General features: G+C 41.7%; 4 protein-coding genes, 2 non-coding genes and 3 pseudogenes across 22 annotated transcripts; 6 read left to right on the top strand and 3 right to left on the bottom strand.

The window, feature by feature from the left end:
• The first annotated feature begins 878 nt into the window (after positions 1–878).
• Positions 879–2,645, top strand: LOC138385865 (spindle and kinetochore-associated protein 1-like; annotated as a pseudogene).
• Positions 2,646–71,806: 69,161 nt separating this feature from the next.
• LHFPL4 (LHFPL tetraspan subfamily member 4) lies at positions 71,807–109,816 on the top strand. Its single transcript, XM_069473860.1, has 3 exons — positions 71,807–72,229; positions 107,020–107,256; positions 109,679–109,816. The coding sequence occupies exons 1-3, from the start codon at positions 71,824–71,826 to the stop codon at positions 109,777–109,779; spliced, it is 744 nt and encodes a 247-aa protein (XP_069329961.1). The 5' UTR covers positions 71,807–71,823; the 3' UTR covers positions 109,780–109,816.
• Positions 96,953–98,871, top strand: LOC138387025 (sentrin-specific protease 2-like; annotated as a pseudogene).
• Positions 109,817–113,463: 3,647 nt separating the features above from the next.
• Positions 113,464–205,280, bottom strand: SETD5 (SET domain containing 5). 11 transcript variants are annotated; one of them, XM_069476061.1, is made up of 26 exons: positions 204,919–205,280; positions 174,427–174,486; positions 170,524–170,710; positions 169,491–169,715; positions 165,597–165,702; positions 165,062–165,213; positions 164,917–164,957; positions 164,665–164,723; positions 163,951–164,129; positions 162,999–163,037; positions 159,825–160,067; positions 159,110–159,258; positions 158,606–158,723; positions 157,737–157,846; positions 156,481–156,730; positions 156,028–156,111; positions 155,036–155,293; positions 153,979–154,299; positions 153,324–153,566; positions 147,939–148,068; positions 140,030–140,277; positions 134,580–135,050; positions 131,330–131,631; positions 130,355–130,488; positions 129,787–129,875; positions 113,464–129,450 (listed from the first exon to the last, which is right to left on the bottom strand). In XM_069476061.1, exons 8-26 carry the CDS (start codon positions 164,717–164,719, stop codon positions 128,842–128,844), a joined length of 4,032 nt encoding a protein of 1,343 aa, XP_069332162.1. In that variant the 5' UTR covers positions 164,720–164,723; positions 164,917–164,957; positions 165,062–165,213; positions 165,597–165,702; positions 169,491–169,715; positions 170,524–170,710; positions 174,427–174,486; positions 204,919–205,280; the 3' UTR covers positions 113,464–128,841. The 11 variants fall into 11 exon arrangements, 10 of the variants coding, with proteins under 10 accessions (XP_069332162.1, XP_069332161.1, XP_069332159.1 ...); XM_069476060.1 differs by lacking the exon at positions 164,917–164,957; XM_069476053.1 differs by lacking the exons at positions 164,917–164,957; positions 169,491–169,715 and adding an exon at positions 137,013–137,069 and having other exon boundaries at positions 126,958–129,450; positions 156,481–156,733; positions 165,062–165,270; positions 204,919–205,188.
• A 345-nt stretch (positions 205,281–205,625) lies between these two features.
• LOC138385864 (uncharacterized) lies at positions 205,626–206,546 on the top strand. The gene is given in 5 exon segments (XM_069472063.1): positions 205,626–205,781; positions 205,900–206,133; positions 206,135–206,352; positions 206,354–206,372; positions 206,374–206,546. Coding segments are annotated over 5 exon segments (690 nt in total). The 3' UTR covers positions 206,437–206,546.
• An 11,656-nt stretch (positions 206,547–218,202) lies between these two features.
• THUMPD3 (THUMP domain containing 3) lies at positions 218,203–241,740 on the bottom strand. Of its 7 annotated transcripts, none has more exons than XM_069473855.1 (11): positions 241,675–241,740; positions 241,089–241,136; positions 240,120–240,405; positions 238,460–238,537; positions 229,413–229,889; positions 227,223–227,353; positions 224,114–224,183; positions 221,632–221,747; positions 220,029–220,139; positions 219,277–219,395; positions 218,203–219,075 (listed from the first exon to the last, which is right to left on the bottom strand). In XM_069473855.1, exons 3-11 carry the CDS (start codon positions 240,369–240,371, stop codon positions 218,837–218,839), a joined length of 1,593 nt encoding a protein of 530 aa, XP_069329956.1. In that variant the 5' UTR covers positions 240,372–240,405; positions 241,089–241,136; positions 241,675–241,740; the 3' UTR covers positions 218,203–218,836. The 7 variants fall into 7 exon arrangements, with proteins under 7 accessions (XP_069329956.1, XP_069329959.1, XP_069329953.1 ...); XM_069473858.1 differs by having other exon boundaries at positions 241,692–241,727; XM_069473852.1 differs by lacking the exon at positions 241,089–241,136 and having other exon boundaries at positions 241,473–241,734.
• LOC138388824 (U6 spliceosomal RNA) lies at positions 236,108–236,215 on the top strand. Its single transcript, XR_011234308.1, has one exon. It is a non-coding gene; the product is annotated as a U6 spliceosomal RNA (small nuclear RNA).
• Positions 241,741–243,870: 2,130 nt separating the features above from the next.
• LOC138388932 (U7 small nuclear RNA) lies at positions 243,871–243,932 on the bottom strand. The gene has a single exon (XR_011234387.1). It is a non-coding gene; the product is annotated as a U7 small nuclear RNA (small nuclear RNA).
• Positions 243,933–257,220: 13,288 nt separating this feature from the next.
• On the top strand, positions 257,221–257,872 carry LOC138385863 (cyclin-dependent kinases regulatory subunit 1 pseudogene; annotated as a pseudogene).
• The last annotated feature ends 22,542 nt before the right edge of the window (positions 257,873–280,414 follow it).

Here is a 280,414-nt window from a genome sequence, read left to right as displayed (position 1 = left end):
GAGGTAAAATGACCGGTTTGAAATTCTGTTATGAAAAGCCCCTTACTCTTTTTCCTTTTTTCTTAATAGAATATTTAAAACATTGACAAAATAGAGACAGTAGTATAAAGAACCCTCACATGGCCATTAACTGGTTTCAACAACACTCAATCAGTCCTGCCAGTCTATCTTGTGTAATCATTCCCTCAACATTCCGGGAATTATTTTAAAGCAAATCCCAGACATCCCATTATTTCATCTGTGAATGCTCAAGAATTCATCGCTAACAGATGCTAGTCCTTAAAAAAACACAAAAACCAAAAAACCCACAAGGCTATAAACATACCTAACCTACCTAGCCACCATGCCTTTTTTATTTATTGTAGAGATGAGGTCTTGCTACTTTGCCCAGGCTGGTCTCAGACTCTTGATCCAAACAAGGTCTACACGTCTCAGACCAGCCTGAGCAACACAGTGAGACCCCACCTCTACAAAAAAAATTTTTAAAAATTGGTTGGGCATTGAGGTGCACACCTCTAGTCCTAGATACTTGGGAGGCTGAGGCAGGAGGATGGCTTGAGGCAGGAGGATGGCTTGAGCCCTGGAGGCTGCAGTGTGCTATAATGGCACCACTGCTCTCCAGACCCCATCTCTTAAAAGAAAAGAAAACCTTGTCAACTATTTGATTACTCTGAAATACAGAGTATTGTCAAGGCAAGCTAAACTCTTAATCCTTTCCCTTCATTCTTGCAATATGACCAAGGAGGATTTTTTTTTTTACTATCATAATGAACTCGGATTTTAGTGTGTTTTATGTATTTCAATCCATTGCCATCATTATTCTTTCTGAAATGTAAATGGGGTGGAACTTGCTTCAAAATCATACAGGAGGCAAGACCATGAGTGGGGGTATGCTTAAATTGGTAATGGTGAAGTTGGGTGATGGGTATACATATATTCATTAAGCTATTCTGCTTACTTTTGCATACATTAAAATTTTCCTGTTAAAATGTTAAACAGGCCAGGCGCGGTGGCTCACACCTGTAATCCTAGCACTCTGGGAGGCCGAGGCGGGTGGATCGCTTGAGGTCAGGTGTTCAAGACCAGCCTGAGCAAGAGCGAGACCCCATCTCTACTAAAAATAGAAAGAAATTATATGGACAGCTAAAAATATATATGGAAAAAATTAGCCAGGCATGGTGGCACATGCCTGTGGTCCCAGCTACTTGGGAGGCTGAGGCAGAAGGATTGCTTGAGCCCAGGAGTTGGAGGTTGCTGTGGGCTAGGCTGACGCCATGGCACTCACTCTAGCCCGGGCAACAGAGCGAGACTCTGTCTCAAAAAAACAAAAAAAAAAAAAGAAAGAAAGAAAAGAAAAGAAAAAAAAGAAACTGTGGTCAAGAATGTTAGGCTTAAAGAATTCACTCTTCCCAAACTTCCATCCAAACCTCCTATAAACCCACCGGTCTCCCCTTCCTACGGTTGTATTAGGCACATAGCCTTTGCCAGACCCCTAGGGAAGTAAAGGAATAGAATGCAAGAGGGGAACTTACTTTCCTTATCTCTCCTGATAAGGACGATGCTTATCCCTCCCAGCTGTTTGAAAAGAATTTATCACAGCGGCTGTTCTCACCTAGTTGCTCACTCCCCTCAGAAAAACCCTCTGTAAAACCCAAGGCTCTCCCTTCCTTCAGTGTGGACGCTCTTATCGGCCTCCACCCATCTGCACCCAGATGCTCAAATAAACAGCATTTTGCTATACATGAGGCTTTGTGTGTCTCTCTCTCGGCTCTGGACCTAACAAAGAACCTACCTTGAAGACTATATTAAATAAATTCAGAGATGAGATTATTGTAGTAAATGAACGTCTAAATAAATTAGAATTGAAAATTCAGTATCAAGAACATACTAACATGGCCGGGCGCCGTGGATCACGCCTGTAATCCTAGCACTCTGGGAGGCCGAGGTGGGCGGATCGTTTGAGCTCAGGAGTTCGAGACCAGCCTGAGCAAGAGCGAGACCCCATCTCTACTAAAAATAGAAAGAAATTATATGGACAGCTAAAAATATATATATATAAAAAAAAAAAAGAACATACCAACAGTTCACTCAAGGAACTCTGTGAGTCTCTGAAGAAGATTACAAAGATTGAAACATCTCAAAGAAAACATTCCCTCCCCTTTGCCTCCAGAACAGGAACCCAAAGCTCTGTTAAGGGATCAGATCTTGACCCTGAAGAACCAGTCAATGTCGAGGAAACTGTACCCATAAAGAGGTCCCCAAAAGAACAAAGAAGTATTAAAGAAATGCCATTTATAACTTGTGATGAGTTTAATGGTATTCCTGCATACATGAAATCCCATTTAACCTGTTGTCAAATTAATGTTGTTATTAAAGAAATCAACAAGGCAGTAATTAATAAATATAAGATCCTATATCAACCAAAAAAGTCTATGAATTCTGTGGACAGAAATCTCTATCTTAGATTGATTGATGAAGAAACAAAAGATACCAAAGGTCATTATTTTATAGTGGAAGCTGACATAAAGGAGTTCACGACTTTGAAAGTTGACAAGAAGTTTCACGTGTTATTGAATATCTTATGACACTGCCGGAGGCTACCTGAGGTCCGAAGGGGAGGACTTACCTGTTATGTTACAATCTGAGGCCCTTGTGAGCTTTTGAACAGACCAATGATAGGGTATAGAGGCTATTCCTAAAGTTTTCTTATATATAATTTCTTTAGCGTTTTTATTTTCTATTTTTTTTAATAAAGCTTATATATTTTCAAGATTCACTTCCTTTCAGCAAATATTTAGCCACCTGCCATATAAGGCTCTGTACTAGGCATATAATCAAACTAAAAAATGCTCCTCATATCTAGTTTTTGTGTTTAGCGGACAATGCTACAGACCCCAATCAGAGGGGTACAGATGTGATACTGGAAGGAAAAGGTCAAGAAGATATGTTCAAGGATACACAGGTCCTTTGGAATTAAAGGTCACTAGGGTCTAGATTCTGTACATGGCATTTCAGTGCACATGGCATGGTAGATTATTAACTCAACCTCCAGCCCCTCTCCCATCTGTGTCATCATAGCAAGTTATCAAACCTGAGGAGGGGGTTGTGGGAACCCCCATTTGTAGCCAAGTTGGACAGAAGTGTGGGTAACCTGGGGACCCACTAGTTGTGACTGGTGTTTGAAGTGGGGTACAGTCTTGTGAGACTGAGCCCTTAACCTGTGGGGTCTGCACTAACTCCAGGTAGTTAGTGTCATAGTTGAATTGTTTGTAGGATACCCAGTTGGTGTCCACAGAGTTGGAGAATTGGTTGGTATGGGGAAAAAACTGCACATGTTTAATGTCAGAAGTATTATGTGAAGATAGTATAGAAGAAAACAGAGCTTTTCCTTTTTAGATGAAAAGGATGATGCAGTCACATGCTTGGGCAGGTTGATAGCAGTCATGGAAAATGGGTAATTGGATTATAAAACCATAGCTGTGTTTCTCTTCTGCACTTGGGGAAACTGGTCTATCTATGTCTGTGCTATCTGCTTGGCGTGCTTGTCCCTGTAGCAGAGGATAAATGTCTAACCAGACCTTGTGGCCTGGTTAACACCATCAATGTAATGACCATAGAGTACTTTATAGACACTGCATATTTACTGTTACCCTTTCTTCACCTTAATTTAAATGCAGATATGTTTAATTTTTCATGCCTCAAATTAAATAAAAATAATGGCATTATCCTTTAAAAAAATAGATTTTGGGCCAGGACCAGTGGCTCATGCCTGTAATCCTAGCACTCTGGGAGGCTGAGGTGGGCGGATTGTTTGAGCTCAGGAGTTCAAGACCAGCCAGAGCAAAAGCGAGATCCTGTCTCTACTAAAAATAGAAAGAAATTATATGGACAGCTAAAAAATATACATATAGAAAAATTAGCCGGGCATGGTGGCACATGCCTATAGTCCCAGCTATTTGGGAGGCTGAGGCAGGAGGATTGCTTGAGCCCAGGAGTTTGAGGTTGCTGTGAGCTAGGCTGACACCATGGCACTCTAGCCCAGGGAACAGAGTGAGACTCTGTCTCAAAAATAAAAAAAAAGAAAAAAGAAAAAATAGATTTTGATTCATAAGGTCTGGGGTGGCACCTGAGCTTCTGCATTTTCTTTTTTTTTTTTTTAGACAGAGTCTCACTCTGTTGCCTGGGCTATAGTGTCATGGTGTCAGCCTAGCTCACAGCAACCTCAAACTCCTGGGCTCAAGCAATCCTACTGCCTCAGCCTCCCAAGTAGCTGGGACTACAGGCATGTGCCACCATGCCCGGCTAATTTTTCTATATGTATTTTTAGTTGTCCAGATAATTTCTTTCTATTTTTTTTTTTTTTAGTAGAGATGGGGGGTCTCACTGTTGCTCAGGCTGGTCTCAAACTCCTGAACTCCATGCCTGGAGCTCTGACTTGAGGGGAAAGGCGGTACATAGGCAACGTATGTAACTTGCAATTCTGTATCCCCCATAACAATAAGATGATATAAAATAATAAAAAAAACTCCTGAACTCAAGCGATCCTCCCACCTTGGCTTCCCAAGTGCTAGGATTACAGGCGTGAGCCACCACACCCTGCCCTGCATTTGTTATAAATTCCCAGATGATGGCATGGCTCTTGGCATATGGCTCACATTTTGAGTAGCAAAGGGTTGGAACCAGCTGTGAAAAAACACAGCATTCTGTTTGATACCTTCTCAGCAAGTTTTGCTGTAAGTGAATAGTTCTTATTTTGCAATATGAATATCAAGGTCTTTATTTCCAAAGAAATTGCTAAATACAATTTCTACTAAAAGTCTCCATTTTATTATAGAGATGAAATGAAACCTCATTCAATTCAGGACCTCCCCCTCCACTCCCTGCCTGCTAGGGCTGCCTCAGAGTTTCAGGGTGTGTGTGCACTCGAGCAGTGCCCTCCCGCATCTGTCAGGGTTGCTCTGTGTAACCGACAGAACACAGAGGAAATAATAGTGTTTCAGGGGGGTAATGAAAATGTTCTAAAGTTGTGATAATGGTTGCACAACTCTGTGAATATACTAAAAACCGTTACATTGTATACTTTAGATGAATTGTCTATTATATGAATTATATCTCAATAAAGCTGTTATAAAAAGACAAACTTATTTATGGTGTTAAAAGTCAGAATAGGGGTTTTCTCTGAAAGAAGGGGTTATTGGTTGGGAAAGGGCATAAGCAAACCTTTGGGGTACTGGACATGTTTTATGTCTTGATCTCAGTGGTGGTTACATAGTTATATACCTATGAAAAAATAATCAAGATGTACACTTGAGATTTGTTCAATTTAATATAAGGATGTTATGCCTCAGTAAAAATTCAAATATATATATTAAAAGAAACGAAGAATTGATACATGCTAAAATGTCAATGAAACTCGAAAACTTTATGCCAAGCGAAAGAAGCCAGTCTCAAAAGACTGAATATTGTATAATTCCATTGGTATAAAATGTAGGCAAATCTATAGAGTCAGAAAGTAGATTAGATAGTGCAAAGGGCTGGGGGCAAGGAACAGGAGGACTGAGAGATGACAGCTGAAGAGGGTTTTTTTTGGGCGGGGGGTGATGAAAATGTTCCAAAGCTGGTTGTGTTGCACAATTTTGTGAATACACTAAACACCACTGAATTGTACACTGACATGAGTGAATTGTATGGTGTGTGAACAATATCCCAATAAAGCTGTCTAAGAAATGAAGACAAAATAAAGATGTTTTCTGACCAAAAAAAATCTGAGAGAATTAATTTCCAGCAATCTTGAACCATAAGAAATATTTAAAGGAGTTTTTCAGGCTTGTCGATGGAAAAGAACCCAAACTCTGTAAAATAGTCTGAAAAGGTTTATTCTGAGCTGAGTATATGCGACCATGGCCCAGACAGCCAGGTCCAAGAAGGCTTGAGCACGTGGTTTTGCTGTGCCTGGGTTACAGTTTGGTTTCATACATTTCAGGGAGACAGGAATTACACATAATATCATTGTGAACTAAAATAAAATCTTAGGCTGGGCGAGGTGGCTCACACCTGTAATCCTAGCACTCTTGGAGGCTGAGGCAGGATGATTGCTTGAGGTCAGGAGTTTGAGACCAGCCTGAGCAAGAGCAAGACCCCCATCTCTACCAAGAAAAATAGAAAGACATTATCTGGACAACTAAAAAAAATATATAGAAAAAATTAGCCGGGCATGGTGGCACATGCCTGTAGTCCCAGCTACTGGGGAGGCTGAGGCAGGAGGATCACTTGAGCCCAGGAGTTCAAGGTTGCTGTGAGCTAGACTGACACCACGGAACTCTAGCCAGGGCAAAAAGAGTGAGACTCTGTCTCCAAAAAATAAATAAATAAACAAAATCTTAAGGCTCCCCCCACCGGCTGACTGAATGGGCCCCCTCTTGGCCAAGGGGATATCCTAAAACTAAATTGCCTGCCACAAGGAGGGAGGTCAGACATTCCTCATCATGCCCCCTCCCTTCTTGGAGACATCCTTTGCAACTCATTAATGGGCCTAAGGCTATGCAAGACAAACCCCAGGTCCTCAATTTACACAACAAATTATATGTCTGGTGGCTTGTCTCTGATTAACAGACCTCCTTATCTTAAGACAAAGCTTCATGTCTTTTTTTTTTTTTTTTTTTTTTTGAGACAGAGTCTCACTCTGTTGCCCGGGCTAGAGTGCCGTGGCATCAGCCTAGCTCACAGCAACCTCAAACTCCTGGGCTCAAGTGATCCTCCTGCCTCAGCCTCCCGAGTAGCTGGGACAACAGGCATGCGCCACCATGCCCGGCTAATTTTTCTATATATATTTTTAGCTGTCCAGATCATTTCTTTCTATTTTTAGTAGAGACGGGGTCTTGCTCTTGCTCAGGCTGGTCTCGAGCTCCTGAGTTCAAACAATCCGTCCGCCTTGGCCTCCCAGAGTGCTAGGATTATAGGCGTGAGCCACCGCGCCCGGCCAAAGCTTCACATCTTTTACCAATTACAAGTCAAAGAATCTTTAAACCCACCTATAACCTGCAAGCCCCCGCTTTGAGATGGCCCACCTTTTTGGGCCAAACCAATGTATGCCTCCCATGTACTTCATTTATGACTTTACCTGTAACCCCTGTTTCCCTGAAATGTATAAAACCAAACTGTAACCCAGCCACAGCAAATCCACTTGCTCAAGGCTTCTTGGGCGTGGCTCTAAGTCAGGGTCCTCGAATTTGGCTCAGAATAAATATCTTTAAAATTATTTTACAGAGTTTGGCTTCTTAGCATCATAAATCAGTACATGGAAGGCATACATTGTTTTTGCCTGAAAAGATAGGACATCTTGAAGCCGGGAATTACAGGTTATAGATGGATTTAAAGATTCTTTGATTTGTAATTGGTTAAAGAGATGAAGCTTTGTCTAGCAGGGTTGGGGAATCTGTGGCCTTTCGCCTTTCAGGTCTTTTGACTGAGTTCAAATTTTACAGAACAAATCCTTTTATTAAAAGGGATGCAGCAGGGAAAGATCAAGCTTTTCTTGCCTCCAGTGGTGCTTAAAAAAGAACAATCTTGAAATCAGAAGGCCCCGGTTCCTGAAAGGCTTGGAATGTTTTAAATTAAGATAAGGAAGTCTGTTAATCAGAGACACGCCACCTGACATGTACCCAGACTGCAGTGATCCGGTACTCAAATGGGTGACCTGCAGGTGTGGGGCAAGCTTTGCCTTGCGCAGCTTAGCCTGTGAACGAGCTACGAAGGACGTCTCTGAGGAGGGAGAGGCGCGATGAAGCGTGCCAGACCTGCCTGCTCAGGGCCAGCAACTCAGCTTTAGGGTATTTCTGGGGTCCCCTTGGCCAAGAGGTGTTCCATGCAGTTGGCTGAGGGGCTTAAGATTTTATTTTAGTCACAGGCTGCAGGAAAGTGAATCCCAGAAGGAAGCATAAAACTACAGAAAGGAATGAAAAGCATAAGAAAGGGTAAATAGATGGATGAAAAGAAACAAGGATCGATTGCTTAAAACAACAGCAATAATAACAATATCTTGTGGGATTTCTAACACTTGTGAAAGTAAAATATATGACAAGTTCACACAGAGAGTGAGAAAAGCGTTAAATGAGTTAAACTGTTATCCGATTCTCACATTGAATGAAGAATTGCAAAGTACAGATTTGAAGTAAAGGGAATAAATCAAGGGTCCTGTTGTGATCGCTGGAGGAGGTGTAAGTGCCCCCCCCCATAGTAACAGAGGTAAAGGCCTGGAAAAGGGAAAGGAAATGTTTCACTAGTTGTCTCTTTAAAACTGGAACTACCCTTTACAAATCAACAAAGAGGTGCAAGGTGAGAACTCAGGTAAGGGCCTAAAACTCTACGAAGGTGAAGGCCTAGCTGAAAATAATGATAATCAGTCGCTGTCCCCCTGTTTGTTCTCTGTAATCCTCTATAGTTGCTACTCTGGAGTCACAAAGCTGGTGATCATAAAGATTCTTAACTTTCTCCTGGATAGACAGCAGCAGGGTAAACTCCAGGTCTTAGTTTCCTGCCCAAAACCACATCTCAGGGGTAAAAATCACATCCCCTGTGACAGGCCTGACTGCATCTCAGAGACAACCAAGTCTCCAGGAACAGAAGAAACAAGAAAGATGGACATCTTGACGTCTCAGGACTGCCTGCTAATGACCACACAACAGCGACTATTTCCTCTTTGTCCGCCTCACTGCCGGCATCGCCTTCTCTTTCTACGGGACGCCGCCTGTCTCCCGGCTCTCTTCCCCTCTGCCCCCACTTCTCTCTCTCTCTTTCTCATTCTCTCTTTCTAAAGGATAAAATAAATTTTACTTTTATATCTTAAAAAAAAAAAAGATTCTTAACTTTCTCTATGGATAACATCACCGTTTTGAAACCTAAAGGTAGTTTCTGAGCTATCTCCCAGGCCCCACATTTTGGTGGCCTGGCTGACCCACCCAGACCAGCGGCCCATACCAAGAAACCGACTCAACTGGAATTGTGACCCCAACCCAGGAACTGACTCAACACAAGATTTCTACACCCCTATAATTTTGCCCTTAACCTAACCAATTAACAAACCCAATTGCTTAATCCCTTGCCCACCAAACTGTCTTTAAAAACCCCATCTCCCAAATTCTCAGGGAGGTGGATTTCAGAAATTTCTCCTGTCTCCCCACTGAGCACTATGTGGATTAAACCCTTTCTCTATTGCAAGCCTGACTGTCTCAGTTTATGAGCTCTTCTCTATGCAGTGGGCAATAACAACCCCTCACCCTTTTTGGGAATTAAAGCCTGCATTCCTGCCTGAGGCTATTAATCAAAGGGGCAGGAAAATGTTCTTTGCTGGCCGGGTGTGGTGGCTCACGCCTGTAATCCTAGCACTCTGGGAAGCCGAGGCAGGAGAATCACTCAAGGTCAGGAGTTCAAGACCAGCCTGAGCAAGAGCGAGACCCCGTTTCTACTAAAAATAGAAAGAAATTATCTGGACAACTAAAAATATATAGAAAAAATTAGCTGGGCACATGCCTGTAGTCCCAGCTACTGGAGAGGCTGAGGCAGGAGGATCGCCTGAGCCCAGGAATTTGAGGTTGCAGTGAACTATGATGATGCCACTGCACTCTAGCCTGGGCAACCAGGTGAGATTCTGTCTCAAAAAAAAAAAAGAATATGTTCTTTGCTGTTTGTTTGCTAGTATCTTAAACCACAGGAGATGTCTCAACAGAATTGTCCCGTCTTCACTGGAGATAAGGTTAACTGAAACCACCAATTATAGTTAAACAATAATAGCCCGAAGCCATGACATGTGATACCAGTCACATAGACCAGAGCCCAACTGCCAAAACCGCCCCTTTAAAAAGTCCTGTATTTCTGCTTAAAGGCAGGATGTTGGTCTTTTGAGACGCTAGGCTGCTACCCTCCTCATTTGCTGGCAAATTAATAAATGTCTCTTTCCTTTTCCTCAGACCACTTGTCCTCGTTCTTGTTCTTGCTGATTTGGCCTCAGAGACAAGTACTGAAGTTTCATTAACACATTGAACAAATTTCAATGACCCCTATATAATCCTCTCCCTTAACTACTACTTGACCTTTAGGGTTGTTTCCTCAGAAATGGTGGATTTTCTGCACTACAAAGGAGCACAGATTCTGAAGGCCCCTGGGCAGACTTCCTGATGCCAAGGTTCACCATCCCTCACAACCAGCCCCTTGTTAGTTACACGACAACCTGCCCCAGCACGTAACCACTCCTTTAACACATTTACTGCCACACTAGAAAAAAAAATTTTTTCCTTGGGGCCATGGTGTTTTATTATAAAAATAGAATACAAATGTCTAAAACAAAATCATCCTTTCTAATTTAATGAAAAATGTTATTTTTTTATTGTTTTCTGTGAGTTACATGCAACTTGAAAAATAGTTCTTGGCTCCCAAGGTGAAGAGACATGTGAGTTACCGATGCTTCTTGAGGCCCCGGGCTCATAACTAACATGAGTTAAATACAACTCACATGGCAGTTAATGTGGTAAAAAGCCCATGATGTCCCTTAGTTGGAGAGAGAGATTTGAAGCAGCTTTACTGATTCTAGTAAGATGTCTGTCATATAAATGTAAGGCTGGTGGCAGGCACCCCTCCCTTCCCTAATGAAAAAAGAAGAAGCCCCTCCTATTCCTCAATACCCGCCCCAAAACTGAAACAAAGAAATTCCTTACTCCTCGCGCCACATCTCCTGGCCAAAGAAGCTCCCATCCCCCGGCCCTAAGAACATATATAAACCCACTCAAACTTCTATGCCACGCGACTTCCTGGCTCTCTCTATCACGGGGCCCATGAACTTCACCCGGGAGCGCCCTAATAAAGCCTCGTTGCTTTCCCCTTCTCAACTCTATTCGTCTTTCTTTCTCTGGCGCCGGCTATTTCAAAGAAACCTTACAATAAAAAATTCCTTTCTTTGGCAATCCTTGTTGTCTGATAATTGGATCTTTGTGTAACGAGCAACTGGAGCTAGATCAAAACCCTCTTACAGTTTTGACAACAAAACTACTAAAAGCATAGTAAAAGACAGTACAACTAAAAAGCTAATATAGAAAAGAGGAATGGTAAAAAGTGATTGATAAATGAAAGGAAAATGAGAAAAAGGAATTAAGGAAAAAGGACATATGGAACAAGTAGAAAACACATTGCCAAGATGGTAGTCTTCAACATAGTTATTGTTGTTAGTTATATTAAACGTCAATGGTGTATTCCTAATCAATCTAACAAGATATGCAAGACTTCCACACAGGAAACAACAAAATATTGATGATCAATTAAAGAGACCCCGATAAAGGGTGAGATATTCTGTGTTTATGGATCTGATGTCTATTCTCCCTACACTGATTTACAGATTCAACCTATCTCTACGAAATTCCAGCAGGCATTTTTGAAGAAATGGGCAAGCTGATTCTGAAATTTATATGGAAATGCAAAGGATCTGGAATAACCAAAGCAATCTCAAAAAAAAAAAAAAATGGAAAAACCTATACTGATTTCAAACTGAATATAAAGCTACAGTAAACAAAATAATGTGGTATTGGTATAAGGATCGAGCAATAGATCAATGGAACAGAATACAGAGCCCAGAAGTAGACCAACACATATGCACTCAATTGACTTTTCAACCAAGGTGTCAAGTTAATTTAACAGGCAAAGGAAAGTCTTTTTTTTTCTACACCTACATGTGAACAAATGAAGGAAAGTCTTTTTAACAAATGTTGCAGGAGCAATTGGTCATCTGTATGAAATAAAACAAAACCTGAACCCCTGTTTTACTCTATACACAAAACTTTGAAGTGGTCACAGATCTAAACATACAATTCAGAATCAGAAAGCTTCTGGAAGAAAATACAAGGCCCTGAGGTAGGCAAAGATTTCTTGGAGAGAATATAAAAAGCACTAATTATATAGAAAAATGGATAAGTTGGATTTCATCAAAGTTAAAAATTTCTCCTCATCAAAATACAGCAGTATAATAATGAACAGACAAGCCATGGACTGGGAAAAATACCTGCAACTCATATATCTGACAAGTATTTGTAACCTTAATATATAAAGTATTCCTACAAGTCAACAATTAAAAAGTGAACAATCCAAGAATAATAGGCAAAAACTAAAGGAAACACATCACAAAAGAAGATATATTAATAGCCAATTTCCCTGATCATCACCTAAATACAAATCTGGGAACGACACCAATTGGACATCAGACTGAGGTGGGGGGTGGGGGAGGGGATGGGGGTATGCCTACACAATGAGTGCATTGCCCACCGTTTGGGGAATGGTAACACTTGAAGGTGCTGACTCGGGAAAGGGGGGGTGGGGAAAAAATATGAAACTATTGTTTTTAACTTGCACTGTTCACTTAATAATTTATCATGAATAAAAATAAAATAAAATAAAAATAGCCAATACACGGAAAAAATACTTAACTAATTTGAATTCCTGAGCTCAAGCGATGCTCCCACCTCAGCCTCATGAGTAGCTGGGATGACAGGCATGAGCCACCATGCCCAGCCTTAACATTTTTAATTATCAGCAAAGTGCAAAGTAAACTGCAAGGAGATACCACTTCACACTTACTAGAATGGTTAAGAAAAGACAAGCAACATTAAATGTTGCCAAGGATGTACAACTAGAACTCTCATACAATGCCCTGGGAGAATGTTAAATGATACCACCACTTTGGAGAATTGTCTATAAGGTTAAATGTACATCTACCCTATGACCTAGTGATTTCACTCCTAGATATGTATATAATAGAAATGAAAGTGTATGTCCACACACAGACTTACAAAATCTGTTTATAGCAACTTTATTTAAATCGCCCCCAAAGGGAAATAACCCAAATGTTCATCAAAAGGAGAATGGGTAAATAAACCACGGTATATTCATACAATGGGATATCATCTAACAATAAAAAAGAATTAACTATTGATATACTCATAAATATCTAAAAAGAACTCAGTTATGTTAAATGAAAGAAGGCAGGCATAAATGAGTATTTACTGTATGGCTCCATCTAGATAAAATCCAAAGACAGACAAAAGTGATCTATGCTGATGGAAATCAGAAAGTGGTGGGGACAGAAGAGGAAAAATTAACTTTAAAAACCTAAATCATATGCTGTTTATAAGAGACACATTCTAAATATAAAGAAAATGAAAAGTTGAAAATAAAAGTTTATGAAAAGACACACCATGTAAATGCTAACCAAAAGAAAGCTGGTGTGGGGCATATTTCGTAAGAGTCAATTCAATAAGTATAATTTTTAAGAAACCCTAAACTTGCATGCAGCTAATAAGTCCAAAATATGTTAAACGAAACTTCACCGTTATAAAAGGAGACATAGATAAAGCCACCATCATAGACAGAATTTTAACACACTTCTCTCAACTGGTAGAATAAGCAGCCAAAATAACTCAATGAAGACACAGAAGATTATACAACACTATTTTCCAACTTGACCTACTTGACATTTATAGAACACAACACACAAATAAGACACATTGTTTTCATGTGCACTGGGAACATTACCAAAATAGCCCCCATCCTGGGCCACAAAGCAAGTCTCAACAAATTTCAAAGGAGTAAAATCACACAAGGTGCATTGTTTGACCAGCATATATATATTTAAAAAATGTACATGCAGTAAAATTGATTATTACTATTTTTTGTCATATAGGTCTGAGTTTTAACACCTGTATAGATTCATTTAACCACCACCACACTCAAGATACAGAATTAGCCAGGCGCGGTGGTGTGCACCTGTAGTCCCAGCTACTCGGGAAGCTGAGGCAGGAGGATGGATCACTTGAGCCCAGGAGTTTGAGGTTGCAGTGAGCTATGATGACGCCACTGCACTCTAGCCAGGGCAACAGAGTGAGACTCTGTCTCCAAAAAAAAAAAAAAAAGAGAGAGAGAGAATAGTTTTATCAACACCACCTCTAAAAAACTCCCTCTAATCCCTTTGTAGTCACACCCTCCTCCAACCCCAACCCCAGGTGACCACTGACCTGTTCTCCATCCCTGCAGGTTTGTCTTTGTGAGAATATCATGTAAATGGAGTCACTCAGTGTGTACCTTTTACATCTGGCTTCTTGCACATGGCATACTGTTTTTGAGACTCATCCATGGGTTGCATGTGGCTGTAGTCTGGTCCATTTTACTGCTGAGTAGTACCTCATTGACTCCATACCCTGCACCCTGACCAGCAGTTGGTGTTTTCGACAATTTTTACTTTAGCCATTGCCGTAGATGTACAGTGGTATCTCACTGTGGTTTTAAAGTTTTCATTTCCCTAATGAGTAATGATGTTAAACATCTTATCATGTGCTTATTTGCCATCTGCATGTCCTCTTTGGTGAAGTATCTATTCAAGTCTTTTGCCCATTTTTAAATTGAGTTTGTATTTTTACTGTTTTGATTTTTTTGTTTGTTGGTTGATTTTTTGGAGTTTTTTTGAGACGAAGTTTTACTCTATTGCCTGGGCTAGAGTGCAGTGGCGTCATCATAGCTCACTGAAACCTCAAACTCCTGGGCTCAAGTGATTCTCTTGCCTCAGCCTCCCAAGTAGCTGGGACTACAGGTGCATGCCACTATCCCTAGCTGATTTCTTAATTTTTTGTAGAGATGGGATCTCACTATGTTGCTCAGGCTGGTCTTGAACTCTTGGCCTCAAACTATTCTCCTGCCTCAGCCTCCCAAAGTGCTAGGATTACAGGTGTGAGCCACTGTGCCCAACCTCAATTTGTCAATTTTTTCTTTTTCTTTTTTTTTTTGTTTGAGACAAAGTCTCACTTTGTTGCCCGGGCTAGAGTGAGCGCCGTGGCGTCAGCTTAGCTTAGCTCACAGCAACCTCAAACTCCTGGGCTTAAGCAATTCTACTGCCTCAGCCTCCCGAGTAGCTGGGACTACAGGCATGCGCCACCATGCCTGGCTAATTTTTTTTTCTATATATATTTTTAGTTGGCCAGATCAATTCTTTCTATTTTTAGTAGAGACGGGGTCTCGCTCTTGCTCAGGCTGGTCTCGAACTCCTGACCTCGAGAGATCCACCCGCCCGCCTCGGCCTCCCAGAGTGTTAGGATTACAGGCGTGAGCCACTGCACCCGGCCTGTCAATTTTTTCTTTTATGGTAGTGCCATGTCTAAGAACTCTTCACACCTAACTCCAGGTCACAAAGATATCTTTTTCTAATCTGTTTCATAGTTTTACATTTTACATTTCGATCTATGATCATTTTCTTAACTTAGGTTTTGTATAAGGCATGAGTTTTAGGTTGAGTTTGTTTGTTTGGATATAGAGGGTTAATTATCTTAAAACCATTTGTTGAAAATTGTTCCAATGCCATTGAATTGCCCCTTTGCCAAAAATTAATTGGCCATATTTGTGTAGGTCAATTCTTGAACTTTCCGTTCTATTCCATTGAACTATGTGTCTGTCCGTTTGCCAGTATCACACTCTCTTCATTACTGTAAAATTGGGTAGTGTGATTCCACCAACTTTTTCTTCCTTTTCAATATTATTTTGGCCATTCTAGTTCCTTTGCTTTTCCATGTGAGTTTTAAAATCAACTTCTCTGTATTTGTAAAAAAGCCTGCTAAAATTCTGATTGGAATTGTGTTAAATCTATAGATTAGTCTGGTGGTGACTATATTGAGTCTTCCAATTCATGAGCATAATATGTGTCCCCATTTTTAAAGATTTTCTTTGATTTCTTTCATCACTGTTTTGCAGTTTTTAGTTTACAGATCCTATATATGTTTTGTTAGAGTTATACGTAAGTACTTCATTTTTTGGAGTTATTGTAAATGGTATTTTGTTAATTTTGGTTTCCAATTGTTCTGTTTTTTGGAATGAATTGTGTAGAATTGGTATTATTCAGATCAGAATTAAACTCGAAATCAGGCTGGGCATTTTGGGAGGCCAAGGCAGGAGGATCACTTGAGCCCAGGAGTATGAGTTTGCAGTGACCTGTGATGATGCCACTGCACTCTAACCCCAGCATCAAAGTGAGACCCTCAAAAAACAAACAACTAGAAATCAATAATTAGAATATAGCAATAATAGAACATAGTCCACTAAAATAGAACAATAATTGAAAATCCCCAGAAGTTTGGAAATTAAATAAATAGCTTATGAGTTAATGAAGGAATCACAATGGTTATTAGAAATTAATTGGAACTGAATGAAAATAAAAAGACAAAATGACAAAACTTCTGGGATGAAGCTAAAGCAGTGTTTAGAGAAAAATAATCATCCCTCAGTATCTGTGGGTGATTGGTTCCAGGATGCCCTGCAGATGCCAAAATCCTCAGATGCTCAAGTCCCTTGTATAAAATGGCTTAGTATTTGCCTATAACCTATGCACATCCTCCTGTATACTTTAAATCATCTCTAGGTTACTTATGGTACCTAATATAATGTGAATGCTATGTAAATAATTATTATACTGTACTATTTAGGAAATAACAACAAAGAAAAATGTCTGTACATGTTCAGTACAGACACAACCATCTTCTTCTTTTTTTTTTTTTTTGGTGAATATTTTCAGTCTGCAGTTGGTTGAGTCCATGGATGGGGAGCCCATGGATACAGAGGGCTGAATGTATGTAGCTTTAAATGTTTATGTTAGAAAATAAGAAAAGTTGTAAACAGATGATTAACTATATTTTTCTAACAAGGACATTACAGTCCCATTCAAAAAAGTTAAAGTCTCATGAACAGAAATGCAAAAATTCCAAACAAAATATTAATAAATAAAATCCAGTAATATACAAAAAGAGTTGTATAACCCACCATGACCAAATGGGTTAAACCCAGGAATATGATATTGACTTAATAGCCACAAATCAATTGATGTAATTCCCTCCATTAACAGAAAAATGGAATAAAATCATGTCATCATCCTGATAGATGCAAAAAGAGCAAATGCAATTTAATAACTGTTCATAATAAGAATGCTCATAAAACTAGAAATAAAGGGAACTTTTAAAATCTGATAAGCAGTACCTGAAAAAATCTACAGATAACAGAAAATGGTGGTGAAATCATATGGTAATACAGTATGTAATCTTTTATATCTTAATAGTTCTAGCAATTTTTTGTAGATTATTTGAGATTTTTAAAAAATGTAGACAATCATGTTGTCTGCAACTCAAAACGATTTTATTTCTCCCCCCACCCAGTCTGTATGCACTGTATTTATTTTTCTTGTCTTATTGCACTGGCTAGCACTTTCAATACAATATTGAATAAAGGTAGAGAGAGTGGACATCTTTGCATTGTTCCCAAACTTAGATGGAAAGCATTCAAACTTTTACCACTAAGTATGATGTTAGCTGTAGTTTTTTTGTAGATACTCTTTATGAGGTTGAAGTTCAATAAAGTTGATTTAAAGAAATATATACATTTTTACATAAATTAACCAATTCACTGGCAATGGTTGCACCTTACTGGGGCTAGTAACACTACCAGGAATCATACTGACCTGAGTTCAAATTCTGGCTCCATGTATTACTTGTTATTTGACTCTTTGCAAGTCACCTCACCTCTAAGTAAAGGTATGACCCTATGCAAGTCATTTGACCTGTAAGTAGTGGTATGACCTTATGCAAGCCATTTTACCTCTGGTAGTGAAGAACCAAGACAGTTGGTCACCCTGTGTGTAAGACTTAGTTTTTCCATTTGCAAGTGCAGAATAATTATATTTACCTCTGAGGGTTGTTATGAAGATTTAACAAGGTAATGCTTGCACAGCTCTGACCCCTAGTAAATGGCTGCTATCATTGTTGCATTATTATCAGTAAAACAATATCTAGTAAAGGAACAATAACTCCACACCTCTTAGAGTCTCAGCATGTAGAAGAGACTGGGTAACTCTACCCCATCTTAGCATGTCTGGAGTCCATCAGAGTTCTTTCCAGTTGATTCTTGAGTCCCTCAGCCTCTCTTGCCAGTGGCAAGTCATATTCTTCTCTATGGCAGTCTAGCACCTTGGCAAACTCTTCCCCCACATCCCCTTCTGGGTTGAAAATCCCATACATTCCTTCCAGGAACTTCTGTGTCCATGCATCCATCCATGACAGAGTCACAGCTGTGGAACTGTAAGGTTTAAGGCTCCAGGTGGCTAATAGTGGCATTGACTCTGTGTCATCTCTGAGAAGATGGCAGATGGAGAGTGTAGAACAAAGACCTGATCCCGGCAATCTCTCAACTTCAAGAGCTTTGGATTTCAGGTGTCCTGACTGGTCCAGAATCTGCCTTTCTTCTCAATGCTATTCAGCGCTGTCAGCAAATATAGGGTTGGAGAGTCTCTCAGGTCTCAGGTGCACCATGGGAGACATCTCTAAGCTCTCCCATCCTACTCTTTCACTCCAGGAGCTACCTCCTCTCTCTGGGAAATTCCTTCAACTGACAGCTGCACTCTGCTGATTCCAGGCCTTTGTGGCCAGCCCCAACCTTTGACACCAGGACTGGATTTTCAGCCACCTCTAGACATGGTCACGTGGATATCCTCCAGATATCTCAAACTGAACAGAACTAAATATGAACGCTCAATCTCTCTTTATCTACTCAAGCAACTTCTCTTCCTATCTTCCTTGCCTCAGTAGATAGAGTCATCAGCCACTTGTTCTTAAGCTAGAACCCTGGGAGTCTTCCTTGATTCGTCCCCCTCCTTCTTCCCTTAGAATTTCCTCTCTAACATGGATCCTTTCATCTCTGGTGTCTTATTGCATCTGAATTAGGGGCTTCCTTCTTTTTGTCAAGCTCCAGGTCAGACACTTTTCATGCTCTGTCTCACGTCCTCTCAGCCTTCCTTTCCACTCTGGTGGCAACCAGCTGCTTGCTGATGTAGCCTGCCTGTATTTTGCTCCAGCTGGGTCCAGTTTCTTTTGCTCTGAGTGCTGGGGCCTTTCTGTCCCTTCTTCTGGGGATGCCTGCTGGAGTTGATCAGCCTTTATGGTGCATGCACATACCAACAAGTGCCCAGAAATAAACACCCTGGGTCAACTCTTGACCAACGGGGGATGAGAGCTAATGGAAACATATTTTCTCTTCCTGTGTCTTGAGAAGACAATTTGGGGGAAAATTGTACATGGTTCCTCAGGGGTTCCCAACAGGATAGAGTCCATTTGTCCACAGTGATGATCATCTCTGCAGTGCACCCTGGGTTGACTTTTTGATTTTTCCTTCTTCTCTATTTGTTTCTTCCAACCTCCTCCTTCTCTATATTTCCTGGGATCACCTCTCAAAATAACTACCTACACCCAAACATTTATCTCTACCTATGTGTTTTGGGAGCCCAAGAGAGAGCTGTAAATCAATCCATATGTTCTTTTTATAAGGTACATATTAGTTAGAAATTGGGTTCGCTGCTGGTAACAGAGAACAGAAATGGGAACCAGTCATTAAATAAGATAGAAGTTTATTTTTTCTCTCATATAAAAGTAGTCGAAAAGCAGGCAGTCCAAGACCAGCATGGTTACTTCCTGGTCCTCAGAGACACAGGCTCCTTCCATCTAATGGTTTCACCATCCTTAGCACTTGGCTTCCATCCCCAAAGCCACCTCATGGTCCAGGATGGCTTCTAAAACTTCAGTATCACATCTACAGGCAAGAGGAGGAAGGACAGAAGCGGTTTTCCTGTAAATCTAACACAGTGGCTCCACTCATATCAAATTGGTCTTCTTTCTCTGCAAGTGAAGCTGAGAAATGCAGACTTTTTTCAGGCACATTTCTTCCCAGGATAAAATTGTGGTTCTATTCCTGAAAAATAGATGCTGTCTGAGAATGGGTATTGTGCAGGCAACTATTGTTCACCGTCAGAATGCCAAGATATGGACATCACATGATACACGCCTCCTGATACAATGCAATAAGGGTCACGGCACCACCTATGAAGCAGGCTTTCAAAAAATTGAATCTCAATCTAATTAAGACTTCAGATATTTCACTTCACAGAAATGTGGGGATAGAGGAACAGGTTAAATGACATGATGAGGAAACAATCAGCCAAATCCAGACAGCGAGACATTTTACAAGACTACTGACCTCATTCTTCAAATCAACAACAGGATGAAGAGAGGGGGCTACTGGAAATTAAAAGGGACTTAAAATATGCACCAATGATAGAACAACATAATATAATGAGGACACCTATTTAAATTTGAACAAACTAACTGTAGAGAGACACTTTCTACTATCTCAAGGACACTAGGATATGGGCTGGATATTAGGAATGACATTTAGGAATTTAGGTTAATTTTGTTAGATGTGCTAGATGATAGCTGAATATAAAATGTTCTTATTTTAAAGATGCAGCCTTAGATATTGGGGGATAAAAGGACATGCTGTCTGGGATTTATTTGCAAATACTCTAGCAAATAAAAAGGGGAGGCCTGGGAGTGATAGATTAAACAAGTATAGTGAAACAATAATGGTTGTTTCAGCTGCATGACAATATTATTTTCTTAACAAGAAGTTTAAAGAAAAGAATAAAAGGAAGGTTTTTCACTATACGTTTTTCATCTTCTACTCAGGATAAACCATTATGTAATAACAAGGTATCATCCCTCCTGTGTTGCCAAATGCAGGCCTGGCTGCCTGCCACCCAAGAACCAAACACGACAGGCGAGTGTTGGTGAAGGAAAGGAGGTTTATTCAAGCGCTGGCAGCCTGAGAAGATGGCAGAGTATTGTCTCAAAGACCGTCTCCTCTCCTCTGCTTATACAGCGACTTATAAAGGGAAGGGGTAAAGCCTGCTGGTGGCAGACAGCGAGCTTTGTGCTAGTCATCCTGACTTGCCCAGTGGTTATTAGCAAACAATAGCTCATCTGGTGGATCTTATTATCAGCTGTCTGCAGTTGGCCTATTCTGGACTCTTGATCTGTTTTTCCTCAATGTCATTTTCTAATCTTGTGCCCCATAGCTATGTCAGCAAGCAGCAGGCTGATTCTAAACTTTTAAGACAGACCAGCGGAAAACATACTGGAAGCGAAATTGCTTCCCTTTAGCTGGCCCAGCCTTACTACAACTGGAGTCTCGGCTGTGTGTGGTGAGGCTATGTTCTTTGAATCTTCTCGGGGTCTGAGCTGAGCTTTAGGGGTGCATTCACTTGCTCAGGCTGCCACAACTAAGGACCGCAAACAGAGAGGCTCACAATAACAGAACTTATTGCCTCAAAATTCTGGAGGCTAGAGGTTTGAAATCAAGGTGTTGGCAAGGCCCTGCTCCCTCTGAAACCTGTAGGAGAAGGACCCTTCCTTGCCTCCTCTTTGCTTCAGGTGGTTTGCTGGTAATCTTTGCCATTCCTTTTTTCCTTCTTTCTTTAAAAACCACAACCAAAGCTTACAAATTCTTTGGTATTCCTTAGCTTGTGGATGCATTATTCCAAACCTGCCTTCACGTGGCTGTCTTCCCTCTACGTGTCTATCTCTATGTTCAAATTTCCCTTCTCTTAAGGATACCAGTCAGACTGGATTAGGACCCACCCCCAGGACCTCCTTTTAACTCAGTTACTGTGTAAAGAACCTATTTTCAAATAAGGTCATATTCTGATGTACTGGGGGTCAGGACTCCACCATATCTATTTTGGGGGCAGGGGACAAAAACTCAACTGAGAAAATAAAAATAGCTCAGAGTAGTCTGCGCTATGTGAAGCACGCAACATTCATCAGGCCCAGAGAGACTGAACATGGGGCTTCGGTCATGCCCCTCGCACGCAGGCCCGGGGCGATGCTGTGAAAGCATTTTCTTCCTGACTAGCTGCTTTACCCATCATCTTCATCTTCCTTGCATGTGTATTACAAAGAACAAGGTATAGCCAATCAACAGCTTGTATTATTGTAGTGTAAAGTATTGGTGAACAACTTAGGAACTGCCTCTTCTCTTCCTTTAGAAACCCACTTGTAACTGCTTCGAATCAGAGCACATATTCAGGGCAGCCTGAATCCATGCTCCTGGGTTGCAGTCCTCAAACTTGGCCCAAATAAACTCTCTACTTATATTAATTTTGCTTCAGTTTTTTCCTTTAGGTTGACACAACTCATAATAGGTGTAGATGCGGAGGTTCAGCCTCGCAGCGCTCTGTGGACTGCAGTAGGTGCCCACTTCTGTCCTTTGACACGGCCGCTTCCTCTTAGATCCCCAGAGGACTGGCAGGGATGACACCCAGCTCCCACTTGCCTTTCTCCTTTGGGACACTGAGCCACAAACTCCCTCTCTTCTTGAATAGAAATATTATGAAGAAGCAATCAAACAAAAATTCTAATAACAGAGAAAAAGGTAGAGATGGAAGGGCATTTCATGCTTTTGTGCCTGCCTCTTGTAACTCATAGAAATTATTTCGTTGGGACAGAATCCCCCAAGCCAGCAGTGCCGTGCTCTTCTGGTGACAGCTTGTCAGGGATGCCTGCCCCACGATGACAGCAGCGAGTGGCCACACTGTCCCCTGGCCTGCTCCGCAGGTTGCCTACAGCTGCCCTGACTCCAGAGGCCTCGTCTCCTGTGTCAGTCGGGACCCCAGCAGGCAGTGGACGGCACCTTCTATCTTGGATGAGTGAAGCAAGGTCTGACAAAGGGACTGGTACAAAGTGTGGCTCAGCTGTAGCAGAAACAGAGGAGTAATAAATACAGTGCCTGAGGCTAGTGACGGGGAGCTATTACCTTCCCCATAGCCAAGCGGACTCGGGAAGCAGAGAGGTATATAGACAGGGTGCCTCGATAGGACCTTCTGTCAAGAGACCCAGCCAGCCCAGGGTGGCCTCGTTGGAGGGCACTGGGGAAATAAAAACCCCAGCCTCATTCTCATTCCTCCCTCCCCTGTCAGTCCTGCTCCTGGCCGAACACCACTGGAAGGCGGAGGGCGTGGGAGCCTTTCATGTGGCCCGTGGAAGGTTGCAGAGGGGTGGGGAGGTGGAGGAAGGTTAGCGGGTGGGTCTGAGGGGCAGACAGAAGAGTCTGGCTCATCCTCTCTCTCCTGGAGGCTGCAGTCCCCTCCACTCTGGCCTTTCTGACGCCCCGGCTGACTCCCCTTGCGAGCCATTCTCCACCTACTTAGGCACCAGAGCGACTGTTCTGAAAAACAGATCAGATCAAATCACAATCTCTTTAGCAACTGTGCTCATCCCTCTGTTTTAGGATAAAGACTAGACTCCTTAGCCGGACATCAACGCTCCTCCCGGGGCGGCCCTGCTGCCCTCGGAGAGGCCGCGTGCCGCACGGAAGGCGCGCTCTCGGCCCGCACCAACGGGTGGGTTACGATCATTCCAGCTAGTGTGATCTGAGAGACCACAACAGACCCCCCTTCATCTGCCAAGACGGACCCTAAGGCTGGGTTGGGTTCAGGGCCCAGCCGGCATGGCAAATATCTAAATGCCTGTGGCCACGAGAAAAACCACACTCTTGTTAAACTCTAAAAATCGGAGCCACCAGACCCCTCCTAACTGTGATTTACAACCCAGACCACTACAGCTCTGACTGGACAAAGGGCCAGCCTTACACACATTCTCTTCCGGTGAGCAGCTGCGGAATGCGCAGGACTCTGTTGTGTGATGTGGGCCTGCAAGACAGAAAAACCCAGCCTGCTCCTTCCTCCTCCTCCCTCCACCTTCAGTACTCGCAGGAGACTTTCCTCCGGGCTCGCAAACTGGTGTCGCCAATAATGCCCTCCCTTCTATTCCATAGCCACCCCGGCGGGCTTTCGGACAACGCCGGTCCTAACGGTCCTATTGTAAACAGTGCCCCGTTCCCCAGTGCCCCATCTGGAAATTTTCATGCCCATTTCCTGTTATGCTCTTAAGGAGGAAATACTGACCTTTACCCTCCTTCTTTCCACCAGGTGCTCCCTGCACAGGTTCCCCCTGTCTAACTATGTGCCTGTTTAGAAACTCAGAGACAGTCTAGAAACAATCCAGACCCCCACCCGGAGATCACTCAAGGCTGCAGTTAATCTGTAGTTAAACAGCCCACTCACCAGGGGGAGCAGTAATTCCAGAGGGGGCATCACACTGACAGCACCTCCTTGCCGCGCCTGCATGCCCTCCATACCACATGCCCGTTTTTAAACCCTACCCTCAGCCCAAGACTTGGAAATGCTTTCTTTGAGGCCTGAGCCTTGGCCATTTCTCCACTGCTAGCTCAGGAATAAAGTCACTTTCCTTTCGCCACACTTGGTCCTTGTCACTGGCTTCTGCAAGAGGCGAGCAGCCATCATTCCCTCAATTATGGCCTAGGCATGGGCGGGTGACACTCCTGGCCAACTGAACACGAGGGGACATCTGCTGGGGACTTCTGAGAAAGGTTTCTTTGTTGGTAGAGAGAGATGGCTTTTCTTCTTCTCTTGGAAGTTGTCACACCTGGAACCACAGCCTGAGGGCAAAGACACCGAACCTCGGTATCACAGAGTTGCTGGCTTAACCTACCCAGGAGCCACATACCTTTCGTCATCTTGTTGCGAGGTCTAATAAATTGTTCTTAATGTTTAATGCAATTCAGCTGAAAGTATACTAATTTCATTGATGGGGGTCAGAAAGCAAACCCCCAAATACTGCACTTTGACATGCTGACCCGAAGAAGAAAACTCAAGGTTTCTCTGATCTCTCCCCAACCCTACACTGACTCTCCCAAAGCCGGGATGAAGTTGCTCTTGGAAGTTTCTTTATCTGCCTCAAGTCCCCACCTGCCAAAAAGAACAATTGAACATTGTTTTTTATTCCCCTCCCTGTGAGACTAAGAATGTAACCACACCTGAACAGACCCTTGCACGAGATAATGTGTCTCTCAGGCTCCTTCGAGTTCCAAAGAGAACTATTTACAGGTTAATCTCTGTTCACGGGATCCACCCATTCTCCCTGGTAATCCTTTATTACCCCTCAACAGAATTCCTCTTCTCCTCCCTCCCAGAACCTGTTTTTCCAGGATGGTATATAAGCTTCTAAACCACTTTGGGGGAGGAGTAATTGCTTTTTGTTTTTCCCGATGTATACATTAATAAAATTTGTATGCCTCTTCTCTAATCTCCCTTTTATGAGTTGATTTTTCAGTGAACCTTCAGAGGGTGAAGGAGGAGGAGCCCTCTGAAGGCTTCAGAGGAGCCCTTCAGAGGGTTCCCACATACTCAATATGCCAAGCACTTGCAAATTTTGTGCCTTTGGATACACGTGTTCTCTGACTAGAATTCCTTTATTGTTGGCTTGATGAACTCCTATGCATTCAACAGAACCCCACTCCATGGTCATCTTCCCTGCAAAGCCCTCTCTTCTTTCCTTGGTAGTTTAGTTATTGTCTCCTTTGTAATCCCCTAACTTTGTCCCCATGACAAGAGGAAATTGGCTCTGTCTAGTTTTCTTTTTTCCCTTTTATCTACCTCAAGACAGCAACCAAGTCTTCATATCCTGAAGGCTGGAGTTTGTCTTGTTCCAAGGATGATTAACTGGCTTTTAAAAAAGGTTTTTATTAAAGAACTTTTCAAACATATACAAAAGTAAATAGAATAATAAAATGATTCCCCTGGATCTATCACCCAGTCTTTTTTTTTTTTTTGAGACAGAGTCTTACTCTGTTGCCCAGGCTAGAGTGCCATGGCGTCAGCCTAGCTCACAGCAACCTCCAACTCCTGGGCTCAAGCAATCCTCCTGCCTCAGCCTCCCAAGTAGCTGGGACTACAAGCATGTGCCACCATGCCTGGCTAATTTTTCTATATACATTTTTAGCTGTCCATATAATTTCTTTCTATTTTTAGTAGAGATGGGGTCTCGCTCTTGCTCAGGCTGGTCTCAAACTCCTGAGCTCCAACAATCCGCTCACCTCGGCCAGGTTTCAGTTCTTAAAAAGGGTGAGGGGGTTTTGAAGAGACAGAAAACATTTTTACCCATTTTCAGCCCATTCTCGCTATTACAAGGCTGGTCTCGAACTCCTGACCTCAAGCAATCCTCACGCCTCAGGCCTCCCAAAGTGCTAGGATTACAGGCGTGAGCCACCACGTCTGGCCTACTGGAGTACTTTAAAGGATATCTTGAGCATCGTATCATCTCACCCATTAATACTTCAGTATACACTTTTAACCAATAAATTAAGGTTAAAAATAAACTAACATGACTAGAATTTTGCTTTTAAAAACTAAATACAGGCCGGGCGCGGTGGCTCACGCCTGTAATCCTAGCACTCTGGGAGGCCGAGGCGGGTGGATTGCTCAAGGTCAGGAGTTTGAGACCAGCCTGAGCGAGACCCCGTCTCTACTAAAAATAGAACGACATTATATGGACAACTAAAAATCTATATAGAAAAAATTAGCCGGGCACAGTGGCGCATGCCTGTAGTCCCAGCTACTCGGGAGGCTGAGGCAGTAGGATTGCTTAAGCCGAGGAGTCTGAGGTTGCTGTGAGCTAAGCTGACGCCACGGCACTCACTCTAGCCTGGGCAACAAAGTGAGACTCTGTCTCAACAAAAAAAAAAAAAAAAAAAAAAAAAAAAAAAAACACTAAATACAATGGTTTATTAACTTATTTAAAAAATATTCACAAATTTCTACTGTGTGCTAGGCCCTGCCCTGGTTTACTGATATTATGATAAGTAAGGGAGATAAATCCCTCATCTTCATGGAGCTATACAAAGAAATACACAAAAAACAAGATAATTTCTGACAGTGATAAATAAAACAAGGAAATAAGACAGGGTCTCGCAACAGTGACTTGGCGGGGGAAGGTGCTATCTTTATTTGAGCAACCAGATTTCTGCCTGTCGTACCAGCGATGGGGGCCGATCGTATGAGCCTAGGATTTGACATCAGCCTGGACAACATAGTGAGACCCTGTCTCTTAAAATAAAAAGAGCAGGTTTCTGGAGCCTGGGTTCAAATCCCAGCTCCACCACTTACCAGCTGTTGACCTTGAGCAAACTACTTGATTCTTCTTTTCCCCAGCCTTATTGAAGTATATAAATACCAGTGTAAACATAACAAATAAAAGTTGTACATATTTAACATGTATAATATGATGTTTTCATATATGTATACAAAGTGAAATAATTACCACAGGCAAGCGAATTAGCGTATCTGTCACCGCACACAGTTGCCTTTGCGTGAGTGTGTGTGCTGAGGACGTTGAAGGTCCACTGTCTTAGCAAACTCTAAGCATACAACACAGTGTTGTTAACTGTACTTACCAGGCTGCATAGTAGGTACAAAGTTTGTATCTTTTCACCAACAGCCCCCCACTTCCCTCGCCCCCGACCCCTGGTAGCCACCCTTCTGCCTTCTCTTTCCATGAGTTTGACTTTATTATTAATAGATTCTACATCCAAGCGAGACGGCACGTCACCTGTCTTCCTGGGTCTGGCTTGTTCCACTCAGCACGATGTCCTTCAGTTCCTCGGTTCCTCCGCGCTGGTGCAGAACCTGCCGCAGATGCTGTGGGAGGGTGAGGCGGACTCCCAGGTCCGGAGCACTTGCAAATGCCAGGCATGCAGCGAGAGCTGAACAGGCGTGGGGAGAAAAGAGCAAAGCCTTTCTGGGGGGGTCAGCTTTTGTGCCAAGACCTAACTAATGAGAAAGAAGCAGCTCTATGAAGATCTGCAAAGAGCCATCCGACGGGGAAACGGCAAGAGAAAAGGCCCGGAGGCAGAAAGCAGCTCCCGGGGCTGGAAAGGTTGAGGGTGGGACAGGCAGATAAGTGACAGAAGAGCCGCGCAAGGGTCAGTCTGAAAGGGGCTTGCAGGCTTCAGTTAGGAGCTCAGACTTTATTATTTATTTATTTATTTTGACACAGGGTCACTCTGTCACCCGGGGCTGGAGTTCAGTGCAACTTCAGACTCCTGGCCTCAAGTGATCCTCTTGCCTTGGCCTCCCAAAGTGCTGGGATTACAGACATGAGCCACCGCGCTCGCCCAGACTTTAAGGACAATGGGAAACCACTGTACAGTTTCTAGCAGGGGATTAACATAATCTCATACATGTTTGAAAAAAATTACTGTCTGGTTTCTGTATGGAGAAGGGATTTGGGGTGAGGGCAAAAGCAGAGACCAGTCAGGGCTTTGCCCACAGCATTTGCAAAACCTGGCACAAGAGTATACATGGAGGTCCCTGTGCCATATATTTAAATATCTAACCATTAGAGCAGGCAAACAATGTGTTAAATAAACATGTTCTATCCTCCTACCTTGACACTATACCCCCATAAAGTCAAAATTGAAAAATATAGGCAAAGCCAGTTTTATATGACTGAAAGTCAGCACAGTATTAAAGATGTGAATTTAATTATTGTGAATTCTCTGAGTGTTTTGTCCATACACTTGTCATTTTTGAAGAATAAAACAATACATAAATAAATAATTAGGTATTTATTCTATTACATTTATTTTTCTTGCTCGCCTGTCAGAAATCTCAATTATGTTAAGTCAGACTTGTATGTAAAGTTGAGAGTAATTAAACTGTCAATATTGCAAAATATTCCTCAGCTATCATGTGCAACTCCTGTGAATATAGAACTAATTGCAAGTACTTCTGGGAGCGCAGGTTGGAGCACGGAGAGCAGCGAGCTCCTGTCCACCTGCACAACGGGGGACAGGGCTTTGCTGTACAAGATCCCAGTGCAAGCCAGGCGCGGTGGCTCACGCCTGTAATCCTAGCACTCTGGGAGGCTGAGGCGGGCGGATCGCTTGAGCTCAGGAGTTCGAGACCAGCCTGAGCAAGAGCGAGACCCCCGTCTCTACTAAAAATAGAAAGAAATTATCTGGCCAACTAAAAATATATATAGAAAAAATTAGGCGGGCATGGTGGCTCATGCCTGTAGTCCCAGCTACTCGGGAGGCTGAGGCAGTAGGATCGCTTGAGCCCAGGAGTTTGAGGTTGCTGTGAGCTAAGCTGATGCCACGGCACTCACTCTAGCCCGGGCAACAAAGCGAGACTCTGTCTCAAAAAAAAAAAAAAAAAAAAAAAAAGATCCCAGTGCATTCATGCTGTCTGAGGGCAAGGATTTGGCAAATTAACTGATTTGTCTTTTCTGTAATCCAAGTGATTCCACCACTCAAATCCACCCTGCACCCTGAAACGGTGTCTGTCTTTAATGTAAACAGTGGCATAACCCACTGAAAACCACCTGGATGCAGTTGTCTTTTCTTTAGAGATGTGGATAAGCATCTCCCTGAGGCCCAAATGGGGTTAGTGGTGACAGTGGACATTTATGGTTATGAGCTGGAAGGTGCCAGCGTGGAGTGCCAGCACCCAAGCGACAGAAGTGCCTTTACAACAATATCACATGTGTTTGTGATGTATAGAGCCCTCCAGAGCCTGAGCCAAGAGCAAGCATCGCTCTTTCCTGGTTCTGAGGAAGTACTCGCGTCTAGAAGTACCAGGCAAGAGCTGGAAGGAAGAAAGGAACCCCAAAGTCTAGCATAGGGGAACAGTGACTAGGTCACGCCCTCAGATCTGGGATGCAGGGAGGCCCTAAGGAGAAGTCATTGCTCTTGGGAAACCCTCAAAGACCAGCAGGCACCATCAACGGCAGTTTCACTCATTGATTCTAACAGGACCATTGAGAGCTTTAAACACCCTGAGCACATACAACGCAACTTGATTTGTGGGCAACTGAATACTGGAATTGTCAATAGTTTGTTAATCAATCAACTCATTAAGCAAGCATGTGTGGAGCGCTACTATGCGCTGGGCACCACCAGGGCCTGGAAGTGGGTGTTGGGCAAGGCTGGGGAGATCGCTGAGCTTTGTTCTTGACAGTTTTGCCAGGAAGTCAGAGGCTGAACAGCAAACCCAGTGGGTGCAGTATGAGGAAGAGAAGTTTGGGTGCTACAGGAATGTGCAGCTCTTCCGGAATCTCATCCACAGAGAATTTGAACCAGGAGGCTGAGTGCTCCAGTGGCTGTCTCTCTCAGGACAGCTTCCTCAGTCAGAGAGGGAAGGGACTCTCCAGCCAGACTGATTTATGTCCTTTATTTAATATCACTAAATGACATCCCTAGAGATAGTCTGGTGGAATTTCACATGTATTGCTCATTGAAGGCCTGTCTGCTGGATTACTTAATAACAAGCTCCACTGTGTTATTTCTGACCTCCAGATGGATGTTCTAGGCCCATTCGATGTCCAGGAAATTACTTTCCTGACCCTCAAGTCTGATCCTTACAAATAATTGGGATGGGAGAAAGGAGGCAGAATGGCCCAAAGAAAAGAGCATGGACTTTGGAGTCAGGCAGACCTGGATGTGCTGAGCCTCCAGGCTGCATGACCTTGAGTAAGTCATCTCTGTTCTCTGAGCTTCAGTTTCCTCATCTGTAAAATGGGGACATAGGCAACTATCTCACTAGGTGTTGAAGGACTAATAATATATTGTAAAGATCTAACATTGACATTTTGGGTTGGATGATTAAAAGAAAAAAAAGACCTGTTTCCTTCTTTCTTTCCTTGTAGTGTAAAATGTAGCACAAAAAAATAAATTGGTCCTATTTTATTCTAATTATAAAAGTGATACTGAATTTCACTCAGCGTGGTGGATTGAGTTGGTGACAAAATATCTTTTCTCCTGGTTTACACTCATAGAAATGTTTGGAAATGTTGCCTACCAAAAAGTAATTTCCAACTCCTACCTGTCCTTTCTCTACCACCGGGAGAGCTCACCTTCACTACAGAGACTGGAAACCCAGACCCACTTTCCCAGTGTCCCTTGTGGATAGGACACAGGCAGGTTAACCAGTCCGGGCCAATGGGACATGAGGGAAAGTCTGCAAAAAAGACTTCTGGAAAAGGTTTTCCTCCCTATTAAAAGAGATATATGGGAGGATATGCCTCCTTTCCTCTTCCTCGGGCATGGCCATGTCTGCTGTAAGCATCCTGTGACCATGATGCAGAATATTATCATGATAAAGATGATTGCAGAGTGAAAGATGGAAAGCTCTTGGATCCCTGATGTCATTGTTGAGCCACAAAGTTCACCTGAGGATCCTAAATCACTGCTATTACAATGATTTAGGATGCTCTCACACCACCTTGGCATGAGCATCCCAAGCAAAGAAATAATTTCAAAAGTTGTTCTAGAATCGATGATACCCACAAGGCCAGAGAAAATGTGAAGTATCTCTGCAGAATATTCCTGTAAGCCAGGGCACATGGGCTCCCATGTGAAGGAGGTTTGCTGAAGATGATCTCATGGTCAGCATTACTGAGCACACCTGGAATTGAACGATGACTGGGTAGATTCAACAAATGTCACAGATGAGTGCATTTTTACCGCAAGAACCAGAAATTTAAAATTTGAAATGTCTTGAAATTGGGATGACATGAAAAAAAAAAACACAGGTGGGAGAAAGGACCAAATACAGCTAAAAAGTGTGGGGATTAGGGATGCTGACTCCCTGTGCAGTTGAAAATCTGAGTATAACTTTTGACTTTCCAGAAACTTAACTACTAATAGCCAACTGTTGACCAGAAACCTTACGGATAACATAAATAATCAGTGAATACATATTTTGTGTCTTATATATATTATATACTGTATTTTACAATAAAATCTATGATACATATAACTCAGAATAGCTTACTTTATTATAAGAAGCTATTCCGATTCAAACAGCAGAGACAGAAATAAACCAATCAAGTAAGCTAGAAAAAAGAAAATGTTGTTTTTTTTTTTTTGAGACAGAGTCTCACTTTGTTGCCTAGGCTAGGGTGAGTGCCGTGGCGTCAGCCTAGCTCACAGCGACCTCAAACTCCTGGGCTCAAGGGATCCTCCTGTCTCAGCCTCCCTAGTCTTTGGGACTACAGGCATGCACCACCATGCCCGGCTAATTTTTTCTATATATATTTTTAGCTGTCCATATAATTTCTTTCTATTTTTAGTAGAGATGGGGTCTCGCTCCTGCTCGGGCTGGTCTCGAACTCCTGAGCTCAAACGATCCGCCCACCTCGGCCTCCCAGAGTGTTAGGATTACAGGCATGAGCCACCGCGCCCGGCCTAAGAAAATGTTATTAAGAAAATTATCAGGCCGGGCGCGGTGGCTCATGCCTGTAATCCCAGCACTCTGGGAGGCTGAGGCGGGCAGATTGTTTGAGCTCAGGAGTTCGAGACCAGCCTGAGCAAGAGCGAGACCCCGTCTCTACTAAAAATAGAAAGAAATTATATGGAGAGCTAAAAATATATATATAGAAAAAATTAGCCAGGCATGGTGGCTCATGCCTGTAGTTCCAGCTACTCGGGAGACTGAGGCAGGAGGATAGCTTGAGCCCAGGAGTTTGCGGTTGCTGTGAGCAAGGCTGACGCCATGGCACTCACTCTAGCCCGGGAAACAGAGTGAGACTCTGTCTCAACAAAAAAAAAAAAAAAAAAGAAAGAAAGAAAGAGGAGAAAAAACCCAAGAGTTAATCATTCAAAGGTTCTTACTGAAAGACATACTCCACAATGTACTTCAGCAACAAGATTAAATCCAGATTGCAGGAGTAGAAAATAAGAAGAAAAGAAGTTAATAAATATTTGGGAAATCTAAGTAAGCCTGAAAATTTTAAAATTACACGTTAAGCCAGGAATGGTGTATATGCCTGTACTCCAGTACTCATGACAGTGAGGGTCAGGAGTTCAAGTCCAGACTGGGCAACAGGGTGTGAGCCCATCTCTAAAAAAAAATACATTTTAATTTAATATTAACATTAAGTGCTTATGTTAAGAAAGAATTAAGATTTCAAATCAATAATCTAAGCACTCAAGTTACAAAAGTACAAAAGGGAGAATAAATTAAAACTCAAACTAGCAAAAGAAGGAAAAAAAGAGAAGAGAAATCACAGAAATTGAAAAATCAGGCAATAGAAATTAGAATTAATGAAATCAAAATTTGTTTCTTTGAAAAAGATCAATAAAATTGATGCAACTTTACCCAGACTGACCAAGGAAGAAAGAGAGAAGATATCTTTTTTTTTTTTTTGAGACAGTCTCGCTCTGTTGCCCAGACTAGAGTGCTGTGGCGTCAACCTAGCTCACAGCAACCTCAAACTCCTGGGCTCAAGCGATCCTCCTGCCTCAGCCTCCCCAGTAGCTGGGACTACAAGCATGCTCCACTATGCCCGGCTAATTTTTTCTATTTTGAGTAGAGACAGGGTCTCACTCTTGTTCAGGCTGGTCTCGAACTCCTGACCTCAGGTGATCCTCCCGCCTCAACCTCCCAGAGTGCTAGGATTACAGGCGTGAGCCACCATGCCCAGCCAGGAGAGAAGATATAAATTATCAATACCAGGAATGAAACAGGGGAAACATTATTCAGCCATAAAGAGGAATGAAGTACTGACACACGGATGAACCTTGCGTTAAGTGAAAGAAGCCAGACGTCAAAGGCCACGTATTGTATGATGTCATTTATATGAAATATCTAGAAGGGGAAAACATATGGAGAGAGAAAGCAAATTGATCATTGCCAATCCTGGTGGGGAGGAGGGAATTAAGACTGAAAGACTGACTGCTTAAGAGGTATGGGGTTTTTGGGAGGTGTTGGGGGTAATGAAAATGTTTTGGAACTAGACAGAGGTGATGGTTGCACAGCACTGTGTATGTACTGAATACCACTGAATTATATACACTTTCAACTGGTTGATTTTATGTGATGTGACTATGGCCTCAATTTTTTAAAAAAGATAAAAAACAAAAGAGAGGTTACCTCTACAAATCCTACAAACATAAAAAGGACAATAAGGGAATGTTACCAAGAAATGTATGGCCATAAATTTGAAAACAATGGACAAATTTCTTAAAAGATACAAACTACCAAAGCTCACTTAAGAATAAATAGGTAACCTGAATAGCCCTGTATCTGTAAAAGAAATTGGAATCAGCAAAGTAAACTGCAGGCCCAGACAGCTTCACTGCCAACTTCTTCCAGATATTTAAGGAAGAAATAATGTTAATTCTACACAAATTCTCCCAGAAAATAAAAGAGGAGGGACACTTCCCACCTCATTTTAATTTGTTGTTTGTTTGTTTTTGAGACAGGATCTTGCTTTGTTGCCCCAGCTGGAGTGCAATGGTGCAATCACAGCTGACTGCAACCTCCAACTCCCAGACTCAAGTGATCCTCCTGCCTCAGCCTCCTGAGAAGCTGGGACTACAGGTGAATGCTACCACGCTCGGCTATTTTTTAAATTTTTTTGTAGAGATGGGGTCTCACTATGTTGCTTAGGCTGGCCTCTCAAAGTGCTGGAGTTACATGTGTGAGTTATCGCACCTAGCCATCATTTTAATTTTTATTTGAATTACCATGATACTGAAACCAGACTAAGCCAATACATGGATGGTGGGGAAAGAAACAAGAGACCAATGTCCTTTTTTGACATAGACACAAAATGAAATTTAGCATTATATAAAAAGGACAATGTTTCTGTCTTAATTTTTCCTGTTGCCATAACAAAATACCATTGTCTGGGTAGTTTATAAATAATAGAAATTTATCCCTCACAGTTCTGGAGGCTGGGAAGTCCAAGGTCAAGGTGCCAGCAGATTCAGTGTCTGGTAAGAGATCAATCACTGCTCCACAGATGGCACTTTATTGCTGTGTCCTCACATGGTGGAAGGGACCAAGGAGCTCCTTCAACCTTTTTTTTAAGGGCACTAATCCCATTCATGGGGACAGAGTCCTTATGATTTAATCATTTCCCCAAAGGCCACACCACTTAATACTACCACACTGGGGATTAGATTTCAGCATGAATTTTGGAGGGACACATTCAGATCATAGCGATATCATGATCACATAGGGAATGCAGGGGTAGTTCAATATTTGAAAGGCAATCAATGTAATTTATCATATCTAGAGTCTAATGAAGAAAACCATGTGATGATCTCAAAAATGCAAACACACACAAAAAACCATTTGAATAAAACAGTCCAACATCATTCATAATAAAAAAAATATCCCCAGGAGACTACAAACAGAAGGGAACACCCTCAATCTGATAAATGACCAACAAAATCCCTACATTTAGCATCATATTTAATGGTGAAAGACTGAATGCTTTTTTAACTAAGAAGGAGAACAAGGGCAAGGATATCTGTTTTCACCACTCCTATTTGGAACAGTACCATAACGCAAAAAAAAAAAAAAAGGGTATTGATTGGAAAAGAATAAATAAAACTGTACTCATCGACTATAAAGTCATTTATTCAGGAAATCCCAAAAGAATCTACCAATAATCCCTACTAGAACTAATAAGTAATTTAGCAAGGTCACAGGGTACATGGTCAATGTAATAAAATCAAATGTATTTCCGCATACTAGCAATGAACAATTGGAACTCGAAATGTAAAAACAGTGCCATTTACAATAGCATCAAAAAAAACATGAACTAGGTATACATCTAACAAAATATGTGCAAGATTTATACACTGAAAACTGAAAAATGCTGATGAAAGAAATCAAAGAAGACGAAGACAAATGGAAATATATATTGTGTTCATAGATAAGAAGACTCAATATCATTCAGATGTCAATTCTCCTTAAGTTGATCTACAGGTGCAGTGCAATCCATCTCAAACTTCCAGTAGGAATTTTGCTAGAGATCAACAAGGCGATTCTAAGAATCATGTTGAAAAGTAAAGGAACTAGAATGGTCAAAAGAATTTTGAAAAAGAACAAAGTTGGAGGACCCATACTTCCCGATTCAAGTCACACTACAAAGCCACAGCAATCAAAGTGAGGTGGTGTTGGTGAAAGGATACACACGAGCATCAGGGCAACAAAACTGAGTCTGGAAAAAGATCCAGACATATATGACCAATTGATTATTAAAAGCATCTTTAGTGAGACATAATGCATATGCCATAAAATTTGCCCATTTAAAATGTAAATTCAATGGTTTTATGTTCACAGAATTCACAAAATTTAAGTTTAGAACATTTCCAATGCCTCAAAAACAAACCATGTACCCATTAGCAGTCCACCCCTCACTCTCCCACTCCTTCAACCCTAGGCAACCACTAACATTCCTCTGTCTCTATAGATTTGCCTGATCTTGACGTTCATATAAATGGAATTGCACAATATGTGGTCTTACATGACTGGCTTCTTTCACTCAGCACACTATTTTCAAGGCTCATCCACATGGTAGTATGTATTAATATTTAATTTATTTTTATTGTCAGATAATATTCCATTGTCTGGCTATACTGCATTGTATATATCCAGTGAGCAGTTTGATGGTGTTGGGGTTCAGGGCACACCACCCTAAAATATGACTGTAGGAGACCAGAATATGCCACCCCAAAATATACTTCCTTGGCATATTTCGAGCTTGTTATTCTGAGAAACTGCAGATACAGGAGTACCTCTGAAAAGCTGTCCTTTTGTAAAAGAAATTTACATCTATAAAGGAAATCTGCATTAGTAAAAATATGTGTATTGGGAAGAGAGCCTGCTCAGAGACAACTTTTACTACCTGGAAGGAGGAGATGCCACTCCACAACATTGTGCTTAGACATGGTGCTTACTTTGAACTGAGGGGACTTGAGGAGCAGCAGGTTCAGGCAGAGGTTTTCTATACGTTCCCCTTATGTGCCTGAAGACAGATCCTCCAAAAGGAGTTCAGTTGTCATGAATCCCTCCCTAGGAGCCTTCTCAACTAGGGAAGATTAACAGGAAGGAAGACTGGAGGTCAGTTTCCCCTTCTATCTCACCCAGAATATCACCTATTCTTCTGAGGCCTCATTCATTTTTCCCAAAATTCATTTATGCTTCCCTAAATTGCCTACATTCCCCCTCCCATCTCTCTTATGAAGAGGGTATATAAGCTTCCAGACCTCACGGAGTTAGTGAGTATTCATTCCCTTTTTGTTGTTCTTGAGACAGAATCTCACTCTGCTGCCCTAGGTAGAGTGCCATGGCATCAGCCTAGCTCACAGCAACCTCAGACTCCTGGGCTCAAGCAATCCTCCTGCCTCAGCCTCCTGGGTAGCTGGGACTACAAGGACATGCCACCACCTCCAGCTGATTTTTCTATTTTTAGTAAAGATGGAGTCTCACTCTTGCTCAGGCGGGTCTGGAACTCCTGACCTCAAGTGATCCTCCCACTTCAGCCTCCCAGAGTGTTGGGATTACAGGCATGAGCCACACGCCCGGCCCATTCTATTTTCTTTTGTGGGATGCCCTTGTGCATGTAATACATTTGTATACCTTTTCTCCTGTTAATCTGTCTTATGTAAGTTCAATTTGTACCACAGCCAAAGAACATGGAAGTGTGAAGGGAAGCCATTTTCCCTCCCTTACAATGGACATTTGTGTTGTTTCCACTTTTTGGCTATTACAAATAATGCTATAACCCTTTGAATGAACATGTTTTCATTCTCTTGGAGACATCCTTGAGCTTGGAATATGGAGAGCATTCATTTGTCCCCAATTCAGTTGAATTGTGTGTGCTCAGGGTGTTTAATGCTCCAGATGGTCAAGTTAGAACCAATGAGGGAATCTGCCTCTGTGCCATCTGTGTCTTTGAGAGTTTCCCAGTAACAGTGACTTCTGTTCCTATGGCCTTCCTGTGCCCCAGATCTGAGGTTGTGGCCTAGTCACTCTTCCCCTATGCTAGAAGTGAAATTTCTGTGTTCGATAGTAACATTATGTTTCCCATTTTCAGAAACTTCTAAATTGTTTTCAAAGGAGCTATTCCATTTTACATTCACACCAGCAATGTATGAATGTTCCAATTTCACTACGTCCTTGCCAACACTTGTTGTTATCTGTCTTACTATCTGTAGGGGATATGAAGAGGTATCTCAATGTAACTTGATGGATTTTCGACAAAGATGCAAAGGATATTTAATGGAAAAGTATAGTTTTTCAATGATGCCAGAACAATCAGACATTCATATCCAAAAGATGAACTTTGATCCCAACCTCTCAACACAAACAAAAATTAACTCAAGGCTGGGAATGGTGGCTCAGGCCTGTAGTCCCAGCACTTTGGAGTCTGAGGCAAAAGGATCATAGTGGGCAACGCAGTGAGACATTGTCCCTACAAAAAATTTTTTAAAATTAGCTGGGCGTGGTGGTACGCACCTGTAATCCCAGCTACTCAGGAGTCTGAGGCAGGAGGATCACTTAAGCCCAGGAGTTGGAGGCTACAGCGAGCTATGATCATGCCACTGCCATAGAGCAAGACCCTGTCTTTAAAAAAAAAAAATTAACTGAAAATGGTTTATAGACTTACATGTAAAGGCTAAACCTATAAAACTTCTGGAAGAAAACATAGAGGAAAAGTTTTGTGACCTAGGTAAACAAAACATTTTTAGATATTATATAAAAAGCATAACCCATAAAAGAGAAAATGATAAATTGAACTTCATCAAAATTAAGAACTAAGCCAGGCACAGTGGCATGCACTGGTAGTCCCAGCTACTTGAGAGTTTATGGCCAGCCTGGGCAACACAGTGAGAACTGGTCCCTAAAAAAAGAAAAACAAATTAAAAAAATAATTAGGAACTTTTGCTCTTAGAAAGACACTGTTAAGAGAATGAAAAGATGAGTCACAAATTAGGAGGAGATATTTGCAAAATGTGTGGAGGCAAAGAACAAATTTCCCCTTCATCCTCTCAAGGTTCATGGAAAACAACCCACAGAAGGCAGGTTAGTAGGAAACAAGGCCTACAAATTCACCAGTGTGCATGGGGGGGTCACAAAGTGATTGCTCCAGCCTCTCTAAGTGGGTACAGAAGCTTATACACTCTTTCATAGCGGAGGGAGGAGATACGGAATATAGACTTCTTTTGAGGAGCAGTAGTGATTATTAGGGAGAAGGAATGGACCAGGGAGAGAGAAATTAACTTGTAAATGATTCTCTAGAATTTGAATGCGCCCCAGATGCAGGCATCATCTCGTGAACAAATCCATCCACGTGTGGTTGCATTCTTGTCTTCTTTTCTGCACTAGATAAATGAGATTTTAGGGAGGGGTAGAAGGCAACTGTGGTTCTTTTGGTAAGAAGGAAATTGGGGAGATACTCCTCCGTGTGCTTGAGGTGGAGGTGGAGGACAAGACAAGGTTAGAAGGACTTTGATTCTGGGGCTTATTTCTGAGGCCTTTCCATTTTTAAAAGAACTCCGCATGCCTACGCGACATATTTTGGGGACTCTTTTTTTTTTTTTTTTTTTTTTTGAGGCAGAGTCTCACTCTGTTGCCCGGGCTAGAGTGCTGTGGTGTCAGCCTAGCTCACAGCAACCTCAAACTCCTGGGCTCAAGTGATCGTCTTGCCTCAGCCTCCCAGGTAGCTGGGACTACAGGCATGCGCCACCACGCCTAGCTAATTTTTTTCTGTATATGTTTTTAGTTGGCCAGATAATTTCTTTCTATTTTTAGTAGAGATGGGGTCTCGCTCTTGCTCAGGCTGGTCTTGAACTCCTGACCTCAAGCGATCTTCCCGCCTCGGCCTCCCGGAGGGCTGGGATTACAGGCGTGAGCTGGGGACTCATTTTTTGTGCCCCATCATTCCCCTGGTCTGAAACTTCCTTTGAAGTATCACACACTAAAAGTTGAGTTGAAGTCTGGGGAGAGAAAAATCAAGTTAATAGTGCAGTGGCAAAGGGTCCCATTAAACCAGCGTCCCATTTCTGGGAATAGGCCTGTCCACTTAAGCAGGTGTGTCTCATTTCAGAAGATGGCGTTGTAGACGGGCTCTCAAATAAAAGAAAAACAGGTTGATGTTTGTAATAGTCTGTCAGCCAGTTTCCTTAGGCTCTGGAGGGCAGTCCGCTGAGGTGTCCAGATGTTAGACTCAAAGCATCTCCAGTTAAAGTGGAAATAGGCAATGGCACAAAGTTGTTTATATAAGAGCTTCAGTTTGCAGAGCCTTAGGGAAGAGGTAGTTGCAATTTCAGTGAGTCCACGTCAGAGCAATGAAAAAAAAATTGGAAACATTAATTTGGAGTCTTGCAGGCCCAGAGAGAATTCAGGATTCAGTCCAAATTGTAAGCACATAATAAAAAATCAAAAACAATGGTCAGGGCTAGAATCTAATAGTAGGTGTCCTATATAGTTTTTTCTAAAATGTATTTTTTTTTCTCTCTAGTCCCTCTTTTCTACCAAAGATAAATCATAGTAAGACCAATTTATTTGCAAAATAAGTTTCAGTCTTATTATACTTGGCTTGAATATTGATATAAAGTGCAGCAAGAACCGCGATTGGTCATATAGGCTGTTTTCAAGTTGGCTTGGATGGACTCTCAGTTTAGACTTTTAAAAGCCTCTTGAGGAGAGGAGACCAAGCGAAGGATTTGCCATCAGACTGTGTCTATAATACCGACATGGATTGGATGACTCCCTCTCTTCTCAAGGTCCCCAAAATGTCTTCAGTTTCCTGGCTTGTCAGAAAGTGATACTCTTTACTCACCACACGGTCAAGAACCCTGTGAGGGAGCTGTGTAGACAAGGTACCTGGCCAGTCTTATTCCAAGTCTATTTGCTTTATGAAGTCAACCTCAATCCCTCAACACAGCCTTGTCATATATAAAAATATGACATCCCCTTCAAAGACTTGGTAAAAATAACCAGTGTTTCCAATTTTTATCCTGTTACAAAAGAAAACAAATTCTTATCAAACTTATGCAAATACCTATATTGTCACAAATTAAGAATACTTATGAATAGTTTCTGAATTTCAGGGAAATCAGATAGAGAGAAAGGAAAATGTCTCACTTTGCTCACCCAAATATACTCCACCCAATTGCCGTTTCATTATCCATTTGTGTTGCTATAAAGGAATAGCTGAGGCTGGGTACTTTGTAAAGAGAGGTTTATTGGCTCGTGGTTCTGCACGCTGTACAAGAAGCCCGGGGACAGCAGCTGCATCTGGTGAGGGCCTCAGGCTGCGTCCACTCACGTGGGAGGCAAAGGGGTGTGGCAGGTAGAGGTCACACGCCCAGCACACGGAAGCACCAGAGAGGGCAGGGAAGTGCCAGGCTCTTTTTAACAATGGGCGCTTATGGGAATTAACAGAGCAAGAACTCACTTGTTCCCATGAGGAGGGCACCAAGCCATTCATGAGGGATCTGCCCCCATGACCCAAGCACTTCCCACTAGGCCCCACCTCCAACATGAGATCAAATTTCATCATGAGATTTGGAAGGGTCAAATATCCAAACTCTTTCATGTTGTTGTAAGCTATACATAGCTCAAAAGAAAAAAAGTTTTCTTGACTCTGGAAAACGAAACATAAAAACAATCAGTAAATACTTCAAATTTTAAAAACCATAAAATATAATTTCAGTTCTCCTTCAGTTCAGTCCTATGTAATTAATTCTTGTGCTACTTGATATTAGGTGAGCAGTTTTATGAGTCCAGTTTTTTTTTGTTGTTGTTGGAGTTTTTGGAATTCTTACCCTGTCCAATGGTATGATCTCAAAGTCACAAGCAGAGGCCTGTATTTCGGAGTGCCTGTCAGAGTCTTTTCATCCGTCCCATGAGCCTCCTAGAAGATACAACACCCTAGGATTTCCAAGGAGAAAACAAGTATCAGAATAAAGCAATTTACAGTGGACAAAAATACTTAAAAAGGACAGGGTTGAAAATGCAATTGACAAAAAAAAAAAAAAAGGTGTGGCTTACAATGATTTAACTTTTTTTTTTTTTTGAGACAGAGTCTCACTCTGTTGCCCAGACTAGAGTGCCCTGGCGTCAGCCTAGCTCACAGCAACCTCAAACTCCTGGGCTCAAGCAGTCCTCCTTCCTCAGCCTCCCGAGTATATGGGACTACAGGAATGTGCCACCATGCCCGGCTAATTTTTTCTATATATTTTTTTTAGTTGTCCAGATAATGTCTTTCTATTTTTTTTTGTAGAAACGGGGTCTCGCTCTTGCTCAGGCTGGTCTCGAACTCCTAAACTCAAACAATCTGCCCGCCTTGGCCTCCCAGAGTGCTAGGATTACAGGCATGAGCCACTGCGCCCAGACACAGTGATTTAACTTAATGTTACTGAAAGCTCAGTACTTGTCCCCAAGGCCACATCAGAAGAACAAGAACAGGTGGCTTGACGGGAAGGAAAGAGAAGTTTATTAATTTGCTGGCAAAGGAGGAAGTTGGCAGACTCGTCTTAAAGTACCAACATCCTGCCTTTGAGCAGGAATACAGAGCCTTTAAAGGGGAGGTTTACAGCTTCAGGCTAGTGCTGTTCAACTATAGTTGATGGTTCCAATTCATCCCATCTTCAGCTAAGACAATCTGGTGACCTCCCCCCTGACAATTCCCTTGAGCCATCTCCTGTGGTACAAAGAACAAAGGACACTCCCTGCTCCTCCCAAACACTGGCCTGGGGCAAAGTTGCAATTTATAATTCCCAAAAGGAGTGGGGGAGGTTTTAGAGAGGCAGAAAACATTTTTATCCTTTTTCAGGCCACTCTTCCTGTTAGAATAATAGCCATTACTAGGGCTGAAAACATACATCAAAACGTATCACATTTTTAGAAATCCTCTACAATTTTTTTTTTTTTTTTTTTTTTTTTTTTGAGACAGAGTCTCACTCTGTTGCCCAGGCTAGAGTGAGTGCCGTGGCGTCAGCCTAGCTCACAGCAACCTCAAACTCCTGGGCTCAAGCGATCCTCCTGTCTCAGCCTCCCGAGTAGCTGGGACTACAGGCATGCACCACCATGCCCGGCTAATTTTTTCTATATATATATATATTTTTTAGCTGTCCATATAATTTCTTTCTATTTTTAGTAGAGATGGGGTCTCGCTCTTGCTCAGGCTGGTCTCGAACTCCTGAGCTCAAACGATCCGCCCACCTCGGCCTCCCAGAGTGCTAGGATTACAGGCGTGAGCCACCACGCCTGGCCAAAATCCTCTACAATTAACATTTTAAATAATCTCATATAAATAACATATCCATACAAATAAAATTCAATGAAAGTTAAACACCATTTCTTATTGACAATACTTCCTGTCTGATTTTAACATATGACATGAGCCTAACATGTCTCTCCTAGACACCAGTGGCCCTTTCTGGAGTGTCCAAAAGTTAGATCAAAGTAAAAAAAAGCCTAGGCTGGATGTGGTGGCTCACACCTGCAAGCTCTGCACTTTACGAGGCTGAGGTAGGAGGATGGCTTGAGGCCAGGAGTTTGGGACTAGCCTGGCAACATAGTGAGACTCTTTCTCTACAAAATATATAAAAAAATAGCTGGGTATGGTGGCCTGAGCTTGTAGTCCCAGTTACTCCGGAGGCTGAGGTGGGAAGATCACTTGAATCCAGGAGTTTCAGGTTGCAGTGAGCCATGATAGAGCCATTCCAGCTGGGCAAAAGAGCAAGGCCCTGTATCTAAAGAATAATAATAACTATAATAAGTAAAAAAGACTAATTTTGGTTTTGGGAAGTTTGTCAAATCTCAAAGATTTAAAACATTTAATCAAAATAAGATCACAGGTCACTGTAAAATTATAGTTATTCATTTAGCCTAAGACATAATTAAAAGATTTTAAAAAGGAAACTCTTTGATAGAGAGGAGACTCAGTTTTCCAAACAACCAAAACACCTAATAAGGACATCATGTAGCAAATAAAATCTGTCTCTATTTCAATCCTTTTCTTGTTTTTTTGTTGTTGTTGTTGGTGTTTTCTTTTTTGCAGTTAACAAGGGAACAAAAATATTCAAGAGAAAAACCAAATTCTAATTTTGTATTGTGTACTTTTAATACTAAGGCTAATTTTATTTTAATTTTTTTAGTTTATTATTTTTTTTTCCAGAGACAGGCTCTCACTATTTGCACAGGCTGGCCTCAAACTCCTGGGCTCAAGCAATCTTGCATTAGGCCTCCCGAGTAGCTGGGACTATAGGTATATATAACTGCATGTGTCTCTAAAGCTAATTTTAATAAAATCTTATAAACAAATCCATCCAATCTCAGACAGGTTTGGCCACATAAGGTAAGATTTGCATAAACCTTTTATATTCTAAATTTTTTCTTTTTTTCTTTTTGTCTTCAGTTTCTTGAGCTTCAACACAAACCTTTTATAATCTCTTACACTTTTTTTGTTTTCCTTTCTAAACTATTTCTATTTAGTTTTACCTGTATCATTCTTTATTCCTTCAATTTGAAGCAACCTTTAAAAAACCTCTAGAGTAGATAAATTACTTTCATTTTAACAAAACTATATCTTTGTGTCTTTTTAAAATAACCTTGCACGGCCAGGCACAATGGCTCATGCCTGTAATCCTAGCACTCTGGGAGGCCGAGGCGGGAGGATCGCTTGAGGTCAGGAATTCAAGACCAGCCTGAGCAAGAGTGAGACCTTGTCTCTACTAAAAATAGAAAGAAAATTAGCTGGACACTTAAAAAATATATAGAAAAAATTAGCTGGGCATGGTGGCGCATGCCTATAGTCCCAGCTACTCAGGAGGCTGAGGCAGAAGGATCGCTTGAACCCAAGAGTTTGAGGTCGCTGTGAGCTAAGCTGTTGCCATGGCACTCTAGCCTGGGCAACAGAGTGAGACTCTGTCTCAAAAAACAAACAAACAAACAAACAAACAAAAAAAAAAAACAGAAAGAAATTAGCTGGTCAACTAAAAATAGAAACAAAAATTAGTTGGGTGTGGTGACTCGCACCTGTAGTCCCAGCTACTCGGGAGGCTGAGGCAGAAGGATCACTTGAACCCAGGAGTTTGAGATTGCTGTGAGCTAGGCTGATGCCATGGCACTCTAGCCCAGGTGACAGAGTGAGATTCTGTGTCAATAAATAAATAAATAAAGTAAAATAACCTTACTCATCAAAAACATATCTTGCTTTCCTTGTACACTTTGTGTATAGAATTTTTTATATTTACTAGTTTTAATATGTTGATTACTTTTAATTTTTTTTCTTTGCTTTGCTTTTTTTTCTTAGAGAGAGACAAGGTCTCACTCTGTCACCCAGGCTGGAGTGCAGTGGTGCAATCATAGCTCACTGTAACCTGGAACTCCTACACTCAAGTGATCTCCCACCTCAGCCTCCTGAGTAGCTAGAGCTACAGATGTGCACTACCATGCCTGGCTTTTTTTTTTTTTTTTTGTAGAGATGGAGTCTTGCTGTGCTGCAGAGCCTAGTCTGAGCTCCTGGCCACAAGTGATCGTCCTGCCTCAACCTCCCGAAGTGCTGGGATTACAGGGTGTGAGCCACCGTGCCTCACCAGTTTTAACTCTTTTTTTTTTTTTTTTTTTTAGATTCACTCTAAAGCCTTATGTTTTAACCCTTCATAACCATAATTTCCAGTGAAAACACCTAGGAAGTAAGCAATTTGAATTGTTACGTATGAGGTGCAGAGCCCAGGAGAGAGGACATAGCTGTGATGACAATGCCTGTAGGACCCAAACTGTCCCAGCATGGCCGGGAGGCACAGCTGGGCCAGGAAGGACATATTGGGCTTGGCTGTACCCTACAGGTAGTGGCCCAGGTGCCGTAGACACTTACATACCCCAAAGCCTCACCACAGCCTAGACCCCAGAATCCAAGGGCTCAAAAGCACAGACATAAGCACACAGACAAATTAACACATTAACTGCTCTGTGAGTTGTATTTAACTCATGCTAGTTTTGAGCCTGGGGCCTTGTGAAGCATATGTAACTCATGTCTCTTCACCTTGGGAACTCCAAGAACTATTTTTCAAGTTGTATATATCTCACACACAGAAAACAATAACAAATTTCTCATTAAATTAGAAAGAATCATTTTGTTTTTGAAGTTTTTATTCTATTTTCATAATAAAACACTGTAGCCCCAATGAAAATTTTTTTATCTAGTGTGGCAGTCAATGTGTTAACCAAATATCAAACATATCACAGAAGGAACAGTTTTATGACCTTAAAACATCCATCAAAGGGGCTGGGCACGGTGGCTCACGCCTGTAATCCTAGCACTCTGGGAGGCCGAGGTGGGCGGGATTGTTTGAGCTCAGGAGTTCGAGACCAGCCTGAACAAGAGGGAGACCCCGTCTCTACTAAAAATAGAAAGAAATTATACAGACAGCTAAAAATGTATATAGAAAAATTAGCCGAGCATGGTGGCACATGCCTGTAGTCCCAGCTACTCGGAAGGCTGAGGCAGGAGGATTACTTGAGCCCAGGAGTTTGAGGTTGCTGTGAGCTAGGCTGACGCCATGGCACTCTAGGCTGGGCAACAGAGTGAAACTCTGTCTCAAAAAAAAAAAAATCTGTCAAAGACAGCATAAACCTGTCTGACCAATGGACTCAGGCAAAAATGTCTGAATTATGTTTAATACTGACAATTCTAAAGACATGCTTATTTTATTTTACAACTATTAAAAACTAGATTTATTAAACAAATAATACTAAAGTCATGTGAACTTGGTAAGCATTTGGGCCAGTTATTTACTTTATGAGTACTTGTTTATTTACAAGTCAATTTGGTTCCATGTAGACAATATACAGACAGACATGTATACATAAAATACAGACAAAAATAAAGAAAGGCTTTATAACTTTGATTTTAAAATTTTAGCCATGAGACAGGCAAAATTCACTATTTTAAAATAACAGCTGGGGCCGGGCATGGCGGCTCACGCCTGTAATCCTAGCACTTTGGGAGGTCAAGATGGGAGCATTGAATGAGGCCAGGAGTTCAAGAAAAGCCTGGGAAGCACAGCAAGAACCTATCTCTACAACAAATAGAAAAATCAGCTGGGTGTGGTGGTCCATGCCTGTACTCCCAGCTACTCAAAAGGTTGAGGCAGAAGGTTTGGTTGAGCCCAGGAGTTTGAAGTTGTAGTGAGCTATGATGCCACCACTTCACTCTAGCTCAGGCAACAGAGTGAGATCTTGTCTCAAAAATAAAATAAAATAAAATAAAAGAACAGTTGGATTAAATTGTACCTCTATAAATAGACCAAGTTATGGCTGAAGCACTTACCAAGTTTTGGAGAAAATGGTGTAGCAAATTTATATGTCAAAGCATAGAGAAAGAATCTAAGCTTCTTCATGAAGCAGTTTAGGCATGTTGGTTTGTGGAAGATTAAAAATGAATGCCAAAGTACCACAAAATCATAGGAATTCCCTACACGATTTTAGAGGAAAACATACAGACGAGCCTATAGAAAAATCAGAAAGTTTTTCAAAATAACCACCTGAATGCCAGAAAGTTGTATTTTGGAGACAAATCTAGTTAGATAGGTGGTTTTTAAAATTTAGCTTTGTTACCAAAACCTCGGCCCTCGTCCTCGAGGCCGCATCCAGAAGAGTGAGGACAAGCAGTTTGCAGAGAAGGAAGGAGAAGTTTATTAATTTACCAGCAAACGATGAGGCTGGAAGACTCTCATCTCAGAGTACCAAGGTCCTGCTTCTGAGCAGAAGCTTCTGAGCTTTTAAAGGTTCTGATTAATTCCATAGTCCCATCTTTGGCTAAGACAATCTTGTGACCTCTGCTAGGATTAATCCCATCTTCTGTGGCACAAAGAACAAAGGACACTCCCTTGCCCCTTTGGACTGCTGGACTGAGGTAGGGATGCAGGTCCTGGTTCTCCAAAAGGAGTGAGGGATGCTTTAGAGAGACATAAAACATTTCTGCCATTTTTTCAAGCCATTTCTTCTATTACATATTCCACTCCCCATAATCAATATTATCCTTCCGTATCTATGGGAGGAGGGGGGATTACTCTGTTACAGTTTCCATTTTTTAACTGGATCACTGAGCTCAGGGGAGAGTCCATTAACAAACAGGCCAAGAAAACATTTGCAGTTTCCAGGGTCTAATAATTATATAGGTGAAAAGCAACGGCCAGGCTTGGTAGCTCATGCCCGTCATCCCACCACTTTGGGAGGCAGAGGCAGGAGGATGGCTTGAGGCCTGGACCAGCTTGGGCAGGTCTGAAACTAAAACTGTCTATATTAAAATAATGTAGCACTGCAAGGTATAAAGAGTAGTCAAAGTCTGATTTTTATAACAAATATAGATATAACCAGAAGTTGACCAGCCATTGTTCTCTAACTTCCTTGCTGCTGTAATTGGTTATTGCTTAAAGACACTATCCTCTCTGGCAGGCACAAGGGTAGTGACTCCTCCCCACTACTTCCATAAATAACATTGCCCTCATAAATCCCAAGGACTTGTGATTACATAGTTAACATTGCTGTTGTGAATCTTAAGACTGGTCTTTAAGGTATTTTTCAGACTCTGCATCCCAGAGACCTAATGACGCCAACCAGACCCTGGATAGGCCTGGGAATAGATCCAACAGCCATGAGACCCTCTACTCAGGAAACTTTCCAACGAGAAGATAATTTCTGCATCCCAACCCTATGAACTCATCTCCTGCCAATCAATAGACCTAATTCCCTAGCCTTTTTTTTGCCTGCCAAACTATCTTTAAAACCCCTTTCTCCCAAATTCCCTAGGAGATGGAATTGAGAAATTACTCCCATCTCCTTGCCTGGCACCTTGCAAAATAAACACTTTCTCTGCTACAACACCTGCTGTCTCAGTATATTGGCCTTCACTAGGCAGTGGGCAAGGGACCCAGCTGGGCTGTAACAAGAACCATCTTTATAAGAAATTTAAAAATGAGCCAGGCATGGTGGTGTATGCCTGTAGTCCCAGCTAATGGGGACGCTGGGGCAGGAGGATCTCTTGAGCCCAGGAATTCAATGTTACATAGTGAGCTATGATTAGGCCACTGCGCTCCAGCCTGGGTGACAAAGTGAGATCTTGTCCCTGTCAACAGAAAGGAACCCAAACTCTGTAAAATAATTTAAAGAGGTCGGCCGGGCGCGGTGGCTCACGCCTGTAATCCTAGCACTCTGGGAGGCCGAGGCGGGTGGATCACTCAAGGTCAGGAGTTCGAGACCAGCCTGAGCAAGAGCGAGACCCTGTCTCTACTAAAAATAGAAAAAAATTATATGGACAACTAAAAATATATATATAGAAAAATTAGCCGGGCATAGTGGCGCATGCCTGTAGTCCCAGCTACTCGGGAGGCTGAGGCAGGAGGATCGCTTGAGCCCAGGAGTTTGAGGTTGCTGTGAGCTAGGCTGACGCCACGGCACTCACTCTAGCCTGGGCAACAAAGTGAGACTCTGTCTCAAAAAAAAATAAATAAATAAATAAAGAGGTTTATTGTGAGCTAAGTATATGTGACCATGGGCTGGAGCCACGTCCAAGAAGCCTTGAGCAAGTGGCCTCACTGTAGTTGTGTTACAGTGTGGGTTTTTTTTTTTTTTAATTACTTTTCTCTTTTTACTGGCTGGTATACAGTTTGGTTTTATACATTTCAGGGAGATAGGAATTACACATAAAGTCATAAATCAATATATGCAAGGTGTACGACTGTATGGCCTGGAAAGGCGGGACATCTCGAAGTGGGGAGGGGGTGCTGGGGGGGATTACAGGTGATAGCGGGGCTTAGAGATTCTTTGATTTGTAATTGGTTGAAGACATGAAGCTTTGTCTAAAGGCTTGGAATGTTTTAAGTTAAGATAAGGAAGTCTGCTAATCATAGACAAGCCAACCAACTTAGACTCAAGTGATCCATTAAGTAAACTGAGGACCTGCAGAACCTGCCAGCTTTGCCTTGCATAGCCTTAGGCCTGTTAAAGAGTTACAAATACCTCCAGGAAGGGAAGGGGCATGAGAAGGCATGCCAGACCTCCCTTCTCAGGGCCAGCAACTCAGCTTTAGGGTATTTCTGAGGTCACCTTGGTCAAGAGGGGGTCCATTCATTCAATCGGCTGGGGGACTTAAGAGTTTATTTTAGTTCACATCTATTTAAAAAAAAAAAAAAAAAGAGACAAAGCTGGAAGGTAGAGCCTCTACATCCCCAGAAATCAAGGATCCCATTTTCACACTGAATGTCAGGTCTCCAAAAAGAGGTCCATGCTGTGGGACTGAGCTGTGCCATGCTTCCACAGTGTACCTTGCTGCAAGGACAGTCCTCGAGCCTGGTTAGCAACCCAGTGCCAGTCAGCGCATTCTGCTATCAGCCCATTCCCATGGGAGCCTTATCCCCTGGTGGTGAGTGTTTCTATAGCCTGTGAGACAAGGTGTCCCTCTGTCACTCAGGCTGGAGTGCAGTGGCACGATCACAGCTCACTGCAACCTCCAACTCCCAGGTTTTAGCAATCTTGCTGCCTCAGCCTCCTGAGTAGCTGGGACTACAGGCAAAGACTACCACACCCAGCTAATTAAACTACAGTTTTCTTATCTAAACCTGCCTGGAAACAAGTAGCCATTTGCAGTAATGACCATTCGTTGCAAGTGTTGTCAGCCACCGACACAACTGCAGACCTCACCAGTGACCCACCCGTTGCACACCTGAAGGGCAATGTTCTCTCACAGTACACAGTGATTGCTGGAACCCCCTGAGAAAAGACAAATAGCTCAGAGCAGTCTGAGCCCTGTGAGTTATGCAAAATTTATCAGGCTCAGGCAGTTTAGTCACACCCCTTGCACCCACACCCTGGGGCAATTGTTTAAAGGCATTGTGTTCCTGACTCTAGGTGCCTCACTCATTATTTTCCTGTTCCTGGAATTTGTGATACAAATAACAATGTACAGCCAATGAAAAGTTTATGTTATTTTAATGTAAATTATTGGTTAACAATGTAGAAACTGCTTCTTCTTTTTTCATTTAAAAACCCACTTGTGCCAGCCTGAGCAAGAGCGAGACCCCATCTCTACTAAAAATAGAAAGAAATTATATGGACAGCTAAAAATATATATAGAAAAAATTAGCCGGGCATGGTGGTGCATGCCTGTAGTCCCAGCTACTTGGGAGGCTGAGGCAGGAGGATCGCTTGAGCTCAGGAGTTTGAGGTTGCTGTGAGCTAGGCTGACGCCACGGCACTCACTCTAGCCTGGGCAACAGAGTGAGACTCTGTCTCAAAAAAAAAAAAAAAAAGAAAACCCACTTGTGGCCAGGCATGGTGGCTCAGGCCTGTAATCCTAGCACTCTGGGAGGCCGAGGAGGGTGGATCGCTCAAGGTCAGGAGTTCGAGACCAGCCTGAGCAAGAGCGAGACCCTGTCTCTACTAAAAATAGAAAGAAGGCCGGGCGCGGTGGCTCACACCTGTAATCCTAGCACTCTGGGAGGCCGAGGCGGGTGGATTGCTCAAGGTCAGGAGTTCGAGACCAGCCTGAGCGAGACCCCGTCTCTACTAAAAATAGAAAGACATTATATGGACACCTAAAAAAAAAAATCTATATAGAAAAAATTAGCCGGGCATAGTGGCGCATGCCTGTAGTCCCAGCTACTCGGGAGGCTGAGGCAGTAGGATCGCTTGAGCCCAGGAGTTTGAGGTTGCTGTGAGCTAAGCTGACGCCACGGCACTCACTCTAGCCTGGGCAACAAAGTGAGACTCTGTCTCAACAACAACAACAATAAAAAACCCACTTGTAACTGCTACTAATTGGAGCATAGATTGCCCTGAGTCTATACTCCCAGGTTTTAGTCCTAAACTTGGCTCAAATAAACTCTCTACCTGTATTAATTTGGCCCCAGTTTTTCCTTTAGATTAACACCCACAAAGCCAAAGAGATCAGGATACTCAATGCAAAAGAGAGCAGAGCTTTAGACTTGAGAGGAACCTTCCAACAACTGTAACCAGCCCCCACTGAACAAATTTCAATGACCCCCTATATAATCCTCTCCCTTAACTAACTACTTGACTTGCTGAGTTGTTTCCCAGAAATGGTGGATTCTCTGCAAGACAAAGGAGCTGAGATTCTGAAACTCCCTGGGCGGACTTCCTGACACCAAGACTCACCACCCCCACAACCTGCCCCCATGCAAGTAACCCACTGTGAGACACACTACAACCTGCCCCAAGGCACGTGACCCATCCTTTAAAATCCCATGATGTCCCTTGGTCAGAGAGACAGATTTGAAGCAGCTTCTCCTGACAAGACGTCTGTCATATTAAAAAATTCCTTTCTTCCTTGGCAATCCTTTTTGCCTCAAAAATTGGGTCTTTGAGCGATGAGCAACTGCACCTAGACCGAAATCCCCCTTGCAGTGTGACAGCCATTATGAGGGCTCCTCCAGATGGCACTGCAGGTGGCCGCAGAGCAGGAAGAGACCGGAAGCTTCCCTGAGCAGCTGCCTGGCCGTCTTCTCCAGCGGCCAGCCTCAGACTCTCCTCCCTCCCTGCTGTCACCTGCCTCCAGCGCACTGGTGATGCCCCCCAAGAAAGGACCTCTGGCTTTTGAAAGTTGCATTTGTGCAGGTGAGTGCTATTTGAAGGTACCACAGAGTGGGGGATGCCCCTCTCAATTTGGGGAATTCTGAGTGAATTCCCACTTGTTTGGGATTGGATAAGCCCGCAACCATTCTGAGAGGGGGAACTAACCTAACTGTTTTGATTTGGCACTCCCAGCGCGTATTAGCTGAAACTGAAGTTCATTGGGTTGGAACCTCTTGAACTTGTCTTTATGGTGAGGGTTTACCTGTGTTGGTGTGTGGCATGTGAATATGGAGTTGGCTAAGCTCTTTGTCTCTGTTTTCTTTTTGCTTACTTTACATTTGTTGATGATGGGATCATAAGCACAGTCCAAAGTCTGGGAGGCTGAAAGACACCTCTGATGGTACTTTCTCTAATGGCAGCTTCTAAGATCTGAAGGGTTAAAAGACATCTCCATTCTAAGGTCTGGAAGATGAGACATCTCTGTCCTAAGGAGATGGAAAGACATCTCCATCCACGGAGGCAACCTGGCTGAGATGCGGGACGCCCACTGTTGCACAGGGAAAGAGGATGGAAGCACGACGTACATAGGTGGACGTGGAGCTCCCGAGGGTCTCATGGCTAGAGTTCTGAGTAAGAACGATTGAAACCGTGTGTGCGCGCATGTGTTTACATACGTTTTATGTATGTACATGTGTTATATGTCTATGGGGTACCAAAATTGGCTTATAAATAAGAAGCATTCTCATAAATTTAATAAATAAACCCAAATGCTTTTCAAATTCATGTGAATTTAGTAATCTTTGGTAAACACACTGGTTTTTAAGTGTAAGTAAATTATAATAAATAAAACTCTAAGTAAATAATAGCATAAAAACAGAAATTTATGGTCAAAGGTTTATGAAGATAATTTGGTTTTGGTCTCTCTTTTTTTTTTTTTTTTTTTTTTTTTTTGAGACAGAGTCTCACTTTGTTGCCCAGGCTAGAGTGAGTGCCGTGGCGTCAGCCTAGCTCACAGCAACCTCAAACTCCTGGGCTTAAGCGATCCTACTGCCTCAGCCTCCCGAGTAGCTGGGACTACAGGCATGTGCCACCATGCCCGGCTAATTTTTTTTGTATATATATATTTTAGTTGTCCATATAATTTCTTTCTATTTTTAGTAGAGACGGGGTCTCACTCAGGCTGGTCTCGAACTCCTGACCTTGAGCGATCCACCCGCCTCGGCCTCCCAGAGTGCTAGGATTACAGGCGTGAGCCACCGCGCCCGGCCTGGTTTTGGTCTCTTAATCCTAGTTGCAGATGCAGTTTGTTCATGGACTTTCCTGCCTGTGGAAAGGTACACACAAAATTTGGTTCTGACTCATTCTTTGAGTACCGGTTGCAAGCTAGCCTGTTATGTGTACCTTATGTTGCCATAGCAAAGCCTTTTGCCTAGAAAAATTTTTAAAAGAATCTTTGAACTGTTAATTTTTGTATAGTAACTTATTTCAAAATGAACAAAATAGTTATTCTTAGAATCCAAAGAGAATTTCAAAATAATATTATTCTTTGCAAGTATTACATGTACTTGAATTTGAACCTAAGTAGAAAAATGTTTTGAGATCAGTTAGATTGTATTTAAAAAATAGCTTAATCTTGATCCTTATGTAAAAAAAAATTCTGACTTTGTGCCATTATTTGAGATGCTAAGGATTTATGTTAGAGGTTTATTCAGCCTACAGTGAGGTGAAGTCATGTCAATAAATTATATATTGTGACATTGGTATTTTAGAAAGATCAAATTAGTGAGCATCTTTAAGCAAGATGTGTTCTAAAACTTCTACTGTATTTATAGAACTTAAAGATGTTACTTGATTCAGAATAGCAAGTCTTACTAGAATACTTATGTTTGTTACTTTGGTAGGTTTTTTTTTTTAAGTTTAAAAATAATAATTAAAACTATATTCTGTGATTGTTCCTTGGTCTATGTTTTAAAATTCTTTTCCTTTTCTTTTCTCCCAATCTTGTTTATGAAAATATGTTTAGATATTAAATTTGTTTACACATTAAATGACTTTGTTGAGGCACAATCACATTGGTTGTATATCTAATATTCACAGGCTATCAAAATGGCTAAGTAAACTGCTAAAATAAATTAGGCAAATGTATCTGAGATGAATGTAATAAAATCACAAGAGGTTTTCCATAATCTGCTTCTTTTGAAACTTCTCAGATCTATATCTCCGAAGTTCAACTTCTGCTGTGTCTTACTGCTCTCGGCTTTTCCTCTCCTGGAGAAGGCCTGAGATGATAACTCTCTCACCTTTTCATCAACTCCTGAAAATTCTTCCCCATCTGGTTCTAAGTCTGCTGTTAAGGTCTGATGCTGAAACGTTTATCTTAAAGGTCTGAAAAGCAATGTTTTTTCTTAGTTTCTTGACATGTCTGAATTGTTCAACATGGTCAAAAATCTTCCTGTGCTATTACTAAGAGTTGTATATTCCCCTTCTCAAGGTATTGGTTTTCTAGTTTCTTGTTTCCTTTATAATATAATGTTCACTCATGACCCTGGACACAGTGTTCTTATGACTGATACATTTTGGTACCCTTTTCGTGAAGTTCTACTTCCAAGTTGTCCAAATGGGTTTCCCATAACACACACACACACAAAACAAAACAAAACAAACCCACAATTGTATTAAAGAAGGTTAATACATTTTGGTAACTGGCCTGAGAAACAAAGATTTTATGTTTTATCAAGATAATTCCTATGTTGTCCTTATTAGATTTTTGATTACTTAGGAAACTGAGCTTTAAAATGTTAAAGTTTTTTCTGAATTGCCTTTAAAGTCTTCTGATTATCACTCTTGGCTAAGTAAATTGCTATTATATTACAGTAACCTGTGATTCTGTTTTAATCAAATGTTTTGAGCCTTTTAACGTCCTTGACAAATGTCCACGAAATCTAGATTATTTCAATGTTTAGCCACCTATAAGCTTCCATTTTCCTGTCATTGTCAGAACCAGGCAGGACTTACACCCTTTTTGTTTAGAATGTTTGTTCATTCTGACATAAGAGTCTCTAAATCCACAGCTTGAATGGTTTCAACAAATGCTTATGTTTTGTATGGTGAATTCCCATGAGTCTGACAGTAGCTCAATGGTAGAAGATAAGTTAATTTTATAATCTTGCTTTTAGTGTTTGAGTTTTTTGCTCTTACTTTGCTTAAAAGGTTTTAAAGTTTGATAAATGGCTGTCCACCTCCATTGCCATCTGGCACAGAACATTGAATTGGCTGTAAATCTTTTGACTTTTTTTTTCTTTTCCCAAACACTAAGTTTGGAAGGTCTTTTGACTTTAAGTCCTTTGGCCACAGGGTCCCACTGAGGGACAGGATGGAACTGGGGCAGGTAGCAACACCACACAGGCAAAGATGGGACAAAATAAATGTTTGGCCATTGGTGTTGCCTCTGGCAAATTTTGGCCAAAAGTGGAGAAATGTAAACTAAAATAACATCCTAGGCACCTTCCCCAGCAACTAAACGGAGCTCCTCTTGGCCAAGGGGACCCCAGGGGAAAAAAAAAAAAAGGGAAAGAAGGCAGGTTGGACGTGCCCCATTATACCCCCATTCTGTTGGTCAAAAAAGAAAATGAACCTGGAACCCAGGAATGCTGGTTTGTTCAAGATCTAAGGGCAGTAAACCAAAGAGTGGAGGAGTGGAGGCTATTCTTCCTGTGGCCCCTAATCCTTACACCCGCCTTACCACTTCATCTGGAAATTTGGCCTGATTTTCAGTAAAGATTTAAAAGATGCTTTCTTTTGCATTCCTTTTGCTCCCAGATCCCAAGTACTATTTGCTTTTGAATGGGAAGACTTAAAATCTGAAGCCAAATGCCGGTACTGCTGGACTGTCCTTCTTCAGGGGTTAAACACCCTCCCTCCAAAAAAAAAAAAAAAAAAAAAAAAACCAAAAAACCACTATCTTCAGAAAAAGAAAAATTCTGGCCAGAGATTTAAGGAAATAGTTTTAGGCAAGAAGATGATTGTGCAGCATGTAGACACTGCCCTGCTAGCCAGGAAGACTGAGGCTGCATCAAGGCAACAGGCTGCAATTGCATTAAATTTTCCAGCTGACAACGGATCTAAAGCATCTCAGGGAAAGCTCAGCTCTCACTTCCCACTGTTACACACTTGAGGTTTGAATTGTCTCTTGAAACTCAGAACCTCCTTCCAGACTGGAGAGAGGCTGTGAATCGAATAGCAGTCTGTGCTACCCACAAGCAGTTGCGAGGATTTTTGGGTACAGCCAGGTTTTGCCAGATTTAGATTCTTAACTTCAGGCTAATAGCAAAACCCCTCTATAAAGCCTTAAAAGAGGAAGAAAAAGAACCACTTATTGGATACAAGGCTTTATTGACTATTAAAAATTAATGACTGCCCCTGCATTGGGCCCCCTGGACTTATATAAACCTTTTGTTCATTCAAGAATGGAAAGGACCTGCACTCAGGTATTGACACACACTTGGGGGATCATAAGTAACCTGCACCTGCTCTATCCCGGCAGCTGGATGCGGTAGCAGAAGGACGGCCGCTACTTACGATACTGTACAGGAAGCTGAAAATTTTCCCCCTGAGCAACTGGTGACTGTTCGGACCAAGCGTTATATATTATCTCTGCTAGAGTGAAAGGGAGGCTTTTGGTTCCCAGCGAGTGGTGGGTAAATATCAGGCTACTTTGTTAGACAATCCTAATGTAACTCCGAAGCTGGCGTCTGCCTTGAATCCAGCCACCTTGCTGCCTATAGAATCTCATCCCCGTTCTGTGGTTACATTCAGACTATTGACCAAGTGTACTCCAGTCTTCGGGATTTGACTGATCAGCCCTTGTCCGACCTAGATGAGGAGCGCTCTCTCTCTCTCTCTTTTTGAGACAGAGCCTTACTCTTTGGCCCTGGGCTAGAGTGCAGTGGCATATTGTCATGGTTCACCACAATCTCAAATTCCTGGGCTCAAGTGGTCCTCATGCCTCAGCCTCCTGAGTAGTTGGGACTACAGGCATGCGACACCACTCCCAGCTAATTTTTCTATTTTTATTAGAGATGGGGTCTCGCTCTTGCCTCGGCTTGTCTTAAACTCCTGACCTCAAGCAATCCTTCCTCCTCAGCCTCCCAAAGCATTAGGATTACAGGCATGAGCCACTGCACCTAGCCTGACTTTGAGATACTTAGAACATCACTAAGCAGCAATGAGAAGAAACCAACTACTGATACTAATAACATGAGTGAATTACAAATGTGTTATGCCTAGTGAAAGAAGCCACATTCAAAAGGGTACATTTTTTATAATTCTACTTATGTGACATTGTTAAAGGCAAAACTCACAATGACGGAAAAACAATACATGGTTGCTCAGGTTTTAGGTGGGACAGGGAGCCAGCACCAAAGGGACACAAGGAATTTTGGGGGTGGTGGGATGTCTCTGTATCTTAATTGTGATAACGGTTGCACAACTGTATGTGTTTGTCAATACTAAAAAGGGTCAATTTTACTGCACATAAGTTATAGCTCAACAAACCTGACTTTTACTCATTTATTTTGAGACAGGGTCTCAGACAGGGCAAAGGGATCCTTCTGCCTCAGTCTCCCAAGTAGCTGGGACTACAGGTGTGCACCACCACACCTGGCTAATCTTTCTATTTTTGATAGAGATGGGGTCTCCCTCTTGCTCAGTCTGGTTTCGAACTCCTGACCTCAAGCAATTCTCCAAACTTGGCCTCCCAAAGTGCCGGGATTACAGGTGTGAGCCACCACACCTGGCTGACTTTTTAAAATTACACTTTGAGGGACTTTAAATAGATGCTAGAACTAAAGATACACAGACAACAATAGCAATGCAAATGGAAGAGTATGGTTTAAGCTAAAATAGTCTAAGATCCATTTTTGTGTTGGAGGAGTATAGAGATCTTTAGATCTGCTTAGATGCTATGTTAAGTATGCATGTTTTAAAATGTAGAGGTAACCAATAAAGGGTAGAAACAAAATAGAGGCAACTCTTGCTTCACATCATTAATCTGTGTTAGAAAGCAGATGTTCTATGTGAAAACACAGAGCAGGAAAAAGCCTAGCCCTGCTAATTTTTTTATTTTTAGTAGAGAGGTGGTCTCTCTCTTGCTCAAACTGGTCTCAAATTCCTGACCTCAAGCGATCCTCCTGCCTGGGCCTCTTAGAGTGCTAGGATTACAGGTGTGAGCCACCTCATCCAGCCTAGTTCCCATTATTTTAAATGGGGCTGGGTGCAGTTGCTGACGCCTGTAATCCCAGCACTTTGAGAGGCAGAGGTGGGAGATCTCTTGACACCAGGAGTTCCAGATCAGCCTGGGCAACACAGGAAGACTCTCATCTCTACAAAAATTAATTTTTTTTTTTTTTTGAGACAGAGTCCCACTCTGTTGCCCGGACTAGAGTGCCATGGTGTCGGCCTAGCTCACAGCAACCTCAAACTCCTGGGCTCAAGCAATCCTTCTGCTTCAGCCTCCCGAGTAGCTGGGACTACAGGCATGTGCCACCATGCCTGGTTAATTTTTTCTATATATTTTTAGCTGTCCGGTTAATTTCTTTCTATTTTTTAGTAGAGACGGGGTCCTGCTCTTGCTCAGGCTGGTCTCGAACTCCTGACCTCGAGCGATCCTCCCACCTCGGCCTCCTGGAGTGCTAGGATTACAGGCGTGAGCCACCTGGTCTGGCATCTACAAAGAATAAAAATATTAGCCAGGCATAGTGGTGCCCACCTGTATGTAGTCCTTGCACTGTGGAGGCTGAGTAGCAAGGACACTGCACTCTAGCCTGGGCAATAGCGTGAGATTCTGTTTCAAAAAACAAAACATAGGCCGGGCGCAGTGGTTCATGCTGTGAGCGAGGCTGACGCCACAGCACTCTAGCCTGGGCAACACAGTAAGACTCTGTCTCAAAAAAAAAAAACCCAAAAAAACCCAAAATACAAATATAAATAAATAAATAAATGGGAAAAATGGCAATGCATGACATGTCAACACCTAAGCCCAAACAAATCCCTAAAGCATAAATAAAATATAGTGAAACATCTATACACAAGCAACAGTCTATAATGTTAAGACTTAAAGTTATTTTATTTATTTTTTTTTTTGAGACAGAGTCTCACTCTGTTGCCCGGGCTAGAGTGAGTGCCGTGGCGTCAGCCTAGCTCACAGCAACCTCAAACTCCTGGGCTTAAGCGATCCTACTGCCTCAGCCTCCCGAGTGGCTGGGACTACAGACATGTGCCACCATGCCCGGCTAATTTTTTGTATATATATATTTTAGTTGTCCATATAATTTCTTTCTATTTTTAGTAGAGATGGGGTCTCACTCTTGCTCAGGCTGGTCTCGAACTCCTGACCTCGAGTGATCCACCCGCCTCGGCCTCCCAGAGTGCTAGGATTACAGGCGTGAGCCACCACGCCCAGCCAAGACTTAAAGTTATTAAAACCATTACTTCCTTCAAAACAGTCTGGTACTGGCATAAGGACAGACATATACACCAATAAAATAGAATCGAGTCCAGAAATAAACTCTCACATACACAGTTAGTTGATTTTAAACAAGGACGCCAAGACCATTAGATAGGGAAATGATTGTCTTTTCACGACCGGTGCTGGGAAACCTGGATATCCACTTGGAAAAGAATGAAGTTATACTTATACTATACACAAAAATTAAGTTATATGGATCAAAGACCTAAATGTAAGGATCTACAACTATAAAGCTCTTAGAAGAAAGCATAGGGAAAAAGCTTCATGACACTGGATTTGGCAATGATTTCTTGGATATGACACCAGAAGCACAGCAACAAAAGAATTTAAAATGTTTGTGCATCAAAGGACACTATCAAGAGAGTGAAAAGACAACCCACAGAATGAGAGAAATTATGCAAATCATGTATCTTATAAGAAATTGATATTAAAAAAACTCTTACAAACGAACAAGAAACAGTCCAGTAGAAAAATGGAAAAGAATCGCTTCTTGGCCTTTTGGTTAAGATCAAGTGTAAAAGCAGGAAAAAAGCCAGGCATGGTGGCTCACACCTGTAATTCTAGCACTTTGGGAGGCTCAGGTGGGAGGATCGCTTGAGGCCAGGAGTTCAAAACCAGCCTGGCAACTCCGTCTCTACAAAAAAAATCTTTTAAAAAATTAGTCAAGTCTGGTGATACAGGCCTGTAGTCCCACCTACTCTGGAGGCAGAGGTGGAAGGATTGCCTGAAACCAGACATTTGAAGTTACCATGAGCTATGATCGGTCCACTGCAATTCAGCCTGGGTGACACAGCAAGACCCCATCTTTAAACAAAACAACCCCCCCCACCCCTACAAAAAGAAGTACACGAAAAGAAGTACATCTCTAGTTATTAGAGAAACACAAATCAAAGCTGCAATGAAATACCACTTCATTTCAAATAGGATGGCTATTACAAAAAAACAAATAAACAAAAAACACCCAGAAAATAACAAGTGTTAACAAGGATATTGAGAAACTGGAACTCTTGTGCATTGCTGGTGGGAATGTAAAATGCAACAGCCACTGTGGAACACAGTGTGGCAGTTCCTCAAAAGATAAACCTAAAATTACCACATGATCCAGCATTCCACTTCTAGGGAAATACCCACAAGAATTGAAAGCAGGGACTCAAACGATATTGTACACCAACGTTCGTGCTAGTGTTAGTCACAATAGCCAGAAGGGGGAAACAACACAAATGTCCACCAACAGATGAACAGTCAGACAAAATATGGTCTATACATACAATGGAATATTGTTCAGACTTAAAAAGAATGAAATTCTGATACATGTTACAGCATGGATGAACTCTGAAGACATTATGCTAAGTGAAATAGGCTAGCCACAAAAAGACAAATGCTGCATGATTCCATTTAGATGAGGTATCTGGAATAGGCAAATTCATGGAGAGAAAGTAGAATAGAGTTTACCTGGGGCTGGTGGGGAGGGAAATAGGTAGTTATTTTTTAAAGAGTACAGAGTTTCTGTTTAGGATAGTAAAATTCTGGAAATGGATAGTGCTGATGGTTGCACAACATGGTGAGTGTAAATAATTGTTTGTTTGTTTGTTTTGAGACAGAGTCTCACTCTGTTTCCCGGGCTAGAGTGCCGTGGCATCACCCTAGCTCACAGCAACCTCAAACTCCTGGGCTCAAGTGATCCTCCTGCCTCAGCCTCCTGAGTAGCTGGGACTATAGGCATGCGCCACCATGACCAGCTAAGTTTTTCTACTTAGAAAATAGAAGAGACAGGGTCTATTTTTAGTAGAGACGGGGTCTGGCTGTTGCTCAGGCTGGTCTCCAACTCCTGAACTCAAGCAATCCGCCCGCCTCGGCCTCCCAGAGTGCTAGGATTACAGGTGTGAGCCACCGCACCCAGCCTAAATAATTGTTAATGTCAATGAATTGCATATTTAAAAATGGTTAGATGGGTAAATTTTATGTTATGTATATTTTACCCCCCAACATACAAATCAAAACCAAAAATTATTGCTTCCTAATCACCAAATGAATAACATGGCTGTTAGCAAACAATTGCTTTGTATGAAATAATGATACTATGGTGTCTCTCTTGGCACCAACAGTCTGAGATTCATGCCCCCTTTGTTGACTTGGAGAAACAATTTTCAAAGAATGCTTGATTCTGATATTCTACCAATAGTAGTTGTAATGTTTCTTAAGATATTTTCATACACTGAGTTTTGTTTAAAATGTTTTACTGAGTTTTGGGATGTAAATATAAAAATTAATTATATAAATATTGGCCAAAAAAATGTGTTGAGAGGTAGGTAATTACTATAAAGCTCTGGTATTGAAAACCAAGAGTTAGGCCAGGTGTGGTGGCTCACGCCTGTAATCCTAACACTCTGGGAGGCCGAGACGGGTGGATCGTTTGAGCTCAAGGAACTCGAGACCCCGTCTCTACTAAAAAAAAAATAGAAAGAAAGAAATTAGCTGGACAACTAAAAATATATATAGAAAAAATTAGCCTGGCATGGTGGCGCATGCCTGCAGTCCCAGCTACTCGAGAGGCTGAGGCAGGAGGATTGCTTGAGCCCAGGAGTTAGAGGTTGCTGTGAACTAGGCTGATGCCACGGCACTCTAGCCCAGGCAACAGACCCAGACTCTGTTTCAAAAAAAAGAAAAAAGAAAAAAAGAAAACCAAAAGTTAAATGTTAACTGGGGAAAGGTCCCACAAGGAATGAATTACAGATCTTCCAAACCAGCAGAAGGAAAACCAAGAATAAAGAAAACTAGACCAATGAAATGAAGACTGAAAATGAGGGAAAAAAAGAATCATAGAGAAAGCATAGTAAATATAAAATTCAAAATTAGATGATAGAAATAAGTTCAAATTGACCAATAATCACAATAACTGTAAACTGATTAATTTCACCAATTATAAGACAGAGACTCTCATATTGGATTTCTTTTATGTAGCTATTTCATTTTTACAAAAGACATTTCAAAAACATTGACCCAGAAAGGTGAAAGGTGAAGGAACATGCACCAGGGATATACTAATCAAGAGAATCCCAGCACGTACCTAACAACTCAGTCTCAATATATGTGGCCAAAATTGACAGACTCACAGGATAAATCAGAAAAATCAACAATCAGAATATGAGATTTTTGTCCTCAGAATTTTTTTTTTTTTTTTTTTTAGGCAGTGTCTCAGTTTGTTGCCCAGGCTAGAGTGAATGCCGTGGCATCAGCCTAGCTCACAGCAACCTCAAACTCCTGGGCTCAAGCGATCCTACTGCCTCAGCCTCCCAAGTAGCTGGGACTACAGGCATGCACCACCATGCCTGGCTAATTTTTTTTCTATATATATTTTAGTTGTCCAGATAACTTCTTTCTATTTTTAGCAGAGACGGGGTCTCACTCTTGCTCAGGCTGGTCTCGAACTCCTGACCTTGAGCGATCCGCCCTCCTCGGCCTCCCAGAATGCTAGGATTACAGGCGTGAGCCACCATGCCTGGCCTTAATGAAAAATTTAAAGTAGCCCTGGCACAGTGGCTCACGCCTGTAATCTCAGCACTTTGGGAGGCTGAGGCAGGATGATCACTTGAGGCCAGAAGTCTGAGACCAGCCTGGGCAACCCTGTCTGTACAAAAAATAAACTTTTTAAAAAAAATACCACAAGTTGAAAGAATCTTACAGTGTAAAAGAAAAAAGAAAATGAGGAAAATAAATAAATAATAAAATAAAAAAAGAATCTTACAGTGTACACCCATATACTCACTGCCTAAATTCTACCAATAACATTTTACTATACTTGCTTTTTCACATATCTCTTCATCTTTGTATCTTTCTACCCATTATTTTTTATTTTTTACTTTTTCGGAGACAGAGTCTCACTGTATTACCCAGGCTGGATTCAAACTCCTGGCCTCAAGTGATCCTCCTGCCTCAGCCTCCTGAGTAGCTGACAATAAAAGGCATGTGCTACCATGCCTGGCATTAGCCATTTATTAGTCCATCTTATTGTTTCCACATCTCAAAGTAAATTGAAGAATCTGTACCCTTCCCCTTAAAGGTTTAATTAAAGTTGATTATCTGGCTGCAATTTTTTTCTTTTGAAATAAATTTTGTATACAGTGAAATACTTATATCTTCAGTATATCTTTGTTGAGTTTTGATAAATGCTTACGCCTGTGTAACCTAAACCTTTGTCAAGCTAGAGAGCGATACCATTACCCCATAAAGTTCCTTCACGTCCATTCTCAGCCAACCATAGTGGGAGATTTGAAAATGTCTTTTTCAGAAATTGATAGACCAAGTAGACAAACAAAAATTAGTAATGATCTACAAAATGTGAACAACACAATTAACAGACCTGAGTTAACAGACATACAAAAATCTTTCTTCCATTAATAGAGAATGCACGTTATTTAAAACACACAGGGAACATTTATGAAAATGAACCATGTACTAGGTCTCAAAGGGACACTCCACAAATTCCAGTGTATGACTATCACACAGCCCACGTTCTCTGGCCACAATGCTAGTGAAACCACCGTGCCATGGCTTGGGAAGATCTTGCCTGTGTGTGCAGCCATGGGCAGGAATGCAGGGTCCACGGGAAGGGAATTATTCCCAACCACATCACGTGAGCAGCTGGATCCTGCTGGAACTTATTCCTGCTAATGCCAGTTTCTGTTGAGTCTGTCACTTGCAACCCAGGAGTCCTGGAAGATATACGTGCTCACAAGTAAGGTCATGGTACAGTTCTGCAGGCATCTTGTTGTTATATGCATAATTTCTGAAAAATTTCTTTTTCTTAAAGTATAAAGCACATTATTTTATTTAATCATCAGTAAAATAGTATTTTTTACAAAAGGCCTCTTTACAAATGAAGCAAATGGGATTCACAAAGTTCAGGTCACTTGCTCAAGATCACAGCTCCAGTGAGCCCATTCACATGGTTCTCAAAATCTCTGAGTGACCCTCTGTTATTCCAATTATACTCCGTCTGTTGCGGTGTTCCTCACTAGACATTGAACTCCTCAAAAGCAGGGACAGAGTCTTGTTCATCTCTGTGTTCCTAGTACCTGGCATAGGGCCCGTTATACATGAGGTGCCAGTGGTGATTATTAACTGAGTGGTTGAAGGAATGAATAAATGACTTGATTCCCAAATCAAAGAGCAAGAGACAATGTATGGGATTGAGGGAGGAAAAAGAAAGATATGTCTCTTTCCTTAGAGACTAGGACTCTTTCAGGAACATGAGACAGAAAGCAAATTCAAACCATTATTTGAAAGGGCTATTTCAAATCTAAAAAGGAAGATTTAAGCAAACCATTGAAAGACAGGAATAACTTTGACCACAGAGTCTCCAACAGCTTCAAGAATCTCTCCATTTCTTAATCCAGCTTCTAAACACACGCTGGCCTTATTCTCTCAGGCTCGGCCTTGGGATTGTGGACATGACCATCTGCAACCTAAAGGTAGCATCTTTACAGTTATGATCCAGGGAGCGAAGAACTGAAACTCTCTCTCTCTCTCTGTCTCTCCCCCCGCTTCCCCCAGGGAAGACATCTGATTGACCACGATGGCCTCCGTTGTCCATCCTGACGCCAAAACACTAAAGCCAGGCAGGTGGGGCAGCGTGATTGGCTGACTGGAACACACATCCACTCCTATGGCTCAGAGAGGAGAGGAGGGGCAGTTCCCTGAAAGACGCTGGGTGTGATTATCAAAAGAAAGGGGAGAGGGACGCTGGACAGAACAAGTCCTACAGTTTTCGATTACAGTATATACTGATGGCTTCATATACACGTGGTTTTTTGTTTTTTTCTTCTCTTTTCAAAAGGTCATTTGGCTTCAGACTACACACATTTAATTTAAGGACATATTCCTTAAGAGGTGACTATTCTATTTATCTTAATCCACACAAGCACAAATTAATCTATTTTGTGTCAATGCTTTGGAGACTTCATAGATAAGTCCCTGTAAAGAGTAAATTCTACAAGTGAATATGAATCGTTTAGAATTTTCCTTCTCTTCCACATTTTCTAAGGAAAAATAATTTTTTTTTAAAAAAAAAGATAGACGGTTTGAATGTCTTCTCACTTGAAAAGAGACTTTCTTTTTGTTTCTTTAGTCTATCTCAGTTTTCTCAAACTTTAATACCTACAACGTATGGGATGGGGTGATATACATGAAACCTTGCTTATTGTATTTTGGGACAATTAAGGGATTTTTCAAAGAAAATTTACACCATGCTCCTCCCCAATTGCATTTGTCTTTAGAACCTAACCTCCCAAGGAAGACAAAATCCTCTGTGCTAGTGTTGACTGACCATCTACTATGTGACCTTACATATTTTACCTCATTTGAACCATGTGAGATTAAGGAGTTGTTAGTTCAATTTTATTTTATTGATTTATTTTTTGTTTTTTGGCTATCCCACACATTGTAATGTTAGTTCAATTTTAAAGATTAAAATAATGAAGTTCAGAGATTTTTTTTTTTTTTTTTTTTTTTTTTTTTGAGACAAGGTCTTGTTCTGTCATCCAGGCTAGAATGCAGTGGCACAATCATAGTTTACTGCAGCCTAGAACTCCTGGGCGCAAGTGATCCTCCTGCCTCAGCCTCCTGAGTAGCTGGGACTACAGGTGCACACTGCCATGCCTGGATTAATTTTAAAATTTTTTGTAGAAATGGGGGTGCTCACTGTATAGCCCAGGCTGGTCTTGAACTCCTGGCCTCAAGTGATCCTCCCACCTCAGGCTTGTAAAGTCAGAGAATTTGAATGACACACTCAAACTCACACAAGCTATTAGGTATCAGGATTAGAAAACAAATACCAACTTACGTGTCTTCATAGGTCTAATTCCTCTCCCTAGGGGCTCAGGAACTTTGGACGGTTCAATGTGAGGAACATGTGCGCTACCAGCTTTGGACCAAAACAAACTCAGGTTTGAATCCTGCAGCTGCCACTTTCTAGCCATACAATGTTAATGGCAAATAGCTTCTGAGTGTTTTCCAAGTCCTCAGCACTCTAGGCACGCAGTATCTCATTCAATATTCTTGAAAACTTTTGGAAGGAGATATCACTTTTATTATCATCCCCACTTTAAAGAAGAAGAATTGAAGCTTAAGAGCAGTTAGTAATCCACAGAAATGACATTTGAACTCAGATAGGCTGATGCCAGTACATGTGTTTGTAACCAAATGACATTGATATAAAAGGAAGAAGAATTAAATCCACTCTTTAGAATGGTTTATACGGCATGACAATTAAGAATGTGGGCTTTGGAGCAGGCTGCCTGGGAACAAATCCCAGCTCTTCTACTTGCTAGAGGTGTGACTTTGGGCAATTCATTTAACCTCAGTGTCCTCATCTGTAAAATGGGCATAGAGTAGGCATACTTGTGTTAGTTCACTAGGGCTGCCATAATAAAATACTACAGACTGGGTGGCTTAAATAACAGAAATTAATTTTCTCACAGTTCTGGAGGCTGGAAGTCCAAGATCAAGTGTGGCAAGTTTGGTTTCTTCTGAGGTCTATCTTCTTGGCTTGTAGATGGCTGCCTTCTTGCTATGTCCTTACTGGGTTATCCTTTGGTCTCGGTGCTGCCTGGGTTCTAATCTCTTCTTATAAGGACACCAGTCATATTGGATGAGGGCCCACCCATCTGACCTCATCTTATCTTAATCACTTCTTTAAAGGCCTTGTCTCCAAATACAGTCACATTCTGAGGTGCTGGGGGTTAGGGCTTCAACATATGAATTTTCTTGGGGACCCAACTCAGCCCATGACACTACCTCACAGAGTTATTGTGAAGATTAAATGAGACACTACATGGCAAGCAATGATCATGGGACTGAGAATGCAGTAAGAGCTTAGTAACTGTTAGACATAACCGAACACTTAACGTAGGCATAAAGGTATCCAGCAAGTTGCACATCTTTCCTTGCTGGGACATTGGCTGGAAGTGCCCTGGGGCTTCTCTTCTCACCCAGGTGCAATCCAGCACCATCCTTGCTTTAGGATCTACAGTCCCGTCTTGACCCCTGGACTCTTCTGTTCTGGTCTGACTCTCCCTGGGGTCAATAAGATGCTGTTCCTGTAGACAGTTCTCAAATTTTCTTTCTGTAATTGCTCCAAGTTTAGTGTTTAAATGAGGACATATCCTGTCCTAGCTACTCACAGCTCAGCAAGTGCATTTCCAATACTACTGTTATTTCTATTCTTTGGACAAGTCACTTATTGTTAAAATTTAATGATAATCACTTACAGCCTTTTTCAGTTTGCAAAGCTCTTTTCTATCCATTCAATGTCTTAATCCTTACAACATCTCTGGGAAGCAAAATAAGGCTCTGAGGAGTAGCCTCATGGTCCTGGCTTACACAGTTAATGTGGGGCAGAGACAGGCTTCAAATTCTGGTCTTTTTGTTTCAATTTGTCAGGAGTAGCTCATCTATTCAGGTGTTTTTCTGTAATATAAAGAACCCAGTATACCAGCAACTGCTCTCTCTTTTGAAGGAATATAGGTAAGTTATTTTGGTTAGTTGTTTTGATTGGAAGTGACAAAAAGTAACTCAAACTGGCTTAAGCAAAATTGAATTTATTGCTTCACCCTAACAAAACAATTCAGAACTATGTTTTCAAGCATGGATGGATCCAGGTGCTCAACTATGTCATCGGAACTCTCCATTTCTCAGCCTTCCTTTGTGCTGACCTTACTCTTAGATAAGCTCTCTGCTTGGGTTGTCAAAGATGTCCCCCACTAGCTGCAGCTTACAATCCCCCCAGCTCAACAAACTCAATAGATAGAGAACATCTCTTTCCTATAAACTGCAACAAATGACCTTGTATCATTCTCAACTATTTGGCCTGGTTGTGGGTCCACCCATGAGCCAATCATCGTGTCCAGGACAATGGAATATTCTCATTATCTGGGTCTGATCATTTGTGCCCTCTGGAGTGGCGTATGGCATATGGTGCGTGTTGTATGTAAGTTCCACCAAACCCAGGGACTCAGTGAGGGGGAAAGAAGGTTCTTCAAAGAAAACTCACTGTTGTCAGAAGTGTGTGGAGGTGGGCAGATCTCTACAGGGTGTCTTTGCTCTGCAGAAGTGGAATGGAGTAGCCCCAGAGGACCTGGGGTCCATCTTAGCAAGAACTCTCACTTCTTGCCTTAAGGGAGAGTAGTAAATGGACTTCTGTAATTTTTTTCCAGGACTGCCTAGCTTGGCTCAGCAGGCTAGAGGAAAAAAAGGTAATAATTCTGGCAAAGTAAGGAGCAAAGAGTAAGGAATGACTTGGTATGTTCAGAATAGTACCCAGACCAGGAATACCCACAGAAGAAGACTTTGAGATGCTCTTTGAGGATGGCCACTTCCCCGCTCCCTCTTCCTAGCACCTTCCATTTCCCCGTGAAGTTGTGAGCTCAAGGTAGGCACCATGCCTGTTTTACCCACCACCTGCTCCCCAGTGCCCAGCATAGAGCCTGTGCCTGGCACACTGCAGGGGCCCACACATATTTACTGGATGCATGAGTAAATTAATGAATCAGGTTGATCAGTCTGATTGGCAGAATCCATCTACCAACCTGGTAAGTCAATCCTCTTCTTTGGCTATGTTCCCCCCCTGAAAAGTGGGAGAATGTATAGAACCAGACTTTCTCCACAGGCCCATGATTCCAGGATGGCAGACTTCTCAGGAGACAGCCAGGATACCCCCTCCAAGGAACCAATGGAAGGGGAAATAAAATTTATTGAGCACCTTGTGTTCAGGCCCCGGATGAGATCAATTCACATGGGTCTGAGATCTCCAAATTGTGGGATTCCATGAATCCACAATTGTTATGAACTTTGAGGTTGGGATAGGGCTGCCTAATTTTTGTTTTGCCAAATAAGGACACTAAAAAAAATGCTTTCATTTAAAATCACTACCACGTCTTAAAAGAAATGGATTTCTGCACTAAGAAAGTAGGAAGTACATAATCTCAGAAAAAAAGATCAGTCCTCCTCCCCACTGAAAGAGTGATAACTGGCCATCTTGCATGATTCTTTTTTGCAGATAGATGTAAATTTTGACAGATTGACCCCCGTGTGGGGTACAGTGTTTGGGACACACTGACATGGATTATTTTTCAAACTCCCCTCCCCCCCCCCACATACACACACTTACACCGATGAAGTGGGGCTTAATCTGCCTACTTTACTGACCGGGGAAACAGAAGTTCAGAGAGCAGGAGTGCAAGGTCAGAGAGACAGTAAGTGTTAGTCAAGTTTGTCTGGGTTCCAACCCAGATCATCTCGACAGATCCTAAGCCAAAAGCTGTTTTCCCCACAGGGAAAGAAATGACCCAAACTGGCTCCCTTGGAGTGGCCCCGGGGTGTTCTGTGGCCTAACCAGGCACGTTGACTTTGATGATTTGATCCTTAACACATCTTTACGGTGGCTGGCTGCTGGGGAGGGTGTAGGGAGGGAAACCAAAAATTTCCCAGCCCCTTTCTCCCCTGTTCCCTGGTACTTACCAGTGTCCCGTTCCTCAGGCCCCACTTCTTGCGCTGGTGGCCAACGAATCCCCACCGCAGGTCTGGGCTCCTATAGTTTAGGGAGTGCCCTCTCCGGGGTGTTGGCAGTTTCTTAGGAGACTCTGGGAACCTTCAACACCTCCAAGACCCAAATGACTGGAAGCGTAATGGTGCAACTTCAGACACTGAAGGGGAGAAGTTGTAGAGGAGGTAATTCGGGAGCAAGAGATCCAGTTCTTCTATCAAATAATATCCCGGTCGGCCCCTCCCCCATTCCCATGAACTTAGTGGGGACCCATAGCTCAGGCTGGAAAAAGGGAGTCCCCCATATCGCAGGGCCTACTATGGAGGGGGCTTCTTGCTCCCGCTGGGGCGCCCCAGGGACCGTGGCCACCTTCTCCTTGACCGCCAGAACCAGGAGCGCCCCTCCCCCGCTTCACCCCGCCCCGAACGCCCGCGCCGGAGCGCGCCTCCGCCGGGCCGCGCCAGTGCACGAGAGCGCGCGCCTCGGCGCGAGAGCGCGCCCTGGGGAGAACCCGAGCAAGATGGAGGCCGCGCAGAGGCCGCCGCCTGGGCCGAGGCAGCCGCCGCTGGGAGAGCCGAGCCGCGGCGCCTAGGCCGTGCCCGTCCCGGACCCGCCGCCCCCGACCGGGCCCAGGTTGGTCTTCCGGCACCCTCTTCCCGCGGCCGCAGCCTCTGCGCGCGTCCGGCCTGGGCGCGGGGCAGCTGCCCCCCCAGCCCCGGCCCTACTTGGGCCCGGCCGCTCCCCGCCGCCCCGGGGACAGCCCCTGTCCACCGCCGCTTCTCGAGATCCCGGCTGCCCGCCGGCCCTGGTCCTTCCTCCCCTTGGCCTGGCAAGCCCCTCTCCCCAGCCCTGGCCCGCCAATCCTGGGCTCCCCCAGCCTACAATCCAGCCCTGGCTTCTGAGGACACCCTCCCCCCGCCCCGTGTCCAGCAGTTCCAGCCCCGGCTCCCCTCTAGCTTTATTCTAATTCCACTGCTTTGCCCTCTTGGACCCTCCTACCAGCCCCTTTCCCTGCCCCAGCCCCCATATCACCTTCCTCATCCCTCAGTACTAACCCCTGTATCCCCTTCTTCCCTCCTCGTAGAAGCGCTCCCCGACCCCGGCCTCATAGCCCCTTCCTAGACACCCAACACCAGATCTCCTTCTACCCCCAACACCAGCCCCCAAATTCCCTTCCGAGCTCCCCGTATACAGCCCCTCTGCTAATCCTCCAATACCCGTCTTCCACCTCCCCACGGCACCTCTACTCCCCCAATGCCAGCCCCCAAACCCCCTCCCTGAGTCCCCCATGACCACTTTCAAGCCCCCCCTTACTTCCATATCCCGTATCCTCACCCCAGGCCCCCCTCAACTTTCACATGGCCCCTTCCTAGGCCCCCCAATAGGAGGGCTTTGCCAATGCCCCCAGGCAGCGCTCCAGCGCTCTCATGACCCCCTCCTGTCTTCCCCCCATCAGCCCCCAGGTCCCCCAGCTCCGCCCCAGGCCCCGCCCTCGCGAGTTCCTTGACTCCGGGCCGCTTCTCCCCAGCTCCCGCCCGGCAGCCCCGCGTTCCGTCCCGGGCCGGCGGCCCCCGCCAGCCGCTGCCGCCGGCCCCGCCCCCGGGCACCATGCTGCCCTCGCAGGAGGCCTCCAAGCTCTACCACGAGCACTACATGCGGAACTCGCGGGCCATCGGCGTGCTGTGGGCCATCTTCACCATCTGCTTCGCCATCATCAACGTGGTGGTCTTCATCCAGCCCTACTGGGTGGGCGACAGCGTAAGCACCCCCAAGCCTGGCTACTTCGGCCTCTTCCACTACTGTGTGGGCAGCGGGCTGGCGGGCCGCGAGCTCACCTGCCGGGGCTCCTTCACCGACTTCAGCACCATCCCGTCCAGCGCCTTCAAGGCGGCCGCCTTCTTCGTGCTGCTCTCCATGGTGCTGATTCTCGGCTGCATCACCTGCTTTTCGCTTTTCTTCTTCTGCAACACGGCCACGGTCTACAAGATCTGCGCCTGGATGCAGCTCTTGGCAGGTAGGGGAGGGGCGGGGGCGGAACCCCCAGAACAGGCGCCGGGGACAGGGGCTCCTTCCTGCCAGGTCCCCTTCTTGCTCCTCTGTGTTAAGACACTCACTTCTTTGGCTGACCCTCAGCAGCCACTGGGGAGGGGATTCAATGAGAGAGAGAGAGACCTTAGGACAGGGAGCAGAGCCTTCGAATTGGGTATTTGGGTCTGTATGCTTGGATACCGGCAGACTGCATTTATTGATGGGTTAGCATGATGTTAGTGTCTCCAAGGGTCTCTTTTGGCTGTCGCAGGGGAAATATTTATCTGAATGAGGGGTTACTCTAGGTACGATTGATTTCTGTTATGTTGAAAAAAGCATAACATGGGGAAGCAAGGGATCTGGCTTGGACCTTTAATTTGCTGACATTATCAACTTGGGCGTTTCACTTTACTTGTCTGAGGTTTGGTTTCCTCATCTGTAACACAGTGGAGAGGATTCTAAGAGGACAAATGAAAGAGTATCTTGTAATCTTTAAAGTGCTGTGATAAGTAAGGGGCAGAGGTTGTCTATGGTGCCTATCCAATGTTTGAGATGTGGGTGGTTGCCAGCACCTGCCAACATGGGTCTCTGGAGGGCAGGTCTCCATTCTCCCCACCTCCATTACAGGAAGGGTTCTGTTACCATGCCCAGTGGGAATGAGTTCCAGGGACCCTCTGTTTGGCTAAGAACCAGAGAGGGGCCTTTTGGGAATGAGAAATGCTGAGACAGTTTTCCAGGATCCATTAGAGTTCCCCACTTCCACCCACCTTTCGATCGAAGGCAGATTTTAAAGACTCAGCAACTTGGGCATTTGCCTAATTGCTGGCAGGGAAGGGAGTTGGGCTGGGGAAGGTGGGGCCAGCGGATGGGAGGGATGGGGGAAGAGGGCTGCTGAAGGCTAGAAAAAAGTTTGGAGCCTTCCAGGGATGAGAAAGAGAAGGGAAAATGTGATAATCATGCAGCAGAGATGGTTTTTAAAAATAAGCACCTCAGGACATTCAACAAGTGTCCGCCATTTCAAAAGAGACCCCCCTGGAGGAGGTGTTATATCGCTTGCTGGTGATTTCACTGCTCAAAGCGTTGCGGGAATTGGCTTGGTGTATTCTCTTGAATATTTTCATTGCAGGGAAAACTCCATCTTTTAAAGGAGGAATGTAATTTTTGGAAATGGCTGGAAGCTGCTAGGGTCAAGTGTAGAGAATATAATGGATGAACGAATTGAGAATTGTCACTTGGGATGAAAGCCAAGGTGTGAGGACAAAGTCATGTGGCTGGTTTGCTTCCCCAAGAGGACTTTTACAAATGCAGGGAGGAATTACTGCCTCATTGGAAGAACTGCCCAAACTCCTAAAAGGACTGCTTTGAAGAAGGCAGTGTGTATTCAGATGTAGACATTCTAATGAGCTTGTTTCACATCCATTTCCCCCTACTCAACTTAGATGTGGATCTTTTAGGATCTTTAAAGATGGTGAGAAAGGAGAATTTTAGGATGTGGGGGATATTGGTCCATCTTTCTCTGTGGTACCCAGAGAGATGATATTATGTACTTCCATTCTATTTTTCTTCCAAAGGCAAGCTGGAAAGAATATATATGCTCAGCTGGAACCCCCAATTCATCAGCCTTAATTTGGAGTCTGCAGATGGGTTGTTGACCTCTTGGCCTTCAAATTCTCTGTAATCCATGTGGGTTTAATCTTGGGATTTGATGAACTGTCCACCAACCCTCATGTAATCATAGGATTTCATGGATCTTAGACAGCAGCTCTTTCAAATTCCACTTTCCCTTCCCCCTGTTTTAGAGAAAGGAAACTGAGTATGGAGAAGTGAAGGGCTTTCCCAAAGTCGCACAGCCATTACAGGAGGAAACTAGGTCTAAGGCCTAAGTCTCTGGACTTCTGGTCCAGGGTACTTTCCTTTGTGCTACTGCACAAAGGGGACAGTTGGGAGAGTATAGCAGTTTGTTCCATTTTGTTCAGAGATTTCTGAGTTCTCTGGATAAGTGACTGATTCACTTTGCTTAATAAAGTGACACCAGGACAGAGATCAGAGCACTGGACTACATGTCATGGGACGGGAGTTTTTGGTTAACTCTGCCTGTGACTCGCCATGCAGTGTTAAGTAAGTCTTATTAATAGTTTAAATCTCAATTTCCTCATTTGTAAGTGGTGGACTGGGGGCCATTAGATAAGTTGATTTAAAGTATCTCTTCTAGCCCTCTGCGGCCCCTAGAACAACTCTTTTGCAAGATCATTCCGTTCAGAAGGAGGTAAGAAATCACTTGCCCTCAGAGGAACTGCAGAGAAACAAAGGGCATTGTTTGTGTCAGGTAAAAATTAAAATGCCTGTCATATAATTTTTGTTCCTGTAAACTCTTTTCAAGCATTTTAGGGTCTTCTAAGTGCACAGCTCAGGGCCATTGGGAAAATACAAGATTTTTATTCCTTTGTTTATTCCTCATCTGCTCTATGATCAGTCCTGTGCTTGGTGCAGCGATACTGAGATACATAAGACATCATCCCTGTCCCCAAGGATCTTAGGTCTATAAAATGTAATTCCTGCTCTCAGGCAACTTACTGTCTAGTTGGGTCACCATATTGGTCAGCAGTCTTTCAGTGGCAAGTGACAGAAACCCAACTCAAAGTGGCTTAAATAAATTAGAATAAAGTAAAGAGGGTAGGGTTTGTTCACTCTTAACTTGAAAGTCAAGAGTATCTGGCTTCGGGCATGGATGGATCCAGATGCTCAAATAACGCCATGAAGAATCTGTCTCTCTCTATTTCTTGGTTCTTCTGTGTTGGCTCATTTTAAGTTTACTTCTGTCTTCAAGGTGACAAATATAGCCGGGCATGGTGGTGCATGCCTGTAGTCCCAGCTACTCGGGAGGCTGAGACAGGAGGATCGCTTGAGCCCAGGAGTTTGAGGTTGCTGTGAGCTAGGCTGACGCCACGGCACTCACTCTAGCCCGGGCAACAGAGTGAGACTCTGTCTCAAAAAAAAAAAAAAAAAAAAAAAGGTGACAAATAAAGCTACTGGTAGCTCTGAATTTACATTGCTTCAGCTTAGCAATGCCTGTGGAAAAGGAATGATTCCATCAAGAGTTCCAGGGCTGATTCTCTTTGGCCAGCTTTGGTCAAGTGCCTACTTCTTAATTAATCAAGGTGACTTTGTCTAAGGCCTGAGCCACATGCCCATCCCTGGACAAAACAGGGACTGATAGTGGAGAAAGGTCAATTCCCACAAAGGTAAACCAGGTGTGAGCACTGGAAGAGGGGTACACAGATAAGACAAGTGTGGACAGAAGCTTCCCACAGGGCAGTCTGGGCACGAATATGTGCTGGGCTGGAAGTGCTGTGGAGACTCAGAGCAACAGAAGCACCGCCAGCTTAGTTGGAAAATGAGGCTTGAGCTGAGCAGGGTGTTGGCAGGTGCGAAGTGTGGGAGAGCTCTCTGAATGGAGAGGAAGGTCGCGGGCAGAGACACAGAGGTGAGAAGGCCACATGGACGCAGTGGGCGAAGAGGCCAGGAGGGAATGATGGGGTCCACAGTGTGCTGGGTCAAAGAATTTGGACTTTAATCAGCAGGCAGTGGAATGTTACTGCAACTATTATTGTTATTTGAGAAAAATAGTTAACATTTCTGAGGCTTTGCTCTATGCAAGACCATGTGCTAAACATTTCACATGCATAATATTATTTAATCCTCATGACAGTCCTATGAAGTGGGCACCATTATTCATTTTTTATAGGTGAGAAAACTGATCCCCAAAGAGGAAGAAGTCATTTGTCCAAGGTCATACAGGTGGTAAGTGGTGGAGCCAGGATCGTAACTCAATCTGCCTGACTCTGCAGCCCAAGATCTTGGTTAGAGGAGGATTAATGATGGGGGTAGTGGCAGGGTGTTTTTTCCAGAAGAGTCAAATGCTAAGTAGCGAGTCTGGGAGAGCCAGGTGGCTCTTTATGGAGTTAGGGATCAGCTTTTCAGGGCTTCTCAGGATATCTCTGCCACTGCTACTCTTTTACCTGGGTGTTCCCATATACTAGCAACATACAATGTGCCAGCTTCTGTGCTTGATGTCTCTACATTATGTCATTTAATCTTCATCTGTTAAAACAACTTGCTCAGAGGTCACACACCTAGTCAAAGGTAGAGCTGGGTGAGGTTAGCCACAGGGAAGTTCCCTGATGGGTTAGAGACTCAAGCTAAAGCCTGGTTAAGAGTTCGAGGAGGCTGTGTGGGATAGTTGGTTAAGAATAGAGAACTTACAATCTCCACTCTGCCACTTCCCAGCTGTGTGGCCTTGGAGAAGTGGGTTTGCCTCTCAGCTTCCTCAGCTGTAAAATAGAGATTATTACTGCCTCAACTTCAGCCATGATGGGTGTAAAATGCTGAGTGTGGTCCTGGTGTATAGAAAGCACTCAACAGGCCGGGCACGGTGGCTCACGCCTGTAATCCTAGCACTCTGGGAGGCCGAGGCGGGTGGATTGCTCGAGGTCAGGAGTTCGAGACCAGCCTGAGCAAGAGTGAGACCCCATCTCTACTAAAAAAATAGAAAGAAATTATCTGGCCAACTAAAAATATATGTGTATAAAAAAAAAATTAGCTGGGCATGGTGGCGCATGCCTGTAGTCCCAGCTACTCGGGAAGCTGAGGCAGGAGGATCGCTTGAGCCCAGGAGTCTGAGGTTGCTGTGAGCTAGGCTGACGCCACGGCACTCTAGCCCGGGCAACAGAGTGAGACTCTGTCTCAAAAAAAAAAAAAAAAGAAAGCACTCAACAAATGGTCGCTGTTTTTCTTGTGACCTAGTCCAAGTGAAGAACAGTTTGTGAGCAGTTCTTGATGCTCAGAGTTTGGACTTGTGGGATTATGTAAGCATTTAAGAAGTCATAAACTGTCAGCTGGGAAAAGTCTTATCAAGCAGCTTGCCCAACTCCCTCGTTTTACAGATGTGAGAACTGAGTCCCAGAGAGAAGAAACAAGTTCATGGGGACAGAGTGGGACATGAACCTGGACCCCTCCTGTTTCCACTGAAGGGAGATGATTCTGACCACAGTTCACTTAATATTGAGTGGTGCTTGGGTCACAGCAGAGAACAGCATGTGTGAAATGGAATGGAAGCTGGCAGAAGCCAGAGGTGAAAGGTGGCAGCAGGGGCCTGGCTGGTGGGGTCCAGAAGTGAGCATCTGCCAGCCTTCCAGATGTGTGTGTCCTACTCAGCGGAGTCTCTGGGCTAGGAACTGCAGTCACCGGGGCTGCCATCACTGTGGCTGAGAATATACATTCCTCTCTATTGACTTGGGTTTTGTTTCAGATTTGATTCGGGATTCTATTCATCCAGCGTCTTTGTAGTATGTGCATGATACTGATAAGCACATTGAGAGAAAGTCTTTCTTCTCTCCCTTTTGCCCTCCCTCACTTCTTTCTTCCTCCCCCAACTCTCCCTTCCTTCTTTCCTCTCTTCCAGCTTTCTTGCCTCCCTCCCTTCCTTCATTTTTGCTCCCCCCCATCTTTATCACATGAGTCCTTTACTGAATGCCTCATGTGTGTCAGGCACTGTGCTAGGCTCTGGGAATCCTGAGTGAGCGTCCTTGCTTCCCGGGAGCTCATAGCCTAACCCGGAAGGCAGAAAAGAAAACATCGTCACCGTATGGTACAACACATGAAATGATTGACTCACACACAGGGTATTCTGGGGGCACGGAGGGGGCTTCTAGCACAGTGAAGGACAGCCAGGGAAGTCTTCCAAGAAGGGTAACAGTATTTGAGTTGAGTCTTAAAGGATGAGTAGGAAAGGGAAGGGCAAACCAGGCAGAGGAGACAGTATGATCGAAGGCAAGGAGGGGGGAACAGCTGGTGTGTTTTGAGGACTACAGGCAATTAGGGCAAGGAGAGGTGAGAGTCAAGGTTGGGGACGTGGGCAGGAGCTAGGTCAGAGCGGCCTGCTAAGTCATGGTAAGGAGTTTAGACTGTATTCGTGGACAGCAGACAGTGGTTGAAGGGTTGTTTTTTGTTTTTAATTGTTTAAATTTTTTTCAGACTTCTATTGACTTTTTGAAAAAGTTTATATATATATATATATATATATATATAGATAGACAGATAGATAGATAGTACAAAATTCAGAAGGCAAAAAGTGTATACAGACATAAGCTTCCTTCCTATCCTCATCCTCCACTGTTTCTCCCAGACGCAACCACGATTACCAGTTTCTTGAGTATCCTTTTCAAGAAAGTCCATAAATACACAAGCAAATGCAAACAATTTTTCTACATGAATGGTATATTAGTTATCTATTGCTGCACAACAAATTACCCTAAAATTTAGTGGCCAAAAGCAAGAAGCATTTATTATCTCTGTTTCTATGAGTCACAGGAATGTGGGAGCAGCTTAGATGGGTAGGTAGTTCTGGCTGAGGGTCTCTCATGAAGTTGCAACCAAAACCTCAGCTGGGGCTGTGGTCACCCGGAGGCTGACTAGGGCTGGAGGATCCCCCTCTAAGCACATTTATGTGAGTGTTGGCAGCCGACTTCAGAAGGAGTGATGAAAGAAAGAGGGGGGTAGGGGGTAGAGAGAGAGAGAGAGAGAAAAGCCACACTGCTCCGTTTTTGGGGTAACAACTTTATTGAGATTTAATTCATATGTGGATACAATTCATCCATATAAAGTGAACCATTCAATGGTTTTTAGTAGATTCACAGAGTTGTATGACCATTACTACAATCAATTTTAGGATACTTTGATCACCTCAAGAAGAAATGATATACCCTTTAGCTATCGCCCCCTGACCTCTGCCCCTTCATCCTCCCCAGCCCTAAGCAACCACTAATTTCCTTTGTGTCTCTATATGTTAGCCTATTCTGGATATTTCACATAAATGGGGTCATATGATGTGGTCTTTGTGACTGACTGCTTTCACATAGCATGATCTCAAGGTTCATCCATGTTATAGCATGTATCAATACTTCTTTCCTTTTTATGGTTAAATTATATCCCATTGTATGTGGTATGGATATACCACATTTTGTTTATCCATTGATTGGTCGGTGGACATTTAGGTTGTTTCCACCTCTGGCTATTATGAATAATACTGTGAACATTCATGTACGTGTTTCTATGTGGACATATGCCTTTGTTTCTCTTGGGTAGGTACCTGCAAGTGGACTTGCTGGTCAAATGGCAACTCTATATTTAACATTTTGAGGAACTGCCAGATGTTTTCTGAAGTGGCTGCACCATTTTACATTCCCACTGTCAGTGTGTGAGGGTTCCTATTTCTTCCTGTCCTCATCAGCACTTGTTATTATCTGACTTCTCTATCACAGCCGTCCTGCTGGGTGTGAAGTGGTATCTCACTGTGGTTTTGATTTGTATTTCCTTAATTATCAGTGGTGCTGAAAATCTTTTCCTGTGCTTATTGGCCATTCGTATATCCTCTTTAGAGAAACATTTATTCAAATGCTTTGCTCGTTTTTTATGTAGGTTGTCTTATGATTGAGTCGTAAGTGTTCTTTATATATCCTTAATACAAGTCTCTTATTAGATATATGATTTGCAAATGCTTTCTTCCATTTTGTGGGTTGTCTTTTCACTTTTTTTTTTTTTGAGATAGAGTCTTGCTCTGTCACCCTGGCTAGTATGCAGTGGGATCATCATAGCTCACTGCAACCTCAAACTCCTGGGCTCAAGTGATCCTCCTGCCTCAGCCTCCTGAGTAGCTGGGACTACAGGTGTGCGCCACCGCACCGGGCCCAGTCTTTTCACTTTCCTGGTGGTGTTCTTCGAAGTGTGGAAGTTTTAAATTTACACAAAATCCAATTTATCTATTTTTTTTCTTTTGTTGCCTATCGTTTTTGGTGTCATAGCCAAGAATCCATTGCCAAATCCAAGGTCACAAAGGTTTACTTCTATGATTTCTTCTAAAGGTTTTGTAGTTTTGGCTGTTGCATTTAGGTCTTTGATCCATTTTGAGTTAATTTTTGTGTATGGTATGAAGTACGAGTCCACCTTCATCCTTTTGCTTGTGTATATCCAGTTGTCTCAGTACCATCTATTGAAAAGATTATTCTTTCTCCATTGAATGGTCTTGATATCCTTGTCAAAAATCAATTGACCATAGATACATGGGTTAATTTCTAGACTCTCAATTCTGTTACAATTGATCTATAGGTTTATCTTTATACCAGTACCAGACTGGTCTGAGTACTGTTGCTTTGTTGTCAGTTTGAAATCAGGAAGTGTGAGTCCTCCAACTTTCTTCTGCTTTTTCAAGGTAGTTTTGGCTATCACACTGCCTTTTATGTTCTAATATCACACACCACCACTTCTGCCACACTCTCTTACTAGAAGTAAGTTACCAAATCCAGCCAACATTCAAGGGGAGGAGAATTAGGCCCCTCCTCTGGCAGAGAGGAATATCAAAGAATTTGTGGACGTATTTTCAAACTGCCATAAATGGTAATATACTAAACACTTGGTTCTGTAGCTTGCCTTTTTCTATTCAACAATAGATCCTGGAGATTGTTCCATATCAGCATATATAAAGAGCCACCTCTTTTTAAACAGCTGCATAATAAACTTTTCTATAGATGCATCATAATTTATTTAATTAATATTTGTTTATACTATTTTGCTATAATAATGCTTCAGTGAATAATGTTTATGAATAATTTGATACATATGTAAGTATAAGGATAGAATAAAGCCCTAGTAAAGGAATTGCCGGTTTAAATGGTATATGTATTTAAAATGTGGCAGATCTAGCAATAGTGCCTTCTACAGAGGTTGTATGAAGTTACATTCCCACCAGCAATGTGTGATAGTTCCTGTTTCTCCATGTTCTTGCCATCAAATATTTTATCTTTTCTTTTTTTTTTTTTTTTTTGAGACAGAGTCTCACTCTGTTGCCCGGGCTAGAGTGAGTGCCGTGGCTTCAGCCTAGCTCACAGCAACCTCAAACTCCTGGGCTCAAGCGATCCTCCTGCCTCAGCCTCCCGAGTAGCTGGGACTACAGGCATGCGCCACCATGCCCGGCTAATTTTTTGTATATATATATTTTAGTTGTCCATATAATTTCTTTCTATTTTTAGTAGAGACGGGGTCTCACTCTTGCTCAGGCTGGTCTCGAACTCCTGACCTCGAGCAATCCACCCGCCTCGGCCTCCCAGAGTGCTAGGATTACAGGCGTGAGCCACCGCGCCCGGCCAAATATTTTATCTTTTCTAACCTGATGGGTAAAAAAATATTATCTGATAGTAGCAATTTCCCTTTATATTATTATGACTAAAGTTGAGTACCTCATTTTATATATTATATTATATATTTTTCTGTAAACTGACATTTCTTTTTTCTTTTCTTTTTTTTTTTTTTTTGAGACAGAGTCTCACTCTGTTTCCCAGGCTAGAGTGCCGTGGCGTCAGCCTAGCTCACAGCAACCTCAAACTCCCGGGCTCAAGCAATCCTCCTGCTTCAGCCTCCCGAGTAGCTGGGTCTACAGGCATGCACCACCATGCCCGGCTAATTTTTTCTATATATATTTTTAGTTGTCCATATAATTTCTTTCTATTTTCAATAGAGACGGACTCTTGCTCAGGCTGTTCTCGAACTCCTGAGCGCAAATGATCCACCTGCCTTGGCCTCCCAGAGTTGTAAACTGACATTTCTTAAACATATTTTAAATCAAGTTTATGTTATGTTTCCACTTTGATTTGTAAGAACTCTTTATATATTAAGAAAGTTTGCCCTATGAGTTACTGTTTCCTAGTTTATCTTTTGACATTGTCTATGGATTTTTTTTCCCCATGGTGAAATTTGTTTTTCCTTCTTTGGGGTAGTCTTTGTTTTGTTTTGGTTTGGTTTTTTTGAGACAGGATCTTGCTCTGTTGCCTAGGCTAGAGTGCAGTGGCATCATCATAGCTCATTGCAACCTCCAACTCCTGGTCTCAAGCAATCCTCCTGCCTTGGCCTCCCGAGTAGCTGGGACTACAGGTGCACCTGCCACACCTAGCTAATTTTTCTATTTTTTGTAGATGGGGTCTCACTCTTGCTTAGGCTGGTCTCGAACTCCTGAGCTCAAGCAATCCTCCTACCTCGGCCTCCCAGAATGCCATTTTTTCTTAATATAAGCAAATCATCAATTTCCTCTTTTATGACTCCTGGGTTTTGTGTTATACCTATAAAGGCTCTGGAGTGTTTTAAGCATGGGGCAAACACAATTGGATCTGGTTGTTGGTGGAGAGGATGGGTTGGAGGTGTCAGGAGGACAGGGATGGACCTTCTTTTTCTAAAGTCCCTTATTTTTACCTTTTTCTTGTAATTTTCATTTTGTGTTACTCATCACTATCAATTTTACTTTAATCCCAGAGCAGTTTGATGGCATAATGAAAGCCCTGGATTAGGAGTCTGTTCCTCGTACATAGGAGGTGCTTAATAAGTGTCTACTGAATGAATGAATGAATGATGATATCCAAGTCCTAGCTCCACCCACCCTCACTTGTTTGGAGGCAACATAGTTTGTTGTTGAGATAATCTGAATTTGAATCCTGATTGTGGTATTACCAAATGTCCTTAGGAATGTTACATGATTTCTAAGTCTCAATTTCCTCATCTATAAAATGGGGACAGTAATAGTAACTACCTCATGGGGCTGTTGAAAGATTGATTTTCAATATAGGTATACGCCCTGGCACAAAGTTTCCCTTAATAAATGTCAGCGATTATTATTAGTTGTTGTGTGACCTGAATCAAATCACTCTGGCTTCACCATTCAGTGGTCTGTAACAGAACAAGGGTGGAAGGGTTGAAAAGTGGCAATAGCTGGGAGATGACCCTGGAAAAGTAGAGGAACCTATGGAAAACCATGAAAGTTGGCTTTGCGCTTGGGTCTTTTTTAAAAAAAATGTAAAATATTTGTAGAGATAGGGTCTCACTATGTTGCCCAGGCTGGTCTTGAACTCCTGGCTTTGAGTGATCCTCCTGCCTTGGCCTCCCAAAGTGCTGGGACTACAGGTGTGAGCCATCATGCCTGGCCTGGAGTTTGGGTCTTATTCTTAGGTGATGTACAGTCACCTTCAGGCATGGGAGTGCACAAGACCAGGTGTGGGTTTAAAAAGGTGACTTGAGCAGCTTCGTTGGAGAATGGACCAGGTGGAGGTGGGATGGGAACAGAGCGCCCAGGAAGGAGGCTGTGACAGTGGTCCAGATGAGAGATGCTGAGCCTGGGGAAGGGAGAGCAGGAGAAAGATCGGAGACCTATTTAGGAGGCCAGTGGATGTATTGGGGGTGAGGACAAGGTAGGTGTTGTGGGTGACTCCAAGTTCCCACTGGTTATTGGGTATCTGGAGTGACATCCACCGAGGACACAGGAGGAAGATCAGGTCTGGGGTGGAGGAAGAGAAGGTCTGTTTGGGAAATGTTGAGTTTGAAGTCCTTATGGGTTGTGCGAGAGGGAAGGTCCAAAGAGTGATGGATATTCAAGTCTGGAGGTGAGGAGAGAGGTCTTGGCTGGAGGTGGAGGCTTGCGGAAAAAAAGGTGGAATGGGAAGGGATGGGTCACCTGAAACTAGGAAGGATGTGGGAAGAAGCAGGAGGCTTTCGAGAAAGTCCTAGAGGTGAATGTGGCAGAGCTGGCCTAGGGCAACAGGGCCCCACCCCCAGGAGGGGTGGGTGCCAAGGATATTAACAGGCTGCGGGGAGCGGGGACCCAGGGGTGGTGGGTGAGAGCAAATGCTGTTACCACATAATCAGTGCACACAGTGATGGGCTTTCCATCTCTCCATGGCGGCATCTGTGACACCAGGCACAATTACTTGTCTTCTTAGCAGTGCCCCCTCCTAAACCGTGAGCCTCTCACGATCGGATCGGCAACCATGAGCTGAGAACTGAATGACTTAGAGGAACAGTGTCCCAGGGAGACAAGGTTGAACTGACATGTTTTCAGGGACAGAAAGGAGGCCAGTGTGGCTGCAGAGCAGGGAGCCAGAGGCTGAATGGCACCAGAGGAGGTGGGGCGAGCCTGTGGGGCCTGGAGGCCATCCAGGGTTAGGTGCTGGGTGGGGGTGGGGAGGATTTTATTCTGGGTGCCCTGGGGAGCTCGTGGAGAGAGTTAAGCAGGGGAGCAACACCGTCTGTTTTGAACGTTCCCTCTGGATGCCGTGGTGAACAGACACCAAGGGGATGAGGGTGGAAGCAGAGAAACCAGTTTGGGGGCTGCTGTGGTCATTCAGGAGGGAGGTCGTGGGGCCAGAGCAAGGTGGAGGCAGTGGAGATGGAGAGAAGGGGTGAGGAGCTGGGTGTGTTTTGGAGGTTGAGCTGATCAGCCTTGCGAATGGATTGGATGTGGGAGGTGAGGGAAATGCCTCCTAGGTCCACCCCAGCATCTGGGTGGTCGGATGGGGGAGGGAAGCTGGGCCACAGGGGTCCCCTCCTGGGAGCTGATAGGGGCATCAAGACAGGGCCTGGGTCTCTCAAATCCGGTGGGTCGTGGGTTGACTGTTAGGAGAAGCCCAGCCTCCCTTAAGACAAGCCCCTGCCCTGGGTGGGAGGGGCGTGTGGACTGGCATCTCCCCCTCCCCCGCCGGGGGTCTCCTTGCAAGAGGCTTCTCACTGCGGCTCCCTGTGCAGTGCGCCCAGGGGAAGCCTTTCAACCCCTTTCAAAACTGTGGTCCCACTGTGGGCACAAACCCTGCCCCGGACTCCCCTCAACCCAATCCCAGCCTGATCGTTTCCAGGAAAACCTTCCAAGCTTGAGGGAGGGACTCAGAGGATACAAGCAGCTGATTGTGTATTCTATGCTATACACTGCTTTGTAGATCTCAACTTTTCTAAGGCTTTTATTGCTTTTTGAAAATTATCTTTGTTCTTTGTAAAAAAGTTGGAGAATGTAGATGAGCAGAATTGCATCCCTAATCTCCCTCTCCCAGCAGCAGTCACTCTTCACTGGTCTACACTCACAGCAGTGTAGAGTGCTGGTGATGAGTAGGCTGTCTGTGCGAATCCTGAAACTTACCAGCTGTGTGACCTTGGATAACTTGGTTAACCTCTCTGTGCCTCAGTGGCCTCACCCCTAAAAACAAGATAATAGCAATGCCAACGCCATAGAGTTGTGGGGGTTAAATGAGCTAATGTGTATAAAGTACTTAGGAATAGTGCCTGGCATGGTAAATTCTATGTAACTATTTGCTGTAACCATGTAAATATTTTTCCCAAACTGAAATTATATTGTGCGTTATTTTTAAAAGCCCTTTAAAACCTAACGTGTCCTGAGTATTTCCTATATCATTAAACCTTCCTGCATACACTGTCACTAGCCGAGTGCATTGCGTGGTATCAGAGCGCCACATCCCCGTATGGGTGGGGATGAGGTGGGTTTTTTCTGTCCTCCCTCCCTTGATTATGTTTCCTCCTCTTCCCTCTCTTCTTTCCCTCTTCTTCCTCCTCTTTTTCTTCTTCTTCTTCCTCTCTCTGTCTCTGTCTCTTTCTCTCTCTGTCTGTCTTATAAATAACAATGTGAAAAACATCTTCATGGCTAAATCTTAGAGCATATCCACATGCATTTTCTTAGGATAAATTCCTGGAAATTGGCAAGGTCAGTCAAAAGGGCTTTAAAGACTTCATTTTTTAGCTTTTGAGATTAATCCATTGTTTCTGTGAGTTACATTTGGCCTGTACATTGCCATTCTTTGTTGCTTTAATTATTTCATTCCAGGTAAATGAAAATCTCTGGCAATACTCACTAGCAGTCAACTCCCACCCACTTTACGGTTTCCAAGGGTCACTTATTCACATGGCTCTGAATTCAGCAGGTGCGACAGGTTATCAGGGAACAGTCTCCCTCCTACTCCTGTTCCCCAGCCACCCAGCTGCCTGCTTTAGAAGGGGCCAGCATTATCATTGTCTTATAAATCCTTCTGGAAATATTTTATGTACGTGCAAGAAAACACACCCCCACGTGCATGTGATTTCCCCTCTATGGAAACGGGAGCTTTGTGCCGTGTTTGTCACTCTGGACCTTTTGCTCAGCCTGGTGTCCAGCACACAGGGAAGGAGCTTCCTCATTCTCTTCAGTGAGGGATTATATTGTTCACGCCCCTGCAAGGGGGTACTTCAATCAGTTTTCTATTAGTGGGCATTTCGATTATTTCCAGCGCTTACTTATGCACATAATGGTGTGCAGCCTTTTTTAAAAAAGTCAACTTTTCTTGAAGTGTGACATACAGGAAAGCAAAGAAATCATACATCCACGACCAAAGCAAATCACCGAGTGGGCCTATGAAAAGAGCCTCCCGATCACAGACCCCCCCACCCCTGCCAGTCACTACCCCAAAGGTAACCGCCATCCTAACTTTTCATTCTTTAGAGTAGTTTTGCCTGTTTTTGAAATTTACATAAATAGAATCACACCTTTGCTCAACATGATGGTCGTAAGATTCATCCGAGTCGTTGCGTGTAGCCACAGGTTGTCCATCTCTGTCATTGTGTACTACTCCATTGGATTAAACTGCACAATTTATTTAGCTGTTACACCATTAATAGATATTTGGGCTGTTTGCAGTTTGGACTGTGGATAAAGCTCCACGAACCTTGTAGCACATGCCTTTTGGTGAACACATCTACGCGTTTCAGCCGGGCATACCCTGGGAGGAGGGTGGCTGGGCCATGGGGGTGGTTCAGTGGGTTCGGTTCCAGTAGACACTGTGGAAACAGCTTTTTTGAGGCCGCGCTACATGTGCTAGATTGACTTCCAGGACCCACCACCTTTGAATTCATAGGCCTTTTCCTTCGCTTGCTGAGGAGGGTCCTGCTGCACGGGGCCTCGTGGGTGGTGAGGGGCCGAAGCCTCCTTTTGGTAGCTTGTGCAGCCCCTCACTGTCCTCCAGGCCCCCGGCGGCAGCACGGTCTTCCGTCCCGCTGTGGCCTGTTTCTCACATCCTGCGGAGCTTCCGTCTGCAGGGCCTGAGCGAGAGGGACCCAGGTGGAAAAGCAGGAGGTGGCAGATAGGAGAGGCCACATCGGGGGTAAGGGAGTGGGGCTCTCCATACAGCCTGCTCAGGGACAGAAGGCCCTGGGCACACCCAGTCTGACCCCACAGTGATGGGTGGCAGCTGCGTGGTGTCAGGCACAGGGGGCCACTGAGCACGTAAAGGGAGTGCCCAGCTTAGCGGGGGTCCCTTGAGGATGGAGTAACAGCATTTTAATGAAGCTCTATTACAATAGCTAAGCATAAATTGCATCATGAAAAAGCTTTATGTAAAGGCACATTTATGGCACAAGCATTAAAGAAAACAAAAACCCAAGTATAAAGTATATGTCCTCTTATTCTTTACCATGTCTTGGGCTCATCCTGGTTTTATTTCCTAAACTCAGGGAGGCTTCTTCCTTTGGTTTCTTAAATATTTCTGAAAATCTTAAGAGGATTCCGTAATCTGGAATGGATGGAAGAGGACTGGGCATAATAATATCGTTTTTATTATGAAAGTAATAATATGTAGGTGTTAAACAGTTTTAACAGAATAGGAGGGCATAGAATGAAAAGTAAACATCTCCCTCCCTTCCTGCCTCCCTCTCCCAGGCCACTTCTCAGAGGTAACCCATTGTTAAGTTACTTCTGTATCCTTTTAGAAATATATATATATAAGTTTATAGAGACAGGGTTTTACTCTGTCGCCCAGGCTGGAACTCCTGCACTCAAGCGACCATTTTACCTCAGCCTCATGAATAGCTGCGACTACAGACATGGACCACCACACTTGGCTAGTTTTTTATTTTTTGTAGAGACAGGGTCTTGCTATGTTGTCCAGGCTAGTCTCAAACTCCTGGCCTCAAGCAATCCTCCCATCTCGGCCTCCCAAAGTGCTAGGACTATAGGTGTGAATCACCATGCCCAACCCTTCTGGAAATATTTATAGATATGCAAGCTTATATACAGGCATATCTTATATTGCATTTTACTTGATTGTGCTTTGCAGATGTTGCATTTTTTACAAATTGAAGGTTTGTGGCAACCCTGCACAGAGCAAGTCTATTGGCACGTGCTTGCTTCATGTCTCTGTCATGTTTTGGGAATTGTCATAATATTTCAAACTTTTTCATTATTATATTTTTTATGGTGATCGCTTATCAATGATCTTTGATGTTACTATTGTAATTGTTTTGGGGCACAATGACCTGTGCCCATTTAAGATGGTGAACTTAATAAATCTGTGTGTGTTCTCACTGCTCCACTCACGGGCTGTTCCCCATCCCTCTCCCTCCTCTCAAGCCTCCCTGCTCCCTGAGACACAACAGTGTTAAAGTTAGGCAAAGTCAATGGCCTTTAAGGGTTCAAGTGAAAGGAAGAGTCACACATCTCTCACTTTGAATGAAAATCTAGAAACAATTGAGCTTAGTGAGGAAGGCATGTCTAAAGCCAAGAGAGGCTGAAAGTGAGGTCTCTTTCACCAAACAGCAGCCAAATTATGAATGCAAAGAAGAGTTCTTTTTTTTTTTTTTTTTTTGAGACAGAGTCTCACTCTGTTGCCCGGGCTAGAGTGCCATGACATCACCCTAGCTCACAGCAACCTCAAACTCCTGGGCTCAAGTGATCCTTCTGCCTCAGCCTCCCAAGTAGCTGGGACTACAGGCATGTGCCACCATACCCAGCTAATTTTTTTTTTCTATATATTTTTTTTAGTTGTCCAGATAATTTCTTTCTATTTTTAGTAGAGACAGGGTCTCACTGTTGCTCAGGCTGGTCTCGAACTCCTGACCTCAAGCGATCCTCCAGCCTCAGCCTCCCACAGTGCTAGGATTATAGGCGTGGGCCACTGCGCCCGGCCAAAGAAGAGCTCTTGAAGGAAATTAAAAGTGCAACTCCAATGAACACATGAATGAGAAAGCCTCATTGCTGATATGGAGAAAGTTTTAGTGGTTTGGATGGAAAATCAAACCACCCACAACATTTCCTAAAACCAAAGCCTAATCCAGAGGAAAACCCTAACTCTCTTCAGTTCTGTAAAGGCTGAGAGAGGTGACGATGCTACAGAAGAAACGTAAGAAGCTAGCAGAGACTGGTTCAGAGGTTTAAGGAAAAAAGCCATCTCCATAACATAAAAGTGCAAGATGAAATAGTAAGTGCTGATGAAGAAACTATAGCAAGTTATCAGAAGGTCTATTAAGATAACGGATGAAGGTGGCTACACTAAACGACAGATTTTCCCTGTAGACAAAGCTGCCTTCTATTGGAAGGAGATACTATCTAGAACTTCATAGCTAGATAGGAGAAGTCAATGCCTAGCTTCAAAGCTTCAAAGGATAGGCTGACTCTCTTGTTAGGGGCTATTGCAAATGTGATTTTAAATTGAAGCCAACACTCTACCATTCTGAGAAATCCTGGAGTCCGTAAGAATTGTGTGAATTCTACTCTGCCTGTGTTCTATGAATGGAACAAGAAAGCCTAGAAGATGGCTCATCTGTTTACATCATGGTTTACTGAATATTTTAAGCCCACTATTGAGACTTACTGCTCAGAAAAAAGATTCTTTTCAAAATACTACTGCTCATTGACAATGAACCTAGTCACCTAGTCAAGAGCTCTGCTGGGGCTGGGCGCGGTGGCTCACACTTGTAATCCTAGCACATTGGGAGGCCAAAGCTGGAGGATTGCTTGAGGCCAGGAGTTTAAGACCAGCCTGAGCAAGAGCAAGATCCTGTCTCTACAAAAAAATCAGAAGAATTAGCCAGGCATGGTGGCGCATGCCTATAGTCCTAGCTACTCAAGAGGCTGAGGCAGCAGGATCGCTTGAGTCTAGGAGTTTGAGTTTGTAGTGAGCTATGGTGATGCCACTGCACTCTAGCCTGGGTGACAGAGCAAGACTCTGTCTTAAAAAAAAAAAAGAGCTCTGTTGAAAATGTACAAGAGATTAATGTTGTTTTCACGCCTGCTAACACAGTTTCCATTCTGCAGCTCGTGGATCAAGGAGTAATTTCAACTTTCAGGTCTTATTATTTAAGAACACATTTCATAAGGCTATAGCTGCCATAGATAGTGATTCCTCTGATGGATCTGGGCAAAGTATATTGGAAACCTTCTGGATAGGATTCACCATTTTAGATGCCATTAAGGAAGATTTGTGGTTCATGGGAGGAGGTCAAAATATCAACATTAACAGGAGTTTGGAAGAAGTTGATTCCAACCCTCATGCGTGACTTTGAGGGGCTCACGACTTCAGTGGAGGAAGCAACTGCAGGCGTAGTGGTAATGGCAAGAGAACTAGCATTAGAAGTAGAGTCTGAGGATGTGACCGAATTGCTGCAATCCCACCATCTCAACTTGAACAGGTGAGGAGTTGCTTCTTACGGGTGAGCAAAGAAAGTGGTTTCTTGGGATGGAGCCTACTCCTGGTGACGATGCTGTGAACATTGTTGAAATGACAACAGAGAATTTAGACGGTAACGTAAGCTTAGTTCATAAAGCAGTGGCAGAGTTCGAGAGAGCTGATTCCAGTTTTGAAAGATGTTCTACTATGGGTACGATGCTATCAAAGAGCATCGCATGCTACACAGAACTCTTTTGTGAAAGGAAGAGTTGATTGATGTGGCAAAGTTTATTGTCTTCTTTTAAGAAATTGCCACAACCACCCCAACCTTCAGCAGCCACCACTCTGATCACTCAGCAGCCATCGACATCAAGGCAAGACCCTCCACCAGCAAAAAGATTGCTGCCTGCTAAAGGCTTGGATGATTGTTAGCATTTTTTAGCAATAAAGTATTTTTAAATTAAGGTATGTATATTTTTTAGGCATAATGCTATTGTACACTTAATAGACTACAGTAGAGTGCAAATATAACTTTTATATGTACTGGGAAACAAAAAATTTGTGTGACTCATTTTATTTTATTTTATTTTTTGAGACAGAGTCTCACTCTGTTGCCTGGGCTAGAGTGCTGTGGTGTCAGCCTAGCTCACAGCAACCTCAAACTCCTGGGCTCAAGAAATCCTTCTGTTTCAGCCTCTTGAGTAGCTGGGACTACAGGCATGCACCACCATGCCTGGATAATTTTTTCTATATATTTTTAGCTGTCCAGATAATTTCTTTCTATTTTTAGTAGAGACGGGGTCTCGCTCTTGCTCAGGCTGGTCTCAAACTCCTGACCTAGAGTGATCCACCTGCCTCGGCCTCCCAGAGTGCTAGGATTACAGGCGTGAGCCACTGCGCCCGGCCTGTGGTGTCTGGTACCAAACCCACAATATCTCTGAGGTATGCTTGCATACCTTTATGACTGGCTTATTTCACTTAGCATAATATTTTCAAGATTCATCCATGTTGTAGCATGTGTCAGAATCTCCTTCCTTTTTAAGGCTGAATAGTATTCCATTATATACATATATATGTAAAAACATATATGTAATATATGTATTTTATATATATATATTTTCTTTTGAGACAGAGTCTCACTCTGTTGCCTGGGCTAGAGTGCCGTGGCGTCAGCCTAGCTCACAGCAACCTCAAACTCCTGGGCTCAAGGGATCCTCCTGCCTCAGCTTCCCTAGTAGCTGGGACTACAGGCATCCACCATGATGCCCAGCTAATTTTTTCTATGTCTATTTTTAGTTGTCTAGCTAACCTCTTTCTTTCTATTTTCTTTTTTTTTTTTTTTGAGACAGAGTGTCGCTTTGTTGCCCTGGCTAGAGTGAGTGCCGTGGCATCAGCCTAGCTCACAGCAACCTCAAACTCCTGGGCTTAAGCGATCGTACTGCCTCAGCCTCCCGAGTAGCTGGGACTACAGGCATGCGCCACCATGCCTGGCTAATTTTTTCTATATATATTTTAGTTGGCCAGATAATTTCTTTCTATTTTTAGTAGAGATGGGGTCTCGCTCTTGCTCAGGCTGGTCTCGAACTCCTGACCTTGAGCGATCCACCCACCTTGGCCTCCCAGAGTGCTAGGATTACAGGCGTGAGCCACCGCGCCCAGCCTCTATTTTTTTTTAGTAGAGACGGGGTCTCACTCTTTCTTGCTCAGGCTGGTCTCGAACTCCTGGGCTCAAATGATCTGCCCGCCTCTATGTTATATATGTTAATACCACCCCCTACTTTTTTTAAAAAACAAGAGGGATCATGCCTATATAAGGTCTTTCTACCAGCTTAAGTCAGAGAGGAGGGGTGGGTACGAGCATGAACTCAGGGCCCAGGTAGGCTAAGTGTGGCTCCCAACTCAGTTATCTCTAGCTGTGTGACCTTGGGCACAACTCTTAACCTTTCTGGGCCTTTTTTTTTTCATCAATAAATATAGTGTAAATAATAAATTAATATACATAAAGCAGTTAAAACAGTGCCTGACACATAGAAAACACTAGAAACATGTTTGATTTTTTAAAAATTATGATTGCTTTTATCAGGGGACATTATGTCTAAGCAAGCTTCCTGTTTCAGTCCTTTTAACACTGTCCATTCTTTCTAACTGTTGCAATGTATTTCATAGTATGTACATCCTTTTTATAAAAACATAGATGGGTGGACTTCTGGTTTCCGGTGGAGGATGTAAGAAGCTTGGAAGTTGCTATCATATCCTAACAACAAGTAAAAAGCTGAACTGAAAAATCAACAACTCTTGTTAGATCCATAAGAAAAGTGAGGTCACAGGGCAAACCACTGTCCCCAAAACTGGAGAGACAGACAGGTGGATACAGAGAATCACAGTTTACGAGAGCAGAAACCTTTGTGGGAACCAGCACCCTGGTCGGGGAAACCTGAACCGTAATTGACAAACTGCTGGAGCTTCAGTGTGGACAGTCTGAGAGATTAAAAATGCCAGGGGGACACAGTCACTGGGGGGCATCCACACTTTTGTGAGTTTTATCTGCTGGAACTCTAGCAGGTTCTCACAGTGAATATTGGAGAAAAATCCCCTCATACTTCCTGCAGGAGGAGGGGGAAAGGAACAATTTTGAGAGATGCTAGTGCACTCTGTTCTTCTTAACAAGGCCTGTCCTCGGGAGAAACTGTGTAACCAGAGCTTCACCTCCTGGAGTCTTATCAGAGCCTAACTGACCTGGGGAAAGGCAAATACCCAACTCCAGCTGGCTCTTCCCCACTAAGGAGGGCGAGGAAAAAAACCCAACAAGTGAGAAGTACTTGTGAAGTTCACAGTCCAGGGTCAAAGGGTCACAAAAAGATTGAGACCTAATCATAGGACTGTAGAATGCTTCCCCTCCCCACATCTTACCACCACAGCCTTAGAGTCCTCTTCACAGCAGTTCTTCTTACAGAGTACATTATTTCCAGCTAGCAAGGAAAAACTACAAGGCATACTAAAAGATGAAAACTCAATTTTAAGAGACAGAGCAATCATCAGAACTAGACTCAAATTATACTAGAGATGTTGGAATTATGAGACCAGAAATTTAAAACAATTATGCTTAATATGCAAGCACTCTAATTAGTAAATCAGTATGCAAGAACAGATGGGCAGTGTAAACAAAGAGATCACAATTCTAAGAAAGGACCAAAAAATAAATGCTAGAGATCAATGCCTTTGAATGCCTTTGATGTCTTTTTAGTAGACTAGGCAGGGCTGAAGAAAGGATCTTTGAGTTTGAAGATATCTCAATAGAAACCTCCAAAGCTGAAAAGCAAAGACAAAAAGAGTGGAAAAAAAAAAAAAAAGAAACAAACAAAACAGCATATTCAAGAACTGAGGGACAGCTAAAACAAGGTGGAACATATGCATATTTAGAATACCGGAAGGAGAAGAAAGAAAGGAACAGAAGAAATATTTGAAACAATGATAACTCAGAGGCCGAGCATGGTGACACACCATGGAGCTATGATGATGCCACTATACTAGAGTCTAGCCCTGGGTGACAGAGAGAGGCCCTGTCTCAAAAAAAAAAAAAAAAAAAAAAAAACACAAAACACAAAAAACCTGAGAATTTCCCCAAATTAATGTCAGACACCAAACCACAGATCCAGGAAGCTCGAAGAACAGCAAGCAGGGTAAATATCAAAAAACAGAACAGAACCCTACACCTAGGTGTATCATATTCAAATTAGAGAAAATCCAAGATAATGAAAAAATTCTGAAAGAAGTCAGAAAAAATACCCAAATACCACACACACACACACACACACACACACACACATATTTTTGAGACAAGATCTTGCTCTGTTGCCTGGCTAGAGTGCAGTGGTATCATCATAACTCACTGCAACCTCAAACTCCTGGGCTCAAGTGATCCTCCTGCCTCAGCCTCCTGAGTAGCTGGGACTAACAGGCACACGCCACCATGCCCAGCTAAGTTTTCTATTTTTTATAGAGACAGTGTCTTGAAAAGCATGGAAGAAAAAAATAGGAACAAACAACCTGAGCAACAAATAGAAAACAGTAACACAAATGGTAGATATTAATCCACATATATAATTATTTTGAATATTAATAGTCTAAATGCACCAAATAAAAGACAGAGATTGATTGCTGCCATGGGTCAGCACAAGAAGAAAAAGAAGGAAAAAAAGAGATTGTCAGAACAGAAAATGAGACCAAACTATATGTTGTCTTTTAAGAAACCTATTTTAAATATAAAGGCACATATAAATTAAAAGTAAATGGTTGGAGAAAACTATACCATGCTAACATTAATCAAAACAAACTGGGAGTAGTTAAACTAATTTCAGACAGAGTAGACTTCAGAGCAAAGAAAGTTATCAAGGCTAAAGAGGCATTACTAAATGGTAAAGGGGTCAGTTCTCCAAGAGACATGACAATCCTCAATGTGCATGTGCCTAACAAGAGAGTGTCAAAATACACGGGGCAAAAACTGATACTATTGCAAAGAAAAATAGATTAGTGTACAATTGTATAATAGTTGAAGACTTCAGCACCCCTGTTTTGGAAGTCGACAGATCCAGCAGGCAGAAAATTAGTAAGGACATAGTTGAATTCAACAGCATCATTAATCAAATGCATACAATGGACATCTATAGATTACTTCATCAACAACAGCAGGATACACATTCTTTTCAAGCTCACATGGAATACTTACCAAGACAAACTACATTCTGGACCAAAAACCACACCTTAACACATCTAAAAATCAAATCATACAATATCTGTTTTCGGAACACAATGGAATTAAACTAGAAATCAATAACAGAAAGACAGCTGGAAAATACCAAAATATGTGGAGATTAAACAACACACTTCTAAATAACACATGGATCAAAGAAGAACTCTTGAGAAATTTTTAAATATTTTGAATAAAGTGAAAATGAGAACACAATTTACCAAAGTTTATGTGATGTCATGAAAACAGTGCCTAGAAAGAAATTTATAGCATTGAATACATATATTAAAAAAGAAGAAAGATCTAAAATCAATCATCTAAGCTTTCATATTAGGAAGCCAGAAAAAGAAGAGAAAATTAAATCCAAAGTAAGCAGCAGAAGAAAAATAATAAAAATTAGAACACAAATCATCTGAATTGAAAACAGGAAATCAATAAAGAAAATCAGCAAAACCAAAAGCTGGTTCTTTGAAAAGATCAATAAAATCAATAAGCATCTGCCCTCTACCCACTATAATGAGTGGGGGAGAGAGGGCGCTAGATGAAATGGACCAATTCCCTGAAAGATACGATCTGCCAAAACTCACACAAAGAGAAATAGGCAATCTTAATAGGCCTATATTTATTAAAGAAATTGAATCAGTAATTAATAACTTTCCAAAACAGAAAGCACCAGACCCAGATGGGTTTACTGGTGAATTCTACCAAACATTAAAGGAAGAAATTATACTAATTCTCTTCATTCTCTTTCAGAAAATAGAAGCAGAGAGAATATTTCCTAACTCATTTTATGAGGCCAGGATTATCCTAATACCATAACCAGACAAGGACATTACAAGGAAAGATAACTACAGACCAATATCTCTCATGAACATAGATGCAAAATCCTCAACAAAACATTAGCAAATGGAATCCAACAATGTATAAAAAGATGATACATCATGACCAATTGGGATTTATCCCAGGTATGCCAGACTGGTTCAGCATTAGAAAATCAACTAATGTAATCCCTCACATTAACAGTTAAAGAAGAAAAATCACATTATTATATCCCTAGATGCAGAAAAAAACCTGTGACAAAATCCAATAGGCATTCAAGGTAAAAACTCCAATAAACTAGGAATAGAGGGGATATTCCTCAGCTTGATAAAATGTGTCTACTTTTATTTTTATTTTATTTTATTTTATTTTTTTTTTTTGAGACAGAGTCTCACTTTGTTGCCCAGGCTAGAGTGAGTGCCGTGGCGTCAGCCTAGCTCACAGCAACCTCAAACTCCTGGGCTCAAGCGATCCTCCTGCCTCAGCCTCCCGAGTAGCTGGGACTACAGGCATGCGCCACTATGCCCGGCTAATTTTTCTATATATATATATTTTTAGTTGTCCATATAATTTCTTTCTATTTTTAGTAGAGACGGGGTCTCGCTCTTGCTCAGGCTGGTCTCGAACTCCTGACCTTGAGCGATCCACCCGCCTTGGCCTCCCAGAGTGCTAGGATTACAGGCGTGAGCCACCGCGCCTGGCCAAAATGTGTCTACTTTTAAAAACCTGCATCTGGGACAAGTGAGTGACTCAGCTTTGATTGTGGTGGCCAAGGTGGTGAAGGCAACAGTGGCAGCCACAGCTGTGGGGTTTGTGTCTGAGGGTGTGTTGGCCACCACTGTTGCTTGGGCTTGGTATGTATAGATGGTTGGTTAGGATTCTTGGCACCACTTTCCATTTCTGCAACCATTTGCTGCCCCCTGCCTGTTGCCTTCCTAAAGAGGCAGTGCTCAAACAGTATTCTGTTTTCTAAAGTGAACATTGATGAAATACCAGCCAAAAGACCAAGATTAGATTGCTTTATTCACTGCGTGAAAAACAGTCTCTATGATGCCGCCAGCTTATTTGGATTCCCATTCCAGCTGATCACAAAGCTCCTGATAACTTCTGCTTGTAACGGAACATGCAATGTTGCCCCTTACGGAGAGGTTCTGGACCTTGGAACAACATGATGAAACTGGGAAATAAATCTCCTAATGGAATAAGTGATTACCCAAAGATCAGAGTGATAGTAACCCTGGATTAGCCATGCATAGTCCTGTCTTCTGTTGGTTTTACTTTGAATTCAGAAGGCTGTAATAGATGAACAAGTAGCTATCACCATAGCAAAGGCAATCCAGAAAGTTCTTAATGTGGAAACCTCAGGAACAGGCTGTAACAGAGATAATTTCTGATCCCACATTGTTCTATGGAGAAGGATGTTCAAAAAGAGGAAAGAGGAGTACCAAAGGTTATTGGAGCAACTTAAAGAAGGTGGTCATGGAAACTTTTGTCTCTCCTGTGGCTTCAGATCATCACAGGTGTTCAAAGGGGAAAGTTTCTGATACAGAGAAGATGGTTGGAATCAAACTTGAAAATGACAGTAAGAAAGGGACACCAGCTGAAGCCTGCCCTATCAGAAGAAGTCAGCCCAACTCAGCCTGCACAGTGGAAGCAATGACTTACTCAGGAGGAAAGTGTCAATACTTGAGACAAAGGAAAAAAATTGCTGAGGCAAAGACAGGGATAGAAAAACAGATGATCTTCTTGAATTTACAGAGGGCATGGAAAAGGAAATCAGTTATGCCCTAGGCATAGAGGATGAGAGGGCTCAGAGGATGAGATCCTAAGTAGAGCTTTCAAATTTCGAGTTACTTAAGGTGATATCTAGAGCTTAAAGAACTGTCACTGGCTCAATGATGAAGTCATTAATTTTACATTAATCTTGTGGTGGAAAGAAATAAAAAGCAAGGCTATCCAATACTTCATGTGTTCAGTAGTTTCTTCTATCCTAAACTGAAATCTGGTGGTTACTAAGCAGTGAAATTTTACCCCCCAAAGTGGGTAAATTTCTTTGAACAAGAACTTATTCTGGGCTGGGCATGGTGGCTCATGCCTGTAATCCTAGCACTCTGGGAGGCCGAGGTGGGTGGATCGCTCGAGGTCAGGAGTTCGAGACCAGCCTGAGCAAGAGGGAGACCCTTGCTCTCAGAAAGAAATTATCTGGCCAACTAAAAATATATGTAGAAAAAATTAGCCAGGCACGGTGGTGCATGCCTGTAGTCCCAGCTACTCAGGAGGCTGAGGCAGTAGGATCGCTTAAGCCCAGGAGTTTGAGGTTGCTGTGAGCTAGGCTGACACCACGGCACTCACTCTAGCCCAGGCAACAAAGCGAGACTCTGTCTCAAAAAAAAAAAAAAAAAAAAAAAGAACTTATTCTGGTGCTTATTCATTGGAAGGTACAATGGAGCCTGGTGGTGATAAACCTAAGAAAAAAGTGTCTTAAATATCTGGATTCTATGGGACAAAAGGGCCAACGGATCTGTGAATTTCTCCTTCAGTATTTACAGGATGAATGTAAGACCAAAAGAAATATTGATCTGAATCTTTTAGAGTGGACCCACTATAGCATGAAGACACATGAGATTCCTCAACAGTTGAATGAGAGTAATTGTGGGATGTTTACTTATAAATATGTAGATTATATCTTTAGGGAAAAATTTGTTACAGTTACTCAGCAACCAGATGCCTCTCTTCAGGAAGGTGTGGGAAATCCTTCATCAGCAGTTGCTGTGAGGATGTCCCACCTGGTCCCTCTAGCTGCCGGTGTATCTCTCACGGATATTTCCATATACCTTATGCATTGTGAGTTAAAAAGTCCCTGCATCACTTCTGTTCTCTCACGGGTACTGAATGTCAAAAGTACATGAAGGGCTCTCACTGTACCCGAGTCCTGACCTGGGATGTGGAGGGCTGCTTGCAACCTTGTTTGTAAGGCTGTGCCTGTTCAGAGCCCTGAACTATTCAACACACACAAGAACAAATGCTAATTAATACTTAAAAAAAATTCCCCTACAAATGTGGGACATTCTGGATCTCTCCTGTCAATTGTAAAAAAAAAAACAACAAAAAAACCCTACAGCTAATGTCATATTTAATGCTGAGAAACTGGAAGTTCTCCCATTAGCATCAGGAAAAAGACAAGGGTATCCCTTCTCACCACTGCTTTTCAATGTAATACTGGAATTCCTTAATGCCATAAGGCAAGAAAAGGAAATAAGAGAGATACAGATTGAAAAGGAAGAAATAAAACTGTCTGTGTTTCCAGATGATGTGATCATCTATGTAGCAAATCCAAGGCCGGGCGTGGTGGCTCACGCCTGTAATCCTAGCACTCTGGGAGGCCGAGGTGGGCAGATTGTTTGAGCTCAGGAGTTCGAGACCAGCCTGAGCAAGAGCGAGACCCCATCTCTACTAAAAATAGAAAGAAATTATATGGACAGCTAAAAATATATATAGAAAAAATTAGCCGGGCATGGTGGTGCATGCCTGTAGTCCCAACTACTCGGGAGGCTGAGACAGGAGGATCACTTGAGCTCAGGAGTTTGAGGTTGCTGTGAGCTAGGCTGACGCCACGGCACTCACTCTAGCCTGGGCAATAGAGTGAGACTCTGTCTCAAAAAAAAAAAAAAAAAAAAAAATGCAGCCAGTTGTGGTGGCACATGGGATGCAAGGCTGTAGCACGCTACAATCACACATGTGAACAGCCACTGCCCTCTATCTTGGACAACATAGTGAGACCCCATGTCTATTAAAAAAGAAAAAGAGAGAAAAGAAAGGAAACCCTTCTGGAAGCAATTATAGCAAGATTGCAGGATACAAGGTCAATATAAAAATGCTAATCACTTTCTTACATACCAGCAATGAAGAAGCATAATTTGAAGTGAAAAAACACAATACTGTTTAAATTAGCACCCCAAAATGAAATATTTAGGTATAAATATAACAAAATATGCACAAGATTTATATGAGAAAAACTACGAAACTCTGATGTTTATAGCAGCTCTATTCATAATTGCCAAAAGTTGGGAGCAAGCAAGATGTCCTTCAGTAGATGAAACTTTGGCACATTCAGAAAATGGAATATTCTTGAGCACTAAAAAGAAGTGAGCTATGGTGCCATGAAAAAATATGGAGGGAACATAAATACATATCACTAAACAAAAAGTGAATAAAGCCCTGTCTGAAAAGGCTACATACTGTGTGATTCTAATTATATGACATTCTGGAAAAGGCAAAACTACGGGGACAGTTAAAAGATCAGTGTTGCCAGGGGTGAGGGAGAGGGGAGGAGATAAATAGGCAGAGCACAAAGGGGCAGCAAAACTATTCTCTATGAAACTACAATGGTGGGTAAATGCCATTATACTTTTGTCTAAACACATAGAATGTACAACCCCAAGAGTGAATCCTAATGTAAACTATGGACTTGGGTGATAATGAAGGGTCAATGTTGCTTCATCAATTTTAAGAAATATATCACTGTATTGGGGGATGTCGAAAGTGGGGGAGGCTGGGCATGTGTGGGGGCAGGAAGTCTTTGAACTTTCTGTTTAATTTTGCTGTGAACCTAAAACTGCTCTACAAAATAAAGTCTATTAAAAGTAGATGGGATTGTACTATATAAAGGCATTGTGTACCTTTATATCCTTTTTATTTCTTAATGTATCTTAGAAGATTTTCCATGGTAACTTACACAGTTGTAACCCCGTTGATTTTAATGGCTTAGTGGTATTTCCATGGCATGGATACACCATAACTTATTTAACCAGTTCCCTCTTAATAGACATATATATTTGGTCTTTTGTTATAAAGATGCTGGTGCAGTGAACACCCTTGTGTACATCTTTGTGTATACGCACAGTGTAGCCATAAGATAAAGTTTACCAAAGGTAGTGGCATATCTGGAAAAAAAAGGAAAAAAGCTAAAGTTGAGTCAAGTGGTAAGTGTGTTTACAGGCATGCACGCGCCCCCTTCACGCCCCACAACCAGTGGAGACCTGCTACCGTTACAGTTGCTGGTGGTTGTACTCAGTCTACTTCATGGCCTTGAGAAATAGGTCTCCCCATTCCTATGATTATAAAACTGAGGTTCAGAGTGGTGAAGGGACTTTCTCCACACAGAGTTAAAAGGTTTTTTTCCCAGTAAATATACATGATACAAAATTCAAAAGAAATGAAACATTATTATATCAGTTAGGACTAGGTTTGGCTGCATGTGACAGGAAAACCCAAAATAATTGTGGTTTAGAGCCCTAAGGTTCTAGTCTCTTATGTGAAACAATTTTGCAAGAGTTAGGCTGTCCAGATTTCTTCAGTAGCTCCTGAAGTCATTAGCAACTCCCAGCTTTCTGCTCCACCACTCCTGGGTCATGGCCCTTATCTTCATTGTTGAAGATGGCTGCTAGCTCCCTAGCCATCACATCTGCATTCCAGGCAGCAGGATGGAGAAAGGGATGAAGACAAGGGGAAAAAAGCACACTGTAGCATACTTATAAATCTGTTTGTATAAAGTCAGTGCCTTGAAGTCACATACCTCATCTGCGTGTATTTTTGCTTAGTCATGTGGTCACATCTAGCTGCAAGGGAGGTTGGAAAATATTCTTTTTTCTTTATAGTCAAAGTCTTAGCTAAAAATTAGGGATTCTAATAATAAGGAAGAAGGGATGAATAGATACCATAGCAAACTATTTGTCTCTGCCATTGTTATGTGGTAAAAAATATGCATACCTCCTTCCCCAGGCAGCCACTGTTACATTTCTTAAACATCTGGAAAAAGTCAATTCTTTTGTCCAAGATTTTTTTTACAGTGTTGTGGTTTGTTGTTTTTTTTTTTTTTGATAGAATCTTGCTCTGTTGCCCAGCTGAAGTACAGTGATGTGATGATAGTTCACTGTAACCTTGAGCTGGGCTCAAGCGATCCACCTGCCTCAGCCTCCTGAGTAACTGGGATTACAGGCATGTGCCACCATGTCCAGCTAATTTTTTAAAGTTATTTTTTGTAGAGATGAGGTCTTGCTATGTTGCTCAGGCTAGTCTTGAACTCCTGGACTCAAGCAATCCTCTCATCTCAGTCTCCCAAAATTCTGAGATTACAGGTGTGAGCCACTGCACCCAGCCTGTCCAAGATTTTTTCCCACTGTGCCAAGAGTCACCATGACCTGCCCTCACTCACCCTTAAGAATTTGCCATGCCACTTCTCATCTCTGATTGGATTCTCACAAAAGGTCTGTGAAATGGGTTGGGCAGATGTCATGATCCTCCTTTGACAAGTGAAGAAATTAAGGCCCAGAGAGGGAAACTGATTTTGCCTAAAATTGCAGTATAAAGGGCAGAGTTGAGCCTGCTGTGGAGGTGGGACAAAGTGGGATGTATTTCTCAACTATGGGACACAGGCAGGATGGCATCAGGCAGCCAGTGGTGAGCACAGAGCTCCATTTCCAATTTATTTCATAATTGTGAGGGGAAAGTCTCAGTTTGGTGCTAATATGTCTTTAACTCCTCTCGTTCTTACTAACAGGTCTTTTAAACAAAGGGATCAGCCCTTGGCTCAGAGCAATTGGTAGGCAAAAGTGTCTAGCTAGCATCTGAGAACATTGTTTTGATTTCATTATACTTATATTTATAATGTCTTTCTATTTATGGCAAATAATCCTGGTTTCCTTTTCTTTGAAAGTGATTTAAATTTACTTTTTTAGTATATTTATCTAAGTTAAAAAAGTAAGTTTATTCAAAGAAAATCAGCAAGTAAGGACCTAAGTTTGAGCACGGATCCCACCACTTACTAGCTGTATGACATTGGATAAAATACTTCCTTTGAACCTCAGTGTCCTCATCTATAAAATGAGGGTGACATTGTTTTCCCACCTCATGGATTTTTTATAAGAATAAATGAGATAATGAATGTCAGGAGCTCAGCACCCTGCAGAGTTAAGTACTCAGTACTATTTTTTTTTTTTTGAGACAGAGTCTCACTCTGTTGCCCAGGCTAGAGTGAGTGCCGTGGCGTCAGCCTAGCTCACAGCAACCTCAAACTCCTGAGCTCAAGCGATCCTCCTGTCTCAGCCTCCCGAGTAGCTGGGACTACAGGCATGCGCCACCATGCCCGGCTAATTTTTTCTATATATATTTTTAGCTGTCCATATAATTTCTTTCTATTTTTTTTAGTAGAGATGGAGTCTCGCTCTTGCTCAGGCTGGTCTCGAACTCCTGAGCTCAAACGATCCGCCCACCTCGGCCTCCCAGAGTGCTAGGATTACAGGCGTGAGCCACCACGCCCGGCCTATTTTTTAACATTATTATCACATTATTAATAATAGCATTACTTGTCTTAATTTTGTCATAACAACTCCTGGCTGCTTGGAGCAAGGAAAGTCAGTGGACTTTGGGGTAACTGAATGGAGATGCCCCATCCTAGGGCAGTGGCCCCTATACCAGTTGTTCTCACCAGGAAAAATCCTCTCCCCAGGGGACATTTGGCAATGTCTGGAGACTTTTTATTATTATGACAGGGGAGGTGGTGCCATGGTGGGTAGAGACCAGGGATGACGCTAAACATCCCACAGTGCCCAGGACAGCCCCCACCGTGAAGACTCACCTGGCCTGAATGTCAGGAACACTGAGGCTGAGAAACCTTGCCGCACGCTGTGGCCTGCACCCCTGCCTGTGCCCCAGCAGCAGCTGGCTCTTCCACCAGCTCCTTATTTCCAAAAGAGGCTTGAACTTGGAATCCAGTTACCTCAGCCTCAGTTTCCTCATCCAGCACATGGGGATGCTGAAGCCTGCCTTGTCCATAGGCATTCCATCTCCTCATGGGGGAGCTTCTTGGGCACTTCCCTGCCCTAAACTATCCCCACTGGTCTCTTCCTCTCTTGCCTCAGGACCAGGGAAACCCAGCTGATTGGCTTTTCTCTGTTTGACTTCTGGGTGTTTCTCATTCCCAGGGTGGCCTCTGGGGCCTCATAGCCACCGTCTGAAACCCTGCAGAGCAAAGGAGGCAGAGCGAATGTCCCAGCCCTCTCCAACCACGCCTGTCATTCTGGGTCTTAGCTGCTAGTCTGTTACCCTTGGGACACTCCTCGGCTTGGCTACTCTGTGTGTGGACCTGTTGATTTTATTCCTCCCCACCTGCCTCTGCTCTTGAGGACAGACACCTTACCTGCCTATGTCCCCAGCACGCTGCACAGTGCCTGGCACATTACAGGCACTCAGAAATTTATGTGTGGAATGGAGGAAGGGGAGAGGCAGAAACAGCGGGCAGGTTGAGGGGGTAGATACAGAGAAGGGATAAAGGGGAGGAAAACAATAGAGATGCTGGAAGAGCTAAACAAAGGGGGAAAGGGAGGGTGGAGACTGAGACTTGAGCACAATGTGGGGAGGAGGGAGAGAGAGAGGCAGAGGGGCAGAGACAGATGCAAAGAAAGATGAACAGGGTGGAGAGGACACGAGAAAGGAACGGAGACACAGGCAGAGAGAGGCAGGCAGAGAGAGCGTGCAGGCGCAGCGCAAAGGGAAGAAAACCCCACTGAGGAGGCCTCGGTGCCCGGGTTGGAGGGGAGTGGGACAGCCGCAGGAGCCCGGAGCCACCGTCTAGGAGTGCGGGATCCGGCGCGGTTTCCATGGAGACGGGATGCCTTCCCCAGGCTCTTGCCCACCCCTGTCTCCAGCTGGAGATTTAGAGCCCGGGGTGGGCAGGCGGCAGCACACCCGCCTGGGGAAGGGACCTTGGGACGCCGAGGGCGAGGGCGAGGGCGGAGCGGAGGGCTAGGGCTAAGAACACTCCTTTCTCTTGCCCCATCTTGGCCATTTGACCGGCCTCCTCCTCCAGATAGGGTCCCGGAGGCTTTGGCAAAGGGTAGGGATAGGTGGCTCCTCATCCTCTTGCCGCCCCGTTGAGACGAGCGCACCGGGCGCAGTCCTAAGCCTTCTCTTCCGTTTCCGCAATGTCCAGCGCCCACATTGCCATATCCAACCTGGAGTTTCCACTTTGCTCCCGACGTGCCTCCGCACTCGGGTGTCTAATGGGCATCTTCAAATCGTTTAACTCTTTAACTCACCCAGGTCATTCCCGCCCCAGGGCTTTTGCATCTGCCGTTCCCTTTGCCTGGAACCCTTTTCCCAGCCCTTAAGCAGCGGTGCCGGTAGAGCGGGGAGGAAGCTCAGCTCTCATGCGTGTGTGGTCGCAGCGCTGCATCTGGGTGAGGAGCGGCACTGGGGGCGCGGGGGAGCACTGGGGAGGCATCCCGCGGCGTCACGCCGGGGAGGGGACACTCCGCCGGAGGCCGGAGGAGTCTGGGGCCTAGAGCCCACGCCCTCTCACGGTAGCTGTGGTAGGGAGCTGGCAAAGCTGAGGGCCCCTTCCCACCCTGGGGGCTAGCTGGGACATAAGGACAGTGGGCAGAACTGACCGCCACCCCCCATCTGTCATCTAAAACCCAGGTTAAGCAGCCTGTGGCCCTGGCGCGGGTCAAGGCCCCACGGTTTCAACCAGAGCCCCGTGGAACCTTCAGGACCCGGCCATGGCAACCCTGACGCAGGCAGACATTGGGAGGCCACCTCCGGCCCGCAGCTGGGGTCAGGGTCCGCAGCCCTGGTCGGAGCTCTGCAGCGGGGCAGGCCCGGAATCTGGGTGGTCCTGCTGGGCCCGCGACGCTGCTCGCGCCCCCTCGGAGCCAATCTCTGTTACCGCAGGGACGCGGCGAGCCGATTGGCTGAGGCTCGCAGGCGGGTTTGGGAGAGGCGGGTCGCTAAACCCACCGGGACAGGGTGCTGTCTGGGGCATTCATTCCCAAGGCCCTTCTTGGCCTGCCCCTTCTCCCTTTCTCTGTCTCTGTCCTCACCTGAAACCAACTTCCCCATTATTTTCTTATTTGTGTAATTATTATTTTTCTCATTATGACTAGTTGTGATAATATCAGCCAAGATTTCTCCGGGACTTACTGTGCCAAGCACTTTACATTTGCTGCCTTTGTAATCTTTCCCACCACTAGAGGATGCCATCACTGTGCCCGTTGATGGGCACAGATAAGGAAACTGAGGCTCAAAGGTGAAGGAATTCGCTCAGAGTCACACATCTAGAAAATCGCCGAGCTCCAGCCTTCTTAATGCTAGAATGTACCTGTCCCCCGCGCCATACAAGCTACTGCCCCGCCCCCGCCCCCCACACGCAGGTCTAGTGCCTGGCACGCGGAATGCCCTCAGTGCCACCTGAGTGAGCGCCTGGCACTGTGCTCAGTGTCCTCAGGCACGCGCCATTTAACCCTGGTTCCACCCCGTGAGGTAAGTACTGTGGTGTTCACTGCACAGAGACGCGCCCGTTCGGAGTCGCCAGCACCCCAAAGTCACAGCTGAGCGAGCGAAGAACCGGGGCTCGGCCCCGTGGCTGCACTGCGCGGTGGCTGTGAGCGCAGTGCTCCCCCGCGCGCACGAGAGCGTTGCCGGCGCCTCGAACGAAAGGAAAATGGCGCCCGACAAACAGTAGGTGACTGGATGAGAAGAATAAACAGGGAAGAACGGTCAGGTTGGGAGAGAGAAAACGTGGCCGGGAGGCCAGGGGGAGCTGAAGGCGGTGGCTGTGCTTTGCTAGTTTATCGTATTTCCCGCAGGGCTTCCCGGAGGAGGAGTTGAGTTGATGGTGGAGAAAGAGGGCATTGAGGGTCCAGAAAGTTTCTGTTGCTGGAGCAGGAGGCCCATCCCAGACCCTTGCGTGTCTGTGTGTCTGTCTTTGTCTCCTCCCCCCGGCCCTGAGGTGGTTTGGGAGCCCTTGGTTGGGTTGGCGGGCGGGGCGGGGTTCCGTGCCCTCGGATGCCAGGCAGTATTGTTCTCTTCTTCCTTCCTTCCTTCCTTCCTGACCGCGGTGGTGGGCCCGGCGCTCGCGCCCCTCAGCTCTGTGCCTCGTCCTGGGCTGCATGATCTTCCCTGACGGCTGGGACGCCGAGACGATCCGAGACATGTGCGGGGCCAAGACGGGGAAGTACTCCCTGGGGGACTGTTCCGTGCGCTGGGCGTACATCCTGGCCATCATCGGCATCCTCAACGCCCTCATCCTCTCCTTCCTCGCCTTCGTGCTGGGCAACCGGCAAACAGACCTGCTGCAGGAGGAGCTCAAGCCGGAGAACAAAGGCGAGTGGGCGCTGCGGCAGGAGGGTGGCTGCCCGTGGGGCTGGACAATTTCACATAAATAAAAGTGATAAAAGTGATGCAAAAATCGGACACCTTACAGACGGTACAACCACCTTTTAAACAATTTGACATTCTCCCTCAAATATGACCATTTGCACACCTGTGACCCAGCAAACTCACCTTGGAGTACACACTCACGAGAAATGTGTAAAAATGCAGGTGGCAGCAGGGTCACTACAGCAAACAACTCCAAACAACCTAAATGGCCTTCGACAGGAGGATGTTTAAACGGTGTGTGTTCACATCACAGAGTAGTTTGCAACTGTGAAAATGAATGCACTTCAGGTAACTGTAACAGAGTGGCCGCATCTTGACAACGTAATACCAAGAAGGGGGGAAAAATCAAGTTCCAGAAGATGACAGAGTCATATATTATTTATTGAGTTTGAAAACAAGCAAAACTAAGCATTGTGTTGTTTAAACATACATGTAGTACATTTAAATATAGTAGTACTATACATATTTTTAAAACAATGATAAATAGGGTGGGATGGTGGTCATCTGTGGTCAGGATGGAAGGGGAGGAAGTCAGCACTATGAGCTGGGGACACGTAGGCATACGCAAATTATCAGTAGAGTTAGTAGGTCTTGAATGATGAGTTCACTGGCATTTATTACCATGTGCTTTATACTTGGTACATTACATATAAACTTTTGCATATATCAAGTAGCATTAAAATACAATAAAGAAAATGTTACATATAAGGCCAGACCCTTTTCTATGCATCTATGCACATTTTTATAACATGAGATGAAGGAAGGGTAGTTTATTTAACTATTCTCCTTTCAGGGGCTATTAGGGAGGTGCCTGTTACTGATAATGCTACAATGAACATCTCTGTAGTGGCTTCTCATACTCATGTGCAGGTGTTTCTTGATGTCTTTCTAGAAGGGGAACTGCGTGCGTAAAGCTGCAGTGATAGTGCCAGACTGCTTTCCGGAAGGGTGTTGTCTCGCAGAGTCTCCTGACCCAGAGGCCACCCTGCCCTCAAAGCAAGGAGACACCGCATCAGTGGATGCTTGCCTGTCTGGGTGTGCATGCTTTACTTTGAGAGATGGGAGATGTAATCTTCAGAGTCACACCCTTCCTTGAGCTTATTAGTATTGCTGGATCTATGTTTTGCACTTTAATTATATTTGTCTCTTGAAGTCTCTCACCTATAAAATGGGAATAATAGCAGTGAGAATTAAATGCAGTAATGTATGAGCTGTGTAATCTCATTTGGCAGGAGGTAGCTTACGATTGTGGTTGAACTCTTGGACTGCGAAGGCAGATTGTATTGGAAGCGGACTGAGCTTAGAAATCACTTAACCTTGAGCCTCAGTTTCCTGCACTTCCTAAAATGAAGCTGGTGAGAGTAGTACCACTTCCCAGGGCTGTCATGTGCCTGTAACATGGCAAGCTGGGTCTGGCACATGGTGAATGCTTAAAGTTGTCAGTCCTCCCAACTCCCCTCCGGGCAGGCACTGAAACCACATTTTACAAATGAGAAAGTCCAGCTTCAGGGAGCTCCAGTAACTTCCCCAAGGTGATGTGGGCAGGATTTGAAGCCAGGTCCAAGTCCAAAGCCCAAGCTCCTCCTCACTGTCATGCTGCCAGTCTTAGCCTCTTGAGGCCAGAGATTTCCTGCCCCTTTCCCGCCCCCCTGGGATGCAGGTCTGCTGACCCACACTCAGAGGCCACTTCCGATAGAGTCCCGCGGACCCGTGGGTTTCTGTGGTCTTGGTGCGACGGAAGCGCCTGCCCTCTGGTGGCAGCTTCCGGGAGTGCAGGACTGCTATGTGGCCTTTCTCAAGAAAGCTGGGGGGATGTGACTGCAGTGAGGTGCCGCCCACTCAGCGTCCTTCCCCTCTCTCCCTACAGCATCTGACAACTCAGTGTTAAAAGGTGATGTAATTAAAGCTCACTTATAGAGCAGAAAAGAAATAAAAGGCGATGTAAGGGAGCCCCACTCTGCCTTCCTGCAGCTGGGGATTCAAGATGAGCGAGCCCGGCAGTTCAGTTCAGAGCCAAAGACCGGTGGAACAAAAATAAAACATACAACAGACTGGTACCATTTCCAGCATAGACTATGTGCCGACACTGTACCAAGTCCTTGGCTGACATTTGTCTCTTTTTGACCCTTCAGAATTTCCCTGTGAAGTGGTCGTCCCCATTTTACAGATGAGGAAATTGGGGCTCAGAGAGGTAGAATGTCTTGCTCAAGACCGCCCTGAGGGTCAGAGGCTTGGTTGGGATTTCTGAGCCTGTGCAGCTCACACTTCTGCCCACTTTTGCCCTGGGGAAGTCCAAAGGGAGCCCTGATGCCCCGGAGGTCTCTGACTTTCTCCAAATCTCTCTCTCTCTCTCTCTCTCTCTTAGATTTTGTGGGCTCTACAGTAAGCTCCGTGTTGCGGCCAGGGGGTGATGTCTCTGGATGGGGAGTCCTCCCCTGCCCCGTGGCTCACTCACAGGGACCCTGAAGGCCAGGACCACAGCCTAGGAATTGGCCTGACTTCAGCTTGTCCTGTTTCCTGCCCTCTTGTCTCTATTCAAGATCCGAGGGAAGACTTTGATCTCAGACTGACTTCTCATCTACTACCGGCCTGCCAGCTCCAGGCTTTGAAGAGAGGATGGGGCTGGGATGCAGCCTGGGGGAGGGGAGAGGCCCTCCAGCCCCTGGGAGAGCCTGATTCTGGCTCCTCCCTCAATTGGACCCAAGGGAGCCCATTTCACCCTGGTCCCCTGGGCTTCTCTCCCCTCCAGACTGGCCTGGGGGGCCCCTGCACGTCCCCAGGGAAGGGAGGAGCCTGTGGTTCCAGCTCCTAGCCCCTGGGTCTGGAGGGCTGCTGCCTGGCTGTATCCTTGGCCTCCTCTGGTTCCTGCCTCCTCCAGAAATTTATTCTAGATACTGCCCCAGGATGGGCCCGATTCTTTCCTACGTTTTTTTTGCTGATGATGGTTCCACCACATCTGCCACAAAGCTCCAGGTGCCACCAGTCTCCCCGGGGGCCTTCTCTGCCCCTGTTCCAGCCTGCTCCCAGCTCTCCCAAAGGACTCTGAGCTGCACCGAGGGGAGAAAGCACCGGGCCTCCGGCTCAGCTGCAGACTGGGGCCCTGACCCACCCAGAGTCTGAGAAAAGACTTTCAGGCTCTGGCGCAGCGGAGGGGGCAGCTGGAGCTTGGAACTGCTCAGCCCAGGCCAGCCTGGCCTCCTCTCTGCCGGGACGTCTCTCCAGTGACTGGACCCTTGACCCTGACCTGTTTTGTACAGCACAGACTTGTTGGCCCTGTTGTCAGGGTTGGGGGTGGGGAGGGGGTCCCAAAGGTGGGGAATTAGGGGATGCATCACCCCTTCTGCCCCTTCCCATGCCCCCCACACGCCGGGCATCTGCCAAGGGCAGAGACTGTCTTGCCTATTTGATACTTTTCTGCATAACTTGAACTTGCAGGTCACCTCTGAACAGGGTACCCCTGTCCCCACGCCCAGGCCTTGTTACCCTGTCCCCACCTCTTCCTCCTCCTTGCCCACCTCTCGCCTTGCGATGTGCCCAGGGTCTGCTCCTGACGGTCAGTGCTTGGAGCCGAGGCATGAGTGCGTGTGTGGGTGCGTGCGTGTGCGTCCGTGTGTGTGTGTGTGTGTGTGTATCCGTCGGGGAGGGCAGGTGAGGTCTTCTCTCCCCCTCTCCTCCCACTGTGGGGGCATCTCCCTTCCCCTTGGCAAGGGGCAAGCGAGGGAGACTCCAGGTGTTTTTTTGAACACCCCTCATTTCCTCGTGGATCTGGCGGCAGAGCCATCGAGCCGTGGGAGTCCCTAACCCTGGGGCCTGGGCGAGGGGCGGCTTCGTCTAGGGCGCCCCCTCCGCACGGCCCGGGCCGGGAAGGAGCGTGGCGTCCCCTGCAGGCTCCGCCGGGACGCGCGCCGCTGGCGTTGCGTCCCTCCGGTCTCAGCGGCAGGGCAGGGAAGCCGCTGGAGAGCCTGGCGTACCTTGTGTTCCTTTCCGTAGGACTTGGACCTGAGAGTTATGGTTTCCGAGAGAGACCCCAGAAGTCTTCCGCCCGTCTCCCCCACCTGGACCCTCCCCGGAGTTAGACGCTGGGGCCTGGTAGGAGTTCTGTCCCCGCCGCCTGCACTCACTCCTGGGCAGGCACCTGCCCCGACGCTCTGGCCCGGCCCGGAGCGCCCCAGCCCTGCGCGACCGAGCCCGCCCCCATGGCACCCTGCGGGCCCCCCGCCGCCGGCCACGCGGCCGAGCCTTCCCAGCGGGCGGCCTGGACGGCGGGGATCCGAGTTAACCCGGAGGGCGAGGCAGCCTCGTGGGGGGCAGGCGAGAGTCGGCGGAGACGCAGACCCCAGTGCAGGGGCGGCGGCGGGGGCGGCGGGGAGAAAGAGGAGGGGTGAGGGGCGGGGAGAATGGAGAAAGGTGGAGGGAGCGGAGAGCTACGGAGATAGCGCGAGGAGGAGGGATGGAGGGAGACAGGTCAGAGAGGAGAAAGGAGGGATGGAGAGAGAGGAGCAGAGAGAGCTGGGGGTGGGGGAGATGGATGGAAAGAAGGACCAAGGACGGGGTAGGACAAGGGGCAAATGCAGAGATGGGTTGAGGGCACTGGCCGAGATGCAGGGAAAGGAGGAGGAGGGAGACAGCGCTGGGACCTGGGTGAGGGGAAGGCTTGTTCCCCCAAGGACACCTGCCACCCAAGGGGGCCTCCAGACCCCTGTGTCCTGGTGGAGAGGTTAGAACTGACCCCTTCAGAGGCCAAGAGGCTGGAGGCCCAGAGCACAGTCAGCCAAGGCCCCGTGTTTTTTGGAGGGCTGCGGTGGGGTCACCGCAGGGGGCGGAGGGGGGCACCAGGTGTAGAGAAGGGGCCACTCTGGTGGGGGCAGCCTGACATTTCCGCGCCGGCGTCCACCCAGTCCGCTGCTGCCCTAGTGGAGTAACGCTCAGCCTGGAGATCCCCTGGGAGTTTGGGCGTAGGAAAGCAGAGGTGGGTGGGCTGAAGTCTGAGGGAGTCCCAGGGTGACAGAGGGTGGGATGGAGGTTGGAGTAAAGGCCCAACCATGGCCCTGGCCCTGAGGGCTCCTCAAGGTGGGAACAGAGCCAGTGGCAGATGCTTCAGGCCCTGATGGCTCCCCTGGGACAATGAAGGCGTCATGGGAAGGGGGGGTTTGTGGTTTGCCTTTGTCCAAGGCAGGCAACAAGGAATCAGCCTTCAGGCGGAGACAAGCAGAGGAGATCTCCTGTCTGTTTCTCACCCCAGGAAGGCTTCTTGGGCTTTAAGCTAGAGCCTTCCAGCTTTAGGTCCCTGAAAGAAGTCCTCCCCGAGCTGTGACTGGGTCAGGCAGATCTGGCACTACCAACTTTTCTGTGCCCTGCTCTGGGGACTAGGGAGAGGCCAAAGCAGTGCAACCTAGAGGTGGTTCAGTCTCTGGCGCACAGCGCTGTCAGTCAAGTCCTTCCGAGCCTCAGGGATGTGAAAGCTTCCTCTCTGGGACAAGTACCTGTGCAGAAAAACTGTTATCCTGAGGAGGTGAGGATTGTGGATAGGATCAAGATCCTTTTCAGGCCTAGACTGGCCAAGAAGATGAGAGCTTTTGGACAAGGCTGTTGTGTAAGGAAAGAGTCCCCCGCCTTTTGAGAGTCCCGCTTCGGTGTGGGGGGACCACCCTTCTCCAGCTTCCAGTGTGAACTGAGAAAGGGAAACCCTCTCTTTGGAGAAGCTGGGATCTTCCCAGCACGAGAAACTTCTACAGGCCCCTGTGTGGCTCACGGCGAGCTTTGGTGGGACTGGAGTTTCCTGAACAGGAAACAGGGAGCACAGTCCTTTCCCAGAGCCCTGACCAGCAGACCTGAGGGCCTGTGCGGTGTGATGTTAGGATAGCTTGGTGTTGTCCACACCCCGTTAGTTAAGTTCTGTCTGAATGTGTCCTCGGTGTTCATTGTCCGACTTGGTAACATTTATTTTGGTCCTGACCCCTTCTGCTGCTGCTGAGTTTGAGCTTCAGTGCAGGTGGAATGACATTCAAATAAAGAAACACTTTATATCACCCATGCTGGCTGCTGCTTTTCTGAGTCATCTCCCTGGGATCAAGAGGGGTAAGGTTCAACCTGGCCCCATGTGTCAGGTTTGGCTGCATATTAACAGAGCCCTACTACTGTGGCTTAACAAGATAGTTTATTTTACCATCACATTAAAAAAACCCCAAAGTCTAGAGGTAGCCAGAGCATGACTGATAGGGCCCAGAGTCTTATCAGGAACCCAGCTCCTTTCTTCCTACACCACCATTTTCCATCCTGGCTTCCATCCTCAAGATCACCTCATGGCCCAAGATGGCTGCTGTAGCTCCAGTCACCTGGTCCACATTTCATTTGAAGGAGACTTCCGGAAATCCCACAGGACTGAGTCACATGACACATGAAGCTGTAAAGGAGGCTGAAAATGTGTTCTGTTAACTGGGCACATTGCCATCCCAAATAAAATTGGGGTTCTGCTACAAAAGACTAAGTAAGGAGCAAACAGAAGGCGTGGACAGCTAGCAGTCTCTGCACACTCCAGATAGCACGGGCTTGACCCTAGACTTGGCGTCCTGACTAGAGCAGATGAGGCTCCACTCTTTTCTTCCCGTGTGGACTTGGACAACTTAGTCTCCCTCTAAAGCCCCATTGAATAAATAGGGAAAACAACAGTGACTGTCTCACAGGGAAGCTGTAAGGAACAAATGAAAGAATGTATATGTAAGTGGCTTAGCAGAAGGTCTGGCACATTGTCATGTGCCCCGTATGGTGACCACATTGAAGACTTGGGAACTGAGTCTTCACTCAACACATTTTGAGCACTTACTCTATGCTAAGCACCTAAACTAGAAAAAAACCTAAACGAAACAGAGACCCTGTCTCAAGGGCAAGTCTGTTTGGGGAGATGAACATGTAAAAATAATGTCTAACTTGCTAAGTGCAGGGTATTGTAGGCACCCTGGGTAGGGACACCTTACATGGCATTTGGTGGGTGGGCAGACTAGGGGAAAGTTCTGCTCTAGGGTGAGCAGGTTAGTAGGCAGGCCAGGGTCAGAAAGGCCATTCAAAGAGAAGGCAGCTTGAGGAAGAGACATAGGTAAGCGGCAGAACCGTGTGTGCAGAACTAAAGGCAAGTCAGTCATGGTGAAGTGTGAAGTGGGAGGCACGAAGGGGTGAGAGGTGAGTCTGGAGAGACAGGCAAGGGCCAGATTATGAACACACTCAGGCTATGCACAGGAGTTCAGATTTACAAGCACTGGAGGGTTTTTTTTCTTTCTTTTTTTTTTTTTGAGACAGGGTCTGGCTCTGTTGCCCAGGTTAGAGTACAATGGTGTCATCATAGTTCACAGGAACCTGAAACTCCTGGGCTCAAGTGATCTTCTTGCCTCAGCCTCCCAGTTGCTGGGACTATGGGTGTGCCCCACCACACCTGGCTAATTTTTTTCTTTTTTAATCATTGGAGGATTTTAAGCAAGAGAGGGACACAACTTGATTCACACGTTAGAAAGATCACTCTGGTTGCAGTGTTAAGGGGCTGGATGAGAGGGGGACAATTTCAACAAAAGGGAAAGCAACAGCCTGACCTGAAGCAAGGTGGCGGCAGTGGGTCTGAGAGAAGAAAGAAGTGGCTTTGGGGAAGTAGAACTGAGGACACATGGTGGCCGACTGATTGTAGGGATAAGGGATAGACTGGCATCAAGGAGGATGGTTAAGTTTTTTGCTTGGGGGACAAGAAAGATTTGCCAATAGAGCAGGGGAGCAAGACGATCGGTTCAGGCTGAGATGTGCGTGAGACAGCCTGGCGGAGCTGGCCAACAGTCAGTCAACACGGATTTGGGAGCTCAAGAGAAAAATCTGGGTAGGAAATGTCACCATACAGGCAATGGCTGAAATCAGCAGCACAGAGGGGCCTGCTCAGGGTGACGTACAGTGTGGGGAGAGCACAGGGCTATGAACGTTGGAAAACACCACGATACAGAGTCAGAGGAAAGGACATCCACAAAGGAGAGGACGATGCAGGAGTCACAGGGTTGTAGGGAGAACTGTGAGTGTGGGGTTAGGGAGACCAAGGCCGTGGAGTTCAAGGGGAAAGTAGAAGGGAATGAAAAATGTGTGCACTGATTTGGGAACAAGGAGCCCCCAGTAAACTTGGTAAGAGCATGTTCAGGAGTGTGGGGGGAGTCAAACTGGGAAGTGTTCATGGAGAGCGTGGGGGGTGACTGGTCGAAGATCACGGTTTGGAGAAGTGTGCGTAGAAGGGGAAATGAGTGACTGGGGGACATCGGGCAATACTCAGTGCACACAGGGACCCAGCAGCAGACAAGGAGCAGCATCTTACCTAAGGGGGAGAGTGAACCGGCCCAGAGCGCAGAGGTTGGTCTTGAAGATAAAAGAGATGTCCTGTCAACACCGGGGAAGGTGAGGAGAGGGAAAGACATGAGTCACTTCTGGGGTAGAGGGAAGTGCAGTGTTTAGGGAGCTTGTGTCTGATGGCATCCATTGCTCAGTGGAGCGGGAAAGAAGGTCGTTTACCAGAAGAGAAGAGGGATGGACCAGGGGGGTTTGAGAAGAGTGATGAAAGTTTAGAACAGTTGCTAAAGGAGCCAAGGACAGATAAAAGGACCGACAGATGCCTGTGAATCTGTGGTGGTATCAAGAGACAGGAGGGTGGCACAGAGAAGGTGGGCTGTGGAAGGAGGCACAAGGTGAGGCGGGTGTCCCGAGAAAGTGTCTCAGAGATGCACCACGAGATCCAGGCTGGGTGTTGAAAATGGAGAGTCCGGAATGGGCGGAGAACATAGATGGAGGAAATGACTAACGTTCATGGGAAAGAGCTGGGAGGAAAGGAGATTGTGGGTACAGAGCTGGGTATTTGACCTAAATATTCCAAGTCATTCTTGAAGACTTTGAGATGACAGGTACCCTGATTAGAATGTCCACCCACATGGTAGGGAAAATGGCAGAAATTGGGGTGGAGGGTCAGAGTAGCCCACGTTGTCCAAGAATCAGAGAGTGGTTGGAAGTTTAGAAGATGACAGCAATGAAGAGGTCCAGTGGATGAAAGAACCAGATGCTGTGAGCATCAGTGTAATTTTTACCTGAGGGACAAATTGTGTGGACAAATTTGGGAAGAACCTGCATGCAACAAGATGTCGGAGAACAAGCAGTCTCCACTTAAATGGGCTGCACGGGACATGGTTTCCAAGGAGAGAAGCACAGTTCAGTTGGGGCCAAGAGATAAGACGGAGGAGGCAGGGTTTCTCTGTCAAGGAAAAGAGAAGGTGTCTGGAGAACACAGCAGAATGTCTGGGAGAGAAGGGTGGGACAGGGAGACAGAGCTGCTTGGTAAGAGCAGAGTGTTGGGGAAGCCAGAGGACACAAAATGCTCATCTGGAGAGGTAAGGGTGACAGCAGCATGAAGCTGGTAGAATTCACCAGACAGTTTCAAATAGAGCTCAAGCTGGAAACTGCTTGTCAGTCCACTCAGGCCGAGCCAAGCGCTGGGCGTGCTGGCTGCGGGCGCATCCACCCAGAGGGGCTGGAGAGCTCACTGAGGCGCTGAAGCCGGCGCAGCGACTCAACCTGAGTGGGTTGGAGGCGCCTTCAAATTCGTTCCCTCACTCCACACGCCACCTGTTGAATGTCTACTCTGCTCAGGTACCGCTAGGTTCTAGGAAGACAGAAAATAAATCAGACATAGGCTCAACACATCATTTTAGGCCTGTTAAGTAGCAGGGTTGTTTGCCTTTTCAGAGTGGCCAGGTAAGATTGTTTGTTGTTTTCTTAAACAAATATAGAATAAAACAAATGTACAGCTTCACAAATGATTACAAAATACTCTTCTAACCACCACCAAGGAGATACGATCTTGCCAGCCCACAGGCCTTCATGTGCTCCTGAACACGGTCCCCTTCCTTCCTGCCTACAAGTAGCCATGAGCTCGATTTTTGTGATAATTACCCCTCAACTCTTATTTATGTTTTTCACCCAAGTGCACATCTCTAAACAATATAGTTTAGTGTCCCTTCACCCCTTGCCTTTTTTTTTCAAATGAGATGAAGTCTCGCTCTGTTGTGCGGGCTGGCCTCAGCCTCCCGAGTAGCTGGGACTATAGGCATGAGCTAGTGTGCCTGGCTTTTTTTTTTTTTTTGAATAAACATGTCTTTCCCCATGTTTACATTTCTTTTTCTCCTTCTTTGCAATTTATTTATGAAGAAACGAGACCATTTTTTTTTTTTTTTCTTTTTTAAAGCCAGGGTCTTGCTCTGTCATTCAGGCCGGAGTGCAGTGGTGCTATCACAGTTAACTGCGGCCTCCAGCTCCTGGCTCAAGTGATCCTCCCGCCTCAGCCTCCTGAGTAGCTGGGACCACAAGCACAAGCCACTATGCTCGGCTAATTTTTAAACTTGGTTTTGTAGAGATGGGGTGGAGCTGGGGGGGTGCGTGCCTCACAGTGTTGCCCAGGCTGGTCTCAAACTCCTGGCCTCAAGCGATCCTCTGCCTCGGCCTCCCAAAGTGCTGGAATTACGGGCCTTAGCTACCACATCTGGCTGAGACCATGTGTTATACAGTGCTCCGCAGGTGCAATCTTGCTGGCTTCATTCTTGTGGGGTAGTTGAACAAATTCCTGCGTTCTTTGTATTTCTAGCAAACTGGTTATTAGATCTAGATGCTTAATCAGATTCAGGCTTGTGTGTGTGTGTGTGTATGTGCGTTTTCTCACATTCATGATAGACTCTTTTTTTCAGTTGCTGAGAGATTCATAATATCTAATTGTTTTTGTGTTGCTAGTAGCTACTGATCCTCAATGCTTACATTTTTAATTCATTAGGGGCTGCAAAATAGATGTTCCAATTTTATCATCCTTTCTTCATTTATTTGTGGGAAGTGGGGATATTTCCACAAAAGGAAACTTACCCTCATTTACTATGTAGTCACCCAGTGGCACAACTCATACAGGAAAGGCGAGATGAATGCTGGAGTATTCCCCTTTATTTTCCAAAGAATTGGTTCCTTAACATCCTCTAGAATGAACAATTATGTTTTGGTACCATTATGAACTATGGACTTAAACATGTTTAATGTATTTGATTCTGTTGTATTTATTATCCTAACTAATGCTCAAAATGTTCCACCTTTGATCAGGAGAATCCTCTTTATGTGCTGTGAGTCCTTTAAATTTAACCCTAATTAATATTACTTTGATATTTATAGGCCATTTATAGGCCTTCTTTGGAAAAATGTCTATTCAGGTCCTTTGTCCACTTTATTTTAATTAATTTGTTTTTTGAGACAGAGTCTCACTCTGTTGCCCGGGCTAGAGTGAATGCCGTGGCGTCAGCCTAGCTCACAGCAACCTCAGACTCCTGGGCTCAGCGATCCTCCTGACGCAGCCTCCCCAGTAGCTGGGGCTACAGGCATGCGCCACCACGCCTGGCTAATTTTTTCTATTTTTGGTAGAGACGGGGGTCCTGCTCTCACTCAGGCTGGTCTTGAACTCCTGACCTCAACTGATCCTCCCACGTCGGCCTCCCAGAGTGCTAGGATTATAGGCCTGAGCCACCACAACTGGCCTTTTGCCATTTTAAAAAGTCAAGTTAGTTTTTGGTTTGCTACTGAGTTGTACGAGTTCTGTATATACTTTAGATATCACTCTCTTATCAGATATATGGCTTGCAAATATTTCCTTCTTATTTATAGTTTGCCTTTACATTTCCTTTGGTGTGCAGAAAATTTGTACTGTAGTTTATTTCCATTTCTTTATTTTTGCTTTTCTTGCCTGTGCTTTTGGTGTCATATCCAAAATCATTGCCAAGACCAATGTCATGCTTTATCGCAATGTTTTTTTTCTAGGATTGTTATCATTTTAAGTTTTACATTTAAATTTTTAAATCCATTTTGAGTTGATTTTTGTGTATGAGGTAAGGTAAGAATCCCACTTTTTTTTTCATGTGGCTATCCAGTTTTCCCAACATTACTTTCTGAAGAGTCTATCCTTTCCCCAGTGTGTACTCTCAGTGCCTTTGCCAAAGATTAGTTAACTGTACAGGTGTGGGTTTATTTCTGGACTCTCTATTATGTCCCATTGGTCTATGTGTCTGTTTATATGCTTTATCAATCATACTGTTGTTGTTTTTTTTTTTTTTTGAGATGGAGTCTGGCACTGTTGCCCAGGCTAGAGTGCTGTGGCATCAGCCTAGCCCACAGCAACCTCAAACTCCCGGACTCAAGCAATCCTTCTGCCTCAGCCTCTCAAGTAGCTGGGACTACAGGCATGTGCCACCATGCCCAGCTAATTTTTTCTATGTATATTTTTAGTTGTCCAGATCATTTCTTTCTATTTTTAGTAGAGATGGGGTCTCGCTCTTGCTCAGGCTGCTCTCAAACTCCTGACCTTGAGCAATCCTCCCGTCTCGGCCTCCCAGAGTGCTAAGATTACAGGCGTGAGCCACCATGCCCGGCCAATCATACTGTTTTGATTACTACAGCTTTGTAATATAATTTGAAATCAGGAAATGTGATGCCTCCAGCTTTGTTCTTTTTGCTCAAGGTTTTAGCTATTTGGGGTCTTTTGTGGTTCCATATGAATTTTAGGATTTTTCTATGAAAAATGCATTGGAATTTTGATAGAGATTGCATTGAATCTGTAGATAGCTTTGAGTACTACGAACATTTTGATAAAATACTGATTCTTCCAGTTCATGAATATGCTATGTCTATTTATTGGTTTCTTCTTCAATTTCTTTCTTTTTTTTTTTTTCCGGAGACAGGGTCTTGCTCTGACGCCCAGGCTGGGGTGCAGTGGTGCAATCACAGCTCACTGCAGCCTCAAACTCCTGTCCTCAAGTGATCCTCCCCCTTTAGCCTCCCAAAGTGTTAGGATTAGTGAGCCACTGTGCCCAGCCTGATTTTTGTATGTTGATTTTGTGTCCTGCAACCTTACTGAATTTATTTATTTGTTCTAATAGTTTTGGTGGAGTCTTTAGGGTTTTCTATACATAAAACCATGTCATTGGCTGGGTGCGGTGGCTCACACCTGTAATCCTAGCACTCTGGAGGCCGAGGCAGGAGGATCACTTGAGATCAGGAGATCAAGACCAGTATGAGCAAGAGTGAGACCCTGTCTCTACTAAAAATAGCAAAAATTACCCGGGCAACTTAAAAAAAAAAAAAAAATAGCAGGGCATGGTGGTGCATGCCTGTAGTCCCAGCTACTCAGGAGGCTGAGGCAGGAGGATCGCTTGAGCCCAGGAGTTTGAGGTTGCTGTGAGCTAGGCTGACGCCATGGCACTCTAGCCTGGGCAACAGAGCCAGATTCTGTCTCAAAAAAATAAAAAAAATGTATACAATCATGTCATCTGCAAACAGAGATAATTTAATTCTTCCTTTCTAATCTTTCCTTTTTCTTGCCTAATTGCTCTGGTTAGGACTTCCAGTACTATGTTTCATAGAAGTGGCAGGAGTGGGCATCCTTGCCTTGTTCCTAATTTTAAAGGAACAAGCTTTCAACTTTTCACTGTTGAGTATGTTAGATGTGGGCTTGTGATATGGCCTTTATTTTGTTGAAGGACCTTCCTTCTGCACCTAAGTTGTTGAGTTTTTGTCATGAAAGGATGTTGAATTGTCAAATGCTTTTTCTTTATCTATTGAGATGATCATATGATTTTTGCCCTTCATTCTGTTAATATAGTGTATCACATTTGTTAATTTGCGTATGTTAAGACATCCTTTGCATCCCAGGGATACATCCCACTTGATTGCAGTGTATAACATTTTTAGTGGGTTGCTGAATTTGGTTTACTATAATAGTATTTTGTTGAGGATTTCAGTATCTACATTTGTCGGGGTACTGGCCTGTAATTTTCTTTCCTTGTAGTGACTTTGGTATGAGGCTTTACTATCTGGTTTTGATATGGGGATAATGCTAGCCTTGTAAAATGAGTTTGAGAGTGTTTCTTAATGTTTTTTTGAGAAGGGTTTGGGGATTGCTATTATTTATTGAAAAAGTTTCTTAAATTTAGAGATACAGTCTCACTCTGTCACCCAGGCCAAATTACAGTGGCGTGATCATAGCTCACTGCAGCCTCAAACTGCTGGGCTCAAGGGATCCTCCTGCCTCAGCTTCCCGAGTAGCTGGGAATATGGTCAAGTACACCCACCCAACTAATTTATTTTTTTAATAGAGGTAGGGTCTTGGTATGTTGCCCAGGTTGGTCTTGAACTCCTGGCCTCAACTGATCCTTCCACCTTGGCCTTTCAAAGTACTGGGATTATAAGGATGAGCCATTATGTCCAGCCAATTTTTTTTTTTTTTTTTTTTGAAAAGAAGGGCCAGTAGGCGGTGTTAACTGGCCTGGCACGAGTCCTGTATTAACTAGCCAATTCTTTAAATGTTTATTAGAATTAACCACTGAAGCCATCAAGTGCCGGGCCTTTTTTGGGGTGAGGGGTGGGGATGGGACATTTTGATAAGTGACTCGATCTTCTCATTATTGGTCTGTTCACATTTTCTATTTCTTTATGATTTGGACGTGGTAGGTCATAAGTTTCTAGGAATTTCTCCATTTCTTCTAGGCTATCCAATTTGTTGGCATGTAAATGTTCATAGTAATCTCTTATGATCCTTTGTATTTCTGTGTATTAGCTGTCATGTTTCCGCTATCATTTCAGAACTATTTCAGTTTCCTTCTTCCTTAGTGTAGCTGAAGGTTTGTCAATTTTTTTTATCTCCGAAAAACTCTTAGTTTCATTGATCATTGTTCTTCTAGTCTCTATTTCATCTATTTCTTTTCATCTTTGTTATGTCCTTCCTTCTAAATTTGGGCTTTGTTTGCTCTTTTTCTAGTTCCTGGAGGTGTAAAGTTAGGTTGTTTATTTGAGATTGTCCTTTATTTTCTTCATGTAGGTGTTTATTGCTATTAATATCCCTCTTAGAACTGCTTTTGCTGCATCCTTTTAAGTTTTCCTATGTTGCATTTATACTTTCATTTACCTGAAGAGAAATTTTAATTTCCCTTTTGATTTCTTCTTTGACCCACTGGTTGTTCAGGAACATCTTGTTTAACTTCCACATATTTGTTTTGTGAATTTTCTAGTTTTCCTCCTGTTATGGATTTCTATTTTCATAACATTGTGATGGGAAAAGATACTTGACATGATCTCAATCTTCTTAAATTTGTGAAGACTTGCTTTATGGCCTAACATATATGATCTGTCCTGGAGAATATTCTGTGTGTGCTTGAGAAGAATGTGTATTCTGCTGCTGTAGGATGGAATGTTCTGTATATGTCTGTTAAGTCCATTTGGTCAAAGGTAATTCAAGTCCAGTGTTTCCTTACTGGTTTTCTGTCTGCATGATCTATTCTTGAAAGTGGGGCATTGAAATATCCTATTATTGTATTACTATTTCTCCCTTCAGATCTACTAATATTTGCTTTCTAAATGTTGGTGGTTGATGTTGGGTGCATATATATTTACTGTACTTATAGCCACTTAATAAATTCTTCATTATTATACAATAACCTCTTTATATATTGTCTCTTTTCACAGTTTTTGAGTTAATGTTTATTTTGTCTGACATTAATATGGCTACCCCTGCACTCTTGGTTTCCCATTTTATGGAACATCTTTTCCCATTTCTTTGAGTTTGTGTGTGTCCTTAAAGATGAAGTGAGTCTCTCGTAGGCAGCATATAGTTGGGTTTTGTTTTTTAATCCATTCAGCCACTCTTTGTCTTCTGATCAGAGGTTTCAACCTATTTAAATTTAAGGTAATTATTGACAGGCAAGGGGTTACTATTGCCATTTTGTTAATTGTTTTCTGGCTGTTTTTGTAAGTCTGTTGTTCCTTTCTTCCTCTCTTGCTGTCTTCCTTTGTGATGGGATGATTTTCAGCTTTGATTTCTTTCCATTTATCTTTTGTGTATGTACTACAGATTTTTGCTTTGTGGTTACCACGAGGCTTACATAAAACATCTTACAGTTGTAACAGACTATTTTAAGTTGAAATTACATACAAAAACTGCATGCTTTTACTATCCTCATATCTATGTTTCTGAATTAACAATTTACATATTTTATACATATATCCATAACAAATTACTGTAGCAATAGTTATTTTAAATATTTTTGTCTTTTAACCTTCAGAATTATATGTGATTCACATACCACCATTATAGTATTAGGATAGCTCGTTTCTTTTTAGCGCTGAACATTCTATTGTCTGGAAGTACCACACCCATCCACTCGACTATAGGACACCTTGGTTACCTCCCAAGTTTGGGCAAGTATGAATAAAGCTATAAATGCCCATGTGCAGTTTTTTTGTATGTGGACGTACGTTTTTGACTCTGGCTAAATACTAAGGAGTGTGACAGCTGGATTATATGGTGAAAGTATGTTCACTTTTGCAAGAAATTGTCAAACTACATTCCTCCCACCAACAGTGAATGAAGAGTTCCTGTTGTTACACATCCTTGTCAGCATTTGGTTTTGTCAGTGTTTTGGACTTGACCATTCTAGTGGGTGTATAGTGGTATCTTGTCATTTTAATTTACAATTCCCTAATGGTACATGGTGTTGGGCACCTTTTCATATAATTGCTTGTCATCTGTATATGAGGTGTCTGTTTAGATTTTCAAATCGGGTTATTCATTTTATTATTGGTGAGTTTTAAGAGTTCTTTGCATATTTTGGATAACAGTCCTTTATCAGATATGCCTTTTGCAAATATTTTCTCCCTCTCTGTGTCATTCTCTTGACAGTGTCTTTTGCAAAGCAGACATTTATAACTTTAATGAAGTCCAGCTTACCAATTACTTCTTTCATGGATCACGTGTTTGGTGCTGTATCTAAAAAGTCATTGTCAAACCCAAGTTTATCTAGATTTCCTGCTGTGTTATTCTCTAGGAATTTAATAGTTTTACATTTAAGTCAATGATCCATTCTCATTTTTGTGAAGGACGTAAGGTCAGTGTTTAGATTTGTTTTGTTGCATGTAGATGTCCCGTTGTTCCAGCACCATTAGAAGAGACAGTCTCTTCTCCATTGTTTTGCTTTTGCTCCTTTGCCAAAAATCAAGTAACTATATCTGTGTGGGTCAAAGTCTGGAGACTCCACTGTGTTCCAGTGATCTATTTGCCTGTTCTTTCCCTAATACCACAGTCTTGATTACTACAGCTTTATAGCAAGTGTTGAAGTCTTGCAGTGTCAGAATCAGTTTAAAACTTTAGATCAGTTTGTTGATATCCACAAAATAACTTGCTAGTAATTTTGATTGGGATCAAATTGAGAATAAATGACATCTTCACCACATTGAATCTTCCCACTCATGAACATGAAATATCTCTGCATTTATTCTTCTTTGATTTCTTTCATCAGTTCTATAGTTTTCCTCATATAGGTCTTGTAACATTTCATTAGATTTACACCTAAGTAGTTTATTTCTGGGATGCTAATTTAAACAGCATTGTGTTTTTAATTTCAAATTCCATTGTTCATTGCTGGTATATAGAAAAGTGATTAAATTTTGCCTATTGACTTTGTATTCTGCAATTTTGTTGTAACTGCTTATTAGTTCCAGGAATTTTCTGGGTTGATTTTCTTGGATTTTCTACATAAACTGTCATCTGAGAACAAAGAACAGTTTTCACTTATTCCTTCCCAATCTGTATCCCTTTTAGTTCCTTTTGTCTTACTGCATTAGCTAGGACTTCCAGTACAACATGAAAAGGACTGGTGAGAAGGGACATCCTTGCTGTGTTTCCAGTCTTAGCAGGAAAGCTTCTCATTCTCACCACTAAGTAGCTATAGTTTTTTTTGTAGATATTCTTTTCACATTGAGGAAGTTCACCTCTACTCCCAACTAGTTTCCTGAGATATTTGTTAATTTTCAATGTTTTATCTGCATGTCTTTGCATGATTTTGTTGACAGTAGGGATGTTTATTCTACTCATTTTTTCTTGTAACTTTTGGGATTTGACTGATGTTTTTGGTTATTTTTATAAGGAGTTAATGATTCTGCACTTTTAGAAAGGAGGTATGATTTATGACAGTTTTTCTAGTTTCATGGCTGTATTCTCTTTTTTGGTGTGTAAAATACTGAAATATGGATGGTGCAAACTATAGCTGTATAAATTCAGCACAGAATATGCTTACAACTTTATGATCCATTGCTTCTCTGAGGAATTAAAGAATAAATTATTTAAATATCCTAATATTGTTTCTGTAAGGATAATACATTCTGGATTTTATGTGACAATCCTCATTTTCTTCTCTCAAAACATTTCACTTAATGTAATTCCCGTGACACACTCTCCCACCTCTATCTTGAGAATCCTGTTCAATTTGGATTCCATAAGGAGTTTCAGCATGGAGCTACTCAGGAGGCTGAGGCAGGAGGATCCCTGGAGCCCAGGAATTTGAGGTTACAGTGAGCTATGATCGCACCAGTTCACTCCAGCCAGGGTGATAGAGCAAGACCCTGTCTGTAAACAAAACCAAAAACAACCAACCACAAATTAGACCATGCCCCTTCTCTGTTTCATAGCCCACAATCACTCCCCTGCTGTACTTGCATAATGCAGATTCTTACCAAACCTACAAGGTTCTGCATCAGGGACCAGCAAATTATAGCCTGCAGGCCAAATCCAGCTTGCCACTTGTTTCTGTAAATAAAGTTTTATTGGAACATAGCCACCTACCGTCTATGGCTGTCTTTGTACTGCAATGGAAGAGTTGATAATTATAACAAAGACAATATGGCTTGCAATGCCTAAATATTTACTATCTGGGCCTTTATAGAAAGAGTTTGCTGACCCCTCCTCTATATAATGTGACCCCTATCTCCCTCTCTTACAGCATCTTCTACCCCTTTCCAAGGCCCCACCCACTCACTACATCTCAACCAAGCTTTTCCTACCTCAGTTTGCACTGCCCAGGAATGATCTTCACTTGTCCTAGCACTGCCTTCTTACCACTGAGGTTTCAGCTTACATGTCAACTCCCCAGAGATGTTTCCTAACCAACCTAGCACAGCCCCTTCAGCCACCCTAGTCACATATCTGCTATGAAACAATTAACATGACTATTTGAAATCAGGTACTAGTTAAGGTCTCTCTCCCCTACTGGAATATAAACTCCATGACAGAAAGAGACCTTACATTGCCCATGCACAACCATTTTAATCAGCATAATAAGCCCAACATCAAAAACAATGCCTGCCATTGTTTTTGAATAAAAAGGCCAATAAACAGTTGCTGAATGAATGAGACACCAAGGTCAGTTTTTAACATTTAATTCCATTGTTGCAGACTTGCCTTAATGCTGGCCTGACCTCAATCATAAAAGGCTGAGGGAAGGTTACTCAGTGTTCTTGGCCCTATTATGGGCAAAAAAACCTTCACCAAGAGCAACATGGGTCCACCTTGCCCTTCTCAGGGAAGAATAGCATTAGGAAAACCAGGCAAGGTAAGGTCACAGAAGAGGACAAGGAAGTTCTCAACTTTTTGATTATTATGGTTAAGAATTTTATTATCAAAATTATTACATCTCTTGTGAAAGTTCAAATGTTACAGCAAGGTGTAAACACTCCACTTGAGAAAGAAGTGATACTTCTTCCCTTCCAAGAGTTCCCCCCACCCCCCGCCCCCACCCCCCCCAGAGGTCTGGTCTTGACAGCACCCTGCCCACACAGAGTGGCTGGGGTCTCTGCACGTGCCAGGCAGGGTGAGGGCCGCCTGCCCGCTGGCTTCTCCCCTAGGCTAAGAGCCAAGGAGAGAATGCAAACCCCAGCCCAAATGGAGAGACATTTACATACGTTTTATATAATATACAAAGAAACCAGCATCCCAGGCAACATGATTTCCACTCCCAAGGCTCTCCCAGACTGATGGGTTTGTGGGGGAAACAACAAAAAGAAAAGTACTCTGCTGAGGTCTCAGCATTTAAAAAAAAAAATCTCCCCTCATTTGAGCAAACACCTGATTTCAATTTTGAAAAGTGAAATTTTGTAACAGTCACACACAAAGAGAGAAGACTGTGCATATGATAGTTGTAGGACAGGGTAGAAAAGAAGGGGATGCAAGAGGCTGGAGGAAAAAAAGGAGAAGAAAACAAATCAGAGGTAAGGAAGGAGGGAGACTCACAGTATTATCTTGTCCAAAAGAAAAGAAGGTCCACTGCAGCACCAGGGATTACACCTGTCATATATTCACTACCCCTACCATGGTTATAACTGAATACAAAATTAGATAAATAAAAACACGCCAGATATTACAGTAAACAAGTGAAAGAAATAAGCTGGCAACCGTATGGAATTTAAAAAGATTGTGTACCCCACCTGGGCGGGCTCCAGGGCTCCTCCAGGGGTGTACAACAGGCACAATGCACTGATGGGGAGAAGCCAGTCTGTTCTCATCTCTCTTCCAGAACAGTGTTAGGGGTGTGGGTGGCTTGGTAACTCTCTCACCGGGCCCACTCTCACGTAAGCATCCCCCAAAGAACTGTGGGGTAGGCCCACACACAATCACAGTCCTGTCGGTGCCACTCCACAAACCTATCTTCCCACTCTTACCCTGCAGTCACAAGTGCGTGCTCCCCAATCACGGAGGCGGTCCTGCTCATGGGATCGTCAACTCCTGATTAATTGGGTGTAGAAGTAATAAAATTCAAAGCATTCCCAAACCACTCAGTATCCTTCCTAATCAAACTTTCTGCCACAAGCTGGTAAGTAAGCAATGCAATTGGCCCATCTCATTTCTCTTTCCTCTTTTGTCTACTTCATGCATTACTGAGCTGTGAAATATCTTGGGAAGGGGGAGTATGATGGTAACAGCTGGGGGACAGTCTGCTCCCGGATCATCAAGAACTGACCATGAGCTCTTCTTCAAAGAGCCTGGCACCCCTCAGTCAGAGCATGTTCCAAGCTTTACTATCCCCGTGTAATTCTTGGTGATTTTAAGATAAAGGTAGGGCGTATTTTTGGTGGAAACACAGTGGCCAGATATCTGCTTTTGGAATGGTTCTCTTAGGGCAAACATTTAGATACCTACCTTTCTTCTTAAGTGCATAAACCCCTAATGCGACTCAGATGGCTTGGGGCTTTGAAATCGGCTCTTTTAATTTTTTTTTCCTTTGAAAAGAAAACTTTTTTTTTTTTTTTTTTTAAATTTAAAAAGATGTCCTCACTGCACAAGTGACTATAGGCTACAGGCAAGGATGGGAGACGGAGGCTTCAACACAACTCATTGCACTTAGAACCATTACTAACCGAAACACCATTTGCTTGTCAACAATGTACCCTTAACAGCAGGGAGAAACTTCTTTATAGTCTCTGCTTCAGACAAGATTTACAGCTTTCTCCAAGGCCAGGAGGCCAACCTCGACCACAAGTCTTGTTTCTTGTCCACCAGACCCAATCCTCTGGCACCTTGTACCCCCCTTCCCCAGCAATATGCTCGGCCTAGGTTCCAGAGGCAGCTGGAAGGAAGCAGCTATGGGCTCATTCAGTTCTGTTTGCCCAAATCCAGAAGCCCTAGGAAAGTCCTGTCTGAGTCTTGACTCCCGACCCTTGCAGTGGCTGGAGTCGGTACTGGTGCACATTCCCACCCCCACGGTGTGGGTAGTGCTGTGAATTGGAAACCGCAGATACCCTGGAGGCCTGGTAGGCAGATGACTGCCCAGCACTGGGCAGACTGATAGTCCGTAAGTCTGATGGCAATGACGACCGAGAGTTCTGAGGAAAGGAGGTGGAACTCAGAGTTCCTGTGCTGGACTGAGAAACTGAGTCTGAGGTTGGCGAGTCTGAGGGTCCCTGCAGGGTAGGGCTAGCAGCACTAGAAGGGCAGCTCCTCCGTGGAAGATTGCTGCCAGTGCTGTTTCCAGAATGTGGCTGGCTGCTATAATACCCTGGTGTCCCCGTAAATGGGGCCAACGAGTCTGTGGACACAGGGTGGGCAGGGCTGGAATAGGACGTGGAGGAGAGGGATGATTCTGAAGAACCGTGAGAGGGGGGGTTTCCAGGTCTCAGTGCAGTAGTTCGATAACTGTATCCTGGAGATTGGGTGGGATGTCCTCTAAAGGGGGAGGAGCTTTGCTGAAGGAGGCTTTGTGATTCTGTCCGTGGACTATCACACTGCAGGAGCTAGAAAGAGTTGGGAGGAAAAGCATAAGCAGGTGAACAAGTCCCTTAAATGGCTTGGGAATATTTACAATACCCTACTTTTAAAAAATTCTTCATCTATTTAACCATTTGTTCTTTTTAGGATACCAAAGGCAATAAAATGGCTGTCTTTGATAATCTTATTTATTTTCTGGCATAATTTATTACCTGAGGGTGAGCAGATGATGATTTGCTTCCAAGGCTGCTGAAACTATATGCAAAGACAGCATCTCAACTGCAAAGAATGGCCAGGATCACAAAACATTTGGAACCCGGAACACACACTTAAGCCCAGAGACTGGCAATTTCTCATCTCACCTGGTAGCTGTATCTGGAAGGGCTGTAAACAGTTGCTCCTTTAGAGAGTGCTGAGCTCAATGTCTCTGGGCCTTCTGAATCTGCAGGGTCTGGAAGGTAATATAAAAAAATCAACTTGCTTTTTAGAATAAGTGAGAAATAGCCATTGTTCATTCAAATCACCAATGCCATCACCAACCCATGCTGCTCTCTTTGTGACAAATCGGGTGAGTGCAGCATGCCAGAAGGGCAAAAGGAGTGGTTAATTATGGGCTATGTTTTAAATGCCTGATCTGCTTCCCGTCTCCTTCTTTCTCTTCATCCTTCATCGAGGTGGATTTCCAGGACTTTGGAGATGAGAGTTACAGAAAGGTATCCCTTGGGAGAAAAGAGCAGACAGAGAGCAAGCAATGCTAGATCTTACAAATGGTGTAGCCCAAAAGAGCAAGACTGGGCTGGAACCTAGCATATATCAGAGCCCAGCTGCGTCAGAAACTGACTCACCTCATCCCAGTATTTGGTGTAAACTGTGTAGAGCCTGGCTCACAAGTCCCTGAACCTGGTTGGCAGTAGGAAGCCATGGGCTCACCTGAGTCTTTCTCTGTGATGTTACTCTCCCACGTGGGAGAGGGCTCCCCTTTTTGGGCCACCCTCACACTGCTTCGGAGGACCTTCGGGATGCTCCCTCCTTCTCGGAGTCGTTCTACTGACGTGGGAACCATCCTGTAAAGGCAACATGGTGCAAGTTTAAGCCACAGGACTTAAGAGTTAAGAGTCTGATACTCTCTTACAACAGCTTCTTAAACATTACTTTCTTCAGGACTAATTTAAAACAAGGTATTTCCTCTGCCTCAAAGTATGTCAGGCACAAAAGAAAAAAGAAGAAACACTTAAAAAACAAATCAAGGAAAACGTGGATTACGGATATCAACTTCCTTTAACTCCCATTTTGAAAAGCTACATTTTCTCCTCCGTGAACTCATGTGCCTGACACACTGAAGTTTAATAAAACTTTCACAGATAAATGAGTATCATTTGAGCCATGTCTCTTCTTTCCCAGACTCATTTCCTCAGTTCACAGTCCCTGAACTCCAGTACTTCATTCTCTATTTCACTCATTTAATCCTTAGTAATCGCTACCAGCATTATTTATTTTTTTGTTTGTGGTCTTCCCTAAACCATTCAAGTCCTTTCAGAATGTCTTATTGTTCTGTGTATGCTAGCTGTGTGGAATAGAGACATTCGTTAATTCAACCGGAACTTGGCTGAACTCTTGACTTACCTTTCACACAAAATGAGGAAACAGAAGAGGCAGTGTTAATGCCCACCAAATAAAATAGCTCATGTGCATCCACAACTATGTTGTCCAAAGGGCTCTCCACAGGCTCATGGTATCCTTTACTTCTGCAAGCTGGGAGGCTGCAGCTGACACTATTACATCAGCTGAACAGACAGATGGCACTGTCGGCTGGCTCTCTCAGATAAAGTTTTCCCATATATTTTAGGTAAAACTGGGAATGATCCTAGATATATGCTTCTTTTCTGAGTTTAATTATAAACTTACCACCTACTGCTGATATTCTCTTGAGGTCTGCAGTGAGATGAAGAAGTGCCTCTGGAATCTGATGGGCTTACCGCCTCCAAATGGGACATAGAGGAATGAGATGGGGAGAATTTCTTGTGCGGGGAAGATGGAGTTCGGGCTGAGGATCCCTGCACACCGTGGGCACCAGTGTCAGAAACAGAGTTACTGCAGCCTTGCCCAGCTCCTGAAGACTTGCTTTTGCTCTGTGCAGAGTCACCTCCCCCACCAGCAGAATTTTCCTTGGCTTCTTGTTTCCGTTTCCGGTATTCCAGCAGGGATACCTAAAAAGGAAAAAAGAAACAGTACCATAACTGGATACCATTAGTGGATCACTAGCAATGGGGAAAGAATGAAAGATGGAACCTTAATAAACCACTAGCCAAGCCACGCAAACAAAATAGACATCAGCCGTGATAACTTTTTCCAGGTGTGACAGATATCTGAGCACAACTACATATTTAAGCCAGTCAGAAAGTGGTAAGAGGAAGAGAATAAACTAGGAGATGACATTTTTGAAGAATGGTGTTCACCAAGTAGAACACAAACTGTTTTTTGGCCTTCAGAAAACCCTGTGAGGTTACCATTACCTAGTAACAAAAGTGTGCTATCATAGTTATTTGCACCAATGGGAGCACCTAGAAAAGAAAGAGTGGAAAATTGGAAGCTTGTGTGGTTTGCAAAAGCCACCCAGCTGATTCTGATGGCTCTTTTGCACTCCCTAGGAATCTCTAGAGTTGGCTTTTTAAAAAAGAGAGAAGAAAAAAAGAAAAAGCCAATGCTCCAGGGTTCTTAAATATGTTCAACTGTTCAGCATACACATAGGGATGTGTTACTGTCTCTGTCTTACACACAGGGAAACATAAAAGGAGTAGAAACTATTTCCAGTTTATACCTTAGTAAGCTAGCTCTCGCAAACCTACACTTGGTAACTTCTCTCCAAGCTCCTCTTCCTCTGCCTAATCCTTACTCCTTCACAACAGATCCCCCTTCCCCACCCCACCTAATACACCTCCTCTTTGCTGTTACAACACACTGTGCTTATACTGCCTGCAGAACCTTTTACAGTGTCTTGTGTTCCCTGACTAAACTGTAAGTTCTATGAGAGCCAAGACCACGTATATTTGGATTTTTTATCTTTAATATCCAGCAGACAACTTGGCATACTGCAGGTGCCCAGTAAATTTCAGAAATGTTCCATGATTTCAATCACTTTTGTGCGTAATAAATGAAACCAGAAATCCTATATTGTTTCCATGTTTGTTTTATTCCCCACCCAGCATGTGAGTTGTTACACACTCCTTAGTGCAGCAGTCCCCAACCTTTTTGGCACCACGGACCAGTTTCATGGAAGACAATTTTTCCACAGATGGGGGTGAGATGTGGAGAGGGATGGGTTTGGGATGATTCAAGAGCTTTATATTTATTGAGCAGTCAAACCTCTCTGCTAGTGATAATCTGTATTTGAAGCCACTCCCCAGTGCTAGCATCCTTGCCTCAGCTCCACCTCAGATCATCAGGCATTAGATTCTCGTAAGGAGCATGCAATCTAGATCCCTCACACATACAGTTGACAGTAGGGTTTGTGCTCCTATGAGAATCTAACGCCACCACTGATCAGGAGGTAGAGTTTATGCAGTGATGTCAGTGATGGGGAGCGGCTGTAAATACAGATGAAGCTTCATTTGCTCTGCTCACCTCCTGCCACGCAGCACCGTTCCTAATAGGCCATGGACCAGTACTGGTCTGCCGCCCAGGGGTTGGGGACCACAGCCTTAGTGGATTCCGACTCCGATGGTCACCATGCTGCTTATGTTTGTTTCTGAGAGTTCAGTGCTATTCATGCAACAGTCTTTGAAACCCATTATTATCTTATTCCAAATTATCTGCCAGTGTTTTCTCCTTTTTCTATTCCCTTGGGGTTCTCATTTTTTTTATCCAAATATAAAATATAACAAAAAATATGAAAAGTAAGACAATTCTGTATATGCATTTTTTAGTATGTAATCTTAAAGAAAGAAGTTTATAATATTAAATTCTAGTAATGTATTTCATTGTAAAGAAAATTAAAAAAGCCATTAGGCTACATTGCAATGAGGATATTACAGATATTTTGCCATTACGTGAGACTGTCTCACACATAGGACATTCAGCACCCCAGGCCCTGCCCAATACATGCAAGTCACTGTGACAACCCAAAATACTTCCATGCATCTCTAAATGGCTCTCCTTGAGAATGACTGATACAAAAAGCACATTTTGGGCATTGTGATTTCTAGATCAGGCAATACTTACAAGTGGTGTCCCAACCTGTTAACAAGCTTTCAATGGCCTGGCCCTGTCCATCCATCTCCCCCTGGACTTAACTCCTGGCTCTCCCTGCCTTCCACCTGATGCCACAACAACATTCGACAGATTGCACCACACTACATCCCTTCTGCCCACCGGTGGAGTATCACATATTTGCTTGTTCTGCTCCCACTACGGTAACATACCTCATCCTCATGTTGGCTAAATTAGTAGCCTGCTACTCTTAACTCTAATCCCATCCCTCCAACTGGCTAAGGATCTCTTGTTTGTTCTCTACATATCTGACTAGGTCAAATCTCCCTGTTAAGATGGTATCACCACATCTGAACAACTCCTTTGGAGCATCTATCACTACTATAATTACTTATTTATTAATATAATTATCTGCTAAAGCTCAGTCTCACTTGCTATAAGCTCCATTTGGGCAGAACCTAGGAGGCGCTACAGCAGGGTGACAATACAAGCACGCAGTGTGGAATCAGAAAGACCTGGGTAGTGTCCTGACTTTTCTATTTACTAGCTCTGTGACCATGGGCAAATTACTCAACTTGCCTTTGTTTCCTCATCTGCAAAATGGGAAATTATATTATAGAATTATTGTAAAGATAAAATGTATTTGAAGAGCTTAACACAGTGCCTAGAACCTGGGAAGTGCTAAATGATAAGTAATTATTACTCTCTTTCATTGCTTTAACCTTTGAATTACTTGTACATGGCACATAGTAAGCATTTAAATTTGCTGAATATTTACAGCATTCACCAAACTGTATCAAAACAGTCTGTCTTTCACTGGACATAGCAGAGACTATGTCTTATTTATCTGAGAACAGCGCTGAACACATAGCAGGAACTTGTTTAACGTCTACGGAATTACTTGCTTAACATTCTTCAAAAGGTGATCTATGTAACATGAAACACTTACCTTTTTCCTCTGCGGTGGGTTCTGGGGGGCAGATGGGACTCCCTCACAGGCCCTTTCGCCACCAGGTGACATGGATCCACGAGAGAGGTCTTTCATAAAGCCGTGTTCATATCTGCTGGAAAATCCTTCTGCAGGAGAACAATATCCCCCATCCAAATGTAAAGGCTTCCTATCTCCCACTAGAGGAGACCCTCGATATAATCCATCTGCTCGAGGCATAGCGTTCAAAGGGGAGTAGGCATACATCAAGTTGAACTCTGTTCGAAATGCCTGGTCTGAGTTTCTCACAAGGGTCTGATGTCCGTCTCCACTCCTGCTTGGGAAACCAGTCTCAGAAGTGGGCCCAATGGAGGGATGAGGAGCCAGGTCAGAATGACCTGAGTTGAGCAGGGAAGGTCTATCAGCACAGCTGTTAGTGTTGGAGTCAAGGTATCCTACTTTTGTCAAATCCAGGTCTTTTCGGTGACAAAGCTGAAAGAATAAAAATCAACGGAGACATGGGGCAGGGGAGACAGGAAAAAGTCAAAGGGCAGAAAGGAGGGGAGGTGAGAGGGACACAGGTGAACAGAGAAAGATAAGAGGGATGTAGAAAAGAGAAAGCCATTATCATCTGTAAAAGTCCCACGTCCCAAGAGCATATATAGGCCAGATTACTAAAGAATCCCAGCCTTTCCCAAATTGCTTTCAAGTCTTTCCAGATGGGAATACTGGGAACATTAGAATTAGGTAATTGGCCAAATGTGACTACTTTGCCTGCTTAGCCTTTCATCGGGTTTGCTGAGACACCTTGCACTACACTAAGGGACAAGTGGTATATTTGGGATTTACCTGAGCCCCATGAACACTACAGAGGTGAGACTGGTGTTTTAAGACCACTGGCTCCTGGTGTTATTCATTTCTAAATTAATATTGATGGAAGGCGGGGAAAGGGGGAGGAAAGGAGAAGGTAGACGGAAAGGCAAGTATTTAAGTTACTGGTTCAGTAAAGGAGGATGGCATTAAAGACATCAACCAACCAGTTCTTCACTCACTTTCACTGTTAAGTAGGTGTGTTTCTCATACAAGTTTCTGGACACTCAATTCTTTCTTTATCCTCTAATGTATGTCAACAAATCACAAGACCACTAATGCTCATCACTGCAGAGATTCTGAAAAGCTGAAATGTATGTACCAAAAGTAAGCCCCACCTACTGTTTGGTTATCATAAGTTCCTAACACCAAGTTTTTCCACCACTAGGTCAACTGTAGCCAATTCTCTACAAAGAATGGTACCAGAAACCCAGATACCACACCGTGTCAGTCTCAAATTTTGCTATCTTAGAATCTTTAACAACTGAAGACAGTAAACTTTACTTTCCTGACAAGATAGTCGAAACATCTGGAAAATCTCTAGTACACTAGTGTAATACAACCTTTTTCAGTTTCACACTGACCCATTAAAATCCCACTGATTCAGAATTTGGTAAACTATCACTAAGTTTAGCCCTAATTTTTTATTGGAAGGGGTTGGGGTTAAAGTTCAGTTAAACATTTCTGAGAGACTAAAACTTCGTCTTTAAGAGAAAAAAGGTCCCATGTAGATTCAGAGTTAATCACTACATTTGTGCAAAGCTAGTAACAGAAACTCTAGCACTAAAATTTGAATTTAACATCTCCATAGCAGTAGAGTTTCTGAGAAAAGCTCTCAATTGATATCCTAAGGAGATATCACTTGTACAGTACCATATCCCAACCATCGCCAAACGGTGGCCTGTGACACAAAGCCAGGGACTGATGCAGTTTCCTTCTGCACCCAGTAAGAAGCTACAGAAAAATGTAGGAAAGCTGAGAGACAAAATGACTTTCTCTTCCTAAAGAAGCTGCTCAATCTATCAACCAAAACCCCAAACTTTTGGTTATACAAAGTTATCAGATTAACCCTAGAAAAAAGCATAAGTCACTGCCCAACTCTTCCAACATAAGCGATTCCTTTTTCAACCCAAGATAATAAATATCAAAAGACAGCTCATACCAACTTTTGATGCAAACTTCCTAATTTGTTAACAGACAGACCCTATTTATTATTCTTTCTTTAACAAGGCTCCTACTACATATTCAGCATCCTTTACACTTGACTTCCAGATTCTATTCTTTAACAGCAGCCACCCCCCCCAACAACAAAAACCAACCCCACATACACACACATACCACACACAAACACACACACACACACACACACACACACAGCTACTTCATTTTCCTCCATCTACAGTGACAGTCCTGGAAAGTCACAGTCACACAGGAAGACTCATTCAACTTACTGTGACTGATCGGCCACCCTCCAGCCCATTACCCCACTCACTTGGATCCCCAGCCCTCCCCACACACTCAGGAACACACTCATACGCACTCACTCTCAGCCTCCAAGTGTGATTGAGATGGTGTGATAACTACCTCGGGTGACAGGGACTCGGGCCTATGCGCAGGGGAAGTCTCAGGGGAGGATATGTTCTAGAGGAGGGAAAAGCATCTTGTTATTCATCTACTCGAAGTCAAGAAGCAAAACAAAACAAACAAAAAATAAAAGCAAGCATAGATGTTAGCCACAACTTTTTTGGGGGGCAGGGGATTGGATAAGAATGCATAGGGGAAATGTTTAACTGCAGAACTCATCTCAATGGACAGCATGACTTGTTAAAATGCTTCCTGGTGTCTTTGAAAGCATTTAAGGAGAAATTGGTTATGTTTCATGCTGTAAGTAAACATCTCAAGCACATACCAAGAGTTAGATTGGTGAAATTTTACAGTGTTACACTTTTTTGTATTTTAGATGGAAGTATAGCAACCTATAGCATTTGTTATTGAGGGGCAACCTACCCCTTATTCTTCCTTGGAGGAACCTCATTCCTTCAGCCCACACCTCTTCTGATTGTCACATTTCCTTATTCTCTTATATGCCTCAGGCCCACCGCTGCTATCCAGGGAGAAACCTTAGCATGCTGGGGGCTGGCAGGGCTAGGGAGATGGCCAGTTCCTACCGAATGACAGTTATAAGAAATGTGATTGATGGAACCCTAACTCACAGGCTAGATTTGGTTCTTGGAATAATCTAATTGGACTTGAGCAGCCCTACCAATGCTCTCTTGGTTAAAATTCACTGTACTTTTGGGAGCACAGCAAAGAAAGGACGTACGTGTATACTTGAAGTCCTTGTGTCCCATACAGGGGGGACTTTCACCTGAGACAGCACTCCCATAACAAACAGGGACTAAGCAGTGAGCTCTTGATGGAAAGACGAAATCAAAACAAGTGGAGAGAGTGATGGTGGTGGTGTGGCAAGGATCCAGGGTACCAGGGCTGAGGTAAGAGAGGGTTCCTAATATGGTGGACTTTGGACAACTGTGGCCTGGTAGCAGGTCTCTGCTGTGCTAGGGGAAATGAGGCTGCTTCAGCATAGCAGGGTATTAGCTGTGAATTTTATCTGATGGGGGGTAGGTGGTACATGTGGGTGAGCACGTGTGTGAAATGGAGAGTGGAGTATGGCTCTCAGGGCAGGAAAGAAGGGGAGGGTTACTGTGGTGGTAAGCAGAGGGCACACTGATCTAGCCCTTCTAATATTGCTTTCACTCCTCTTTCTAGATGCTTTCTTCTAAATTTTATTCTCTTCCACTGCTTACCTCACCTTCTTCCTGAACGCTTTTATCCTTTCCAAAAATACCATTTCCTAAACTAAGCTGGTCTTTACTTATGACACTTTTTTTTTTTTTTTTACATTTTTCTATGTGTCATAGTCTTTGATAGAAGAAAGACTCCCTACCTCTCTGGACTGAAACACAGGAAAGAGTATATAAGCCATTAGAATGGTGATACAAATGGGTCAGGGTGGTGAGTTTGTTTTTTCACAGATGAGAAAGGCTAAATTTCCTTAATCATAAGTTTATAAAAGTGCACTGGACCTCTTGTTATTTAATCGAATACTTTCTTTCCTTCGTGGTAGTCTTACATTATGCTTATATGCATCACTAAAATGGTCACTGATTTAAAAAAAAAAATGAAACTATCTTGTATCAGCATAGTGCTTCGTAGTTATCCAAGATGATACAAGGGATAGGGAATGCACTGAGTGCTAAATCTGCTTGTTTGAGAAGGTTATGTACCTTCTAATTTTCATTAATTTCACATTTATACTAAAACCTGCACTGAAGTAGGAAACTCTATTGTTATGATCTCTTGCCATCCAGTGAGAATTCCTCTCACATCTTACTATAAAAGCTCTAGCTGTTAACTGAAAAGTCAATTGCAAATAGACAAAGTCAAGTTATAAAAGACCTGACTCAGCTGCTTTATTATCTTGCTAAAAATGATGCCCCAAGGAGTTAGGTAAAGAGTCACTTCCCTAGAAAAATCAAATATAACCAGGCTTTCCCCCCACCCAGAAAGAAGTTTACTCTGAGTTAACATGGTCTAGAGTTAGCTAGAGAATATAGCTCCACTTTCAACATTGCTAGCTACCTCTTTTCTGAGTTACTCATATAAAAATCCAGGTATTTTTAATCCTCACACTCTCATAAACACCGAATTGGGAAGATGAGATTGGTTAGAACATTTCCCTTTCTCAAAATACACATCTGGAGAAGTACAAGCTGGGGCAGAGCTGAGTGTTTAGTGATCAGAATAAATTCTTCTGACCAGGAAGAGAGAGTATCCATTTAGTTACAATTCAAAGCAACATGCAATAGATGAGTTTTTTAAATATTCAAACCTGTTGTCACCCAAACCTCAACACTAAAGGGATTCAGAAATACTTCTTGAAACAGTAGAGGCAGATACTTGTAAATTAATTCAAAGAGTGAATGTCATAATTTGTCTCATACAATGCATGTTACTAGCTTCTTGTCTACTTCTCATTCCTAACACATTATAACAAGGAGAGAAAGTAGCCTGGAGTGGAAGAAAATCCGCATTCACCATAAGCCATAACCCAATGCATTCTAAATCTCTGTTCACTGAGGCTACGCTGAAAATACCAAACAACCTGGGACAGACACGTCACTTATTTAAAGGCCTAGAAACAAGAGACACAATCAATCAGCACAATCTGAGTTCTTAGTCTGGCATTACTAACAGTTACCAATGGGGAGCTAGAGGTCTATTTTGACCAAGGTATACAGGAAAGATAAAGATGGAGTTCTAGCATGCTTACTACCTAGAATTATGGAGACTGGTGGATTACATGCAAAGATAGATGAATGGGGTCTGTGGTATCACTGTTCCTATTCTGGAAGTACAGAGGCTGCCAAGCTGAGAGGCTATGACATAACAGGCCACACTGACCCTGAAGTTTCCCATTCTCCTGCTGAGATGAAGACGGAAGATAGTAAAGAAACATTTGGAATGGTATTATATTTGAAATGAGGAGATGCAAATGATGATTTTCATATCCAGCACTCCCACAACCAAACCCAAATCACCTCAAACTGCAGAGGAGTGTTGCAGCGACTCGCAGTAGTCAGAGATGTGATTGGTGAAAACATGAGGCTATATCCATTCCGACATTCCTCTTCTCCTGGGTGAGATGGGCCAGGTGTGGCCAGCTGGGGGCTCTTTGAGCCTGAATTTGGAGGGGGTGGGGTGACTGGAGACAGAGGGCGAAGTAACTTGGTAACATTCTGTTCCATCAGATATCGAGACTTCCATTTCTTTAATGGGCTCAACAAGTCTGTGAAATACAAAGCTTGGATGAGAGTTTGAAACCACAGCTTAATGGGAGGCTCTGTACTAAAGCCATTAATCTCTAACCTACAATGGCTCTTAACTCCTCTTTGGCCTCATCCCATTAAATTATCTCCTCTAATCAAACCAAAAGCCCAAAGAAATTCTTTAATTACCACACTTAAAATAATTCTCAAAATATTCTATCTCCCAGAGAAACTCCAGATAAATCTAACAATTCTAGTGACTATCCCCGGAGCTATTAATTTAATCTTTTAGTGCAAAACATAAATTTCTTTCACATCGAGTTTCCAAAAATCTTAAATCTTTGTTACTTCATTAAAATCACCCTCTATTTAATTGTCACATCACCAACTAAAGCTACTGAGATGCTAAATCCCTTTAATCTTCCTATATATTTGTGCTCTTTTGCAGCAGCTCTTTCTGTAATGTTCTTACAGTACACAACTCCTTGATCTATACCTAGCCCCTGGTGTTAGAGTCCTGAACAGTGTGAAATAATTTTTATAAAAAATTCTCCCAACCACTTAAAAAAAACCCTAGGCTGGTACTCCTTTTCTGATTAGAATAATCCTACTTTCTATACTTCTTAGCTTCACTTTAAAAACAGCAAGTTACTACACTGTATATTTTAGTGACCATTCAAACCAAAGTACCTATCTCACTTGATTCTCAGAGGAAGAATATGCTTTTATTCATTTACAATTAAAATGACATTTATTTACTTAATGCCCACTATATGGAAACCACTGAACTAGGTATGAGTGGGGGAATGCATAGAATATCATATATTCTATTTTCAAGGGGCTTACAAATTATGAGAGAGAGAGAATATGTGAGACATTTTAATATTAATATGATCAAGAGAGGTGATCATATTCCTAGTGTTAGTAAAAAGTTACATTTTCTAAGTGATTATTATATACCAGGCACTATACTACATGCTTTACGTGAAATGTCTGATTTAATTAAAAAATTCTACAAATCAAGCACTATTATTATTGTCTGCATGTTAAAGGTAAAGAATTTGATGTGTGAAAAGATAAAGACTAGGTAATCTCACTCGCATCTACATTATTAACCACTAGGTTAAAGAATACCCCAAGGCTTAGGGAAAGGATTACACTTGTATCCCAGGCCCTCAAGGAAAAGTTCTGGGTCAGCAGGTCATGATTAGGAGGTCAGATTAGGAGGCACTGAACTAAGGCAATAGATGTTTAAATGGAGAGAGGGAAGAATGAATGCAAAAAATACTGGAGATGCATATTTTACTTTCTGGTATTTCAGAATTTTTTATTTTCCTAATCTAGGAAATCTGGAAGTATATTCACATTTTCCTTTTGTTCCAAGTACTAAATTTTCTTTCCTCCTTTTAAAAGTGCCTAGGTATAAAAACAAACATGTAATTCATGGCTTATATTCAGAATAACTTTTGTATATTTCAAGGGTCTTAAACAATGAATCTTTTAGAACAAAGGTCCCTGATCTATGGTGACTTGTATCATTATTTCATCATATATTACATGTAATAATAATAAAGCACACAATAAATGTAATGCTCTTGAATTATCCCGAAACCATTTCCCCACCCTGCCCTGCCACTCTCCGGTCTGTGGAAAAATTGCCTTCCATGACAATGGTCCCCGGCGCCAAAAAGGTTGGGAAACACTGTTTTAGAAGACCACTATACTGCTGGGTCCAACACTGTTAGCTACTAAAGTCAATTATTTATGTGATGAAGTTTACCATAAAAAAGTTAGAAAATAAGAGATGAAAATTGCCACCTGTAAATCAATGTACATGGCATTCATCTAATATTTATTTACTGAGTACTTATTATGATGCTGTATTCAACAAAATGGACGTCTGCCCTTGTAAAGTTTACAGGTCAAATCATTTGCCTCCTTTTTCTAATTCTATTTTATTTTTTGCATAAATAGTTATCAAATTTTATGTGGTCAATCTATCCATCATTTATTGTTTTTCCTTAGTTTTACTCAAGTAATTCCCAAGATTATATAAATATACAAACTTGAAATCATATCCACAAATAAATGCACTGCTAATATCCTGGTGTATTTTTATCCAGACTTTTTTTTTTTTTTTTTTGGATACAAGGTTTCGGCTCTGTCACCCAGGCTAGAGTGCAGTGGTGTGATCACAGCTCACTGCAACTTCAAACTCCTGGGCTCAAAGGATCCTACCACCTCAGCTTCCTGAGTACCGCCGAGACTACAGGTGTGTATCACCATACCTGGCTAGTTTTTCTATTTTTTTTTGTAGAGACAGGGGCTTCTTACGTTGCCCAGGCTGATCTTGAACTCCTGGCCTCAAGCGATTCTCCCACATTCTGCCCCCTCAAGTGCTAGAATTCTAGGTATGAGCCACTGTGCCTGGCCCAAATGTCTTTCTTGATGTGGCCTCAATGACTTCCTTCCTTATCCACACTGCCCAATAACTATTTTCACTCAGAAATACATGGTAAAAATCTCTCTATGACAGTGCATAGAAATATACAATTCAGTTTTTAATGGCTGCATGACATCATAAAATTTAACCAATTTCAGTCTTTTACTTTTTGTTATTATAAATATATCCCAATGGCCATTAATTTTGTTCTACATATTTCTGCACTTGTTTCAGTATTTGTTAGGACAAATGGCTACATGTAGGATTGTTAAATCAAAAGAATGTCTACATATGCTAACCATATATTTATTCTTGTGAGAACTGCCTGTTCTTCAGCTTGCATTCTACTGGGGTATTAATCTTTTCTTGATTTGTAAGGGTTCTTTAAATTAAAAAAATGGTAACCCTTTGTCAAAAATGTTACAACTATATTTTCCTAGTTTGCTATCTTTCAATTTTATTTACAAGTCATTGCTACACAATGTTTTATATTTTTATTTAGTCAAATGGACCAATCAATCACTTTATTTTCTGCCTCTGGTATCATGTCTTTGCTACCCCACCCCAAGACTGTAAGAACGCCAGCCTATTTTCCCTTTATCTCCATGTTTAATTTTGTAATTTACATTTTGATTCAAACAGAACATACTTTAGTATGAGGTAGTGATTAACCTACCCTTTTCCCATGCCAAATAGCTGGCCTAACACCCTCTTCCAAAATCCTTTGTAATTGTAGTATTATAATTTCCCCATTGATTTGAAATATCATATTTATCCTATTAGATTCTTACATATATACTGGGTTTATTTCTGAATGTAATTCTGTCCACTTACTGTCCGACATGGAATCAATATTTATATATTTTTTAGTAAAACTGTTAGAGCAATTCCAGTTATTCTACTCTAGCTCTCCAAAATATTTTGACTATTCTAGCAATGAACTGTTGTAGAAATAATTCATCAACCATGCTCACTCTACCAAAAAAAAAAAGTTAGGATTTTAAATGGTGTTATATGCAATTCAGGAGTAATCTGGGGAACATTCTCACTCAGGAATGTGGCATGATCTTTCAGTTATTCAAGCTTTGATTTACGTCCCTCTTCATGTGGATGTGCCACAGTTATAAACAATCAGGTTTACTCTCCAGTGTTCTCTAGTTTTTGTTACTATTGTGAACAAAACATATTTCTCTTATTATGTTATCTAAATGCTAACATAAGAAAATGTTTATACATTTGTTTTATAGCCAGCTACTTTACTGATCTCTATCAGTTTTGCAGTTAATTCTCTTGGCTTTTCTTGGTAGATGATCATAATATTTGGACATGATAACACATACCCTCTTTGCCGGTGCTTGAATCTCTAAGTTTTTTGGGTAATCATTTTGGCTAACAATTCCAGAATATGTTTAATAATAATGTTAACAGAGAGACAATTTGATAATCCATTTTAAGGTTTAACCAGTTTTCACAATGACATAAGGTAATTGGCAATTGTTTTTCAGATACAGATTTTAAAAATTATTTTATTAAATTTATAAGTCACTATACTATTACTTCTCTGACATCTGACCTGCTCACAAATGAATTATATGAATAGTTTTTAAATGTTAAACCATCCTTATATTCCTAGGAGAAATTTTATTTGTCCATAGCATATTATTCTTTTAATATTCTTACAAATTCAAGGTACTAATTAAATTAAGATCACAGGCCGGACGCGGTGGCTCACGCCTGTAATCCTAGCACTCTGGGAGGCCGAGGTGGGCGGATCGTTTGAGCTCAGGAGTTCGAGACCAGCCTGAGCAAGAGCGAGACCCCATCTCTACTAAAAATAGAAAGAAATTATATGGACAGCTAAAAAATATATATAGAAAAAATTAGCCGGGCATGGTGGTGCATGCCTGTAGTCCCAGCTACTCGGGAGGCTGAGACAGGAGGATCCCTTGAGCTCAGGAGTTTGAGGTTGCTGTGAGCTAGGCTGACACCACAGCATTCACTCTAGCCTGGGCAACAGAGTGAGACTCTGTCTCAAAAAAAAAAAAAAAAGTAAAATAAAATAAAAATAAAAAAAATAAATTAAGATCACAAATCTAACTCAAAAATGGTACTATGCTGTTTTTCTGGAGTTAATTTGATAAAATGAAATCAAGAATAAAAATTTTAATGAATAGCATATATTAATCAAAAGTATGTGCACACAGCAGATAAAATTAAAAATTCTACTATTCTTTTATTAGTTGGAATTCAGGTTATTTTTAACCTATTCGTATGTTTTGCTGATAATGACTATGAATACCTCTGTATAATTTTGGTTTCCAGGCCTATTTCTGTAGAACAGATACCGAGAAGAACAACTATTAGATTAAAGATTACAAATATTTTTAATGTGCATTATAAAACTTACCAAATTGCTAGCAGGGATATTACACTCCTGTCCTTTTTTTGCAAATCCTTTCCCCAATATATTAATCCTCTATTAATTCAGAGTCAATACAGACACAGAAATATGGTTAATACAGTTTGAATTTTTTTAAAAAAAAATATTTAAACATGCCTAGAATTTTCTGTGGCAAAGAATCTAATTTTTTTTTTTTAGAGACAGAGTCTCACTATGTTGTCCAAGCTGGACTGGGCTCAAGCAATCCTCCCACCTCAGCATCCCAAGTAGCTGGGACTATAGATGCACACCACTGCACCCAGCTAGGACCTAATTCTTTTTCAATCTCTCATGTAAGTAAAAATTCCAGAACAATTTACCAAATCTTTCATATATTTCATTTATATTAAGGCCTGTTTCTGGCTATCTTGTTCTATATATGCCTCCATTCTTGCATCAGTAACATTCTAAATTTAATTACTAGCTTCATATTAGAAGCTAGTTTTGTATTTCCAGGGAAAGTACTTTGTTATCTTTTCTCAATTTTTTCTTATTTAAGATAAACTTCAGGCGGGGGACAGTGGCTCACACCTGTAATCCTAGCACTCGGGGAGGCCGAGGCAGGAGGATCGCTCGAGGTCAGGAGTTCGAGAGCAGCCTGAGCAAGAGTGAGACCCTGTCTCTACTAAAAATAGAAAGAAATGATCTGGACAGCTAAAAATATATATAGGAAAAAAAAATTAGCCGGGCATCTCATGTGCCCCATAAAGGAGATACTACTATTCCCATTTTACAGATGAGGCTCAGAGATGTTTAGTAACATCATGTAAGTCAGTAAAGGGTCCAGTTGTCAAACAAAGGTCTATTTGATTCTTTCTACAATACCAACCTGTCCCCCTTTCTTAACATCTTCCTGGTATTCTTGAAAAAACAAAAGAAAACCAATGAACAAAAATAATTCCTCAGGGCCAGACACAGTGGCTCACGCCTGTAATCCTAGCACTTTCGGAGGCCGAGGCGGGAGGATCGTTTGAGCTCAGGAGTTTGAGACCAGTCTGGGCAAGAGCGAGACTCCGTCTCTACTAAAAATACAAAGAAATTATATGGACAACTAAAAAAAAAAAAAAAAAAAAAAAAAAAAAAATATATATATATATATATATATATATATATATATAGTTAGCTGGGCATGGTGGCGCATGCCTGTAGCCCCAGCTACTTGAGAGGCTGAGGCAGGAGGATTGCTTGAGCTCAGGAGTTTGAGGTTGCTATGAGCTAGGATGATGCCACAGCACTCTAGCCTGGGCAACAGAGTGAGACTCTGTCTCAAAAAAAAAAAAAGAAAAAGAAAAAAAAAATCCTCAAGATTTACACTAACTTGTAGCGATGATTCACGCATTTGACTACCGCTTGATTTTCAAAATAAATATTTTCCTTCTGTTGTGTTGCTCCTTAAGGACAAGGTGTGTCCTGTGAATGTTTCTCACTGCTATAGACTACAGTAGATGCTCAAATAAAGGTTGGTGACTAACAGTCCTAATTCCATTCCAACCAGGGGACATAGTAACAAAGGCATTTTTCCTATAAGTCTTTGCTAGTCAGGACATGAATCACTTATACAATCTCCTGTTCCCAACCTTAACAACACATATACATAACGAGAGAGAGAGAGAGAGAGAGAGAGAGAGACATGATAATCTATTTTAGCTAAGTTATAGTCTCACTATACTTTAAAAGCTGCCAATAAATTGATAGCACTAATCGAAATCTGGCACCAAGATTTGTTTATATTAACCTTGTTTGACTAAATCTCCCTAATCTTTGATGAATACCAGAACAAAATATTTTAAATAAATGGTATCATTTATCTTTCAGATAACTTATAAGGCATAATCCAATCCGGAGACAGAAGAATAAACTAAATCAATAATTTAAAAAATGGTAGGCTCACTTTTATCTAAATAAAGTCAGAATTTTAATGAAAAGCAGAAATTACTAATAAAAATAAATTTAAGTTTATAATATTTACTCACAGGTTGATGAATAGGAACAACAAAGTGGTTTTTATGAAAATCTGAAATATTATCATATTAACTATAGCATTACATGAGCTTTAGCACTTAATTTATTTTGGGTTTTTTATTTTGATTGCATAATATTTAAAAAACTGATTTAGAGATAAACTTACAAAAAATCACACAATTACGCTGATATTATGCTGATATTTTCAGGAGAAACTGTGGTAAAAAGACTGTCCCAAAGGAAGATGGTGTCATAAGTTAATGCACCAATGCTTTCAATTAGATTCCCTGAAAAGGTCACTGTGAAAACCAATGGACCAGATGATTTTTCACGGCCATCTACTTTAAAAATACACAAGAACCTTATACTGGATTTAAAGCGGTATCCTTTAAAAAATTTTACACTAACTGTACACCCTTTTGAAAGCAATCAATAATAATTTTTCATTTACTTCATTCATCCCTTGCTCCCTCAAACCACGCTTCACCCAACTCAATCAGAATTTATAGTCTTTCCGGAATATAGTGTTCCATCACTTTCTTGCCTTCCCCCCTTATAAATATGGATATAGATTTCCTAAACTTACTACTTTAAATGTATCTAACCTTTTTATAACCATTTCTGCTGTTATCTGTATACTGTCTAGTTCCTTCTTTGTCGTCCTGGGAAAACTGATCCCTGACTTGAGATCTCCCTCTTCTTCTGTAAAGACAGATGTAAAGTAACTATTTAGAGAACATGCTATTTCTCTTTTGTATCAGTATTCATACTGAAATTTTTTATGTGGATCTGAAACAATCATTAGTCATATATTCAGAAAGGTTTTAGATACGTACCTGCATTGTCTTTGCAGATACTAGAAGAGCTACTATTCTCATTACTTTGGTATAGGTGCTGAGTTCTAGTCTCTTGGGGTACAGATGATGTTTGAGTCATCCCTTCTTCCAAGGCTTGTTTTATCCAGCGCTATAATGGGAAAAGAACCAGGGAATTACCAATAACCATTTAAAACTAATGAGTACACTTATTTTAAATGCACATCAACTGTGAGAGATACAATCCAACACACTCATTCAGTTCCACACAGTCAAGTATTTTACTGTCTTGTGTTTCAGCATATTGGAATATCACCCCATCAGTTCCTTCTACCAGGCAAAATTGAGAAAATCTGGATTACACACAATAAGATCCCATAAAAAAAAAACCCAAAACCAATAATAAAGGACTAATATCCAACTTTTCATACTGCTTAGGATGGGGTAAATGGGAAGAGATAAGGATGAAACCTTAATATTTACTTAAGAGATACTCTGATAACATAGAATAAAACTAATACATAAAATAAGTACCTAGCAGGAGGATAAAGATCTCTTAAGAGTTGTCCTTCAAACCATCTTATTGGGGGGGGCGGGGGCGGGAAAGAAAGAGTTGTCTATCCTGTGCTGGGGGCACCTGAAGAGATCATAAAGACTTTCAGAAGATTTTGGATGAGAAATAATAGCTCTTTACTACAGGTACCAAAAGACTTTTAAAAGGTCCTATTCTGAAATGGGACATCCTATGGGTTTCCCTGCCATATCAAGTAGTTTCTTTAAATTATGTACAAATAATGCAAATCACAGAATGATCTACAGAAATCAAAAAAGGGAAAAATAAAAAAGAAGCCCTCTCTAATCAGTAATATTTTTTGGTAGTAAAGATTAATACCTAAATTGAAGAGAAATCAACTTAGGCCAGACTGTAAGATTATGCATCCTGTGAAAGAAAGACTTTTTTAACCTGTAATTGTGTTTTCTTAAGATATATAGTTGTAGGTTGTCCAACACTCTGTGGCTTTCCTGCCCTGACATAAGACAGATCAAACTTTGGCAAACATCAATTTCTGAGTCAGATCCTCCCCCAAATAGGAAAAGCAAAGGTGCATTATTATGATTTTATACCTTTGGAAAACATGTATTAATTACAGGTAAGTAAATATTCTCTTCACCTCTAAGAGAGCAATTCTAATAGATTTTCCCTCTCAGAAATGTAGGGTACAGTCCAGGAAAATTTTACCAAGAAAAATCTTATATCATGTACATGTCATGTGGCCTGCCAAATGAAAGCAAAAACACAATTGTAAATATGAAGAGATAAGAGTGAATTGAATATATATAAGGAGATATCAGTGGTCATTTGAATCACATCAACATTTTAGGATATGACCAGTTCTCTGAAAAGCCAGAACAATGCCAAGAATGAATTCTCTTAGATACAGAAGAATATTGATGTAAAGATCAGTTGTCAGAACCATACATAGATATTCAGAGCTTAGAAGAGAACTCAGAGGTCATCTTATTCAAAGCACTCATTTTATAGATGGAGGAAAATTAGGCCCAGGAGTAAAAAAAAAAAATCTTTTGTTAGAGACACCTTTAGTACAAGTTTTTTTCAGAGCAGATGACAGAACTCATTTCTGGGGTCACTGAGCTTTCCTCCATGAGTAATTTTTTATATTTTCAGAGTTTAAGTAGATGTACCCATAAAAGAATTTGCAGCCTGGATCTGATGACTAAAAAAGTGAATATAAAACCAGAACAAGAGCATTCTAGAAATAAGATGCTGCCATGGTTTGCTACCAGGTTACAGCAAACATGGTCAAACCTATTCCTCCTGGCCCTGTTATAGATTTTCACAGTATTTCAGGACTCACATAAAAAAGTAACACAAACATTTGCTTGTATGGAACAAGACCTAATTATCCCATGGATAATAAATTACTGTTAGAGCTCCCCATCCCCACCGCTTGCCCAAATTTTATCTTAAGTTATTAAAGTCATAAGACCATTTCTCCCTTCTCTGAAACTCTGTATTAAAAGTGAACTACAAAAGAGTTTTTTAGGAGGTTCAAAGATGGATGAGAGAAATGTTTTAAAGGATCTCATTATTATGGGGAAAGAAAAAGAAGTTATATAGGTTTTGGAATCTAAAAGACATGGGTTGAAACTTGGCTGTGCTACTTATTATTTGCCTCACTTTAGGCAACAGTTACCAAATCTTCGGGATCTACAAATTGAGGCCAATAATCCCAACTTCATAGGGTTGTTGTGAAGGTTAAGTGAGATAATGTACACAAAGAAAGCTTGTAGCACAGTACAGGACACACAGCAGGTTTTCAATGAGTCCTTGTCCAACTTAGTTTTAATGCTATGTTTAGAGAAACACAGATTAATAACCCTTTAGTTTATATAGTGAAATACCAATGCAAAACATAGTGCTTCATTACCAGCCGAGTTGGTTTTCTAAGAAATCTGGGACATCAAATCCCCTGTACACATTATGTCTAGAAGGTGACTTTAAAGAGGACAAGGTGGGACACTAATGAAATGCCTATTGGCCACCTATAAATGTTTCTATTCTAGAATAGTAACTGAAGTAAGATCTTTAAAAAGACACACTATAAAATGCTTTTTAAGAACTATGACTCAATTTAATTTAGAAACTCCAGGGATATCATAAAATATTCTGTCAAATACTCTAAGAATCTGAGTACAAATATACAGATATAACTTCATTTATACTGTTTTTAACTTATTGGGTCTTTACTTCCTTTAATCAGATATAAAACTAGGCCTATTAGGAATATACACTGTTTTAACTAATCCCATGCAGAGTGGTTTTTCTCATCTATCTGTTTAACTTATACTCAAGGGATTTTCAGATTTTTATTACAATTTTGTTTAATCATGGAAATGTTCTTAGGTCCTGCACTAAGATGAATCCTTCCTAACCAATCTAAAAATAACTCTTCGGCAACCCCCTAAAGCTGAGTTCAATTTCTAGCTGAAAGATTCAAAATTTAATTCCATCTTGCCCTATAAATGACTACATTCTTCTTTTGTAATACAATCTTAATATGTTTACAGCAAACATTAAAGCAGTGATTTAAACTTAATTTTTAAAGTAAAGTCCCAATTTAAATCAAATAGTCTTGCTATGATAATCCAGTATACACAGCCTAAATGCTTCCTAAAGACACATCATGACACATATAGGTAAAAGCACTTGAGTCGGTATAAAAGAAGATTAAGGATAGTCACATACGTTTGGAGACTATAACATACACTTGAGTTAAAAGGGATTTCTATCTGTTGCTAGTGGAAATATAAGAATGAGCTACAGGTACAAGACAATCAGGTTAAAAAAAAAAAGCTCAAAGAAATGAATTTTCCACTGGATTTGAAGTCACAGTCCTAAACACGTTTTTGGTATTCATATGTCTCTGTTGGAAAAACAAGATGTGAAGAGAAAGACTGTAACCTGGCATCACAATTATCAAGAAGGTGTTTCTAGAGACTAGCCTGTATTATGTACAACTCAGACTTCACTATTAATCTATACTAAATAATTGCCTACCCTTTTTAAAGGACCAAAATAGGAGATTCTACCATCTGGCTTGATAGGCTACTTCAACAGTTAACATCCTTAGAAACTATGTCCAGCTAAACAGAGAACAATAACAATAAAAAGGTTTCTTTCATATATTTTAAACCATCTCTTAACTTGCTCCTCCTTTAGACTAGAGACAGACCATAGCTATACTCTAATTTTCAACAGTATTCACAAATGCAGTTAAGATTTTGAGCTGTTACTCTTAATGAGGGACTGTACAATGCTAAATATAGTAAGATCAGTTTTCACTTTTGCAAACTACACAGCTCTCCAATTATTACAGAAGGTTAATCATACTTATTACATGGCAAACAATTTTCCTTCTTCTAAGATAATCTCTGTGATCTAAGATAAACCAGTCTTTCTAAGTGACTTGGTATAAGAAAGTATCCCTAGAGACCCAACTCTCCTTCATTACCTAGGCAAACTTCCTATAGAAAACAGCTTTTCAGAAATTTTCTAGTCTTTCTTTTTAAAGAAAGTTGTCTTTGATTTTCTTTCTGACATCTGAAGTTATTTGTGTCATTGCATTATTTACAAACCCTCTTGGCAAAGATCTCCTGTCAAATTTCTCTTCAGAATTTCTCATACTTGGGAGTTTCCCTGAACAAACCAGTGAGTGACTCAAATACTTAGGTAAGATGTGCAATTAGGAAAAGACTTTCTGCTCATTCAGTAGTGCCCTTGCTTTTTGCACAGATTGCTGTTGCCCTCCTCCCCTCCATATCCCATACCACTTTGGCTCATCTTTTTCATGCCCCCCTCCCCCACCAAAATAATTTCTGTTCTTTGGGAAAAGAGAAAAGCTTTAAATTTGGAGGAGTCAGGGAAGACCTGCCTGGAGTTGGAGACTTCATCACATCAAATAATCTACATGCAGCATCCTCATGTACGTGATGCCAGTGGAGGAGGGCAATGGCAGACACTGAGGAAGGCAGCCTGAATCCAGATCTGAGGATAAGAGAAAAGGGTGTTCCAGGGAACAGACTCTACCTCAAAGGAAGACCAAATGAAAGGGTGCCCTATACTTCTAGAAACATGGAAACAACATTATGGATCTGAGGGAGTGATCTATTCCTGAGAGACACCTTTGGAAAATATGCAGGGCTTCTGGGAATTAAGAAAGAACATTCCAAAAACAAGCAACCACCAAACGATACGATACTGCCACTAGATCCAAAAACAGTAAGTAATTAGAGAAAGGAGAGAGAGGCAGAGAGAGAGAGAGAGAGAGAGAGGGAGAGAGAGTCTTTTACACATTAGGTTCCATATTCTCTAGGGAATAAATAGTCCAACTTGTCATTTGATCAAGGAACAGGAACTTTGTCAATTACAATAGGATTTTTCCTCTAATTTCCTTCAAGTAGTAGAATTCAAAACACAATTAGGTAATTTTTTACTTATGGAACAATGCTCTAGAGGACCCTGGGGCCCAATCTCACACAATAATCACAAATGGACATGGTAATGAATACCACAAAAGCACATACAAAACAAATCCCTCCCTACCCAGTCATCCACTGCTGTGTGCTCTCACTCAGGAACCTCAAGGGTTCTCAGAAGAGACAATAGTGAATACTCACAAATATGAGCATCAAAAATGCACTATATGCATTTCACCTTAGTCCCACTGACTCTTGATGCATCAGTATTCATGGCTGAACAACTAACTCATTATAAACTCACATGGACAAAGTGACTATCTAGAGAATGTGTTAGATGTACTGCAGTTATAGTCATCCTAGGTAAAAAAACAAAACAAAACAAACAAAAGACATAAACAGACATACCTTTTTACAGGAGCTGAATGTGCCATCAGGTAGAAGGGGCCTTCGACGCCTCTCAGGGATAAAGGGTGAGCCAAAGCGAATGTAGTGTTTGGGGGTGGTGCAAATTAACGGGGAATGGATAAGACCCGGTAACATGTTCAGGGTCGTTGCCAATACAGTTGGGTCCGTGGTGATACGTAAAGGGCACTCAACAGGGCACTCTTGCTTCTCTGCTTTGTCGTTCAACCATTCTGTAACTAGATACTAAGGTTAAAAAAAAAAAAAAAAAAGATTTTTAGTTGATGCTGTATATGTACATAAAGCCAGAGGCAGCAGTACAATTCACAAAGACAAACCTCATCTAGAAACTAGTACAGAAGGAGCTGCAGCAGCTGCAGTAAATATGAACCGGGTAATCAGAACACAAGGATACCTTCCTTCACCCTCTCCATGCCCACTAAGAGAGGAATAATTTCAGCTATCAGTGATTTAAGCTCTGCCTAAAAATAAAGAAGCAAAAGGTAGTAGGACAGCTTCAGCCTTCTGGGCCAAAGGATTTTAGAACTTTCAATATGATAATACTGAGATTAGTTTTTTTCTGGGGATTACAGGTTCTCTCATGTTACTATGCCAGCCTTTGCCAGACTAGACTTATGAAACTGTATTTGTGACTTACCTTTTTGGTTTTGGGGTATTTAGATGCAGCACGGTTGACATGGGATCCAGCAACTGACACAACAGTTGGGTCAGACCCTATTAATTGCCTGTTTTCTCCCGAACTGTCTACACTTCCAGCTTCAGTAGGAGTTACCGAGCTGTTATTTCCTCCCTCTTCCAAGGCAGCTTGTGACAGCTCTGCCTGCTGTGCACTGGCCTGCTTCTGACGCTTTAGTCTTTGGGCTGAACTGGTCCTGTACCGAGAAATTCGACTCTTCGGTCGGGGCCTAGAAGGCTTTGCTGGAGGTGGTTTGGGGACTGGTTTTTCTGCAGCAATATCCTGTAACAATAGCAAGGTCAAACACTTATCAGAAATTTCTTACCAGCAAACATTCTCTTCAATTTCTTATTCACTTTAAGCATCTAAGAATGTCCACTGGTAAAAAGGTAAGGGTTTAGGAACACTAATTCAAAATGTAATCCTTAAATATAAAATTTATATATTTAAGTTAGCTAAAGACTCTGTAGACAGATGTCTGGGCTAATTATCTCTATTTCTAATAAGAATTTATAAAACAGACCAAAAGTTAGCTAAAGGTAGTCACCTAATTTTAGGATTCTCGATAGGTAAGTGAATTCTTCCCTATGTTTCTTTCCCAGATACTGAAGTTTTAGCTTAAGCCTTAGATTCATGGTTAGATAGAGAAGGAAAAGAGGGATTTATCCTTAGAGTCCTATGAAAGGTCAGGTACATAACTGGCCTATGCAGAACATCCTTGAGAGAAACAAAATGATTTTTATCAACTCCTCACCAACAGTTTATCTGGTAGACAGAATAACAAGTTCCATTCTAGTCTGAAGGTGTCTAGTCATTCAAATTCTGACTTTTCTGGTCTCCCTGAATCCCACAAATCAGCTGATAAAAGTGGCTCTAGCTAAATGGCCTTACTTATTGCAACACAGAGCAAAGCTGAAAATACTTATTTTAACGGTTCCAAAAGACAGGTAAAAATGATAGGTAAGTGGCATTAGCAAAGGCAAGGATGTCTAAGCCCTGGAGTCTCTTCATCTCTTACCCCTGCTTGAGAAGACCTCCGAGTATTCACACCAACACTCTGTGGGGTGCTTGGGATAGCAACATTTGAAGTTGAGTTGCTAACTTCAGATTCAGTGGCTTCACTTTTTGTCTCTTCTCCAACAGGAGTCTCTGAGGTGGTGGCAGTAATCTCTATGTCAGAATTACTCTGTTCCAAGGGCTGATCCCGCCGCTTCTTTCTTTTCTCTAGATTTTCAAAAGCATGCATGATGGCTTCAACCTTCCTATCTTCCCGGGTCTAGAAAGAAATAGCATTAGCATAGAATGAAGCTTCAACAAGGAGGAGGGAAGTATTATTAATGGAAATTTATAGAAACTCACTTAAGTAGTCATTTAAGGACCTTGGAGAATATAAGATAAAAACTTAAAATATTTCATTTAAAATGGTGGGAACAGTAAAAGAAGACAAGTTCAAACATAAATTTTCCAAAACGGGTTAGCTATTTTGAAACTTTTTAATATAATAGGAAAACAGCCATCAAAACCAATTTTTCTCTGCATTTTCACAGCTCAAAAGGAACCAAGTAAATTTTCCTTAAACTTCTACTTAGAGTCATAAACATGATTGGTTTCAGCACAGTAGTAGAATATTTTACTCCATATGACTAAAAGGTTTAAAAAAAAAAAAAAAAAAAAAAAAAAAACGTCCACACTCACACAAACTTAAGTAATTCCTAAGTCAGAGCAAAACAGTCCCAACATATTTTGGTTTTGACCAGCCAGATTTTTGGAAACCAGATTATTAGAAAGAACCTCTTAAAACCACCATTAGATAATAGTCACTAGACAACTACTCTCTGTGTGTGTAGAAAAAGAAATTTAAAAATTATAATGAAATCTATTTTATGGAAAAGCCCAAATTATAACTTCCACAAAAAATATAAGAGATACAAAGTCAGGAGAAAAGAAAGGGTACACATGCTGCAGGTAGCAGGAATCACAAGGGACAAAGGGATGTTAGATGGTGCTCACCCTCCTGCTATGAGCTGGGTTCTCCTGATCATCTATAACTTCTTCCTTTTCTTCTTCTGGTTTTTCTTCTGGATTGTCTACTTCCTTTAAGACAGAGGCAACATTCAGCTATATTCTTAAGCTCTGGGAAAAACCAATCTCCCTGTTTTATTCTGTCTGGTAGCTTGAAACTCTCTGACAATTTCTAATGCTTTAAAGGGTTACTCATGTGAGGTCACATGGTAAACACACACGGTAACCCCTATTCTCTGGACTAAAATCTGGAAAGTTGCTGAAAGGATGTTCTTGCCATTACAAAACAAAAACAAAATGAATGAATGCCCACCCACATTAGTATAAAGGGCATTAAGGGTTGCTATAGCTTCCCTACCTAAAACAACATGTGGCAACCTGGGATCCTCTTCCTTTGGAGGATCAATACCACAAGGTCATCATTTGACCAGGTGAGATTACCTCATGATCACTGGATACAGTTACTTTTTCTGGAACTTCCTGTGGTTGCTGGTCATTATTTTCCTCTGGAGCCTCATTTTGCTGCTCCATCTCTAGCTCTTTCCGTCGTGCTTTTCTACGTCTGGTCTCTGCTCCAATGGTGGGTAGGCTTGGAGGAGGTGGGAGTGGCAGTTCTGCAGCATTGGGATTCCTTTTCTGTATAGGGCAATTCCGGTTTCCCTTGTGACATGCACAGTCCACTTTATAATTACTGCTCCAAAGAAACAATCAAAAGTGCCTGTCTCAGTACCCTTGAAATTCAGTTACATTATGCATTCATTACCTTGAAATATTAGCACAGTGATTTCCTCTTATATTATCTTTCAATAAGTTAAATAGAAATATTAGAGAGTCATTTCAATATTCTGTGTTTCTCTGTATAACCCCAACTCTACTACTACGTACAGTCAGTGGAAAGGAAAGAAAGCTCCTACTAAACTCAATGTTCCTAAGAATTGTTAGGCTATTTAGCAGGCAGTGAACCAGTGATGGAAAGGTTAAAGTGGCCATACTTATCTTGAGCCCACTGTCACCATGTCCTCATTTTTAGCTACTTATTCCCTACTTATTATTAATACCTTTATTCTTTCTTTTCCTTGCTGAATTAAGCAGAATATCTTTTCTTCTTAAACCAGAGCCAAACATCACTTTTTTTATTTTGTCAAAATAACCAAGGGAGAAAAAGCACCTACTTTATAAAACCTATCACATATTCATTTATGACTTGCCATCTCTGTTTTTCTGCACTGTCATATACAGCTAGATCACATGGTTTGAGTGGATGAAGTGAATCCTTAAATCTCTCCCTCAGCTTTATAAAGGTATAATTGACAAAAAAATTATATACATTTAGGGTGGGGGTGAATCTTTAAATTCTCATCCTAGATGGACCCTGGCAGAAGTGCTCTGTGCATAACAGCAGATGCTACTGCAATTTCTCATACATATCCCTTTTGCTATTCTTGCTAAAGAGGCATATGTCCAAACATCTTTGTCAAGGACACTTGTGAGCTGTATTATACAATGTACCTGTATCTCTAAAAAAAACATCTTAAGTCTGTATTTTCCTTCACAATTTCTAGGCAGACAATACATTACTGATGAAAAGATTAAGTAAAAGGAAAGGGCAAGAAACAAAAGCTGACTTTAAATAGAGCTGAACAGCTTAATATGAAAGACAAAAACATTCATGTTAGGAAAGGTTTTTGAGGTCTTACCAGTTACTATACTCATAATCAAATGCTATGGTGACCTCAGCATCCTTGGTGATGGCAGACACAGCATAGATACACAGGTGAATCATCCCATCTGCAATCATGTGCCGCACCTGCGTGAATAAGGCTTATGGTTAGAATTATCATGAAGACCATGAACTTTTCATATGAGAGAAAAAACCTTTTAAACAAATAATTTCTATCCATTTAGAGTTATAGAAGTCTGTTATTTAACTCCATCATTTCATCTGAAACTACTATATAGTAATGGCCTCAAGGTTTATAATACTTCTTGAAATAAATGGAGAAACCTTGAGATGTTAGAAATCAGGGTAAAATCTCTGCTTTACATCTTACAGCTTTTTCCAGTTGAACCAGAGAATTAAAATTCCTTAGCCTGTAAGTAAGGCCGTGAGGATTTTCTTGTTGCATCTGATGTGGTTACATACGCCGAGCAATGAATTCTAAAAACGTCTAGATTCTCTCATAGCACACTATTTCCTAAAATCTAAAAAACTGCAACCAAATAGCTTAGTTAGGCCTAATGACATTTACTTCCACCAAAAGGCAATTTCTTTGATAAAACCTCATTGACTTCTTATCCAGTCCCTTTTTCCTTAGCTAATGCTGATTTGGTTTTTTTGGTTTTTTTTTTTTTTTCTATTTCTGCCTTCTCTAAAGAAAATTCATTCTTTTGCCTCCTATTCTGCCAGTATAAAAACACCATTACTTTTGATTTTTATCTCTCATAAAGAAAGATCACAACTATTTTCTACAGACCTTTATCTGGGTGAAGTTTTCAGACTGCTTCCTTCAGTAAGCTTGTCCTTTTGGTGGTTCCATTCAAAAGGAAGTTGCTACGGATATCTTACCTCTGCATTTGGTGTACATGATCTTCTGATGAACCGAGCATCATTACCGAAAGTACGGGCATCCACACACATCTCTACACCATTGAATTTTGAGTAGAAGAGCACAAAAGGGTATGGTCTAGGGATATAATTAAAATTCCTGTAATTCTCAACACAAGCAACAAGGCCACCCCATGACTCCAAATATAAAGCATATGCTAACAGAAGAGGCAGCAGTCCTTTGCAATGCCTAAACTTGGAAAACATCACATGCTTGTCTGCTTTTGATTAAAGAACAAGCACAAAGCAAGGAATGCTTGGCTTTGGAAAGGAGTCATCACCACTTTATACATTAAACAGTTTGCAGATTTATTTGCACTTCTCTACAAACAGCAGACAGGCATGAGCTTATTTGAGTTGTAATCTTTTCCCCAAGAGCATCCTATCAAACAGGATGATTTTTATAACAACACTGGCCAGCCAGGTCCACGTTAGCCCTCACTGCTCAATGAATGATGTTCTTACTTTTTGAAGAAATGCCCATTGACCTCAAATTGCTGTCGTAACATGACTTTCCCACGATACTCTATTATAAGAGTGTCTAAAGCCAAATCTCTTGCGGCCCTCAAGATCTTCCGGTGCTTTTGAACACGAGTGACTCTTCCCAGCTGTAACTGAATAAAACCAGAGTAGTAACATTAAACAACAGCAATAGCAGCTTAGTAGACAGACACAAAAAATATTTCATAATTTAAAAAATGTCACCAATAGTTTCAGATTTTATCTATGTTATTTAGATCAATGATCAGATAATTTTGAATAATATAAGCTCAATTTTTCTAGCAAACATGCTCCATCTGGTGAACCTACCACCCCAGAAAAGGCAAGAAAAGATCAAGGAAAAATACATGATTAAGATTTTAGTGGCTCTATGTCTAATATAAGAACAAGAAAGAACACGCTTAGCTTTTTATAAATCTTACATAATTCTTGAGGCTGTATAAAATTTCCCACCCTAATTCATCTATTTTAGATTAATAAAGATAGTTAAAAAATATATATCCAGACAGTTTCCAGTTAATATAACCTACTTTTGGTTAAAGATGATCAACAGCTGGCTAATTTGTTATTCTAAGGCCTTGTACATTTGGAAGAAACAGTAATTCCAATCCCTGCCCTCCTTCTTTGGTTTTTAAAATCTCAACTGCTTACATAGAGTCTTTAACCCTTTGGTCCTTACCTGCATTTGGGAACCAATAACTGTATTATTACAGGCCAATTCAGTCTTATTAATAGTGTCTAAAATTGTCGGTTTGCCCACAAATTCTTTGCTAGAATGTAGATGTTGTTCAAGGGCGTTCTGTACATCTGCACTGTACTGATTAGCAAAAGCTTCTTCATACTGATCAGTCCATAGTCTTATCCGATTTTCCCAGCCCTCAGTTGTATTCTCATCTAAATTCTGTGCTTCAGAGGGAGAATTCTGTAGAGAACAAAGGTCAGATAGGTTAGCAGAGTCCATGCATAAACAAGGAGGGTGGGGGAGGGGAGGGGCAACAAGCTGAGCTTCCAGAGAAAATTTGTTTTCACTTGGCAATTGGTATGACATGAGAGTAATGGACTGGGAGTCAGGGCATCTGGCTTCTGTCATAGTTTTGTTACCAATGAGAGGTGAGACCTTGGATAACTTCTTTAAATGAGGAAGCTCAGTTTCTCCATTTATTCAGTGAGAAATTAATATGGATCATGGTTCCATCTCATCACTGATTTTAATGACCATTTTTAAGTCATAAAAATCAATTTTGTTCTTATCAAAAGATTGACATCAAGTTCATAAGAAAGTCTTCATAAAAATGAATGGTAGAGACCTCAAAGCATCAAACTGCTTAAAATTTCAATACTTATTGAACATCTATGCTAGCGCAAACTGGTTTTACTACTTTCTAGGAGCATGATTGTTTTTGTGTCACTTCTTATTTTCATTTTAAATTAATACAAGTTCATTTTCAATATACCTGTGATCCCAATCAATCAATCAAATCATAATCTAAATATAAAACGTATTTTGGAGTATATTGCTCTAACACACTGTTTTCAGCAATTTGAATTGTCACATTCTAAATAATCTAAAGAGAGGAAGTGAGGGGAGAGGTAGGGAGAATATAGAATATGTTTAAGAGGTACTTTGCTATAATACTCCTCTAGGAAAATCATTGCCCTCTATGGGGACAGTACTGAGAAAAGATTATTATATGTCAGAAACAGCATCCTAAACAGACAGTGCTTGACCTACAGAGACACAACTTAAGCCCAACACATGTTCTCCTCCATGGTGTTCAAGATTTATAAGGTGCCATCAGAAACAAAACGAACACTGATAGTGATGATTAGAAGGAAGACACTGTAGTACCAAGCTACTTTAAAAAATCCATGTCCACACTAAACTTGTAAAAACAGGCATAACAAAATTAAATATACTTTCCACGAATGGTATAGTAAACACTGATGTCTATTTTAACAATGGCTTTCTTTCACCACTTTTGTTTCACTGTTCTTGACTGATTGTTGTCTACCATCCTTTCCCCAAGGAATAGGAAAATGGAGGACAAAAATTAACACCATTCTTTTCTACATTTCTTATTATAGTCCAAAAGACTAAACAATAAACAAAGGGGTCTAAGAAATACCTAAGGTCAACACTGAGGATAGAATAAATATCATCTGCTGCTTGATGTTGTCAATAGCAGTTGAGCAAAAGAATTACGTAAAACCTTAGACTGAAGGGGGCTTACAGACTAAGGATTAGGGGTGCCCAAACAGTATTTCCAGCTTTAAGTATCCAGCAGTGATCACTAAACTTATGACCTGATAAACTTATTGTATTCTGGAAGCCTTTGCCACAGTATTAGCAACTGTTCACTAACATCAGTGTGAGTCAGGGCACTGGAGACTTCACCTCAGTGGGTTTAAGGTAGTTCTGAATAAAAGGCAATTTTGCCCTCAAAAGACATTTGGTAATATCTAAATGCATTTTTGATTACCACAATTGAATGTGTGTTACTGGCACCTAGTGGGTAGACAACAAATAACCTGTTGCTAGACCAATGCAAAGGACAGTCCTCTTCATAACACAGAATTATTTGATCCAAAATTTCAACAGTGTCAAGGCTGAGAAACCCTGGGTTTAGAATTAAGTCTCCAAGAGGGAAGCTCTTGGCTTTGGGATTAGAAATCCAAATGATAAAATTTTCCCACTCTTATGGCTCCCAGTTGGATTTTGGGGGGAGTTCTTACTACTAATTCTGAGAACAAAATTTATAACTTGATTAAAGTTATTAAGATGAGACACAAAACAATTCGTATTTTTCATTTCTTTTTTTAAATTTTTTTTTACTCCAGCAGAATCACCTGTAATATTTTTCTTTTCTGTCTAAATTTTAACACACCTGTGGGGCTGTCAACTTCTTGAAACTGTAAGCAAAGTTTGGGGTTTATATGTTTCCTGGGACAGCCACTCTATAGCTTCAAAAAGATCTCAAACTTCTGGAGGTAAGTTATAATAGTTGGCTGATAAGAGAAAGGGGCCTAGCAGCCAGGATCAGGGTTATGGCTGCCTCCAAAGTCTATTTAAGGGTCCCTCTAAGAAAAGGTCCTATTTACACATTTAGGAATATAATACTTACAAAATTAAACTAGAACTTATTTCTAATTAAATGCTTTAAAGCTGTAAGTCATGACTTGGGAGGTATGCTGTACCTATACACACACAGGTAAAGGATGATACCTAGACACTACAATCAAATCTCCTTTTGGCAAACTCTTGTTTTTAATCAACCAACACCTAGAAGTTCTTTTAAACCACTGCACACTATTCTCCAAGCTCTTTACAAAATCATGCCTCATAAGCTCCATTATTTGATAACTGAAGAAAAGAAACACACTACCATTTCCTGAGTCTTCTCCTCCAAATAGGTATGCCAAGAGAAAACAGTTAATTCCTATCAATAATGCAACTTTCCTGATGATGAGATTTATACTTCCAACTGGCAATTAAAGCCCACATGGTACTAGGGTGGTTGCACAAGAGATCCTCCCATAATATTATCATCAGAAAAACCTTACTCCAAGGTTGAGCACAATAGCAGTGACAGGACACATCAGCCTCATTTTGTTTGGCAAACGTCACTTACCCCACAGAAAAGCAGCTAATGAAAAACCAATAAATGAAAGTGGATCATAGAAAGGGAAAATATTTCAGAAAATGGCCAAGAAAATCTACTTTGGAGAAAAGCTCTATGAATAACTGAATGGCAACAACTACAAACTAATGAAAAGCAGAGTCCAAGATTCCCAGACCATCATTGTCAGGAAAGAAGCTGACCAAAATGCAAGATCACAATAGATTACCCCTTACCTTCATCCGCAAGGACTTCCGGGATCCCTCTCGAAATGCCTATCCCAAAGAGGAAAACAAGTAGAACAAACAAAACTTGGTACCAAGAATGACAGTTATACCTATCTGAGACTAAAACTAAGGCACAAGCTACTGTTCTATTCTGTCCCCTTTTCTGTAGGTAACAAATACAGAATTCCCCAAACTATTATCAAGAATAGGGGTAAGCTCAAAGCCAATGTACTCTGAGACTAATTTTAATACTTTCTATTGTGGAGCTAAAAAGTAATTAACAGGGAAGAGCATGCATCACTTAAATCCTATATGCACCCCTGATACTAAGAGAAAAAGTAAATAAAAAACTTTAAGTAAGGTTGCAGATTTACCAGTTTTGAAACTAAGAAGGAAACAAAGACCAATCCCCTTAACAAGGGGTGGGCAAGTCACCTAGAAGCAACAGAGTTGCTGTGATGGGGAAGAAAGAACACAAACCAGAAGAGGTTTCTCCCGGAGACTTTTGTGCCGAGAATACAGGAAAGTGACCATGACACTGAGGAAGCCTAGATCATTCAAGAGATGTTTCCTGATTTTTGTTTTTTGAAACAAGGAAAAACAATCAACCCAAAGACATGAGGCATGTAACCAGGACAAGAATTTCAGGCTGTGCTTTGGGGTTGAGAGGCAGGGATACTGTAAGGATAGTGGAAGCCTAGACTTGAGGCTGCAACACATATAGGCATACCTGGGATGGGGGCCTGTGAAGAAAGTTGGAGCCAGTGGTGATGATATGGTTTGGCAGAAGAGAGGTTGGTCTATACGTACATAACACAATTAGCTGATTTTTGCAAGCAGAGCAAAAGTGGCCCTTCAAACATCTGGATCAAATGCCTTAAAAGAATTTTGGTGTATTCTTGCTCCAAAATTTGAGCTATTCCAGACACATTGCTATTTAAGATATTTTTACCCTTCATACCTTAATTTTCTTCGTCTTTGGTGCTGCACGACCCTTTTCTGGACTCTTTTTCCGCTTCTTGGGTTTGGTTCTTCTAACAGTTAAGGTGATGCTTGTAGGTGTGTGCTGTGTTGCTGTATACAACACAGTGGAAGGAGAAAGCTCCTCATCCCAGCTTTCTGTTGCACTGCTATCCCCACCTGAAAAAACGTGATTTCATAGTTCAGGCACTAAGAGCCTGAAAGTATGTTAAAAGCAGCTTATTTCTTTAGGTGTGCCTCATGTCCAGTTAAGTCATTACTTCCGTTAACTCTCTCATCTGGAAAGCAACATAAATACCCATCTTTCTTATGAAAATAAGATACTATCTATATTATTGGCATTAAGCATATAAACCCTGTTCTGCATTGTATCTATTTCTCCCCTCATATTCCGTCCCTAAACTCCTTTGCCTTAATCTGTAACAATCTGAGACTGGCTAATTTTTTAAAAAAGGAATCCATTTTTTTGTGTGTTCACAAGGAATACCTTGATTGCTACAGGGCTAAATGCTGTTTCCAGATAACATTTAGTTTACTACAAGAAAACTATACAGTAGTCTTGAGAGGACTTCTACCTCTTTTTATGAAAAGAGCTGGGGAACATTGAAACTCCTAAGAAGGGTTCTTGAGCTGAACATGTAAATCACAAAATATTTATATGTCAAAATGTGGGCCTAATCCATCTTCTGCTCACCTGATATGTTGTCCTGCTTCCGCCGATGAAGTCTAATAACCTTCCCCCTGCTCATTCCCCTAAAGAGGGAAAATAAACTTAAAGTAGTCCTTCCAACAGCATGCAGCATATCATAGCACACATGGGCGAAGTGTCTCTGCATATTCTACCCCCTCCCTCCCACCTACCAAATGTTTCCAGGACATTAAATTTCATATCAAATTCAAAAGCTTTAACATCAATCTCTCATTCCTTGTTGTCAGCAATTCTCACCTAGTGCAGAGAATTCGAGCCAAGGAGCACTAAGGAATCATCTACATTAACAAACACAAGAAAGAATACTTTGAGCTTTTCCCTACTAGTAAGAAATCCTAATCCCAGCAACCCAGACTTGAATTTAGATGGAACGGGATCTTACCTGCACTTGTCACAGTTGAGAAGGAAGCCATCCTGAGAAAGACCACAAGGACACCAGGTAGGAACAGTCTCTCCTTCAGAGTTCGGGCTGTCTCCACAGCGTTCCTCTACGGGCGACGGCAGGCCATTCAGGTCAGAACGAGGGATGATCGTCTGGACAGGGGGAGAAGCAGGAGGTGTCGGAGGAGGAGGGGCTCCGTAATTATGATCCTGAAAATAAGATTTTTTAAATCAACAGTGTCCAAACACTGGCCCCTCTCTCCCCTAAAGTATGGTACATATGGAAAGAAAGAAGAAAGTAGTACCCTTTGTTTTTTGGCTTCAACCAGGAAAGTGATAAAACAAAATGCCAAGGTCAACTGGGACATAAAAACAAGAACAATGATGCAGGGCTAGACGTCCGCTGGAGGCAGGGAAGTGCAAAAGGGGCAACTTCGTCATGCTGCATATAAACATTTCAAGAAAGTCACAATGTATAAGAATGGATTACACTCCAGGAAGATCACTGCTCTGGAGAGAAACAAATGCATACTCACAGCATAAGGCAGTCCTCGACACCCATGCCTCTGAGTGGTCCCATAATTATGAGTGGAATACACGCTCTTCTCATTAACTGCTGGACTAGCCTCCACAGATTCAGGGCTGCACAAAGGCGAAAAGCAACGCATGATAGCATAACACCTAATCTTCCCTTAAGCTAACACTTTACTTCCCATTCTAATCCCTCCTCTTTACATAACCACCAGCCACTAGAATAAGAGAAAGAACTCAGTGAAACAATCTGATTAACATAACTAAGCCTATAAATAACAGTAGAGTGTTAAATGTGGATTTGTGTGTAACATGAAGCCAGTACAGGCAGATGTCTCAAGGCAGGTACCTGGGATACAAGGTGTCCCTAATGACAAACACAAACGTACCAGCTGAGCGGGGAGTTTCCCCTAGAGAAGCCACTCTGGGCTGGTTTAGACTCAGAACTATTCTTCTTAATTGGATCTCTTAATACTTCCATGAAACCTCACATGACATTTGCAGTGAGTGAGATGATGAAAGTGCCTTCTGCACTGCCCCAGGGACCAGGCCCTCTTCCATTCACTACCAAGACAGGATACCCTGAAGAAAGTACAGGTAAAAACAATGGCATCTTATATTTATCACACCTCTCATCTTGATGAACCCCCAAACACCTTTTAAATATTAGAGTAATAATTTCTCATCAACCAATGACATGCAAGCATATCAAGGACACAATTATTTAACAGCTGCATGGTAATACCAAAGAATTTCAAAATAATCAAAACTGAGTTCGAAAATTGTATTAGTCTAGTGACAATAACAGTAGCAACACCTACCATTTTGGATCACCTATTATTTGCTAGGTGCTTTATATATATTCTTTAATTTATGTAACCACTAAACCTGGCAAATAGCACCCCATTTTAAAGTGGGGGAAGTTCAGGTGGTAAGACTACTTGACTTCCCCAAGGTCACATACAGACAGAGCCAGAATTTGAAACAAAGTCTGTCTGTCTTCAAAGCCTATGTACACTCCTTCTTGCTCTTGGTTTGGAAACCAGGATAATATTTTATCTTTAAAGAAAATTATTTGAGATTTTTATTAACCAGGCTTAGTGAGAAGCTTGGTTTACTATTTTTTTTATACCCTCACTGAGTGGAAAACAAACTATTCAAGCAGAATTTATTAATCATAGAAGAATTACAAATATATTCAAATTTAGAAACTTAACATAAGCCTTTACTTGATTTTTAAAAAGGCATAGGTGGCAAAGGATAAAGGAAGAAGGATCTTCAACTCTGACTGTTACCTGGTTAGGTTTGGGGGAATTTTGAAAGATAAATAAAAAATGTAATTTTATGACCTTGCAGAATTGAATAGCGTATTACTGTAATTTATATTAATTAGAAGAAAGAGTCACAAATTAGAAACTCTAAGGACTAGTATAACTCAACCTGAGAGAGTGGGTCTTCTAGGGAATCAAATAATGCATACTATTTGCCTCAAATAACACACTTTTCCTGCTTAAAGATATACAGTATATAGTACTCGGCAGGAATAAAGTGTGCAGTTCAACATGGTGCAATGTCAGTTGAGAAGTGAGGGATAAGAGAAAATTCTGAGATATGTATCCAACTCACCCAGTTATATGCTCCAAAACTGTGAGAAGGGATCTTATTAATAACAGCAAAGGTAATTTCTAGGTGAAGAAGAACTTCAGACAGAGGAAAGTATTCTCTGTTAGTGAGATGCATGCATTTTATTATTTGAGAGTGTCTGTAAGATGGGTATTGTGGGGGGCACATCAAGAATGCAGGTCAGTATTCTTGAGAAAAAGATGATCTGAATATGGCTCACTGAGAGGCAATCATCTCTGAGCATTAGGAAACAGGTGAGGTTTCCTAAATGAAACCAAAGGCAGACAAGCATTAATAAAATGAAGGTATAATTAAGTTTCTATGATGGACAGTTAAAAGAAAATAATACATTTATACATTGTTAATTTACTAGGTACATTACTAGATAAACAAGTATTTCAAAGAACTGTACGTATTTTATATAGGAGACTTTGTACGACTGAACACATGGGGTGAAACATGACAGCTGTTCATTAGGAATGGATTTGTTTTTTTGGACGAGGGGGAAAAAGGAAAGTTGCATGAAATAAAAGATGGCCATGGAGATGGAGCTATGTTGGTTGTATCTTACCCATCTCCAAACGGGTAAATATGAACATATGCACTTCATGTGCAAGTCTAGGGAATAAAAATAAAATGTATATTGTGGAGGTTAACAGGCCATCACACTACACAATACTTTCTCGTCAAGCACAGCATCTAATATATTGCTATGCATGCCAAATCTAAAATTTAAACTCATATCTTTTGAGGAAGAAACTTTCCAATTTCCATATTGGTTACTGATTAAATTCATAGTAAGATGCTGACAGGTGAACTATAGAATTTCCTAGAATATTCCTTGATATATATATCAGTTATCTGTATTTTAAAATATGGATTAAAAATTTGGAGTATTGGAATTACATCTCTGTTAGCCAAGTACTTTATGCAGATGTAATTACACCCTTTTTTCTCCTATAATTGAATTGCTATGAAGGTTGGGCACATATACAGAAACCAGGCTCACAATAGATATACTCCACCAATTGTGTTCTAGGGACAATATGCAACCTGCTATCATGCCACCTCTTGGAAAATTCCTGAAATTCTGTTACGGTAGAGTTGGAAATTCAGAAAAATCTTTGTTTCTTCGTTATATCTACAAGTTTTTCGTAAATATTTTTTAAAATGCATATTGCATATTGCCATTAGATTTAAAATCCCATGAGGTAAGGTCTAGGTCTTTTACTTAGATGAGTATGCTGCACTTAATACCAGGTTTAGGCTTAAAGTGCCTAGAATAGTGCGTATAGGCACAATGAAACATTAACAAATATCAGTCATAATTTAACAGAATGGTATGTAAACTGGTTATTGACATTCTCTCCCTTTGTAGGAATACTAAGGGAATAACTGTGTAATTGGTTGTGACTACAGTTATCAGAAATCTGTCTGGAGATTATGGATGAAAGTGTTTCAGGAAATCCTAAAATACGCTGGTGCTTAGAAACTGCGGTCAAATTTGTAGACCAGAAGTATTTTTGTTTCTGTAGTAACTCCTGGATTCCCTAGCAACATTTATAGGCAGTCATCTCTATACTTTGAGAAAAATATCAGTTGTAAGAATAACTACTTTGGATCTTTTTCTTATCTACAAATAACAAACTTAATGGTTTAACCTTTGTTGAAATTTCTGATAAATGTTAATGCTGTCTATCCACATAGTTTATTGGTTAATCCATATAGTAGCAAGTTAGTAGCTGACTTAATAAAAATCCATACACACTATACAACTGGGCTACATACTAACGCAGGAAGATTTTTAAATACTTTATTTGGGGAAATAGCTGTAAATCAGAAATCTCAGCCATTGGCATAACTAAATCTCTTTGGCATGCAAAAAAATAACAACAAAGAAAACAAGAAAAAAAGGTCTAGAAGGAAAACAATTCACCATTCCCCATCCCCCACCCTCCTTCCTTTTTATATGGGAATAAGCCCCCAAACTGCTTTCCATTCTAGACTACCCCAGAATATTACATACTACTTCTTAGGGTAGCTTTAAGTCTTCCTCTATAAGGAACTCAGTAAACAAATAAGTTATAGTAGGTGGCTTTATGAAGAAATAAACACGCTCTTTAATATTCTCAGTTTTAAGGAAGAAAACCACTATTAATCAGGGATGTCGTTCGACCCAGAATTCTGGTACAGTTGCTTTGCTTTGCTGAAGGGGAAAGAATTCCCGGGGACCATGAAAATGGCAAGAGAAACAGGGGAATTAGAGCAACACCCACCTCACTCAAGAAGTGGCTGTGGGATCAAGAGTCTGAACTGGACCTGAACATATTCAAAACACCAGGATTTTTCCAGCCCAGACCCTAATCCCTGGTACTGCCTGGAATAGACTTGGCTTCTGGGGGTGTGCTGCCCCCTAGGCCCCTTGGGTCTCTTTCGCTGGACTTTCACATCCTGGTGTAGTGCCACTTCGTCTTGAAAGGTAGGGGGCTTCCACTTCCTTTCTGTAAGCAAGGAAGATTGGGTACAAGGGAGGTAAAAGGACAAGAGGGGGAATCTGTGAGCAGGGGGAATCTTGGACAACTTAAAAGAGAAGGGATACAAAAGGCTAAAAATTTTAAAACTGAATAATATATAAATTGTATAATGAAGGCCTACCTTCATTGTCATTTGGCATTTAAATTCTTCAAGAATTGAGAGTATTATTTTAGGGATTAGGCTTTTCGACAAACTCTGAATTCCTAAAGCTGTGCTTAGCTGAAAAAAAAGTTTGGTACCACTGATTTTGAAGGTCCTCTTTCTAGGCAATGAATATTATAAAAAACAGATGACACTGCTCTCCATGTTTTCTATCCCAAATATCAAAAGATCTAAGTAATTTGCCCATATAAAGTTTCAGCCCCTTTACGCTACAACAATGGGAAGTACATAGGAAGAGGCCTTCAAGGAAAATCAGTTGGAAAGAACACCTCCTTATCTCCCTCCATAAGAATAATCATTAACTCTAAAAGAAGCAGGTAGTGACACCTACTTTATTTTAATCTTCCCCACCCATCAAAACAAATGAAAATGTAATCCCTACTTTGATTCTATTCATCATTTACCCAGAACCCCCCTGAAAGCCCTTTTCCTCCCCCTTCTAATTCCCTTTGTCCTCCAGCTTCTATAGGGGAAAAGGGAAAGGTCTAATGTCATTTACAGTGGGATAGGCTTTGGTTAAGAAAATACTACACATATCTTATTAGCTACCCATAATAAAGTTGTCTCCACACAAACTGGTAATGTACCTACGACCTAAGAAGTAGCACTTACTCTGATCCAGCAGCCATATCTGAGTATGATGTATCTGATGTGGTGACTCCCAGAGGGATTGCAATGCTCATGACGTCCAACACAGCAGAGAGTGGAAATCACGGGGTCCAATTAATGGAGACTGACCACTCTGAGAGTGGGGGTGAGCTGCACAGCCTCAGCCAACATGTTATGGACATGAGGAATCCTGCCATAAAAAATGAAAATATCTAGTAAAATACCTACTATCAGACAGTTCTTAAAATTTATCCTAAATGATATTGAATATTTTTGTTTTTCTGGAACAAGGCTTTTTAAGGGATAATTATAACACAAGTACAGCCATATTATCCCATATTTACTATGTATTTCATTAATGTTCTACAAAGAGAGGTGGCAAAACATTATGTTTACTTTTTGATTTTTTTTTCTTTTCAGTCCAAGGGAAAGCCAATATCCTTCCCCCAGCTCACTAATAAGCACATTTTCCCCATTATACAATTGCCCATGAAACAAAATTTTCTAGCATAGCAAACAAGCTTTAAGATATAGGACGGTTATTAGAAATATCACAGTTTACCTAAATTCTTTAAAAATTCAAGGTCTTCATTTAAACTTTTTTCGGTCACAAATAAATGCAGTTTTACAAGTAGTCAATAATGTTATTTCTTCCAAATTAAAAGAGATCAATTGTTGTTTACATTTGATTGGATACAGCCGTTTCTTATTGTCTTTTTGTCACAGAACACTCTCTTCCTTCTTTTAAACAATTTTATTTTAACTATCATTTTGGGGGAAGATGCAATTACCTTAACAATTGTATTTGTGAGGTAATATATACTGCTACATATGAACAAAAACATAAAGCACAGAGAGGCTGTGCACGTGTGGGTGCAGAGGGCATGCAGGAAATCTCTGCATCTTTGGCTCAATTTTGCTGTGAACCTAACACAGCTCTAAAAAATAGTCTACATAAAACTCACCACTAAATCACAAAGAGAACAGTTTCATCACAAAGATTAGAGAATTTTGTATGGAAAAGCAGTGAGGAGAACTTAACTTGGTGCCCATAAACCAGTGTCATTTGGGGACGGAAATACTCACAAACCACTGATGTGTCAAAAAAAAAAAAAAAAAGGCAAAAGTGGCTTCAGATATTTGGAGGTATGGTACAAAGGGAAAAAGTTATATGATGTATAATTTTACACTATTGATTTCATATTAACGTAAAAAAAAATTAAAAGGATGAAACCATCAGCATTTTATGTGGGACGGAATAAAGTCAACATGAATGTCAAAGACCAGGTTAATAAAGATTTTTGCCAAAAAAAAAAAAGAAAAAAAGAAAAAAGACTACAAAAAGAGTCATGATTGATACATCGATTCGTAACGAGACAAATAAGACAGTAGAATAGGGGGAGCGGTAGGGCGGTGAGCGTTCCCCTACCTCCAAAAAAAAAAAAAAAAAAAAAAATTGAACAATTTTTTTTTTTTTTTTTTTTTTTTTTGAAACAGAGTCTCGCTCTGTTGCCCGGGCTAGAGTGAGTGCCGTGGCGTCAGCCTAGCTCACAGCAACCTCAAACTCCTGGGCTCAAGCGATCCTTCTGCCTCAGCCTCCTGAGTAGCTGGGACTACAGGCATGCGCCACCATGCCCGGCTAATTTTTTCTATATATTTTTAGTTGTCCATATAATTTCTTTCTATTTTTTAGTAGAGACGGGGTCTCGCTCTCGCTCAGGCTGGTCTCGAACTCCTGAGCTCAAAGGATCCGCCCGCCTCGGCCTCCCAAGTGCTAGGATTACAGGCGTGAGCCACCGCGCCCGGCCGAACAATTCTTAATACTAAAAAAATCTAAATGGAATGAAAAGTACACAATATTGATTGAATCAATCGGGGGTTTAATGTAAATTTTAAATGGTACATGGCTTGAGATGCTTGAATCTTATTTTGATATAAAAGTAGATTAATGTGGATCAGAAAACTAATTGCAAAGAGTGAATTAGGTAAAGATTTTGAAGAATGCATAAAGATAGTATACTACTTTTATGTCATTCATTTAGAATGTCACAACAGCTATAAGCTAAGCAGTTTACCGTGGTTCTAGGCTTGAAAAAACAAGATCTTACCCACGGACCTAAGCCTCTCCAAATCTGGTTTGACAATACATCTGTTTCTACCCAACTGGAGGTGACATACAGGTAGACTGAAGACTAAAATGCAAAGGAGGACCAATCTTCTTATCTACTGCTTCCTCAGAGCTCATAAAAGCAAAGTGACTGATACAACTTTCTGCCTTTGGGCCAATCTTACACTTAAATGTTTCCTTTCCCTAATAACATATCCAAACAGAATTTGGCAGTACATCTTTCAAGCCTTTGGGAAATTGGAGTAACATCTGCAAATGATAAAACAGAGAACACTTAACATGTAAGCCCAAAAGGGCATAGTTAAATACTGGGTGCTTCTGGCTACAATTCTTTCTTTAATTTTAGTATCACCATACAATTCACATTTTCTTTTAAAAAGCCCAGAAGCTGCCTAACAAGATAATCAGAATAAAGTCTCATAATGATCCTACCAACCCTGAATAGTAAAAGGAATCTGAATCATGGGTTATATTTTCAGTAAAGGAACTAAAATAAAAAGTCACTCAACACCATTAAAAACCCTTTGTTACTACCATTACTATTATATGCCCATAAAAAAATGTTGATACTTGATATTCTTTCCTAGAGCAATTTTTAAAATGAAAAGAAGGAAAAGTTACTTCAGACAGTATCTCCTTAATGAATGAATAAATGATTTCTACATTCCTTAAAGAAGTCCCAAGCCAGCTATTTTGGATAGTTGATAAATAACTTTAAGAAATATTAAGTGGTTAAATATGAATTTCTCTTTCATAAATTCTTCCATTTTCCTTCTGTCTAGTTTTTTTTTTGAGACACAGTCTCACTCTGTTGCCCAGGCTGGAGTGCCGTGGCGTCAGCCTAGCTCACGGCAACCTCAAACTCCTGGGCTCAAGTGATCCTCCTGCCTCAGCCTCCCGAGTAGCTGGGACTACAGGCATGCACCACCATGCCTGGCTAGTTTTTTCTATATATTTTTAGTTGTCCGGTTAATTTCTTTCTATTTTTTAGTAGAGACGGGGGGGGGGGGGGGGGGGGGGTCTCGCTCTTGCTTAGGCTGGTCTCGAACTCCTGACCTCGAGCGACACTCCCGCCTCGGCCTCCCAGAGTGCTAGGATTACAGGCGTGAGCCACCGCACCCGGCCTCCTTCTGTCTAGTTTTATATGACCCTTTCACTCTTCTGAAAGCAATCATAATAGATTAGCTTGGCCACCTCATTCTAAATAATGCCTTCATAATAATGACGCTTAATTAAAATTCTGATAATAAATCCATACTTCTCATAGAATCCTGAGAATAGCTCCTTCCCTCAATAACTCTGTGTAAAATGTAGCTATTAAAACGTTAACTGAAGAACCTTTAACAGATCATCCATATGCAATATATTACTGTAATATTCTAGTTTCATAAACCAAGACAACAGACTCCTAGGGTAACTCCTAGGGTAGTTTAACAAGCTTGGTATTTATACCAGTTATTTTAATTTATCACATAGTTTGGAGATGTGCCCTGGAGAGCGTATAGGAATGAACTCTGTCTCTAGGTGGAACAATTTCAAGATACATTTTACTTGTTAATTTGTCTGTTTTTTCCTACCAAAATATAAACTATAAATACAAGGATTTTTGTCTGTTCTATTCTCTGCTATATTTCCAATGGCTGAAACCATGCCTCACATATACAGAAGGTTCAAGAAATATTTGCTTGAGTAAATTATGATCACCACTACCACAATATGATTTCTGTATTCATTAAAATGCAAAAAAGAAATTAAAAGGATTTATTTGGGTCAGTCACCTTTATATAGACCTCTGAATATGAAGTCCCCCAAAATTATCTGCCAGTAGCTCTGAAGACCTAGAAAAAGTTGAGATACAAATTAGTATAGAAGATATAACATTGATGAACACACAGAATGGAATGCTACAGATTTGGTAACCGTAATTTTGTTTCATTTCTGTATAGTGCCTTTTTTACCATCCTATGTTCCATCCAGTACTAAATTTTTGTCCTTTGATCTTTATATCCTATTTTCATGTAAAGCCAAAAAGCAAATAAAGGGTAAGGAAGGAAATTATCTTTATTTGACTTAAGAAGTGGCAAATACTTATATTATTGGCTAATTTTCCCTCTCTTATGAGGTGCTTCTCTTTTCCACTGAACCCTTCCCAAATTCAGAGGCATTTCTTTAATCAAATGTCAAATTTACTCTCCAGTCAGACAAGAGCCTACCATCATCTACATTACTCCTTTCTTCCCCCTCATTCCACGCCATCTATCCTCCTGTCCTACAGAAAAAGAGTGATAAAAGTGAGTCAGTTCTATTTGTGGCCAACTCCTTAATGGAAACATGCTTTAAAAAAAAAAAAAAAAAAAAAAAAGGAGCTTTTTTGGTTTTTTGAGGGGAGACAAAGTCTCACTCTGTTGCCCTGGGTAGAGTGCAATGGTGTCATCATAGCTCAGGCCTCAAATTCCTGGGATCATGTGATCCTCTTGTCTCAGCCTCCTGAGTAGCTGGGACAACAGGTGTGCACCACTTTATTTTTAGTAGGGACAGGGTCTCACTATTGCTCAGGCTGGTCTCGAATTCCTGAGCTGAAGCAATCCTCCCACCTCAGCCTCCCAGAGTGCTAAGGATTATAGGTGTGAGCCACCACACCCGGCCAAAAAGAGTTAAAATTAATTTTCTATCCTCCAAAAAGGAAATAAAATAGGTCCCTCAGGACTTTTGGAAAAAAATAATCAGTTGCCTTTAAGTTTTCAGTGTTTTCTCCAAAAAGTCAAATTTAACATTAGTCAGAATGAGTTATTAACACATAAAAAGTTAATATATCATAAACATGAAAAGAGTCATTTATGGGATTCCAGTTACCAAGCATTAGAGGGCCATGTACTTTATTTATGTTGATTTTGTATGATTCCCAATTTTTAAAATGCTGAAAAATAAACTATTCTTAAGAAATAGTTTGGAAGAGCATACACAAAATTATTATAAAAACAAAAAGTATGAAAGTAACAGTAAAAGGAAGGAAGGAATAAAGTAAATTAAGAAGAAGCAACAGCAAAAATAAAGAACAAGAGGAAAAGGAGTAAGTATGTGAGTACACAGTAGGCGGAAATGAACGCATTAGAATTTCAATTACTTATTAACTATTTCCAGAACAATCCATCAGACTCCAGGAACACTAGTAAATTCTTGGATTCAGAAACAGAGTCAGCCTGTCTTAGGGTACCGAGAACTCTTTTGAGGAGTTACTATTTACATACAGCTTCCAGGGAAAAGGATGTTATATAGAACACACCAACAATGTTTTTTATTTACCCTATCTTTTTAATTAAGTTCAGAAATGGTCAATAGTCTCTGTATTATGATTCTGACAGTCTCTTCTCTACATGAATTGCTGAAAGCGCAAGACCCGTAAGATCTGTGTGGTCACTCTCAGAGAAGACAAACAAAAAGTGTTTTAAGAATACTTCCAATAGAGATTTCAGAAGAAGAAATTGCATCAGACAGGTGAGCCGGAAGCAGCTGGGAGACAAGAGTCCAATAAATAGCCAATCCAGTGAAAGAAATTCAGAACAAGTCTGCTTCAGTAATCCTGTGAAGAGGACTGGCAGGAAGAGGAGTGCCGCTTCAGAAAGAGAACAGGCCTCATATGCTTCAGACAGTCTTTGTGCTGAGGCTGTGGACCTTGGCCATTCTCCCAGAAATGATGCAATCCTGATGAACAAGATCTGCTGCCAGAGAAACAATTGTTAACAGCCTATGCAGACAGCAACTCAGCCAAGGAGCAATCTCTGATCAACTCTCTCCATAAATCATCATAACTCCAAATCTCTGTTCCTTAATTTCAGAATCTGACAAAATACAAGTAAACAGTATATATTTAGTTATATAAGAACAAGCCATTTTCTCAAAATATCCTTTTTAATTGCTTTGGCTGTCACCTATCACCATCATTAAATTTTAAATAAAAAAGCATTTTTACTTTTATAAACATATTTTTCCAAGCATATTAACAGTAAGTTATTTACATATGCTTATTTTCCTTACTCATAAGAAAACCTTTTGAGACTCTGAAATCTATCACTCAATTAGGAGATTTCAAAATAAAAGACAAATATGTACACTTACTAATTCAGGGCCAGAAACGTATATTTTATATATTTTTGAAATTAGGCCAGGCGCCGTGGCTCACGTCTGTAATTCTAGCACTTTGGGAGGCCCAGGCGGCAGGATCGCTTGAGGCCAGGAGTTCCAGACCAGCCTGAGCAACAAAACCTGACCTGTCCCTATAAAAAATAGAACACTTAGCCAGGTGAGGTGATGCTCGATTGTAGTCCCAGCTATTTAGGATGCTGAGGCAAGGAGGATCCCTTGAGCCCAGAGTTTGAGGTTACAGTGAGCTACCATGATGCCACTGTACTCTAGCCTGGGTGACAGAGTGAAACTCTGTCTTTACCCAAAAAAAAAAAAAAAAAAAAAAAGAGAGAGAGAGAGAAATAAATTATATAAAACTCAATATGTTAAATATTGACATCTATTAGAGGAAAAAAGAAAAAAATCTATTCTCATTTAGGCTGACATAAATAAAATGTAGCTTAAACAGTAATGACATCCACCTTCCTAAAGGGCAACAATGTTACTTCAGATCTTACTAGAAGGGTCCATGATTATTTTCATCTTACTAGCCACAATTTACTAATTTAGAATCCAATTTAAAAATATACTGGGCCCAGGCATGATGGTTCACGCCTGTAATCCCAGCACTTTGGAAGGATTGCTTGAGCTCAGGAGTTTGAGACCAGCCTGTGCAAGAGCAAGACCCCGTCTCTAACTAAAAGAAAAAGAAAAAATTAAGTGGGTATGGTGGTGTGCACCTGCAGTTCTAGCTACTGGGAAGGCAGAGGCAGAAGGATTGCTTGAGCCCAGGTTTGAGGTTACTGTGAGCTACGGTAACACCACAAACCCTGTCTCAAATAAATAAATAAAATAAAATTCCTCACCAGAATCCTCATATCCTAGGCCTAGTTTCTTGTTCAGAAGTTTTGGTATCAGTTTGTTCACACAGTATTGTTAGAAAATTGTAAGAATTTTTTTCTCACTTACTAAATAAAAGATCCTGCTGCAACAAATCTGTTGTCTAAACTCCAACTAGCCAGAAGCCACAAACAACTAAATTTCCTTTTGAAAGCAATAACCCTTCAACTAGGACTCACTAAAAAACACAAGCATCTAAGATATATTCTTAAATCAGTATCTTTAGCCTAATTTATTCTTAAATTTATTCTACTAAATAATAAAAATTAACAGACATACAGAACATGAAGCACTAAAAAAATCTTTACTAGGCCAATAAATGAATAAATTTAACTCAGTTAAGAAAAAAAAATTCAGAAAAAAATCTCAACAAGGGTTAAAAAAGCCAATAATTTTAAGATTCAATTTCTGAACCTGATTACTGAAAATTTTGTTATACATGTAAATTGAATTTCTTCTTAAATACTTCTACTTCTTTAGTTTCTCTTTTTAATTACTTAACAAAATAATAAAAGGAGAAATAATATTGGCAGGTTTTTAAATTTTGGTATGATGATTTTTACCCTCCATTTTTAAATCACAGAACACTCCAAAATGTAATAAATATGTGAATGCAGGCCGGGCGCGGTGGCTCACGCCTGTAATCCCAGCACTCTGGGAGGCCGAGGTGGGCGGATCGTTTGAGCTCAGGAGTTCGAGACCAGCCTGAGCAAGAGCGAGACCCCATCTCTACTAAAAAAATAGAAAGAAATTATATGGACAGCCGGGCATGGTGGTGCATGCCTGTAGTCCCAGCTACTCGGGAGGCGGAAACAGGAGGATCGCTTGAGCTCAGGAGTTTGAGGTTGCTGTGAGCTAGGCTGACGCCACGGCACTCACTCTAGCCTGGGCAACAGAGTGAGACTCTGTCTCAAAAAAAAATTAAATAAATAAATATGTGAATGCATTTTATCTACATGACCAACTTGTTTTGAGAACTAATGTGGCAGCTGCATTATATGCTTATCTTCCATCTCCAACCCAAAGGCAAATATCTCAAGTAAAAACACTGCAGATGTACAAGACATACAGCTTTTTACGTCAGAAGAAATGTATGTTCAGAAAAAGTACTACATTAGAAGTCAGAAAACTTGAGTTCTACCCTACAGTTCAATTATTAATAGTATGATGACCTCAGAAAAATCACTTTACATAGATGACCCTAAATTCCTCCAAGTAAAATCTTCATTGTATTTCTTCCTGCTCCAAATTTCTATGAATCTTGGCACTGCTGCCAACTGGCTTAGGCAATTTTACATAATGTCTCAAAATCTCAGTTTTCTCATCTTTACAATAAAAATATTGTTTAATAATAATACCTGTCCTGCTGACTCACAGGTGTACATGGACTAGTATGTGTAGCAAATAAGAGTTTAAATGGCTCTTTGGTCCCTTTAAGTATATGTGAAGAAAGAGGAGCTGCTGCTAATAACCTGAATGTGGCTAAAAATTGTTTTTGCTCTTCTCCAACAGCATGTATTTCAATCTTGCTACAGCAGATAATGGGGAAAGAAGAAATGTGGGGAACATAAAAAAAATGTAAGAGAGGCAAGTGATAGCCATTAGGAGAAACAGGTAGGAGTTACTGGAAAATCAAGAGATAAACTCTAAGGAAAGAATACTGAGAAATACGGTGAAACATCCATGTAATTGGGACAATGTAAGTTAGTCTTACAATCTAAAGCAAGTTAATGCAGGCAAAGGACTTAGGAGTTCAGAACTGAAGAGAAAGAATAAAAGAAAGACTAACTGGGGTAAATGTTGAGAGACTAAAGAACCATCAGGATTTAGTAATTTAAAGCCAAGATAACATTTTCCTTTTCTCCCATCTCTTCTCCTACACCAATTTATCCCCTGGTTCCTTTGCCTAAATTTTATACTCCCTCTAGGGGCTACCAGGCTTGGCACAATAAATCAATTTCTATAAAATAGTTCCAAGTTTACTAGCACAGGAGGTAATAAAAAGCCAACTTCAGGCCGGGCGCGGTGGCTCACGCCTGTAATCCTAGCACTCTGGGAGGCCGAGGCAGGTGGATCGCTCGAGGTCAGGAGTTCGAGATCAGCCTGAGCAAGAGTGAGACCCCGTCTCTACTAAAAATAGAAAGAAATTATATGGACAACTAAAATATATATATACAAAAAATTAGCCGGGCATGGTGGCGCATGCCTGTAGTCCCAGCTACTCGGGAGGCTGAGGCAGGAGGATGGCTTGAGCCCAGGAGTTTGAGGTTGCTGTGAGCTAGGCTGAAGCCACGGCACTCACTCTAGCCCGGGCAAGAGTGAGACTCTGTCTCAAAAAACAAACAAAAAAAAAAGCCAACTTCAAAAACTCCTACTTTGGTTCATAGTAAGAATTTCTTTCCCCATGAAAAAATTTCATTGATAGCAAATACTACAGAGGCCAAGTCATACTTATTAACAGTAGTACTTGGAGTGGGAGAGGAAAGTGGCAGTAGGATAAGACTACATACCATAAATAAGAGAACTAAATACTATGATCTTAAATTATTTAAAGTTGACAGTGAATAAAAACAAGTATTTCATTTATAACCCATTTAGCAATGATAAACAGACATTCACTACTAAACTAAATAACGACACACAGACTCTTTGTATCCTTAACAAGAATCAGGAAGATTTCAGGCTTCAAATAAAGATGATACCCACAAAGAATTTAGATTGACCTATACTCTTTCTGAAGGTTCTAGCCTACTATGTTCTGAGGCTAAGAGCATGCTATAGAGACCTCTCACCGTATCATGGTAGGAAAAGAGCCTCTCAGACCTCTATACTTGCCTCCCCTGTGAATTCAGACCTTTTCCATTTTCAAACCTTGAAATGGGCACCACTTTTACTTATTCTAGATGAAGTGGGTTGTGTACATTTATGAGGCAATAATACCTGTATTTTTATTTTTATTAGTTTAGGCAAAATTTCTCCAATTAAAAAAAGAGTTTTAGGGTTTAGAGTCTAATTCATTATTTTATAGATGAAGAAACAGAGCTACAAAAAGATTAACTTGTAGGAAGTCACACACATAGTAGTAGAGTTCAGAAGAAAGAAAATCAGAATTTTAATGTATAGCCTCTATTTATTAAAGCAATTACTACTTACTTTAGATAGCAACATCTGAATTAAAACTAACTTTTTGTTAGGTGCTGTTAGACAACAAGTCCAGATTAAAATTCCTGGCTCTCTTGGTATTAATACCAAGATTTGCCACTTTTTTCTTTATTCATCATTCATTCATTCATTCAACAAACATGAAGTAACTACCATGTATATAAAAACTATGTTATGTACTATTTTAAGATATTTCTCTGTTTAAAATAGAGAGGGTAGGCAATTCTCAAACTGTTTAGGTTTGCCTATGTGCCAAGTATTTTATTTTCATAACCATGAAGGGGGGAAAAAAATAAAATCTTAAGCTGAGCCTCTACAATTAATGAATCAAATTCTGAAAGGAAAATAATACCCTCTCCCCAAAGAAAGAAAACCCTCAACCACTCCACAGTTTACCAGTGAAAGAGTCTCTTATAGAAAAAGGTTCTTTTATAAATCCCTTAAATTGTTTAGACAACACTTATCATTGATTAGTTTCATGGAAAATTCTATGAAGAATGATGGCCAACAAGCAGCAAGAATTCTCAAAATACAGAAAAGAACCTGATGATACATGTTCTGTGATCACATGGCGAACTATGTGGCTATGTATACAGCAATAAAGGCACTTAATGCTTAATTCTGATAAGCACTATAGAGTCCCCCTCTCCCACCAATGGTTCTATCAATACTTATATTTAACTTATAAAAATAATAAATGCTTGTAAAAATATGCAATCATTGCCAAAGCATAAAAACCAGAAGTAAAATTCTCATGTAACTTCACTCCCGCCAAGACACCTCAAAGATAAAAGTGATAACCCTTTTTATCTTTTCTATGTAACCTCCTTTTTAAAAGCTTAGCAGTAAGTTTTGGATATCTTTTTATGAGTATGCACAAACCTACTCCTTTCTCTTAAATGATGTTGCAGTATTGTATTTCATGGATCTACTGTAATTTAAATCAATCCTCTGGAGGTAGCTGTTTAGGTTATCTCTCACTTCCAATAATATATGCAATGCTGTACTTAACACCTTCCCTTACACATCTGTAAAACATTTCCTTGGGACAAATTTCTAGAAGTAGAACTGCTAGAATAGCAAGAGAATATGAGATAACAAGCCACACTCCAGAAAGTTAAAACCATTTTACATTCCCACTAACATTTGAGTCCTTGATTAACATGGTAGGGAGGCTAAATTTCCTCATGAGGTTTAAAATAATTTCAATTCTAACTTTCCTCATACAGTCTTTTCTGTAGATTCTCTACATTCTAAAAGAAAACGCTAAAATGAAAGTTTACTGCAAATTTGCAACAATTATGTGATTCACTTTTAAGACTACTACTGATTAAATGTGCTCTTGTCCTCTAACCTTACATACTAAACAGATCTCAGTTGCTTTTTCACTAAGTTTGCGTTAGGATCCTCAAAATGAAGCCTAGATGAAGCAATATTTCAGATCCAAAGTATTATCTTATCCCTTGAGATAACATTTTATTCTTTTAATAAAATGCACCAAGCTCTAAATTTCTTCTTCCAGTAATGAAAAAACAAATTATACTAGCCATCTGTAATCTGGCTGGCATCTGTAGAGCTCTGACTGAAAATGCAAGTAAACCAGATCTGAGCTCTTCGTTTTTCAAACCGATTATCAAAACTCTGTTCTAGCAGTTATGTCTCAGAGGTATAAAATGTGATGCTTCATTTTTAATCACCTTTGGAAAAAGAAGAAACCTAGACACTGTAAGAGGTTTATTTATACCAATTTACTAAAAGATAAGAGACAAGATATTGACTTGATTTGCACTGAAGGTGCAAATTCATTTGGTACACTTCATCATGATACCTGACACCCACATGGTCTAAATCCATGCTCTGGCCAAATGGAAGTGGGGGGGACCTTTCCTTTTTCTTGTGCTGGCACTAGCACCTTATTGAAAGCTGGGATGTAGAACTATTCTTTGAAATGTTTCACAGATCATCTTTTAGCAATCCATTCACCAACATTACTCACCTTATGATTTCAAGGTTACATTATAGCAACAAATTGGTCCCACAACCTCTGAGGTCTCAACTCTCCAATCTACTCTACATTCTTCCATGATGTTAACTGTTCTAGAACATAACTTTGATCATTATCATTCCACTATTAGGAATCTACAATGGCTCCCTTAATTCTTATTGGGTTACTTCAAACTCCTTTGCCTGAATGGAACAAGACTTTCTTTGTTAATTAGCTATTAACCCATTTCTTCTTCAAAATTTTGTTCACACTATTTATCCTGTCTGATGTGGCCAATCTTATGTTATTTATAACCTCTCCCCGTTGATTATTTTACAGCAAATCCCAAAAATATCAGTTGTGTATATCCTATTTGTTGAGGGCAGTTGTCCCTTATTTATCATAACAATGGATGATAAGATGTATAAGAGGGGCATGCTTATCATGATGAGAGGTGATAGGGAATCAAAGACTTTCATTCTTTTGCAGAAGTTCAGACCAATAAAAACTTTTGCATTTAGGCCAGGTGGGGTAGGTCACGCCTGTAATCCCAGCACTATGGGAGGATGAAGTGGGAGGATTGCTTGAGGTCAGGAGTTCAAGAACAACCTGAGCAAGAGTAAGACCCCACCTCTACAAAAAAAAAAAAAAAAAAAAAAAGAAAGAAAGAAAGATTAGCTGGTGTGGTGGTGCACACCTGTAGTCTCAGCTACTTGGGAGGCTGAGGCAGGAGGATTGCATGAGCCTAGGAGTTTGAGGTTGCTGTGAGCAATGATAATGTCACTGCACTCTAGCCCGGGAGACAGAGAAAGACCCTGTCAAAAAAAAAAGGGGGGGGGGTATGTGTTTCATCCATTGCTAGATTTGCTGAGCAATGCTTAGGTTTTATAATTATAAACTTATGTTTATTAAAAATGTCTTAATCACCAAAACATCTTAAGAAAAAAATCACTATAAACAACTATTTTTATGACATGAGTTTGCTGATAATAAAATTTCTTACATTCTTGGGAATGCAAATTTCTCCTTACAGAAGAACTGCCAGTATATATATTACCCACAGCTGTGACACAACATTCCTATATGCTATAAGCCAATATATAAAAATGGGTGAAACACCCCAAAGCAGACAGATAAAGTTAAATGTGATATTCCATAAATCTGTGCACTAAAGATAAGGATTGATTACATTACACAAGTGATGGCTCACATGTGAGGTATGTGACCAGCTGTTCTTATTTTTAGTGAGCTGTCTCTTATAGTACTAGAAGAGTCTTAAGAGTTGTGACAGACTTAGGCTCACCTACTCTGAAGCCCACTTTCCAGTGGAAAAATAACTCAGTAAAGACAATGAGTGTCATATAACAATTTGGATGTATATGGATGATTCCTATCTGAATGACAAAGCATACATATCTTAAAATCTAGTTATTGGTGACTTAGGCCCAAATCACTGTCAATGCAAATATACAACACTACACAGTACTACTCAAGTACTCATCATAAACTATGTTGGTAACAATGACACTAAACTTAGAATAATTTATAAATTAAAAAGTAACAGCAAGGCCAAGGCTCAGGCTTGTAATCCTAGCATTCTGGGAGGCTGAGGTGGGATTGCTTGAGGTCAGGAGTTCAAAACCAGCCTAAGCGAGAGCGAGATGCCCATCTCTACTAAAAATAGAAAGAAATTATATGGACAACTAAAAATATATAGAGAAAAAATTAGCCAGGCATGGTGGCGCATGCCTGTAGTCCCAGCTACTTGGGAGGCTGAGGCAGGAGGATTGCTTGAGCCCAGGAGTTTGAGGTTGCTGTGAGCTAGGCTGATGCCACGGCACTCTAGCCTGGGCAACAGAGCCAGACTCTGTCTCACAAAAAAAAAGTAACAGCATTTGATTCAGGAAGGTAAGAAAAAGAAAAAGAAAAAGAAAAAGAAAGAAAGAAAAAAAAGTAACAGCAGGCCAGACACCCTGGCTCATGCCTGTAATCCCAGCACTTTGGGAGGCTGAGGTGGGAGAGCTGCTTGGGGCCTAGAGACAACATAGAGATGCTATCTCTAAATAAATAAATAAATAAATAAACAAACAAATATATAAATTAGCCCACCTGTAGTCCCAGCTATTCAGAGGCTGAGGCAAGAGGATCATTTGAGCCCAGGAGCTAGCTGTAGACTGCACTAAACTATGATGATGCCACCGCACTCCAGTGGCAGGGCGAGACACTGTCTCAAAAAGCAAAACAGAACAAAAACCAAACCAAACCCTAAACAAACACATAACAAAAACCTAGGCTGTATTTACTCATATAGCATGTTACAAGCAAAATTAAATCTTTGGAAAGGTGAGCACATTTATTTCCCTTGAAACCCATGAGACTGAACATCTTTGGACCTGCTAGCTAGCAGGGCTCGTTAAGACACCCAGGATCTTCAACAGCTGCCATCATCCAGAACATTAAAAATATTTAACTTACTTATGGATTACAAAAATTTTCTGTGGAGATCTTAATATGAAAAATGATTTTAAAGCCTTGACACAGATGTTCATCTTTGATTCAGTTTCAGTAGACATTTCATTTGTATTTGGGCCAAAATGCTCATGTTATTAAAAATACTAATAAAAATTCAGCCCCAGGACATTGACAAAATAGTACTTTTTAGTTAATGATACAACTGGCATAATAAGGTGCTCGAAATTCTTCTACAAACTATAATCACAACCATATACCATGCTAAATTTTCCCAGTTATTTTACTGTCTCATTTAATTATCTTTGTTGGTTTTCCTGTCATATCAGAGTTTGACTTAAGGCAAAGCCCAGAATTCTAGCACTGAATAAAGTGGAGTAAAACATGAAGTACCTTAGGTTTCCATTTATCTATTTTCCTTTTCATTAAAACATCTATTTATAAACTTATTTTTTCCTAAGTAAAATATTTTCAAATGCTGAACATTGTTTTTGAATACTTTATTTACTTTTCCAATACTCATTCATCAACAGAAAAACTCAATATTAAAAAAATCCCATGCCTCAGATTTTAACAAAGTTCTGTATATGTATACCATATATATAATGTGTGTGTATACACACACACACACACACACACTTAAAAGTAGTGGTTCCCAATCGTTTGGGGGAAGATTGTTTTCTGAAAGCATAAAAATCTTTAACTATTAGGAAAATAGTAAAAACTATACTATGAAGAGCTAGTAATACTTTGCACAGGATCCCTTTTTATTTTTTTATTTTTTAGACAAGGTCTCGCTTTGTTCCTTGGGCTAGAGTGCAGTGGCATCATCACAGCTCACTGCAACCTCCAATTCCTGGGCTCAAGCGATCCTCATGTCTCAGCCTTCCAAGTAGCTGGGACTACAGGCTCATGCCAGCATGCCCAGCTAATTTTTAAATTTTTTTGTAGAGATAGGGTCTCACTATACTGCCTAGGCTAGTGTGGAACTCCTGCCTCAAGCAATCCTTCCACCTCAGCCTCCCAAAGTGCTAGGATTACAGGAGGTGAGCCACCATGCCCTAGCCCCTTTCATTTTATGTCCTTAAAGACCATTATCTATTTCCTTTCATTTTATGTCCTTAAAGACCATTATCTATTTAAGCCAAGACAGGACTAAAAAGTTCATACCCTGGTAAATACATGAAACGATATACTATGGGTGACAAAAAGGGAGACAAAAAAAATCCCTACCTTAGAAGGTACCCGACCCCCCCCCCTCACCGCCCCCGACCTACTGGACCAAGCAGCAAAGCACAAAGAAGCCACCTTGTAAAAGTAATGATACTCATACTCATCCCTGAATTCTAAGACAAATGAACAAAAACATGACCAATGGCTTTTCAATGAATTTGGGATTTCTTAAGCATCCACTAAGAGTTGATATCACTTTTTACATTTTAAATTCCAATTCTTCCCACATCTGTGTATGTAAGCAAAAAGGAAACTCATTTACTCTAGTACCAGTATTTAAAACTGGATCCTGGGTCTAAATAGCTTATGATTGTTTTTCTAGGGGATTTCAAACTTTAATAGTTCTTAGCTATTATTTGAGCACACATGCTCACATCATTCCTGGTTTGGAGAACTACTCAAAGGAGACAAAATTTGCCTTAATCTCTTCTTAAAGAGGATCTAAAATGAACGTTTATTTGCTTATCATACTGTTACAATACAAAAACTAATTTACAAACTGAAAAAGTTTTACAAATGTTCCAGAGCTACTTGTCATCATTCCTTACTCTATTTAGATGTGTTACTAATGCTTTCCATTTTTAAAAAGCATTTTTTTGAAAAAAATATAGAGCTTATCAAACACAGTTCAGTGTGCATCTATGCCATGTTGATACAAATAAAACTAGGCTTCAATCTCTAAGTAGCAAAATTATTTAGATTTTTAAAATTAAAACTGGAATTCACAGATCATTTATGATAAGAAAACAATTGCTTTCAAAGGTGGGCTTCATAGTTGTTTGTTGCTTAGTCCAATAGGTCAAAAGGAGGCACCTCATCAGACTGAAGAAGGATTAACTGAGTCTAGTATCTGTTGCTCCCCTAGGAACCAAATCTCAGAGTATTTGTAGTTCTTAAATTTTTTGGAAGGTGATCACTAATTTCTATGAGACTATGAACCCTTTCCTCAGAAAAATGCAAAGAAAAAATCTTAACCTTCTAGGGATTCACAGGCCTCTGGCTCTACACCCTTTCCTGAACTGTAGCCAGTATGGGATAAAGGAAGCCCCAAAGTGACTGAATGGTAAGGTATGGGTGTTTGTAAAAGGCCTATTAACTTTTTTAAAAAATATACACCAAGGATTCCAATTACTCTAGTAAGCAGGCGGCGGCGGGGGAGGGGGGATGACAATGACAAAACTACAGATGGGCGGCAATAAAGTCAGGAGGAAAGAGAAGGGCAGATTTTATCAGTAGAGGTGGAAGGCTCTAATTAAATAAGGTAGGTGATATAGTATAATGAAAAGATCTTGGAATCATACGGATGTGGCTCACCCCATTACTAGCTGTGTGACCACTCTGATTCAGTTTGTTCATTTGTAAATCACCTCATATTACTGTTTTTAAAATTAAGTGAGGTAAGGCCAGGCATGGTGGCTAACGCCTGTAAGCCCAGCACTCTGGGAGGCCAAGGTGGGAGGACTGCTTGAGGTCAGGAGTTCAAGACCAGCCTGAGCAACAGTGAGACGCGATTTCTACTAAAAATAGAAAAATTAGCTGGGCGTGGTGGCGCATGCCTATAGTCCCAGCTACTTGGGAGGGTGAGGCAGGATTGCTTGAGCCCAGGAGTTTGAGGTTGCTCTGAGCTAGGCTGGTGCCATGGCACTCTAGCCCAGGCAACAGAGCGAGACTCTGTCTCAAAAAAAGAAAAAGAAAAAAAAAAATTGAGATAATTTTCATAAAAGAACCTAGGCAAGATACTCGGCATGCTGCAAGGTGTCCAATTTTGGTATGGAGGATTACAATATTAGGGAGAAATAGAACAAAGGGAACGAGGAAGGCAAATAGGAACTGCTTTCCTGCTTCCAAGGCCATTGTAACAATTGGAAAAGAGAAACCTGTGGTTAGAGTCTTGTAGTAGCTTGTCCCTAAGGTTTGGTAATAGCCACAGAATTATCTACACTCTCACTCAAATATTGTTTATTTCCTTAGATAAATCTTCACCATTTGGCATTAATCTGATATTTATAAGATATCTTTTCAGAAATTCAACCATCTCATAAAATGAGATCTGCACACTGAACATACTATTAATCAACCCATTTGCTTCCTCAGTGTTCTGGTCAGGAATGCTTTCCAGAATCTGTAGACTTTTCCTTCTTTCTTTTGTAGAGACAGGGTCTCACTCTGTCACCCAGGGTGGAGTGTACAGTGGCACAATCATAGCTCAGTGCAGCCCCAAACTCCTGGGCTCAAGCAATCCCCCTGCCTCAGCCTCCTAAGTAGCTGGGACGATAGGTGCATGCCCCCATGCCTGACATGGTTTTTTTTCTTTCTTTTTCTTTTTAAAAGACTGGGTCTCTCAATGTTGCCCAGATTGGTCTTGTACTCCTAGCCTGGCCTCAAGCAATCCCCTCCAACCTCAGCCTCCAGAGTAGCTGGGATTACAGTCTTGAGTCACTGTGCCCAGCTGGTATAGACTTCTATAATATAATATAATATAATATGTAAATTTCCCTTTTAGTACAAAGTCATTATATGTCTATGTAGGCTACCCTATTTTTCTGTTGATTGGAAATAATCACGTGGTAAGCGAAGAAACTGGGCTCAGAAGGTAAGCAGTACCAACAGGGAGAGAGAAACTGAAGAAAGGCACCTTCTAAGGCAGGGATCTAATTACGTTCACCCACCACAGCCAAGTCTATGAATACTTTTATTTTAAAATTTAAACCTTTCGGCCGGGCGCGGTGGCTCACGCCTATAATCCTAGCACTCTGGGAGGCCGAGGTGGGCGGATCGTTTGAGCTCAGGAGTTCGAGACCAGCCTGAGCAAGAGCGAGACCCCATCTCTACTAAAAATAGAAAGAAATTACATGGACAGCTAAAAAGATATATAGAAAAAATTAGCCGGGCATGGTGGTGCATGCCTGTAGTCCCAGCTACTTGGGAGGCTGAGACAGGAGGATCCCTTGAGCCCAGGAGTTTGAGGTTGCTGTGAGCTAGGCTGACGCCATGGCACTCACTCTAGCCTGGGCAACAGAGTGAGACTCTGTCTCAAAAAAGAAAAAAAAAAAAATTTAAACCTTTCTATTAAGAAAAATTTCAAGTATGAAAGTGAAACTGCCTAAAGAATTTCATTTACTTATTATCCAGTTTCAACAATTACCAACTTGATCTTATTTCACCTATTACTTCCTCTGCGTTCAACATACCATTTCATCCATAAATATAATTATCAGCATGTAATTCTAAAAGATAAAGATTCTTTTAAAAAACAAAACGTGTTGGCCGGGTGAGGTGGCTCACGCCTGTAATCCTAGCATTCTGGGAAGCCGAGGGAATCGCTCAAGGTCAGGAGTTCGAGACCAGCCTGAGCGAGAGCGAGACCCCGTCTCTACTAAAAATAGAAAGAAATTATATGGACAGCTAAAAATATACATATAGAAAAAATTAGCCAGGCATGATGGCGCATGCCTGTAGTCCCAGCTACCAGGGAAGCTCAGGCAGAAGGATTGCTTAAGCAGCCCAGGAGTTTGAGGTTGCTGTGAGCTAGGCTGATGCCACAGTACTCTAGCCCGGGCAACAGAGACTGTCTCCAAAAAAAAAAAAAAAAAAAATGCACTTTAGTTCTTAACTTGTTTTGGGAGGCAGGAGGGGTGAGAAGAAGAGGTAAAATACCTTTAATCCACCATTTTGTCCTTTCCTAGAACTCCCATTCCCATATCTAAAATACTATAATTTAAACTGAATTTATTTTAGCACTCTTCCTCAATCTCATTCCAATCCCAAAGTATTAAAAACAAAAACAAACAAACCTGAAGGAATGAGCAATCTGGTGTTATATAACTTCATCTTAAAATTCTAGAGTTAAAAAAAATCCTGCAACTCTGGTCAGCATACACTGTGTACCCCAAAACCACTTCAAATAATATAATTTCTAACAATGTTTGAAAAGGATACAGATCGTGAAAAGGAGACTTGCTTCCTTTAAGCTTTCTTCACTATTAAATTTTAAAATGCGATTATATTTATTTAGCAAGCATTGGTATATATGTAAAGCCAAAGCCCTGAAATTTCAGCTAGATACCAAATACTCCTTTATTAACAGTTGGTTCTTTTCATATAACCAATGAAGTCATGAAAATCAGGTGTTATTTACAGTATATGAACATTACTTATCCTAAGTGAGGTTCAGATAGTTCATAGAATTGACCAAATATTCATAATAACAACTTCCAAAATAAAAAAATAAAAGCTAACATTTACTGGGTGCTTATTTTGTACCAGCCACTTTTGGGGGGGCGGGGGGGGGAGGGGGGAGAAGGTCTTGCTCTGTTGCCCAGGCCAGAGTGCAGTGGTGCAATCATTGCTCACTGTAACTTCAAACTCCTGGGCTCAAGTGATCCTCCTGCCTCAGCCTCCCAAGTAGCTGGGACTGCAGGCATGCACCACAACACCAGGCTAATTTTTAAAAATTTTATTTTTGTAGAGATAGGGGTCTCACTATGTTGCCCAGGCTGGTCTAGAACTCCCAGCCTCAAGTGATCCTCCTGCTTTGGTCTCCCAAAGTGCTGAGATTACAGGCATGAGCCATTATGCCATCCAGCCGTTGTTTCTTTAATCACTTTACATGCATCAGGTCATGTAATGCCCACAACTTTAGGAGGAAGGTACCATTCCTATTTGTCCAAAGAATTAAATTCAACGAGAAACTTAGCCAAAGCCAGAGCAAGAAAACCGCAGCTAGAATCTGAAGCAAGGTTTACCTAATTTCAGAACCTTCACATTCTTAATCACTATTTCTTCACCATTTGATATATCTTGATTTAATATTTTTAAGCCTATATTCACTAGAATGTGACATATTGCTAAAATATGATACTGTATCTTTAAGATACAAGGAAAGATAAAACAAATTTAATATTTAACAGGTTCAAGACTTTTTAAAACTAGCACTCTTGGGAAGCCGAGGTGGGTGGATCGCCCAAGGTCAGGAGTTCGAGAGCAGCCTGAGCAAGGGCGAGACCCCGTCTCTACTAAAAATAGAAAGAAATTATTTGGACAGCTAAAAATATATATAGAAAAAATTAGCCAGGCATGGTGGTGCATGCCTGTAGTCCCAGCTACTTGGGAGGCTGAGGCAGAAGGATTGCTTGAGCCCAGGAGTTTGAGGTTGCTGTGAGCTAGGGTGATGCCACGGCACTCTAGCCCGGGCAACAGAGTGAGACTGTCTCAAAAAAAAAAAAAAAAAGACTTTTTAAAAGATTTAATTTTTTTTTTTTTTTTTTTTTTTGAGACAGAGTCTCACTCTGTTGCCCAGGCTAGAGTGAGTGCCGTGGCATCAGCCTAGCTCACAGCAACCTCAAACTCCTGAGCTCAAGGGATCCTCCTGTCTCAGCCTCCCGAGTAGCTGGGACTACAGGCATGCACCACCATGCCCGGCTAATTTTTTTTTTCTATATATATTTTTAGCTGTCCATATAATTTCTTTCTATTTTTAGTAGAGATGGGGTCTCGCTCTTGCTCAGGCTGGTCTCGAACTCCTGAGCTCAAACGATCCGCCCACCTCGGCCTCCCAGAGTGCTAGGATTATAGGCGTGAGCCACCGCGCCCGGCCCAAGATTTAATATTTTATTTAAAACATACAAAATCAGCTAAGTTGCATTTTAAATGACAAACTTAAAAAATAGATATCCTTTCTAAAGAACACCTAAATTTCAGGGCAAAAAGTGAACCATTAAAAAAATATTAATTGATGAGCTCTCTATTACAAGTAGCACCAGTGTCCTAAGGGTACCTGAAATCACCAGAGACAAGTATGATCTCACATTTCAAGAGACATTTTTTTTTTTTACTAGAGAAAGGAAGTTTCTTAGCTTAAACTGCTTACATGAAGCCAAGAAATTCTGGTTCCTAAAAAAGAACAGAAAAGTTCATGTTCCTCTTCTATGGCATAAAAATATTTATTAGTAATTAAAAAATCTAGGAGGAGATAGTTTTAGTAAATGAACTAACTTAAATGCTTCTTGTGTTTCTTGTGTTATAAAAGAAGTATCATGACAAAATTTCACTTTGAATATTCATGATGATTCTCCTGAGTCTTACATATAGGGAAAGGACTTGGCAGAAGAGCCTAGAATAGAAGCTTGATTTTTCTGACTATATCCAGCTTTGTAAATTCCACTTAATAACCATATAAGTATTTTACATAATTGTAAAACAAAAAGTAACCTCATTGTTTATCAAGCTGGTGGCATAGCATAACCACATAGAGAAGAACTATTCCAAGTGATTTCAAAATACTGTAGTTTGTACACAGTCATGTGCCACATAATGACATTTTGGTCAAGTAGTGACCACCTATATGATAGTGGTCCCATAAAGTTATAATGGAGCTGCCTTATATAGGTGTACCATTTTTATCTTCTATGCCATATTTTTACCATATCTTTTCTACGTTTAGGTACACAAATACTTACCACTGTGCCATAAATACCTACAGGGTCCGGCACAGTAACATGCTATACAGGTTTGTAGCCTAGGAGCAACACGCTATACCATAAAGCCTAGGAGTGTAGCAGGCTATACCACATAGGTTCATGTAAGTACACTCTATCATGTCTACACAACGATGAAATCACCTAATGACACATGACTGTATCTCTAAGGGCAAAAAGAAATGAAAAAACAAAACAAAAACCCACTTTCCAATAATCATATTGTTCTGTCACTTTAAAACTTTGTATATTGTGGCACAATGCAAAGAGAAATTACACTGGTGTTAGTGGAAACTGAGATTTTGGACACGGGACAAAGGATCAGGTTTACATAAAAATTCTGAATTTGAAATGGAAGTTAACAAGTACCAACAACTGAGTATTTTTGAAAAGAAAGAAAACATTTTTTAGCTTTGTCCACTGAAAAGGTCTAGAAACAAGGACCAATCCAAGAGCAATGAACACTCCCAGCACCCAGACTGTGGCTTCTAAGAACCATTTCCCATTAAAAGAAACCAGGGGAGTCCACTTGCTCAAGGCTTCTTGGGCGTGGCTCTGGGGGAAAAAAATTCAAAAAAGAAAAAAGAAACCAAGGATTTTTGCAGAAATGGTTGATTCCAGGCTTGGGGCAGGAAATGTACAAAATTGCCCTGGAACATTTTGTCATACTAGAAAGCAATGACAAAAGAGAGGAAACATTAAGAATGAATTAAAAGAATTTAGGATCCAACAGCCAAAGGTAGGACAATCTGAATGTCAAAAATAGAAACTGTTAAGAGACTGTAACATACCAAACATGTTTAAAACCAGGAGTACACAATAATACTACTTCATTCATCACCTTTGGAGGTTGCTAAATTATCAATCCATTATTTTGAAAACCAGTAAATATGGGGGGGGGAACACACACTTATCTTGCCTTTTGTGTATAAACTGTATCTTAGAATAGTCAAATGATAAACAAGGGGGAGTATTGCAGACAATAAAAGACGACAGGCATGAAGGAAATAATGAATCTAGGCCACTGATTTTTAAAACATGTGGTTTGAGAACTCCTCAAGTCCTCTAGATTCTTTCAGAGGGTATGTGAGGTCTTCCCTTTTCTGACTATGTTATCTGTACTAGGCCAGATTTTCTTCAGTCTTCAACCAAAACAACTTATCACAACAAATTAAAGGCAGAAGCAGTTACAAGAAAGCAGCTGTCTTCTATTAAAGTCAGATACTAAAGAGATTTGCACAAATGTAAAACAATGCCACTTTAAAAACACTGGGAATAGTTATTTTTCATAAAAATCATGTTATTTATGTTAACAGGGTTTACTATTGTTATTTTTAAATTAATAAGTAACAAATTTTTTTCTTGGTTTTAATTATTAGTATGGTTAATTTTGATATAACTCACACAAATAAAAGCTCTTTGGAGTCTTCATTTTTAAGACCAGAAACTCTAATATAGGTAATGAATATCAACAGCTGCTTAACATCACATAGACTAATACAGCAGTCCCCAATCTTTTTGGCACCAGGGACCATTTCATGGAAGACAATTTTTCCAAAGGGGTGCGGTACCAGGATGATTCAAGTGAATTACATTTATTGCACAAACCTCTCTGCTAATGATACTATTTGCAGCTGCTCCCCAGCACTACCATCACTGCCTCAGCTCCACCTCAGATCACCCAGGCATTAGATTCTCATAAGGAGAACGCAACCTAGACCCGTCGCATGCGCAGTTTATAATAGGGTTCTATGGTAGGGTTTGTGCTCCTATGAGAATCTCATGCCTCCGCTGATCTGACAGAAGGCAGAGCTTATGCAGCAATGCAAGCGGTGGGGAGCAGCTGCAGGCTGTAAGTACCCCTCCCCCGTGCAACTCGTACTGCGAGGCCGGCTTCCTAACATGGCCCAGAGGTTGGGGGCCTCAGGACTAATAGGTATCAAGTAACTCTTAATGGAAGTACGAAGTACTATTATAAATTATGCTTGCAATCTAATCTCTAATTTACATGAAATAGACGGGTGGGTGTGTAGGTTGTCTAATAGTGGAATGTGTTAAATGATGATCCAACCTTCGAAATTCAAAAACTAGGGACTCTACAAAACAATAAATTTCTTAAGTATCCTACACAAAAAAAAAAGACTACTATAAAGACTTAAACATCAATCAATTGCAACATATGGATCTTATCTTGATGAAACGGAATCTTTTACACTAATGGGTTAATAAACTCCAAAAGGAATCTATTCTATTCCATTTTGTAGTATTTGGAATTTTTCATAATGAATTTTAAAATTAATCAAATCTATATGTTCTCCTTCCCTTACCACCAACTAAAAGGAAAAAGCATTCTAAAAACTATTTATTTGGAAATAAGGATTCAAAGAGGCAATTCCAGGATCATAAGAGCTCTATAAAGAAAAACTGGGTTGCTAGGTACTGACTAAAAGTTCCATGATCCTCTATAATTACAGTAAGCATATAATTTATAGTCCAAACTGAGGCATTTTTGAGAGTGCAAGGGGTGCTATTACTAATTCTGCTAGGACATAAACCAGAACTGTCCTAGAGAAAGCAAGACATACAGTTACTATCTATAGAACAGTAAATTTTTTTTTGTCATTTTCACAAAAGATATTCAACTCAATCCTGTGGGTAACTATTTTCCATAGAAACACATTCCTAGTATTACAGAGTTAAGAAAAACAGGCATGCTACCAAAAAAAAATAATAATAATAACTTTTCATCTCTCTGGCTGGTACATAGTTTGTATATGGTTACTTCATAGAGTAGGATATGTTTATTTCTCTTCTTGTTGCTCAGTGTACTCTGCAAACTTCCAGCCATTCCTTTTCATACCAACTGTTCATGATAAACTACAGGAGGGAGGTTGTATCTACCCAGACAGAGCCTTGCTTCTCTAAAAATACATTATCTTCCCATGGGACTTCACACATGGCCTAGGGTTAAGCAAGGAAGAGTGGTATGGCTAACTGTAACTTCTGAGCTCTATGTGTTAGCATAATTTTCATTTTCTGGGTTATTGTAATAGTAAACATCTGGTTTTAGTACTACTTACATAACGTACCACCAATAAGGTGACTACCTGTTTAATCTGTGAATATTTTATGCTGCTTCATTTTTAAAGGTTTTCAAATAGTGGGTAAACTTTTTCAATGAAAGTAGCCCAAATATGAAAAAACAATTTAGTATAGACACTACAATTTTTAGCCTCATCCTAATATGTGCACTGACATGTCAACCTACCCTTATTTTGTTCTATTACTAAGCTATGGCATTAAAGTTCTATTTGCCAGAAATAAAACTAAATTTGCCTAGAAATAACAAATATTTTAAAAAGGACTTTTTAGACTTGCTCTTACATTTTTCTCAGATCTGTTATTTTTTAAAAAAGGTATTCCACCTAATATTTTTCAAGCTGTGGGCATAAAGACATATTTACTTCCATGGCCATAGTAGTTTGCACGGTAGAAATTGAGAAAATAAAAACTTATGCATTCATACAGCAATCTAATGCTACATTCAGCATGTAATCAATCACACTGCCTCAAAAGCCCTTCTTTTTGTTCTGTTTTAGGAGGTTGAACTAAAATAAAATTGTCTTTTGAACTAGAAGTTTCTTAAAAATGAGTCCTTTAGATTCTATGCCAAATGTTATCATAATAAATAACATTTATTTTTTTAAATAACCACGTCTTACTGTGGCTCTTCCTTGTCAATCTGGTTTCTCTTATAAAACAACTCTCAAAAGCCTACATTAATAAAGGAAAATGTAACAAATGCAGAGACAGTCTTAGTGTCAACAGGTCCTTCCAGGTTCTTCCTCATAAGTAAAACCTTCCTTGGACACAAGAATGCCCAAACAGTTGATTATTAACTGCAGATCATTCTCTTTCACAGAAACTGTGAAAGTACAAATTGTATATGTTGTGGCATGCACAGAGGTTGGTGGTAGGAAAAAGAATATTTAATATAGGCCAAAGATCATAACAAGACAGAAATAAAAAAAGCCATGGAGATGGGAAAAAAAATCCAACAACAAATAACTCCTTCATACAAAATGACAAATAATGGGTGCAAATATAAAAAACAACGAGATTCACTTTGACTTTTATTAAAATTAACATGTCAACATTATTAAATATGCTTACACAATACTGGGAACAGCCAAACCAGATCACAGTATCTAAGAATTATGAAATAATCGTCTTACTATATTCAGCAGTGCACACACCTTATTAGATTACTGGGTTTTATTTGAGTCTTCAAATTTCAAGAGTGTGGAGGAGAAATTCAGAAGATAAACAATAAAAATGATAAAAATAAAATTTCTCATTTTGGAACTGGTGGTAGATTTAGATAAAGAAGACTTGAAGAACATAAGCTGTGCAGCTTATAGAAAGAACTCTGAGGCATGAAAAATGCATTTCCAAACAGCTAATTTCACTTTCACTAAGGTAAAGGGTTAATAAACATACACGAAAGTTTAATTTTTTAACCTCATTTTAGTCATAAACTTGAGTTACACAAATTTATAATTTCTGATACAAATCGAAAATATTATCTACAGTTAGAGATTCCACTTTTCTTCAAGCTAATAATACTCACAGTGGCATGTGGTGGTAATAATGATTGTGTGAACAATGAAAATTAAATATGCTTAAAACATTTCTGTCTGTACGGCTAAGAATCTGAAATGGTTTATCAAGAAAGAAAGTGAAAAATACCAAAGTTATAAAATTTCTACCACTATACACTTTTAACAGGTCAAACTGCACTGTATTTAAGTACATATAAACAAACCCACAACCCAACCATAATAAAAATCAGATTAGACCATCCAATTTTCCCCCTTTGTCCTAGTTCCTTTTTTTTTTTTTTTCTGGGAAGAGGCGTTGTGGGATAATAATAGCAGGAAATAAGGTGGAGCAGCTGCACAGGCAAGATGAGGTACAGTGCTTGTATTTCACCTCCACTCTAGTCTACTGCTGGCTAGATCTTATTAAAAACGAGATTAGCTGTTTGGAGAGCCAAGAGTTATCAAAACCTTTGGAATCAAGATGTTGCCCCCTACTCTCTCTCTTTTGGCAGGGACTTCTCAGGGCCTCTGCGTAATTCAGGTAATAGGAGCAAAAAAGCCACGCTGAGCAGCTTTATAATTATGTGAGAAGGGGGAGGGTGCAAAGGATGTTTACTCTAATGCTAGCAATGTGTGTCTTAGCACATGTAGAGAAAACCGGTATGGAGAGGAGCTTGACTAGATGGTTTCTATTTTAGTCCCACAAATCTATGGAAATAATTCCATGTGAATGAATTATAAAGAGAAGCAATGACTACCCTAAATTTCTGTAGTGATATAAAATACAGCTCACTAAAATTTCTGTTTATGCTGTTGTATTTTACTGATGAGAAATGTCTAAGTAACAGCAACGATAATTAGTTACTCCAATTTCCTTTTCAGGTCAAAATACATCATTAATGCCAAGACCATTATACATAAAAATATGGTAAGTGGCAACACATCCAGTTTTCTCTTACAGAGGAAAATGACACAAAACTTGGTCAGGTTTGTTTAATATTACAATATGTATTAAAGTTGGTTTTTTGCTTACTTGCTAGGTTAAAACATCTCTTCTTTACTAATCCCTAAGAAGAAATTAGCATTCCAGTTTCCTTTATTGTTTCATGCAGTATGGACAGAAGAGAAAATTTTAAGACTAGGTTAATAACATTGCAATACAAGTAGAACATCAGCTAAAGCAACAGATGTGCTCTTGGAAAGCTCAGTTCAAACCAATTATTTCTGAAAATCACATTCTCTTAAGACAGATTAAGTATTTAAAAGAACCTCATCATATATTCCTTTATAAAGGAGGAATCCTTTTGCAATCCAATTAATTGCCATCTAATTTGTCCATGAACACAATTGTTTAACTTGTTTTTAAAGAACTGGCACAAAGCATTTATTTTAAAAGTAACTAAAAATATTGTTGAGAATACTGATTCTTTTTGCTTTAAAGGGCCAGATAACAGACAGATCTTCTTCCAACTCTATGATTCATATTAGGTCCAATAAACTGTATGCAACCACTTCACTTTCAGCTGGGAGCAAAGCACAAATGTATCAAATAGGTTGCTCCTAAACTAAAAGGTGGGGGAAGTAATGTCCAGAGAATATCAGGTTCTCCAGGAAGTAGGGATGAAGCTGAAACCAAAAGTAGCCTTTCTTCACTTAGCATTTTATATGATGGTGACTCAACACATGAATGCTGTAAGGTGCTCTCTATCTCAGGGAAATAAAATTGGAGCTAACAAAATGCAACTATTTCACACAGGGAAATAAATGATTCTTCATGTTTTGGTTTAATCGCAACCCAAGTAAACACACTGTATATACTAAAATATGAGTTTTATTCAGACAGAATGTTCTTTTCCATTTCTTAATGAGAATTCAGCTGGCAGACGCACCAGAACTGGCCTACTCAAGAGGTGGACTTGTACTTAGGAGGGCAGAGGAGCATGGGATTTATTTTATTTTGACATATACAAAGCTTTATCTTTTAATTCTTCCTTCGAAGAGAGGATGTATCTTTATCAGATATTCTGAAATATATCAAATTTGGGGTTAACAGTACATGGTTGGCACAAATTCAATAACTGAGTGGGAACTAAAAATGATTTCTTTAATTGTATGCCAAACTGAATAATCTCTCAGGGAAAAGAACCTCCCCCTCTTGCCTTTCCTACCTCCTGCCCCTCCCCCACTAACACTGCCTCCCCGCTGTGCAAAGAGCCCTTTGTCCTGCCCTGCACTTATCTAGCTGTTTGGCCATATTGACAGGCCTACTGAAGGCATAATAAGGGAGTCAGTCTGACATAAGCAGCTGGCAATTTGAAACAAAAATCTTCCTTCTCTACTCAGACCAAATCCTCCTGCAGAGGTCTTTGGCTCCTCCCATGCTTCTATCTATTTCTCAAACAGAGCAGCAAGAAATTCAGCATTTTCCCTCCATTAGGTAGCACAAATCAAAGCCTTGATTGCCCAGATAGAAACCAATTCTGTATGAATTCCTATAGCCACTGCTTTTTTGTGATTCCTAGCATAGGCTAAAAAAAGCCAGCTCTGGGTGTGTATATGTAACTAATGGGGCTAAGGAAAAGATTCTTATTAACTTCAATTTGCCATCAAAGCTCTGGAAATCCTCACACAAGGAAGCCAGAAGAGCACAGAAGTGAAAGCAGCCCAACGAAAGCAACAGACATGCATCAGGCAAAACTGGCCAACAATCTTAGTGTTTTAAAAATACTAAGACATTATTTCAATATTCTAATAAGCAGAAAATTCCTTTTCCCTGTCTTCGTATCAGACACTTAATGTGATCTTACATTAAGTAAGGTATCCCCTCAGGTATTCAGCAAACAAAATCAATATGATGGAAAACTGAGTGAGGCAGGATGGGATCACAAATTCTTAGCTCAGTGAGGACATATACAAAGTAGACTGAGACTCAGCTTCATTGTTCCTTTACTATAGCTCATAGTTCCTTCATCTAGTGTTAAGAGTTTAAACACATTTTGTCCGAGTAAGAGAATTCTCTAATATGATGCTTCCTAATAGCACCCCCCATGTTACTATCATTTACCCAATTTGTACATATATATATAAAATAGATATCACAGGGCAATTTTTATAAAACTGATTTAACAAAATATATACAGATAAGTGAAGGAAACAATATTCTTTTTGCCATTCATGTACTTCCCTGAATTCTAACCACAAGAGAAATCAATCATTACATCAAGTAAAAGGTTAAAATGCTATTTTTCACATTTTGGAATTTGACAGTGAGGAATGCTACCAATCCCTATCCATCATAAGTACATTACACTTATTTTCTAAGGAGTGCCACTGAAAGGATGTTTTAAATCAAATTACAAATGACTACAAGTTGTATTACTAAATATGCATTATCTTACACATTTTGCAAAGTTTTATGTCTTAGACAAAATATATCTGTCAAGAAATTTCCATTTCTGGACACCTGAAACACAATTTTTACAAATAAAATTCACTGCTAGGCCTTTTAATTTCAAATTAGACTGACAAATCACTGGAGTTAAACCAGAGTTCAACCAAAACTTATAAAAAAATTTTATTCTACTCATGATCCAGTTTTTCTGGTACGATGTATCCAATAATCACTGACTGTTGTGCACTATGGCCTAACGTTTTATATCTTATCTCAATACAAAACAAAAGTGGTTATCTGCACATCTGCATTCTGCACTTTATTTTCCCATCCAAAGGCAAAAATGGAATAGTCATTCTCTCCAGAAAGGCTACAATAATTTCAGAAACTAAGCCCCTGGACACAAAACAGTATCAAAAGATATTAAAAATTCCAAGCATATTATATTAGTTTCCTATGAAAGGGGCACCTATGATCCTTCCGAAAATGATTATATCAAGACTACAAAGGGTTCCAAACAAGAAATACAAGTGAAAAATAATTACTTTATATGATAAACTTTCATATCATATAATAATTTGAACCAAAACCATTTATACCTCAAACTATAAGGATGTCAAACAGCTAGTACAAGTGAAATCCTATTTATCTGATATGGTGTCTTATACACATAATAGTAAGAATTAGAACCACCTAAAATATGAGGTTCTGTTTCACTGGTCTGCTTTAATCACTGGGAAATAAATGTGAGCCACATTTGTGAATGACAAAACTCATTTCCATTCTTTTTGGTTCCCTGCCACAAATGCCAGAGTCATACTACAAATTACAGACGTTTGTAGGATTTAAGTACATTTACACAAAATTGAACAAATCAAAATTTTGAGGGAAAAAAGTATAGGATGCAGGAGTCTTGGGGGAAAGAAACAACACATGGGCATATGTTAAGTACTATATGTAAGTGGTGGTATATTTGGGTGGTGGTTCTCCTTCAGGTATTTCCATACTCAACAGACCTTTCTGCTTAATCAGCTATCATCCTGGGATCGTGGGGGAGGAGAGATGGCTCAGAGGGCATCTTCTCAGTATCCTGAACTAGACTTTCCATTTCTGCATATTCCTTCTGGTCTGTCCTACATTTCAGATGGATCACCGCCAAAGATACATCCTTGTGATGTCAGAAGACTATATCCAACATACATATAATGGATTAATTTTATAAGTCAAACTCCAAAGAAAATATCAAATCTGGAGAAGTCTATTGCTAATACAAAAATAACAAAGAAAATATTTATATTTAGAAATCACTCCAAAAATGGTAGCTCTTTAGAGTTTAATATTCCAAGTTTAGTAAAACATTTAGCAAAATATCTATTCAATAACGTAAATATGTCCTAATCAATGGAAAGAAGGAGATACACAACAAAAAAACCAAAATTGATTCACTGACTAAAGAGATGGTGGGAAAACGTGTCAGTTGCAGGGAAAAAAAACCAAAAAACTAATTTTCCCCCATCTGGTTCTCAGAAAGATTCTTAAATTCTTATTACTTTGGTTTTAAATGGATTCAAAAATTAAAACTCTAATGCAATTTTCAATCCCATCCAAGCACAATCCCCAGGTAAAAACCAAAAACCTGCCAAAAAAACCAAAACCAAACCAAACAAACAAAAAAAGAAAGTCTTTAACTATGATTCAGTTTCCAGATGCTGATATCCATAAATGGCTAGAAGATTATGAATTGCTAATTCTCATCTCCCCACCAATAAAAGGTAAACCAGCTCAGCAGTGAAAATTCCCAGGAAAGCAAGGTTTCTTCTTAGTCCTAAAGCAGCCATCGCCTAAGTGCAGCTCCCTGCAGCCAACAGCATTAATGGACGCTGCACTGCTGTCCTTCCCTGGAGACAGAAAGCCAGCACTACTCAAGCTTCTCACGTAGCAACCAGAGCTCCAGAGCCAGCAGCTGCTGCTGCCTTGTATACTCACCCCTGTGATCCAACCCAAAGGAACAACCTTCTTTTTACCCCACCCCCACTCCTTATACACTTTTTTTTTTTTTTTTGGACCAGTGCTCCATGCCAGAAGGGCTGGAATTATGCTTTTATAAAGAAACAATCCTAAGGTCACCCTTTTAAACTAAGATCGTTTATTAGAAAAACCAACATTTACCAAATTCCAAATAACCATTTTAATTAAGCCAGCAATTCAGGAGTGAAGAATAAGCTTTGGTGTTTAGAAGGCCAATTTTCCAAGCACTCTGCAGTCGAATTTAAATTTGCAGCTAGAAACTAAGCCTTGTGTCATGCCCTACCAAAGGACATAATTCATTTTTCTACACATAATGACAGTCTGAGTAAACCTTAAAGACTCTAATCCCATAACGGGCCACAATTTTTGGCTACAGAAAAAAAAACTAATGATCCTCCTGAGAAAACTGGAAAAAATCCAATTAAAAAAAAAAAATGTCCTGTGTCCTCCAAGAAAAACCTTTGATTATGTATTCTCTGCTTTAGTCCTAGCTCAGATTCCACAAATCTAAAATTACCACTTACAACTTTTCTCACAGTGACCTAAAAACATTAATAATATTAAAATTAACCATCAAAAATAATTTTTTTCAAATAGGGAGTACAAACTCCCTATCTTGAAAAGCTTCACTCAACTCAGCTGAATCCTGCTCAATCAAAAGTATAGCTATGTAACATCTGCCCAACAAAGAAATGTAAATATGACCTTGGTCACAAATATGTCATCTAAAAACAACTTGTTTAATCAAGTGATGAAAAAAATTAGTACAGAACTTGGAGATTCTTTCAGTACTAAGAGCAACAAGGAAAACTAGAGAAATGAACTTAAGTAATAGACAAAGCCCAGCAGAACCTAGAGCTCTGGGCAAGAAATGAGTACTGGCGAACACATTGCACAAGTAACATGAGAAAGCAGAAAATGCAGGTCATACACGCACCCCTGACCCAGACCAGCAGAGCTGGCTGCAGCATCAGTATCCAAGAGAAAGACCATTTATGCCTAAGAAGTAAGACAAGCAAAGGAGCTCTATAGAATAAATTAGCATAGAAGGGGTTTTCCCAACAGTTAAACTTTCCCTATCACGCGATTTACCTACTGGAACCAGGGCTTTTTCCCACCATTCACTTCACACCCCTGGCTTGCACGCAGAAGGAAAGAATTCATAAAGGGTAAAATTTTCTGCCTTTGAAGACGTTCTCAAAAGCTCGCTCTCCACGCCCAAAGCAAAGAAAACGACACAATCTGGCTCAACTCCAGCCTCGAACCCCACAAATGCAGTGGAGCTATCTCAGAGACACTGGGGCATACGCCACGGGGAGCCCAAGAATGTGAGGTGGGGGTGGCGAAGGTAACGTCTTTAATGTGGGAAAGGAAGCAGCCATCTGAGATGGGAACCCAAGAACGAGAGGGAAGGCGCCAAGGATGATCATGGAGGGGAGATCGCGGGCCCCACAGCGATCAGAGTTGTCTGTCACAAGGCCGCCAGAACGGGGGTGGGGAGTGGGGGGATCGAGGAGAGAAAAAAAAGTATGCCTGTGTATTTTGAGAAGAGGGCAGCGAGAGGCCTATTCTCAAGTAAAAGGTAAACGTGAAGGAGGCAGTTCCCAGGAAAAGAGGTGAAGAGGCGTGGGGGGAGGGGAAGAGTCCTGACCCAGGAAAGATATGAAAAGGGTAGTGGGCTAGACTAGATTACAGAGAGGACCTCTCTCCCTGGGAAAGAGAGATGCAACGCTGTGTGGGGGGTGGCGAGAGAGATGAGAAGGGGCAGCATCCTCCTACTAAGAGCCTGGGGAGGGCCAGGCCCGCGACCCAAGGAGAGCGAGCGCGGGGAGACGGAGGAGGTGACCCTTCCCTCCCCCGTGGCCCGATCGTGAGGGTCGGTTTCTTTTCTGTCGGACCCTTACCTTGTCCCAGGCGCTGCCGGGGCCTGGGCCCGGGCTGCGGCGCACGGCCCTCCCGGGAGGCGGCAGGACTCGAGTTAGGCCCAACGCGGCGCCACGGCGTTTCCTGGCCGGGAATGGCCCGTACCCGTGAGGTGGGGGTGGGGGGCAGAAAGGCGGAGCGAACCAAAGGCGGGGAGGGGGAAGGGCCAAGGGAAAGAGGGGGGCCGGCACTACAGTGTTGGCGGACTGGCGGGACTGGGGCTGCGTGAGTCTCTCAGCGCAGGCGGGCGGCGGCCGCCCCTCCCCCGGCGGCGGCAGCGGCAGCGGCGGCGGCGGCGGCGGCGGCAGCTCACTCAGCCCGCTGCCCGAGCGGAAACGCCACTGACCGCACGGGGATTCCCAGCGCCGGCGCCAGGGGCACCCGGGACACGCCCCCTCCCGCCGCGCCATTGGCCTCTCCGCCCACCGCCCCGCACCGATTGGCCAGCTCGCCGCCAATCAACGGAAACCGCCGGGGCTGCCTAGAGAAGAGGCTGTGCTCTGGGGCTCCGGCTCCTCAGAGAGCTTCGGCTAGGTAGGGGAGCGGAACTCTGGTGGGAGGGAGGTCCGGTGGATTGGGGGGGGGATGGGTGGCTGAGGTGACCGACCGGTAGCTGGGGGGATTGCGTTGTCCTGCGGGAAGTCGGGAACATAACGTTTGTTACGCTGGAAGGGAGAGGGGTGGTCGGATGCAGGACGGAAAGAGGCCCGCCCTGCGGCAACCGGAGGGGGAGGGAGAAAGGAGCGGAAAATGCTCGAAACCGGACGGAGCCATTGCTCCCGCAGAGGGAGGAGCGCTTCCGGCTCATCTCTTGTCGTTGATTGGCCGCTTCTCCTCCCGCCGAGTGTGAAAACACAAATGGCGTGTTTTGGTTGGAGTAAAGCGTCTGTCAGTTACAGCCTCGGGCGTGCGCAGCCGCCTAGCGACTCTCGCAGTGCCCCCTGGGTGGAGCGGGTAGGTAGGTGGGGTGGGGAGAGCTGGATGTGCGGGCGCGGTCCGCCTTCCGCGGGTGGGGGAGGGGAGGGTCAGTGAAAGTAGCTCTTGCGCGGGCGTTCTCCCACCCTCCCCTTCCTTCGGGGGAGTTGGTTTACCCGCCGCCTGCTCGGCTTCGGCATCTGATTGGCTGCTGAACCCGGGGAAACGGGCCCTTGCTATTGGCTCGAGTCCCAAATGAGCGAAACCACTGCGCGGGTCGGCGGGGGTGGCGGGGAAGCAGTCGTTGGTACGGTCCTCCCCATGGCCTAGCGCCGCAGTGTCTGGCCTAGCGCCCCTGCGCAACGTGGCAGGAAGCGCGCGCTGGAGGCGGGGGCGGGCTGCCGGCCGAGACTTCTGGGTGGTGGCTGTCGCGGCTCCGCCCCGAGCACCCGTCGCCAGAAGGGCGAGACAAGCCCGACCTGCTATGAGCACCCATGGGGGCGGGGGTCGGTCCGGCTGGTTTTGGGGGCGGGAGGCGCTTGGTCTCGTTAGATCGGCGTGAGCTGCAATCTTGTGGGAGCTGACTCGGAGGAGGCGGAAGAAGGCCACACCCTTCTGGGCAGGGGGAGGGGAGTGCCGCAATACCTTTAAGGGAGTTCTCTGCTGCCTGCAGTCTTCTAAGGACCGCCCTGGGCCTAGAAGAATCCCTCCCCCCATCTCGTCATCGACTCGCCTCTCGATTGTGGGCGGGATTCTTTTGCCAAGGCTTAAGGGGTAACCTGGTGCCTGGGCGTTGTCCTGCAGGGGAATTGAGCAGGTGTAAGATTTGAGTCCAATTTCTGTATTTTCCCACGGACATGAGGTTCTGTCAGGAAGTAATTATAATTGGGGTGGGGGAGGGAAATGGTGTCTGGTCATTCACCTGGGGCTGATTTTATGCAACGAGACTGCAGCTTATTACTACTTAAGATAATTTTTGCTAGAGATGTAGATAAAGCATACTCACCCCATTTGAGACCCTAAAATTTTAACCTTTGCTTGGGAACCCAGTGCTTCCTTCTCTTCCTCCACCTCCCTCCCTGCTCCTTTCTCCCTCTGCATCCCTAGCCGGCATGTTAGCGATTCTCACTCACACTTTGGTCCCATTTTCCATTTGTTGTACTTGCTCATCCAATCCTCAGACATACTACTGGCTTTCTCTCCCCTGATCTTGGGTAACCTGATGAGTCATGAAACCAGACAGATTGGTTCCACCACAAATTAAGGCTTGAGCTGGGCATCACTCACCAATGCTTTTATTCCTTCCTGATGCACTTTATTGAATGTTTACCTAGGCTTTCGTTCTATCCTTTTTCCTCGGCTGGGATTCTATCCCCTGACTTTATTCGCAGTCTGGATGACCTTGGCTACTGCTGTATTGAGAATTGGACCCGAGGTTCAGCAACATCTCCCTTTCTCCTCCTTTGAATATCTGTCAGTCTATTCCTTTATTTTTATTCTCATCAGTTAGTAACTGAGTTCAGATGACTGATAATAGCCTCCAAACCGCTGTCTCTGTCTCCAGTATCATTTTCCCATCTGTCTTAACATCTTTCCAGGACAGTTGTCCCAAAGGAGAGAGAGAGCGTGAAAGTGACATGAAACTCCATTACTGGTTCCTTAGTGTTTACAGGATGAATTCTATTAAGAATGTGATACACAGGGTTCCTTGATCAACAGCTTTTCTGAGGGGTAACTCTTCCACATATACACACACAAACATTATCTGTACTCAAGTCACATGGAATTAATTGCTCTTTACCTAAATCACGGAGACATCATCATATATCTTAGTAGGATGGTTCCTTCTGGAATGGTACCCCTGCTGTTGCTTACTCTTCAAGACTTAAGATTCAGATGTCATCTCCCCCTCTGATCTTGCCTTCCATGATCTATTGTCTATGAGTTCCCTATATAAAAAGTTGGCAGTGCTTTCTCCTGGCCGCTTAGCAGTTTGTATTTGCTTGAATCATAGCGTTTCTCAAATTGCCATTGCTGGCTTAAATAATCTTAACTATTCTGAGCTTCTTGGGGGCATAGTTTCTGATTGAGTCTTATACTACTAAGCTCTTAGTATATGCCTTGATGTCTAGCCAACCCTACATAAAATGGAGTGAGCAACATGTAAATGTCTTTAGGATTTGTATTTTATGCATTTTGACATTTGGAAAAGTGGCTGATGTGACTAAAGAACTGAATTTTAAATTTAATTTAAATTGCCACTGGACAGTGTAGTTACAGCCACAAACTTGTGTTTGTGTTGTGGATTACAAAATACACACACATTGGTTGTTATTTCTTTATACTCTTTATAGCAGTAAGGACGTAATAGTTGAACCTCTCTGGCCCATTGACTTATTTTTTAACTGCTTGTTTTTATGCTTAGCTTTATATAGCTAAAAGCTAAATCCCACAAACCATTACTAAAGATGAACCTGCCTTGGACAGCAGTGTGTTGAAAAAGCTAGTGTTGATTAGTTTGGATTTCTTTAAAATGCATAATGAATTTTAAGAAGTGGGATTTCATTAAACCATAATGAAAGCTGCATAATCAAAAGTCACAGAAGTTATAATGTGGCAACTCCAGGTTTAGTAAAAAAAAAAAAAAAAAAAAGCCACAGAAGTTCAATGAGAAAGGACTGTATCTGTTGTTAACCAAACCCTAAATTTCAGTTCTACGAGTTTTCATTTTGGGGGGAAACTTCATCATATGTTGAATTACAGAAAATCACAAAGTAAATTTTATCCTGAGGCAATATAAATTAATTTATGTAATAAATATTAGGGGTAAGTTTTTTGCCTTCAAAAAAACTGACTGGGAAAACATTTTGAAAGGCAAAGAGGAATAGTAATTAATATTTTTGGAAACATGCAGGTCAAGTGGTTTTTTTTTTTTAAAGGAATGTTAGGCTATTCCAAATACTGTTTTGTTTTGTTTTTAACAAGAAAGGTTCAACTCATTTTTCGTGTGTTTCTCCTGCTAAATTGCATTCCTTAAGGATACAGCGATTTATTTTTGATTCCCCAGTGCCTAAGCACAGATCTGGGAACTCTTAGTTTTGTTGATTTATATGTGAAATTGGTTCTCAAATAATAGTTAAGCCCACAAAGCCATAGAAACAAAGCTCCTTTTGTGGAGAAACTTTAGGGTTATACCTATGTCTACTAATGTTCTGTTCATAGAGGAAACTGATGCCTCATGGTCTCTGAATACTTGTATCCACCATTCAGTTCTTAGGTTTCCTGTACTAACCGTTGCAGTTATCCTCTTCCTGTGCCTTACTTCCTTGAGCTTTTTGTTTGTCTGAATGAACCAGCTACCTGTCTCCTTTTGAAGTAGTTCCATATTATTTCCTATACTTTTTTTTTTTTTTTTAGATTTGCAAAAGTTGAACTATATGTTTTCTTTCACATATTTTTTTGTGAATGTAGGTTTGGTGTAATTGCATAAATATGATTTGCAGCTGTTAATCCAAATGGTAGGGATCAACATCACAAGAGTGAGACTATTTGTTTTAGGCCGATATTAATTGTAGAGCACCTTGTTAGGTCACAAATACAGGAGTCTGGTACTTGACTTTGCAGGTTGAGAACTTTTGGTTTTGTTAATTTACCTAGTGGCATACTGGTTTTAGATGACATACTTCTAGAAATTTTTTGTCCTTGTGCATGACTGCCTGTTCTTGATAGATTGGGTAAGAAATTGGATTACTAGAGAACTGTTAGTATTGAATCAAATATTTAGGTTTATTTGATCGAGGCCAGGGTTAAACCTGATGAATTATTCCTGCTCTGTTGTGGAGTATACCTTCTTGATAACAAGAGAGACTATTAATATTTCTGCCTCTCTGATTTTATCTCAGTAATAATTGCATTAAGTAATCCTGTTTCCAGCCTTTTTCCTAGAGTTCACAGTCATCACTGACCTTTTGTTTGTTCTGATACTTTGTCACTCTTTGTTTTCTAGTTTTAAGGGTTTTTGTTTTGTTTTTTCTTTTTTAAATGAGTTTAAGATTGGCTCTAATTGCTGACAGCATTAATGCATTTTCAGGTCATGTTTATAGATTTGGCTATATTTTATCACCTAACTAATCCCAACTCTAGTGTATGGATTCTGGTCAACTCAGTCAACAGTCTTCACAGCTTTTCTACTTTTTACTGACCTTGGTTTAAAGTCTTATCCCAGACTTTGAGGTATTGCTTATTGTGACAATGACAACATATTCTAGTGTATACTATAGGCAAAAGCTAATGGATAGGTAGAAGAAATGAACTAATTATAGTCATTGAGTGCCTTTTGTGTACAAAGTACTGTAGATGTGGTAGAAATAGCAAGAACTAGAATTAGAGGTGGTGCCTGAATTGCTACAATCTCTTGATAAAACTTGAATGGATGAGGAGTTACTTCTTAAAAGTGAGCAAAGAAAGTGATTTCTTTAGATGGAATCTACTCCTGGTCAAGATGCTGTGAACATTGCTAAAATGACAACAAAGGATTTAGAATATTACATAAACTTAGTTAATAAAGCACTAGCAGGGTTTAGAGGGCTGACTCTAATTTTGAAAGAAGTTCTGTCATGCTACAGAGAAGTCTTTTGTGAAAGGAAGTCAATTGATAGGGCAAACTTCATTGTCTTAAGAAATTGCCACCGACATACTGACCTGCTGCAACCACCATCCTGATGAGTCAGCAGCCGTCAACATTGAGGCAAGACATTCCACCAGCAAAAAGATTGTGGCTTGCAGAAAGCTCAGGTGGTTGTTAGCATTTTTTAGCAATAAGGTATCTTTCAATTAGACATACTGCAGTTGTCTAGTTAATAGCCTACAGTACAGTGTAGCCATACTTTTCTGTGCATTGGGAAACCAACACATTTGTGTGACTTGCTTTTACTGTGGTGGTCTGGAATTGAACCTGTAATAACTTCGAGGTATGCTTGTATATTTAGTGTGGCTCATATATAAAACCCTATTTTACAGAGTAGGAAACTAAGTCTCAGTGAGGTTGATTAATTTTCTCATACATAAATAACATCAACAGATTGAGGGGCAGTGATTCAAACCCTGATCTGACAGTTGGTATTCCAAATGAGTGTGTAGTGCTACCTTTACCTGATGGAAACATTCTTTTAGGAAGTTTAATCTGGCTGCAGGATACAGCATGGATTATAGTGATGGAGAGATTTGGAAGCAAAGAGACCATTTAGGAGGTTCTTTTAACAGTAGTCCAGACATGAAGTGATGAAATCTGGCATAAGAGTGATGGCAATAAAAATGGAAAGGAAGTTAAAGGATTCAATGACCAAATTTCAGTCATTGAGGAGGGAGAATGATCTCAAAACATTACTTCTCAAGGAAGCCTTTCCTGATGCCCTCACCCCTACTACATTGAGTTTCCCATTTGAGTGTTGTCACCGCGCTTCTCAAAATTATAATTCAATTAGTAATTGTGTAATTTTTTTCCTATTTCTTTAGGTTGCTACTTGAGGGCAGGACAGTGCTTGTTTATGGCTGTTTCCCTATTGCCTAAGCACAAGGAGGTCTTCGAGGTCAAAACTATTTTCATAATAGCAAGATGTTTGCCTTTTTCACTCATTCTTGCAAGTGTACGGAGGCTACATGATGCTTGATGACATCTTCGTTGATGTTAATGAATAGTACTATATATTCTTGACTTTTCTAAGGTGGTAGGTAAGTTTAGGTATACATATTTGTTTTTAGAAATTCTTGTATCGTTTTAGTTTTTGTCCCATTCCCCCCCGTTTTTAGAAATTAACTTGCTTTTGAGGTTATACCTTCTGTAATCTCTGCATCCTTAATATCGTGCAATTGTTATTTTAAAATCCTGTAGTTGTCCTTGTGGCTAAGCATAAACATAAATATATGTTGTTGTCTTGTTAAATATTTTCCTAAAACTTCTAAATTTTAAAATTTTAACTACAACTTATTGTAGAATTTAAAAACTTTTTTCTAAAGTAAACATATTTTTCTTATATTTAACACATTGACTGCCATATTAGAAAAAAAAATTTTTTCTCTTGGGGCCATGGTGTCTTCTTATGAAAATAGAATAAAAACTTGTTAATGAAAAATTTGGTTTTTTTTATTGTTTTTTTGTGCATGAGTTATATGAAACTAGAATCAGTTTTTACACTGCACACCACATGAGTTGTGACTCACAACATACTTACTGAATTTGTTTCTGAGAATTGAGTCCTTTATCATTCCACAGGTATCTAGTTGTGTCTGGAGTGGCCTTGGGTGGTCCTGGAGGATGACCTCTGAATCATACCCCCTAATTATGTGTGACAGTGTCACGTCACCACATACTATCGTATCAATTTCATTCAAGGAGCCGCCAGGCAAATGTTCAAGGGGAAATGCATAATCGGAAGTTATAGTGATCAGAGAACACAGTCTAGCACATGTGGCCTGTGTGGGTGGGTCTGCTGAGAAGGGCAACAGGAGGTGGGGGAGATGTGCTGATTGACAGTGAAAACAATAAGCAGAGGTTTCACGGCACGCGGGCATGCCATGGACCTTCCCAGCTAGCCACCAGTTCTACTTTAGTATAGCTTCTGTGACCAGGGCTGTGATCATGTAAGTTTATTTTGCGTTTTTCGTTCTCAAGAGAAATGTCTAGAGAAAATGAGCAAAAGGAATTATTGGAGGAAATGGTGAATGAAGTTTTTTGGACATGAGTGATGAAGATGTTGATCCATTTAGTGATGATTCAGAGGAGTGCCATCCTAGTGGATGGAGACAGTGGGGACAGTTCTGATAGCAATTGCAGCCCACCGAGAAAAACTAGAACATTACATGGAGATCTTTCCAGTGGGGAAAGTTGTTCAAAATGTTACTGAAACAATCAAAAGCGTTGTAGCTGATTTTAATGAGAGTGATTCTTCATCAGTTATTTCTGAAGAACCTATAGTGACAAGTGTAAGTTCTCTGACCTGGGGTCCAGTTTCAGGAAGTAACCTGAAGATTTTTGACTTTGTTGAATGTAACCCTGGTGTTCCACCCAAAATTGCGATAAATTTCCATGATAAAACACCTTAGCATTTTTTCAAATTCTTCGCAACAGATGATGTTATTGACTACATGGTGAAGGAAACTAGTATCTACACAAGTCAGACTTTACACAAGGGTAATGTCAAACCCCACTCCTGACTAAAGGAGTGGTATGATGTTACTTCTCAAGAATGGAACAACTTTTGGGAGTATTGTTTTGGATGGGCCTTAGCAAGAAGCCAAGACTTCTAGACTATTGGTCAAAAAACTTTTTGTATGACAATTCAGTGGAAAAGCTTATATCACATCATCGCTTTGAAATGCTTCTGAGAAAGTGGCTTCATTCTCTAACAATGAAGAAGGTCCTCCTGGTGACTGTCTCTTCAAGGTCCAGCCACTTCTTGATTGTCTTCTTGAAAAGTTTCAAGTTGCTGTCGTTCCAGATAAGGAAATATGTATTGATGAAACAATGGTGCATCCATTGTGCATCCCTTTCGTGGACGTTTGTGAGTTTCATACAGTACATACAAAAAAAGCGCCATAAATTTGGTATAAAACTTTTCAAACTTTGCCTAAAACATGGTTACACCTGGAATGTGAAAATTTATTGTGGGAAGGAAGCAAGATCTGGCATTCCTGTTTCATCCTCAGTTGTCATGAAGCTATTAGAAGGTTTACTAGATAATGGACGTGTTTTATACACCGACAACTACTTCACCAGCATCCACCTAGCTCATCAACTCCTTGAGCGCTCTACATGTCTGGCAGGCACACTAAAGAAGTAACAGGAAGCTAAACCCAACAGATGTAGTAAAGGTGAAGCTGAACAAGAATGAAGTAATTGCTTGAGAAAGTGACATGGGAGTCATCGTCCTCAAATGGAAGGATAAGAGAGATGTGCTGATGCTAAGTACTATGCATGGGGAAGACACTAAAACAGTTGAAACAAGGTGTTGTGAAAAAACCACATATGATTGTAGATTATAATAATTCAAAGGCGTTCATTAACCTCACAGATCAACTGAAATCATACTCGTGTTCTTTGAGACGTGGCATAAAGTGGCTCAAAAAATTAGCAATAGAGCTAATCACAGGATCAGCTTTGGTGAACTTGCTTGTTCTCTACAGAGTTGTGAACAAAAGGAAGATCTTGATCACAAAATTCAAAGAACAAGTTTGCCTAGAACTTCTCCAGACATGAAACACCTACTGCAGTGCTGTCCCTCCCATTGCCATCTGTGACTTGTTCTCTCATGAACATGGGCTCTGCCAGAAGATGTACTGTGTGCTATGAAAAAACACAAGCTGAGAAAAGATGTGGCTATGCCATGAAAAGATGTAAACAGCATGGAAATGCAGCAAATGTAATGTGTACTTTTGTGTAGATTGCTTTTTCCTAAAACATACATCAATAAAAAAGTAATATAAAAACTTGAAAATTAGTAACATAAAAAGTAATGTGAAAACTTGAAAAATAGTTCATAAGGGTAAACTTTTTCTTGACTTGTCAGGCTTAAGTATAATTTAATAAGAACATTGAATTAGATTTTCACAAACCAACTGCAGGGTTTTGCCCAGGGGGCCACCTGTCATATAACAGGTATGCTACTGCAGGCACTGTGAGTTGCCTTTGCACCAGGTGGCTCCCAAGGTAAAGAGATGTATGCTTTACGGGGCCCTGGGCTCAAAATTAGCATCAATTAAATATAACTCAAATGGCAGTTAATGTGTTAAGAATGGATCATTGGCTTAAAGATAAGACTACTTTACCTACTTACCAGCTATACCATTTATGTTTAAAAATGCCAAAAAAATGATTGTCTCAGGACGGAAGGATTGACAAACTGTAAGAAATGAAAATATGAAAGCTAACATTACAGGTTTTCAAAATAGAAATGAACAAGCTACTGAAGTATCTTGAAGGATAAGTTATTGTATTATATTGGTTGGAGAAACACAAAATAGCTGAGAAACTTAAGTTCACATTGCTGAATGTCTCTGCTGAATGAAAAGCAAGTAGAAGATCACAGTAGTGCCACTTTGGAATGATACAGCAACTTGTCATGGAAGATTTATGTGCAGACACAAACTGAGTATCTCATCTACAGAAGTGTATGCTTTTGTCCCTTGGTATACTTGGGAGATTGGTTTCAGGACCACCTGCAGATGCCAAAATGAAGATGTTCAAGTCCTATCTCTAGATTACTTATAATACTTAATACAATGCAAATAGTTGCTACACTGTTTATTTTTATTTGTATTATTGTATTTTCTCTTATTTTTTTCGTATATTTCCAATCCACAGTTGGTTGGATCCACAGATGGGGAGCCTGAGGATATGGAGGGCCAAGTGTATTTATACCTTGAAAATGTCTGAGTCTGTAGACATGGCTAGACTTCTTACACTGACTGTATTTGCCATGCATCAGCATCAGCTAATCAAAAATATTCTGATGTGAAAGCTTGGCAACAGAATGTGTCCTGAAATAGTCCAAGTGTGGAATAAATTTTTTTAATCTCATGGTGTATCTTAAACAACTGTACGTTGACTTGGACTAGTGGTGAAAATGCAACAGTGGGGAAAACTTGAGGAAACTTGGCACAGATCAAGGCAGTGGAATCAGACTAGAAGTTATTCTTCACTGTCATGCATTTGAAGTGTAAATCCCTCAAAAAGAAGAAAAAGCTAGTTTTACCTTAAAATGTCCTTGTGAAAGCAGTAAAATTATTTTTGTTAAATCTAGCCCAATTGTATTGTATTGGTTGGAGAATACCTAACTTTTTAATATGAGTGATGAAACGAAGTGTGTGTGTAAAGATGGTTGTCAAACTGAATCATATACTATTTTCTTGGAGTTTAATTTTCACTTGAAAGAATGACAAATTTTGGTTATTCAGAGTTGGCTGTTGGGCAAACATTTTCTCAAATATGAAGGAAGTGAGCCTGTCAAGCAAGGAAAACAACTAGCAGCAGTTGTCAATGATAAAATCCAGACTTGGAAGTGAAAAATCAGAATTTGGGAAAACTTGTATCTACCATCAGGAACTTGACAGCTTCCCAATACCTTTTTTAAGAGATAGGTAGTGATATTGATGAATATATTTTTAGTAATATATAATGAAATGGGCCAACATTTATTTTTTATAAATAGTTACTTCCATGAAACTGTTAACAATGCATGTTACTATAACATTTTTTTTAATTTCTAATATGGTAAAATATTGGTAAACAAAGGCATTTAAGGCCCTCAGTTTTTAAGAACGTAAGGGATTCCAAGGCCACTAATTTTGAGAAATGTCAGCTCTAGCACAATACACATAATAACACTCAAAACCTATTGAATGACTGGATGGAGTTAAAAAATGACTCCTACTATTAAACGTGGACGACTAGGATAGTGGGCATGCTAGGACAGGAAGCAGGTTTTAATGAAAAAAAGAATGTTCACGTTGAGTTTTAGGTGGAATATATAAAGCAAACTATAGTAGGCAGCTGGAAATACAGAATTTGGGCTTGAGGTAAAACAAGATACCAAAAGTATTTCTCCATTCTGTTGAAAAATTGTTTCTACCATAACTTCAATGAATAGTTGTAACATCACAACTGGTTAGCAAAGATGTTAGCCCTGGGACAGAAGTATAAAGGGTTGAGCATGTTAGCACATCCAGCCCCCTGATCATATGTCACCTCAAGACTATAGGGTCCTCACCAGCCAAGAAGGCTCTCAATAAATGTGGCCCCTTGACCTTGGACTTCTCAGCCTCCATAAGTGTAAGAAGTAAATTTCTTTGTATGTGTTAGGAGTACAAAGAGTAACAGGGTAAGCCCTGTTATAAACAATGGGCTGTTTTTTTCACATTGTCCAATATACGTTTTTAAATTTGGCATGCAGACCTGTATGTGGTGCTTCTCCTGAACTTTAACATGCCAAACAAGGTACAGTAATTAAATTTTTTTTCCCATAGAATTTGCAAACTTTTACCGTATCCTCACTGAACTTCACATGACACCTAAACTTATAATAGAAAGGGCTATGCTTGAGAATAAGGATATCTTCCTTTTTCCACGTCTGTCTCACTAGTAAATACGAAGCACTTACGGACTTCAACGTACTTTAGGTACTTCACAGACCTTCCAAATTACCTTCCTTTTTTGTCTTCAACTTACCATTTTGGTCCCTGGAGTAGAGACCTGAGCCCTCCTGACATTGATGCGTCAGGGCCTACAGTTTGGGCAAAATTTCCTAAAAGCCTTATTTACCATTTTAAAAGAAATAAATGTAATCAAATATTCCCTTTTTTGCCACTCTGGTATACTGTCAGTCTCAGGACATAACTATCTTCCTCTAATTTGAATTGTAAAATCTTTCCCAATGTTTACATAATTTTTTCCCCCTCAAATGTATTGACTTTCATTCCCAATAACAGTATAGGGCCTGTAACTCGGGTATTTATGTTCAGATTATTATAGACTCTCTTTCCCATCACTCCCTTAAAAACTAAGTTATTTTACAAAAGTTCATTTCCTCAACAAATACCAAATTTCCACTCTGGCAGGTACTGTGCCACTGACTTCATAAAACAGTGGTGAAAACACATGGTCCTTGTACTTGTTTTCATGGATTGCTAACCAACCCTTACTTAGTTTGAGGTTCAAATTGTCTCTTTTGTCAGAGGTGAAAAGTTTTGTGTTCAACCTATAAATAATGCAACTGTGCAACATAATGGTAAAAATGCCAGTCTATTTCCAATTCATTAAGTGTGAGGTAGGAGATCACAGAAAAACCAGACTAGGATTGTTGGCTACGCTGCTAATGTGAACTCTATTCTTTCAAAGGAAGGAAGTACCGTGTCCTTTTATTCTAAATGGAGACATCAAAAGGTTAAAAACTTTTGAGTAATAAGTACTATTATATTACATAACATGACAGACACTGAAAAATCTAAGCTGAACGCAGCCAGATGCTCCAGAATAAATACTGTAACGAATCCCACATAAAACCTCAACTACTCTTGGTCCCAGGGAAGCACCATTTTTATAAGTATTTTATGTTGAGGTTATTTCATTTTCTTCAAAATCTTAGGAAGGACAAGCTACAACTGGAAAAGCAACTAAATGTGAATAGTGATCCAGGAGAAAATAACAAAAAAAGATACATGACCCTCAAATAAAAAGTTTCCCATTCAAAGATACATCATCTTTTTCTCTAGTCCTTTTAAGAAACTGGCCAACAGGTTTATGCTTGGCTTTGAAAAGAAACACACACCTTTGTGTACTGAAAGGAAAACATTTTTAATTTGCCTTGTTGGTCCCATACCTTATCTACCAGTGTATATGCTATTTACAAACAGAAATGTTTTATAAAACTAACAGTAAAGTATCTCTGCAATCTCTTTGATAAATCCTGGTACTCTATTTTAATTGTATATATTAATCTGAATAACAGAAGCATATTTTAATTCTTAAGGCAGGTGGTAAACTTTCCTATAGGTCTTGTGAAACTTCATCTTGTCACGGGGCAAATTGTGTTCACAAAATGTAATACACTTCATTTTTTGAGCTTGAGGTAAAGAACTTGAGCAGGTGAACAGCAAAGCTCATAGGCAATGAAATGTGGCCTAAGATGTAATTATATTTTCTGCCTTTCTTTTAGGCCAGGGTAGCTTTGCACTTGCCACAATGGAAAACAGGCTATAAAGCCCGAAGATAAAATGTTCTAAACCCAAATGCCAGAGCATTTCAGTAGGCTTTCACTATGCATCTTTAAAGTGTTTTAAGCAAAATACTAATTGCCCACTACCCCTTTGAAACAGCTTCAAGGGAAAGCTCTGCTTTCTCATAAGACTTTTTCAGCTCCATCACTCCTTTTGCTAACTAGCATGAAGAGCTTTGGACTGGTTTTAAGAGTACAGACTGCACTTCTGTTAATACTATTTTTCTCCAAAAGCAAGTTCTTTGTGCTGACATTTCCAGTGTTGGGAAGTATGAATACTATTAGTCATCTTCATCCTTTGCATTACCAAGGAGTTCCTCTTTCTCCATCTTGTTCTGAAGGACAAACAAAAGGTTGAGGCGTACGTCCCAGAACATAAACTGCAGCACGAAGACCCCCAATGTTCACCCAAACTGTATCCACCTTTCGCCATACATGTCGCATTCCAGATAATGCCTGTGTACACACAAAAAGCATAAAAACAATTAGGCTCACAATCTGCTTCTAATCCAACTAGGAATCTTAGCTGCCAGCAACAAAACACTACGGGAAGAGAAAACAAATCCTATTCCCAACTAATATCTCCAAGTCTACTTAAAAAGATCTTAAAGTTGCCACAGGTTGAGATTTTGACCTAATGTCAAAAATGTATAGCACCTTGGTAAAGCATTTCGTGTCCTGAGTGAGTAGTACAGCTCGGCCTGTTGCAGGTGTACAGACACGGCCCATCTCCCGTAGGCAAGCTGGATAAAGGTTCCAGTTTCTCTTCTTGGAGCCTATCCTATAAAAGACGGTCTAATGAGTCAAACATTGTTGCAAAAGACAAATATGTAGGACTATATGAAACGAGAGGATTTCATGCATCCTGAGGCACGAAAAATAGTTGTATTTTTAGAAATTAGAGCTTTGCCATTACATGTCAATGAAATAAGCTGAGTGAGTGAACCGCTTGGAGTTCTGAACCAGAAGAAAAATTTGGGGTGTCAATTATGATAGTTATATAACTTGTCCTCTTAATAAATCTAATAAGCAGTCAACTATATAAACCAAGCCAGTGATTAGAAATCATCTATCTTGAGAAAACCAAATCCTCCTTAACCTTTTTGGGTAAAGTACCACTGTGTAATTCAAGAATGGGTTAGAAAGTGAATTATAGATAATTTAAAGAAGAACCTCCTGTGAGGATCAAAGTGTAGTTCATACATTCCACAGTTCTCAGGGGAAACAATATGTAAATGCATCATATTGTTATTAAGTGAAAAGCAGCTGTTAGGTCTGCTAAAAGTAATTGAAGATTTTCTTTCTGACTTAGAACAGAATCTCAAGGAAAATAATGAGATTTAAAAGACAAGTAAGTACTTGTGTAATAGGTGAAAGTAAAACTTGTTTTTAAAAAAAACAATTCCTACCTTTTTCCAAATGGCAAATCTGTTACAATAATGTCCACAGAGCCCGTTCTTAATGGCAGATTACAGATATCCCATTGAACAGCATCTATGGGCAAGCCCCAGGATGGTTTGCTGTTGAGACAAAGGAAAAGTGCTTCAATTTATTGTGAAGCACATAATTCTTAAAAAAATTTTTTTAACTATCAATAAAAATTTTAGTACTTGCATAAAGAAAATATAAAATCATAAGATAAAACTATTACACTGAAACCTAAAGTCTACCAAAATGACAAATTTAAAAAATGGTTAAGAATGGTTTTCAAAGCATGTCAGCTGGGTCCGTAATCCCAGCTACTTGGGAGGCTAAGGCAGAAAGATCACTTGAGCCCAGGAGTTTGAAGATGCAGTGAGCAATGATCACACTACTGCATTCTAGCCTGAGTGACAGAGCAAGACCCTGTCTCTAAAAAAAAAAGTAAAATTGATAGAAATATCACAGGCTAAATAGACAAAAAGTAAAGGTAGAGAGGGTCTGAACAACAAAATATTCAGGGGCCAGAAAGGAAAAAATTTAAAAATGTTTATCAAGTTTGGAAAAAACAAAGTGATCTATATACTGGGCCTCAAAACTTGAATAAAAATGAAACAAGCTATATCATCAGAATTCATCACAATAAAACAAGTTAATATTAAGAAAATCAAAGCCTTCCAACTACTTATATATGTAAAATCTAAAGTTGATCCAGAGACCAGCAACATCAGCATTTCCCAGGAGCTTGCTACAAAATGTAGACTATCAGGTCCCATTCTAAACCTGCTGAATCACAATCTGTGTTAACAGTACTCCCAGGTGATTCATACATACATTAATGTTTGAAAAGTCCTAAACAACTAGATCAGAGATACGATGAAATATACAACCAATGACTTAGAAAGTATAACAAAAATAGAGGAAAGGCTATATAAATTAATATTTCTATACAGTGGAATACTATGCAGTCATTAAAACAGAATGTAAAAACAGTATTTAAAAATTTGGGAAATTAAAATGCATCTATATGATACTTTTCCAATATGTGGGGGGGAAAGATATATGAATAAGGAAAGAAAAAGGAAAACAAAAACAGTTGTGTTAGGGTGAGGAATATAGTTAAGTAAAAAATGTTTTTAAACTATAAAATTATAGGCCAGACTTGGTAGCTCACACCTGTAATCCTAGTACTCTGGGAGGCTGAGGTGGGAGGATCGCTTGAGTTCAGGAGTTCAAGAGCAGCCTGAGCAAGAGCGAGACCCCATCTCTACTAAAAACAGAAAAATTAGCCAGGTGTGGTAGCAGGTACTTGAAGTCCCAGCTACTGGGAAGGCTGAGGCAAGAGGATGGCTTGAGCCCAGGAGTTTGAGGCTGCAGTGAGCTACAATGACACCACTGCAACAGAATGAGACTCTGTCAATCAATAAAATATAAATTATTTTCAATAAACTTTTAAAATTTAAACAGTCTCAAAGTATGTTCACTTTGGTTATAATGATGTCACAATGCGTGGGGTATTAATTCATAAAGTCTATGAAAAGTGATTATCTAAGTCTAAAGGATACTAAAAAATCTTTTAAATGAAAATTTTACCCTTCTTTAATTTGGTTCTTGGTCAACAAAGATGAGATGTTATTTGCTGCTCTATTTACAGCCAGTGGATTATTATCACCAGCAATATGGTAACAATCAGACCATTCAGTAGCCCCCTAAAAGATAAAAGTATATATTAAAACAGAAGTAGCAAACAGCAAAAAATAATTATTTCAATCAATTGCTAACAAACAAGACAATCCAGTGCTCTTCTAAAATGGCAGAACAATGCATGTTGTCGACTGTATTCTTCCCCTTGCTGAAAATACCTTCCTGTTCTTCCTCTGCTTGTTCAACTCCTACCCACTTTTCAAGACCCAGCTCAAATGTCATGTCCTCTCTGACACCAACCCCAACTCTCCAAGCTGCCTCTCTCTCATCTGCCCTTCGCAAAGCACCATGTACATACATACCTCTGCCACTGCACCTGTTCTATTTTTAATTATTTCTTTCCCTGTGTGCCTCCTAATCAATCTGGGAACTCCTTGAGGACAGGTCTAGTATTTTATTCAACCTCTCACCCAGCAGTGTCTAGCACACTAAATAAACCCTGAATAAATCCTAAGTAAACATGGTTTGAAAAAATTAACCAAATCAAACTGACTAAGCTTATACCCTTTTGTGGTTGTAGGCGTTTACATAATCTGATATATTGGAATATTTGAGAATTTCAAAATAAAATGCAATTTCCTTTGTATCATGGGCATTTGAATAATTACCAGAGGATTTTCTAATTTTAAATCAAAAACATGTCAGCAGAATATAAATACAAAGCTGTCTCATATCATTTGACAGTGACATGTGACCCTAGGTCTGAACAATGTTCTACACAGATTAACAGAAGGTTTGTGACATAAAGCAGAGGAAGGTTCTGCCTCTACTTGGGGTTGAGTGGCAAATACCTCACCTCTTCCTTTGTAAACAGTAACACACCTGACATCCATCAATATAGCACTTCACTTCTTTTGCCCAGACACTTGAGGGTGATGACATGCTCTTGTCTATAATCCTATGACTTCAAACAAAAAGGAAGTTGAAGTGTGCCAGAATTTATGGTGGGTGGGGATATAGAAGGGACCCACAGAGTTGGATGAAAGCCTTAGTGATTCTGATCCTCCTTTTTTTTAAAACTTACTTGCATTTTCAGCATCACAAAGAGTTGGGATTTTTACAGTACTTCCAAGTTTTAAAAAAAGTATTCTAGATGAAATATTTTACACTTTGATGAACAAATCTGTATATATACCCTATCAATTCCTTTCATAATTTTATTCATTTTGATCATACATTAGTTTAGATTTTCCTACACTGGCAACCTCACGACTACTCTTTAAATGGAAATGGCTCAATCTTTTTATCTTCTTTTTTTTTTTTTTTTTTTTCCTTTTGGCTTTCTTTTTGACTCCATTTTCTAGCTCTGTTGTGTATTTCTTGACATGTAGTGACCTTACCTGCTATTTCATACACATATCATGGTTAATGCTGGAAAACAACACTGCTTTGTTCCCAGAATCCTTCTTGACCACAGTTGGGTTTTCTCTATGTGGATCTCTCTGGCCAAAGTAATTTCACTAGCTGTCACTAGCCAAACACAGTAGTTACATAGACTACTATGACTTCCTTCTTGGAATTTAACTCCCAGATCACAGATATCATTTTCTAATTACAGTTTGGATTATTTTTCCTTTTGTGGGTTGCTTTGGACTTGCTCATCTGTCCAATTCTGCCCACTCAGAATCTGTAGTATCTCCCCACAGTTCATTACAACTGGCTTTCAGTACACTATGTGGAAGAACTTACTGTATTTTCACACAAATATAAGCCATTTTACTGGGAGCTCCCTCTTCCATATTGTTTATAAACATATAGATGAGACTAATTCAGGGAGAATCAGTATCTACTGTTAAATATTCTCTGTTTAGAAAATGCCTTACCATTTCCTGCTTTGCTTTAGGTAGTTTTTAGGAGTCCTCAATAGTAATTTTGAAAACTATTTAAGAGCATTTGGTATGTAAGCTTGTCAGACTTCCTAAAAAATCTAAGTAATGTTCATAGGTTTTCCATTTTTACAACTATACTTAAACCCTCTAGGAACTTAAGTGGATTAAGAAGCATAATCTCACTTTATAGAAATGAAAATCACCTTCTTTCAGTTTATGCTTATGCCTTCAATTATCCTTCCCCGTTCAAGCCTACCAGCTTGTCTTTTATGAAAAGGGGACTCACCAGCAATTTGTAATTCTCAGCTCCCTCTGTAATTCAGTGAATAGACATCACTATCTAGTCCAATAGCACTTGGCTATTTCAACTAAATAGTTGCAGTCTTTACACAAAATTTCCAACTTTACTGCTGTAATTGTTTTAAAACTCTTGGGTCCAATGACCCAACCCTGGTGATTTCATTATGTCTAATTTGTCCATTAGGTTTAGAACATTCTGGACATATCACTTGCTTATGTAAAAGCTAAAGAAATGTTATTACCTCTATTGGTATTGCCCCTGTTCCACACATTGGATCGACTATTATATCATAAGGTAGAGGATCACAGAGCCTGGAGGAAAGAGAAGAGCTTAAGTGAAAAGATTCAACCAAAAGCTGAGACTTCTACAAGGATAATGCTTGAAGCTATACTGAGGACCTATGATACCAGCACATGAAAGAACACCTATCTACAGTCATTTTAAAAATCAATTTGAGGCCGGGCGCAGTGGCTCACGCCTATAATCCTAGCACTCTGGGAGGCCGAGGCAGGTGGATCATTTGAGCTCAGGAGTTCGAGACCAGCCTGAGCAAGGGCGAGACCCGATCTCTAGTAACAATAGAAATTATATGGACAGCTAAAAATATATATAGAAAAATTAGCCAGGCATGGTGGTGCATGCCTTGTAGTCCCAGCTACTCGGGAGGCTGAGACAGGAGGATCGCTTGAGCCCAGAAGTTTGAGGTTGCTGTGAGCTAGGCTGATGCCACGGCACTCTAGCCCGGGCAACAGAGTGAGACTCTGTCTCAAAAAAAAAAAAAAAAAAGCAGAAAGAAAAAATGAAAACATGTCTCAAGTAAAACATGCATCAACATAAGTTTATTGGCAATTAAACATTCAGTATACCTTAACTGCTGAATTTAATTTTAAAGGTAATAACTTTGATATAAAAACAATTGCTTTACTTTGAGCACTTATTCTTTGCCAGGTATGGATTTAAGCTCTTTCCATGTATCATCTCATTGAATCCTCAACAGCAACCCTGTTAGGTAGATTACTATAATTATTCTCATTTTAAAGATAAGCTGATGCAAGGAATCATTAAGTTACCTGTCCAGGGACACAAAACTAATAGGTAACAGAGTCAGGATTACAGGCATTACTACTGTTAGTACTTAAGTGCTCCCCCCCCTCTATGAAGCACTAGTGAGAGGTCACTAGGTTTCTCTTACCTTTTCTTGTCCTTCCAATCTTTTCATGTTCTGTTATGAGACTTCTCACATGTATGATAATTATTTATTGCCTCCACAAGACAAATTCTTGGAGAATAACACTGGGTTTTCATTGTAATACTTGTTCTGCTCTACGTCCCTCAACAGATAGCAACAGAATCCTTGGCAACCATCTTGGGGTGGTAAGCAATCCTGTACTCCCAACCACTGCTGATGGGTCAGGGGTGGACACTTGACCAAAACTGTATCAATGAGATCCTCTCTTCCAGGAATTTGGAATAAAGAGCTAAAAACCCTAGGCAGTATGGGTTCTTCGTTTGAAATTGGAAATACATAAATTTAGATGAGGGACAGCATGCGATGAGTGGAGACAGTAGTCCACAGGCTTTAAGGAGTCAGCAAAGTGGCTGCCTAGGTTTCTGGTGGTTTTCCAAGATGTGGTTCCCACCCTCCTTGAGACGGCGTTCAGTTTTTCTGTGGATTCCCCAAGATTTCTCCTTATCTTTCCAATAACCTCCCCCCTTGCACAATCATCACTTTTCTATCCTAAATTAGCTTACTTAGGTTTTTAATATTTGCACCCAAAATAACTTCCTCTCTGTATTCCTGGCTTCTACCATATTCCCTGGCAGTAGATAATAAACATTTGTTTTTTTTGTTTTTTTTTTTTGAGACAGAGACTCACTCTGTTGCCCGGGCTAGAGTGAGTGCCATGGCGTCAGCCTAGCTCACAGCAACCTCAAACTCCTGGGCTTAAACGATCCTACTGCCTCAGCCTCCTGAGTAGCTGGGACTACAGGCATGTGCCACCATGCCTGGCTAATTTTTTCTATATATTTATTTTAGTCGTCCAGATAATTTTTTTCTATTTTTAGTAGAGACGGGGTCTCGCTCTTGCTCAGGCTGGTCTCAAACTCCTGACCTCGAGCGATTCACCCACCTCGGCCTCCCAGAGTGCTAGGATTATAGGCGTGAGCCACCGCGCCTGGCCAACATTTGTTAAATAAATGAAGACTAGGAGCTCTTCCTTAATCAAACGGGCCTAATTTTCTATTATCATCATTGAATTAATATGTTCTAATTGTGCTGAACTGTGACTCGCTGAACGAGCAAGATAAAACAGGAAGCAAAGATTGGAAGAAAAGGAAACACAATTACAGTCATGCACCCCGTAACAACGTTTCAGTCAACCATGGACCAAATATATGAAGGTGGTTCCATAAAATTATAATACTGTATCCTTCCTATTTTAGATACACAAATACTTACCACTGTATTACAACTGCCTACAGTATCCAGTATAGTAACATGCTATGTAGGCTTGTAGCCTAGGAGGAATATTATACCATACAGTCTAGGGGTATAGCAGGCTATACCGTCTAGGTTTGTGTAAGCACACTCTATGATGTTCACACGACAAAATCACCTGATGACACATTTCTCAGAATGTATCCCAATCACTAGGCGATGCATGACTGTATTTAACTACCAGGACACGCCAGGTACTACATAAAATAGGTATTTTGCAAATGTTTCTGCATTTAATCCTAATAATCCTTTAAGTATCACATCAAACCTATTTTGCAGTTTGGAAAACAGAAGCTTAGAGAAGATAAATTTGTCCAAGTGGTGGAAAGAATCACCCAATAGAAGAGCGAAGGGCAAAAGAGAAGCAAAGCTAGATAGTGCGCTCTGAAAAGTGAAAAATCCTGGGATGATTCTTGGGTTGCTGTGAGAACAAAATTTAAAAATACAAGTAAAAACTCTTTTGTGTTCATTTACACTTATATACATAAAAATCTCTGCTTTTATCTGCTTCACTGCATAGAAATGAAATACAGCAAAATTTACTCTACCTCCCAAAATACAGTATGTCCTTTCTAACACAAATTTGCCAACCCTATTCAAGAAGCAGATGCACTATCATTTTCATTTTAAAATCAAGAAAATTGAAATACTGATTGATATTTTCAGGATCACAAGGAGTCAATGTTGGATATAGGGGAAAGAAATACAACATTAGCTTTTAATCCTCTTTTTTATCCACTACATTCCAAGACAATAACTGCCCCCCCACACACATACACAATCAGTATTTTGAGGGGAAAATTCAAACCCACGTGTCATTTTAATGTGAATAGCAAACTCATTCTCTTACCTGAGCATCCCATAGGCAAGAGTTGATCTAAGAGTTGTAGGTCCAAAATGTGTAATATTTCTTCGGTGAAGACTCTCTTCAGTCAATGCAATGCCCACAATGATTTCATTATCATGTATATTCAAAAGAACCTGTATAAAGTTGAGTAAGACAAAATAGTTTTAGGATTGTTCAAACTGCACTCATTACTAAGACTTTTTGAGGCGTTACCAATTTAAAAATTTTTTTGCATTTTTTTCATTGAAGTATACTTTGTGTATTACCAAGTACACAAATCTTAAGTGTACAGTTATTAAGTTTTTACCTAAAAATACACTCTGTAGCCACCACCCAGGTAAAGACAGAATATTTCCAATACCCCAGAAGGCTCCCCTCGCTCTCCCAGTAAATACCCACTCAAGGTAATCAATAATTAACCTGACTGCTACTACCATGAATTAATTTTTTTATTTTCTGAACTTCATATAAATTAAGTCATATAGTATATGCTATTTTATTTTTTAATCCTATTTTCTTTTCATTTACTATATTTATCAGTTGGATACCACCAGATTTCACCCCAATTTTTATAATACAAACATACTGTGAAGGCTTATAAGTTGTTTAATACATATAAATTTCTAACTTTTTCAGAAAAAAATTCAAATATACACAAGTGTTACAAGAATACTGGCACAGTGAAATCCCAAATATACCCTTCACCTAGACTAACCAACTGTTAACACTGTGAAACATTTGCTTTTTCATCTTGTTAATATTGTTTTCTTACTATTTTCTTAAACCTGACTCAATAATGTCTGTGAAACAATGGCATTTTTGTCTTAGTTACAGTTTTCCCAACACAGTTAAACTATTCAAATAAAAATTAAAGTAAAAATAAAATGTTCCATAATCTTTCACCTAAAAGTTCCTCATCACAATCTTTTTTTTTTTTAAGACAAAGTTTTGCTCTGTTTCCCGGACTAGAGTGCCATGGCATCAGCCTAGCTCACAGCAAACCTCAAACTCCTGCGCTCAAGCAATCCTCCTGCCTCAGCCTCCCGAGGAGCTGGGATTACAGGCATGTGCCATCATGCCCGGCTAATTTTTCTATATGTATTTTTAGTCATCCATATAATTTCTTTCTATTTTTAGTAGAGACGGGGTCTCACTCTTGCTCAGGTTGGTCTCGAACTCCTGAGTTCAAACGATCCACCCGCCTTGGCCTCCCAGAGTACTAGGATTACAGGCGTGAGCCACTGCACCCAGCCCCTCATTGCAATCTTAATAGCTTCTAAGTTGGCATTTAAATCCAGGTAGCATGGTTCCAGAAACTGTCCTTTGAGTCACCTTCTTAACGTTTGGGCACCATTGTTCTAGTTAGCCTATGCATTCTCATGGCAGCTATATGAGAAAAAAAGGAACAGGGAATTGTTCTCCTGATTTGACATTAAAAAAAAAAAAAAATTAGAGAGACCAGTGACTTGCCCCAGATTCAAGTATCCCAAAAGCAACAGAAACTCACTTCTTGATAAAAACATCAGTGCTAAGGGCCTTTTAAGCTGTCAGAAATTTAAAAGATCCTAGTTCCTATTGATCACATGTCAATCACCTGGGTAGCAGAAGACTAAGACCAAGGAGAGTAATCATGCTAAAACCAGGTATTTGGATTTGGAAATCTAGCAGAATTTAAGAAATAGGAGAGCTAGATCTAGGATGAGCATGTCCTGATTTGAGAAGGACAGGGTTTGTCTTACAAATGTACTTCACTTTTTTTTTTTTAGCAGCAAAGCTCTGCAACCAAGACACACCTAAATAAAATAATTGTTTTAATTCTGGTTGATGTCCACATAATGTAGGAAAAAGGTACTAGATTAGAAATGAGAAAACAATCTTGATAGCTCCCATCTATTCAGAACTTAGTATATGCCAGATAAATGTATTACCTTATTAACCTTCAGGACAAACTTGAAGGTATATACCATTATTGGCTCAATTTGAAACAGAGGCTTAGAGACTTATCTTGTCTAAAGTTAAACAGTTGTGGAGTCAAAATTTGCATCTAGATCTCTGTCTCCATAGCCTATGCTCCCCTTAACCACACCCTACTAGTGCTATTGCCTCAGTTTAATCGTCATAAGATTGGGTTAGTCTGGAAATTCTACAAATTTATGGACAGGCTTCTTGAATCATAGGCAGAGCAGTACGTACCTCCACATCAAAGTTGGTCATGTCAGCCTTCCACTTAAAATGATCTTGAATAGCACCTCCAAAATCTCTTGCAGCCTCATTTGAGGTAAAGCAATGTTTCTCTCCTGCCCTGTTGCACGTGACTCTAAACTTCAGCACTTGAGGCTCAGTTTCTTGTTTTGTGCTTTCATCAGTCTCATCTTTACAAGATGCCAAATCATCACCTACTAATGTTGATATCTCCTCTTTGATGGCTGGATTTTCATAATAATCTAAGATATGTGAATCTAAAGCATTGTCAGTGAACTCTTTTTTAATATCTGTCTCATCTATTTTGTTGTCTTTTCCATTATCAATCTTCCCTTTACTTGAATTCTGATTTATCTTTTTGCGCCTTGTTTTTTTTTTCTTAAAACTGGTGTTAATTTTCCATACTTTTAAAGGGTCTGACCATGGAAGTTTTCCAGCCAAGTCTTCAAACTCCTTTAGAACTTCTTCCTATAAACGACAGAGAATGAAATCCATTCACTTCTCATGACTTTGATTGAACAAATAAACCCCTACTTTGATTATAGACAGTCATTATCCATGAGGGAATTCCAGGATCCCTGAAGACACCAAAACCCAAGGATGCTAAAGTCCCTTATATAAAATGGTGTCGTATTTGCACATAACCTACACACACCCTCCAGTATACTTTTCATCATCTCTAGGTTACGTAAAATACCTAATAAAATGTAAATGCTATGGAAATAGTTGTTATACTGTATTGTTTAGGGAATAACGACAAGAAAAAAGGTAGTACATGTTCAGCACAGATGCAACCATTATAAGACTAACTATATTTTCAATCCCTGGTTGGTTGAATCCACAGATGTGGAGGTTCAGCTGTACTTTGATCATTATGCTGAGGGTGACAGAAGTGTAGAACAAACAAGAAAGTAAAATAATGCCTACAATTAAGGAAACTCAAATCTCATAAATTAAGATATATACATGTTAAGCCACTAAAGAATAATACAAGACAGAATTAAGTAGGCAGATAATAATACAAGGCAGATTACAAGTAGGGCTTCAAGATTAAAATTTAAGCAGTAAGAAACTATATTACACTTAAAATTTATACAGTAAGAAATTACCTCCAGGGAGGAAGTGGTGGATGAAAGACAGGGTATGGAGAGCAACTTATCTCTCCCTGACTGACTTCCTTTCGGATCTTCTGAATTTTGTGCTGTGCATGCATATTAACTATTTTAAAAAGCAAAAACTTTAAAAGAAAGAAAACCTTAAAAAGTTAAAAAATATATCTATCCAATTTCTAAACAGTATTAGGAGTCATCGTTTTTTAAAAAAGTAAATCCAATAATGCCCCTCCCTTGCATAAATTCCTTCAACAGCTTCCCACAGCATGTAGAAAACCTAAATTCCTTAAAGAGCCGAGTATAATCTGACTCCTGCCTATTTCTCTCACATCATTTCAGGACCATCCTTTCCCTCTACTTAGAAGACATTTGCTTCACTCAGTCTCTTTGTTCTGCTGGCTCCTTCCTTATTACTTAATAGCAGTTTAAAAGGACACATCTCTGAGAGGCCTGCTCTACCTAAAGTAGTCCTCCCAAGTCACACTCTTCCTGTTTTATTTTCTTTGCAGTGCTTAGCATTATCTGAGGTTACTAGGTTTATGTATTATTCACCATCAAAGCTCCTCCAAGAACATAAGTGCATGGTGGAAAGGACCTTACCTGCCTGACCCCTGCTATAAGCCACACCTACAATAGTACCATATAAATAGCATATAAAAGGGGTCAATAAACAGCTGCTGGAAAATATGTGATTAAATGTTAAAATAGAAGGTACAGAGCTGTGCTGTCCAAGACAGCAGCCACTAGCGACATGTAGCGATTGTTATAAAATGTAAATGATTTAAAATTAAATAAAATTAGACATTCAGTTCCTCAGTCACTTTAGCCACATTTTACCCACTAACAGCTAGTGGCTACCATAGTGGATGCATAGACACAGAACATCCCCATTATAAAGTTCTACTGCACAGTGCTGGTCTAGACAGTGTATGTTCCTAAGGATCACAGTAGAAAGAATTCCGTACTGACTGATGGAACTGAAACTTGAAAATACAAGTGAATGAAGGGGTTTTGCTACTACTTGAAACCTGATGAAGTAGTGTTAAACTTCAGGATTAGCAAATTCAATTCCATTTACAAATAGAGGCCCTTTCCTATAAAGAGCTTCTCAAGGACTGGTAAGTTTAAGATGGTGCAATAACAGTGGCACAGCCCCTTTCTTCAGAAACTGTTCTAAAAGAAAAACAACAGCAATACATTCTACTAGATTAAAGTTTTTAAAATAAAAAAAAGAAATACCAACTCTATCTTTGTTGAATTGACATGGTTTCTATAACCTTGAACCATAAGAATTCCCAAGTACAATGAAGGTCAAACAGAGATGCAGGAAGACATGGACAGAAAGAATGACCATAGACCTCAGACAAAGGGGAAAGCAGTCTGCAAAGTAGGTAGCATATGTACTTTGGAACAGCAGGGAAGAAGTGTGTGGACCGATGGAGGGAACTTCCCTGGACCTCCTTTGTACCAAGCAGCAGCAGAGGAAGGAAATGGAAGCTAAACAAGGACTCTCACAGACATGCTGTATTTGCTGGAAACTGTTGGTAAGGTAGAGTTTCAGAAAGATACTCCTGTGCATGGTAAATAACCCTGAAGCTGCTGATCCCTTGAGGCTAGGGAGAAGTAAAGGTTAAAAGAACTCATTCAATGTTATGGAAATTATACCTCAATAAAGCTATAAAAAAAAGAAGAACAATAATTCCACCCACAACCCTTGGTCAGACCAGGGAGATTTCCTGCTAGCATGGAACACATTCTTTGCTTCTCCCACTACAAGTACCTCATAAATGGCAGGTCCAAGAGGAACCCACTCATTCAAAAATGAGCAATTATCAGAAGTTATCAGCACATGACTTATATGAAAGTAATAAAAGCAAAAAACAGGAAGCAGAAATAGAAAAATAAATAGCAGACAAAAAACCTAACACAGAGCAGTTAAAAACTGTGATCAAACACAATACAACATCAAAAAATATAATGAGGAAATACCTTTGTAAAGTAAGAGCTCAAAGCAATAATATAAAAGCAGAAAAAAAGATGATGTGAGCCAGGAGCTAGGGCTTACAGAATCAAAGAAAAAGTGGAATAAAAAAATAAAACAAACTGGAATTGCTGGCAGCTGGGATGGAATGACAGGTGGCTGGATAGGCTATCTTGGCCAGATGGCTGTTGGGCCCCAGGGGTAGGTCTGGTGCTGCTGGGCCTGGCTAGGGCTCCCAAGCGCCAGGGGCCTCCCTGCCCCACAGCAGGAAGGAATATCAGCCCAGCAACATCAAAGGCAAACGCAAGCAGGCTGGATCTGGTGCCTGAGCACGCCAATTGGCATCCAGGTCACCCTTTGCCACCACGTGCTCAAGGGCCGCAAGTTCCTGAGCCATTGAGGAGCACGATGCCACCAACTAGACTCCCCATTAAAGAATTTCCCTGGCCTCAGACCTCGCCTGGTGCTATTTTTGCAGGAAGCTTGGAGAGCAGGAATAATTCAGACATGAATGCCTTCCAAATTGTGAGCTTGGCCCAGGGGGAAAAGTTTGGGTGGGAGTGAAGTCAGACTTTGCCAGGTTCCTTTCGCTTTTACGCTTTTATGAATTAGTAAGAATTTCGAACACAGGCAACAGATCACAGACTAGTATAACGAAGCGCCATGTACCCAGTGTGGAGCTCTGACTACTCACCACCCACAACCCATCCTGCCCTATTCCTGGTTATTTTGAAGCAGATCTCAGGCATCAGGTTATTTCTTCTGTAAATATTTGACAATGTATCTCTCCAAGATGAAGGGTCTTTAAAATACAATCACAAAACTTGTCACACCCCAAAGAATTATCAATTAAAAAAAAATCATTGCAGACCATATCTGAAAGCAGCACATAGAAAAGGCAATGCTGAAAACATATTAAAGGATATGGAGAAAAGCAAAGCAAATAAAATAGAAATGAGTAAAAAGTAAAAAATGATTAGAGGGAAAATGATACGTATGAAAGACAGTCAAAAGAGATCCTATACATGTATAACTGGTTTCCCTAAAGAAGGGATTTAAAATAATAAAACAAAAAAAATTTTTTTCTCAAATAATTCAAGAAAAGTTTCCAGAAATGTAGTGGACTGACATGTCATGACAAGGAGTTATCAAGAGTGAGACATATTCTGATAAATATTACGCTTCAAAGATTGGGAAAAAAAAAAAAAAAAAAAAAAAGTCAACTAAGCACCAAGCAAAAATATCAAGCAAGCAACAAATAAGGTGAAAATATATCAGGATAGCCTCAGAGTTTTCCACGACAACATCTAGTACATTTAGTAGTAGAAGAGAATAAACACCGACAATATCTTTAAGGAAGGAAAACGTAACTTCAAATAATTTTATATCCAAATTATTAATCAACTATAAAGGTAAAAGACAAACATCTCTGAACTCATGTCATTCAAGAGATAAAAAGAAAAACTATAACAAAAGGAGAGGTAATGTGCCTATAATCTATTTAACTACAAGACTAACATGAAAACAAATGTAGGGACAATGACTATAAAACAGAAGGTAAATGGTTACAAAATGGTGGGTAAATGGGAAGGTAAAGAAAGAGAAGATGGGAAGTAATTTAAACATGCTGATATCCCCATCTCTTATACTGAGAAGTCAAGTTAAAGATGACAAATAAAATCTAAGTATATTTAAAGGCATAAGGGTCGAAACTAAGAAAACTATGAAAATTAAAACATAGAGGGAAGAAGTAGGAAATATGTCAATTTCATCACTGCTCTCAGTAGGGATTCAAAAAATACTGTGCGGCAGTGTAGTGTGGTGATGTGTGCTTGTAGTCTTAGATACTCGGGAGGCTAAGGCAGGAGGATCCCTTGAGCCCAGGAATTTGAGGTTACAGGGAGCTATAATTAGGCCACTGCACTCCAGCGTGGCCCACAGAGTGAGACACTCTCTCTGGGGGGAAAAAAAAAAAGAAAAGAAAAAAAGTACTATGTAAATAAGCCCAGAGACTCAGGAGGCTGAGATAAGATGATTGCTTGAGACCAGGAATTCAAGACCTGTCAGGGCACTATAGCAACACCCCATCTCTACAAAAAAAACTTTTAATCATAGTCCCTGCTACTTGGGAGACTGAGGCAGGAGGATTGCTTGAGCTCAGGGCATCAAGTCTACAGTGAGCTATGATTATGCCATAGCACTCCAGCCTGAAGACACAGTGAGACTCCATCTCATTAGCTAATTAGCTCGGTGATTCATGCCTATAATCCTAGCACTCTGGGAGGCCAAGGCTTGAGGTCAGGAGTTAGAGACCAGCCTGAACAAGAGCAAGATCCCACCTTCACTAAAAATAGAAAAAATTAGCTGGGCATAGTGGGGCACGCCTGTAATCCTAGCTACTCAGGAGGCTGAAGCCGGAGAATCACTGGAGCCCAGAGTTTGAGGTTGCAGGCCGATGAACTCTAGCCCAGGCAACAGAGCGAGACCCTGTCACAAAAAAAAAAAAAAAAAAAAAGAAAGAAAGAAAAGAAAAGAAAAAAAGAAAAATGTATAACATAAATGTGATAAAACTAAGACCAAAGATCTGTCATATTAATAAATATCAATGAGATAAACTCTCTTATTAAACACAAAGATGACCCTCAGATTAAATATGTACAACAGGGTCCTGAAAAAATAAAAAATTAAAAAATTAGGCCAGGCGCGGTGGCTCACGCCTGTAATCCTAGCACTCTGGGAGGCTGAGGCGGGTGGATCGCTCAAGGTCAGGAGTTCGAGACCAGCCTGAGCAAGAGCAAGACCCCGTCTCTACTAAAAATAGAAAGAAATTATATGGACAACTAAAATATATATAGAAAAAATTAGCCGGGCATGGTGGCGCATGCCTGTAGTCCCAGCTACTCGGGAGGCTGAGGCAGTAGGATCACTTGAGCCCAGGAGTTTGAGGTTGCTGTGAGCTAGGCTGATGCTATGGCACTCACTCTAGCCCGGGCAACAGAGTGAGGCTCTGTCTCAAAAAAAAAATAAAATAAAATAAAATAAAATAAAAGGGGGGGCGGGTTACGGACTAAATAAAGTCATGATATTGTCTAAATATTTAAAAATAAGAGAACTCATTAGAATGTTCAAACTAATAGGCTTTTTATAAGACATTACAAAGTATAATGACATAAAGAATAAACTTCACAGTCAACAGAGTGAAAGCTAGAAACAAAGGTTCAAAAATGAGGTTTTACTATGGCAAGTTACGATTTTACGTCCAAAAAGTGAATGGCTTGACAATTTTTCTTAGTCAGACACACAAGTTTCCCTTGCACAGATGTGAAAATCGGTCTTAAACCTTGCTGCTCTTCTTTTGGGACTTCCACCAGGAACCTCTGCTGCAGTTACTTAAAAGGCAACTCTGAAATGCTAGCCCATATAGAATCACCCCATAATAATCAAATTCACCTCTAATTAAACAATTCAAACTGCCCAAAATAATATAAACTTTAGGAAGGCAAAAATGCAAGAATTTAAGAAAATATTAATGCCCTACAAGGTGGAGGAAACAATTTAAGATAAAAACAGATTTTAAAAGATACATGTTGGCCGTGCTCGCTTCGGCAGCACATATACTAAAATTGGAACGATACAGAGAAGATTAGCTATGGCCCCTGCAAGAGGATGACACGCAAATTCGTGAAGCGTTCCATTAAAAAAAAAAAAAAAGATATATGTTGGCCAGGTGCAGTGGCTCACACCTGTAATCCTAGCACTCCAGAAGACCTAGGCAGGAGGACTGCTTGAGCTCAGTTCGAGACCACCCTGAGACCCTGTCTCTATTAAAAATAGAAAATTTAGCTGGGTGACACAGTGCACACCTGTATTCCCAGCCACTCAGGAGGCTAAGGCAGGAAGATTGCTTCAGCCCAGGAGTTTGAGGCTACAATAAGCTAGGATGATGCCACTGCACTCTACCCAGGATGACAGAGTGAGACTCTGTCTGCAAAAAAAAAAAAAAAAAAAAAAAGTTAACATTTATTCCTACACAGAACTGTTTATTAAAATTTCAAAATAGTGGGCCAGGTGTGATAGCTCACACCTATAATCCCAGCACGTTGGGAGGCCAAAGCAGAAAGGATAGCTTGAGGCCAGGAGTTCTAGATCAGCCTGAGAAGCAGAGCGAAATACTGTCTCTACAAAGTATTTTAAAAATTACCCAAGCGTGGTGATACACACCTGTAGTCCAAGTTACTTGGGAGGCTGAGGCAGGAGGACCACTTGAGCCCAGGAGTTCCAGGCTGCAGTGAGCTATAATCATGCCACTGAAATCCAGCCTGGGCAACAGACTGAGACAATGTCTCCAAAAAAGAAAAAAAATTTCAAATACTTAGCAGCAAAACTTTTCAACAGACTGCCTTTCAATACTATAGTTTCATCCATATGATTTAGTTGTCAATGACTACCAGAAGTCTGAACAGTTATTATGATAGTGTTGAAAATTACATTTTTAGTTAATTAAATTTATAATGCTTTTTAATCTGAATACTTTTAGGTTTGGTCTTATTTTTTCCAGGCTGTTGGTTTATATCATTTTGATTTTTTTTTTTTTTTTTTTAGAGACAGGGTCTCACTGTCACCCAGGCTGAAGTGCACTATGGCATGATCATAGCTCACTGCAACCTCAAACTCCTGGGCTCAAGCGCTTCTCCTGCCTCAACCTCCCGAGTAGCTGGGACTACAGGTATGAGCCATGCCCACCTAATTTTTTCTATTTTTGGTAGATATGGAGTATCAATCTTGCTCAGGCTGGTCTCAAACTCCTGATCCTCAAGCAATCCTCCCTCCTTGGCCTCCCAGAGTGAGCCACCACACCCAGCCATGACTGGTTTTTAAATAATGTTTTGGAAATCAACCTGTTGCCAATAAATAAGTTAGAGAATTAGGCAGCATATCATACGTGTTTTTTTTTTTTTGAGACAGAGTCTCACTCTGTTGCCCAGGCTAGAGTGAGTGCCGTGGCGTCAGCCTAGCTCACAGCAACCTCAAACTCCTGAGCTCAAGGGATCCTCCTGTCTCAGCCTCCCGAGTAGCTGGGACTACAGGCATGCACCACCATGCCCGGCTAATTTTTTCTATATATATTTTTTGCTGTCCATATAATTTCTTTCTATTTTTAGTAGAGATGGGGTCTCGCTCTTGCTCAGGCTGGTCTCGAACTCCTGAGCTCAAACGATCCGCCCACCTCGGCCTCCCAGAGTGCTAGGATTACAGGCGTGAGCCACCACGCCCGGCCCATAGGTGTTTTTAAAAAAATTATTTCTAAGATAGGCAATAAAATTGATAAAAAATGTTTTTAAGCAGTTGACTCTGGACCTGACCAAAAAGCAGTATACAAAAATCCTAAAGCCTTGCTGCAATCTATTTTCAACCTTCAATTTAGGCAGCAGCTGAATATTTAGGACTCAGACGCTAAGTACTCGTTGGAGACAAAGCTGTTGTCCTAACAACTTAAGGAGTATTTAGATATTACTTTGGCCTTATTTCAAAAAATGAAGGTAGGGAAGAAAGCAGGGGAAAAGGCAGGATAGTGAGGAAATGTTATGTTATTTGTAGATGACACACAAACTGTGAACTTATTCTTTGGTTCACACTCTAGAAGCAATTCTATTTTGGAACTATATATATAAATATCAACAAAGCTAATCTAAGGTTTCTATCTTTTGTAAGAAAGTTAAACAATTTGTTTTATTTCCTATAAAGCTTTGTTTTTCAATATTGATTTTTTAAAAACTTTTGGGATAGACTATCAGCAAATCTCTGGATTTTACTATAAAAGCCTCCCAGTATTCTCTATTACAAAAGCAATAGTAATGCCAAATGACAGGCAGAATGTGAAAAGTAAAAAGAATCTTTTTGGAGAAGATGGCTGAAAATCAGCCATAATGTTTGGCCTAGCTCACCTTTGTCTTTTTGAACTGGTAATCTTGAAACTCCTGAACAACCACAAATAAGTTATCAACTGATCTCAAACAATGAACCTGGAGAGGGAAAAAAAAAGTTAGAAACAAATTCTTTTTTTTTTTTTTTTTTTTTGAGACAGAGTCTCACTTTGTTGCCCAGGCTAGAGTGAGTGCCGTGGCGTCTGCCTAGCTCACAGCAACCTCAAACTCCTGAGCTCAAGGGATCCTCCTGTCTCAGCCTCCCGAGTAGTTGGGACTACAGGCATGCACCACCATGCCCGGCTAATTTTTTCTATATATATATTTTTAGCTGTCCATATAATTTCTTTCTATTTTTAGTAGAGATGGGGTCTCGCTCTTGCTCAGGCTGGTCTCGAACTCCTGAGCTCAAACGATCCGCCCACCTCGGCCTCCCAGAGTGCTAGGATTACAGGCGTGAGCCACCGCGCCCGGCCTAGAAACAAATTCTGAGAAAGCTTTTGAACAGCACAAGCTATCAACAATTAAATATTTTAAAAATACACATAATAAAATTAAAGCAGCTACTTCCTCTATTTTGTATTTTAAAATTTTCCCATCTCCCTACTATCCCAACTCTTTGGTTCCCCATCAGCTTCTGCTCTTCCCCTACAGAAAGGGAAGGACAAATGGAAGGACAGAAGCTTCAAGTGTTTTGTGGGCAATACGTGTTTGGGAGAAAAGGGAAAGATGAAGACATTGAACTGGGGCTTTATCATATTTCCCTCATGGCTCTCTATGGGACAGTATATTGCAGTGGTTAAGAGCAGGCGGGCTGAGCTCCAGCTTTGTGATCACTACTAGCTGAGAGACCCTGGGCAAATTATTTATTTTTCCTAAACCTAATGATTAATGAGGATAATAATAGTGTCTATCTTCACAAAGCTGCTGGGGCTATTAACTAAAATACTGGATGGAAAACATCTGCTTACCAATTCATTCCACATATATTTACATGGTGCCTACTATATGCCAGACACTAAAGCTTGGGATATGTTGGTGGAAAAAAACAAACAACAATCCCTGCTCTCATGTTGTTTATGTGGTAACGAGATATATCTTAGTTTTTATTGCAGTGGGATGGCAGTCTGCTGACCTTCAATTCTCACCTTCAAATGATTACTAATTACTTTTGGGCAAGAATTTCTTCGAAAAAGATTAAAAGAAAAATTCCTTATGCTTCATCACCAAAGTCTAAACTAGTCTTCAGCTAGATGCTGAAGTAAATAAGTTAAAGATTCTTTCTGGTGAATCCAATCCTCAAGAAATACTAAGATCACTTCTAAAAATATAGCAAACCTATTACTACTACAGGATGAGCATTCTGAATCTGAAAATCTTAAACTTTTTGAGTGCCAACACAATGTTCAGCGGAGCATTTTGGATTTTCAGATTCAGGAAGCTCAATCCAAAAAATCTGAAATCCCAAACACTTCTGGTCCCAAGCATCTCCAATAAGGGATACTCAACATGTAGTCAAAAGTACAAATCAGTACCAAATTGAAAATGCAATAATACTTTAAAATCATCTGATTTGGAGCACAGCAATGAAAATCAAGAGGGATTCAACAGGGGTCTATAAACTGGAAAGTAACCACAAAATCAATTTAGAAAACTATTTTAAATATTGCTTCATTCAAACCTGAGCCAGACTTTCCACTGAAATGACAAAATATATCTTGCCACGGTCTCTGCTGATTTTGCATGATGACCCCAATTTCTCTCTCACTTCATCTGCTGCTGTTTGCTCAAAGCCAGTAGGTACAGTGGCTCCAATAGTGACTAGAAGCTCAGACTCACTTCTGAGGTCACTTTCTGTCACTTGTACAGCTCTCTGGTTCTCATGAAGGTTCACATCTAAGAGTTGGTTAGTGGCTTCTTGAATGTCAGACATGTTGGCAATGCTTCCAAGATCCCTAAAACAGTCCCTTTAAAAGTAGTACAGGAAAGAAAGAGAAATAAAGCCTAAATATTATCATCTTATATTTCAATTATAATCAAAAACATCTCCTTTAAAGGGCAAGAAGAACAAGGCAACATAACAGATATTGCCATAATTGGTCAACACACCTGATTAAGTATCAACCAAAGTTACAAGGTTTGAATAAATATGGGCATAGAGTGAAGGCTGTAAAAAATGTTGTCATTATTAAACAAGCAATACAGGTACCATGGAAGAAAAGGAGACAGGCAAAAAGTATTTCCATACCATGCAATGTATGGTTTGGGGTTACCTATGTTGATAAAAACCATCTCATAATCACCAATAGAGGCGGTGGAATACATTCAAATACTTTTCTGCACCTATTTCTATTAGCTAGAGGTTAAGAACATGGGGCTTTGGAGTTTCAGATAGATACGGGTTTGAATTCTTGCCACCACCACTCAGGTTGAATGACCTAAAGCCAGTTAATTCTCCCAAACATCAAAATGGAGGAGAGCTGTTGGGAGACTTAAGAGTAACACATTTTCAAGCCAGTGATTAAAACTTGTTAATAGGCTATCTATCTTCCCTCCTCCTGTGAAGTGGAGAGCGTTTCATGTATTTAAAAATGATTAACTGAACACCTACTATCTGATGACTATAAATACTCGAATGCCTACTACTTGCCAGGCTCTGGGATCCACGGATGGGCATCAGGGGAGATCTCGGAAATATCTGAAATAGCAAACCACATGTCCTGTATCTGAGCATTTGTGGAGGGGGTGGGAGAAGCGGTGTTAGGGAGGTGAGGGATCAATAGCTCTCACTAAATTTTCAAAGGGTTTGAGACTTAAAACAACTTAAGTGAGTTCAGAGTACACACTGTCCTAGTGCTGTGCCAGGGACAGGCAACAGGGTTTAACACTAGGTCAGTTCCTGCCCTTAACGAGCTCAGAGTCACTGTAAATACAATCTCCACCTTCTAAATAAGGACAGCTGAAGTAAGCGAAAGGGCATGTCCTTCCCAAGGTTAAAGAGCCAATCAGTACTGCAGAATGGAATAGAACTCACGTCTCCCGGCTCCCACCCACAGGGCCCGCGGTCACAAGAATCGCCGGGAGCGGGTAAAGGAATGGCGGGGGGCAGGGAGAGGCAGCGAGATGAGCTCCACTGCGGCGCTGGCCTCGGTCGCAAGACAAAGGCCGTCCCTCCGTCCTGAAGCTGAAATACCGGAGGAGCATAACCTGGCCATTCCCACCCGCCACTCAGTTACCGGCCACCAGCACAGACCCTTCCGGCTCCCGCACCCCGCTGGCCTCGCGCGCGAACTGGTTACGCCACCGGAAGCCGCCCCACCACCCCGGAAACGGAAGTTAGGCCACAGGTCATGGCAACTCCCCTCTAGGGGCGGGTGTCCGGACAAAGTCGTGAGGAAAGGAGCATGCGCGGGAAGTTCTGTGCGGGTTGGGAGCGGGGATTCTTTTGCAAGCTGAGCGCGGGGAGTCGCACGGTCGTGGCTAACTCTGAGGGCTTAGCTGTGCTAAGCGGTGGGACGCACTTCACAGGCGTCATCTAATTTGGAACAAATCCCATTTTAACGTCGGAGAAACTGAGTCGCAAAGAAGTTAAATATCTTTCCCAAAATGTCGAACGACTAGTTCCTGATTTCTATATTGAGTTCAATATTTTTGCACTACGGTTTACCTAATATTTTTCTTTAAATAGATTTTAAGGAAGAAAAGAAAAATAGTTCAGAGCAGTCTACGTGAGGTATGCAAAATTTATCAGGCCCAGGGAGACGTGAGCTTGCCACTTCAGTAATGTTCCCCACGACCCTACACACACCCATGCCTGGAGGCAATTGCTTAAAATCTTTCTGTTCCTGACTAGCTTACTTACCCTTAACCCTCACTTTCCCGGGATTGGTGATACAGAGAACAGTGTTTAGCCAATAAATAGTTTATATCATTTTAATGTAAATTCTTGGTAAACAACTCTGCAGCTGCCTCTTTTCCCATTAGAAATCCACTAGTTATTGAGAAGCCAGACCAGAGGAAAAAAAATAAGTAAATAAAAAGATAAAAATCCACTTGTAACTCCTGCTAATTGGAGTGTATATTCAGGACAGCTTAAATCTATGCTCTGGGTTGCAATCCTCAAGCTTGGCCAAAATAAATTCTCTACTTAGATTAATTTTGCCTCAACTTCTTCCTTTTAGGCCAAGAAAAGTTAAGAAGAAACTTTTACAACTCAACTAAAAGGGCAATATAAAACGGACAAAGGACTTAGAATATGTTGCCGAAAGTTCGGTATTTGTCCCTGAGGCTGAATCAGAACAAAGAACAAGGACAAATGGTTTGAGGAAAAGGAAAGAAAAATTTATTAATTTGCCAGCAAATGAGGAGGGCAGTGGACTCAAAGACTGCCATCCTGACTTTAAGCAGAAAAACAGGATTTTCAAAAGGGGCGTTTTCAGCAGTTGGGCTCCAATCTGTGTGACCAGTGTCACATGTCCTGACTTCAGGCTATTGTTTAACAATAATTGGTGGTTTTGGTAGCCCTTATCTCTGGGATCTCATCACCCTTGTGACTTTTGTCAGGACTGTACTGTTGAGCCATCTCCTGTGGTTTAAGATGCCAGAAAACAAACAGCAAAGAACATTTTTCTGCCCCTTTGATTACTGGCATCAGCAGGAATACAGGTTTTAATTCCCAAAATGGGTGGGAGGGTATAAAGAGACAATTCTTAAAACATTTTGTTGCCCTTCTTCGGACCTTTACTTCTGTTACAAACAGAGATTTCTCTAAAGATACACAAATGGCCAATAAGTGAGACAGAGCAGGGACCCCTCTTAGGGACCTGTGGAGGTGGGGTGGGGGCCAAGCATAGAAGTAAAGAAAAAATCTTGAGTCCCTTCATGGGATATTCCAGGCACCTAGCTAGCCTTGAAAAGTAAATTAGCAACCTGATAAGCAAGGAGATAGTAATTAAGTAGTCCACCAAGCAATCCAGAGTCAGGAGGTATTTTAGTTCCCTATGAAAACTAAAAGATTCTATCTTTTTTTTTTTTTTTTTTTTGAAGCAGAGTCTCACTCTCCCACCCTGGGTAGGGTACAATAGTGTCATTATAGCTCACCACAGCTTCAAACTCCTTTTTTTTTTTTTTTGAGACAGAGTCTCGTTCTGTCACCCAGGCTAGAGTGCCATGACATCAGCCTGGCTCACAGCAACCTCAAACTCCTGGGCTCAAGCGATCCTCCTGCCTCAGCTTCCCGAGTAGCTGGGACTATAGGTGCACACCACCACGCCCAGCTAATTTTTCTATTTTTAGTAGAGACAGGATCTTGCTCTTGCTCAGGCTGGTCTCCAACTCCTGATCTCAAACAATCCTCCCGCCTCGGCCTCCCAGAGTGCTAGGATTACAGGTGTGAGCCACCACACCCGGCCTTTTTTTCTTTCTTTTTTGGGGGGGGTCTTCCAGTGAGGACCAGAAAACCTTCTAGACAAAGTCTAAAAGACCTGTAACATTAACCTCAAACTCCTGGGCTCAAGCAGTCCTCTTGTCTCAGCCTCCCCAGTAACTCGGACTACAGGCAAGCGCCATGATGCCTGGCTAATTTTTCTGTTCTTAGTAGAGATGGGGACTTGCTCTTGCTCAGGCTGGTTTTGTTCTTTTTTTTTTTTTTTTTTGCGACAGAGTCTCACTCTGTTGCCTGGGCTAGAGTGAGTGCCGTGGCGTCAGCCTAGCTCACAGCAACCTCAAACTCCTGGGCTTAAGCGATCCTCCTGCCTCAGCCTCCCAAGTAGCTGGGACTACAGGCATGCGCCACCATGCCTGGCTAATTTTTTCTATATATATTTTAGTTGTCCAGATAATTTTTTTCTATTTTTAGTAGAGATGGGGGTCTCGCTCTTGCTCAGGCTGGTCTCGAACTCCTGACCTCGAGCAATCCACCCGCCTCGGCCTCCCAGAGTGCTGGGATTACAGGCGTGAGCCACCGCACCCGGCCTCAGGCTGGTTTTGAACACCTGAGTTCAAGCAGTCCTTCTGCCTTGGGATTATAGGTGTGAGCCACCGTGCCCAGCCTAAAGATACCATCTTTTTTTTTTTTTTTTTGTTGAGACAGAGTCTCACTTTGTTGCCCAGGCTAGAGTGAGTGCCATGGCGTCAGCTTAGCTCACAGCAACCTCAGACTCCTCGGCTTAAGCGATCCTACTGCCTCAGCCTCCCGAGTAGCTGGGACTACAGGCATGCGCCACTATGCCCGGCTAATTTTTTTTTTTCTATATAGATTTTTAGTTGTCCATATAATGTCTTTCTATTTTTAGTAGAGACGGGGTCTCGCTCAGGCTGGTCTCGAACTCCTGACCTTGAGCAATCCACCCGCCTCGGCCTCCCAGAGTGCTAGGATTACAGGCGTGAGCCACCGCGCCCGGCAAAAGATACCATCTTAACTTGTTCTTGAGTTGTTTTTTTGTTTGTTTGTTTTGTTTTTTTCAGAAACCCCCACCAGATGAAAAATGCAGATAAGGAGGAACTGAGGACTGAACTCTGGCTGCTGTTCTTTGTTCTCCCTGAGGGGTCTGGAAAGAGCCATTCCTGTCCTATAATCAAAGAATCTCTGAATCCACTTATGACCCGTCCAGCTCTTTTCAGAGAGTTTGAGTCTTAAGCATTGGATGCCCGTTCTCTTTGCATGGTGCCATACAATAAAATGCCTTTCTTCAGCTGCAACTCTTGGAATCAGTGTCTGGCTTTGCTGCTGCAGGTGAGTGGACCCCAGTATGGTTCAGTAACATAAGCGCATGAAAAGATGCTCAACATCATTAGTCATTAGGGAAATGCAAATTAGCCACAATGGGATACCCACTGAAATGGCTAAAACTAAAAAACAAAAAATTGACAGTTCCAAGTTCTAGTGAGGATGTGGAGCAATGGAACACTTATACGTTGCTGGTGGGAACACAAAATGACATATCCCCATTGGAAAACAGTTTAGCCTTTCCTCAAAAAGTTAAACATAGAACATGTTACCCACTGATTCCACTACAAATGGTCCCCAGTTTAGGATGGTTTGACTTACAATTTTTCAACTTTATCATGGGCTTATTGGGGTATTGTTAATTTTTTTTAAAAGATAGTGTCTTGCTTTGTCATCCAGGCTGGAATGCAGTGGTGCAATAACAGCTCACTGCAACTTTGAATTCCTGGGCTCAAGCAATCCTCCTGCCTCAGCCTCCCAAGCAGCTAAGACTACAGGTATACACCACCATGCCCAGCTAATTATTTTTATTTTTTAAAAAGCTGAGGTCTAGGGCCGGGTGCAGTGGCTCACGCCTGTAATCCTAGCACTCTGGGAGGCCGAGGCAGGTGGATCATTTGAGCTCAGGAGTTCGAGACCAGCCTGAGCAAGAGCGAGACCCCATCTCTACTAAAAATAGAAAGAAATTAGCTGGACAACTAAAAATATATAGAAAAAATTAGCCGGGCATGGTGGCACATGCCTGGAGTCCCAGCTACTTGGGAGGCTGAGGCAGGAGGATTGCTTGAGCCCAGAAGTTTGTGGTTGCTATGAATGAGGCTGATGCCACGGCACTCTAGCCTGGGTGACAGAACAAGACTCTGTCTCAAAAAAAAAAAAAAAAAAAAAAAAAGCTGAGGTCTTGATATATTGCCCAGGCTTGTCTCAAACTCCTGGCCTCAGGGGATCCTCTCGCCTCAGCCTCCAAAAGTTCTGGGATTACAGGTGTGAGCCACTGGGCCCAGCCTATTGGGGTATTAAATGTGTTTTTCTTTTTTTGAGGCAGAGTCTCACTCTGTTGCCTGGGCCAGAGTGCCATGGCATCAACCTAGCTCACAGCAACCTCAAACATCAAACTCCTGGGCTCACGCAATCCTCCTGTCTCAGGCTCCTGAGTAGCTGGGACTACAGGCACATGCCACCAGGCCTGTCTAGTTTTTTTCTATTTTTAGTTGCCTGGCTAATTTTGTTTCTATTTTTAGTAGAGACGGGGTCTCACTCTTGCTCAGGCTTGTCTTGAACTCCTGAGCTCAAGCAATCCTCCTGCCTCAGCCTCCCAGTGCTAGAATTACAGGCGTGAGCCACAGCACCTGGCCTTAAATGTATTTTTGACTTAAGATATTTTCTACTTACGATGGGTTTATTGGGACATAATGTCATCGTGAATCAAGGAACATCTGTACTAGGTATATTGAATCTGTACTAGGTATAGAGAATTGAAAACAAGTGTTTGAACAAAAACATATACACAGATATGCCTAGCAGCATTATTCATTTTGCCAAAAAGTAAAAAAAAAACAAAACAACACAAAACAAACAAACAAAAATCCCAATGTTCAACAGCTAATGAATGGACAAAGAAACGGAGTGTTATCTACACAGTGGAATATTATTCAGCCATACAAAGTAACGAAATACTGTGATATTATGATACATTGGTTTTCCTCCATGGTTCCTAGTTCATAACTTCCATAGCCCCTGTTACAGTAAACAGAATCTCTCTCTCTTTGTCACCTTCTTCCTGCCTTCCTTTCACCTGCCCACTTGGCAGGACTCTAATCTCATTGTGGGTCATAAGACCCTCATTCCAGAGAGGGTCCTGCCCCATACCCTGAAGGGGGAAGGAATGCTGCACAGAGAGGCCAATAAGAATCTGAACAGACAGGGCTTGCTGGGTTTTGATCATACCCTTTTTGTCCAATCACATTTCAACATGGCTGTTCATGCTTCAGTCATGGATGTCTCCATAAAAGGCCCAAAGGACAGGTTTCAGGGAGCTTCTGGATAGCTGAACATGTGGAAGTTCCTGGAGAATGGTGCACTTATGGAGGGCATGGAAGCTCCATACCGCTTCCCCCACACCTTGTGCTATGCATCTCGTCATCTGTGTCCTTTGTAATATCTTTTATAATAAACTGGTAAATGTGTTTCCCTGAGTTCTGTGAGCTGCTCCAGCAAATTAGTTGAACCTAAAGAGGGGGATCATAGAAATGTAACCAGTACCTGTTTTTTAGTGCTCCATTTTGAAATTATCTTGCCCATTTCTTTTTTTTTTTATTTTTTTTATTTTTTAAGCCAGTCAAATTTAGCAGTGGGGGGTTGAATACCAACTTTAGTGACACTAATGTTAGTAAGTTCTGATAACCCACTACCATCGGACCAGCCATCTTGCCCATTTCTTAATGAGGAAATACTGACCATTACTCTCCTTTCCACCAGGCACTTCCTGCACAAGTTTCCATTATCTAAGTGTGTGCTTGTCTAGAAGTTCCGGAGACTGAGTCTTGAAACAACCCAGACCCCCACCAGGAGATCACCTCAAGGCTGCAGTTAATCTATAGATAAACAGCCTTTGGGATCACACCAGCCTGTTCATCAGGTGGAGCAATATTTCAAGATAGTCATCACACTGACCAGCACCTCCTTGCCCCTCCTACATGCCTTTCATACCAAATTCCCTTTTTAAACCCCTACCCTCAGCCCAAGACTTTGAAATGGTTTCTTTGAGGCACTAGCCTTGGCCTTTTCCCCACTGCTAGGTCTGGAATAAAGTCACTTTTGTTTCACTACACCTAATCCTTGTTATTGGCTTTTGCAAGCAGTGAGCAGCTAAGCCGGCACTCAATTACAGGAACTCCAACTTGATCCCAGTCATTCAGAAGTTCTGGAGGTCTGGACTTGTGAACGATTTCTGAAGCGGGGGCAGTCTTGGGGACTGACCCCTCAACCTGTGGGATCTGTAAACTAAAAATAAAACTGTAAGCCCTGCTGACTATAAACTAAAAATAAAATCCTAAGTCCCCTCTGAGCCAAGGGGACCACAGAAAAACTTTAAAACTGAGTTCCCGGCCGGGCGCGGTGGCTCACGCCTGTAATCCTAGCACTCTGGGAGGCCGAGGTGGGCGGATCGTTTGAGCTCAGGAGTTCGAGACCAGCCTGAGCAAGAGCGAGACCCCATCTCTACTAAAAATAGAAAGAAATTATATGGACAGCTAAAAATATATATAGAAAAAAAAAAATTAGCCGGGCATGGTGGTGCATGCCTGTAGTCCCAGCTACTCGGGAGGCTGAGACAGGAGGATCGCTTGAGCTCAGGAGTTTGAGGTTGCTGTGAGCTAGGCTGACGCCACGGCGCTCACTCTAGCCTGGGCAACAGAGTGAGACTCTGTCTCAAAAAAAAAAAAAAAAAAAAAAAAAAAAAAAAAAAAACTGAGTTCCCAACCATGAAGGAAAAGGAGGTTGGACATGCCTCATTATACCCCCTCCTTTTTGTAGTGTTTTTATTTTTTAATTTTTTTGAGACAGAGTCTCACGCCGTGGCGTCAGCCTAGCTCACAACAACCTCAAACTCCTGGGCTCAAGCGATCCTCCTGCCTCAGCCTCCTGAGTAGTTGGGACTACAGGCATGTGCCACCATGCCTGGCTAATTTTTTCTATTTTTTAGTTGTTTGGCTAATTTCTTTCTATTTTTAGTAGAGACGGGGTCTCACTCTTGCTCAGGCTGGTCTCAAACTCCTGAGCTCAAGCGATCCTCCCACCTCGGCCTCCCAGAGTGCTAGGATTACAGGCGTGAGCCACCCCGCCTGGCCCTTTTTGGAGTTTAGACATAACAACTGACTGGCATTAATGTTAAAACAGAGATCATAAGACTGACAAAACACACCCTTTGTGACAATAAGATATTAAATTATTAACAGGACCTAAAGCCATGCAGGGCAAAGGTTAAGTCACACCTGCAGGCCATTAATTTACTTTACAGATCACTTTGAGTACATTGTGACTTGTTCTCTGGTAACCCCCTTATCTTAATTCAAGCATTCCTTTCTACTGACTCCAAGTCTTTAGACAAAGCTTTATTTCTTTAACCAATTACAAATCAAAGAATCATTGAACCCACCTGTAACCTGTAAGTCCCCACTTTACGATGTCCTGCTTTTTTGGGCCCAACCAATGTACACCTTCCATGTATTGATTTATGATTTATCTGCAATTCCTGTCTCCTGAAAATGTATAAAACCAAACTATAACCCAGCCACCCTCAGATGCATGTTCTCAGGATCTCTTGAGATTCTGGGCTTCTCATATTCAACTCAGAACAAACCTCCTTAAATTATTTTGCAGAGCTTGAGGGGTTTTTTTTCCATTAAGAGATCTGATGCTGTCTCCAGGTAGATAGTGTTTGAATTGAATTGGAGGACACCCAGTAGGTGTCCGCTGCGGAACTGATTGCTCACTTGGTAGCCCGGAGAACCGCCCCCCCCCCCATTTGGTCACAGAAGTATTTTGTGTTGATTGTTGTGGTGTGAGAACAGAGGGAAAACATGGTTTGAGTTTTCCCTAAACATTTGGTGTTAGAGGAGTGGGTTTTTCTGGAAGGAATCTAGCTTATGGAAACATGCTTGGGAAGAGAAAGGATAAAAGGGTGGGGGGTGAGGAACCTTTGATTCCTGGGTGGCCATGGTGTCCCATGGATGGAGCTGCCGTGGGGCTTTGTTCAGTTACTAAAGATAAAAGTTACTGGTGGAATTTAGAGATGGATCCAACTGCTGGAGAGTTGGTTTACTGGATACATGAGGAAATGCAAATTAATAAGAAAAAGGAAACTATTCAATCCCTTGGTTATTGTTGGGACTCAGAAACTGATACTCCACAGTGGAGCATTTTGACATGCTGAACTAAAAAGCCTCAAGGTCCCTCTGATGCCCCTTGCCCCAGCTGTCTCTCCCAAAGCATAGGGTAAAGTTGTTCTCTGAAGTTCCTTTATCTGCCTAGAGTCCAGACCAACCAAGGAGAACGATTGTTTTTTTCTTCCCCTCCCTGTTATATCATTATCTATAGCAGACAAGAAGACCAGAATGTAACCACAGCTGAACAGACCCTTTCACAAGACAATGCCTGTCTCTCAGACACATCCAAATTCCAAAGAGAACTATTTACCAGTTAATCTCTGTTTCCTATCCATTAATTCTGCCCTAGTAACAATTTATTGCCCCTTAACAGGGAGAAGAATCCCTCTTCTCCCCCCTCTCATAACCTGTTTTTGGCAATGCTGTGAGCCTACATTGTTTCTGTAATCTCAAGATGGTATACAAGCTTCTGCACCACATTAGGGGACTGGGTTTTCATTCTGAAGGCTGCCACGTATACATGTTAAATAAATTTGGGCCGGGCGCGGTGGCTCACACCTGTAATCCTAGCACTCTGGAAGGCCGAGGCGGGTGGATTGTTTGAGCTCAGGAGTTCAAGACCAGCCTGAGCAAGAGCGAGACCCCGTCTCTACTAAAAATGGAAAGAAATTATATGGACAGCTAAAAATATATATAGAAAAAAAACTAGCCGGGCATGGTGGCACATGCCTGTAGTCCCAGCTCCTGGGGAGGCTGAGGCAGGAGGATTTCTTGAGCCCAGGAGTTTGAGGTTGCTGTGAGCTAGGCTGACGCCATGGCACTCACTCTAGCCCAGGCAACAGAGTGAGACTCTGTCTCAAATAAATAAATAAAATAAATAAATTTGTATACCTTTTCTCCAATTAATCTACCTTTTGTGAATCGATTTTTCAGGGAGATTTTATAGGGCAAAGTTCCCCTTGGCCCCCTACATTAGCTATAACAACTAAAATGAAATTAAAAGATTGCTGGGTCTAACCTTGATGCTACACCAAACTCAGAATTCAGTGAGTCTGACCTTTAGCTATTAGCATCAGAGCCACCCCCAAGGGCAAAATTATGCAGGGACAACAGAATGTACCTCTGAGACCTGTGGTTACCAAGAACATAGTCAATGTGAGGAAGGGGCAAAACCAAGTAACTATTGAAACAGAGGGTATAGCGTGAAGCAATTGTTTTATTTTGTAGATCAGTGTCCTCAGCTTCCTGAGGAAGCTTTACTAAAGTGGATTCTGAGAGTAACTAATTTAAGGGCAGTGTAACTATACCAGACAAATCTGGCTCAACTTTTGTTTTTTTTTTTTTTTTTTTTTTGAAACAGAGTCTCCCTCTGAGTGCAGTGGCATCATTCATAGCTCACAGCAACCTCAAACTCCTGGGCTCAAGTGATCCTCCTGCTTCAGCCTCCCAAGTAGCTGGGACTACAGGCACACACCACTACGCCCAGCTAATTTTTTCTATTTTTAGTAGAGACAGGCGTCTCGCTCTTGCTCAGGGTGGTCTCAAACCCCTGACCTCAAGTGATCCTCCCGCCGTGGCCTCCCAGAGTGCTAGGATTACAGGTGTGAGCCACAGCATCTGGCCTGGCTCAACTTTTATATAACTAAGTTATGAGTTGTTTTTCAGTTGCCAGGGACCTGCAGGTTGAAGGGCATGTAACCTGAGCATGCCCGGATGAACCAAGAGTGCAACCATGGGTGGGCCTAAGCGCTTGGACTGAGGCATGGGGATGGATTAAGAAGCAGACGTCACATGGCAGGATCCAAGATCCAATCAGATTGAGCCCTAGTGTCATCCCATGGCAAAATCCAGTCAGAGTACATTTCCTGGCATCACACCATCAAAAGATCCTGTCAGATCATGCCTCATTACCCTCTGACTATAAACCCAGCCCAACCTCCCAACACACTGATTTGTGAACTATCCCAGTGTGCTCCTTACCTGTGCCAAGTAATAAAACCCTCTTGCTATAATCAAGTTGGCTGTGCCTATTGACTCGATACCTGCCAAGTGAATGAGCCTCCCCCCGCCATTTGGGAGGTAACAGCAGTATTTTTGGTTTTAAATGCTGCAGAGTGAAAGAACATGTTTGGTTGATGCAGGACCGACAGCTCAAACGGGACAATCACAGGTGGCTATATGTGATTCAGACACAAGTGGTTATTCCTAGGAGAATGGCCTGCATGGTGGACAGGATAAAAGCCACACCAAAGTTTGTTTATCCTGAGAAGGGGGACTGTCTGACTCCATCTATAAATGCCAGGTGGGACACCCCAAGTGAAGCAGCTGATATGCTTCCTGTGCGAGCCGTGTGGGACTGGCTATATGATGACCCAGATATTCACCTGCTGAATATGCTCATGCGAAATAAAAATAAAATCCTAAGCCCCTCAGCTGACGCCTTCTTGGCCAAGGGACCTCAGAGATGCTTTAAAACTGAGTTCTCAGCCATGACAGGACAGAAGGTCAGAAACACCTTGTTAAACCCCCTCCCTTGTTAACCACCATTAGGCTTTCTTCCCTAAGAGTTAAGCAGAACCAGCCCTTTGGAAAGACTTGCTCCACCATTGATTTCGATCAACTATCTAATGCTACTCCTCCCTTTTTTCAGTTTCAGTGCAACAAGCGACCAGCATTTCTTCCTGAATACGGACCCCCACCCACAGTGGTTCTGGCCAGTCTACGGAAGACGCACAGTGGGGGGTTTGTGTTCTCTGCTCCACCTTTTGACATCAGAGGGTCAAAAACTTCACCCTCAGATCATGATAATGCTGCCATTTTTTTGAACATGGGTCCCCTGAAATAATGCCCATGTTTCTTTTCTTTTTTTTCTTTTTTTAGAGACGGGGTCTCGCTATGTTGCCCAGGCTGGAGTTCAATGGCTTTTCACAGGCACGATCCCACTACTGATCAGCACGGGAGTTTTGACCTGCTCCGTTTCTGACCTGGGCCGGTTCACCCCTCCTTAGGCAACCTGGTGGTCCCCCGAAACTGGGACCCATGTTTCTACTTTCATAAATATTCACAACTCCTTCTTTAGCTTGTTAAATATGTGTATTCAGCTACCACCTCAGCATAAATTCCTGTTCCCTTTGGGAAAAACAGTAAAGGGTGGGAGGGGGGTGTCAGAGGGACCTTGAGGCTTCTTCAGTTCAACATGTCAAAACATTATATTTGGGGGTATGGCTCCCTCAAAGTACTTGCTCTTGGTTTCTTCCTGAGGCTCTGCTTCCCAGCGTGCAAGATGGCCAGCCTGCAGGCTGCAACCCTTTGTGAGAAATAAAGCTCTCTTTTCCAAATGTGTGAACCTCATCATTCTTCAGTTGACCCCCAACACACAGGTCATGGTAACTGCCATGCTTAAGGGGGCCCCTTTGCATGGACACCTCATGTAACCTGCTGCAAAATCAGGCCACAGTTAGAGACGCTGTCAAATTTGCTGTCTCAGCTTCCCCTCAGGGGTCCTACAGATGCTAATAAAAACATTAGATTAATTAACAAAAAAAAAAAATGGTGAAGGGAAGAGGGAAGACTAAAATGACTCCTGCTAAGAATGTAGAAAATTTTTAATGGCTATTTAAAAATAATATGAATAAAGAAAACATTGGTGGGGTGAAACTAAGAGGAAAAAGAAAGGGGAGAGTCTTGGGACTCATCTGTTGACCCAAAATAAGTGATTGAGGCAAAGATTTTAATCAGTGGAAGTTTATTAAATCAAAGTTGAGTATGCACCCAGGAAAAACACAAACCACAGACAAATCTATGGCTGTTTTTCTAAAAGGGACTTTGGGAGTTTTAGTATTTAAGGGGAATAGGGCATACTGAAAGAAGAGTGGGGTTGGGGGGCAGTGAGGCAAAACGGTTTCATTCTCATGAGGCTCAGGAAAATGTACATTTTACAATAAAATGTAGATAAGTCAAATGTTAGAAGAGAAAAAGAGAGTGAAGGAAACATCAATTATGTAGATGTCCCTCGGTAGTTGGAAGAGTGATCTTGTCTTGTCTCTGTTCTGCACCTGGAAAGATAGATTTGTAATTCATTATTATGGTGGAATTGAACAGACTTCAGTTTCAGGAGCTAGACAGCCTACAAACCTAGTTACAATTCGCATGTCCTTGCTTATGGGAGGTCAGCAAGCAATTTCCCTATGAATGCTCTGTGGGGCCAGCTCTTCACAGGGGCCTGAGGCCTATACCTTCCCTTTTACATAAGGAGTTGGAAAAGTGGTCCTGAGATTTTATTTTCCTTGACATTTCCCAGGAGAGTGAAAATCTTTACATGGTTATTAAGAAAGGGGATGAATAAAATGGAAGTTGATGAGTTTAAAACAAAGCTCTCAATACATACAACACTACCAAAAGTTTAGGTGAACCAAAGGGAGCCCTTCTTGGTCCCCCAACATTAACAACTAGTTTGCTGTATTTCCCTCAGTTTAGAGAAATTGACAAATCCAGAAGATAAGGATTACACTGAGAACCCTGACGGAAACCCTGGAATTGCCTGGGGTGATGGTTAGACTGGGTAACACCTTAACTGCCATGTGAGTTGTATTTAACTCAGGCTAGTTTTGAGCCCAGAGCCTTGTGAAGCAAAACCTGGGCAAAACCCTGCAGTTGGTTCATGAAAATCTTACTTGTTGATGTTCTTATTGTTACAGTTAATATTGACAAATTAATTCTATTTTTTTTCTATTTTTTTTTTGAGACAGAGTCCTGCTCTGTCACCCAGGTTAGGGTGCCGTGGCATCAGCCTAGCTTACTGCAACCTCAAACTCCTGGGCTCAAACGATCCTCTTGCCTCAGCCTCTGAGTAGCTGAGAGGATAGGTGCATGGCAACACGCCCAGCTAATTTTTAGTTGCCTGGCTAATTTTTTTTTTTCTATTTTTTAGTAGAGACGGGCTCTTGCTCCTGCTCAGGTGGGTCTCAAACTCTGAACTCAAGCGATCCTCCCACCTCTACCTCCCAGAGTGCTAGGATTACAGGCGTGAGCCGCTGTGCCCAGCTTACAAATTGATTCTAAAAACGTGGATTAAATGAATAGAAGTCAATAAATTTTGTTTTTCATTAAATTTTTCATTAAATTAGAAAGGATCATTTTGTTTTTGAAGTTTTTATTCCCTTTTGGTAATAAAACACAAGGCCCCAAGGAAAAACTTTTTTTTTCTAGTGTGGTAGTCAATGTGTTAATCAAGGTAATGATGGACAGAGAAGCCAAGGTCTCCTGGCTCAACCCCTGGCGAGGGGCCCCAAGGCTTTTGCACTGGAGAGGACAAAATGGTCTGGGGGTGGAGAAGAGAAGTTCCTAGGGCGAGAACATAAAAATGTAACCGTTGATAGGATTATGAAAGTTGGAATGCTTAAACAGGCTTTCTGTACAGTACTTGTGTCCCCTTTACCTAAATGTTTGATGGGAATGGACATTATGTATGACTGGGAGACGTCCCCCTACCCAGCACTGTAAAACTGAAGGCATGTAAATACACCCTCCGCGCAATATTAATTGAGCATGCTAATTGGGAACAAGTAAGATTCCCTGAGCCCACACAGTGTAGAGTGGAGGCTAGAGTGCTGGTAGGGACACATCCTTTATGGAATGTTTCCTGGGGCTTATGGTAAAAGCTCGTGAATGCCTCTAGCAACAACTGCTGGGACTTTGGCCTAAAGAATTTCCACTTCAGGCAGGGCACGATGGCTCATGCCTATAATCCTAGCACTCTGGGAGGCCAGGCGGGAGGATCACTTGAGCTCAGGAGTTCGAGACCAGCCTGAGCAAGAGCAAGATCCCGTCTCTACTAAAAAAAAAAAAAAAATATATATATATATATATATATATATATACACACATATATATATATAAAGAAATTAGCTGGACAACTAAAAACATATAGAAAAAATTAGCCGGGCATGGTGGCGCATGCCTATGGTCCCAGCTACTCAGGAGGCTGAGGCAGGAGGATAGCTTGAGCCCAGGAGTTTGAGGTTGTTGTGAGCTAGGCTGACGCCAGAGTACTCCAGCCCAGGGCAACAGAGTGAGACTCTGTCAAAAAAAAAAAAAAAAAAATCCACTTCAGGGACATTTGCTACCTCACTATGGGACATTAAGTAAAGCTACCCTATGACTGAGGACCTAAAATGATCTTGACACTTGAAAAACCCATGCTGTCTCGTGTGATGTCAGGAAACACTCTAATGGGGACAGCAGTGCCCAAAAGAGTTCTGTAATAAAATGGGAATGGTTTATGCAGGACCATGCTGCCTGGGGAAGGTGAGGAGGCGGCACTCACAAGCCGGGAGCCTCTTTTCCCATAGCACTGGTTCTGGAACCATGTGAGGAGCTGCTAGTTTCTTCGGTGCCCTAGGAACAGCTCTTACCTCACTGACAAAGAGCTGCTTGGGGTGTGGATGGCGGTTCCAAGGTAAATGGACATCTGTTTGGAAGGCTGCCAGTCTAATCAAAGAAGGTAAAAACAAATCAGCTGGCTGGGTTGAACTGCATGCTAGTTTCCTAGCAGTGGTGGAAGCCCCTGTGTGTGGGTCTTTACTGACTCGTGGGCAGAGGCCAATGGCCTGTCCACACACACTCAGCAGGAGGGCAGTGGACCTGGCGAGTTAAAGGGATCCTTGTGTGAAGCATGGCCCTGTGGAGATGTGAGGGGCACGTCATGCCCATCAAAAGAGCCGCTTCCCGGATCAGAGGGTGACTGAAATTGACAAGCAGATTTTCCTGCGTGCTCCCTTGAGGGGGCCACCTGGGACCATGAGATGGGTGGACAGGGGGGATCTGCAGCAGTGCAGAGATGGGTTGAATCTAGATGTGTTCCTTTTGCACCCTCTCAGACACAAGATGCCAATAAGAACTGTCCCCTCTGCCAACAAAAGAGACAGAGACTATTGATGGCTGTGGGGCAGATGCCTTGGTGGGAAGGCCCTGAACACAGCTGGCAAGTGAGACTGATGCTGGTGGCCCTCGACAGGAAAAGACACTGACTCTGGAGTGGGCTTTGCTTACCCAGGAGGAGATGCAAATGCTCAGGATGCCATTAAAAAACCCAGAAGGGAAGATACTGCATAGATTTGGACAGCCATTCGTCATTTCTTCACACCAAGGAACACGCTGTACAGCCCATAATGTCCAACAACGCGCAGAGAGGTATCCGCCTCAGAGTCATGGTTGGCCAGAGGAGAACAGTTGGCACACTGGTTGTCTAAGACGGGGAGATGAAAGCGTGAAGAGCCAGCTTTTATGCCTTCACCAGAGTGTGCTCACACTCCGCACGAGTCGGGCCAAAGGCGTGTCCCCACCAGATTTTTCTGTTTTTCTGCTTGATCTGGGGAAGACGGGTGGGGAGGATGCTGGTGTGACGACGCAATTCTTGCCAAGGGAGGAATACACTGGCATAACGACATAATTTTTTCTTCCTTCCCCAAATCACCTCAAAATATCTTTCCTTGTGTTTGAAAGCAAGGCCAAAGAGGGTGGGAGCGCATGCTGCCGGAGTTGTTTGGAGGTTGGCAGCACGGGCTGAAGGCCCGAAGGCGGGGTGATCACGTTGCACAAACAAATTTACTATTCAGGCAAATGCCATGACAACGACGACGATGTGTCACGTTGCCCTAGGACATAGCCACGCTGGTCCCTGAAATCCATCTGATGTCTGAATCTGAATGGCAGAATCTCGGTGTTCAACAGAGTCAGGGATGGGTCCATTACAGGGTCCAAGGACCAGAACCTCACACCTTGCTGTTCCGGCGCTCATTACCCACGAAGCCAAAGAAATGAAGCTGGCGAGCCACCTTCAGCCTCAACCTTTTCACAGCTGTCCTTACTTTCTAACATCTTTCTGATGGCATTATGTTGCCCTCTTGTTTCTCCCTTTGATATCTAAAGGATGTTCAGTGCACCGCTTGAGTGTGCTGGTAACTGCTTTACTCCCTTAGTAGAGTCAACCACCACAGCCCAGCTGGATGGTGGGGGGGGCCATGGCCTCAGCTGAGTGTGACCCCAGAAGCCAGAGCGTGCTCTGTATCCAGAGTACGCTTGGCAGATGGACGAGGCATCTGAGAATAAGACCATGGCTGTCACAGGGATTGTGGAACATGCTGTTTTGTTTTTCCCTGCTGGGTGTTGTATGTGTGGTGACTTATGGATCTGTTTCCATGTGTTGGAAACTTTCCATTTTATTCAAGAAATCTGTTCCATGTTCAAAGCCTTGATTAAAGAAGATTTTATAATCTAAAAAAAAATTCTGGGGGGCCAGGTGTGGTGGCTCATGCCTCTAATCTCAACACTTTGGGAGACCATGGCAAGAGGATAGCTTAAGGCCAGGAGTTCGAGAACAGCCTGGGCAACATAGTGAGACCTTCTCCCCAATCTCTACAAAAAAAAAAATTAAAAAAAAAATTTTTTTTTCTTTTCCCTTTCCTACCTGATGCAGTAGTCCTAGGATCAGGGCTGCAACTATAAGTGCTGGAAGCAGAGATGATTTCTGAACATGAAACTGTAACTATGTTTTGAAACCTTATTTTAGAATTCCTAAGTGCCCGATGGGGGTGGGTTGTGCCTTTTCCCCACCTGGCAAAATAGGGATTAACGGTGAATCCAGCTACATTTCCTGGTGGTAAAGATAGCCCACTAATTCTGCACCTGTGTAACCTGACCCCATCTGAAGGGGAGTGGACCGAGGGGGAGGAAGTGCTTGCTAGACTGGTATTACTGCCTGCAACCTACACCCGCACAGTGGAGGTTCTCAGGCCCCTTCCAAAGGTAGAAAAGTTTGAATATTAATGGAGAGAAGGAGGATTAGTAGCTGAGGGTAAAGAAATGAATAAATGGGATATAAATTGAGGAAAATCCAACATACACTAACACCTCAAAAGAGGCTCAGAGTAAGAGATGACATTGTCTCTTAGCTCAGTTGTATCAGATGCCTGAGAGGGTGAAGCTACGTGTGCAAACTGCACTCCTTCTGGAGGCTGACAAGATTAAAGGAAGCCTGCATACCCGAGTGACCCCACCCTGGGAGACATCCATGCAACACGAAAGACTGGACTGATTATTAATGATGGAATGGGATTCTAGCAATGCGGCTGTTCTTTTGATGTAAAGGATCTGTGCTCGAAAACCAGTGAGTGGCCTGCGAAATTATGAGATATATATATATATATATACCCATACATATATGTTTTCGTCCACTGTTTCTGGTTCATAACTCCCGTAGCCCTTGTCACAGCCCTTTGCTATAATGTTGGGGTGATTTAGGCCTCAGGAAACAGAATTTCAGGGCTCTAATCTGATTAAGGGTCATAAGACCCCCATTCCAGAGAGGGTCCTGCTCCATACCCTCAAGGAAGGAATGCTGCACAGAGAGGCCAATAAGAATCTGAACAGATAGGCCTCGCTTGGTTTAGGTCATACCCTTTTTGTCCAATCACATTTCAACACGATTGTCAGTGCTTCGATCATGGACAGCCAATGAAGTCTCCAGAAAAGGCCTGAAGAACAGGGTTCAGAGAACTTCCAGACAGCTGAACGTGTGGAGGTTCCTGGGGGCTGGGGCGCACGGGGAGGGCATGAAAGCTCCGCACTCCTTTCCCCACACCTCACGCTAGCATCTCTTCATCTGTATCCTTTGTAATATCCTTTGTGATAAATTAGTAAATGTAAGTGTTTCCCTGAGTTCTGTGAGCACCTCCAGCAAATTATTTGAACCCAAAGAGGGGGTTGTGGAAAGCCCAACTTTAACCTGGTTGGTCCGAATTTCTGGAGTCCCACATTTGCGACTGGTCTCTGAAAGGGGACAGTCTTGGGGACTGAACCCTTCTACCTGTGGGATCCGACACTATCTCCAGTAGATAGTGTTGGAATTGAGTTGGAGGCTACCTAGCCAGTGTTCACTGGCTGCAGAACTGATTGCTTGCCTGCTTCGGAGAAATCCCCCCATGGTTTGGGGTCACAGAAGTCCTCTGTGTTGATGATTGTTGCGTTGGTGTGAAAGCAGAGGAAAAACATGGTTTGAGAGTTTTTCCCAAGAAGTACAAATACATGCTACAACATGGGTGAACCTTGGAAACATTATGCCAAGAAGCCAGATACGGCCGGGGGTAGTGGCTCATGACTGTAATCCCAGCACTCTGGGAGACTGAGGTGGAAAGATCTCTTTAGGCTAGGAGTTCCAGACTGAGCCCAGCCTGGGGAACAATGCTCTACAAAAGATAAAAAAATAGCTGAGCATGGTGGTTCGTGCCCGTAGTCCCAGCTACTTGGTAGGCTGAGGCAGGAAAATCACCTGAGCCCAGGACTTGGAGATTGCAGTGAGCTATCATCACACCACTGCACTCTAGCCTGGGTGACAGAGCAAGACCTTATCTCAAAAAAAAAAAAAAAAAAAAAAAAGAAGCCAGACACAAAAGACCGCATACATGACTCCATTTATATGAAATATCTAGAAAAGGCAAATAGAGACAGAAAGCAGGTTAGTGGCTGCAGTGGTTGTTTAGGGGTCTGGGGAACTGGGAGATTGGAGAATGACAGCTAAAGGATAGGGGGTTTCTTTTTGTTCTGGAATTAGGTAGTAGTGATGGTTGCACATCATTTTGAATAAAAGCACTGAATTGTATACTTGAAAATATTTTAAATGATGATTTAAAAAAAATTTTTTTAGAGACAGGATCTTGCTCTTTTGCACAGGTTGGAGTACAGTGGAATAATGGTACCTCACTGCAGCCTGGAACTCCTGGGTTCAAGTGACCCTCCTGCCTCAGCCTCTTGAGTAGCTGGGACTACAGCTTCGAGCCACCATGCCCAGCTAACTTTTTTACTTTTTTCTAGAGACTGGTCTTGCTATGTTGCCCAGGTTTGTCTTGAACTCCCGGCCTCAAGTGATCCTTTCCTCTCAGCCTCCCAAAGTGCTGAGATTACAAGTGTGAGCCACCTCTCCCAACCTAAATTCACTTTTATTTTATGTGAATTTTATCTCTTTAAAGGACAAAGTAAACTTTGATCTCATGGGTAACTCATCTGCAGTTTCCTCACCTGTAAAATCATATTTTCCTCCTAGAGTTTTTGGCAGATTTAAATGAGATTAACATATTGCCAGATCAGGAGTTCAAGACCAGCCTGAGCAAGAGCGAGACCCCCATCTCTACCTAATTAAAAAAAAACAAAAAAGAAAAAAAAAAAAAAGAAAATATATTGCCAGATAGATCATTAAAATAGATGATGCCCTTAAAAATAAATACAATGAAAACAAAGCAAAGTTATTCAATTCTGGGTGGACTCTGTTCCTTGCAAAAGGCTCTAAATGTAAGGCCCATTCTCTGTTCTTTACAGATAAATTATCAAGCTGGGCATGGTGCCTCACACCTGTGATCCCAGCTACGCAGGAGGCAGGGGGATCACTTGAGCCCAGGAGTTCAAGACCAGCCTGGGCAACATTGTGAGACCCCACCTCAACTAAGAAAAAATTTTTAAAAAGATAAATTATTGGCCGGGCACAGTGGCTCACGCCTGTAATCCTAGCACTCTGGGAGGCTGAGGCGGGTGGATTGTTTGAGCTCAGGAGTTGGAGACCAGCCTGAGCAAGAGCGAGACCCCGTCTCTACTAAAAATAGAAAGAAATTAGCTGGACAACTAAAAATATATAGAAAAAATTAGCCAGGCATGGTGGCGCATGCCTGTAGTCCCAGCTACTCGGGAGGCTGAGGCAGGAGGATTGCTTAAGCCCAGGAGTTTGAGGTTGCTGTGAGCTAGGCTGATGCCACGGCACTCTAGCCCGGGCAACAGAGCGAGACTGTCTCAAAAGAAAAAAAAAAAGAGCATTCCAGGCAGAGGACAGCAACATGCTCATCAGGGTGTAGGAATAGCCAGGAGGTCAGTGAGGTTGGTGGGGAGTGAGTGAAGGGGACAGAGGGAGAAGGTGACAACGGGTAGGTACGTCATATAAGCCAAAGTTTTACAGAAAGTGAGAGGGTCAGACCTGGCTGATTTGCTGGTCTAGAGTAACCATATTTGCTGATAGACGCATGCTAAAGAACTTGGGCTAAAATGCCACAAAGAAAGTAAAAATAGGGTTCTGGTTTATTGCAAAGGGCAAGAGTGTTTTAGTTTATGTCAGAAAGACCCAGAAAGATCAGAAAGATCTGCTACAAAAATATTGACTAAAATGGGTCCTTGCTAGAAAATGCCAGTTTTGGACAAGTAACACATATGGGCGGAAGTTGAAGCCTCTAATTTCTAACTGGAGTAGTGGTTATATTAAACTAAAGTGACCAAAGAGTAAAAGCAATGCTTGAGCAAATCCTTGAGTGTGATTATTCATATCACATGCAGTGACACACAAATGAGGAACTCTGCAGTAGTTGTTCCTGTGAACCTAGACAGCTGTTTTACCCTAATATGTCTATCCTTGCCCATTCTCAAGATAAAACAGGTCGTGGGTAGAAAGTCGAACAGTACAACCACTCCCTTGCCCAGCCCCTCCCTCTCCTCTTCTACAGAGAGGCGAAGGACTATTAGCCACTTCTGTGTTTTTTTTTTTTTTTTTTGAGACAGAGTCTCACTCTGTTGCCCAGGCTAGAGTGAGTGCCGTGGCGTCAGCCTCGCTCACAGCAACCTCAAACTCCTGAGCTCAAGGGATCCTGCTGTCTCAGCCTCCCGAGTAGTTGGGACTACAGGCATGCACCACCATGCCCGGCTAATTTTTTCTATATATATATTTAGCTGTCCATATAATTTCTTTCTATTTTTAGTAGAGATGGGGTCTCGCTCTTGCTCAGGCTGGTCTCGAACTCCTGAGCTCAAACGATTCGCCCACCTCGGCCTCCCAGAGTGCTAGGATTACAGGCGTGAGCCACTGCGCCCGGCCCACTTCTGTGTTTAGTTCCTATGGTGATTACTTTTATGTCTGTATATAACATATTTGTAGTGCTATTTTTTCTTTTTTCTTTTCTTGAGACAGGGTCTTGCTCTGTCCCTCAGGCAGTGGTTTCATCATAGCTCACTGCAGCCTGAAACTCCTGGGCTCAAGCGATCCTCTGGCCTCATCCTCTCGAGTAGCTGGGACCATAGGTGCTCTCCACCACACCCACTAACTCTTTTTTCATTTTTTGTAGAGATGGAGTCTTGCTATACTGCCCAGGCCAATCTTGAACTCCTGGCTTTAAGCAATCCTCCTGCTTTGGTACTCCTCCCAAGGTATTGGGATTACAGGCATAGATCTGGCCTTATTTCTTGCTTTTTCAATTTTAGGTACTATCTATGGACTCTGTTACAGTACTTGAGGTTAAGCCTATTAACATTACTACCATCCTATTTCCCCCTTCCTTCTCCTGCCATTATAGTTAAAACCCAATACAGTTTAAGGAGTTTAATGTTAAATTTACCTTTGTAAGGGCAAGTGATATATTAAACATCTTGTTCTATCAGCTGTAGACAGCATCTCTTGGTCCCCCACACTGTGAGATAAGGGTTTCCTTAGCACTCCTGGCCTTTCCTCTGGAGTTTAATGTTAAATTTACCTTTGTAAGTGCAAATGATATATTAAACATCTTCTTGTTCTATCAGCTGTGGACAGCATCTCTTGGTCCCCCACACTGTGAGATGAGGGTTTCATTAGCACTCCTGGCCTTTCCTCTACCTCGCCTCCTTTCTGTGTAACTCCCTATCTATTTCGTTAAAAGAGGATCCCGCTTGGCAGATTGGACTCCTGTGGGGACATAATTGAAAGAAGGGATGCCCCTCCACCTGCTTCTCATTCAATAAGCTACTGAAATTCCATCTCCCCTAAGAAAACCTTTGGGGATCTCACTGGGAAATAAGAGATGTGTCTACAATCCTATTAATGAAATGATAGCCTAGGAATCCATGAACCTTTAACCCAAAGGACCTTTGTCCTGTTAGGTGTTAACAACTAGAGGGAAAAACAATCAGCTTTGGCTGTGCCCTAAGCAAGCAGAGGTTTATTTACTTTTCCCACGCCCTGTCAAGCCACAGGCTGTAAAACTGCTTTAGTACTATATAACCTCTGTGAGAGCTCACAGGTGAAATTAGTGGCATGACAGTGAATTTTCAAGAGAATTTACATGCAATCTGTGCAATTTATTGCCCTCCTTGAATTTCACATCGGTAAGCAAGTTGACGTATTGTGAAGGCAACTCGTTCCTTTTGAAAGGAACTGTGTCTTCACTGTCATTGAGGTTCCGAGAGGAGAGAAGCCGGCGGTGAGCTGGGGCGGAACACCCCCGCCACCTAGTGGTCACTCACGCCGAAACATCGCGGCTCTTTCAACTCACAGAAAACAACAGGAATCGAGTTAGTGAGGAATCAAATCCAGCAAATGTCCCGAACCTGGGAAACGTCCCTCTGAACGCCGAAGATCTAAAAGAGCACTGACAAGGGCGACTGTTGTAGATAAACACAGACAGCCCTCAGGTCGCTACCACGAAGTGGCAGCTGTAGAAGGAAGCAGGAAGTGCAACAAACAAGCAAGAGGGGCCAGAGCGGCACCGAGGGACGAGGGATGAAGCAGAATCAGCAGCAAGGTCCATAGCGGCACTGATGACAGGGCCACAAGGACTCAGGATCACTGGTCAGCAACAGCCCAGGAGACAGTGGTCTAGGGATGGTGCACTGCTTTGATTAGGGGCGAACTAGCCAGGGCTCTCAGGCGACAACTATAGCAGTCAACATTCATAGAGGACATACTTGGTCCAGGCAGAGTTTACCTGTATTATATCCTAATAGTCCCATGGGGACAGATATTGCTTTCAACCCTGTTACACAGGTGATGAAATTGAAGCTAACCAACTAGTCCAAAGTCACAGAGCTCACGAAACTTAGAGCCAACACTCAAACACAAACCAAGGTGTTGTGCCCCCAGCTGCAGATCTCTTAACTACGGTCATGCATTGCTTAATGATGGGGATATGTTCTGATCAGTGTGTTGTTGGGCGATTTTGTCGTTGTGCAAACATCTCAGAGTGCTTACAGACACCTAGATGGCATAGCCTACTACACAGCTAGGCTTTATGGTATCAGCTATTGCGCCTGGGCTGTAAACCTGTACAGCTGTTACTGCACAGCATACTGTGGGCACCTGTAACACAGTGGTAACTATTTGTGTATCTAAACATAGAAACGGTATTATCTTATGGGATTCCTTCCATAATTGCAGTCCATCAGTGACCAAAATGTTGTTATGCAGTGTCTTCCTACTCCCCTCAGGGAGGAGGGAACATGGGGTTCAACCCCTCTAACTCTACTTCATATTAGGGGTGGTTGTGATTAGGACTCTAAGGCAGTTAATCTCAGTCCTGGAACTGCCACTCACTTGCATGAGGATAGTTGGCCTTTTGGGAACTAGTTTTCCCTAACTGGAAAGTAGGAATAAAATGGTGACTGTCTCATGAGTGTCTGTGAAGATTCACTGAGATAATGTGAAGTTTCTGGTGCAGATTGCTTGCAAAGATGGTTTCCAACAATTTTCATCGCTGTAGGTACCTCTACTCCTCTCCACAAGGGGTGGAATCTGGGCTGGGTTTATGACTTGCTTTGACCCATAGAATGTGGTGGACGTGTCATCATGCAGTTCCAAGTCTAGGTTTTAAGAGCTTCCATTTCTGCTCTCTTGGACTGCTCTCACTGTGGGAGGCAGCCCCACCTAGACCCTTGTATGACGAGAGCCCACACGGAGACAGAGCCTGGAGGGAGCCAGCGTCCAGCTGAGCCCCCATGTGACTGCAGCCACACGCGTGAGCCTCAGCGGGACCACACAAACTCACCTGCTGACCCCCCAGAACCACAAGATATAATAAATTATTGTTGTTACACCACTAGGTTTTGAGATAGTTTGTTATGCAGCAAATATCATAGTAAGTTCTCAATAAATGGTATCTGCTAATATTAATATTATAATTGGTGCTGGGGAAGGGATTCAGCCAGATAGCTGGTTGGACATTTATCAGGCCACTGATTTTTTTTCCACTTTCACTGGACTAGGCTGGGAGAAACAGGAGTTACATGCGCAAATGAACACTCTTATTGCAAATATGTCTGATCTCTTATTAAAACAGAATATTGCTGGGAGTCTACTCAGAAGGACTTTATTGCACTTTGAATTGCCATCTACATTTGAACTAATATGGAAGCCTAGTTCTTCAAACATATTTTTCACTAAATCAGTTATGGTGGCCCCTCCAAGCCTTTGTGTTAGAGGGTTTGAGCATGGACAGAGACTTATCCTTTTAATCTGCCATCTCAAAGCCTGAGGGTGACACCTGCTCTACCCTTCATCTCCTTATGTCCTCCTCCCTAAATTATCTTTTTCTGTCCATACATATCCTTTCCTTTCTCTCCTTGCCTTTCCTATCTTTTATCCTTATTGTGGTGATTAAATGAGATCTTCCCTACTGAAATGTAAGCTCCAAGAAGGAGGAGATTTTTATCTATTTTGTTCTCTACAAATATTTTTTGCTTAGAGCTGTGCCTGGCACATAGAAGGTGTGTAGTGAATGCATGTTGAATGAATTAAATAATGCATGTAAAGTATTTAGCATCTGCCATAGAGTAGATGATGTTCAATAAATAGAATCTATGAAAATTCAGTACTATAATAAATGAAATTATTCACTTTTTTTTTTTTTTGAGACTGGCTTTTGCTCTGTTGCCCAGGCTGGAGTGCAGTGGTGCAATCAAAGCCTGGAACTACTGGGCTCAAGTGATCTTCCTGCCTCAGCCTCTTTTGTAGGGGTCTCACTGTGTTGCCCAGGCTAGCCTGGAATTCCTGGCCTCACTCGATCCTCCCACCTTGGCTTCCCAAAGTGCTGGGATTACAGGTGTGAGCCACCACTCCCAGCCTATTTTTTAAAATGTTTCATTACTTTTAGTCTTTCTCCCTTTTCTTTCCACTTTGTCTTTTTCCTCTTTTCTCTCTTCCTCAGTCATTCCATATTCTCTCCTACCCTTACTGTGGTCAGCCAGGGACCCTCAGAGAAGAAAAAGTTTTGGAACTTTGTCTTGGATGAAATGTAACTATTTGTGACTCATAGCTGACTTAGGACTGCACATCAAATTCTGTATTCAGGTGAGCCCAATTCTGGTGCTACTGAATATTTTAAAGAGTGGTCTAGATTATTGAAAATGGCAAATGTTACTAAGTTATAGCCTAACAAATCTCTGTACATGTCTGTGAGTGTGTGGGTATTTCTAGTGCCTGTTGGTGAGTAACCATGCTACTCTTGGCAGTAGAAATGTGAGCAGAACCACGCAGGAGTGACTTACCCAATTTTCTCTTCTTCTTTTCCTACATAAGGAAAAGGAAATGTACTACCACCAAGTATGTCAGTTCCTTCTCAGGCTGGTAGCATTACAGAGTCCCTGTTGAAATGCAAGCTGAGCTGGCAGAAACTAGAATCCTATATCCTCTCATAAGATTTGTTTGTCAAGGTCAATCCTGTATGTTTTAAAAGCATGACTTCCCAGGGCTAGATAGGAAAATAAGCTTTGAACCTCTCACCAGAACCAACTTTACAGATGTCTCCAGTGCCTTGGGTAGCCACTCGTATAGGAAGATCGCTGTCCACTTTCCTGCTAGTCTTTCATATTCAGATCAGTAGTATGAATCTGCAGGTCAGTGGCTGGGTAGCTTGGGCCAAGTACAAAATGGTATTAATGTAGTTCTCAGCACAGCCTTGTTTATGCTTAGATTAGGCTCACGTGTAGCTCAGACATCTTAGCCCTGCTGATGGTTAACAGAGTCCTGCAGATATTCCTCTGTCACATAAAACCAGTGTTTCAAAAACTGAGAGTTGGGAGGAAAGGGAGTCTTTGAGCCTCCCTGTCATTGTTCCTCGAAATTGCTTTTAGCTGCTCTATTCTTGTCCCTCCCTTCAAGCCTCTGGTCATCTTACAGGCAGTAATTTACCAGGTCTCTTTACTAGTTAACCAAAGTAGTAAATCTAGTAAACCAAACTAGATTCAGGGAAGGGAGATTTTGAGGCATCTAGACCATCAGTTCTTAAACATGCTCCCTTAATTGGGTCAAAAGACCCCAAGATACACCTACCCCATCCATTCCACTTCTGGTGGGAAAAGATTTGGTGATAACAAAAAATGAGAAAGGAACAAAATAACAACCCAAAATGACAACATCATAACATTTATGCATGAACAAAAAGATCAAAAATAGAAAAATAGCCAGTTGCAGTGGCTCACACCTGTAATCCTAGCACTCTGGGAGGCCGAGGTGGAAGGATTGCTTGAGGCCAGGAGTTTGAGACCAGTCTGGGCAGAAGAGCAAGAACCCATCTCTACAAAAAATAGAAAAATTAGCCGGGCATGGTGGTGCATGCCTGTGTTCCCAGCTACTTGGGAGGCTGAGGCAGGAGAATCGCTTGAGCCTAAGAGTTTGAGTTTGCAGTGAGCTGTGATGATGCCACTGCACTGTATCTAGCCTGGATGACAGCAAGACCCTGTCTCAAAAAAAAAAAAAAGAAAAGAAAAAAGAAAAGAAAAGAAAGAAAGAAAGAAAAAGGAAAAAAATCCAACATTATTCAACACATGAAATAACACATACAAGAAGGGCTGTAATAGAAACTCAAACCACTATGAAGTACTAAAAAAAAATTCCTTCTTGAAAATTGTGGAAACTCCAGCAATCTATGCTCTCACACGTACGGCAAGAAATTTGCATCATTGCCAGACTTTCTGTAGAAGCCAAAGTTTTCAATAATTGGCAGTAATGCACTTTTTTTTAGTGAATATAAAATTTTAATTACCTTTAATAATTAACGAAGAAAGCTTTTAAGTACTTAGTCACATGTGAAAATGAAAGCCCCCAGTCTTGCATGGCATTTGCTCTGAGAGTTAAAGAAAGAACTTGCATTTTTTTTTTCTTTTTTTCTGAGACAGACTCTCACTCTGCCTCACTGGGTAGAGTGCAGTGGCGTCATGCTAGCTCACTGCAGCCTCAGACTCCTGGGTAACTGGGATTACAGGCATTTGCCACAACACCTGGCTAATTTTTCTATTTTTAGTAGTGACGGGGTCTCACTCTTGCTCAGGCTGGTCTCGAACTCCTGAGCTCAAACAATCCTCCTGCCTCGGCCTCCCAGAGTGATAGGATTACAGGATTACAAAACTTGCATTTTTAAAGCTCTTCACTGTTCATCCGGAAGACGCAAGTATGCTTGGAAACACTGTGGCCTAAATCACATGACAGCCTTGTTTCTGAGCTTTCTCTCCTCTTCTGTTCTTGAACCTGTAACTTTCCTGCAAGTCTTTGAGTAACAATCTGGTTTGTACATTAAAATGATCACTCTGCTGGTAAAGTATAATAATCCAGTAAAACCTTTCTGGAGGAGTATTTGGCCACAGATTCAAAGTCTTAAAAACATGAATCTTCATTGGCCTGGCAATTCCAGTCCTAAAGAAAAAATTATGATAGCACCAAGATATATGTCCGAAGATGTTTATTATGTTGTATTTTTTATATTAGAAAATATAGGCCGGGCGTGGTGGCTCACGCCTGTAATCCTAGCACTCTGGGAGGCCGAGGCGGGTGGATCGCTCAAGGTCAGGAGTTCGAGACCAGCCTGAGCAAGAGCGAGACCCCGTCTCTACTAAAAATAGAAAGAAATTATCTGGCCAACTAAAGTACATATAGAAAAAATTAGCTGGGCATGGTGGCGCATGCCTGTAGTCCCAGCTACTCGGGAGGCTGAGGCAGTAGGATCGCTTGAGCCCAGGAGTTTGAGGTTGCTGTGAGCTCGGCTGACGCCACGGCACTCACTCTAGCCAGGGCAACAAAGCGACACTCTGTCTCAAAAAAAAAAAAAAAAGAAAATATAGAAAGAACCCTAAAGGTAATAGGGAATTGGTTAGATGGTATTTTCATCTAATAGGATCCTATGTTTTCATTATAAAGATAACAAGGAGCCTTATTGTTGTACAAAAATTGTTCAAAAGACAATTTTTTTTTTTTTTGAAACAGGGTCTCCCTCTGCCACTCAGGCTGGAGTGCAGCAGTGGGATCGTAGCTCACTTTAGCCTTGAACTCCTGGGCTCAAGCAATCTTCCTGCTTTAGCCTCCTGAGTAGCTGGGACTACAGGTGCATGCCACCATGTTCAACTAATTAAAAAATTTTTTATTGTAGAAGTCAGGCCTCACTATATTGCCCAGGCTGGTCTGGAACTCCTGGCCTCAAGTGATCCTCCTGCCTCAGCCTTCCGAAGTGCCAGGACTGCAGGAGTGAGCAACTGCATCTGGCCCACAAAACAAATTTTTAAAAGTAGGGCGTATAAGGATATGCATAATATAAGGCCGGGTGCGGTGGCTCACGCCTGTAATCCTAGCACTCTGGGAGGCTGAGGAGGGCGGATCGTTTGAGCTCAGAAGTTCGAGACCAGCCTGAGCAAGAGCGAGACCCCATCTCTACTAAAAAAGATAGAAATAAATTATCTGGCCAACTAAAAAAATATATATATATATAAAAAATTAGCTGGGCATGGTGGCGCATGCCTGTAGTCCTAGCTACTCAGGAGGCTGAGGCAGTAGGATCGCTTGAGCCCAGGAGTTTGAGGTTGCTGTGAGCTAGGCTGACACCACGGCACTCTAGCCTGGGAAACAGAGTGAGACTCTCTCTCAGGGAAAAAAAAAAAAAAAAAAAGAGTATGCATAATATAATCCTTTCTACATAATAATGTATGCCCATTCATAGAAAATGCTAGAAGTATATATAATACAACATTGACAGTAATTATTTTTTATACTATTAAGGATTTTTCCTGAAATGTCTACAACAAACATACATTGCTTCTGTAAAAAGAAAAAATATTTACATATAGTTGAAACAAAAAAGCATCATTTTGGCAGCACTCAGAAGAATATGAATGAGGAAGGTTGGATGAGAGTATCGTAGTGGTTCAGGCAAAAGGCAATGCAAGTAAGAACCAAGGTCACGGTGTAGACGGAGAAGGAAAAGCTGACTTCAGACATACTCAGTGGCCCAGTGAGAACCATAAACACACACCACACCTTCAAGTCAATAATAAAATTGGTTTTTTAAAAGAGCCAATGTGATTTGTCTGTACCTTTATAGCACCTTCAAATATGCCTTTAAAGGAACTCAAAGCCAACTCTGATGATAGGGTTTTGGATTTCCGGCTTGTTTAGCTGATCCGAGGGAGGTACAGTTGATCAAGAAAGAGAATATCAGAGGAAGACTAGATGTGGGAGAAGACAATGAGTTCAGTTTTGGACACATGCAGTGCGGGGGGCTTGTGGGACACGTGCTCAGCTGTGGTGCGTGTGCCTGGAGTGCGGGTGTCAGGTCGGTAGACACAGAACAGGAAAGCATCAGTGAATGGGTGATTGTTAAAACTAGGCTGGGTGGTAAGGTCACCCGGAGGCAAGAGCTGAGCTGGGGTGCAGGGGACAGTGAGAGGAGAGGAGGCCACCGAGGAGACTGGAGAGGCGGGGTGGGCCAGCCAGCCCAGAGTGGCTAGTCGGGGCGCAAAACGCCGCAAGAACGAGCAGCCGGACATGTTCAAGGCTGCTTCCATTTCAGCTTGCCACAAAACTGCCCACAAGCAGCGCGACAGCACAGGACAGGAGAGTAAGGACAGTGAGTGAGCAGACTCCGGAGGTTCTCACAGAGTTGTGCCCGAAGCCTGGGGTCAGCACAGCCCCTCTGGAGTCTGGTCTTCAATCCACTGCCTTTCGGGCTGTGGAAGCCCTCAGGAGTCTAAGCCCGGCTGCTCACGGTGATTCCTCGCTGTGCCGCAGGCACGAGCCGCATTTCCTTGTCTCCTGCCTGCACCAGCCTGACCCTGCTGTCCCAAAAATGGCCAGAGAGGCTCAGAGGAAGAAGGAAGTCCAAGGAGGAGAGACTATCAGGGAAGAAATTGTCAACAATAGCAGATGTCAGAGAGGTCAAGTAAAATAAGTACTGACATTTCCGCACCCCTCTGTCTAGCCCCTGCTGGGACTCAATTGTCCCCCCCATTCATATGTTAAAGCCACAGTCCGCTATGTGCTGCTATCTGGAGACAGGGTCTTTAGGAAGTAATTAAGGTAGAACGAGGTATTAAGGATAGGGCCCTAATCCCACAGGTCTCTGGCCTTACATGAAGAGAAAGATCTCTCTCTTTCTCCGCTATGTGAAGACACTTGCCTTCTGCAAGCCAGGAGCAGGACCCTCACCAGAACCCCACCATGCTAGCACTCTGATCTCAGACTTTCAGCCTCTAGAATTGTGGCAAAATAAATTTCTGTCATTTAGGCCACTCAGTCTATGGTATTTTTTTATGGCAGCCCAAGCGAAGACACCCAGGACGCCAGACTCCGTCACTCCTGGTGATTTTCTCGTAGTGGCCCAGTTGTCTCTTCTAACAGCGCTGCCTCCCCCACCCCGGGAGCTCCCCGCGCGTCACACAGGCTGTGCAGCCCCCTGCGGGCTGAGCCAGCATCTCTCCCACGGGGCTCTTGTGTCTCCTGCACATCAAGGAGTGGGGCTGGGTACCACTTTCATTGTTCCCAAGCCCTCCCGACAGGCAAGAGGACTATTGGATGCTGGTCTTCCCAGAGCATATTGTGGACTTCTGGGGTGACTCGGGTCCATCAGGGTCATCTCTGACTCACGGAATCCTGAGTTATCCTTATGTGGCTGAATAAAAGAAACACATTAAAGCGGGGTGTGTGGGTCTCTGGCACAGAATTGTAATTACTAAGTTCTATAAAGCAAGGTGAATGTCAGAGTACACAATGCTTAGATTCTTCTGGGTGGGAGGAGGCAGCTCCATTCTTGTAGTCTATCGGGCCAGCTTCATTTGAGGCCCCAAACCAAAGCAATACAAAAATCCAAATCCTTTTACATCTGGCATTGTTTATTGTTTGGTTTTCCATCTGCCTTGCTCTGAAGCAGGAGGGGGAACAGAGGACAGAGGGAAATAGTGAGCTCTTTGGAGGAACAGTGCCAGATATGAAATCTATAAACAAAATAGATTGCACTGGAAAGGATGAGTCAGAGATGAAGGAAGCAGCAGAAGCAGTGAGTATCACGCTGGAAGACACGTGAAAGTGCTGACGGAATGTTCCTGGTGTATTTGGGATTGTCCCTGCGGTGGATGCCTTTAAATCCGATCAGCACAATTCGGTTCTTGAACTGCTTGTTCCTCATTGCTCCGCTGAGCACCTTTCATTGTTCCCTCGTGTCACACCCTTATATTCATTCCTACAGTGCAAGCTGATGACCCACAGTAGATTCTCCTTTCCTCTGGTGATAACGATCCTGTCACCCCGGTTCTGGCTTCAGCAGAGGGAGCGAGGGAGCGTGAAGAGCGTTATGCTGATTGATTGAGACAGAGCTGGAGGGAAATAAGGATTTCACTCGAGGGTCCATTAGTCTTCCTGCAGACAGTACTTACACCGGGAGTTATGTGGGTGCCCTGCCTTCGTGGGGTTAGCTTGCAACGGAGGTTGCAAACCGGCAGTCCCTAGGTCAGATGTATTTTATTTGGTCCACCCAGGGTTTGAAAGGAGTTGCCAGTATTTGAATATAGGGATTTTTCTTGCTTCTCTTTAAAAACTGGAAGCCTGAATCCCCTCCTGGAAATAATTGGCTGATGCTGAATGGGTCTCTGCCCTCAGTGAAGACGTGAGCTCTCCAGACCAGAACGCCACAGTCCCCACTGCTGCACACATCGATGTCGGCCACCACAGGCACTTGAGTTTGTGTCTCCTGGTCTATAGGCAAGAAAGAAACTAGTGTTTATTGAGTGCCTTCTATGCATGAACCACACTGTACCTTGTAATTTGCACGTATTATCTCATTGGATTTTCCTAAAAACCCTGTAAGATTTAAGCTCCATGCTGCTGTGAAGTACCGGAGACTTGGCATAGTCACAAGTCCAGGGTGGGAACTCCAAAGTATTTGTTAAATGAATGCATAAATACATGAATAAAGAATTTTCATCTCTTTTTTGTGGATGAGAAAACCAAGGCCCAGAGCAGTTGAGTAACCTGTTCAGAATCGTACCGCCAGTGGGATTCAAATATAGGACTGTGTGACCCCAGAGGTCCAGTGTGAAGGAGAAGAGAAAAGACCACAGGCCATTTCAGGGCTGAGTACACCGAAGGTGCTTTGTAGGTCCTTGCTGAATTGATTGAAAATGCTCAAATGGATTTTCACAAGCACAAGCATCCAGAAGATTGCATGTTTTTAGTTTATGAAATTTGTCTAAAATCTACTGGTGTCCAGATGCCTTGAGCTTTGGAATTATAGAATACTGGGGCTCTGCAGTACAGGGTAGTATTGACATATAACAAGGAAAGCAGAATGTTTCTGTCTGCAGTTGACTTGTATTCCATAAATGTGGTGAAATTCCAAAGTTAATTCTCCTTGTATATCTAAGGAACTCTCTCCAGGGCTTATTTCTCCCTCTCTCTCTCTCTCTCTCTCTCGTAGAGACAGAGTCTCGCTCTGTTGCCCAGGCTGGAGCTCAGTGCCCCAGTCATAGTTCACTGTAACCTCAAACTCCTGGGCTCAAGTGAGCCTTCTAAGTCAGCTTCTTGAGTAGCTAAAACTACGGCCATGCATCACGACTCCTGGCTGATTTTAAAAACTGTTTTTGTAGGAGTGGGCTCTCACTCTGTTGCCCAGGCTGGTCTTGAACTCCTGGCCTCGGGGGATCCTCCCGCCTTGGCCCCTCAATGTGCTGGGATTATAGCCATGAGCCACTGCGCTGGGCCATCAGGCCTTATTTTCTTAAACTTCCTACATATGGTGCTTAGCTCACATCATAGCGCACAGAGCTGTGCTCCCGATGACTGTAATTCAGTGCTTCCTTGTGAGGCTTGTGGGGACCTGGGGCTGGCGTGGGAAGCATGCCCCTGGGAACAACGCCCCTCGCAAAGAGAAGGGATTGGCCTGGCTGAGGGCAATGGGGAGGAGGGGAAGAGTTTACCCTTGTGGCTTAGTTTCCATTTCTGTGCTGATGATTCCCAAATTGATCTATAATGTTGACATCTCTCACCTAAGTCTCATAATTCCAAAAACTGCTAGATGTTTCTTACAGGCCCCTGTGACCCAATCTAACATATCACAATCTAACAAAAACTGAACATATCACATTTTTTGCCCCTGAACCAGTCTTTCCTTCAATGACTATTTATTCTTTCACTTACCAAGCTCCAAACTTTAGAGTTTTCTACCACTCTTTTTTTTTTGAGACAGAGTCTCACTCTCTTGCCCAGTCTAGAGTGCCGTGACATCAGCCTAGCTCACAGCAACCTCAAATTCCAGGGCTCAAGCAATCCTCCTGCCTCAGCCTCCCGAGTAGCTGGGACTACAGGCATGCGCCACCATGCCCGGCTAATTTATATATATATATATATATATATTTATTTTTTTTTTTAGCTGTCCAGATCATTTCTTTCTATTTTTAGTAGAGACGGGGGTCTCACTCTTGCTCAAGCTGGTCTCGAACTCCCAAGCTCAAACAATCTGCCCACCTCGACCTTCCAGAGTGCTAGGATTACAGGTGTGAGCCACCGTGCCCGGCCTCTTTTCTATTTATAATCTATATACGCAAGCACTTTTCCATAAAACGTCCTGTTATCTACCTTTTCTCCCTCATTCCCACTCAAGTGAAGCCTCTGTCACTCAGACTTTGATTGTTAAAGTAGCTTCCTAGCTGGGCTGTCTACTTTGAGGCTCTTCCCTTTAATATCACTGCACAGTCCTGTCAAATTTTTCTTACTAACATCTCGCTTCCAAGTCCCTTTCCACATTCCAAATCTGTATTATCTCCTAATGGCTCACAGTAGCTTTCCCAAAGTGTGTTATGTGAAACCCTAGTTTCATAGGAGATTAAAGGTGTTAAGTCAAAAACAGATTCTGTAATCAAATGCCAGAATTGACAAAGTTATAAACCATGTCTTCCCTGCAAGATGATCCATAGCTTTGATATGTTAATTAATGTGCCTTAGCATGCAGTGTTTTCCAAGACTTGTATTTTCACAGAGCCTTTCTTGGTGGAGTATTTCATTGGCCTAGGTCTTCATGAACCACATTTTGTGTCTTAGTCCATTTTGTGTTGCTATAACAGAATACCACAGACTAATTTATTATATAACAATAGAAGTGTATTTGGCTCATGGTTCTGGAGGCTGAAAAGTCCAAGAGCACGGCACTGGCACCTGGTGAGGGTCTTCCTGATGCGGCATCCCATGGCAGAAGGTGGAAAGGTAAGTGAACACGCAAGACAGAGAGAAAATAGGGCTGAACTCGTTTTTCTTTTTTTTTTTTTTTTATCAGGAACCCAACCCAGTGATAACAGCATTAATCCATTCATGAGGGAGAAGCCCTCATGACCTAAGCACATCTTCAAGGTCCCATCTCTTAATGCGGTCACAAGGGCAATCAAATTTCAACATGAGTTTTGGACGGGACATTCAAATCTTAGCATTTTGGAAATGCTAGTCCACAGATTCAATTCCATACCCCTGTGATGATTGATTTTATGTGTTCACTTGACTGGGCCATGGGATGTCCAGATATTTGGTCAAACGCTATTCTGGGTGTTTCTTAGATGAGGGAGGGTGAGGGTGTTTTATAGATGATTATAACATTTAAATTGGTACACTGAGTAAAGCATACTGCTCTCCCAATGTGGGTGGGCTTCTTCCAATCACAAAGGCTAAGAGGAACTTAACCTTCCTGCCTGACTTTGAGCTGGGACATCAACTTTTTCCACCCTCTTTACATTGGCTGTCCTGGGTCTCTAGCTTGCCAACTCCTTGCAGATCCTGGAAATTGTCAGTTCCATAATCATGTAAGCCAATTTGTGTGTGTGTGTGTGTGTGTGTGTGTGTGTATCTCCATCCTATTGGTTCTGTTTCTCTGGAGAACTCTGACTAATACACTCTCTGTCTTCTCCTTCAAGGCTGTTTAGGATGACTCTTATTCCACCTATCTGAGTTTATCTCTTTCCCTTTCCCAGTACACACTTTCTGCTCCAGGTAAGACCGTCTTCTCATTATCTCTAAACACCCTTTGCAGAATTCACTTCCAGCCTTTTCCCAAGTTGCTTCTCTTGTCTGGCATACAGCCCTCCCTTTTGCTATATGTTTACATTTTGCCCATCTCTTTCTCCCTCTCTTTCCCTCCTAACTTTTTTTTTTTTTTAAATTAGAAAATAAACTTCCAGGCTGGGTGTGGTGGCTCACGCCTGTAATCCTAGCACTCTGGGAGGCTGAGGCAGGAGGATTGCTTGAGCTCAGGAGTTTGAGACCAGCCTGAGCAAGATTGAGACCTCGTCTCTACTAAAAAAATAGAAAAAATAGCCAAGCATGGCAGTGCATGCCTGTATTCCCAACTACTTGGGAGGCTGAGGCAGGAGGGTGACTTGAGCCCAAGAGTTTGAGCTTGCAGTGAGCTACGATGACACCAATGCACTCTAGCTGGGGTGACAGAGCAAGACTCTGTCTCAAAAAAAAAAAAAAAAAAAAAAAGTGAGTTTCTTTCTTAGTCTTCTAATTCCCCAGTGCTTTTCCCAGAAACATCTACAGTTACTCTCCCAACCCTCCTCGTTTCAAGGCCAAAGTGAAGTCCCATGGCTATAAATTAGAGTCACTTGGGAGCACTTAAAAATCCTAAAGGCCAGGCTGCACCCTAGACGATTTAAAATCAGAATCTCTGGGGGTGGTCCCTTCGCACTGACACTTTATAAAGTACACCAGTGCGCAGCCAGGGTTAAGAAGCAGTGTGCAGTCTTCCTGACTCCTGAGCCGCACCCCCAGAGTGTCTGAGGTGGGCGCCTAAGAATGCGCATTTTAACAAATTCTCAGGTGATGCTAACACAACTGGTCTGGGGACTCCACTTTGACAACTAGTATCCAAGAGGCCCAGGACGAAGGAAGAGAGCCCAGGTGAGCCCGATATGGTCCCTGTGACTGAGGAAAACCTAACAGAATGGACAGAAAAGTAAAGACCAGTGGAAAACATTACTTTACATGGACATTACCAATTAGTGGCCCAAGCTCCCAATCCAATCTATAGATATATTTTGTAGAGTCACACAATGTTTTCCATTTAAAAAGTTAGTTAATATTTAAAAATCAAAGATTTATACATACACACACACTCACTCGCACATATAAATCATTTGATTTTTCAAGAAAAATAGGTTGGCGGCAAGAGGCCCAATCTCTTACATGGCAACATTCGACATTAACCAGGTAGTAGCTGTCCTGCCACCCCCAATGAGCTCAGCCCCCAGCCAGCCTTCCAAATGAAGGGAGGGAACCATGTGAGCGAGCCCAGGCAACACCAGCAGGAAAACTACCCAGAAAACCCATAAAATAGTGAAAAGTATTAATACTATACTATTGTTGAGCTAAGCCACTAAGCTGTTGGGTAGTTTGTTATGCAGCAATAGTTAACAATACAACAACTGACAGAGTCCCCACAGGCCTGCTTTGCAATTAGGCCACCTCCCCGGCCTCCATAGGCAGGTGAAGTTCCAGCCCGGGCCTCGCCCTGAAGGACACTTGACAGAGTGCACAGCCTTTTCCATACTCATCATCCCAACAGCCTTGCAAGGTCAAGCTGGTACTGAATTTCCATTTTGCAGATGAGGAATCTGGGGACCAGAGAGCCAAGGGACATCCCTAGAGCCACACAGTAACAAAGCAGGATGAGAACCCGTCACTTTTCACTCCTAGTTCAGGGCTTTTCCTCCTTCCACCGGGGCAGTTGACTGTCAGTCTCCCCACCAGGGGTGGGGAACCTGCGGCATCAAGGCCACATGCAGCCCTCCAGATCCCCAAGGGTGGCCCCTCAACTGAATCCAAACTTCACAGAACAAATCCCTTTACTAAAAGGATTTGTTCCGGCCAGGCGTGGTGGCTCACGCCTGTCATCCTAGCACTCTGGGAGGCCGAGGCGGGTGGATCGCTCGAGGTCAGGAGTTCGAGACCAGCCTGAGCAAGAGCGAGACCCCCGTCTCTACTAAAAATAGAAGGAAATTAGCTGGACAACTAAAATTATATAGAAAAAATTAGCCGGGCATGGTGGTGCATGCCTGTAGTCCCAGCTACTTGGGAGGCTGAGACAGGAGGATCCCTTGAGCCCAGGAGTTTGAGGTTCCTGTGAGCTAGGCTGACGCCACGGCATTCACTCTAGCCCGGGCAACAGAGCCAGACTCTGTCAAAAAAAAAAAAAAAAAAAAAGCATTTGTTTTGTAAAATTTGGATTCAGTCAAAAGGCCACACTCAAGGATCCAGAAGGCCACAGGTAGCCCCAAGTCCGCAGGTCCCCCACCCCTGCGCCCAGGACATGAGACCAGGCAGCCACCAAAGCCACACTCTGTGAGATAATGGAATAGGATGTTTTCAAGAAGAGGAAACTTCTTTCCTGTCTTTATTTTTGAGAATATTGTCTGTAAAGTGCCTAATATAGTGACTAGTCCAAAGAGGAGCTTTAATGAGAGGTAGTTACTCGTATAGTATTATTATCCACTGTTTCCATGGCATCCCTCCGTGTTTCTTTCCTCCTTCCCTACCCGCCACGCCCCTGGCTGGATCATTCTATGTTTTATCTAGTATTGGATACATTCTCTATGTATCTAGTGCAACACATATCACACTGTGTTATATTTTTCATGTGTCTGTCTACTCCCTCAGACCTGGAGGGCTTTAGTGTTAGGGATCATGAATTTCTTGTTTATTTCCAATCTCTCTAGCACAGGACCTGGCTGAATAACTGCTGATTCAGTGCAATTGAAATTGAATCGCACAGTTGTAAGATACAGTCGATCACATTCTTGTTTAAAAATTTTTCTTTAACTTTTTATTTCAAAATAATTGTAGATTCATTGGAAGTTGCAAAAACAAAATAAAATAAAACATACACACATTCTAGTTTGACCCCTACGGCAATCATCCTGTGAAGCAAATATTATTATTTTGCTTTGTTTTGTTTTTGAGACAGAGTCTCGCTCTGTTGCCCTGGCTAGAGTATAGTGGCATCATCATAACTCATTGTAACCTCACACTCCTGGGCTCAAGCGATCCTCCTGCCTCATCTTCCTGAATAGCTGGGACTACAGGCATGTACCATGATATCCAGCTAATCTTTCTATTCTTTGTAGAGATGGGGTCTTGCTCTTGCTCAGGCTGGTCTTGAACTCCTGGCCTCAAGCAATTCTCCTGCCTTGGACTCCCAAAGTGCTGGGATTACAGGCGTGAGCCACTGTGCCCAGAGCAAATATTATTATTAATATTACTACACCCATATTAAAAATGAGGAAACAGAAGCTCAGGGCCCT

Source organism: Eulemur rufifrons, chromosome 7 (assembly GCF_041146395.1).
Source record: "Eulemur rufifrons isolate Redbay chromosome 7, OSU_ERuf_1, whole genome shotgun sequence".
Classification (NCBI taxonomy): Eukaryota; Metazoa; Chordata; class Mammalia; order Primates; family Lemuridae; genus Eulemur; species Eulemur rufifrons.
The sequence above is the reverse complement of the archived record's forward strand: the minus strand, read 5'-3'. Positions and strand labels throughout refer to the sequence as shown.

Excerpts from the sequence above, each read along its gene's own strand:
- LHFPL4 (XM_069473860.1), top strand. The coding sequence starts at position 71,824 with ATGCTGCCCTCGCAGGAGGCCTCCAAGCTCTACCACGAGCACTACATG. Across the intron at positions 72,230-107,019 it reads CTGGATGCAGCTCTTGGCAG|CTCTGTGCCTCGTCCTGGGC; the intron begins GTAGGGGAGGGG and ends CGCGCCCCTCAG. Across the intron at positions 107,257-109,678 it reads GCTCAAGCCGGAGAACAAAG|ATTTTGTGGGCTCTACAGTA; the intron begins GCGAGTGGGCGC and ends TCTCTCTCTTAG.
- SETD5 (XM_069476052.1), bottom strand. The coding sequence starts at position 166,072 with ATGGAAGTATTAAGAGATCCAATTAAGAAGAATAGTTCTGAGTCTAAA. Across the intron at positions 165,703-165,980 it reads GGAAACTCCCCGCTCAGCTG|CCCTGAATCTGTGGAGGCTA; the intron begins GTACGTTTGTGT and ends GCCTTTGTGCAG. Across the intron at positions 159,259-159,824 it reads TTATTGGTTCCCAAATGCAG|TTACAGCTGGGAAGAGTCAC; the intron begins GTAAGGACCAAA and ends GGTTTTATTCAG.
- THUMPD3 (XM_069473852.1), bottom strand. The coding sequence starts at position 241,642 with ATGCTCCTCCGGTATTTCAGCTTCAGGACGGAGGGACGGCCTTTGTCT. Across the intron at positions 238,538-240,119 it reads CAGTGGAAAGTCTGGCTCAG|GTTCATTGTTTGAGATCAGT; the intron begins GTTTGAATGAAG and ends TTCCCTCTCCAG. Across the intron at positions 219,396-220,028 it reads GATTTGCCATTTGGAAAAAG|GCTCCAAGAAGAGAAACTGG; the intron begins GTAGGAATTGTT and ends TTTATAGGATAG.